We start from the raw sequence: 288358 nt of genomic DNA, 5'->3' as shown, positions 1-288358 counted from the left end.
GCAACACAGTCGGAGGCACAGACAGATACAGAGATCTCCATAAGGGGCATAAAGGGACACAGACAAACAGATATAGAGATCTCCATGTATTCTGATGTTCCTATATGGGCATAAAAGGACACAGGCAATCATATGGTCAAAAAGGCTCTTATGACAACAGGTATAATGGGGTTTGCATTAAAGGGTGGGGAATTCATTCCCTATTTCAAATTCGGCACGTGCGTTCCCCGCCGCAGCAGGTAGTGCAGTGCCCGGCCTCGACCCGATCCGATACACGATTTTCTGGAACCAGCACGAAAGGTTCGGATTCTGATGTCTGACATCAGGGTTTTCCGGAACCGGCACTGTGTCTGCATAGATCTCCATTTATGGGCATAAAATGGATGCAGACAGACAGATACGGATATCTCCATATATGAGCATAAATGGACACAGGCAAACAGATGGTCAAAGATCTCCATATATGGGCATAAAATGGACGCAAAAAGACAGATACAGATATCTCCATATATGGGCATAAATGGACACAGGCAAACAGATGGTCAAAACGGGTCCTATGACAACAGGTATAATGGGGTTTGCATTAAAGGGGGAACCAGCACTGTGTCTGCAACACAGTCGGAGGCACAGACAGATACAGAGATCTCCATAATGGGCATAAAGGGACACAAACAAACAGATACAGAGATCTCCATATATGGGCATGAAATGGATGCAGACAGACAGATACAGATATCTCCATATATGAGCATAAATGGACACAGGCAAACAGATGGTCAATACAGGTCCTACAGAGATCTCCATATATGGGCATAAAATGGACGCAAACAGACAGATAACTCCATATATGGGCATACATGGACACAGGCAAACAGATGGTCAAAACGGGTCCTACAGAGATCTCCATATATGGACATAAAATGGACGTAGACAGATAGATATCCCCATATATGGGCATAAATGGACACATGCAAACAGATGGTCAAAACAGATCCTATGACAACAGGTATAATGGGGTTTGCATTAAAGGGCGGGGCATTCATCCCCTATTTACATTGTTCCCGAGTTGGCCAGGGCGCCGACTAGACGCCCGGAAGGCCGGCCGAGCTTCTAGTTATAATAATAACCATCATCATCATCCAAACATAACATGATGTGTTTTACCTGAGCAGACGAGTAAGCAGTAATAATATTACTTTCATTAGAATAAATATAATTGTAGGCCTATAACAGGTTTTCTTTTACCTGTTGTGTGGTGTGTTGGGTTCGTCTGGAGAGCTGAGGAGGAAAATAATAAATAAAATGAATCATCTTCACTGTAAGAGAGTTCATAATACTTGGTATTTGATTGGTCAGGATATCCAAAACCTAGACTTAAATTGGTGGACAATCAACACGTTCACAGTCACACATTAGATATACCTGTCCACGTATGAACAGTGAGCAAGGAAAGACTGCCTTCATGTATTGTATTATGCTCCACACAAATGGGACAAACTTCAGGACTCTCTGAAACTGAAGAAGAGAGCCATAGTTGTGCCAATCGGGGGCGGGCCTCCATTCCGAAACATCGCAGTCAACGTTCGGAATAGCAATGGTTCTAAGTGGAGGGGTGTAACCGTTCTCCTTCCACATCTGGATTTCATTAAATGTGGCCATCTGACAACATATTACATCATTCAGTAGCTATCTTCACACAGTTCTTTCTGAAAGGCCTGAAAAGAGAACTGCAGTGGCTCTGTTACTGTTTCTCTCTGCACACTTTGGCACAGTTTATGCTTCATACTGATTGGCACGGTTCTGGCCTTTCAGAAAGAACTGTGTGAAGATAGCTACTGAATGATGTAATATGTTGTCAGATGGCCACATTTAATGAAATCCAGATGTGGAAGGAGAACTGCTCACATGTTGGTAAAACATGATATACTGTACGTGATCGATCAAGGAGGAGTAAGGAGAGAGAGGCTGACCCCTGAGTAGTTCACCCCCAAAATTACTTTTTTTCTATTGATTACTCATGCCATGGAGACTTGAGTTCAATATATATTTCTTTGTGTTTTGTCGCATTCCTAATGCCTCATTCACACTGCAGATATATAGTTGAACGTTTTGCTTGCTTGGTCAATGTTATCTCAATGGAAACCAGCTTTAAAGATACAGGACATACACAGAACAAAGCTTTGAAAGCTTTAAAGCTGGTTTCCATTGAGATAACATTGACCAAGCAAGCAAAACGTTCAACTATATATCTGCAGTGTGAATGAGGCATTAGACTAGGCCAATTGTTGTAAAAAGTATGTGTGTGTGTGTGTGTGTGTGTGTGTGTGTGTGTGTGTGTGTGTGTGTGTGTGTGTGTGTGTGCGTGTGCGTGTGCGTGCGTGCTTGTGTGTTTGGTGTCTTGTTTCCTGTCGTAGGTAAACCACCAGCAAAGAAGAAACAAAAGAAAGAGAACAGTCATGAACATGACACGCACACAAGCACCCAAACACACAGAAATACATCTAGGCCTACATCTACATTTACGCTATGATTTTTGCCTTCTAATGGGAGATGTGACAGTGTGGGACATACGTTCTAATATAGGATAGTGAAATGTAAATTAATATTAATGTTAAACAAGTATGGATCTATAAATCCATAATTAAAATACCGTAAATCACCAATTAGTAGCCCGGGCGTTTATTTCGCAAAATGGGGTCGGACCCCGGGGCGCTTAAAAGGGACCAGGCGGCTATTGGTAACAGGCTGTTATTTATATTGGCACTGGCCAGCACTGGGCCATTATTTGGTTATTTTTTCTTTCTCAAACTATATAATAGGGGTAATAATCAAAATGTTATAATAAATGTTATATAATTATTATTATTATTATTATTATTGTAATACGGTAATTGTTATGAACACCCAGAAAATAGCACATTGCGATCTATTAGACCAAACCTCATTTAAAAAATATCAAGAGTGTATGAAAGCCTTTTAAAAATATATAGGTCTATATACTATATTTATACTAAGGGAATCTTTCTCCAAAATAATCAATTACCGCATGCCAGCAAAGACGCATCTAGTTAAGGACCCAATTAGCGCAGAAGTCCTGCAGCTGCGGTGCTCAGACTGGACTCGCTGACGTTACCACTGAACAGCTCTGACATTAAAATATTATGGTATTGCATTATTATTAAGCCTTCTGCATTCCCCTTGAACCTCAAAATAATGGATTACTTCTTCAAAATGCGGACTGAAGAGGCTGCAGCAACAGTAGGTAATGATTTATTCTGATCCAGCTGGTCTTTATTGCCACTGGCCAGTCTTTCTCCATCACAATGTTTTGCCATTAAAGTAGGCCTACTCACGCAAACTTTGCATTGTAGCAACGTTTTAGACAGTAATGAATGATGGTCAGTGCGCACTGCTCAGAGAGCAGCTCCTTTTCTTTTTTTCCTCTCTCTTTTTTTGGTGTCCTTTGGCAATCTGTTCCCCGACGCACAGACAGTGCGTCCTCCTGTGCGTCATGGTAGCGCACCGCACTGTGTTGGGGACCATATACATTTGGCTTAGAAGTGTCTGTCCACAGGGCTGTGAACTTGTAGATTTGCTGTTTTCGGTGCACTACCGTCATGCAACATATGACCCGTAGCAACGCACAGCGAGTGCGGTGCGTTGCAACGTGCTGTCAGTCACAGCACTGCTGTGAGCTTGTAGATTTGCTGTTTTCAGCGCACCACTGCCATGCAACATAAATGACCAGTTAAGTTAAATAAATAGCAAATAATACCAAACAACCAAACAAATAATAGCCCGGGCTCTTACATAAAACCTAATAAGGATAATATTAATTGCAAATAACGGCCCAGGCGCTTATACAAACCATGCGCTTATTTGAAACAGGCGTTTATTGCGCAAAATGGGGTCAGACCCCGGGCGGATATATGGGACCCGGCGGCAGTTTGCCACCGGGCGATTAATTGGGGATTTACGGTAAGACAAAGAGACCAAAGGACTATATCTTAGATTGCTGTATTTTAAGAGAGGCAGACAAGGAAGACAGACAGTGAGCTGCCATCCGGGTGGCAGCTTGATAATTCTCTCTCTCCTCCAAGATGGAGGAGAACAGTATATAAAGAGTACAGTTTATGACAGTAAGAATCGTGGGACTTATTGATTCGTTCCCATATCATAACAAGGAAGTAGTGCCACGTAGTGCTTGTAATTTTCCACTAGTGACTTATACAGTATATCATGATTACAGTCGGGGCAACAAAACATGATTACAGTCGGGGCAACCAAAGTTATTATGACCTGTAATCAGTTTGCCTGAACCTACAGTATGCGACCAAAATGTGGTCTTCTAATACTGTAAGTTCAGTTCATAATATATAACCTTATATGGTCATATGAGCTTCATACACAAACATAGAATTATGGTATAACCAGTAAGACTCCCTAATCGGGAGATAAGCGACCGTTGGTCGCTTATCTCCTGTCACACTGCTGACATCAGTATGACATCACACCGTACACAAATGACCCTTATATAAGACCGGCATTATCTACCGACAGATTAGTAACAAGATGTCAAAATCATTGAAGGTTTACCCTACTAACCAACTGTTTACCATAGCAACCATGTTTTTTACCTTAGCAACCAACTGTTTACCCTAGCAACCAACTTTTTACCACAGCAACCATGTTTTTTTTACCCTAGCAACCAACTGTTTACCCTAGCAACCAATTGTTTACCATAGCAACCATGTTTTCTTACCCTAGCAACCAACTGTTTACCCTAGCAACCAACTGTTTACCATAGCAACCATGTTTTTTACAGGGCCTGGGATTGATGACATCAGAAATCTCCATATATGGGCATGAAAGGGATTTTGTTTCTGGAAATATGTCTGTGGGGTGCCACATTTGGAATAAAACACTTACATCACACATCTGGATATCCATACAGCCCATCTAGTTTGCCTGTGTCCATTTATGCCCATATATCTGATGACATTGGGACAATGATCTCCATATATGGGCATAAAACTTATGATTAGTAAAGCCTGGGGATCTCCATATATGGGCATGAGGGGTACCCTAAAAGGGCATCATCTGGGAATAGCAAATATAGTTATCCTAGAAAGTGAAAATCTTACATCAAAGGCCATAACTACCTACCTACCACCATACTGCATTCCTCATTAAACTACCTACCAGTAAGATGCCTAAGGGAGAAAAGCAAAGGGCGAGGTTGCACCATTTCTTGGTCTTCTGGCCAGTGATGTATATCGGACCATTTAACCATATATGGAGACATCTGGTACCCAAAGATATTCACAGATATGGGCTTAATATTGATGACATAAGGGATCTTCATATATGGGCGTAAAAGGGATTTGGTTCCCCTGGCATCACAGGGATCTCCATATATGGGCATAAAATGGATTTGGTTACCCTGGCAACACGGGGATCTCCATATCTCCATATATGGGCATAAAAGGGATTTGGTTCCCCTGGCATCACAGGGATCTCCATATATGGGCATAAAAGGGATTTGGTTCCCCTGACATTACAGTGATGTCAGTGGCTGGTTCTACAGAGGGGATCTCCATTTATGGGCATAAAAGGGAATGTATGTATGATGATGTCAGATATCATAGACGTCATAGGACTTTCACATAACGAATAACTGAGTAAGCATGTAAACCCGTAAAATCTATATTTGGGCATGGCTGATTTATGACCTCATCATGATGACACGAGCAAACACAGCTGAATTGTATAAATGATCAGTGCAGACACCAACAGAAGTATTTGACCAAGACTCTTCGATTTAAACATCAACAAAGGTGTGACGTTTGTTGATGGTCACGTGTGACGTGTGACGGACGGACGGACGGACGGACGGACGGACGGACGGACGGACGGACGGCCGGTGGAGGTTTTCATAGTAAACTGCTCCCTGACGGTCGCAATAATTCATATCTAACAGATAGAGAATGAAGTATTGTTTGAATTCATATAGGATCAAGTAGCAGAGATCGCTGGTAAGAACTCCTGGCTTTTACGTGGCCATATAAGGCTTTGTCCCTCTGCCCGCAAGGAGGAAAAATAAACGTAATTATTGGTCCTGGGAGAAAACTAACTTGTGCTCCACCATTCTGTACTAGTTAATCCTATGTTCATTATAGTCTGAGTTGTGTGTGAAATACTGGTTGTAATATGATTTATCGCATTGTAACATTGAAATACTAGAAATACATCTAGGCCTATATATTTTACTCTATGATTTGGTAATAGTTTTTTTGTAAAGCCTAGTTTTTATTTGTATTTCAGTTAACTGATTTTTTCCCCCCATTTTAGTTTGTTATTGCATTAGTATTAGTTAAAGGGGAAGACCACCCATTTTCAATATTGAAATATGTCATTAATATCCCTTAGAGCAGTGTTTCTCAAATGGGGGTACATGTACCCCTAGGGGTATGTGGTGGTACTGCAGGGGGTACTCGAAAATGCCCCCCAAAAATAAAAATAGAAGGATAAATCATGCTAATATTGTGCATAGTTAAGGAATTAACTCAAATTGAATTAGGAGGGGGAAAACTGTACTGTTATGTTTAATGGAGACACATGGGGAAACTTGAGTTGCTCAAATTACATGGTACCAGGAAACTGGGATGTGTTTTAATGTATTGAAGTTATTGACATGAAAACCTCTTATTTGTGATTTTATATTCTTGAAATGGGGGTTTATCACAGCATCATATACCTCCATTTATGTATATTTCAATAGCAGTGTTATAAGCCAAATGTTGTCGGGTAAAGGGGTACTTGGATTCAGAAATCAGGGAAAGGTGGTACTCAAGACAAAAAAGATTGAGAAACACTGCCTTAGAGGAGTTATGTGTAAATAGAAAAAAAGTTCCCCCCTGCTGTGTTGCCTAGAACTGGAGGATTGATTTTGGGGTTTGTATTGTAAAGTACAATGTGTGATGTCATCAAGTTGTACTTTACAATACAAACCCCAAAATCAATCCTCCAGTTCTAGGCAACACAGAAGGGGGGGAACTTTTTTTTTTCCACACAACTCCTCTAAGGTATATTAAAGACACAGTTCAATATTGAAAATGGGTGGTCTTCCCCTTTAACTATAATAACTCTTATACAGTGTGTGTGTGTGTGTGTGTGTGTGTGTGTGTGTGTGTGTGTGTGTGTGTGTGTGTGTGTGTGCGCGCGCGTGTGCGTGTGCGTGCGTGTGCGTGTGCGTGCGTGTCTGTGTAATCAAATGAATGTATTTAATGTATTCATTATTAATAATAATTCTTTGTAATGAAAATAATCGATTTTAAGGTAAAAGAAATTGAGCTTTTTTCAATGCAATTCGTTAAAATGCTGTAGCAGTGTGCTGATTGACACAAAGAGTGTTCATTCTGCACTGTCTTGCAGGCAGTGTTTCCCAAAAACTGGTGCAGTCGAAACAGTCACTTGTTTATTGTACAGAATTTCTACCATAATTAAATAAATAAATGAAATTATTTCATTGGACCTGAAACGCTAAACTGGTCGTAAATAACGTGACTAAAGGAGGATGTATTTTCTCTAAGCAAAAACCTACGTACAATTCACAAAGGGGTGTGTAAATCCCTCAAATATGCGGATCACGGTTGGGATCACAGTTGTTCCTCATTTTTGCCTGAAGGTCAGAGGCGCGTTCATGAGGGAGATCATTTTGCATTTGTAAATGGAGTGATAGACAGCGGCTTTCATCATACTGTATCCACATCAAGGCAGGCCTATAAGCTGTATGTGATGTGATTTGCAAAAACATGAAATAATTATAATTAATACATTATTTGTCAACTGAAAATAAATGAACATCGGTTGAATTTGCCATCATGTCTATAACATGCATCCAAGCAATAGATAGTGTTTTTATTTTTATTTTTTACATGTACCAGTATTAGATATGTTAGGCACATAAATCTTGTATTTGAGATTTGGCACTGTTGTAATTTATTTTTCATAAAGAATAAGGCATTCTAATGACACGCACAAACTTTGGTTGGTTCCATGTACTGTAAATCAGCCTAAGAGCAGACTTGAGAAAGAACAAATAAAGATTAGTGAATCATACTAAAGTGGGAAGTTGCATGAATTCGTTCAAAATATGGGCATAAGCAGCTTATTGATTTGGGCTCAATGTGTGTTTTATTGTTTAGGGGTTGCATACAGATACAGGCAGTGACTGATTGACACATAGCCTCAGTGTTGAATTCAGACATGCAATGCATGTTTTCCGATTGTTTACATGAAAAGAACATGATAAATGTCTACTGAAAACATTTACTATTATTGTAATTCTGGCAAAAACCCGGGACAATTTTGTAGTGAATGTTGAAAACCGGGATATATTAGTGTTTTAGAGATATTTGTCTGGACACGCAACTTGAAACCAGGACAATCCTGGCCAAGTCGGACAACAGTCGTTCACCACTTAATAACCTGCACAGTGCAGTTCAACAGCCCACAAGTGTTATAGGTCTGGGATATATGCTGTAAATAAAGGTTTCCTTATGAATCCAATTATTAAACTAATAGATGAATGTTGATGAAGTGTTGTATGCCTACATGTAGCCTAATGATGACGAACAGTCGTTGGAAATACATGATTAATCATTACTGGTAACCTCACATTTCGTGAAAGTTACAGGAGTTCTGATGCTGCCCTGACTGAGCCAACGGTTGGGCTATTAGACCTATAACCTATTAAGCCCCAGGGGGGTCCAGGGGAAGAATCTGTCAAAAATGTGTGCCCAAATTGTAACAGTTGTGGACACAAAACTAAACTACAATGATTATGGCTACACTTGGCTTACCAAATGTCAGCTAACCACTGAAAATTCATGAATGCAGTGTAAAACATCACATTTCTCTCACCAAATTGTCCTGTTGTGATCACTTACTCAGGAAAAGATGACTGAAAAAGACCTCTGCCTAAAATGTGCATTCTGAGTAGTGAATGAGCCTCAAGACCTCATTGAAAACATATATAGTGAATTGAGAAAATGTCCACCAAGGTGTCATCAATTGATAGGCTGAGAATTATGAATATATTTCAAACTATGTAAACTCTACAGATGTTTTAGTGAGATTAGTGCTGTAATATTATTAATGTTAAAGTACAGGGTGAGAAATGATAAAAACGAGTAACAATAAGGTGTAATAATACTGTAATATGAGTAATGTATGGATGAAAAATACAATGGCAGCTGATTATATGCTGTAGGCCAGTGGTTCTCAAACTGTGGTACGTGTACCACTGGTGGTACATGGGCACCCCTCTGGTGGTACTCAGAGGAGTCTACCAAAAATAAGAAAACATACATAAGTGGAGTGAAATATTTATATTATTTTTAAACTACAGGTAGTTCTTCTAACAAAGCAATTGATTGAAATAGGCTCTCCAGCCGTGCTGTAATGAGCATGAGGGCATATCTAGCCGTTAATAGAGGATTTGGAAACAGATTATTCACATTAGAAATATCATCAGTTTGCACGGGAAGTTCACAAATGTAGTAGCTAAATCTGTCCAATGACCCGATCATCTTAATGATTGGCTTAGAAATGCAACAAAACCTAAAACATCTCCATGAATTCAAGGATTAAATTGGCCTCCTGTGTTAACAGTTCATAGCTGAATAGGATGGGGTGGGTCTACACACATGTATTGTAACATCAGTTATTATGGTGGTACTTGGAGAGACACATATTTTCTGAGGTGGTACTTGGCGTAAAAGGTTTGAGAACCACTGCTGTAGGCCCACTGTAGCAATAATCAACAATTACATTGTATTAGTTGATTTGGTCTCTATTGATTTATTGACATTTATTGACAGCTATTCAGAGGTTAACACCTATTGGGGCTCAAGAGGATAACAACACATATTTGTGTGTAGGACAGCTAATACGAGAGACAGCCGCTGGAGAATACTGCTACATGGTTGTGGTGCTGTTATCCAGTAGCCTAAGCTTCTTCACTTGACAAGCAAGTTTTCACACATGAATGTTCTCTATAGACCTTTTTCCAGAGCGCTGCGGTGTAGCTGCGGTGTCTGCGCGGTGTCTGTCTCACACATATGGTTGCCGCTCTGAGAAATTGGTCTACTGTATCTTCGCAGCGTTGACAGGAAGGTGCAGGCGCTGGTGTTTGTTTCACACCTTGCTCCTCAGTGCCAGTAAGACCACTGTGAAGCTACTGAGAAAAAACACATGTGAAAACACGCGAAGAGTACAAACATACCAGGGTCATTCTACAAAAACGTTCAATTTTCCATTTTTGGTGTTTGATTTTTAAAATACCAATTTAAAGGTTTTTAAGCCCCTTTTAGATCCGTACATGAGCCTTGCCATCCCAGGCTATTTTCTTCTATTTTTTCCACACTTTTATTCACACGGGGAGAACATGCAAACTCCACACAGAAAGTCCCTTTCGCCAACCCCACCTAAGGTATGGGCGCTGATGACGCAGAGGAGAGAACACGGCAACAGTGGTTCTCAAAACTTTTCAGGACCCCCAAATTGACACTATATATATATATATATATATATATATATATATATATATATATATATATATATATATATATATATATACAATTTTATTTATTGAAATTATTCAACCCCCTCTGACAAATTTGTTCATTAATGTGGAAACTGTTCCTTTGACTTTGGAACTTGTGAACTATGCTCAAAACTGTACTTTTTGGAACATTCAGTGTCTTTGCAATTAGGGCTGTCACGATTATGTAATTTTACATGAAGATTAATTGTCAGTCAAATAATTGCGATTAGCGATTTAATTGTGTAGGCTATTTGTCATTGACAATTACATTTCTGTTTGGCTTTTAGGCTTTGACGTTGCACAACATGGTAATCATGACACATAACTTAAATATACAAATGAATTACTGATATATTTGACATATTTTGACCCCCCCCCCCCCCCCCCCCCGCCCACCCGCCTGCGCACACACCCGCACACACCCGCCTGCCTGCACACACACACACACACACACACACACACACACACACACACACACACACACACACACACACACACACACACACACACACACACACACAGAGAGAGAGAGCTGGTTAAACATGTTGCCTCATGCTAGATGCAGAATAGATGTGCCTCATGCTAGATGCAGAATAGATAGTAGATACACCATAAAAATGCTAATATACAGTATATGATTTGTGAAAGTGACAAACAGGCTTCACAGTTATGTTAGGTGTGTTCATATGCTAATGGTGATGCGATTTCAGATCAATTGCTCCAGCCATTGAGGAGAAACGCTGTGACAGACAGACACTCACTCACTCACTCAGACATTCGCAAAATTATAGTATAGATATTAACATTTCTCAACATGGAAACGATTATGACGATTATGCAAAATAATTGCGATTACCTCCAATAATTGCGATTAGATGATTATGTAATAATTGTGACAGCCCTATTTGCAATTGTTTTATATCCTTTTCCTTTTTTGTACAAAGCAATAATCTCTTCTCTGAACTTTTCTGACCATTCCTTAGATTTAGCCATGTTTCTAACTGTTATAATCACAGTCAACAAGTCAACACACTTCTACAGGCAAGATTGCACATCTGATGCAACTATTAAGCCCTTGATTAGTCGATTGCAGTTGATTACAGATGTTTTCAGGAGTAATTAAGAGTTGAATAATTGACAGTGAAAGTGTCTGTTGAAAGTGGCATTTAGCATTGAATTTGAGAAAATAATACTTTTGTTGAGCTTTTTACATTGTTCTTGTATGATTTATTTAATTCATTCACTTGTCAATTTGTGAATTTAGCCAATAAAACAGATTTGCCAGAGGTGGGTTGAATATATTGTTTCATCATAGTCTTATAGACATCTCTGACTTCTTTAGGGTTAAATCTAAATGCACCTACAACAATGTTTCCTGTCCCCTCACTCTTGTGGTCAGCTATTCAGAACAATGAGCCTCTTGTTTGTTTCACACCTTGCTCCTCAGTGCCAGACTAGTAAAGAACGCTATGAAGCTACTGAGAAAAACCATGTGTGAAAACAAGTGAAGACCAGGGTCATTCTACGAAAACGTTCAATTTTCAGTGTTTGATTTTTAAAATACCAATTTAAAAGTCTATAAGCCCTTTTTTGGATGAAGTAGATCCGTACCTATCAGAAACATGCAGAGGCGGCTCCAGCCACCCTTGGTGAAGGCTTAGCCCCCCAGTCCCCCAGCCCACAAATGGATAAATACATAAATAATAATAATATGTAAGGAAGGCAATTGACTGACTTCTATGTGAACCATACTATAAAATCATACTTTTTATGCTGGAAAGCATCTTCAGCCTCACAAAAACCCTGTCCAATCACCTACAGTCCTTAGATTTGGAGCTGGAAACTGCCATTGATCAGTTATTCATACCCTAAGCAAGAGAATCTTGTTTATTAGTAGCCTACTATTCGTTGTTGCCATCTGTTACAACAACTGTCTGGAGATCCTCCGGGTCTGAGTTTGGGTTTTCATACTCAAAAAAAGGATTGTAAAGACAGAGGGACAGGACATTGTACAACTGACAACGTGTTTTCTTTTTCTTTTCCAAGTTGATTTGGAAACAGCCATGCAATGTGACTTTATGTCGGTGGAAACTCTGTTTACATTGAAGGACACAAAAGTGTTGAATCAGTGTGATGTATCAGCAGTGTCGGTATAATTCATGCTGGTATCTGCAATGTATGTAAGTGTTCTCAAATGGTCCATTTGGTTCCAAGTTTACACTTTGAGTTATGTAGGGTCCATGGCTTAATGCATAACAAACTGGGGGTCCTTGAAATAAAGACATGCTTTGACATAGTGTACGGTAGAACTAAATAAACAAATGATGATAAAAGCAGGATGCAGTAGGTATCAGTAATTCTACTGTACACGCACGCACGCACGCACGCACGCACGCACGCACGCACGCACACACACACACACACACACACACACACACACACACACACACACACTCACTCACTCACTCACTCACACACACAGACAAAATAGTTCACAAAGCGCTCACAAAAGCAGAGATAATCTATTTATTCATAAACTGATAATCTTTTTTTTCTTCTTTTTTTTCAAACTGAGCCAGGGGTAGGGCTGTCTCGATAAGCATTTATCCAAGCCCTGTCCCTGCATATTGGACACTCAAATGGACTTGACAAATGGACAACATGTGCCTTGCACTTTCCTTTTCTTTTTTTGTGACTGTGCCTTGCTCTCTCTCTCGGTCGGCTCTGTATAATTGCTCATTGACTCAATAAGCGGAAATTACATGTTTGTATGCAAAACTGCATGAGATACACATTTAAGGATTAAGGAAAACACTTCTCAAGAAAGAATCTACTCCAAAAATGTAGTAAAAAGAGAAGTATATATTTGACCTAGCTATTGTTTTGCCGTTTTTGTCCTGTAATAGAGTCAAGATATGTCATTTTAATTAATTCCCTGTGTCCAAATTGTATAGAAAAATTGGTTAATTTGTCTCAGTAGGTTGTTTTTGAGACAGGATGTGTGCAAGAAAGGGTTCAAAATGAACCCCATGGGTGATATTTCAGCTTGGCACCTAGCACCTTCAAGGATTAAGAAAAAAACTGGTGGAGAGAAAAGATTCACACCAATAATTTAGTGAAAAGAGAAGTATAGATGTGATCTGAACGTTTTCAGCATTTTTTTGTTGCAGTTTTTGTCCTGTAATACAGTCAAGATATGATTGAATGTTAATAATAACTACTTTGATGAATTCCTTGGGTCCAAATATGGAAAAATAGGCTCATTTGTCTCAGTAGGTTGTTTCCTTCAAATGTTATGCTTGTTTCTATTAGGTCAGTCATTCTAAGAGAAAATATGGCCCAACCCCCAAAAAATTGATATAAAAGGTTTTTCAATGGATTCTGGTAGTATTGGGTGTGCTAAATAACATACTCAAAATCTACCTCCCTGAAAGCCGCCATTTTCAAGATGGCGTCCCAGATGGTTGCGGGGGGCTTAAAATGGCTATATCTCGAATGGAAAAGATTTTGCAAATATTTTGTCAACTGATTCTGGTAGCTCTGGACATGCTTTAGACTTTAGAGCAGGGGTCGGCAACCTTTTTCACTCACCATACCTCCACCATAACTTTGACTCTTGGGTTTCTAAATCTAATCTTTTCCCACATAGATCAATCATTTTGGTAATTATTCTTTTCAAATATAGTTCACATTGTCCCTTATGTCCATCAGCTGCAAATGAGCTTCAGTGAAATAGGTTTCACATTATGTTATATTTCCAAATAGATTGGAAGGTTCTCCTTTTGAATTGTTTTCTTTTACATCGGGACAATCATCATTAGAGGAATAACCCAACTATCTCCCAGACTCCCTATACCAGTCAGAGTTCGTGAGCTGAATGAATGTAGAATTATGTGCAGGATGTAATTTTACATGTACGTTTTATGACAAAAATCCTCTCTCTCACACTAATGCCAGTGTGCCAGTGATCACCCTCCCCTGTGCCAATGTTGGCACCCGTGCCTAAGGTTGCCTACCCCTGCTTTAGAGCATACTAAAATAGAGGAAAATATTCCTTTTGGAAAGTATGCTAAATAACATCCTAAAAGCTTAGGAGAAACAAACCACTGAAAAGGCATAATTTTCACGATGGCGTCCATGGGAGCTTAAAATGCACATTGGGAGGGAATATGTGCCATCTTGAAGGGTATGCATTTCCAGTAGTTTTTTTCCCCTAATATTTTAGTATGTTATTTAGCATACACAATAGTAAGAGAATCCATTGAAAATTCTCCTCCATCAATTATTTGGGGTTTCAACCATATACAGACATATTTAATATTGGAATAATTTCAAACAGACCACTAGGGGGTGAGCCCAACTTGTTTGCTATGTTTCTGAAGACCTTATGCCCATACCTAACACCATGCCAAAAATCTAAAACTAGTCACCAAGTGCATAATTGTTATGATTTTTTTATAGATTAAATCCCAGTTTATAGGCATTTGAAGCTCCCGGCAGCCAACGTGGACGCCAGTCACGCCATCTTGAAAATGAAGCCTTTCCGAAAGGAATATTTTCCTCTATTTTTAGTATGATCTAAAGCATGTCCAGAGGTACCAGAATCAGTTGACAAAATATTTGTAAAATGGCGGCTTTCGGGGAGGTAGATTTTGAGTATGTTATTTAGCACACCCAATTCTACCAGAATCCATTGAAAACCCTTTTGTATACGTTTTTTGGGGGTTAGGTAATATTTTCTCTTAGAATGACTGACCTATATTGTTTCTAGCTTGGGGGTTAGCAGGGGTGAGATTCCATGGGCTCGCGTGGGCTCAGCGAGCCCACACTTATTTTGCTGCACGCACGCGCGCCTCATATGCACACACTAAACACACACTTAACAATAAAAACAGCGTGCGCGCATGACGTCATGAATTTAGAGGACCCACACTTCTAAAATCCATATCACACCACTGGGGGTTAGAGTCCAGATTTGTTTAAGAAAGGGTTAAAAATGAACCCCATGGGACGATATTTCAGCTTGGCACCTGGCAGGATCTTTAAACATATCCTTCAAAGATTAAGAAAAAAGTGGTGGCGAAAAAATCCACCCTATGCGCCTGGACCCCCTTTTCCTACTAGACGTTACTGTAAAAAATGTTTTGCAAATATCTGCCTCATGATGGCGCTAGAAAGGCCTATGTGAAAAATGTGGGCCAACGGTGCCAGAGATTAGCTGGTATAACAGACGGACGGATGGACTGACAGACACACGGACGGACACACAGAGACAATAAGCCAGCAGTAAGCCCAGTAGCCCACTAATGCCTTAAAAGTGCTCTTACTTACTCATTACTGTAATGACAACAGGCATGACTATTAATCCATCAGTGCATAGTATTATCTTACCGCAGGCACAAGTAACAACTGTCTGCCAAAGTTGAAACTAAATTATAAGCAGTGCTCTTCCGAGCACAGGTCCAAAAATGTGTTTTGCAAAAATGTACCTACTGGTGGTGCTATGTGAAAAGGGTTGCATTTGTTCCTTGACCTAGTAGGAATGTGCGTGCAAGATTTCACGCAAAACGCAGGCTGCGTTCATGATTTGAAGCATTTTGTTCAAAACGGACCAATCCTGCAAACTTTGGAATCCAATGTTAGCCAATCAGGATAGAATATGAAATATCTGACAAATCTGTCTTGATCACATTATTGCGACCGTCAGGGAGCAGTTTACTATGAAAACCCTCCACCGGCCGTCCGTCCGTCGGTTGGTCACACGTCACACGTCACACCTTTGCCCTGCTCATATCTCCGCATCAGTATATAGGGCTTGTTTGTTTATTGTATGACATCACGCCACATCATCAGCTGTGGACTCTGTGATGTCATCGTATCGCATCAGTATATAGGGCTTGTTTGTTTATTGTATGACATCACGCCACATCATCAGCTGTGGACTCTGTGATGTCATCGTATCTCCATATATGGCCATCTCCGTATATGGAGATATAAGTCGTCCATGCCCAAGTATGGGCTGGTGAGGTCAGACTTTGTGTGATGCCTAGGTTATCTCCATATATGGAGATTCAACATTCCAGGCAATGCTCTCTTCCCTGGTGAGAATTGCCCCTTTATATAGGGCTTGTTTGTGTATTGTATGACATCACGCCACATCATCAGCTGTGGACTCTGTGATGTCATCGTATCTCCATATATGGCCATCTCCGTATATGGAGATATAAGTCGTCCATGCCCAAGTATGGGCTGGTGAGGTCAGACTTTGTGTGATGCGTAGGTTATCTCCATATATGGAGATTCAACATTCCAGGTGTAACTATGGCTACCCGTATGACGTGAGAGGTGGAGGTTGTGATATTTGTGGAGATAAGCGACCAACGGTCGCTTATCTCCCGATTAGGGAGTCTTACTGGTTATAGATACTGTATACTGATTGGTGAGGATTTTGGATCTAATCTAAAGGATATAAAATAATGTGTTTTACATAAATTGGCCTTCTGCACTATAAAAGGCAGATGTGAGAAATTCAGGGCAAAGGTTTTTCCTTGGCCTCTAGGGAGTGCACATATATAGTTTTACACTGATAGGTGGAGTTATAGGTAAAACACAAATTGGCCTGTTATAGCGCCACCATGAGGCTGATTTGAAAATGTTTAAGTGACATTTCTTCCTCAGCCTAGTGGGAATGTACATGCACAAAAAAAAAAGTGCACACTGTGTTCATGATTTGAGGCATTTTGTTCAAAACTGAGCAATCCTGCAAACTTTGGAAGCCAATCTTAGCCAATCAGGATGGAATATGGTAAATATGGTAAAGCTGAGTCTGTTTGCAGCGAGGGCCACTATACCATGCCAATTTTAGCTGCACTTGATCAACCATTCCAGCCCAAGAAACACGCTACACATGCACATGCACAATCGCAATACCTTAGCTTTTGCTGAACTGACCCACTGTGTCTTTTTTTTATATTTAATAGATATGTTAGGCACATGAATATTTTATTTGAGATTTGGCACTGTTGTAATTTATTTTTCATAAAGAATAAGGCATTTATATATTTTAGTTTCATAGGCCTATGTAACAGATCAATGTATAGTAACCTGCCTCTACCTACTGTACCAATCAATTATCGTTAGATTAGGCTACTGTGGATCACAGCAAAACCCTTTGGCTTTCTCTGAATTCTATGAGAGCTTTAAATGTGTTGGCTGTCAGCCGATGAAAACCTAGCCTGGCATTTCAGGGTTTCTAATCTGGTCAGGAGCGGAAACAACCTACGTCAGGTTGTAGTCAAGGGCATACAAAATCACACTGCTTTTTATTAGCAATGGCAGATAGTGTCTAGCTGAGCTAGGCTATAATTTTAGGGCCTATCCAATAAAACCCTAACCCCCCTAGCAAGAATACACTTCTCGAGCATTTACATTGATTGGGGAAACGAACAGGGGGGACCAAAACAAATCAACACTGCTTCTTCTGCCTGTTTCCAGTTTATATAGGCCATGCCTAGGATCACACGGCCAGTTTAAAACGAATACCAGGCTTTCCTACGAGGTGGAAAGTCTGGTGATTCAAGGTTAATCAAAACCATTTCATTGTGCTTTTGTATACCCATATATCATCCAACAAGCTATTACAATCAGACTGATTGAAGGCAACTAAGGGGACTAATAAGTAACTAGGGGTGTCACAAAATATCTTCAATTCCAGCGATTTATTGCAATATTAAAACAAGGCGATAGTGACGTCATCCTACAGTATATCGCAATGTTTTTAATCTATCTATAAATGCGAGAAGTCTCTGCGTGTGTGTTTGTAATCCGCGTAACTCGAGAACCGTTCGTCCCACCGGCTTCAGATTCGGCACGCGCGCTCCCCACCGCGGCACGGAGTGCAGTGCCGGGCCTCGACCCGACCCGACGCGTGGTTTTCCCTAACCGGCGCGAAACGTTCGGAATCTCCTTATGCGGGGCTGATTGTTGACATCAGGCTGTTCCGGAGGAAATCGGCGCAAAATCGGTCATTGTGACATCACTGCAGTGCCGGGCGCAAGCGCTGACTCATTGTGACATCACTGCAGTGCCGGGCCTTGCCTCGACCCGTCAGATATCTCTGTATATGGGCATAAGACTGAGAACTTGGCATATGGGCAGATACAGAGATCTCCATACAGTATATGGGCATATATAGACAGATATCTCCGTATAAGACTGAGAACTCCATATATGGGCATATGGGCAGATACAGAGATCTCCATACAGTATATGGGCATATATAGACAGATATCTCCGTATATAGGCATAAAAGGGACACAGACTGATACAGAGATCTCCATATATGGGCATATGGGCAGATACAGGGGCCTAGACCCGACAGATATCTCCGTATACTGAGAACTCCATATATAGGCATCTTGCCTCGACCCGACAGATATCTCCGTATATGGGCATAAGACTGAGAACTCCATATATGGGCATATGGGCAGAAAAAGGGACACAGACTGATACAGAGATCTCCATATATGGGCATATGGGCAGATACAGGGGCCTAGACCCGACAGATATCTCCGTATACTGAGAACTCCATATATGGGCATCTTGCCTCGACCCGACAGATATCTCCGTATATGTCGACACAGTAATGGAAAGTGTCGAAAAGGGACTTGGCAAGATGATCGCAGTTGATGCAAGTGGTGGAACTGGGAAAACATTCACATTGTCTTTCATCCTACATAAACTTAGAGCACAAGGCAAAGTAGCTCTGGCAACAGCAGCAAGTGGCATTGCAGCTACCTTGCTGCCTAAAGGAACCACTTTTCATAGCAAGACCAAGTGCCCTCTCATTCTCACCGATGACTCCATGTGCAACATCAGCGAAAACGATGACACTGCAAAACTGATCAGAATGACACATGTCATGGTGGTTGATGAAGTCTCAATGATGGATCGCCGTGCATTGGAAGCAGCAGATCGGACATTCCAGCATCTGCGCAACTCGAAGGATCCATTCGGGGGCATCACAATGGTATTCAGTGGTGACTGGAGACAGATACTTACCGTTGTGCCACATGGTTCACGTCTTGACATAGTGGGGAGGTGTTTGAAGTGGTCCTACCTGTGGGAGAAAGTCAAGATTCTTCGGCTGACTCAAAACATGAGGATCACACACGCTGCTGGAGATGACCATGACGAGAAAGAACGTTTTGCCAAATTCCTGCTGGACCTTGGGGAGGGAAAGCTTCCTGTTAAACCCGAGGAGGGTGAATTTGCTATTGAGCTTGATCAATCGCTCACACTTTCAGGGGAAACACTTGACGACATGGTCAGTTGGGTGTATAAGGACATTCAAAACAACATTGCCAACCCTGAGTGGCTATGTCAGCGTGTCATACTGTGCCCAACCAACGCTGAAGTTGACATGGTCAACGAATACATGACAAAGATGTTTCCAGGAGAGGAGCATGTTTGTTGCAGTGTGGATACAGCAGAGTCTGAGGGTAACTATGTGTTCCCACCTGAGTTGCTAAATACCCTTTGCCCATCTGGTATGCCACCTCATCGCATCACTCTAAAGGTGGGCATGTTGATCATGTTACTTAGAAACTTTGACCAGCACAATGGACACTGCAATGGATCAAGGTACATCATTGATCAGATCCTGCCTCATCTCCTGATTGTAAGATCTGTGGTTGGCGTCAATGCGGGACGCACACTTCTCATTCCACGTATCACCATGTGCCCATCCGAGAACACCTTCCCATTCACCATGCGCCGCCGCCAGTTTCCAATCAGACCCTGCTTCGCCATGACTGTGAATAAGTCTCAGGGCCAGACACTGCACAGAGTTGGGATCTACTGCACTGGAGACTTCTTCAGCCATGGCCAGTTCTATGTGGCAGCCAGCAGGGTTGGCAAAGCAAGCAGGCTGCGTATTCTTGCTCAAGATGAAGAAACAAAAAAAAAGCGCCACTTTCTCAACAATGTTGTCTTTCCTGAGGTCCTGACAATATAAATGTATATCACATTTCAGGTCTTTGGTCTGAAATAGAGATCTCCATAATGGGCATAAAGGGACACAGACAGACAGATACAGTGATCTCCATATATACGGGCATAAAAGGGACACAGACCGACAGAGAGATCTCCATATACGGGCATAAAAGGGACTTGGACAGACAACAGGTATAATGGGGTTTGCATTAAAGGGTGGGGCATTCATTCCCTATTTACATCGTTCCCGAGTTGGCCAGGTCGCAAACTCCATATATGGGCATAAATGGGCACAGGCAAACAGATGGTCAAACCAGGTCCTACAGAGATCTCCATATATGGGCAGAAAATGGACGTAGACAGACATATCTCTCCATATATGGGCATAAATGGACACACGCAAACAGATGGTCAAAACGGATCCTATGACAACAGGTATAATGGGGTTTGCATTAAAGGGCGGGGCATTCATTCCCTATTTACATTGTTCCCGAGTTGGCCAGGTCGCCGACTAGACGCTCGGCCGCCCGAAGGGCGGCCGAGCTTCTAGTACATACAAACACACACACACACACACACACACACACACACACACGCACACACACACGCAGTCGCACATGCACATGCACGCACGCACGCACGCGCACACACACACATCTTTTTTTTGCTGGTGAAAGTAACAGGAGTTCTGATATTAAATGTGAGGTTACCAGTAATGATTAATCATGTACGTATTCCTTAATTTACAACGACTGTTCGTCATCATTAGGCTACATGTAGGCATAAAACACTTCTTCAAACCTTTATTTTAGTCACAGCAGCCTACAGCCTACACTGCCCTTGTGTTAGACTTACTAGACCTTACCCGTTCGAAGATATGTGCTCCAAAATATGTGCAGAGTGTGGGTTATGGGGAAGGTAACTATAACTGGAGCGTGCGTGAGAATATGTGGGAGCATCATAATGTAAGGAGCAGCCCATGGAGGAGTGTATATTTATGATGAATACAAATAATTTAACAGCAAAATTAGGTGAATAGAAGTATGGGGATGTATGCACTTGCTCCACATAGTTTTTCCATACCCGTTGGAAGATGAGACACACATCACCCCCGGTGCATGCATGACCCATGCATGCAGAGAGAGAGAGAGAGAGAGAGAGAGAGAGAGAGAGAGAGAGAGAGAGAGAGAGAGAGAGAGAGAGAACGTGTGTCTCGTCACTGCAACATTCCTAACTGTGAGAGAGGTGTGTGTGGGGCTACAGATCCCATGGCCTGGAGGAACGGACCGTAACCCTGACAACAGGCTGTAGAGTTGAACAGAAGTGATGAAGAAACGCTAATAAATAGCTTGAATTTGGGAAAGATGAAATTCGGGCTCCGTCACCGTGTGTATAATGCTAATGGCCAATGCCATGTTAAATTTGGGATCAGTTGCTGAAGCGAGTGAATAGATAAAGTGGAATTGTGTGAGTGTGACTGAGTGACTGACTGACCTATCTAACTATTAGATAGATTACACAAGTGGGCTCGTGTACTGACCAGCCCACTTGTGTTATAGGTCTAATATAGCCCAACCTGACCGTCAGCAGCTGTCTCACTGATTGTACTGTACGCCAGTGGTTCTCAAACTTTTCAGGCCTTGAGCTCCCAACATTATCATATTTGAACTGGGGATCCCCCCACCCTGACAAGCACTTGGAATTGTTGGAGTTGAGGAATTTTGTTTGACTCGGTTCGCAACCTGCAATAGCCGATATACGTGTGAGCTTGTAGATTGGCTTCAAAATTGTTTCCTCGTTCTTATATTATTTGACAATTTGGCCAATGTTTGACCAGATTTCATAGTAGCCTACAGTTTGTTGATTACTTTTGATGCAATATTTGTATTTTTCTAATATTTCTTAGATATTAAAAAGGTTTTACAAGTCCATAAATTGTCACTTCACTATCATCTGGCGACCCAAAAAATCATGTGGGGAACCTCCTGGGGGCCCCAGGTTGAGAACCAGTGCTGTACACAACCCCATGTTTGATCAAAAACAAAACAGAATAATAAATGTGATTAGAGCAAAAAACCCAAATAACTAGAGTCCAAGCAAGCAAAATAAATGATTAAATGCGAACAAATTCAAAGTTTGGGTTATCACCTATGAATGATGGGGCAGGGATATTTAGGGCTTTGTGTAAGCCTGTTATTTACCCATTCAAAAAATAGGCTAATGAAATTGCAAGCAGCTGCAATTAGCTCCCCTATTACCTATTCAGATTATTTGGATCTGCAAGCTCCAAACATGTCATGTTGCAATGTGTTGTGACTTGTGAGCTTAGATTGTCTATTTTTGGCGAATGTTGCCCCCCGGATAGGGATGCTGGGGTTCAAGTGTTTAAAACAAAGTCCTACCTGAGCTCAACAGCAAGTAGAATAGTATCCATATTTTCTCCATATTTGTGTTTAGGACAGCTACCAATACTGCTGCATGGTTGTGGTGCTGTTATCCAGTAGTCTTCTTCATTTGACAAGCATCTTTTCACACATGAATTTTCTCTATAGACCTTTTTCCAGAGCGCTGCTATGTAGCTGCGGTGTCTGTGCACAGTCGCACACATATAGGTGAGACACCGCAATTATGGTTGCAGGTTTGAGAAATTGGTCTATAGCTTCGCAGCGTTAACAGGAAGGTGCAATCGCTGGTGCAAAGCTGAAACATTGTTGCACCTGCATTTCAATTTAACCCTAAAGAGGTCAGAGATGAAACAAAACAATATATGATAAATGCAGTGAATTTCACTCCTCCAAACATGTAATCAGATGTGTATCACATCTAAATACATGTTTGGAGGTGTAATTTGAGAATTACTCTAGAGTCTAGACAACACTATAGAGCAATTCTCAAAATGTTCTTTTTTTCAAGGACACAGTTTATTTTTTATGTACTAGAAGCTCGCCGCTCAAATACGGAGATTCTGAACCTTTCGGCACGCCGCGTCGGGGAACGCGCGTGCCGAATTTGAAGCCGGTGGGACAAACAGTTCTCGAGCTACGCGGGTTACATACATACTCACAGAGATTTCTCGCATTTATTGTAAGCTAAGGCTACAGTGCTTTACCAAGCTTTCTTATTCGATCCAAATGCTGTTTTAACTGCTGCATTCACCTCAAAGTTTGCAGAATGCATTATCTGGTTCCTCACATTTGTAACCTTTGGAAACACAGCACAAGACAGAGGTCACTGGCCTTATTGCATGACATTCATTTTAAGTCTATGGCCCCGTACATACGGCAACGCTCTGTAGAAAAACGGCGAGGTCCCGGGATATTGCTGTTGCGTTTTGCCTTTTTATCAAGCGTTCATATGAAGCTGAAATGATGTAGTGTCCATGTCACCGAGTGAACGGCAGAAACGCAAGAAGCAACAACGCATGTTAAGCCTTTTCTCTCCTACAAATAGATATTGAATACCTTCCTCAATGTTGTGGTTTGGTGGCTGAGCGGTTACGTAATTGTCCATGAGCCCCGTGTTCGCGTCCCCGCTTGCCCACCATAAACGGCTTATTCACATAACTCGGTAACGGTGCTGAGTCGGCTCATCGCCTCCGTCATGGATAATAATAACTTTATGGCCGCAAAAAAAAAAGAAAAGTTGTTCGTGGTGGTGAAAAGAAGAGACAAGCGGGACGCGAACCTGGGACCCGTGGATCAAAAACAGCCACACAGCCACCGAAACAACGCTGAGCAGGGTATTCTGTATCTATTTGTAGGAGAGAAAAAGCCTAACATGCATTGTTGCTTCTTGCGTTTATGCCGTTCACTCGGTGACGCGAGGGGAGAGAGGAGTCAGCTTTTCCACCCAAATCTGCGGATCCAGATCGTTCCGTTTTTAACCCCCGAAAATGCCGTTGTCGTCTGAACGGAAGGCCTATCTGACTTTTCCTTTTGTGTTATTCACGTTACCAAAACGCAGTTTGAACGGCGCCTATGAATCTTCAATAATATGAAAACACTTATGTTGGCCTTCAAAGCAGCCAAAGGTATGGCACTTGGCACGCCCATCCACATACCTTCAAAGCCTGATCGAACCCTACCACCTCACCCCCCCTAAAAACCCAGGAAACGATCCACTCGCACTCCTGGCCTACCATAAATAACGAATATAGTATCTATAAATTAATGAATATGTCTGTCAACGCATGTATGCATGAATGTGATCTGCATGTGCTCATGAACGTGTGCATACCTGTGTAAGTAAGGCATTTTGCACAAAACGCTTAAAGTGCTGACAGTTACTCATGAGGTTAAGAAAGGCAGATATGTCAAAGGTAACCCTAACCCTAACCTTAACCCTGACTCTTAAAAGTGAGTGCAGCTATACCTTTCCTTCATGTTGTACCTGATCCTGCACCCTAAGAACTCTAAAGCTATTTAAAAGAAGAAACTGCCTTGAGTAGAGCGAACCTTCCTTTGTATCGAGATATGTCAAAGGTATCAGCCGAATTGTGATTTGAATTACCACGGGGCATGTACATCTGAAAACAAACCACCCACACACACACACACACACACACACACACACACACACACACACACACACACACACACACACACACACACACACACACACACACACACACACACACACACACACACACAGAGTAGACTGTAGCCTACCTTAACCACCTCCCATTTGTTCTTGGGCCAGAGGTAGGGGGAGAAGTTATTCCAATATATCTGACCCCCCTTATTGTGATTTTCCAAATCTCATCTCTCCAGGGAACACACACATCACATATGGAAGAACCTGTAATTCACCCTTTGTCAAGTCCCGCCCATTGTCCTGCCCCTCTCCACACCCATTGGTTGCTGTGTCTTGGTGGGACATTCAGTGGGACATTCCATCCACTGCCATGTTAATTCAGTTGCTTCATATTGTTATTCTGTGTGCTCAATTCTAATTTCAAACTTTGTTTCAGTCAATTGGAGCTGCTCAGTGGCAGCATAGTGAATCAGCATGTTTTTAAATGTTTTTATTTCTCCACAAATTATGTTTTAGCTAATTCAACGTAAAAAGGCGGAACCAGGGCGGGATAAGGCAGATAGAGCCTGCTGGTTGGTCAGCCAGGGACCAACCAGGAGGCTAACAAAGGGTGAATTATATTAGACTAGAAGCTCGGCCGCAGTCGGCGACCTTGCCAACTCGGGAACGATGTAAATAGAGAATGAATGCCCGCCCTTTAATGCAATCCCCATTATACCTGTTGTTATAGGACCCGTGTTGACCATCTGTTTGACTGTGTCCATGTATGCCCATATATGGAGATATCTGTCTGACTGCGTCCAAGTTATGCCCATATATGGAGATCTCTGTATCTACCTGACAGTCGGCCGAGCGTCTAGTCGAGGACCGGCCTACTCGGGAACGATGTAAATAGGGAATGAATGCCCCACCATTTAATGCAAACTCCATTGCTTTTTTAATGCAAACTCCACCTGTTTTGACCATCTGTTTGCCTGTGTCCATGTATGCCCATATATGTAGATATCTGTATCTGTCTGCCTGCGTCCATTTATGCCCATATGGGGATCTCTGCAGACACAGTGCCGGTTCTGGAAAACACTAATGTCAGACATTAGCTCCGCATACGGAGATTCCGGACCTTTCGCGCTGGTTCCGGATAACCGCATATCAGGTCAGGTCGAGGCCGGGCACTGCACTCCCTGCTGCGGCGGGGAACGCGTGTGCCGAATTCTGTGTAATGCAAACCCCATTATACCTGTTGTCATAGGATCCATTTTGACCATCTGTTTGCCTGAGTCCATTTATGCCCATATATGGAGATATCTGTATCTGTCTGTCTGTGTCCATTTTATGCCTATATATGGAGATCTCTGCAGACACAGTGCCGATTCCGGAAGACCCTGATGTCAGACAACAGTTCTGCATATGGAGAATCCAAACTTTTTGCGCTGGGTTCCAAAAGATTGCGTATCGGGTCGGGTCGAGGCCGGGCACTGCACTACCTGCTGCGGCAGGGAACACGCGCGCTGAATTTGAAGCTGGTGGGACGAACGGTTCTCAAGATACGCGGATACATACATACATACATATATATACATACATACATACACACTCACAGAGATTTTTTGTTGACTCATGTGGCGTATGTGATGTCAGAGCCTTTTATGAAGTGATGTCACAATGAGTCAGCGCTTGCTCCAGAACGGCCCGATGTCAGTCATCTCCGCATACGGAGATTCCAAACCTTTCGTGCCGGATCCGAAAAACTGTGTATCGGGTCGGGTCGAGGCCTAGCTAAGAACGTAGGCAAAGGTCTGAGCTATCTGCGTGCGAAATTTGGAGTCTGTAGCACCACTGTGCTACAGGGTGAGAGCACTGTGCTCTCACCCTTCCTGTTCACTCTCTATACATCGGACTTCCACTTCAACTCCAAGACCTGTCATCTGCAGAAGTTCTCAGATGATACCGTGGTGATCAGCAAGATCTCGGGTGACAACACGGCTGAGCACGATGGTGTGGTTAGGGACTTTGTGCAGTGGAGCGAGGACAACCATCTCAAGCTCAACGCAAGCAAGACTAAGGAGATGGTGGTGGACTTCCGCACCTCCAAGAGAGTCCCCCCGGTGCCAAGCACCATTAACGGTGAGGTGGTTGAGCTCGTGGATAACAACAAATTCCTCAGAGTACACCTGAATAGTTCACTGGACTGGTCGGACAACGCGCAGGCGATTCACAGCAAGGGGAAAAGCAGGCTGTTCCTCCTGAGAAGACTGAGATCGTTTGGGGTGTGCAATAGGATGCTACAGATGTTCTATCAGTCTGTCATGGCAAGTGTCCTCTTTTTTGGTATAACATGCTGGCCTTGCTGGGGTGGCAACAACAGAGCAGGTGACACGTTTAACCTAAACAGACTGGTGAAGAAAGCAGGCTCTGTCGTTGGGTCCTCTCTGCAGGGGGTGGAGGAAGTAACCAGGGTGCGCACTGCGAAGAAGCTAGATTCCATCTTAAAGAACTCCTCCCACCCCCTCCATCTAGAGATCACCAGTTACTGGAGTAAGAGAGGAAACAACCGCTTTACTTACCCAGTACGGAGATGTGAGAGATTAGGAAAATCTTTTGTACCGGCTGCCCTTAAGCTGTACAACGAGACACATAACGGACGCTTGAAAAGGTCTCCCTTCCTAACTTAGACTTACGGAACCATTGCTGTATTGACTTTGACCTCTAAGGAACTATTGCTGTATTGACTTTGACCTCTAAGGACCTTCCAGGAAGAGTGCTCATGTGCGCCTTGCGGTGACACGCTTCCTAGTTTCTTCTTTTTTCGCACTGATTTTTGACACTGCACTATTAGGTTGTTAGTGTTGGTAGTTTCTGAGTATTTTTGCTTTGTTTAACAATGACAGTGAGATACTTGTTTGCACTAACTAGCATTGACTGCTATGGTCTCTTTTGCAAGACACTTTATGTATATATACTTATATATTATTCGCCCCCTCTATTGATGCACCTTCTCTTTATTGGTACTGTACTGCTCTTGTCTTTGTTTTTGTTTTTTTCCCTCTTATCTATCTTTTCTTACGTCTCTGTAACTTTGTAAATAACTGTATACTGCGGTGCTACTTCTGGACAACTGAATTTCCCCCTTGGGATAATAAAGGTATCTATCTATCTATCTATCTATCACCAACCATGTGCTGTCAGGGCTCTTTCATGCGATTCGGGCCAATTCGGATTCGCGTCCATTGACTTCAATTAGTAGTCAGGACTCCGCATATGGAAATTCTGAACCTTTCGCGTTGGTTCCGGAAATCGCATATCGGGTCGGGTCGAGGCCTAGCTAAGAACGTAGGCAAAGGTCTGAGCTATCTGCGTGCGAAATTTGGAGTCTGTAGAACCAACCATGTGCTGTCAGGGCTCTTTTGTGCAATTCGGCCTCGGCTTCAATTAGTAGTCACGATTTACAGACATGCTGTAGATTTAAAAGCAGTGGTGTAAAGTAATGAAGTACATTTACTCAAGTACTGTACTTAAGTACAGTTTTAGGCACTTTTACTTTACTGGACTATTTCCAGTTTTTTGTACTTTTACTTCTACTCCACTACATCTCAAATATTGTACTTTTACTCAACTAGGCTTGCCTGGTTCCAGACCATAGACCCCGCCCACTCTCAGAGTGGACTGTTTGAGCTGAGTCTGAAATCAGGCTACAACTAGGCTACATACTAGTTACTTTGCATATATAAATTATAATATTATAAAACATATACTACATTAATTACTTTAGTCCTATTTCATACCTTTGAAAATAGCAGATCTAAAGTTGTGAGCTTGTAGATCTGCTATTTTCAAACATTTGGTGCTTTTACTTTTACTTTAAGTACATTTTAAATTCCAGACTTTTCAGTATTGATACTTCTACTTAAACTATATGAGTACTTTTTCCACCACTGCAGGGCGGTGGTGCAATATCAGCAGGGCTAAGTAAAACCATGCATATTATTATTAGTGGCCAAGCCACGCAGTGGCAAAGGCCACTCATTGATATTGTACTTCTTCACTATTATCATCATTCTTCCGACAATTTTTCTCTAGTGGCTTGACCGTGCAGTCGCTTTTTACGAAACTCGGCAGTATGGCAGAGGACTATGCCAAACGGCTAAAACAAGAAGCTTGCAACAATCGGCCAAAGCGTGGTGCTGTAGGAAGCCTTTGAAAATGCAAAATTTGAACAGGTATAGCTCATGCTCTGTTTTTTTTTCCTATAATTTTTATCCCACAATTTTGTAACCCATTTTTTCACCCAGTGCTAATTGCCTATGTAATCCTGGGCTCTGCTCTCCCTCTGCCGCGCCTGGGGAGACAACGGACTGACCTCATGCTTCCTTCTATGCATGAGGAGTCCAAGTTGCTTCTTTTCACCGGACAGTGGAGATTTCCCTGGTTTGGACGTAGCGCGTGGAAGGAACACGTTATTCCAACCAGTTCCTTTCCCCTCCATCAGGCGCCCCGGCTGGCCAGGGGGAGGCATTATTGAGACCAGGATTACGTGCATATTTTTGTGAGGGTATCAACCCTAGGAGACACGGGGAGAACATGCAAACTCCACACAGAAAGGCCCTATCGCCAACCCCACCTAGGGTGTGAGCGCTGATGACGCGGAGGAGGAACACGCCGCCAGCGCCCACAGCGTCCCCCGGCGGGAATCGAACCGAGGACCTTCTAGCTGTGAGGCGAAGCGCTAACCACTGCGCCACCGTGCCCCCTAGCTCATGCTCTGTTTGAGGTACAGCCATGAATAGGGTTGGGATCAGGAACCGGTTATTTCAGGTACCCGGTTCCGAAATTGAAGAACCGGAGCCGGTTCCATCATATTTTTGTGACCGGTTCCTATAACGGTTCCTGGAATTTCTCATGAGCGTTCATTTGGCCCAGCTGTGTGCATTGCAAGCGACTGTGGTGACAACTCGCTACATGTGTGAGTGAGGTGGATACGCCCACTCTCTATGCCCACACTCTACGCCTGCTGAACGACGATCAGAATGCTAGGCGAGCGTCCTTCGAGAGAGACGGAGCTAATGCTAATGTTAGCGCAGCAGCGAAACTACTCACGAGTGTGGTTGCACTTTACAAGAGAGGGAAAAAAGCATGCAAAGTGCACGAAATTCAGTGCAATCCTTTCGTGCACTAAAATCTACCAGTGACTGCAGCTGCTGCTTCACTTTCTTCAGTAGCCTAGCTAGCTGCTAACGGAGTAACCACGGCGCAATGTCCATTTCACTCTGCTTGTACTGCAGTTCATTCATGGTGTTCCATATGACGGACGCGACGATTGTCTGAGGTTTTATGAATAACTAGAACTAGCAACAGTCAGCAACTCACACCTTTCAGCTTTCACGCTGGTAGCAGCTGGGATGACGACAACGAAAGACTAGCTGATCCATAAGCTCACAGCACGTCGCGTGCGACGCGTTGTGAGCTTGTAGATCGGCTATTCATCGTGCCGTTAATTAACCATGTATTCTTCACTGCTTGAACGTCCACCCTTAACCCTGCATTCCATTGTTATTGTGGTTAAGTTGAAATAGTAGTTATACAAGTTGCTGTAGTAATCAGGGAATCACTTTATTATAAAGAAAAATATCGATCTATCTATCTATCTATCTATCTATCTATCTATCTATATATATATATATATATATATATATATATATATATATATATATATATATAGGCCTATATATACCAGTAAGACTCCCTAATCGGGAGATAAGCGACCGTTGGTCGCTTATCTCCACAAATAGGCCAAAAGTTTGTTTTACCAATTATCAAGACATACGGGCAGTTGACAGTTTGCCATGGTTACTCATTGAAGTTGAATCTCCATATATGGAGATAACCTACGCATCACACTAAGTCTGACCTCACCAGCCCATATTTGGGCATGAGCAACTTATGTCTCCATATATGGAGATATGATGACATCACACAGTCCTCAGCCGATGATGTGGCGTGATGTCATACAATACACAAACGAGCCCTACAGTATAAAGGGTCAATTCTTGCCAGGAAAGAAGCATTTCTTCGACTCAGACCTTATCGCCAGGGTTGGCTTATAGCAGCTGTCGGTAGGACCATATATGGATTCTGTTAGTGTGGATCTCCTAACAGGGCATCATCTGGGATACAATCCCTTTTATGCCCATATATGGAGATCCCTAACATAATCCCTTTCATGCCCATATATGGAGATCCCTAACAGAATCCCTTTTATGCCCATATATGGAGATCCCTAACAACATCCCTTTTATGCCCATATATGGAGATCACTAACAGCTAACAGAATCCCTTTTATGCCCATATATGGAGATCCCTAACAGAATCCCTTTTATGCCCATATATGGAGATCCCTAACAGAATCCCTTTTATGCCCATATATGGAGATCCCTAACAGAATCCCTTTTATGCCCATATATGGAGATCCCTAACAGAATCCCTTTTATGCCCATATATGGAGATCCCTAACATAATCCCTTGTATGCCCATATATGGAGATCCCTAACAGAATCCCCTTTATGCCCATATATGGAGATCCCTAACAGAATCCCTTTTATGCCCATATATTATGGAGAAATCCCTGCTCTGAGTATCTGACATCAGTGTGATGTCACCTGTTTATGCCCATATATGGAGATCCCTGCTCTGCGTATCTGGTTGCTATGGTAAACAGTTGGTTGCTAGGGTAAAAAAACATGGTTGCTATGGTAAACAGTTGGTTGCTAGGGTAAACAGTTGGTTGCTAGGGTAAAACCATGGTTGCTAAGGTGGTTGCTAATGTACACTAACAGACCAGCAACAACAGACTGTTGCCACAGCAACGTACACAAAGGTTTGTGTACACATGTGGTGTGATGTCATACTGATGCGGAGATATGAGCAGGGCAAAGGTGTGACCGACCGACCGACCGACCGACCGACCGACCGACCGACCGACGGACGGCCGGTGGAGGTTTTGATACTAAACTGCGACCTTATGGTCGCAACAACTTCCGGAACCGTTATAGGAACCAGTTCTACCCGGAACCGATATGGGGGAAACGAAAAATAATCGGACTCGGTTAAAACCAAACGGATCCAAACCCTAGCCATGAAACCTGTATACACTTATGCGTCTCCTCATGCCGAACAACTTTTACACTCTGACTTTTGACCTCTGACCTCTTTAGTTCTCCCACCATTTTGAATTATATGAAAAACAGTAAAAATATATATCCTCCTGCGATTTTCACGTCATGTGCGCAAAACCTTTTTTTACATAAACTTTGTACCAAGACGGTCAAACTGTCTGGTCGGATTTATTTTTTAAGTGAAACATTATTTTTGAATAATTCACTGAATATTGCAGTTTTATGCAAATTATTCTTCTGCCTCTAAATCATACATGCAAAGTGACACGTTCATGGCATTTGGCAAAGATGTAGAGGGTTAGTCCAAATATCACTGAAACCAATCTTATTCCAGTTGGCCAAAGGGGGGCGCTATACGAAGCGTTTGAAAATTCAAACTTTAAGGGGGCATAAGTCATGCCTCGTTTCGTTTAAAGACATGCAACTTGCTACATGCGTGCCTTGACTCAAGCGGAAGCTATCTGTGTCTTGGTTAAGTAAGCTCTGCCCTTAGATTTTCTGCCATTTTGAGCAGTTTGTAAAACGCTTAAAAACACTTTTATTCCGGAATGTTCGCGCCACGTGCAGGGAACCTTTTTTACATGAACTTTGGAACAATATCTAAAGATCAGATTTTTTTTAATTGAAACATTCTTTTTTTATAATTCAATGAATATTGCAGTTTTATGCAAATTATTCTTCTGCCTCTAAAACATACATGCAAAGTCAGATTTTCATGATAAACTACTGTAGAGGGTTAGTCCAAATATCACTGAAACCAATCTTACCCCAATTGGCCAAAGGGGGCGCCATATCATTTTGAAAGAAGACACACAGTGTGTCAAGTACATTACATGAAACTTTTTTTTTAAAATGTCAATTATGTGTGCCTGCCGTAGTGTAGTGGTTAGTGCCTGATATACGGGAGGTTGTGAGTTGATGTTAACATCCTGGATGCCCATGGCATGTACGTATGTCTTTAATGTTGACACGTCTGATCTAACTCCAGATCACGTTCATGTTTAAAATGAGCCCTTCTCTACCAGCCGATATTTTTCTGTTCTGAGTGAAAGAAAATATGATCACTCGAGAATTTCAGAAATACTCAGATTACATTTACTCAGATTGATTTAACCCCAAGCCTCCAAAATATGAAAAAATAAATTCAATAAAATCAAGGCACTCAGCCTACATAGAACTTTTTTTTCTTTTTTTTTAACAAACATGACAGAAACTGTGGCTGTCTAGTGTAGTGGTCAGGGCATATGCCTTTCATGCAGAAGGTCGTTGGATTGAATCCCGCCTGGGCTTGATATAAGCATTAAACCATGACATTTGGTAGACTTGTACAGTTTGGGTCCTTGAACAATGTCTGAAATGGAGCCTTCCCAAAAATGCCCCTCCTTGATGGTATTTTAATATCCGCCATTACTAAATAATGTATTTTGCATCATAACTCCTGAACCAAGCATTATAATACAAACTGTGATGTCTACACCTATGTTGTGATGGCCAAGGATTGCAATGAGATCATGTACCAGCTCAGTGGCCTAGTGGATTGAGTGTCTGCCCTGAGACTGGGAGATCGTTGTTCAAATCCCAGTCGGGTCGGGTCATACCAAAGACTCTAAAAAATGGGACCCAGTGCCTCCCTGCTTGGCATTCAGCATCAAGGGTTGGATTGGGGGTAAGTCCCTGTGACATACTAGTGTCATGTCCAAGGGGTGTACTTGTACATCAAGCTGCCTCACGCTACAGAAACAGGAGATAGGCTCCTGCCCTATGATACTCATGGCTCGGCCGAGTCATATGGGCCTCATGGCTCGGCCAGGCTTACTTACTTACTATGTACAGCATCATAAACTGTCCAGGTGAATACTATCACAGTAGTCTGTTGCAGATACAGTCTTTTGCATACATGTTGTGTAGAGGCCAATTTGTGCTTTTACCTATAACTCCACCGAGTGTAAAACTTTGTATGCACACTTCCCAAGGCCAAGGAAAAACCTGTGCCCTGCCTTTTTCACATCTGTCACTTTTAGCGCCACCAGAAGGCCGACTTACAGTATGTAAAACACATTCTTCGATATTACTACTTCAGATTGTATCCGAAAATCACACAAATCAGTACACAGTATCTCTACAGTGATGTAATCCTGACAGATTTGTCCGATATCATATTATATCTAATTAGCTAACATTGAATTCCAAGGTTTGCAAGATTGCTCCTTTTTGAACAAAATGTCTCAAATCATGAACGCAGCCTGTGTGAGATTTTGCACACACATTCCCACTAGGCCAAGGAACAGATGCCACCCCTCTCACATTGGCCTGTTATAGCACCACCAGCGGGTCAACTTTAGCAAACACATTTTTGGAACAAAATGCCTCAAATCCCGCATGCAGCGTCCGATTGCCGTGAAAGGCCCAAGAACACATGGCACCCTTTTCACTTTGGCCTATTATAGGGTCACCAGTAGGCCAAAAAAAAACAGCAAGAGCCGCTGATACAAACGACCTACGGCCTGGTCGCGACTTAGGCCACGACTTGGAGGTCGTAGGTCCCGGTTCTGGAGGTTTTGCGCGATCTCGGTCGTAATTCAGCGACCTGGGAAGTCCGCGATCGAAACTCTACGCTTGCTAAGGGAAGGGACGCGAGTTTAGAAACTCTACGCTTGCTAAGGGAAGGAGCGCCGCGATCGAAACTCTACGCTTGCTAAGGGAAGGGACGCGAGTTTAGAAACTCTACGCTTGCTAAGGGAAGGAGCGCTCGTTTTCAACAGCGTCGGCAGGTTAGCTACTCAGTGTCGGCAGGTTAGGGTTAGGGTTAGGGTTAGGGTTAGAGTTGGGGTTAGGGTTAAGGTTAGGGTTAGAGTTAGAGTTGGGGTTAGGGTTAAGGATAGGTTTTGGTGCACCTCGCGCGGTCCAAGTGACTACAATGGAGCGCTTCCTACCTCCGGTTCAGCCAATCACAAGCTTCAAAAGGTTGAATAGCGCTGCTGCTCTAGAATATTCTGCAAAAAGACCTTTTAAATACGACCGCGGACTTCCCAGGTCGCTGAACAACGGCCCGATCGCGCAACAACGGCCCGGGGACGACCGAGGTGGCGCAACCACGGCCGGGGGTCGCGAAACTAGACCGGCCGCGACCTAACAAGTATGTACCGCGAACTACGACCTCCAGAACCGGGACCTACGACCTCCAGGTCGTGGCCTAGGTCGCGACCAGGCCGTAGGTCGTTCGTATCAGCGGCTGTCTCTCAAAAAAACACCTGACCTGCCGGAGACCTGTTCGGAAGAACACTGCTTCTAGTTTTTCTTTGATTTCTTCTTTGCTTTCCCTTGATGCTTTTTTGCTTTCCTGCTTTTTATGGCTTGGCCACTTTATCGCTGCTTGCAGCTATATTTATTATTATTATCATTTGCAACCACCTTGCTCGACTTGGCTGTAGAATCTTTTAAAATGCATTTCTGCCGACACTCCAACTCTACCTTCCATTGCCAGTTGATTCTGTTTTGTATCTCTAGGTGATACGTTTCGGTTTCGTTTTCCAGAAAAGATCCCATGTGAGTTTTCACATAGATATATATAAGAAGGCTAGATAGCTCACGCACGCTGTTGGCCAATGGGGACTGACGTCGGTACAGGTCGGCCATCTTGGGACAGGACCGATCGCCCAGTATAACATTAATTTCTATAGTGCATGTACTATTTAAATGACCAGAACTTGCTCAATTTTCAACCTATTTTGAAACGGATTGGTTTGTTATAAACCTAAGAAACGTAGTTATGTTACTGTATACTTAGAATAATTATAACCATGGACTTCCATATGAAATAACATAAGTATATAGGTAAAGTAAAGCAATTATCACTGTAACACTGTATTTATATTGTAAATATGTAACATGTAATAGTTCCATTATTAGTAATATTTATATTATTTAATACATTATGTATTAAATGTAACAACAATGTATTTGGCTTATATTTATTTTATATAAAATAGTCTCATGTTGCCATTCTGTAAAATATGAGATTAGAGATGGGGCTTCAAGGTTATTTTATTAAGGACATAACAAAACTAAATAGACCTCTTTTTAACTAAAAGAATACATTTTATTTCAGCACTGCAACTGCAAGTCAGTTCCCAGTAACATGACCAATCCTCCCCTCCCTCTGAGATCAGACAAGTTACTACATACATAATATATACCAACTATAGTCATAACAGCAATAATCATGATATATAATAATACATATTTTTTTAAACCCCATGCTGCACAGGTAGCTTTTGGTGGCCCTTGATATTGAAGTAGGCTACATGCAGTACACCTGCTTGAAGGTTCAATATACCTGTAGTATTAGAACTGAATAGCAAAATCACAGTGGGTTCCTTTTCTCAGATGGCATTCAGTGCACTACTCATGGGCTCATACGTTCTTGCTTGGAGTAAACTTTAAATGTAAAGCCTGAAAGGAGGTAAACCAGACTCAAATACATCCATTGGGGAAAGGTTTACCCATTATTTAACATCTGCATTACTTACTTTACAAGAAGACTACACAATTATAGAATGTAGAAGCATGTTTTATTTGATCATTGTTTGCCTGTTATCTCTCCTATGGTACCAGATCAATACAGCACAGCATGGAATTGTGGATGAAATGTTTCCATATATAGAATGTAGAAGAATGTTTTATTTGATCATTGTTTGCCTGTTATCTCTCCTATGGTACCAGATCAATACAGCATGGAATGAATGAATATATATATATATATATATATATATATATATATATATATGTATAATATACACACACACACGCACACGCACGCACACACACACACACACACACACACACACACACACACACACACACACTGAGGAACATTGGCTCAAAGCCAAAATTAGGCTTCTGTATGCACACAGAGTTTGAGCAAATGGCCTTTAAAAAGTACCATTTTGGGTAGCTTCTGTCTCACGTTGTCTTTCTGTAAGCTAAGCATAGTCATTTTAGCAACATGGTGCAGCCTCAGCTTAAAAAACAGGGACACAACTAACTTCATCAGTGTATGGTGGTGACTGACTGTCAATGCCCGAGCAAAAACACATCCTCTGAACCTATCCTCCTATCCTATGGGCTGTTTTCATCTGGAATCTGCAGATGCCTGGCGAACGACCCACTCTGCTGCCTTCACCGTGCCTTCAGATGATATCACCAGACCTCCATTGCTTTTCAAGTTCAGCAGGTGGTAGCTCTTGTCCTTACAGGCAGATTCAGCATCGGTCACAAGGCTGGCCCGGCAGACATCACAAAACAGCTTCTTCAAAGTGCGTCGCACAACAAATCCTGAAATTAGCAGTAGACAGATTATTATAATACTTTATAGCATGGAGACTTACTTTTTTTACTATCATATATCATGTATCATGCGTCAATCTAATACACCTTGAATTGTTGTTGGCCAATGATGCACATAGGCCTACCCTTTGAAGATGAGCAGGGAAGTTGAAGGTGGTGGGCACAACACCAGCTTTAAACCGGACAGTCTGCCCAGTCCTGTCAAAGTCTTCACTTCTGAAGTGCTCTCTGCAGAGCAGTGTCCTGTCATTTGCAACAAAACCATCCCTTCTTAGGGCAAGTTCCCACTGTCTCCTGCTCTCTAGGCTTTTGGGAAACCTTTAAAAAAAGAAATGGGAGAAAAGGTACCCAGATATATCAATAAAAAATGTCCACCATTCTTTCCTTTAACATTAAGGGGTGAGGATGTATGTATGTGGGTCAGTGACGTGACGCCCCCAAAAATGTGTTTTTAAAAAAACTTTAAATAGCAGGCATAAAAATTATTTACTTTTGTTCTACTCACTCTCAACTTTATGGAAACACATTTTGTTTTTAGATATTTTATTGGAATCAGACTTTATTCAGCAGTTTGTTGTACTTGTGCCTAAAATCATCATATGGTGTGACATGACAATAATTGTTCATAAAATTAAAAAGGAGTACACCTTTCTTAAGTTACTCACTTTATCAAAGTCCTTTATCATAACTAACCTGTGATCCACTATAGTTTTGTGAAAATTAATTAAATCTGTTTTTTTCATAATCAACACCCATGTTGTCGATCTTTCAACATATTTTACATTTATTCTGACAAAACCTTCTCTAAAATTACACAAATATTTGTGACTCTTCCTGATACAATTTTCTATGTAATCCATAAACATTCTTTTGGTTTCATCATTAATAAAGGTATGATTTTTCACTATTTGGAATGTCACACCAAATGATTTAGTGTCACACCGTATGATCATATCTTCATGTGTCAAAGCAAACTGTGTTTTAACCTACCTATTAGTGAGTACTGAACTTTACTGATTGATTAAACAATTACCCAGGAAAAACAGCAACAGTAAAATTGCTTTAACATTAAATAACATGGCCTTAATATTTCTGAACAGGATATTAATCTAGGGCTTTAACATGGGATAACAAAGAATTGTAGTAGAGGGATGATGAGGATGTGCACAGGAATGCTACGCACACCTAAGTCTTCTGCCGGCCCACGGCAGAAGGATCTTAAAGAGACAATAAGGTGCATAGCCACACTGGGAGCCAAGGCAACATTTTATTAACACCAATTAGTGGAAACAGAACTCAGCATTCAAGTGAATTGCTTTTTTCCGAAGTCTCCTGAACTTGAACACAGCATTTTGTATTGAACAAATGTATTTAGGAATCATGACATTACACCACATCTCAACTAGCTAAAGAGTGCTGGGTTGCGCAACTCCAAAAATAGCTGATCTACAAGCTCTCGCAGCACGACACGTTGAGAGCTTGTAGATCAGCTATTTTCGCTATTTTTGTCTCGGGTCCTACCTTAACACTGTCCAGTCCAGTGAGTGAAAGTACAAAAGCATTAGATTAGATTAGACAAGACATTTAGACTGTATTGTACATCAGCCAGTCGTATTTGGTGAGGGTATCAAACCGGCTGCCTTGTTGCGGTTCTGCTATGCCACAGACAACTTCCTGCTCTTTGTAGAAAATGCAGTCTCGCCCCTTTGGCCAGACAAAAACATTTTTAATTTTTCATGCAGTTTATCTCTAGCCCCTTACTAATGGTAACAATCTGCCCCACACATGGCTTTCCCTCATATTTGATTATGACCAACTGTCCTTGTGTGTATTCATCTGAAGAGGTGTCTGAATCCTCAGCTTGGGCCTCTCCAATAGATGCACTTGTGTCCAGCACCTGAGTAGAAGACCTTCAGGAGGAGACATTTAAATGTCATTTATTTGTCAGGTAGATTGTTCTTAGTAGTAAAATGTAATTACTAGCAGGTGCTCAAGTTTGCCAAGCATATACTCACTGAGCTCCGGAAGCTGTTTTGGGCCTGCAGCTGAGCTGGGAAGGGGGCAGTTCCGCAGATGGGCCACCACTTAGTTAAGGAAGAAAAGGAATGAATCGATGACAATGGAATGAAAAGGAATGAATCGATGACAATGGAATGTATAGTTTAAGACAAAGAGAAAATATTGTTTAGATTGAAACAATATGTTAAGGTTTCTGTGAAGGGGTTTCTGCTCTGTCTGATGAATTTGAAGTATCACTGAATGAAGCTAAATTATGTTTTATGTAAAAATGTTTAAAACAAATGTTTAAATGGACAAAAGAAACATGGGACTTTGTTATTTATTGTTATATCTGTAGGAAAATACTGTATATATCATATGGTGTGACAATCAAGTCATATGGCGTGACAAGCAGACATGTCACACCATTATGATGAAGTGTCACACCATATTACGTTTTCTGCATTTAGGTTTACCTTGACACCAGCTTCGACTGCTCTCTTCGCATTCAATCAGACTTTTTCACCATTTATCAGACTTTGAATCCACGGGGTATCCACAGGGTATCCACGGGGTATCCACGGGGTATCCTGTTTCCGTGCACTTTGATGTACGCATGTACGCATGCGCCGATATCTGTCGCCTCGAATATTATACCCCGGTATTGGGGTCATCGGCGCCCAATACCGCGCCGCTCCGTCGGGGTCTGTGGCGTGGAGCGTTACACCGGGGAACAGAGAATCCATGGCATCTAGTTCGATGCTGGAATTCAGCTCAGTTTTTGTTATTGTGTACCTCTGAGGTTGACCACTAGATGTCGACATTTCACTACTAATCAAGCCACTGTTTCATTGTTTTGATCAACCGTCCACTGTGAGATACCGGGATACCCAGAATTGAGTATCCGAGATACCAGACCATTCAAACACTTGAAAACACTTGATAATTTCTCATTCAATGCACCGAAATCATTCGAAACAGGTGACCTTGAGGCTACTAGGTACACACTAGCATGCTAACAACATGCTAGTTATAACAAAGCAACCTAGATTTACATGTAATTATGACCAAAACTTCAAATAACTTTAGCTTTTTTAATGAAAAGGTGTCACACCAACAGACATCCAGAAGTGCCACACTTGTCAAAGTTTCAACAAGATGGCATTTCATGAAAATGTTAAAATCTTAACTCACCTCAGACACCTGTCTTGCAGTTGTGCTGGGAGTGCTGAATAGCCTTATAGAAGAAGGACCTCTCTAGCCCAATAGGTGTCCAAATAATTGCCTGTTTAATTTTTCCAAACTAGTGTCACACCAAATGATATTGGTTTCGGGGACAAAATCTTTTTGATCAGAAATGATTGAAAACATTATGCTTGGACTTTGAAAATATATAGGCTCACAAATAGACATCTATATTATAGTTATGGCATTTTAAAATGAATTTTAGCAATTATTTTTCTTAGTTTTATTCAAGTTCCCACTTTGAGAAACAAGGTCGGGACAGTCACACCATATGAGTTTTGCCATGTTTGGTTGAAAATTCTGAAGAAATGAGGAATGAAATGTTTTAATCTTGAGTAAGTTCACATAAAGCTTAATGTCCTGCACAATATTCAGAAGGTTTTTGACAAATATATTTTTTATTTATACATGTTTGACACTGAGGACAGCGAAAACGCTATGTCACGTCACCCACCCATGTATGTACAGTATGTATGTATGCATGTATGCATTAGCCTATGCAAACTTTGAGAATAAGACAACCACACTAAGAGTTAAAACGTGTCCAAAAGAAAGATTCAAGGATTGTGTAAACAGGTGGTAGAAATATTTCTAAAAGCCAGGGCTGTGTATCTCACAGCCCTGTTGTTCCTGTGCAGCAGAACTTGTATTGTACATAATGATTATCCTAAATATAATATAATATTGTCATATTTATGGCAGGTGATCCCACAGGTTCCATTTGGATACTCCTTTCATTGGAGCAAAAAAAGTCATCTTCACAGACAGTAGGCCTATTTCTGTAAACAAAAAGCTGTATCAATGTATCTAAATGTAAGATATTTTTAACAAACCAAACCACTTGGAAATCATGTAATTCTGCCTCTCCCACCATTGTAACATTGCTGTCAACTTTGTAATAATAGGCTAAATAGGTCTAGCTCACACTCTCAGCCTCTTTCTTGTCTCTTAGCCTGCAGCTAAAAATTACAACAATATCTTTCCTATGCAAACTTCTAATAAAGTCTTCTAATAAAGTCTTCAATCAATCAATCAATCCATTATCCACACAAAGAAATGTAATTTAGACAAAAGATTAGTTGTCATGAAATCGTTATTGGTCTCAGGAAAACCTGATAATATTTGAAAATCTCGATTGTTGTCTTGATAAACTTGTGCACGCAAGTAGCCATGCCACTTATATGCTGCAGCTACATGCTCTTTTTCCGAAATGAAAAGCTTCAATTTCAACATGTCAACCAGCCTGAATCATAGCCACGTTAATAATGTTTGTAATAAACCAATCCGTTAGTAAATCCGTCAAGATTTCAGAGAGTAAAGAGTATTTAAGTGTGCAGATCACTCACCTTACAGGTACTATACCATACAGCGTGCCGGTGTCGGTAGAAGATCTGCCCCAGGCTGAGAATCTGCCTGGGGTACGTCACTTCCGTTGCTTGCGCTGTTAACATTAAGAATTATATTGCTTTGAAATCTATTGCTAGGCCTTTTTTTAATCTATTGCTATTATATTTGAAATCTATTGCTTTGAATTTAGCATTTATCACTTTAGCCAGTCTGCTTAATTAAAATTGTTTTATCACTGGCAGTAATTAACAGGGTTCATGAACGAGTATGTTAAATTAAGTCTTTTTATGATCTTTTATTATTATTAGTCACATTTCCATGCACCACAATGCTATTTCTGCCAGACATCCATGCACCACAATGCTATTTCTGCCAGACATCCATGCACCACAATGCTATTTCTGCCAGACATCCATTCACCACAATGCTAAGACATCCATTCGCCACAATGCTATTTCTGCCAGACATCCATGCACCACAATGCTATTTCTGCCAGACATCCATGCACCACAATGCTATTTCTGCCAGACATCCATTCGCCACAATGCTATTTCTGCCAGACATCCATTCGCCACAATGCTAAGACATCCATTCGCCACAATGCTATTTCTGCCAGACATCCATGCACCACAATGCTATTTCTGCCAGAAATCCATGCACCACAATGCATGATGTCAGAACTAGCATTGTGGTGCATGGATTTCTGGCAGAAATAGCATTGTGGTGCATGGATGTCTGGCAGAAATAGCATTGTGGTGAACGAATGTCTGTCAGAAATAGCATTGTGGTGCATGGATGTCTGGCAGAAATAGCATTGTGGTGCATGGATGTCTGGCAGAAATAGCATTGTGGTGCATGGAAATGTGACTAATAATAATAAAAGATCATAAAAAGACTTAATTTAACATACTCGTTCATGAACCCTGTTAATTACTGCCAGTGATAAAACAATTTTAATTAAGCAGACTGGCTAAAGTGATAAATGCTAAATTCAAAGCAATAGATTTCAAATATAATAGCAATAGATAAAAAAAAAAGGCCTAGCAATAGAATTCAAAGCAATATAATTCTTAATGTTAACATCACTATCATGTTCTCATTCGACAGCAAGAAATAATAATGTAATGTAGAATAAAGAATTCAATAAAAGACGCAGACACTGCTCTAGTACAGAGCTTCACTGGAGGTGGGGGAGAATTTTGGCCCTACAGAGTTGCCGTAGCAACGGAAGTGACGTACCCCAGTCAGATTCTCAGCTGGGGCAGATCCTCTACCTACACCGGCAGGACAGGGGGATGGTCCTGTCCAAAGATGGCCGCCAGTGAACGACGCCGCCGACTCCGCCTTGCGCCATCTAGCCTTCATCTATGAGTTTTCAGATATGCCAAGCCCAGGGATGTTTTCATCCAGTTCTTATACCCTTCATCTTGAAATCTCTGAAAGGTTCCCATCATGGCAAGGAGTAGGGTGATGGTATATCCGTCAAACAGAGGGTGAATACTGTTCCATCAGCGGACGAAGTAAAAGTGTTTCAGCTTGCTCTACTCAATGTTCATTATCTGACTCAGAGCGTCTGTCTGTCATACTCAATGTCCAGAGCGTCTATTGCGTAGTACTCATAACTCGACGTGCACGCAGTACGCTGTATTTATATAGTAGTGGAGGCTCTAGCCCCGAAAAATAAGCTGTTAACTTCAAGTCATGATGCAAAGGTCCCCTTTGGTATGGAAGTACCTTAGGGCCATAGGAAAGAATTTATCCAAAGAGACAAGTTAGATCACCCTTCATTTTCTATTTATAGCCATTTTAAAAATGGCCGCCAACAATAATCCCCAGCACACCCAAGCCCCCAGAACCCAGGGCTAGACTTGAAGCAACCCCGATGGTGGCCAAAGTTGGAACTGCAGCCTAAAAAAAACATGAACGCTAGCATGTAGCTAGGTAGAGACCACTTTCCCCCAGAATGCACCTGGATTAGAGACCACTTTCCCCCAGAATGCACCTGGATTAGCTACATGCTAGCACAGATATAAAGAGCTAGATGCCTCGTTCGCCTCTGTAGTTAATTGGAGCGATGTGCAAAAGTTCTAGCCCGGACTTCCTGGAAAAACCAAGGGAACGCTGTCAGTCAAAGTGACTACTGGCCAATCACAGTGTGTCTTTTCCGTGACTTATCCAAGGACCACAATTCATTTCAACAGAGCCAGTTCCGATGTTGCGCTTCTCAGCTGTTCTTACAGGCTGCATACGTAAAGACCAGCCCCCACCTGCCTCTGATTGGCTTACTGACTTCCGTATGTGTGACGCACGCAGAAGCAATGAACACGGAAGTGACGAAGATTCCCTTGGTTGCTAGATGCATACGCCCCCTAGCCGAAGGAGGCGTCTAGCTTTATATGTCTGTGCATGCTAGCACGTAGCCGTTGCTTCAAAACGCCACTGAGCACTTGCATTGAAATGATAGTGGGGGCGGGGCTCGTCCGCTCTCTATTTTATATACTAGAACAGCTCGGCCGCCCTTCGGGCGGCCGAGCGTCTAGTCGGCGACCTGGCCAACTCGGGAACAATGTAAATAGGGAATGAATGCCCCGCCCTTTAATGCAAACCCCATTATACCTGTTGTCATAGGATCCGTTTTGACCATCTGTTTGCGTGTGTCCATTTATGCCCATATATGGAGAGATATGTCTGTCTACGTCCATTTTCTGCCCATATATGGAGATCTCTGTAGGACCTGGTTTGACCATCTGTTTGCCTGTGCCCATTTATGCCCATATATGGAGTTTGCGACCTGGCCAACTCGGGAACGATGTAAATAGGGAATGAATGCCCCACCCTTTAATGCAAACCCCATTATACCTGTTGTCTGTCCAAGTCCCTTTTATGCCCGTATATGGAGATCTCTCTGTCGGTCTGTGTCCCTTTTATGCCCGTATATATGGAGATCACTGTATCTGTCTGTCTGTGTCCCTTTATGCCCATTATGGAGATCTCTATTTCAGACCAAAGACCTGAAATGTGATATACATTTATATTGTCAGGACCTCAGGAAAGACAACATTGTTGAGAAAGTGGCGCTTTTTTTTTGTTTCTTCATCTTGAGCAAGAATACGCAGCCTGCTTGCTTTGCCAACCCTGCTGGCTGCCACATAGAACTGGCCATGGCTGAAGAAGTCTCCAGTGCAGTAGATCCCAACTCTGTGCAGTGTCTGGCCCTGAGACTTATTCACAGTCATGGCGAAGCAGGGTCTGATTGGAAACTGGCGGCGGCGCATGGTGAATGGGAAGGTGTTCTCAGATGGGCACATGGTGATACGTGGAATGAGAAGTGTGCGTCCCGCATTGACGCCAACCACAGATCTTACAATCAGGAGATGAGGCAGGATCTGATCAATGATGTACCTTGATCCATTGCAGTGTCCATTGTGCTGGTCAAAGTTTCTAAGTAACATGATCAACATGCCCACCTTTAGAGTGATGCGATGAGGTGGCATACCAGATGGGCAAAGGGTATTTAGCAACTCAGGTGGGAACACATAGTTACCCTCAGACTCTGCTGTATCCACACTGCAACAAACATGCTCCTCTCCTGGAAACATCTTTGTCATGTATTCGTTGACCATGTCAACTTCAGCGTTGGTTGGGCACAGTATGACACGCTGACATAGCCACTCAGGGTTGGCAATGTTGTTTTGAATGTCCTTATACACCCAACTGACCATGTCGTCAAGTGTTTCCCCTGAAAGTGTGAGCGATTGATCAAGCTCAATAGCAAATTCACCCTCCTCGGGTTTAACAGGAAGCTTTCCCTCCCCAAGGTCCAGCAGGAATTTGGCAAAACGTTCTTTCTCGTCATGGTCATCTCCAGCAGCGTGTGTGATCCTCATGTTTTGAGTCAGCCGAAGAATCTTGACTTTCTCCCACAGGTAGGACCACTTCAAACACCTCCCCACTATGTCAAGACGTGAACCATGTGGCACAACGGTAAGTATCTGTCTCCAGTCACCACTGAATACCATTGTGATGCCCCCGAATGGATCCTTCGAGTTGCGCAGATGCTGGAATGTCCGATCTGCTGCTTCCAATGCACGGCGATCCATCATTGAGACTTCATCAACCACCATGACATGTGTCATTCTGATCAGTTTTGCAGTGTCATCGTTTTCGCTGATGTTGCACATGGAGTCATCGGTGAGAATGAGAGGGCACTTGGTCCTGCTATGAAAAGTGGTTCCTTTAGGCAGCAAGGTAGCTGCAATGCCACTTGCTGCTGTTGCCAGAGCTACTTTGCCTTGTGCTCTAAGTTTATGTAGGATGAAAGACAATGTGAATGTTTTCCCAGTTCCACCACTTGCATCAACTGCGATCATCTTGCCAAGTCCCTTTTCGACACTTTCCATTACTGTGTCGACATATACGGAGATATCTGTCGGGTCGAGGCAAGATGCCCATATATGGAGTTCTCAGTATACGGAGATATCTGTCGGGTCTAGGCCCCTGTATCTGCCCATATGCCCATATATGGAGATCTCTGTATCAGTCTGTGTCCCTTTTTCTGCCCATATGCCCATATATGGAGTTCTCAGTCTTATGCCCATATACGGAGATATCTGTCGGGTCGAGGCAAGATGCCTATATATGGAGTTCTCAGTATACGGAGATATCTGTCGGGTCTAGGCCCCTGTATCTGCCCATATGCCCATATATGGAGATCTCTGTATCAGTCTGTGTCCCTTTTATGCCTATATACGGAGATATCTGTCTATATATGCCCATATACTGTATGGAGATCTCTGTATCTGCCCATATGCCCATATATGGAGTTCTCAGTCTTATACGGAGATATCTGTCTATATATGCCCATATACTGTATGGAGATCTCTGTATCTGCCCATATGCCAAGTTCTCAGTCTTATGCCCATATACAGAGATATCTGACGGGTCGAGGCAAGGCCCGGCACTGCAGTGATGTCACAATGAGTCAGCGCTTGCGCCCGGCACTGCAGTGATGTCACAATGACCGATTTTGCGCCGATTTCCTCCGGAACAGCCTGATGTCAACAATCAGCCCCGCATAAGGAGATTCCGAACGTTTCGCACCGGTTAGGGAAAACCGCGCGTCGGGTCGGGTCGAGGCTCGGCACTGCACTCCGTGCCGCGGCGGGGAGCGCGCGTGCCGAATCTGAAGCCGGTGGGACGAACGGTTCTCGAGTTACGCGGATTACAAACACACACGCAGAGACTTCTCGCATTTAATGATGTTGGAACAACAAAGGTTCAGGAGAATAGACCACACCGGATAACCACCTTCTCTCTTCCCTAATCATCTCCAATCTAACCTGCTTTTCTCCTCCCCACCTCGCTTGCTACAGGTCTAACTGATAACACCTCCTCCCTTATCTCCTCCTACCAGGTTAATCAAGCGCTGTATTTAAACCTGGCCGTGCTCACAGCACTTCCCTGCTCAGTTTCTCGCATGCGTGAAGCCAAGCACCTGTACTTCGTACAACCATATCCTACCGTCTTTTGACGCAAAATCGCCTGTCCTAATCGACAAATCTGTACTTCGTACAACCACATCCTACCGTCTTTTGACACAAATCGCCTGTCCTAATCGACAAATCTGCCCGCTTTAAACTTCTTGTCTAAGCGACAATCCGCCCGCGCTACTTACCATGTACGCTGACGAAGATGCCATGGAGCTCCAGGCTTCAGAGGACGACATTCCGCCCACCAGCGACCTCCGCTTCGTCCTCGACCAGCAGAGAGCCTTGGCCTCAGCCACCACTGCAGTTCCAACAACGGCAACTTCCACCACAGCCACGCTGCCACCATCCCTCCCCCCCACCCCACTGGAACTGCAAAGCGGACCGAGAGTCTCCCCTTCAAGCCACCGTTCTTCACCATCATCCCACGCCGCAACTCCACATCGCCTCTCCGCCGTCACCGCCCTCGGTCCATATACTCGGACTCGCTCTGCTACGTCCGTTCCACGCTCCAGGTCAGTCTCTCCTTCCCTTGCTATCAATGACTGGACCGTAGCTGGTTTACAGAAATGTCTGACTAGTTGCAAAGTTGTATTTCCCCGCACTGCAACCAAGTCCGTTTTGTTTGGCTTGTATCGTAACCTCATACAAGCCTCCTCCTCGCCCGGTCCGTCGCACGCTGATGACGCGAGACCCGTAGGCGAGTCACGGGGAATTCCCAGGGATTCCCCGTCCCGCCCTCCCCCCAGAAAAGCTGCACGTAAGACTCACCATGTATCTCTCCCCACTGTAACTAACGCCACTCCAACAACAGTTGGCGTATCCCCATCTTCGCTCTCTTTTCCACTGCTCAATTTGCTTAATGTACATGCACAGGGGACTGCGCAAACGCAAACCCTCATTCATTCTGCCATCATTCCCGGCCAAACACCCCCTCCCCCCCCCTCCTCCCAACCAGGCCGCGGTTCTAACAACCCAGAGCCAAGCTGCCCCCCCCACCCCCGCCCTCCTCCTCCCCACTGCTAACCAGCCTATCATGCAATTACAGGTTCCTACTGTCATTCCAATTGTTCTCCCTCCCCTTCCCCCCCCCGCCCTCCTCCTCCCCACTGCTAACCAGCCTATCATGCAATTACAGGCTCCTACTGTCATTCCAATTGTTCTCCCTCCCCCTCCCCCCCCCCACCCTCCCTCTCCCCACTGCTAACCAGCCTATCATGCAATTACAGGCTCCTACTGTCATTCCAATTGTTCTCCCTCCCCCTCCCCCCCCCGCCCTCCTCCTCCCCACTGCTAACCAGCCTATCATGCAATTACAGGCTCCTACTGCCATTCCAATTGTTCTCCCTTCCCCTCCACCCCCCACCCTCCCTCTCCCCACGGCTATCCAGCCTGTACTTCCCCCCTCCATAACTAATCAGCCCTTTTTCCCCAACCTTGGGCCCAACATGCTCCCCCCCCCCCCATCCATGATGAACCAGCCATATTTTCCCCAACCCTGGGCCCAATATGCTCCCCCCCCCCATCCATGAGCAATCAATCCACTTTCTTCTCAGCCCAAGCCCCACTACCATTCTTCCACCCTTTCGCCACAGCCAATCAGGCCGCCCAATTCAACCCGCAGCTCCAAACGGTCCCCCCATCCTACCAACCCATAGCCCAGGCTCAAGTCCACACCCCCATACCTCAATTCACATATTCTCTCTCCACAGCCCTGCCTGTACCCGTACCCCCGTCGGCCATCTCCGCCAACCCGATGCCGGTGTCAAACACCCTTCGCCACCAGATCCTCCAGGGTATGGACGTGGATTTAGCCGCACTAATCAAACCCTCTGCTTTTTCCCACCAGGCCAGGACCGTAGACTGCGGAGGGGTGTCCATCACCCTCCGCGATCTCAATTCCTCCTCTAACCCCACCATTCTCTCCCCCACAGAGTTTGCCCTGGCTTTCTCCCTCTACCGGAACGTCATTTGTTCCGTTTTCCCCCACCGCAGGCAGGAGCTGAATGATTATTTGCAGATAATCATCGACCTAGCCTTACGCTTCCCGGGGGCCCTCTTTTATCACTACCACAGGCAGTTCGCAGCGACGGCGGCAGATCGACTCCAGCAGTCAAACCAGCTGACCTACTGGGGCGCACTGGACTCCGAGATGTACTGCCGGCTCTTTGCCGGCAGAACTGCCGTCGCCTGCGAACTGTGCAGCTGCCCGGCCCACCCCACCTCAGCTTGCGTCCTCGCCACCTCCCGCCCCACAGCCCCCACTTCATCCACCCGGCCATCGTCCCACCAGGTACCACAGACCCACACACAATTCCCACAGCCCATGACCCCCCCAGCTAGGTCCCCAACCCAAAGTCCCACCACCTCCCCAGCCTCCTCCCAGGACAGGGACCGTCGAGGCCGCCCCGTGCTCTTCGTCGGGTCAAAAATGCTGTGCAACAATTTTAATGACCAGGGCTGTAAATCATCCGCATGTAAATTGTTGCACGTGTGCTCCTCTTGCGGCGGAGCCCATTCCCTTGTCGCATGCCCCCACACAACCCCACCAAAACCCTTAAGCAGCCGACGAACGGAGCACTATTCATTGTAGCGGCTTCCCTTGGGGTTCAGAATGGACCAGCCGCTCTGTCCTCATCCACTCAGTCAACCAAACCACCGTAGAGATAATTAACAAGGCAGTTCCTCCTCACTCCCCATTCACACGTACATTCGCTCTAATGCCCACGACCTCCGCCAAGCTCACTCAGTGCTCGTCCATAAATCACGGCTCCTTTTTGGGGACTCTGTTCGGGCCCAGCCATAAGCTGTCCAGAGACAAGCCGTCCAGACACAGGCTGTCCAGAGCCCCAGAGCCAAACTACCCAGGGCTCGTGCCCCGAGCACTCAGCCCCCCCCGCCTTCTCCGCTCCACTCAGCAATGCCCGTCCTCGCTAAAACATCACAATCCCTCCCGTTGACTCACTGGGTTCATTCCACCATCCATCAAACCATTCACTCCTCTCCAACCCGGCCAATCCCCCCATCCACAACAGCAACCATTCACTCACTACAGTCACGGCGTTCCGCCGCCGTCCTGTCACCTAAGCAAAGGCGTTTCCGCCTTCTCCCTGTCACCCAAGCAAAGGCGTTCCGCCTTCCCCTCGTCTAAGCAAAGGCGTTCCGCCTTCCCCTCGACTAAGCCAAGGCGCCCGCCGACCTTCCTGTCACCTAACCAAAGCGTTGTCGCCGCTTTACTTAGCAGGTGTTGTTGCCACCTTCCTGTCCCGAGGCACCTCCCTGGCCTCTTCTTTTCCCCATTCTACCTCCAAACGTATTTCCATGCCTCCATGTTCTCCAAATACATTTTAATAAATACAACCCAAGTGTGTCTCTGTTTGATGGTGTGGTCTTTACTAGTGAAATGATGTTGGAACAACAAAGGTTCAGGAGAATAGACCACACCGGATAACCACCTTCTCTCTTCCCTAATCATCTCCAATCTAACCTGCTTTTCTCCTCCCCACCTCGCTTGCTACAGGTCTAACTGATAACACCTCCTCCCTTATCTCCTCCTACCAGGTTAATCAAGCGCTGTATTTAAACCTGGCCGTGCTCACAGCACTTCCCTGCTCAGTTTCTCGCATCCCGCCTCCACCCCATTCTCCTCCCTATCTACAGTAACTAACCTTCTCACGCATCCTTCTCAGATAACTAACATTCATTTGCATCCTTCCACAGATACCAGTTCCAAAAGGGGGGACTCTGTTCGGGCCCAGCCATAAGCTGTCCAGAGACAAGCCGTCCAGACACAGGCTGTCCAGAGCCCCAGAGCCAAACTACCCAGGGCTCGTGCCCCGAGCACTCAGCCCCCCCCGCCTTCTCCGCTCCACTCAGCAATGCCCGTCCTCGCTAAAACATCACAATCCCTCCCGTTGACTCACTGGGTTCATTCCACCATCCATCAAACCATTCACTCCTCTCCAACCCGGCCAATCCCCCCATCCACAACAGCAACCATTCACTCACTACAGTCACGGCGTTCCGCCGCCGTCCTGTCACCTAAGCAAAGGCGTTTCCGCCTTCTCCCTGTCACCCAAGCAAAGGCGTTCCGCCTTCCCCTCGTCTAAGCAAAGGCGTTCCGCCTTCCCCTCGACTAAGCCAAGGCGCCCGCCGACCTTCCTGTCACCTAACCAAAGCGTTGTCGCCGCTTTACTTAGCAGGTGTTGTTGCCACCTTCCTGTCCCGAGGCACCTCCCTGGCCTCTTCTTTTCCCCATTCTACCTCCAAACGTATTTCCATGCCTCCATGTTCTCCAAATACATTTTAATAAATACAACCCAAGTGTGTCTCTGTTTGATGGTGTGGTCTTTACTAGTGAATAGATAGATACTCTATGAGTACACCAGACCCCACATCTTTGCTTCTGTTAGAGCTATAATAGGAATATTGGTGTCAAAGTGTACATTTTTGGGGTCTAGGAGTTCAACTAAACAGGTTTCAATGCAAAAAACCCAATACTTCACTAATTAACATGACAGCGGGGGGTAAAATATGCAAAAGTCATGAAAAATAACACGTATTAACAGGGTAACTTACCCCCCCACCCCTCCCACTAAACTTTGATTCACTTTTCCTTTGGTATGGAAGTACCTTAGGGCCATAGGAAACAATTTATCCAAAGAGACAATTTAGATCACCCTTCATTTTCTATCTATAGCCATTTTAAAAATGGCCGCCAACAATAAACCGCTATTAACCTAGACCCCAACTTTGCTTCTGTTAGAGCTATAATAATAATATTGGTGTCAAAGTGTACATTTTTGGGGTCTAGGAATTCAACTAAACAGGTTTCAATGCAAAAAAAAACAATACCTCACTAATTAACATGACAGCGGGGGGTAAAATATGCACATTTCATGAAAAATAATACGTTTTAACAGGGTAACTTACCCCACCCCTCCCCCTAAACTTTGATTCACCTTTCCTTTGGTATGGAAGTACCTTAGGGCCATAGTAACAAATACATCCAAAGAGACAAGTTGGATCACCCTTCTTTTTTTTATATAGCCATTTTTAAAATGGCCGCCACAATTCAAAACAATGTATTATAGCAGAACCAATATATTTCCTTCTGTTAAAGCTATGATACTAATATTAGTGTCAGATATTGGGGTCTAGTAATCCAATTCAATAGGTTTCAATGAAAAAAAAAAAAATATGTTTCAACAGGAGTAAAATATGCAAAGAAAAATAAGTTTTAACAGGGTGATGAATGAAGTAGGCTACCTTAGGGTAATAGGAAAGAAATTATCCAAAGAGACAAATTAGATCACCCTTCATTTCTGAAATATACACGTTTAAAAAAATGGCAGCCATCATTTACACTTACAGCAATACATCACAGCCTATATCTTTGCTTCTGATAGAGATATCATTTCTGGGGTAAAAGAATCCAATTAAATTGGTTTCAAGACAACAACAAAAAAACAATAGTTTTCTCATTACCCTCAAAATGGAGGTGAAATAATTAATCACATTTCATTAACAGTTAACAAATCATTTACTGATGCAAACTTGGACACATCATCCGTGTTGTTTCCTGGAGTCACTGGGTGTTTTGGGTCCTGCAATAGTCAGCCTCCTCAGGCGACCCGACTGAAGCTGATCAGACCTCATTATGTATCCAAGTGGCATGCTTCTAACACCACTGCTCTCCCCTCTTAATCTGGAGGCTTTTTCTGCTGCATCCCCATTGTTGCCATGGCTCTTCTTTGTTGGCAACTGTTATGCACATAGAAACCGGTCCTCACCCAGCGCCTTGGAGCAGCTGCTCAGGATATGTACCTGAGTGCTCAGGATGTGTACTGCAGATATTCCTGTGCCCGTGCCACAAACTCCTCCCTGACTGAGCTGAAACAGAGCCTGAGTTTATTGGTCTTCCTGTACAGCCTGATTTTGCTTAGGCTGCGTGGCAATCCCAGCCATCTTCATTCAGCCATCAGATCATAGATGAGTAGAGGCCAGAGGATTTTTGGGTGCATTTCATGCTGGTAGACACAGGCCTTGAATCTTCCAGGGAGCCCCCTCCAGGTCAGCAATGGTTGCCTTGATGGAATCTCTGTCATTCAGAGTGTGGTTGAAGACATTTCCAAGGTTCATCACCGGCTTCTCAATGACTGATGGGATCTGGTGTTCTCCCAGACCGAAGCGAATTTATCTATGACATTCCCCTTCTTTTGGATAATCTTTCCCTTACCAGGTATATTCCAGTACATGCCATTGCTCACAGTCTTGGACCATCCAAGGCAATGGTAGCCTGATTTCAGACTCAGCTGAAGCTTGAGTCTGACATTGTGCCCTGTTTGAGTGATTTCTGGAGGGAAGGGACTGGATTGGTTATTTGTTAAACCCACCCCACCCTCTGTGCTAATTGGAGGAGCCGTCATTTCGGCTCCAGAAATCACTTTTTATGAAAACAATTCCAGACCAGAGAAACAGTCCACTCTGAGAGTGGGCGGATCTATTGGCTGGAACCAGGCTAAGGCAAAGGCACTGCCAGCATTCCATGCTTTAATGGGGAGCAACACAGTCTTTGGCAAGGGCAAGAAGACAGTCCGTGCGGCAGTCCTTGCCTGATCTCACCTTACCGCTTCAGCTGCTCTCTGGCCCTAGCCCCACCACTGAGATGATCTCCGCCCACACATCCATTCTCCAGAAATGTCTCCAGAAGCTGTATGGTGTTTCTGGGGACGACATTAGGACTGTCCTAATGCTCGACTCTCCCTCTTCCTTCACAAAGGAAGCTACTTTGATCAAATGCCACCAAGCAGTGATGCACTCCATTGGAAGTGCAAGACAGACTGTATTATTGTAGCTATGGGTTCTGGTGTAATAGTGGTTTATTGTCGTCGGCCATTTTTAAAATGGCTATGAATAGAAAATTAAGGGTGATCTAACATGTCTCTTTGGATAGTTTTTTTCCTATGGCCCTAAGGTACTTCCATACCAAAGGAAAGGTGAATCGAAGTTCAGGGGGAGAGGTGGGGGGATAAGTTACCCTGTTAAAACGTGTTATTTTTCATAAAATTTGCATATTTTACCCCCCGATGTCATGTTAATTAGTGAAGTATTGGGGTTTTTGCTTTGAAACCTATTTAATTGAACTCCTAGACCCCAAAAATGTACACTTTGACACCAATATTATTATTATAGCTCTAACAGAAGCAAAGATATGGGGTTTGGTGTAATAGTGGTTTATTGTTGGCGGCCATTTTTAAAATGGCTATAAAAAGAAAATGAAGGGTGTACTAAATTGTCTCTTTGGATAAATTGTTTCCTATGGCCCTAAGGTACTTCCATACCAAAGGAAAGGTGAATCAAAGTTCAGGGGGAGAGGTGGGGGGGTAAGTTACCCTGTTAAAACGTGTTATTTTTCATAAAATTTGCATATTTTACCCCCCGATGTCATGTTAATTAGTGAAGTATTGGGGTTTTTGCTTTGAAACCTATTTAATTGAATTCCTAGACCCCAAAAATGTACACTTTGACACCAATATTATTATTATATCTCTAACAGAAGCAAAGATATGGGGCTGGTGTATTGGGGATTATTGTTGGCGGCCATTTTTAAAATGGCTATAAAAAGAAAATGAAGGGTGATCTAACTTGTCTCTTTGGATAATTTTTTTCCAATGGCCCTAAGGTACTTCCATACTAAAGGGGACCTTTGCATCACATAGCCTCCACTATAGGTAGGCTATGTGAAACATGGAAATAGCGGCATCTAGCGGTATCGCTTCTTGCCAAAAAAGAACAGAATGATAGCCAGCCCTTGCCCTATGCCATTGGTTCTCAGTGGGGTCCTTGAGGGAGATCCAGGGGGTCCCCAGCTAAATGATAGTTAGGAACCAAATGGACCCTCATGGGTCTATAACTCCAGGCCTATGCAACCCACATTTCAGCCTTCTCAGCTTTAACTAATAATGTATTGTGTATACATGCATATTTTATGTTGACTTTATCATAGATTGCCATTTGATTTAAAGTAAAACATTTATAAACCTGTTTTAATAAATACAAAGACATTACATTCCCATGTTTATTATGCTTTTATTTGAACATTTTCAGAAGTATTCCTTTTCCTTTTGAACCTGGGGCATATTTAATATTAATGGATGTAGGCTATGGATAGATATATATGTCACTTACTGGAATGTACTCTCTCTATAGGTCAATTTGTTTGTCTGAGCTGATAAATGCCAAAAAGGTACGTTAAGGAATTGACCATATTCACATAACTATGACTAGGCTACTTGACATTTTCTTTTTTAAATACACTTCTTCAATGTGTTCTGACTGAAATTATCACAGCTTAGTACAATAAATTAAAATATACTAAACAAAACACAAAGTCCTTTTACTCATACAACAGGAGGAGCTTTCTGTTGCTCCATAAGTGACAGGCAGCACGGCGCAGGGCCACAGGCATGAAGCACATGCAAAGTTCTGCTATTACAGTAGTACCCACAGAGTGAGCTCAGATAAGTAAACTCATGTCGATATCTCGCTCTGATGTCTTGTGTGAAGGGACACGCCAGTATGTCCTGTTAGTTTTGTATACCAGTCTCACATTGATAAATACGCTGCTCAGGTGGTATGCAACTCCACCTCCCCATTTCCACACGTAGCATTATGAGAGGATAACCAAAACCGTGTAAAGGTTATCCTCAAATAGTCCTCAATCATTCAATGTAAGATGTACTGCTGGTGCTGGTATAGAGTGGATGAAAAGATACATCTGACTGAGTTATGATTGGTACGTCTTATTTTTTTGCCCTTCGATCAATAGCAATGTGATCTAGTTTCTCCATTATCTCATATAAATGAGAATACATGACTTGGTTCTCCTTCTTTAGCAATTGAAGAACATACCACAAGGGGTCATCAAGTATGCCATTTTGCTGCTGTATTTTGGTGAAGAACCAGGCTACTTTTCCCCCCTCACTAAAGCTTGCAATGAAAGCTGTCCGGTTCCAACAGGCAGGTTAAGTTAGGTGTAGTATAACTCTCACCCTAAGTAGGGATTTCACTCCAGTCATGTAGTTTCAACCAAATTTAAGGGATATTGTAACCAAGCCTCACACCCATACAAGATAGCTGATGAGAAAGCCTTACATTTTACACAAAATGGAGCATCGTAGTTGGTGGACAGGAGATAATCAGGAGATAATGTTTAAGTGCTTTGTCTTCTCTTTTACATGTAGGGAAGGTGCGTTTCGGGCATTTTCATCAGCAGTGAAGATGCTTACAAGCTCCTAGCCTGTCTGTCATACGTACATTAGTTCATTATTTGTGAAGATGCCATAATGTCGGCTGCTCTGTGGTTTGTGCTGTGGCCTTACACAGTCTATCCCAAGTTTCAGTAGCCTCGGAAACCCAGGCTTTAAAGTTTCAGTAACAAGGTGTGCACCTGTTCTTATAAACGCTGATGTAGTCTTCGTTCTTGTTTGCTGGTGAATAGAGATGAATGCAGGTTGCTTGAGTAACTGAAGTAAGGCCATACAAGATGCTTCACATTTGACTGAATAAGTGTACTAGAGAGAAGCAAAATTACATAGTCAAACGTTCATTTGGGTCAAAATTGTGTAGCATATTTTATAAGAAAACATACATACAGCAAAAAAAATAATAATAAAGGGTGATGGGTTAGATTTAAGTTCAGACCAAGCCTACGGTAAGGTCTGGTGGATGGATCTACGGAAGATATATCTAAGAATACTATTGTTGAAAAATGGACGGTGCTGTCTTCATCAGTGTGGAACAGTGTTATTTCCATACACAATGGAAGGAGAAAAACGCCCGCACACTGTTCATATGCTCCAAAAACTTACTTTTATTATAGGCAACTGGCTGCAACGTTTCGACTTTACGTCTTCATCAGGCAAAAGTTGTAGTAACAAACAAAGAACCCCTTATATACAGGACCATTACTTGATTGTAAGGCATAACACCTGGGAGTAGGGTGGTGCTCAAACCACCTACTCCAATCACAGGGACTGGATACATAGCTCCACCCCTCAAAAAGAGTACCTTTACTCAAATACTTAAACAAACTTACATACAGTGTATCAATGAAGTAGTAGTACATGTTATGAACAATAAGATAAATATATACAAAACGTTAAAACCTTTAGTCATGAAAAAAGTTAAAGTTTACAAATAAGTACAAAAACAACCAAATAATCAACATGACATGATTAGGTGTTTAGGCCTATCCATGATAGGGTTTTAAGGTGAGTGTCCCTGGTCAAATTTGAACTGGGGACTTCTGCACAGGGGAATCTGTAGGCTAGATCTCTAGACCACTAACTGGCTTTTGAGAATCAGCCTAGAAGTACCAATGAGGGAATAAGGGGAAACTACACAAATAAACTAGAGGAAAGGCTTAACATCGAATTCCTCATTTAAACCATCTGGAGACATTGTATTGAGGAAATAAATCCAATATGTCTCACGTTGGAGGAGTAACCTTTCAAGATCTCCACCTCTTGGTGGCTTTTCAACCTTCTCCACACCAACATATATATAGGCTTGAGATGAATATAGGCTTGAGATGTGCACACAATCTTGTCTATGAACATTTCCATACACAACAAAGAAATATGCCTGCATCCAGCATCCAGGATTCTAGTGCACATTTACCCTGCAGTGTTAGGAAGTAAGGTCATGGGTTTAAATGGCATCTTGTGCATCGGGTGTGGCCTTGAAAATAGAAATATAATCACAAATGAGGAAGAAATATCATTAATATAATTAATGTAATAATGTAATACATCCATGCCATCCATGTACATGTACAGTAAGCTTGGAAAACAAACCTTTTGTGGAACTTGTAATCTTCCTAGTGGAACTTAGAAAAACAAGGACTACTGTCAGTTTTTCCCAAATACCACCATGCAGATAGTGATGTTAGAATCACCATCCCAACAGCTATTGAATTTTCTGTCAGTTTATGACTTCACAATTCAGCAAGCATGACACAAAGTCAGTATTTTTAAATATAAGCTTACCTCTTTTCCTCAGACGGTGCCGAAATAGGAGGAATAATTTCATCAGTATAATCAGCAGAATCACCACCCCAATTACACCACCCACAACACCACCAACATTGGTTTTAGAATTTGAACTTTCTCCACATGTAGAATCACTGGAACGAGTTCCTATTTTTTTAGAGGACGTCCAAAAGATTCACAGCTGGAATAATAAGAGAAGAAACATTTGAATTAGTTCATGTCCATGAATTTGTATGATGAAGGTTGGATTTTTAAGTAAGACTCACTCTGTGTGTGGTTGACAAGTTGTGAATGTACCATTCGAATATGTATCACCAGTACAGTCAGCGCACACTGCATCTGTAGATGATGTTCCTAAAATTATAAACATGACATGATACATTAATTGAAACCAGGCCAGTAGTGGTGCGCGGGCCGACCCAGTGCCCCCACCCGCCCGCCAACCCGCCCGCATGCGGGTGGGTGGGTCAAGGTTTTCAGACTCAATTGGCAGGCGGCGGGCGGGCGGGTTACTTATCACCACTCTCATGTGCAAAAAATAAATAAGAATAATCACCTGTTCTTATTTGCCTTTTATTCTTAATAAGAGTAGGCCTATAAGAATAAGAATACAACGTTTGAATACGAGCACGAGCGAGCGAGTTTTAAAATGCGCCAGAGAGGAGCGAGGTTTCTCCTCCGCTCCTTGGTGCAAGGACCGTCCCGCTCCTGTTGGGGCCGCGAACCACATTTTGCCAACATTTGACACAACGTGAGGTCGTGAGCACAGCAGAGAGAAGATGCACAAACAATTCAACGCGTGTCGTTGATCAGGATTTCACTTATATGTCTCTGTCATCCACACAAGTCCGTTTATAAATACTTTGTGTCTGTTAAGTTATATAACCAGCCAGTCAACGGATACGATTTGAAACACAACTTTCGCAAGTGAGAAGGATTTTTTGACTGACTGAATGAACCAACCATGCTCACCTCGAGTCGAGTCGCTCCCTTCTCTCCAATCTGGTGATTAATCAATAACCAACAGGATTTAATATTGTCCTCTTTTGCTGTCTGTTTAAAGTGCGAGCAGTGTTGCAGTGCTGATTCAATGTTTGGGGGGTCGCTCTTCTAGAGACGTCCCGCGAAGGTCGTTCAACACCTAGGACCTACTATACAGGTCTATTGATATGGATATAGGCTCGTTTCTTTGTTAAAACACCCTGTTGCGAGACCTCAGCTCAGAAAAGGTATGGGTCGTCGCACGGCAACTCTGATGTGCGAGGCGCTGTATAAATATGATTGACATAAAACCTGAAACGCCATTCTCACCCCGACGATGCCCCAGAGAGAATGAACGTCTTTGAATGAATGTATTTTAGGCTAAACCCCAATTTGAACAACACGTTTGTTTATCTAGCCCATGGAAATATTGTGCTACTGTAAACCTTTCTGTAAAGCGACTTTGGGTACTTAGAAGAGCCGTATATAAAGATGAGCTATTGTGGAGATGATATACCATCTTTTTTTTAAATGCGGGTTGCGGGGCGGGCGGATTCATTGATTTGTATATTGTTCTGCGGCGCGGGCGGGTTACGTTCCGTGCGGGCTGTGGGTCGTGCGGGTTATGAAAAAAACATGACCCGCGCAACACTACAGGCCAGTCAATAGATGTTGTCTTCACCATGTTAAAAAAGGGTAAAACAACAAACACAGAGCATCCAGTAGACTACATCAACTATGTTCGAAATTCTCTAATCAGGGTGGATTATGATCTGTGCTGATCACGTGCCTAGAGATAATGTGATAATGTGTTCCGATATAGCACCACCATAAGGACTATTTGAAAAATGTAGGGTGGCATTTCTTCCTTGGCTGAGTGGCAATGTGTGTGCACATTTTCACGGAAATCGCTCAGAATATGAAAAATCTGAAAGCGGTTTGGTTTAATGATTCATTATAGAGATACTATGTACTGATTTACATGATGTTTGGACAAAATCTGTAGGAGTAATATTTAAAAAAAAGTTTTTTGGCCGATCTGAAAACAGAAAACAGAGGTTCTGCTCTGGAATCCAGGGAGTGTGTGTGAACAGTTTCGCTGCGATCGGGCCAACGGTGCCGGATATTAGCCAGACACACACACGGATGGACAGACGGACAGACAAACAGGGTGCAGAACAGTCTCTGTCATGCCTTCGGCCCGACTTAGCCAATTAAAAGAGAATTCACAGAAGTCATTTCAGGCCAAATAAAAACTAAAACAGGCCATATTTGTGATTTTATTCTACACTGTCCACCAGGGGAAAAACAATCAACTATGCTAAATATGAGAGAAAGAAGATAGCAGGGGTGCTACTGGTATCCCTCAAACCACCAGTGCTCATGAAAGGGAATACAATGAGCAAAAGAGGACAAAATGTGCCACAGGGGCACAAAATCCAGGTCCACGCACTCAGGTGGATTTAGAAAAAAAGGGCCTTTATTCAACGGGTTTAGAACATTAAAATACACCAACGCGTTTTGGCAAACGCCTTCTTCAGGGTGTAGGCTAAATATGAATTGTGTAATTAAAAAGATGTGCATGCATATTGCATACACTTACTGAACCACAGTTGTAGCTAGTTGTGTATCTATCTTTAATTAGACGCACCTCTTTGACTGATGTATTGACCAGGTTTGCATGTATTGTGTCTCTGTGCTTCAATACAAGAATCCTCTCTTCTGTCTTTACAGTAGAATCCCTCTAGTGGTTCACACACTGCATCTGATGTTGTTGTACAAGGCCTCTTTACTTTCAAACCAGTGTCTATGGAATGCATTGATTAGAATTAGTTAATACAAAGACAGGAAAAACATAAAGAAAGGCAACAGACTGTGAGTGATGATAAAGAGTTATTTTTTTTTTATATATAAAAAATAATCGTTGCTATTTTAGTGTTCAGTAATATGGGTCTCCCCGTCTCTTTAGTAAACCAGAAATAAATGTGCAGGTCAGCATACATTATCCAATCAGGAGAGAACTCGTACAGGATACAGGAAATTGTGAGAACATGTGTTTTCTATTTATTAAAGAGTGGAAGATATGGGGAGACTCATGTTACTGAACAAATACTCGTATAGAATATAAAGCATTACTTTTTACAAAAACCTTTAGTTTCAACCCATAACTATCACTTACACTACCTTTAATACAACCCCTACCACAACCACATAATAGTGAGCTAGCAGTCTACCACTAATGCCCTGATTAGTTTAGCACAAGATTTATACTCTCCATATATATATGTGTGTGTGTGTGTGTGTGTGTGTGTGTGTGTGTGTGTGTGTGTGTGTGTGTGTGTGTGTGTGCGCGCGCGCACATGTGCGTGTGTGTGTGTGTGTGTGTGTCTGTGTCTGTGTGTGTGTGTGTGTGTGTGTGTGTGTGTGTGTGTGTGCGTGTGTGTGTGTGTGTGTGTGTGTGTGTGTGTGTGTGTGTGTGTGTATATATATATATGCGCTTCATAGCACACATAATACACTTCTTATAATGTTCTCACAAAATGTACCTGTATTACAGTTGTTACATGAAAAGCAGTGTGTACGTCCACTAGGCTGATCCAGGAAGGAGGTTCCTTCAATACAGGGTTTGCATGATGAACTGGATAACTTAGTGCAATGTTTATAAACCCTGTTACCTGTTGGACGCAAGTTACACACTTTAATAACTGCCTTTTTACATTCAAACTTTAAAGGCATAGATATAACATTGCCTGTGTTTACATTAACAAAACAATACATAAACATTTGACCGATGATTTCCCTATATACGAGCATTCATCAGCCACTGTAGCAGTGTGGGTGGTGTTTACTTACAAAAACACATTGCCCTCTCGCTGTTATCACGATTTGTTTTGGTAGCCCAAAAATTACCCTGTCAACCAAAACAAACCAAACATACCAAAATACAGCCAGCCCAAATTTAGTAATCATGCCAATGAATTCCTCCCCACACACATTTCTGTGTGTTGTCAGTGCTGTTGTTCCCTACTGGCTCACCTGCCAGTGAGGAGCCCCCAGTGGGAGGACCTCTGACCCACTCCTCCCGCCCAACACTCCCTGCTGACAAGTGCTGCCCAGCCCATATGTGCAGTGACAAATTAATATTACCCTCTCTACCCGCTTCCCTCCCCCAGAAATGGGCCAGTTGTGTTTGACAAAGCCAGACGCAACGCAGTGTATTCAAATGCCTTGACTCTATGGTGGTGGGCAGGTACTTTAACATTGCGCCACCCAAGCACTCCAAAAAAGCACCCCAAGAAACCCAAAACCCCCAAAAAACATAACTTTGAATGATATTACATTTTAGTAAAAGTTGTAGAACACATTACCAAAAGGCAAACCTCAGGACCGGAGTAGTACAAAATTACAGTACAGTATATGGAATAGCAATGACAGCAGAGCCATATAATGTTCAAAATGCAGTACCTGGCGAACACATTGGGCAGCATTCTTCCCCTACTGCATACTCTGCTAGGCGACACTTGACAGCACATCCAACGTGTATATGCATAATAAAAACCTATGAACAATGAAAATATGATTGAGTTTTGTCTTAAATAAAACCTCAGCAAAGATAAGGTGTTAAAATATGTAATTTTCAAGGTCTTAAATAAAACTTCAGCTAAAATAAGGTGTTAAAATATGTCGTTTCAATGTGAATCAACAAGGCAACATCATACTAGAAACAGAAAATAATTATGCGAAGATGTTTGTTGTAACATATAGGACACATAAAGTTAGAAAGGGGCAGATAGACGTGTATGGGCGTACTTGGAAGACATTGAAAGTCAGAAGACATAGACAAGCATTAATAGACCAGGGACAGACAACAACATACAGAAAGACCTTAACAGACATTATGATGTGAGCACACACTAAAACCCCTTGCACACACCAAGCTTTCTGTTGGGAGCAAGTATGCTAGAGAAAATACGCTATAGACATACCCAAAATAAAATTGCTTAGTTTTGCTTGTTGGTTCTCAACATCCCAGGGAATGTAAAGCAGTTGTTTGCAAGTGTCTTGGTATAATCTATACATAGTCTCTCATATGCAGGAAAATACATCAGCTCCACCAAATGAATAGCCAGACAATGGTGCACTTCAGCCTGTGCACAGTGGTGTATTATACTGCAATAGTAAAAGTAAAAGTCCGGAATTCAAAATGTACATGTAAAGTATGAAAGTGTTGGCATCAAAATGTACTTAAATTACCAAAAGTAAAAGTAATATAGCTGATCTACAAGCTCACAACGTGGTGTGAGCTTGTAGATAGGCTATTTTCAAATATCCTGCATATAAAATAGGTCTAATGTGGTTAATATATGTTTTATAATATTATAATTTATACCTGAAAAGTAACTAGTACTTTTTCAGAAGATTGTAGTGGAATAAAAGTACAATATTTGGATCCTGGATGTAGTGGAGTAGACATAAAAGTATTGGAATTGCTAGAGTGTGTGTGTGTGTGTGTGTGTGTGTGTGTGTGTATGTGTGTGTGTGTGTGTGTGTGCGTGCGCGCGCGTGCGTGCGTGCGTGTGTGTGTGTGTGTGTGTGTGTGTGTATGTGTGTGTGTGTGTGTGTGTGTGTGTGTGTGCGTGTGTGTGTGTGTGTGTGTGTGTGTGTGTGTGCGTGAGTCCGTTTCCACAGCAAATTATTACCAATAATGATCCAATCAGCCACGTTTTTCCCTGCATTTCATAGGAGTAGTTAAATGATGACAAGCAAGTAATGGCAACATCAAGCAGGAATGCAAAACACAGGAGGGATATCTGGAGAAAAGGAAAAACACAAATCATGATCTATATTATAATATATTGAGAAACTTGCAATTGTATTAATTAAGAGTTTTTGCATTTCAGAGTTACCAATACAGGCAGCTGCCACTCGAAAATGGTAACAAGTTAACCTAGCCTAACCTTACCCTCCCCCTGACCCTTCTATAGTAAATACCATTCATTTATTTTTTACAACTTTTTCTCTGATGATATCTTCTGTAGGCGGCCTATAGTAGGTTACTGTGTTCTATCGTTTGTTGCTACGCTGCGTAGCAGTGGCGGCCACTGGAGGGGTTCCGAAAGGAGCTACACACACAGCGGACATTAGACAATAATGTCTCTCTTTCTCTCTCTCAGCAAAAACATGGCTTTTTGAGCAATGCACTGCATTGAATGCAGTATAATATTATATTAATAAATATTCATTTAAAATACTATAAAACTATATTGTTTGAACTACTAAAAGATAAGAAAGGCGTGCGCACAAAGCAAGCAATGCCAGTGCCAGGCGGCAGGCGCTCGTGCCAGGCAGCGCCAATAATACGCGCTCCGTTCCCAGAAACAATTTGCATTAAACAATGACGCCCACGAGGCCACCACGACCCGACAACATATGGGAACAAACATCCGATTTGAAATTACTAATCCGATGTGACCCACCTAAAGTTCTAGTTTCGATCTGCAGACAGGAACCCCGCGTGACCGCGTCTTCTGCGTCTCCCTTAAAGCTGAAACCAAGTAGTTTCAACTTTCTCTACATAATGCTGGGGGTTTGTATTTCATCAGCCTCAGCGAGAAAATAAAGGTTTACCCACCATGGAAAACGTGTCACAACGGTGTAATATCTTGAAATGGATACCAGGCACTGGAGTGAAGCCATCCGACTTTGCAAAACGGGAGGTGAAGTGAGCCGACGATCAAAGTTCGCTGCGCATCATGTAGTGTACCACTCCAGTTACCAGGCTGTTGTCAAAACAGGACTTTGAGTTTGCCTCAGCGGCGTCAGTTCAGAAAAAGCTAAGGTATGGCAACATGACTAAGCGTGGCGATTTTGAGTGGCGTATAGCTATAGTGTAACTGACGTGTATTGGAAACACACATCTGAGAGTTTCGACACAAATATTAGACTGAATTATTAAGTACGAAGTTGCTGTGCATAGTTCTTAGCCTTGTGCTGGAGAGGAGAGACGAGAGACGCAGGCAGGTGATCAAGTTCTTCCATCAGTTTATTGGACAGACAGAGACAGCGGAGCAGCGGAGACTGAACGAGCCCATCGGCTCGCCCAGTGCGAGACACACACCTCCTAAACTTCTCACTTACTCTAAACTTACATGTTCAGAGTTACTTATATTGGTAATTTCTGTCAATCATTACAGGGCTTATCTTGACCCAAACCTTGAAAAGAGCCACAAATAGGATGAGAGCGATCCCAGCTGTTGGTCAGTCACTTACATAAACATATGTTGGCTCATTCTTACCTAACCTGCATGTACCCATCATATGAGTGTGTACGTTAGCGTAAGGCGTTACAATAACTTGTATGTACCATCTTGTACATGTATGGACATAACCAGACCATAAATGTAGGCCTACTTAGGCCTAGTACTTTGCTTGCATTGTAATCCCAAACGCATCAAAATGGAGCATGTAACAACAAATTAATTATGTGGATGCATATTAACCATAAATAAGAATATGTAGTTTTTGATCCACTTTGATATACCTCAAATCCTCCCTTTGAGACATAATCACTATGTCTCAACACCAGACAAAGTGGAACAAAAACAGTATGAAAGATAGATCAACATACATACAGACATCAAGATTACACTGTATTGTCACAAAGACAGGTGATTTACATCACATCATTAGCGTGAAAACATGTAGGTCCAAACGTATTATTTGGACATAAATATCAGGAGACTGGACGTGCCGTCTTACATCTGATGCGTAACTTCGACTGACTGCAGAAGGCAAAGCACTGAACCAGTCGTACGCCTGATATTTTTGTCCACTCATCTACTTGTGTGTTACTTTCAGTGTGCAGGATCCCTCTGTTCTTCCTTAAACTCTTGAGCTAAAATGCCAAAAAATAATAAACATCATAAACATCATAGACACAATACCACAATGAAACATGTACTCTTGAGGGACCTTCCGCCCTTTCTAGTCACCATGTTCATCAAAACCTCCACGCCATAAAAAGCGGAGAACTCAAAATCCACATTAAAACCAAGAGACCAGAGAGTCAAAAGAACCTCCTTCACAACACTATATTGCCAATTGCTGCCAATAGCCCTGTAGTGGAAATCACAATCATCACAAATATACAGTATAACCTATAATGTACAGCAAACATGTTAACCCATCCATCTGGTCTTGAATTGTTCATCTCTTCTTCGATAATGCTGTTGCAAAGCCTTTTCGCAAAAGTCCGCAAATGTCAGTGTTCTCACTTACGAGCAGAGTTGAGTTCTGTGTCCTGTACAGGGACATGCTGGGCCCCTGATTCAGCCCGAGCGAAAGGAGTTGGAGAGGCCCACATTGCATAGTGGCCTCCCTTGGTGCTGATATGGAGGAATGGCCCATATTGCACCTTGGCCTCCCTTCATGGTGTTAGCCGCTGCTGTCCATTGTCCTCAGAAGTCTTCACTGAAGTCTGTCCTATCCTCCCTTTTTTCTTTCTTTTTTTTTATTTTTTTATTTTTTGTCCTTTAACACTATCATATCATCACTGCATCGGTGAGGTTGAAGCGTGGCATCATCACAGGAACTGGTGTAGAGCCTGCGAGGTACATGCTTGTAGATCAGCTGATTTCCACAGCGGTGGAGTTCTCCATTGGTGTGGTGGTCCGCTGTGTCCCCATCTCCGTAGGAAGACTGGTCCGGCTCCCAGATCTGCTCCAATGGCCACCCAGGTGACGTGGTGGCCTCCTCTGTGTAGGAACACGACCTGGCATCTGGATCTGGTCAGCGCTCAAAAGTCACCGTCCCAATGCAACAAGGGAAAAAAGAAAGAAAAAGATACACAGACTTCGCACTCTCTGGTTCTGTCGCCTGCAGCGGAACAAGTCCATCCGTGTGGAGTGGAACACGTCTGCTCCAATGACGACGGGTTTCAAGGCACCATTCTGACGTGTATTGGGAACACTACATCTGAGAGTTTTGACACAAATATTAGACTGAATTCATAAGTACGAAGTCGCTGTGCATAGTTCTTAGCCTTGTGCTGGAGAGAGGAGAGAGGAGAGGCGCAGGCAGGTTATCAGGTTCTTCCATCAGTTTATTGGACAGACAGAGACAGCGGAGCAGCGGAGACTGAACGAGCCCAGCATTGGCTCGTCCAGTGCGAGACACACATCTCACACCTCTCCCTCTAAACGTACATGTTCAGAGTTACTTATATTGGTAATTTCTGTCAATCATTACAGGGCTTATCTTGACCCAAACCTTGAAAAGAGCCACAAATAGGATGAGAGCGATCCCAGCTGTTGGTCAGTCACTTACATAAACATATGTTGGCTCATTCTTACCTAACCTGCATGTACCCATCATATGAGTGTGTACGTTAGCGTAAGGCGTTACAATAACTTGTATGTACCATCTTGTACATGTATGGACATAACCAGACCATAAATGTAGGCCTACTTAGGCCTAGTACTTTGCTTGCATTGTAATCCCAAACGCATCAAAATGGAGCATGTAACAACAAATTAATTATGTGGATGCATATTAACCATAAATAAGAATATGTAGTTTTTGATCCACTTTGATATACCTCAAATCCTCCCTTTGAGACATAATCACTATGTCTCAACACCAGACAAAGTGGAACAAAAACAGTATGAAAGATAGATCAACATACATACAGACATCAAGATTACACTGTATTGTCACAAAGACAGGTGATTTACATCACATCATTAGCGTGAAAACATGTAGGTCCAAACGTATTATTTGGACATAAATATCAGGAGACTGGACGTGCCGTCTTACATCTGATGCGTAACTTCGACTGACTGCAGAAGGCAAAGCACTGAACCAGTCGTACGCCTGATATTTTTGTCCACTCATCTACTTGTGTGTTACTTTCAGTGTGCAGGATCCCTCTGTTCTTCCTTAAACTCTTGAGCTAAAATGCCAAAAAATAATAAACATCATAAACATCATAGACACAATACCACAATGAAACATGTACTCTTGAGGGACCTTCCGCCCTTTCTAGTCACCATGTTCATCAAAACCTCCACGCCATAAAAAGCGGAGAACTCAAAATCCACATTAAAACCAAGAGAACAGAGAGTCAAAAGAACCTCCTTCACAACACTATATTGCCAATTGCTGCCAATAGCCCTGTAGTGGAAATCACAATCATCACAAATATACAGTATAACCTATAATGTACAGCAAACATGTTAACCCATCCATCTGGTCTTGAATTGTTCATCTCTTCTTCGATAATGCTGTTGCAAAGCCTTTTCGCAAAAGTCCGCAAATGTCAGTGTTCTCACTTACGAGCAGAGTTGAGTTCTGTGTCCTGTACAGGGACATGCTGGGCCCCTGATTCAGCCCGAGCGAAAGGAGTTGGAGAGGCCCACATTGCATAGTGGCCTCCCTTGGTGCTGATATGGAGGAATGGCCCATATTGCACCTTGGCCTCCCTTCATGGTGTTAGCCGCTGCTGTCCATTGTCCTCATAACTACCTCCTCACGTCCTCACGCTACGCCACCCTTAAAGCCATTTATATGCATGAGGAAATTCTCTCATCTGGTCTCTCTCTCTCTCTCTCTCTCTCTCTCTCCCTCATTGTACAGCAATTTTGTAATGTATTTATTTATTGCTATTATTATGCCAATATTATTATATTGGCGTTATTTAGTGTTTAAAACAAAACAAGATGACTTCAGTAATAATACTCATTCAATTCCAATGATTAATTTCTACTGAATAAAGTTATTTTATTTTTTATGTATTTATGTTTTTCCTTATTTTAGTTTTTTTTTTTTTATTCTTGTGCTGTTGCTATTTTATTCATTCATTAGGCCTGCATTGTCAAATTGTATTTAACATTTTTGAATGTATATAATATATACACAGTAGGTGGCGGTAATGGGTAATAAACTCGATGGATTCCACAGGCAGGATAAAGGAGAGGAAGCAGGCCTGTTGTTGTCGTGTCGTCTCTCTTCCGGTCTGCATCTCTACTCCGTCGGCGACAACACGAACGGATCAGCTAAAATGCTGATAAACATACTAAATCCTTCTCCTGGAAATTAATTTTGAAAGGTGAGTGTGTTTTTGGCTTTTTGCATCTGCGGAGATGTCTGCCGTGTGTACTGTTTAGTTTAATTGTCCCCGTATTATCAAAAGACCGCGTTCTTTGTCTTCTGCATTTCTTGTTAGCTAGCTTGGTAGCTACCAAGCTAATGCTAATATAGCGTCGTGGTTTTGCATACGTAGTTAAAGTAATGGTTAACAATGTTATGTACCAGCTTGGTAGGCAGATCTGTGATGTATATATTGTTTGTGTGTGTGTGTGTGTGTATGTGTGTGTGTGTGTGTGTGTGTGTGTGTGTGTGTACATCAGCAACACCAGTTTCAACTTTCTTGACTTTGTCAGCAGAAAGAAAAGGCTATTTTCTTAATTTAGTCTTTAAAATGTTTTTTTTCTTAGCTTTTTTTTAATCTCTGTTCCTGACCACCTACTGTAATGATTTTATTGTAGTGATAACGATGTGTGATATACTACTGTGATGTTTTTGTCACCCACAAAAACAACCAAACTCTACCCATCATCATTATTTTTTTCTTTGTTTTCTCCCTGTATTTCACTGCAGCTTACAGTCCACCATTTGGAGAAGTCATGGTAGGTTTTAGTAACTATTTTATTTACTGTAATTTACTTATGTAACTCTTGGAACCAAATGGACCTTAGTGGTCTGTAACTCAGACTGACTGTGTACAACTGGAACCAAATGGACCCCTTACATGTCTGTAACTCTGACAGTGTACAAATTAATCCAAATTGACCTTATGTCTGTATCTCTGAGCGTACAAATGGACCCTTACACTTACTGCTCTGTAACTCTGTTTTCTGCTGGTGTTTCAGTCCGAGTGTATCAAAGGGTGCGTTCGGAAATGCGCACCGGGTGTGTGCTCAGTGTAGTGGATGCCTAAATCTAACCCTAACCTCAGTAAAACTATGCCTAACCCTAACCCTAACCTCAGTAAAACTATGCCTAACCCTAACCAGAACCGGTGCGCATTTCCGAACGCACCCTTTGATACACTGACTGAAACACCAGAAGAAAACACTCTTCCTAACTCTGACAGTGTGCAAATGGAATCAAATGGACCCTAACAGGTCTGTAACTCTGAGAGTGTACTAGGGCTGACCCAAAAAATTCGAATATTCGAAGCTTCGTTCGAAGGCACGGTATTCGAATTTGAAAAATAAATTCGAATAATCGGCCGCGGCCGTTTGTCCTTTGGGGGGGCCGCGTGCCTTAGCTTGCATGCGCCTCGCTCCACTCTAGCCTGATAGCGTCACCCCCTTCTCACACACGTGTTAACATGAAGAAAAAAAAAGAAAAGACAGCGCGCTGTCACATATACACCGACATGCGTTTGGCACCGAAATGTGTGACACCAATGTCTGAGTAACATCACCCAATGCAACTATGCGATGCAGTCACACATTTCGTTATCAAACCATTGTCGGTGTAACATGATCCATGCATGCGTTTGCTGTCTTCCACTCGCTGACAGACACACAACTCAACGCAAGGAAACAAACAGCGAAAATTGGATTTTACAAAACGGACCCCGTCAGCGTCGATCCCGTTTTAAAGAGGAAAAAAGAGCTTAAAACCCAACTTGCTAGGGTTACGTTGTCGTGGTGTTGATGAAGTTTATATCGGATCTGCTGCAAGCTCAATAGTCGTCGCGCCCGCATAGAGTAGGCTACGTTGTCTGAGCCTGACCATCAGCTTTCGGTTGATGAGTGTGGAACTTTAATTCAGACACAGTGCAGTGCAATTATTTACTATAAAATCTACTATTACATTAGCGTGTACAACACCTTGGGACTTGGGAGTTAATCTGTTTGTTATATAGGGCTCGAGTCGCGCTGCAGTGTTTGCTGTTGCAGCCGCGCTTTGTTACATTACTGACGTGATGTGATTATGTCAATCCTACTTGTCCTGCAAAAACACCTTTCTTTAATGTAGAAAACATTCGTATCTTCTTCTTCCTCGTTGTATTGTTGTACTATTTAATGAAAACAAGGAGCATTATTATGAGGAAAAAACTGGTGTGTTTTCCCTTTTAAAATTGTGTAAATCGCGCATTTTTAAACACATTTCCTTAACGGTTATCACTTATGTAACCGATAAACTTTTGCTCCCTACCCCCCCCCCCCCCCCCCCCCCCCCCCGGTCGCCGTCATCGAAGCTTCGAAGTTCGAAAGAAAGCTTCGATTAAGCTTCGATTATGAAAAAAGTAATTGAAGGTCAGCCCTAGAGTGTACACATGGAACCAAATGGACCCTGACAGACAGTGTGCACTGTCAGTTTTCCCTTGTGGGATAATAAAGCTATCTATCTATCTATCTTAGGTCTCCATGCCTTCACCTCCTGGCCCCAAGTCTAAATCGACCACCACTATGCCATCTTCACTGCAGCCCAAGGTGAGATGCTTATGTAGTACGTGACTGTTATGGACACATTTTTTTAAACCTCCCTTTATCATTGCTCTATTTCTTTTTGGCACCTTATTTTTTTTTTTGCATTTATTCAATTATTGACACACTCTCTCTGTTGTACATCCTCCTGCAGGAAGATCCGGTCCCCACACCTAGCTGCATGAAGTCCTACAGTACATCCAGCTCCCTGGTAAGCTCACAGTAAGACAAAAATATACTATCTACAAGCTCACAACACGTCACAGCGTGATGCGTTGTGAGCTTGTAGATAAGCCTTTTTTGGCTCGGAGAGATTTTGTAATCATAATGTGATAACTAAAATACACACTAAATGATCTGTTCTTTATCATTCCAGAGCCGATGACACAGTTAACTGGCGACAAGACGCACCACAGCCCCGGCCGGCGTCAGATGGAAGGCTGCCACCCTCGTCCTGGCCAGGAAAGCACTGATTGGCATATCCTACACCACACCAGCAGCGCCTCTAAGCAGACTCAAGTCTTGCCACCTACCACGCCGGCAACTGAACTGCTGACCATATAAAGCCTCTCGACCTAGGACCCAAGATGTTGGCATGGCTACGCGACACCAAGTTGGACCTCCGACGTTAGACGAAAGCAGCACAGCCCAGAATACCATAGTCGCTCCGTCCCCATGCCAAGCATTCTATGGGACGCTCACCACCCGTAAACAAAGTTCATTGACCTTCCCAGTGTTCTCTACCTAAAGGATGTTTTGTGTTTAAACCTTTTGAATATTGTTTCTAGAGTAAAAAAAAAATATTGTTCATCCCCACCATTTTATATCTGGGTGCTGCAGATATGAGTTCATGTTAGTTTCATAAGTGGATCAGTTTAACTTTTCTATTTGAATTAATTTTACATACCCTTCATGAAACAAACTGATGATGGGAATTTGGTTCCAATTCTGTCCAATGCCAGCTCTGATGGTACTGTAATTCATTTTTAGGGTTGACAGCATGCACACAATCTGTCTATAGAAAGACTAAATACTTTTAATGTTTACAATGTCCTCCGATATACATGTGGTTATACTGTTATTATATGTTGTACCTCTTCAGTGCCACAGTACAGTTTAAACTATTATAGAAAAGTTACATGTGTATTGAGCTTGGATATTGGCTATGTTTACACCTTTCTGTTTTTAGCATACAGGATAAATGATTAACCTTTCCCAAAATAATAGATAGCAGAGCCTTTAGGATATCAAAATTCACTGTTAACCCACCCATACTTTGTTTAAATTATTTTCAGGCAGGTTTACCAGTTGTCGATGATATAAAGATGGCAACCTTTGTGTAATACATTGATTGCTTGAAGTTTTTATTGGAGGTTTTGCAAGGGCTTATTTTCATTGATATCATTCTCTAACTCAGTGGTTACCTTAATGTGCAACATTGTTTTCTCACTCAACACTGCAGAGGGTATCTGCACATTTCTAAAGGGACAATTGAAGGACTTTTTAATTTAAAATGACAAATTAAACATGGGCCAATTTGTCAAATATTAGAGGCAGAAATTGTGAAAATAGCCGATCTACATGCTTGTGAGCATGTAGATCTGCTATTTTCACAATAGAACTGTGTTCTACAAAATGTAATGTCTCAACTCTTAGTGCTTGTCAGGGTAGGGGCGGGTCCCCAGTTAAAATGATTATTTTTGGGGTCACGGCCAGAAAAGGTTGAGGACCACTGCTCTTAACTCATAAAATTGAATGACAGACAGTACTATGCACAGTAATTGTAAAGCACTTGTAAACAAAAAGAACAAAATAAGAGATTCACATCTGTACAACTGATATATCATCCTGCCTGGTACATAATTGTGATTGCTTGTTGCTTGTGTACATTTTAATAAAAAAAGAAGAAAACGAAGTTAATGTCTGTGCCTCAACTGATTGTATAAATATGGGTGGAAGGGAGGGGAGGAGGGTACACAATATATGGGGGGGGGGGGCATAATGATGTTGCTATACGACGGTGTCACGCTATAGGCTCGCTATCGCCGCACGCCGGGCTCCGCCGGAGTGACGTCGTTTGGAGGCTTGGCGTAAAGCTTGGCGTGCGCTGATCAAGGACGTGACGTTATCGCAGCGTAACACGCCTGGCGAACGACACGCTAATGGCGATCGCGAGGCGGCGTGAGGACGTTCTCACGTCAGAAATATCGGGAAAATTGTTAGCTGGGTGGTGTTTTGCAAGACACCAGTCACGTTGCCATTCCTTAGCAACAGGCACGATTACAGTAGATTTGATTATTTCCCCCTGTAGCCAAGGTATGGCAGCTGCCATAGCTTGCCATACCCAATTGACGCCTCTGCTTTGCCTTCCTGCTTGGCTCCCCCTAGACTGCGTTTATACGGAGCGGATCATACGAGGGCGGATACGGAAACGTTTGTTATAAGTGCGTTAGTCTCGCGTAGCCAGACAACTATTATAAGTGCGTGCAAATAACCGGATACACAGTAGGCGGGCTCTAATCCGGATCACACTGGTTTATTCGCAATAGAAACCAGGCTTCCCACAGGTGCTGCAGAAAGCCTGGTATTCATTGTGGTGAGGTTAGCTAGCCTGGGGCCAGCCTATCAAACATATAATTTTCCGAATGTCTGTCCGTCTGTCTGAGTGTCCGTCTGTAACAGTGTTTCTCCTCAGTGGCTGGAGCAATTGATCTGAAATCGCATCACCATTAGCATATGAACACACCTGACATAACTGTGAAGCCCGTTTGTCACTTTCACAAATCGTATGCTGTATATTAGCATTTTTCTGGTGTATCTACTATCTATTCTGCATCTAGCATGAGGCATATCTATTCTGCATCTAGCATGAGGCAACATGTTTAACCAGCTATGTGTGTGTGTGTGTGTGTGTGTGTGTGGGGGGGGGGCAGGCGGGTGTGTGTGCAGGCGGGTGGGCGGGAACACAGTATCTCTGTAGCCATTAAACAAAACGGGTATTTCTTACATTGATGCTCCTACATATTATCATGCAAGCACCAGTTAAAGTTACTTTCCATCCCTCATATACTGTGTGCACAGTGCACATCCCATAACCCACACACTGCACATCATTTCGGAGCTCATATCTTTGAACGGGTAAGGGCTAGTACTAACTAACTAACTGCAGTATAATCCCCTCCTTGTTTTAACATGTGTGGGGATGTCTAGCTGCAGCTAGGCTAGAGCAGGGGTTCCCAAACTTTTTTGTCTCAGGGCACCCCATCAATATTTTTTTAATCTGAGGCACCCCTACATTATAATTTTTCACTCCCAGCACCTTAGATTTATAGCATATCGTTGTTGTCGGGTGGAAACCAAACCGTTCGTCTTGTATTTATCATCTATAAAATGTACTAAACTAGTGAAAACAGCAGATCTACAAGCACACAACGCCTCGTTGTGTGCTTGTAGATCTGCTGTTTTCACTAGTTTTGTGCGACAGAGGTTTCTGCCTGACAGTGACGATATTTTAGTGATTATTTTGCGAGGAAAACGTTGAGATAATAGCCATTTTGGTTAGAACTGACTGAAAATAACTTTGTACTTCAAGTTTAAAATGATACTAAATAATTCTTCAAGTGTCCAAATAAATTCCAAATATTATCAAATTATCCCGCGGCACCCCTGGACTGCCGTCACGGCACCCCAGGGTGCCCCGTCACCCACTTTGAAAACCCCTGGGCTAGAGGTTAGCTTGGGTTAGCTGCCTCCTACACACAAGGTTGTCATTTTGGATTCCGGGCAGGCTGTACACTGTACTCTGTGTACAGTGTACACCAGTAAGACTCCTCAATCGGGAGATATCTCCACAAATAGGGCAAAGATTTGTTTTTCCAAAATCTTCCTGATCCATGTTGATGACATGAGTGTAGACATACTGTGTAGAGATTTTCGTGATTTTAGGGCAAAATCTGTAGGAAGTGTGACGTGTGATGTGTGACTCAGGGACGGACAGCCGGTGGAGGTTTTGGTAGTAAATGCGACCTACGGTCGCAACTAATGGATGGTGACCTCAGCGGTCAGCAGCAGTCTTGACTGCTATTCTTGTTGCGACCAAAGGTCGCAGTATAGCCTACCATGAGAAATGTCGCAGCTTTTTACAGTCTATGGTTCTATGGGTTTGTGTATGGTTCTATAGGTTTGTCGCTCTGACATCATGCTCTGATGTCACTGTGATGTCACGTCAGCGGAACCACTCTTAACAGAATGGGTTTGCCTCTCTGACATCACGCTCTGGCTTGTTGTCCCTTTTATGCCCATATATTTTATGCCCATAAATAGTCGACAATGTGATGTCAGAACATGCCCATATATGGGCTTTCCCAGATCACACTTGCAAATTACGTCCTTGTCCATTTTATGCCCATATATGGAGATCCCTGTCCCGATGTCATCAATTCATGGGTTGCATTTGTAGTCCTAAACGGCCATGTTGAGGACCAACACAGGTGTTTCAATGTGCCAGATTGGCATAGAACTAATGTTCTACACCAATCAGAACACCTGTGTTGGTCCTCAAGATGGTGGGTGTAGGACTACCAAGCCCCCAGAACCCAGGGCTAGATTTGAAGCAACCCCGATGGTGGCCAAAGTTGGAACTGCAGCCTAAACACGCATTTTGGCCCCGCCCCCTCCACTCCAGACAATCCTTCCTCTGAGCGGAGAGCAGCGTGACGTCATTTTGGAACCAGATCTGGTTCCAATTTCCCCCAGAATGCACCTGGATTAGCTACATGCTAGCATGTAGCCGTTGCTTCAAAACGCCACTGAGCACTTGCATTGAAATGATAGTGGGGGCGGGGCTCGTCCGCTCTCTATTTTATATACTCTATGAGGACTACATGCAATCCATGAATAACAAGGGGGGCCATAGACATGGCCCATATATGTGTGGCTGCTGGCTGGTTCAGATAGGGATCTCCATGTATGGGCATAACATATATTGTATGTATATGGATACATATCATTATTAATAAAGGATAAAATTAAATAAAAAGTCCATATATGGGCATTCCCAGAAACAAAATCCCTTTTATGCCCATTAATAAATAAATTATGGATCTCTAAATCCATAGTTAAAATAAGACAAAGAGCCAAAGGACTATATTTCTTTAGATTGCTGTATTCTTGAGAGAGCAGACAAAGAAGACAAAACAGTTCTAAATCTCTCCCCACCCTAACGGTAGGTCGAGCATTCTCTCTCTCCTCCAAGATGGAGGAAAACATGTATATAAAGACATACAGTTTATGACAGTAAGAAGCGTGGAACTTATTCATTCGTTCCCATATCATAACAAGGAAGTAACAGGAAGAAAGTGACACGTAGTGTTGGTAATTTTCCACAGTGACTTATATCAGACAGAGGAAGACAGTGAGTCTGGTGACATACAGTCTAAACCAAAACATGATTCTATTCAGGGCATTCAAAGTTATTATGACCTTTAATCAGTTTGCCTGAACCTACAGTATGCGACCAAAATGTGGTCTCTTATATACTGTACGTTCAGTTCATATTATGCCTTTATATGGTCATATGAGACTCATACACCAATAACATAATTATGTATCATAATTTATCCTAACAATCTATCCTTTTCATATTTGTATGAGGTTCATATGACCTCCATATTAAACATTTTATCAGGGTAATAATAATAATAATATTATGAAGACTTTAATAATATTTATAAATTCAAATTTCGAAAAGGACTGTAATATTTTTTTTAAAGGGAACTGGAATAAATCCTTAAAGTTTAAAGAAATGTGACACATCATTCATCGTTTGTACAGATGAATGAAGACAAATAAAGAAAGAAAACTGTATAAAAGATGAATTGAAAAGTCGGTGATGACGGTGATGATGATGATGATGATGATGACGATGATGATGATGATGATGATGATGATGATGATGATGATGATGACGATGATGATGATGATGATGATGATGATGATGACGATGATGTGGTGGGGCATTGTAGAGACGTGAGGGAGGAGGACGCAGGATGCAGTTGATGTGGGGCCGGTTCTTCTGGGTCTCGGTCGTCTTCTCAGGTAGTTCCTATACGGGGCAGAGGACTTGGCCAGTTTACTGTTTCCAAACAATTTAGTTCATCATGATAGTGTTTGTACTACACATGGCATCAACAACAGTGCAACTTAGCTCACCGACAAGGCACGATTTTTACATCGTGCCGCTGCGGTTGATTGGCTCGTGCACTGGTCTGGCCGGGCCTCAGGTCGTGGTTCGTCTGCACCCCATCAGTCAGGTGGTTTTCGATGATGACCCGATTCTCCTCCTTCCCCACACTGCAGTCCTCTCTCCGTCACCGTCAGCCCATGTAACAGAAACATTTCAAATTAAGTTTCAAATAAATCTTAAATCGATGAAAAAACAAATTAAATAAATTAAAATCAAATTAAAATTAAAATCAAATCAAAATTTAAATATATTAAACAATTAAAATATATTAAACACTCCCCTTCTTGTTACAACTTATAGTTGTGACATAAAAGTTAAATAAAATAATTTAAATTGTTTAAATCTTTAATTCATGCACTACAGTACAGTACAGTAGCAGCTTGGGCACAGGGGAGTCAGTGATAAGTAATACGCCCTAAGTGCGAGAAGCGACCTTGTGTCCTTCTCAACAATGGGTTTAATTTGGTTGTTATGGTAACCAGGGACATGACGTTCCCAACAGAGATTTATGGGTAATGGAGTTTTTCTAAAATGTATTCATAACAAGACAGGATAGAACTTAAACAAAATACCATAGACAGTAAACAGTCAGAATGTTGTTGAAAATGGAAGAGACAGAGACACTTGTTCCCAAAACAATTCTCTCACACACAGACCATCTGACCTTGAAGGCTCCAGGTGGTTTCTCAGACAGGCACACATACGCACACACCTCAAAAGGCATGAATCACAGTCACACGCACGCTCACGCACGCACTCAGGGAGTGAAAGAGATAAGGGTCAGAGCGACATTTACGCACACACAGGCGCATGCCCGCACTCACACATACATTATTGGGACGGCACACACGCGTTGACGAAGAGAGAGGGGGGGGTGGAGCTCACACATTCCACCTCTAACTCACACGCACATGCATGCACGCACGCACACATACAGTACAGTAAATTCATTCTCACAGAATCACACCCAGAATCCTCCAGGAGGTTTTAAAACTTAACGTTACAACATATTATATTAATTTAGACATCATTAATTTGAGTTAGTTATTCTTAATCTTAAATCTTAACTTTAATTTCTCAGAGAACTTTTAAAACGTCTTAAAAGTACTTAATATTACAGAAAACAGAACTGCTCCATAAAAACGGTCTTAAAGATAAACATATTGCTTCTGAATCCCCCACTCTGCTTCGCGAGGGCAAGCGAGGGAGTGAGAGGCGTAGAGTAAACACAGTATTATCGGTACAGTGAACATAACAGTAATAAACTGACAAATACTGACCATTCATAGGGTCCAGACATAACAAGCTATAACCACAAACTGACTATGAGCACGGTTTTAATCAGGCTGACTAGAAAGCACACGCCCTAGGTTATAAGCCAAACAAATAATGACCATTCAAAGGGTCCAAACAAACTGACAAAACAAAAACGACTGTACCGAAAAAAAGTTAAAGTCTGAAAATCAGTATTGTGTCTGCCTCCTCATCACAATGAGAGAGCGAGACCAAACCAGAGAAATAGTTAAAAATAGATTAGGGAGTTACGTACCACCCTTAAACTTTGTAAGATGAAACAAAGAGTTTTACGACCATTCTGTCTAGATAAGGATTAATTTACAACGCGTGTCAAACCAAAACATTCCTCCGACGGAGGGAGAACATATTTCACAAATCATATAAATTATCATTACATTAACATCGTTAATTCAAAATTCAAAGACACGACACGTTACGGGGACTAAGTAAATATGTACTTATCTTAATCATCTTAGGAATTTGCCAGGCGTGGAGATCCCATAGCACCGCACACGGAGAGCATCGGTGGAGATATCCAACCCTTCGTCACACGGTCCGGTGCTGATGGATGTCCACGCGGGTCCACATTAATCCAAAACTCATAACACTGTTGTCCAATAAAAACCCTTTGTCTGAAAATACAGCAATGTAGAGAATTCCTGGCAGCTGTTCTTTTAAAGCGTGTCGGAGCGTTTTGGCCAGCCCTGGTGAGAGAAGGACCGTACTATCAGTACCGGTTCCTCAAGTCCCCCCCTGGCTGGTCAAACGCACCGCAGCTTTTCCAGTCGAGAAGGACCATTATTATTAGATAAATTATTAAAGATAAATATGGATCTCTAAATCCATAGTTAAAATAAGAAGAGACGAGCCAAAGGACTATATTTCTTATATTGCTGTATTGAGGAGAGACAGACAAGGTAGACAGACAGTTCTAAATCTCTCCCCACCCTAACGGTAGGTCGAGCATTCTCTCTCTCCTCCAAGATGGAGGAAAACATGTATATAAAGACATACAGTTTATGACAGTAAGAAGCGTGGAACTTATTCATTCGTTCCCATATCATAACAAGGAAGTAACAGGAAGAAAGTGACACGTAGTGTTGGTAATTTTCCACAGTGACTTATATCAGACAGAGGAAGACAGTGAGTCTGGTGACATACAGTCTAAACCAAAACATGATTCTATTCAGGGCATTCAAAGTTATTATGACCTTTAATCAGTTTGCCTGAACCTACAGTATGCGACCAAAATGTGGTCTCTTATATACTGTACGTTCAGTTCATATTATGCCTTTATATGGTCATATGAGACTCATACACCAATAACATAATTATGTATCATAATATATCCTAACACCCATATATGGAGATTTCTGATGTCATCAATATTAAGGACATATCTGGGAATGCCCATATATGGGCATGTTTTGACATAACATTGTTGACTATCATGCAGGGGTCTCCATATATGGGTAACTGGTCCGATATACATCACTGGCCAAATGGCCAAGAATTGTCGCCCTGAGGCGTCTTACTAGTAACTTGTCCGCGATCAATGTCTATAGCAGATATTAGCTGCTGACCTGTTTGTTGACATTGTGACATCACATTGTTGTTACATCACCTCATCAAAGATTAAACCCTGGATATCCATACATGGAGACAACTGGATCATCATCTAGATCTCCATATTACTGTATATGGAGCTGACCTCTACATCTGATTTCCAGATATGCCCTGTTAGGGCAACCACACAATAGAATCCCTTTTATGCCCATCAATATTAAGCCCATATCTGGGAATGCTCAATAGAATATTGTATAGATGAAAAGAATCCCTTTTATTCCATCAATATTAAGCCCATATCTGGGAATGTCCATTTATGGACATATTGTGACAGTTTAAAGAGGGGGTGCCATAGTTTTGTACCTTTTCATGTGTCTATGAAGTTAACATAATAGATCACCAGGTGGAGTTATAATGTGCAAATTTGCCTTCCCTGTGTATTTTTGGTTGCTTCCTGAAAGCTGAAAGCCTCTGAGTCAAAAGGCCCAACTGAAAAACACTGAGTTAATGACATCATAAACTCATCCCCTCCCCTTTTACCATACACCCAACACTGTGGGTGTGGCTAACTTCAGCTGGGTCGCCACTCACCACCCACCTGACAACCAGGCATAGGCTACTTAACCAGTAAGACTCCCTAAATCGGGAGATAAGCGACCGTCAGGTCAGATCCATGTTGATGACATGACTTTGTGCAAAACAAATGCTTGCAATGGATTCAGAATCATGAAAAACCCCTAGTTTGACCCCTCACAAGCTACTTAAAGCATATTTATTTTGATGTGTTCCTGTAGGCCTATAGTTAAAGGTGATACACCATGAAATTTCACTTTTTCTATTTTAAAACCTTTTTTTGGGGTCCCACTAGCACCTTCTATCCTCACAAAGTCCCATTTCTGACCGTTGTGTCTTTCTCTGGTTTTGAGAAGGCAAAGGTTAAAAGTATCCCACGGGTTCTTAAAACAGGCTGTCCAGATTTGTTGCCGATTGTGACGTCATCATCGGCCGTTTTTTTTTCTTTTTTTTTTTTTTTTCAAAAAGAAATTTTTTTTTCAACAGATTTTTTTTTTTCAAAGATTTTTTTTGGGGGGGGGGGGGGGGGGGCGCAGTTCAGGCCAAAGGTGGTACTGCAGCTGAAATGCTCTGAGAGCCACTCAAAAATGAGAGAGGCTCTCTATTCAGGAGTGGTAATTTAGCCTCAAACCTTTTGAAAAACGTTTTTGGGACATAAACAATATGACATAAATACTTTTTAAATGCATGGTGTATCACCTTTAAGTTAATGGGACCCCTGGATAACTAAATAATATTAACCTACCAGTAATGTTCCATTCCGATTCGGACAATGTTTTCTCAACATTTCAGATAAGTTGTTAAAGGACAACTAACGAACGGCATCATCAAGCAGGTATCCAAAACAAAAGTGAGATTATCTGTAGAAAAAGACAAACATAGGGCATATATAACTACTTAAAAGTACGTAGTGTAGCCTACATGGTTAACTGCACTCGATTGTGTAACACCTTTCACAGCTTGCTCTCTCCTCTTATTGTCAGTCAAGTAGCCTAACATTGATCATGTGAACAAAAGCCAACACATAACCTACAAAGACTATAACTAATACAAATATGACCAGTAAAATCAAGTGTAGCCTACTCACCGGAGTGCTTCTCTGTTATATAATACTTTCATTTAATTCAGAATACTTTCACTATCACATTTGCCTATCACATGCCTAGGAAAGCTCATGACTCCAACATAATTAAAGGCTTATTGCAAAATGTAATTTATATGTCTGTGTGCACACAATAATTAGAATAATGTGTTGAATACATTGAATGATAATCAATGATCTGATTGTTTTATGTGTCTTATGAATGTATCTTTCTGCTGATACTGAGAGAAGTATAATGAATCCATCAATCCTTTATTTACAGCCCACATAGCAATTCAAAGGAAAAGATAAGATTATATTGAGGTTAATGTCTAGACTCTGGACTGTGGCTTTGACCGTGGTTTGTCATCTAGAATAAGTCAAACTGTCTAAAAAGTCACATGATATTGGACATGCACAAGGACCATTTATGTATTTACTGGAACCATTCCATTTATGTTCTATTTATTTGTTTGTTTGTTGTTTGTTTTATTGTTGTATTAAAAATAAGAACAGTTGGGTAAATTAAAGTCATTTTCAGTAGACAACGTTTTAACTCTCAAGTGTTTTTTTTATTTCATGTTTCTCAGAGGCTGAGATTTATATTTTTGTGAACATTGACAATTCTATCAAGTTCTTCCAAAAAACTATACAGTCCTTAGTCAAAGTGAAACTAGGTCAGCATTTTAGTTCCTCTTTACAGTCTTTGTTTTGGTTCTATATGTCACTCATGTGACAAAATACACAGAACTGAAAATGACACATCCCACAACCTAATCAGAATCGCACCAAAAAATAGTGTGTTTGTCCCTTTGTGTTTCCATCTGTAACTCCACATTCAGCAGTTGTTCAATTGTCTAAAAAACATAATACAAAAATCAATAACGCATGTACCTTGCCCAACATCAACTTTATCACCTTCAAATGTGTCTCTACTTCTCATAATCCCCAAATGTTTAAAATATTTTCCCAAATTTTGGCCTGTAGGCGGCTTTGTCCTGTGATGCGATTTACATCACAAATGGGCGTCAACAAGCAGCGCACTCCCAGCTTCACACCACGGGGGGAAGGCTAGTTTATATTAAAATTGCCGAACTACAGGTATACACTAAACATTCCCATGATTCAGCCTCTCTCTCTGTATAGCATGAAATCAAGTCCTGATAGCCAGGGACCCAGTTACCCAGAATGTGAGATGACCTGTGATGTTATGCCGTACTTTTTATTTCTGTTTTTAGTTTGGTCATTAAGGTCCACAGAATGAGAGGCCTGCTCTGCCGGAAACATCGCTAAAAAAGTTATGGCCATTTGTATATTCACTGTCCCATCGACTTCACTATACAGGAAAAGAAAAATATTTAAAAAAGAAAAAAATCTGCTTTAAGTAGGATGTGAGGGGTCAAACTAGGGGTTCTTCATGATTCTGAATCTATTGCAAGCTTTTGTTTTGCATGAAAAACATTCCTTGGGCAAAATCTCAGGCCCACAAAACTGTGAAAAGTGATGAGTGATCAAAAATAAGTGATGTCTCATCACTTTTCATAGTTTTGTGAGGCCGAAATTTCGCCCAAGGAATGTAACACGTTTGTTACAATTCACCCTTTGTAAGCCTTCTGATTGGTCCCTGACTGGCCAACCAGAAAAATCCTTCTCTTTTGCTACAGGGGGAGGAGATATGCAGTGGGACAAAGTCCTCTTTCTTTCATTCACATAAATGGAAAGAGTGTAATTTTAAATTGATATTTATTTGTATTTTATATTTTTCTTTGTCATGATAAATAGGAACATTTTGGAACACAATGGAGTGAATACACAGTGAATATTTGTTGAAATGATAAAAAAAAATCACACCCGTGTGAACTGAGCGGTGGTTCCCCCCCCCCCCCCCCCCCCCCCCTTCCCCCCTGTGTGTGTGTGTGTGTGTGTGTGTGTGTGTGTGTGTGTGTGTGTGTGTGTGTGTGTGTGTGTGTGTGTGTGCCTGGTCTGGCCTGGCCTGAACAACAGCGCCCCTCCCTTAACATGTGTGGTCAGAAAAGGTTACTGCAGGCTACAGACAGACAGACAGACAGACAGACAGACAGACAGACACGCAGACAGACAGACAGACCCACACACACGGCCACGTATAGGAGCGTTGTGACCACCGCTCAAAAATCACTATGTGGATTACTAGCATTGCATAGACATCTCCTGCTAGACTTCTGCATTGTGACTGATGCGGAGGTCTCACCCCCGCTGCTGGCGGTTGAAGGCTGAATTCCAGCCAGAATTATAATGAATAAGTTTCAACAAACTAGTTCACATGAACGATATCGATGTAACTAAGATATTCTATTGGGTACATATATTTTAAATGGGCAGAATTACAATTAAAATACAATCAAAAAAGTCTTCCCTGGCTTTTCTGTCCCACCTAGTAACAGAGCGACATGGGGCGGGACGTGACAAAGAGTGAATTGTCCTCTTTATAAGTTTCTGATCTTTATTGATCTGAGTTTATCATCCATTGACTCCAAAGGTTATGTAGGAGTCTTTCTGCCTCACAGCCAGATGTCCCAGTCATTCATCCTTATTCCGATTTAAAGGAATTAGGAGAATTTACTCTGAATTGCATAAGATCTGCCTATTAAGTAGAGTATAGGCTTGGTTCATTGATTGAAGAATTTATTAGAAGTTTGCATTGGAAAAAGTACAGTTTCATGACAGTACAAATCACTGGTACAAGGTCAACTAAAAGGAGATCCTAGTAAGCTTTTCGGCTTATTTACACAGGAACCACTTCATGTATCTCACATAACATTGAAAGACAGAAGGATAGAACACAGTACTATGCATAGGATAACATCAATTACCAAGGCAGGAACAATATATAGGTAAATTAAATAAACAGAAGAAGCAGATATTTACAGTGGAAAAGGGGAGGTGAGTATGGGTACGTTTCGAGAAGCAGCCGTCTTTTCAGACCAATTTTGAAGGAGGTTAGGGATTTACACTCCTTGGTGTAGTGATTCTTGTACAAGATGCTGTACTGAGGTGGGCCCATGAAAAAAGGCCAAACAGGACCCTAAATCAGTTTGTTTTGGGCTGTTTGGAGCTTTAACTTTAAGGGATTTGGGGCATTGTGATACCATAGTCAATGGGGGGCAGAATAAGTGCATCTACTAGAGTCCTCTGTGTTTTGCTATTCACCAGCGGGGCGATCCTCTGCAGGAAACAAATTCTTTGGTTGACTTTTTTGATTACCTTGGTTGTCATTTTTGCACTAGAAAGGTTAGCCTCTAACATACATCAGTGCTCCAATTAGCTCCTGCTCCTCCATCAAGTGATCAAGCAGACAGTTAAACCATTACTGATTAATCAATAATGAATAAGGACCAACTAGGCTACATAAGACAAACATAACTTCATCTTCATGAGGCAGAAACAATCAGAGTCAGAAGCCTGGAAGGTTGGTCAGTCTTCAAGTCAAATGAAAGGAGGATTTGATCTGAATTTATGTAACATTGCTGCCGGCTGTCTGTGTGTAATGTGTTCAGATCATAGCTAGAGGGAGCACAAATCAAGAGACTCAAGAATGAAGAGGGGTCAACTCTATTTATTTGTCAGTTAAGCAGAGACATTTTAGTATGGCATGTTCCGCAAGACAGCAATGAAATATAGGGCTAAGATTATAATTATAATATAATAATAGAGATACCATAAATATCACATCACATAAATATCACAAACTCTGTCCTGGTGATTCTGTGTGGTGTTAGGAAGACATCTCTGTTTGTAGGTGTAGTGATGGAGAATCAGATGCTTGAAACCTGGGGCGGCGGGGTGGGGGTGATTATTGTTGAGACATCTGAAATACCTTTTGACAGTCTTTGGTCAGTAGTATGCATTTATTAAGTAAGGAGATGTGTTCAGTGGCATCCTACCTGTGTATCTGGTTGTGAGGGTTCTGTTGTGGCCTTGAAAATAAAACATATTATTCAAAATGAGCAAGATGCAACAACATACACATCAATGTAATGTTTTCATTTAGATGTATCCTCTTACAAAAGTTAAAAGTTAAATAGAAGAGTTTGGGGAAACAAACCTGCACTATTCTCCATTCTGTGGAATAACAATGAGATCTGTCAGTTTATGACATCACAATAACACAGCAAGCATGACTATTACTGTACAAGCTGAAGTTTTTAGAAATGTAAGCTTACCTCCTCTTCTTAGACGGCACCATGCATATAGGGATAATGATATAATCACTAGCAGAATCACAACCCCAACAACAACACCAACAATAACACCAACATCCGTTTTTGAATTAGAACTTTCTCCACATGTAGAATCGCTTGAGTGATATCCTGGTTTTATTAGATGAAGTCCAATAGATTCACAGCTGGGAGAACAGAAGAAACATTGTAATTGGTATATGACCACTTTATGGTTTTATATGATGATGGTTGGAATTCACTCTTCTCTAAGTTACACTTACTCTGTGTGTGAGTGACAAGTTGTAAATGTACCATTTGAATATGTATCACCAGTACAGTCAGTGCACACAGTATCTGTAGAAGATGTTCCTAAACAAACACACATGGCATACATTGAAACCAGCCATTTTGACCAAACCATTTTGACTTCTCTATTCTGGTAGTAAAAATAACAAAAGATTGCAATCCCAACAACACAAGGTAAATTGATTCAGGTTAAACATAATGGCTACCGTATTTTAATAAAAAGAAACCTGTCTGATTGCATCAAGACGTTACTTGTTCTGACATCAGAAGTAGACAATTGTTGTTTTAAATCTCACACTCTATGACTTTTAAAGACTTTTGAAAATAGTTAACTACATGTTTTAATGGTACTATAGCATAGGAGGTGTTCGTTTTCATTTACATTTCTCAGAAACCAAAACAGTCAGCAAAGTAGGCCCTACTCTGTGTTTTGCAGAAATGACCAGTTCGGACTCCTGATGAATCACATTGGCTTCTTAAATCCTGAATTATTCCTTTCACTCATTTCTCTTGAATTAGACCCACCTCTTTGACTGATGTATTGACCAGGTTTGCATGTGTTGTGTCTCTGTGCTTCAATACAACCATCCTCTCTTCTGTCTTTACAATAGAATCCCTCTAGTGGTTCACACACTGCATCTGATGTTGTTGTGCAAGGCCTCTTCACCTTCATACCAGAAGCTGTTCATTACATTGAAAGGAAGTTAAAGATTTGATATCAGTTCATGTTCATTTGGTTTTACAGGAGTAGCCTACACCAGTAAGACTCCCTAATCGGGAGATAAGCGACCGTCAGGTCACATGTATACACCGCTTTGTGTGATTTTAGGGCAAAATCTGTAGGAGCAGTGTCCGAAAATGTTTTTGAAAAAATCGGCCTGATGGTGGCGCTAAATGGGACAGATCCATGTTGATGCCAGGACTCTATACCGCTTTGTGTGATTTTAGGGCAAAATCTGTAGGAGCAGTGTCCAAAAATGTGTTTTGCAAGAATCGGCCTCATGGTGGCGCTAGAAGAGGGCCATGTGAGAAGTGTGTGTGCAAAGTTTGGCATGGATCGGGGCAACGGTGGCGGCGATATGAGAAGGGGAAAAGTGTGACGTGTGACTTGACTGACAGACAGACAGACTGACTGACAGCCGGTGGAGGTTTTGATAGTAACTGTGACCTGACGGTCGCAATCAGACATTAAATGACGAAACATGTGATTTAGACTTGAAAAGCAACAGTATACAAATCATAAGGTGTATAATCCCTGACTGTGAAACCATTTATACTAAACCTATAATGTTTACAGAAAATGTACCTGTATCACAGCTGGTACATGAAAAACATTGTGTACGTCCACTAGGCTGGTCTAGGAAGGTTCCTTCATTGCAGGGTATGCAGGATGTACTGGAGAACTCTGTGCAATGTTTATGAACCCGGGCTCCTGTTGGACAGACCATTTCATTTCAGTTTATACTGCAGTTTCTGCAGTTTATACTGTAGGCAATCAGTGAAGCCGATGCATACAATCTCCCAAAGACACTTTTATGCGTCTTTCTCAGGCCCTTCTTGTCTTGAGAAAGCTCAGATCTTTTGAGATCAGTAGGCCACTTCTTCATGTATTCTACCAAGGTATCCTTGCTAGTGTCCTCTTTTATGCTGTGCTCTGCTGGGGGGGCAGCATCACGGCCGATGATAAAAACCGAATCAATAAATTGATTAAAAAGGCTGGCTCAGTGATTGGCCTCCCTCAGGATACTTTGGATATCACTATAGCCAAGCGAATGAGGACCAAATTGAACACTATTCTTTCCTTTGAAGGCCATCCTCTCTATAAGGTATTTAAGGACCTGCGTAGCAAGTTCAGCAACAGGTTTTTGATGCCTATAATATCTACTGAGCGAATGAAGAAATCCTTTGTTCCTGCTGCTGTTAGATTCCTTAGCGTTAACGTACATCGCTAGCTTGGTTTTTGGGAGGGTGACATGTAACTTGTAAAGTCTGTTATTGTTATTTGTTGTGTATTTCTATGTTTGTTTTATGTTGTCATTGATTTTGTGTATTTGTATTCGCTCTGGTGGCAAAACATGTTTCCCTTTGGGGACTAAGCAATAAACCCATACCATACCATACCATACCATACCTTGGGCTGATATATATATATATATTTTTTACTTTTTCGGTTCTCTGTAGGGGGGAAAAGTTGCTAGGGCCCAAGGTGAATGGGGGCCCTGAAAAGCCCCCTCCCCCTATGATGAACGAACATTCATTGGGGGCCCACACTGAATCCTTTTCCCCAAGGCCAAGAATTTGGTCAGACACCCCTGTCTGTAACCGTAAACTGTTAATTGGTCTGTCCAAAATGCCATTTGGTACTGCACACCTCACACACTTTGCACACAGAGTTGTGCACCGGATACTTTTTTGTGAGACAGACCGAGATTTCTTGATAGTACAGATAGATGTAACTTTCCTGTACAGGATGTAATCTCATAATACTGTTCACGTCAGCATGGTTGCCCGTTGTAAGGTATATTATGGTCCTTATTAACGTGTTAATCCAATCAGAGGGAAGCAACTGTTTGAAGTATTTGATGTAATGTACAGTACCTGGAATGTACCACATGGCTATAACTAAAGGTAACACAAATAATACATAATTTATCAAATAGATAGTTTTGTTAGTTCTTACCTGAGGAACACATTGAGCAGCATTTCTCCCCTATAATATACTCTGCATGGGGACAGGTGGTGGCAGGTCCAACATGGATATGTATCATAAAAATCTATGGACAATGAAAATATCATCAGTTATTCAGTGACGTTATGAATTAAAGCAAATCTGACTCAATTCGGTGTCTTTCTTTCTTTACCCTTAGCCTATTTATTCAGGGAGAGTCAAGGGACCCATTGTTATGACTCAGGACAATGAGTCATGTCTATTGTTTTGACTGGCAGCATTAAGTTAACCACTTAAACACTCTATCGGACAGTTTTCCCCCTGTCAACATCAAATCTCTATCCAAAAATATCCTCCCAAAAAGTAGAGGCGAATGTTCCCCCAGAATAGGTATGCTGTGTGAAACAGTGAAACCCAAATAAGACACCCACAACTAATGTTATTACCTAATAAACACAACATCTGTTTACTTGGTTGCTGTGAAAAGCAAGCAAGCATTATTTTTCCATGATGCCCCGAACTATGCACAATTTTAAATAGCTGAAACACATAGCTATAGTCGTTTCAAATGGCAGACAAGATACAACACACAAAACACGTGTAGCCTACTGTAAAAAAAGATTGCATAGAGAGAGAGAGAGAGAGAGAGAAAGAGAGACATACAAGCAAGAACAATATTTACCAGTAATGATCCAATCGCCCATCGTGTTCTTGGCATTTCATATGACATGTTGAATGCTTTTGTTTTCTTCATGGCAGCCATGAAGAAAACATACTGCCAGCGTCAAGGAAATGACAGTAGCCACAGTAACTAGAAAGGAGGTTCATCTGCATACAGTAGCTATATACTTTCATTTTCAAAAGTATGCCTGATTACGCAACATTGCCACTTCAAACCATAGGCTGCAAAGAGCCAAAATAAATATTGTCTAATGTCCCTTTGCGACAGTAGAAATGCTTCTCACCTGTGTACAGTATGGAGGGACCTTGATGTGCATTTTGATACTGTGTTCCATTATTATGCTTTGTACTGATTGATTTGCATTGGTACCATCTCCCGTAATTGTCTCAGGGTGTTTGCCAAGCTGATTCACTTGCAGTGCTGTGGCCTGTGGGTCTAGGGTTGTACTGTGGCATGGCAGCTGTGATATTAGTCTGACCATGCCAGGCTGGGCCTACAGTACATGCTCCCTTCACATTTTTGTAGGATAATGTGTGTTCCAAATTCTTGGAATTCTTGGTCATGAGTCTATATTGCAAGAGGGGTTAGTAGCACATCCAGCAAAAAAGCTAAAAAATTAAAAGAAAGAGAGAGAAATTCATGCCAGATGGAGGGCAGGATATCTGATGATGAGAATGGTGGGAAAAATATCATAATTTTAACAGAGAATGCAGACAAACAGATGAGTGGGACACAGTGACTGTAGTACACTAACACAGTAGCTATAGCTACAGATGTCTTCATGCTCCAATATTGAACTTACTGTAAGTCTACCTTCAGATTCACATGACTATTATTGGACAAGTAGGTTCGTAAAGAAGTAATTTGACCAGGTGGCTATAGTTAGTTACTTATTGGCAAGTCAAAATTATTATCTTGCCCTTTAAACATAAAAGAAGGCTGATTACAGGGGGGACTTTTTCCTCCTCCCATAGAGTGAATATCATGGCGTCAGTCAAGACCAACACCCTCTCCTCAGATAACTTTAGGGATTTAAAGACATTCAGAGAGACAGACTTTGCAGCAAAGTGAAGTGGTGAAAGTGACAAATGAACTCTTTTAAGTCTGACAAAGAGGGGGACTTTTGATCTCCACAGATAGTAAAACAAGAATCAAATAACACCTTTCAATTTCTAACAAAGCGAAAGCAGGCAAATGGGTTGAGTTTTTGAAGTTCAGCAGTAATCAACCATCTGATTATGTTGCATAATTTAACATTCAACATTCTCTCTTCAGATAGCTATAGGGATTTAAAGCAATGCCAAGATGAACATGAACACTCATTCACAGAAGCTACACAAGCTAGCTAGATCATTTTAATATAGTTTTTTACAGACTGTTTTAATAAAAGTGAATTTTGAAATCATTGTTCCGAGTCATCCTTCATTAGAACTCAGGGTTCAATAGAATTATGGCCTCTACAAATATTGTTATAACGAGTTGAAATATCAGAACATCTGCTGTCACAAATGGTTAATTCCTTGGTATGCGGTGCACACAAGCAAGTGAAATCAATCACTTTCATTGATTATCCCTTAAAAAATGAGCATTTATTTACATTCTGTTATTCAAGTAACATACTGTACAGTGTTGGTATCTGTGAGACATCTGCCACGTCAGTACTGCTGATCACAATGCATTTGGGTAGGGAAACACAATAAGATCCAATTACACACACACACACACACACACACACACACACACACACACACACACACACACACACACACACACACACACACACACACACACACACACACACACACACACACACACACACACTGTAAGTAGACAGGTATCCAACATGTAATTGCTTTGACATATCATTTCAGGTAGATAGTTTTAACAAAAACACAAAGACACAGTATAAACAACTTTTACAACACATTAAAGTAACGCAAGAGCATACTTAAAGTTAATAACAAATACCGTACATTCCACAAAGATCTGTTCTCTTGTTATACTTTGAACAGACTTCCTAGACTGAACCAGTCTAGGAAACATTCCAGCTTCATTGCTCTTTCTCATTGATTTGTCTGGCGAGAGGTTCACCAGATGCTGCAAAGGTTCTCTCTTTGATGAGATATGCACTCTATGTTTTCTGGGCTCTCTCCTCCACATAGAGCTGCATCTGATGAAGAGATAATCCAGGAAAAAAAGAACATTATTAAAACATCAACCTGGTACAATAGCGCCAGGGGATGATCGATGATCGGCTTGTGATGTTACTACTACCCAGGCGGTGATATTATACTTACTTTTACGATGTCAGACGTAAGAGTCTTCAGTGGAATGAGCCTAGGCTCCTGCATGTGGACTTCTTGCTCATCAGCCACTATCCATGGGAAGTCCTGTAGGCATAAAACCTTAATGTTAAATGTATTGATCACACTGAAGAAATCTGCTCTTATGTAAGAGCGGAGCACAATATGAACCTTACAAAGTGAATCAAGACATCTCACCTTGATGACTTGAATCTTCTCCATGTTGCGTGTTGCAGCCTCTCTGGTATGCACTAACACAGTAAACGAACACCCTACCACAAGAACAATGAAATAGCAAATGGAGTCAAGCCCGATTCATTCTTTGTCGTACATCGGTGTCGAAAATAGCAGATCTACAAGCTTGCAACATGTGCGACAAAGTATTAAACTATGGCTACCATAACTATACGCTGGTCTACTACTACTGATCTCTGAAAGTCCGAACTGTTCACATATTGCCTTTTAGTAGACGGCAATAAAAATACAATAGATTTATCTAATTTATCAGATTTTAGGTTTTCATCAAGCCTTGTGGTTTTCGCTTTGTCAAAACCCCCTGAACCATTTCTCTGTAAAGGCCATGGGTTTTTTTATTACGATTTTGCAGATACAGGCTTTATGAAAAAAACATTCAAAGAACCTATCACTGATCTGCAGCTACTCAGTCAGGGCCAGGGGTATATAATATATAAACTGAATGTTTGATGATTAAATGTCCTTGAGCTTGAGATACAAGTACATACTGGCTGACTAATAAACAAGACAACGGCCGGTATACCGGTGCATCATTAATGACATTAGTCATCTAGTCATCTACTGTAGATGTCAGCCGTCCATATAGCCCGATTCGACCGCCACTGACTTCCAGTATAAAACTTCCAAATAGTTTTTGAAAGTTAAATATTTGAAACTTCCTTGGCATATGAGCAACATGCACAAGACATTTGGTGCTGATCAGTCCAGCGGTTTGTGAGATTAGCCCCAGTCAGACAGACAGAACCACAGACCCTCTTCGAAACAGCTTGGCCTCTGCTGTAAAACCAAGAATGATTATCAGTGATGAAAAAGTGGTATCAAATCGATAACTAATTAGTAACCACTAAAGCTGCAGACTGCAGTGGATGGACATCAGTAGAAGACTGTGAGTTTATTGGTATGAGTATGAAGCAACCCTAACCCTAACCCTAACCCTAACCCTAACCCTTCATTTGCAAACAAGTGGCTTAACTACTTACATACACCCTAGTACTTTATTGTACAACAAATCACAAAAGTAACGCATTGGGAGCTTGTGGATCTGCTATTTTTCATTCCTTTTTTTACGTGTGTAAAAAAGGTATATAAATACAAATTTAAATCTACACATTTTCTCAAAATAGTCACCAGGGTTAATGTGGTTAAATTCATGTAAAAAGAACAGTTTGCTTACCTGGTGGATTGTTATTTAGAACAGCATCACACACGCTGATCTTAAGGATGAAAGCCCTCAGCAGCTGCTCTACGTGTGACAGTAACGTCTCAGAACTGTAAATCACAAAACCACACAGAGTTCAAATCAATGGCATTCAGTAAGTTCATAAAGCCAATGGCCTTTGACGGCATATGACAGACTAGTTAGCCTGCTGCACGTCATGTTGAGGATCAACAGCACTGAATAAGTAATACCTGTGTATAACCAACTAGACTCCAGGTAAACAAGACACAATTGTAACACTTGACTGTTATCACTTAGGCCAGCAGAAGTTCTGTGTTCGGCTGCGTAGGTACCGTAAGTAGGTAGCTGTGTGTGTCATCATTAACAGCCAATGAGGGACCAGCATTCCTGGTGATGCCAGTGGTGATGTCACTGGCATCGGCAGTGGTGAGCGCCATACTTGTGCACAAGGCGCAAGTTAGCACCTCGACAGAGTGCAGTTCTTGTTTACTTCTACAATCAGTAAACATCTCCTCAACTTTGATATATTGGTGTCTCAATAAATGTATTCAACAGTTTAGAATCTGTCTTAATAAGAGCTATATGGTTTGTTATGTTTGTGTTTAAACTCCAGCGTGACATGCAATGATGGAAAACGTAAACTAATTTGCCATAAACATTCTAGCCATGAAGAATCTGTGTATAGATGGATTTCTCAGAGCTGCTTCCATGACTACGATGACAAGCGGCACCACTTCGCACAGCGACAACGCAGCTACACGGCAGCGCTCCAGAAAAAGGTCTATACTCAAGGCACATTATGTGACATTACACAGTACCATACACTCATAAATAAGAATAAAATTAAATGAATTACCTAATGGACAGCAGCGGAGGCTGGGAGATCTCAAAGACAAATCGCTCCACTGGATGATGCTCTTTATCCATGATAACGACCACCACCTTCTCAGCATCATTCTGGTGGTGGAAATGGAACACAGGTGAAGTCCACTCCACACAGTGGTGGAGAGCAACTAAGTACATGTACTTCCTTCAGTATTTACAATTTTCAATACTTTTACTCCACTAGATCTCAGATTTAAAATACAATGGCAAAAATACAATGGCAATACTTAAAGTACCAAAAGTAATAGTACTTATTATTATTTAATTACCTATTTATTGAGTTGTGATGCCAAGCACTTATACAGGACTTTTACTTGTAACGTAAGAGTATATCTGCAATATTGCAGTACTGATGTACTTTTACTTAGTAAAGAAATTGTACTTTTCCCACCACATATCCATGGTACATGCCTACACTTTTCTAAACAATATACCTGTGCAAGCTCTGTTCCCTTACCTTCTCGATGAGTGGCTTCACACAGTGAAGAGTATCTTGAATATATTGATTAAGCTCGGGATGACATGACATCTAGAATATAAGTTCAACAGACACATACACCGTTAATAGACCTAGAATCAGCATTCAGGTGTACATAATAATAACTATTATGTTGTAATGTAGCCTACAGACTGCAGAGGTTTCTTGCTCCAGCATTATTACCTGAACAGGAACATTATATTTCTTCCTCTTCTGAAATATCCCAGAGGGGTACACTTCACGCACGTATAATATCAGATGAATAGCAACCTCCAGGAACTCACACAGAATGTCAGCCACCACTGGGGAAAACAAATAATAATCAAAAAGTCAATAATGTCAGCAATCATAATTTGATCAGCAAAAAGGTAAGGTAAATGAATGTCAAAGCGTAATCATCAACCCGTGTGTTTACCTTGTCCAAAATTAAGGTCCTGTCTCGTCAGAGTCGTCATTATGGCTGTTCAACGACCAACTAATTAACTGTTACACCAAATCTCTTTGAAGCACTTTCTCCCACTCGGTTTAACGTTTCTTATTTTTCGCGTGATTCCTAAACCCACCAGGATTGAGTTAAGACCCGCCTCGCGGAAACGCGAGGACTTCCAGGAGTGGCTGAAATCCCTGCCTGACACATGGAGGGTGGATAAAGTCAGAGGCATGAACTTGTACTTGAGAAAAGCCTGCATTTGCACAATGCACAGCTATTAATTTCTCACTACAGTGCTCAAAATAAACTGTGCAAAAAAAACTTGAAACTGACTTAATTGTTCTGTGCTTATTTAATAAAGGGAAAACTTTGTAACTTTGCTAAAGAGAAAAACGTAGCCTACTGAGAAAGCTATTAATTTGTCACTACTGTGCTCAAAATAAAAACTCTTACTGATTATCAGATACATTGTTATGGTTTGGATATGGCTTTGGGCGTATTATGCTGCGTGTATTATTGTAATAGATCAGTAGGTAGTACTTTGCAGTGCACTTGAGCGAGCAGCACTAACGTTCATGGGCACTTTTTATCGAGAGGAGGCGGGTCTTAACTCAATCCTGGTGGGTTTAGGAATCACGCTTATTTTTCATCGCCTCCATTGTTTACTTGTCTTGCACGTTATTGCTGTCCACTAGTGATGACGTAGAATTGAACTGCAGGCTAGACCGTTTTGTATTGCTGCCTCCTGCAGGTCATTTGAGGAATTACACAACTTTAGTGAAACAGGCAAGTTCTTGGTAATAAATATCTATGATAAATATAGGTTAGGTAGGCCTACTGTCTGAAGCAAAACCCCTTTCCTCTTTCCTTAAATCTACAACTGAGTTGTAGGTTGTACACATATTGAATTTCTTGTTGTATCTCTCTCTCTCTCTCTCTCTCTCTCTCTCTCTCTCTCTCTCTCTCTCTCTCTCTCTCTCTCTCTCTCTCTCTCTCTCTCTCTCTCTCTCTCTCAGTGACAAACAGTGTTATACTTTTAGTACCATTATATAATCGTACCATCTTTTCAAACTGTAAAGTATGCCTGAAAAACATTTATATATCTCATGTTATCAAAATATTTGATTACATTATCTAAAGAACTACAAGGTTATTACATAGTAATACATAGGTAATTAGCCAATGCAGATGATGATAGTGTTTGTCAACACATGTTATAACAGCCATTTAGAGGATCTAAACATTCATACTGATCAAATAAAATAAGCTGCTGAAGTAGGAACACGTGTTTATAGTTTATCTAATTATTTCTTGTTGTTTCTGAAGCATTAGGCTATTTGTGATGGATGGCACAATTGGGCATGACATCATCTAGGCCTATTTGCCATGATGTTGCTTATGTGATTGATTAAATAATGACTCATGATCATCATCATCATCAACAACAACAACAACAACAACAACAACAACAACAACAACAACAACAACAACAACAACAGCAACAACAACAACAACAACAACAACAACAACAACAACAGCAGGCTTTGCATGTATTTTAAACAAGATACAATTTAGTAATTTGTATCAAATGGTGAAGGAAAACATATCTCAAACATCTGGTATTGTTGTTTTGAACTATTAACAATGATTTAGACAAAGTTTTCTGTTTTCTCAGATGGCTCAGACCACCAGACAAGCTGCACCAGACCACTCACGTTGCCTTCAAAATAAAAGCCTTAGACGTTTCTCCTTTGACAAAATGTTCAAAACAGTACAAAGAAAGAAAGAAAAGATTACCAAAATTATCCACAATATTAATAATCGCAATTATAATTTGATTTACAAAATATGTATTATAATAAACCTTCTAAGACATATTCCGAGATAGTTATTGATTGTTTTTCCCCTCCTTCATATGTCCCCATATTCCTTTAACATAGGCTATTAATCTTACTATTTAAATACATTATTTCTGTTCTCATAGACATTTAACATTACAATGTTAAGTGATATAAATCATTTATTCCTCCAAGGGGATTTTATTTTGAAAATAAAACTAAAAGTTGACCACAAAGCCTTTTATTGCTGTTTTACTCCTTGGTTTGTTGGCACTGGTGCAGCAATGCTGATACAGCAGTAGCCTGCAGATACAGTAAAGATAGGAAGTTAAAACGGGTTTAGAACATGTTACACGATACATAGTATAAATAACACAAGCCTTGAGTTTTAACTCATAGTAATAGTGCATCCAGATGTTTTAGCGATGAGGTGACACTTGAGAAAGGTATGGCTCTGCTTTTTAATAGAACAAACACCACGATGTCCCCTTCATTAGAGATTAAATTGACTTGCGTTAGAGCACGCTATAGATGTATTGATTTAACTATTATATAAAGCTTTAGAATCTAAAGCTTTAGATTAATGATTGATGGCTTTAGTTGGCGAATCACTTCACATAGTGGCAGCGGTAGCCAGCCCACTTAGCCCAGTGGTGGGAAAAGTTTTTTTTTCTTTTTCTTTTTCTTCTTTTTTTTTTTTTTCAATGCTGCATTGTAGAAATACTCTGTTACAAGTAAAAGTCAAAATGTACTTGAGTAAATGTACAAAAGTATTGGTATAAAAATGTAGGTTACTTAAAGTAGGCTATCAAAAGTAGAAAGTAGGCCTACTCATTATGCAGAATGTCCCATTCAAGTTTTCAAATGTATGAAAATCCCAGCAAGTTGAAAATAGCAGATCTACAAGCTGGACCATTGCATAGACACACCTGTTTTTGTATCCTGCACATTACCAGTTTAATTGTCCTAACTACCAGTTTAATTGTCCTAACTGGTCAGTGATCAGTAACACATTAACTGGCCTTGGCTGAATGATCAGTGTAGGTTAAGGTTTACAGCAGTTGTAAAGCACAATGTACAATAATGTCCACTATGAAATACTCTGTGTTAATTTAACTCTGTCTGAGCATGTATTTTGTACATTTGCACACTCACAGAGTTGCAAATGCATAAATGTTGATCGGATGTCCTGACAGGCAGAAATGATCCTGATCTGTATTTGCAGGTTGGGAAACTCTGCCGATCATGCCGCTGGTGGAATTCATAGCAGGGACAATTTCAGGTAATATGAACATCTTTGGGAGGAAGATTAAACTTTAAAATTGAGCATAGTGCATACCGTTGAAACTGTGTATCTATGTTTGTTGACTTAGACATTGAACACACTGATCATATTGTACATATTTGTACTGTAGACATTGAGCACACCTTTGATACAGTATGTATTACGTGTACTTGTTACTGCAGGCGCAGTGGGACTGGCTTTCGGACATCCAGTGGACACCGTGAAGGTTAAATTATAAAACACAATACATTAATTAAACTGAAGCAAGAGAAGACAATACATTAATTGTGAGTAAATGCATGAAACAGGTTTTGTTTAATTTTCTCATGTTTGTTTCAGGTGCGCCTGCAAGCCCAGTCTATATACAAGGGGATCTTTCACTGTGTGACACAAACATACTCTCATGAAGGGGTAGGTTTCATTCAATACATTTATAGAGCAGCCAACCTTTTCTGGATCAGGGCCCACTTGAAAATCTTAAAAGCATTTGAAGCCCACACATCTGTCCACTTAACACGTGGTTGACAGTGGCTCAGGGGTAGAGTGGCCGCTTGGGAAACGGAAAGGTTCCGAGTTCGATCCTGGGTTCCCTAGAGTTAGTGTGTCGAAGTGTCCTTGAGCAAGAAGCTGAACACCTAATTGCTCCCGATGACCGGGTTGGTTGGTGCCTTGCGTGATTTCCTCAGCCGTCTGTGTATGGATGTGTATGTGTGAATAGGTGAATGTAATGCACAATCTATGTAAAGCTCCTTGGATGACGGTGCTATATAAATGCACCATTTACCACCATTTACCACTTCTAGGGCAAGTGTCAGTAGATTCATCAGGTAAAGTCAGCTGGCAGTATTGGCCTCTCATTGTGCTCCCTACCTTTCGAACCAATTGCCCACTTTCATAAGATGGGCAACTGGATATATATTAATAAAGGATAAAATAAATAAAATGTCCATATACAGTATGGGCATTCCCAGATGATGCCCTGTTAAGGTACATGCTTATGCCCAAATATGGAGATCCCAAGGCATCAAATCCAGGCCCTAACTTGTCAAGGCCCTGCTTGGCTTTACTAATTAACATACCGGTACGTTTTATGCCCATATATGGAGATCCCTGTCATCATATCTGGGAATGCCCATATTTGGTAATGCCCATATATGGGCATGTTTTGACATAACATTGTTGACTATCATGCAGGGGTCTCCATATATGGGTAACTGGTCCCATATACATCACTGGCCAGATGGCCAAGAATTGGCGCGACCTTGCCCTGAGGCGTCTTACTAGTTTTAAACTGTGACTAAAAAAACATATCTCTGTTATATGACCAATCATTATTTCGGGTTGTGATTTTCTACTCGACTGTTGTCCCAGGTCCATGGATTCTTCAAGGGAATGGCATTTCCTGTCCTCACCACGGGCATCACCAACTCTGTTGTATTTGGTTCCTATAGCAACGCTTTGGACTACCTCACTCAGTCTAGACGAAACGACCGTAGTCAAGGCAACCCCGCCTCCGCCACACAAGTCTTTACAGCAGGCTGTTTTTCAGGCCTTGTACAGGTAATATGGAGACTTGTAAACTCAAATGTTTGTACACAGAGATGGTTTCTGCATGTCTACCATCGCACACATACACATTTCTGTCTCTTTGGTGTGCAGTGCATTGAGAATCTACATTATAAATGAGATGATGATGATTATACCTGCTGTTGTCGCCCCAATACTTATACTGACTAATATTATTTTTGTGTGTATTCCTATGTTATAATGCTTCTGCTACTGTAACAACTCACATGCTCTCCTTCTGGAATCAAAACAGATTTTATGCTGTAACATTTTGAGTGGGTACACCATCGTTCACCTATTTAGGGACAAAGGACCCCAACCCGTAGCAGTGTTTTGTATTTGTGCTGTTGACCCACAGGACTACAAGCAGTGTGACTGATCAGATATGGCGAAATATTTTATGATAACTTTTTTTTTTACTTTCAGGTTGTCGTTACGGCCCCCAGTGACCTGGTGAAGGTTCGTCTGCAGGGTCAGACCAACACTGCCAGATACCGCGGGCCCGCCCACTGTGTCACCGTTATCCTCAGGGAGAAGGGTCTAAGGGGTCTGTATCGTGGAGGGCTGGCCCTCGCCCTGCGTGATGTGCCCTGCTACGGACTCTACTTCCTGCCTTATGAGGTTGTATGCAAAGCTCTGACCGAGAGCGGCAAACAGCCAGGTCAGTGCACAAGAGACATGTCATCATCTCTGTTGTGTTTGGAGGTTTTGAAGTTCTGCGTCTCCTCTCAGAGACAGTACTATGTTCAGTGAAACAGACATGAACACTGCCTGTGAGCCCAACAGCTTCTTGCTGAAAGATGTCACTCATTAATTTTACTAGTCTATCCTACAATGCTGTCCTCATCCGTCATCATCCAGTGAGCGGTTTGTTAACCTTCTCACTATCATTATTTCTAACCATGATGATTACCCAACCAGTTTTTTTACAATCTTAACCCAGTGTACTTCAGACCTGACTCATGAAATCTTTCAGCCTCATATATAGACTGCTTACTATTGCTTACTATTTATCAGAGCTGTAGACTTAAAACTAGACTTGGACAAATCATGAAAATCATGATTTGACTTTCTTGTAATTTGACAGCTTCAAGACTTGACTTGAAAATCTGACATGTCCTGGTAAATCCCAGAGCAATAGGCTCATTCAAATAACAATGCTTTAAATGTGACACTATCACAGGCTTACTGCAATTCTACCGGCTGCTTGGCAAAAAGTTCTGCCTTCTCTTACAATAATGCATTATTGGTCACTTACAGGACACCTGCTCCTAGGCTGAAATTCAACAAGTCAACTTGTTTGAATGCTGACAGCTACAATATGATTGTTGAATGTAGTGGAGAGTGACATGTCTAATGTGCTTAGTCCTGTATAGTACAATAAGGTCTGGTTAATATTTAAGTGTCTCTCTCCTGCATGTTCATTCTGACAAATCAGACTCTTTAATGCATGTGTGTAAGGCTTTTGGACAATATATTCATTGTGACGTTTGTCTTCTTTCCTTGATCAATATCATTCTCTTCCTTCAGGCACGTTTGCAGTGTTGATGGGAGGCGGGGTGGCGGGAGTGGTGACGTGGGCCTTCGCCACACCCATGGATGTGATCAAAGCCCGGCTTCAGATGTCAGGTGCCGGGGGCCGCGAGTACAGAGGCGTCCTGCACTGCATGAGGGTCAGCGTCAGGGAGGAAGGTGTCAGGGTCTTCTTCAAAGGCCTGCTTCTGAACAGCGTCAGGGCTTTCCCTGTCAACGCAATCACCTTCCTCAGCTACGAGAGTCTGATGAGGCTCTGGTGCCCACCGCCCGTGGGCTGACTTAAAAGCTGCAGCTCCCTTTGCCGTGGGGGAACAATGGAAGAACTGCTCAGTATTTTGGACCAGGGGAGACTGTGTAGAGGAAATCTCTGACAAACATGTTTGTTTGTTTGTAGGATCTGGGTGTTTAAATGTTTTGGGAGAATGTATGATGCTCTACATGTACTGTATGTAAGACATTAAGTATACAGTAGTTATTGGTCATGCAGCAGTGGTGTCTTAGCAAATGAAACCAACAATTCCAAACGCCTACCACAATGGATGAACACACAGTTCATCGCAGTGAAGGCATCGGTTATGGGACAGACCCAGCGGAGCGTTCAGTGTAGACAATAGAAAAATAATGTCTCTTAGCATCTCTCATAGTAATAACATGAATCTTTGCCAATTTATTACCCTCCGTTGAAACAGAAAAAAGAAAATAAAAACATAGTGCAGCGTGTGATAAAATTAAACTAAGCAATAATTGATTTGAATGACATTTTCTTCTACATTTGAAAATACATTGCTGCTACTTTGTCTAATTGTCTTTGTCAAGAAAATAGTAATATATTTCCTTTTTAAGCAATTCCCTGTCAACCACACGATGGCGACAGAAACCAGTTATGCTATCATAGTTATGCTAGTGAACTTCATCAATAATATCGCCTATGAACTATGAACTTTTACTTTTTTCAAATACAAACATGATAGAAAAAGGAGCATAAGACTTGTGACAAAGCATCATCCATTTAAGTTGTCAGTCTTTCATGTGTCACATCATGAGAACATTAACTAAATAATGGCAAATGGTCTTGTTTTGCTTTTTTGAGCGGTGGTCACACCGTCTCCTATACATGTCCGTGTGTGTGGGTATCCGTCCGGCCGTCCGTCCGTCCGTCCGTGTATGTAGCCTCAAGCATGCAGTACCTTTTCTGACCACACATGTTAAGGGAGGGGCGCTGTTGTTCTCACACACACACACACACACACACACCCACACACACACACACAGGGGGGAAGGGTGGGTCAGCATGTGTGGTCAAGTATTATTATTATTAACAAACTGAATGTTTTAGGGTCAAATAAATTAGAGTGTGTGAAGAAACTACAGCATTGTAAAGCACACTAACCCCGCTGCACCCACCCAGTAGTGCTGTTACACAGCCTCCACGACCACCGCTCAGTTCACACGTGTGATTTTTGAGCGGTGGTCACACCATCTCCATACACACACACACACACACGGGGGGGGAGAGATAAACCACCGCTCAGTTCACACGGGTGTGATTTTTTATTACAGTATGGTTTGCAATGCAAAAACAGAAGCTCCAAATGGTAGACCAAAGTGCAGTTATTTCTACATTATAACATTACATCTCTATGTACATCATATCGAGAGCAGAATTATATCCATTGATTATTACACCTTTCATCATATAAATCATCTTCCACCAAATATACAGTTCTAAGATGAAGAACAAAATGTACTCTTTTCCACATGTGATTTTTAGGATGCATGAGAATTGCAGATCATCACCTTCACCAAGTGGCGTTTTTTCCCCCCCAAACCCAGATACACAGGTAAACAAAACATAGGACAAACGTAAGAAATATATGCCACCATTCCTGTTCAGACCCTGATGTGCTGGTACAAAAAGAAAGGTGTTCAAGGTTAACGTGAAGGCAAAACTATGTTTACCACTTTAAACCGAGCGTCCCTGTTTTTGGCAAGTCATAGGCACAACTTTTTCAAAATGTTCAATTATAGCCTATCTACGTAGGCTATTCACAAATAACAGGGCTTAATCGGTTGAGGAACATAGAAAACAATTCATGTCCGGTCTGTGAGGATAGGCATCACAGACCAGGATCCCATTTAGAAAAATGTCATCTGTACAACACTGTACATTCTTTATTTAGCGTAAAAGTTAAACGTTGTAATTGTTCCAGGGCCTAGAACCATTACATTTACTCTGCTGTTAGAATGTTAGAATATTTGGTACCACTTTACATGAATAAACACATTAACAATGGATAGCTAACCTGCAACACGTTCGTTTGTTATGCAGTTCAGGTAAAGTGGTCCCAATTCCTAATGCATTCTGTACTGTTAAAACATCTTTAAAGCAACCAAGGGAAAGAAAACTAACTTAAAGGTGGTGGATATACTGTACCACAATAGAACAAAGAACAATGAGTCATGGACGACTGTATGCATTCCCAGAATGCAGTGTCTGTAGTTTAAATGGCATGTTGCTTTGAAAATGTGTCAAAAGGCGATGACTAAAGAAAAAGTGTCAGACAGGCTTCACTTCTCAAATACTGAAGCCCCACGCGGTTACAGTACAAAAGCTCTATACAGTCATGATTGTAGCCTGGACAAAGGCAGCAGTATGTTGCCACTTGCCAGTGACACAGAATTACCAAGGAACGTTATGATCTACTAGACTAAAGGTCCAACGATGTGAAAGATTTAAACAACCATCTTATACATACACCCGTTTTTGTAATACCACCGATAATTGATAATTGGGGGTGGGGGGTAAACTGGTAAACAATTGGCAAACTGGAAAGAAACGTTTAAAAAATGATTAAGACCAAGCAGCTAAGCCCGTCACAATTATTACGTAATTGTATGATCATAATTCATTTTGGCATAAATTTAGAATGGTTTCTAACTTTCTATTCCTCTTATGGAATGAGAGCTTATGGATCTGTTAATTGTTTTACATATTTGAAAGTATCATATTATTAAGTATAGGGCATGTTTCAGCCATAATACATTATTTTATTTGATCATTGGTCATTGTCAGTATTTTCTTATGTACATTTTGGTACTAAGCATATTTAAGTACCAATGAGTGAATTTAATACATAGGACCATGATGGAAACAAGTGTAATACTTTTCTTCTGTGTTTACAGTTTTGACTAATAAAGTATTCAATCAAAGTTATTTGTAATATCTTCCCTGTGCAATATTGTTTACAAAGACTAAAAGGCAAATAGGAATGCAATTTGTATTCAGATTTTCTAATGTTCAATTTCAAAAACACAAAAATCGTGAAAAGATTGTATGACAAATAATCGTCAGCTACAATTTGATGATTGTGACAGCCCAAACAGTAGCAACAGTGAAACGAAGGGAACACTTAACATACTTGTCCATGGGAGTGCTAAGTGCTTGTCCAAACACAACATACTGGTCTACAGGTATGGCACGTCCTTGTTTATCCTGACAGTGCTTATGTCAGTGAATAAAGGCAAGTTCACAATGGACCCTGAAAGGCCTCTCCAACTCTCAAGATGGAGAAGTTAAGAGGTGAACAAAACAAAAGTAAAGCTTTCATGAAGAAAAAAATTAAAAAAGGAATCCATGTGCACAGATAGTAGTGTAGTGGTGTTTCCTTCTAAAATACAAAGGTTATTTGTAAGGATCCTCTTTTCCAAGAATGTGTTTTCTTTGGAATGTATACAAGGGAAAACAAAGCCCCAGACATTGTTGTCCAAATAAACACAGGTTGGCTGCGAGATGTCCTCCCTCTTTTAATAGGCCTAGAATTATTGAATGCTTTAACACGTGAAAAATAGCAGATATACAAGCTCACAGCGCTTGTAGATCTGCTATTTTTGAAAAATCATGAAAATTAGAATTTTGACCTGATTCTATAAGTCTTTTGAATCCTTCTTAAGGTTTTTGGAAAAACCCTACGTTTCTATGTCTGCAATCTGGCCAGCCATCGTCAAAGAAAAGGTCCTTTTCACTTAACTGGAGCCCAGTTAGTCTGTTCTTGAGAGACTACTATGTCAGTAGTGCTCAAACCTTTTCATGTGAAGGACCCCCAAAATGATATTTATTTGGCCACGGCGGACCCGCATCTCAAAATATTTAGTTCCAGGGACCACCCAGAAGCAAAATTTGAGTTACAAACGTTTGCTTTGAAAATACATATATTCAAAGATTTGCACAGATTTTCATGATTTTTCAAAAATAGCATATCTACAAGCTCGCAGCTTGTGAGCTTGTATATCTGCTATTTTTCCACTGGTTAAAGCATTCAATAATTCTAGGCCTAAATGGGTTAAGCAGCATTTTAACCCCCTCAGCGTACTGTGGAGTCCACGCTACGACTTGGTGGCTTGAAAGTCCTGGTCCTGCATCAGCGGTTTGCTGTGCTGCTCAGCGGCCATGGCCCGCAGGGTCTCTCTCTGCATCTGCCGGGCCTTGTTGTACAGGAGGACGCCGATGAACACCAGGCCGGTGCCGACGGCGCCCAGCACCGTCACGTGGTTACTGAACACTATGACACTCAGCCAGATGGACAGGGCGTGCTTCACAGTACTGGCAACACTGGGGACAAGTTGGGAGTCGTTGGTGTCAATAACAAAATGTCAAATATAAACCTTAAACATAACAATGGTGAAGAACTTCAAAAGCAAACTTTTGGGATTCTAACCAGCCATTTAAGATTGGCCATTTTGGTGTGCTCAAATTTGAAGTCGCCTTTACCAACGTGACCTAAAGACCCACTTCCCCAAAAATTTGTTTTTTGGTTTGTTTGTTTGTTTGTCTCTTTCTTTCATTCTGTTTCTGTTTGTAATGTATTCGTCTCTCAATGGAAATATTGCAGGACTAGACGGTATATGTACATCTTGCTGATGGTGGGAGCGGGAGGTCAGAATTTAACTGTGGACGGTCAGAAATTAAACCGGAGTGGGAACGGGCTGGAAAGGCACTATACTGTAAATGCTTCATTTACCATTATAAATGCACCATTTACAAGGTTAAAAGAGAAAGGGTGTGGATACTATAGCACACTGAATCTGTAACCAAGTGTCTGTAATTGAAACATATATACTTCCATGGATATAAATAGCTAAAGTGACCGAGCAAATTAATCTTCTTCTGAATGTAGTGCTGTTGTTTTGAATTTGTATTATCTACTTCAGTACAGGACAAGTATGACCACCTTGTACTTGACACCTCCTGTGTCTTTTTAGTTCTTGACTTGTAGCCAGATACGAACTCATATTTCACCTTACCTGAACGTAACCGGGGAGATGCGCCCCATGAGAGCGTAGGCAGTGATACTCTGTAAGTGGAACAGGCCACCATCAAAGAGCAATAGCAGGACAATGTCATGACTGAGGATCAAGCTCTGGCCACTCTTCCCAACCAGTGGAACGTCCTGGGGACATAGTGGAGAATTGGGAACATGATAAAACAGCTGCTACTATACAGTAAGTCAAACTTTGATCCCATATACTGTTTCTAAAACACAATTCATTGCTGTATTGCGTGTAGGTTATTCAGCACAACCATGACGAAATATGCAAGACTACACCATGTGCCTGGAGGGGAACTTGGAAGATATTTATCTTTAGTTAAAAAAATATACTTCTTGGCATAATTATTGGTTGTGTAAGGATGCATAATATGTGTAATGTGCAATATGCGTTAACTATGTGTGTGCTGCTGTTGTTTTCAGTCTGTGCAGCATCTGAGTCCAAGACAAGTTTCCACACAGGAACTATTAAGTACTGTATCAATCAAGTACAGGACACTGACGATATTAAACAAAAATAGTATTAACAAGTCTGTGAGTCCCTTTTGTGGCACTGAATAAAACTCAATCAAGAAATTGATTTTTTCTCTTCCAATTTCAGCTTTACATCCAGAGTACGCTGAAGATATTAAACAAAAATAGTAACAAGTCTGTGAGTCCCTTTGCGGCACTGAAGAAAAATTCAATCAAGAAATTAAATTTTTTCCTCTTCCAATTTCAGCTTTAGATTCAGAGTCCGCTACCCCATAAATGTGAAGATATATCTCTCCGCTATGTAAGATTTTTCTGCAAGACTGCAACTCCAACTTCAAAGCTATCTCAGAACTGAGTATTTTCCAATTGATAGGCAATTGGTAGAACAAAACTCACAACTCAGGCCTTTTTCATTTTAGTCAGTGGTACAAGACTTCCCATAGCATACTTGTGAAACATAAAGTTATTATTATAATGAGTTTAAATAACTTTGACCTACTAAAAGAAATACCCAGGCCGGTATGAGCATGATGACTGCTGCTGCACTGGTGTAGAACTGCAGTTCTGGAGGGCTGAAAAAGACACCATGTTGCATAATAAACATTCATTAGATGCAATAAACACATTTGCATCCCATTTCAATAAGAAAATAAGTGTTGAACCATATTACATTGTAACGTATTAACGAATGAATAGTAGGCCATTTGCACAGCATAAAACAGGAATCAAATAACTGTTCAACCGGTCATCCTTATTTTAGACATGTCATTATAGGTGAACAATAAATATTATATATTTTTTATATAATAATATAAAATATTAAAATATCATGATTATGAGCTTGTAGAACAACAATTTTTTTTACCATTCATCATATGACCAAGTATAAAGAGCTTAGGTGGTTAAATTTCCATTTTACCTGAATTTATATGTGTCTCCACTTAGTAACTTCTTGGAGAACACATTCTGTAAACTGAGACACAGAGAGAGCGGTTGGTCAAGTCATCGTAGAAGTGTTACAGTGTTGTGACATTGTTTAAATTCCTGCCCTGCGTGTCGTACCAGTCCATGATGTTGGTGGAGAGAGCTGCAGAAAAGCCCAGCATGTTAAAGCTGACCTCTGTGGCTGTGCAGAGACCCAGGCCTGCCATGACAGGGAACAGGGACAGGTTCACCCAGAGTCCTGCATCAACGGAAAAGAACATGTGAACACACATACATTTACATTAGATCAGTGCTTCTCAAACCTTTTAGTTCGAGTTTGCCCGGGACCGAAACTAGTGAAAATAGCCGATTTACAAGCTCACAATGCTGGCGTGCAAGGCGTGGTGAGCTTGTAGAGCTGTTATTTCCACTACTTCTTAAACGTTTATTTATTTATGGTTAAATTAATGAATAATAACTTGTTAATTGATTTTAAAAAAAGTGTTTTCTCTGAGCACAAATGCTTTTTGTCAGCAACACCCTGCTTTAAAACCACACAGACACAACCTGGGAACTGCCCAGTACAACCACAGCCTTAAGGTCCTTTCCCACTGGGCACAATAAAGATAACGATTTGTCGGCGTTCACATCAATTATGATGGCGTTATCGTTGTGGTGTGGACGCTGCCGTCCACTTCCCCGTTATGGCGGCCCAGTGGGAAAGGGCCTTTAAACTGTTGGGGGTTCAGTGTCTTGCTCAAGGGCATTTCAATGTTGTTGAGAGCTGGTGAGTGAGTGTTGGTCATCCATTTCCCCTCACAGATTCTTTTCTCCTGGCTTGGTTACGCTTGGACACGTATTAGGAAAATGTCACCAATCATAAATAAAAGAAAACCCACTCTCTCTCGCTTTCTCTGCACACTTTTACAATGAAAAACATCCCATTTATTGTTCAGATGTGTGAAAGGATTTGTAGCCATTGAGATTGTTTGACATAGGTGGAGTCAGCTGTCAATCAAACTGCTTATTGGGTCACTCAACTGGGTCACCATTATGCATTTTTACTATTTCAAGCCACATTTGCAGAGGCTTTAGTGTTCCACAATAGGCTTAATACATGGTGTTAAACCTTTCTCTTTTACACTAAAACATCTCTGGTTATGAAAACAGAAACCTCTCTATAGGCTGAGGTCAATAGAGGGAATACTTTGTCATATAGAACCGGTTTGCAAACCTGTTTGTAATGGAACACATGCCACTCTTTGCCAACAAACAGCATTTTTATGGACAGTACTAAAGCACAGAAATGATAACAGAAGTTATCAGAAGATCAATAAAAGCAGTGGATCACACATCTATAGTGTTCTCATGTCTAGGGCTGTCACGATATGACATTTTACATGACGATTAATTGTCACTCAAATAATTGGCGATTAACGATTTAATTGTGTTTTTGTCGTTGATAATTACATTTCTGTTTGGCTTTTAGGCTTTGAAGTTGTACATGGTAGATATGACACATAACCTAAATATACAAAGAAATTACTGACATATTTGACAACTTACTACTTAAAAAATAACTTTGATAGTGGAAATAGCCGATCTGCAAGCTCACAACGCGTCGCGATGCGACGCGTTGTGAGCTTGTAGATCTGCTATTTCCACTATTTAGGAAATTTTTCAACAATGATGATTATGACAAAATAATTGCGATAATGTCAAATAATCACGATTAGACGATTATGTAATAATTGTGACAGCCCTAATCACACATCTATAGTGTTCTCATGTCATCTACCTGTGTATTCTCCCAGGATCAGCCTGGACATGATGACGGTGAAAATGGGCGCAGAACTCTTCACAGTCTCAGCGAAGGACACGGCCACGTTCTTCAGGCTCACTAAGCCCAGAACCACAGTGCTGAACCTGATGAATGGACCGAACAAGACAAGCAGGGAGTCAACACTAACGCTCTTAATTGTGAATTACAATACCCGGTTTTGCTTTGGTACCCGAGGTAGGGCTGTCACGATTATGACATTTTACGTGACGATTAATTGTCACTCAAATAATTGCGATTAACGATTTAATTGTGTTTTTGTTGTTGACAATTAGCCAGTAGCTATGCCCCTCCCAAAAAGCTTTTGTCCAATGCTAGCTTAGAATAACTTCCTGCTTGCCAAGGTTTGCCTTGGCAACAGCCTTGGCAAGCTGCCGGTTGCTAAGCTAGCATTGGACAAAAGCTTTTAGGGGAGGGGCATAGCTACTGGCTAATTACATTCCTGTTTGGCTTGTAGGCTTTGAAGTTGCACATGGTAGATATGACACATAACCTAAATATACAAAGAAATGAAGGACATATTTGACAACTTTACACTTGCGACGCGTTGTGAGCTTGTAGATCTGCTATTTCCACATTTTTTTAAATGTTTGAACATATATAAACATTTTTCAACAAGTAAACGATTATGACATAATCACAAATAATTGTGTTTTTATTTGTAATACCTGGGCCATAATGCAAATAAGGCTGTAAGTTGGGCTTCTCTGTATTCCGTCAGTGTAAGTTGGGCTTCTTTGTATTCCGTCAGGAGTGTGCCTGCCTACTGCCTATATTTAGAACCATCGTTTCAAACTTCACCACTAGTGAAAGTACATCCTGTCTGTTGTTGTTACAAATAAGTATTTTTGGACACTGTATTCCAATGGCTGTCAATGCTTCCACCTCTCCTGTTCAAAACCAAACCCTACATCCAAGAGCTTACCCTAACATCCCTTGCATATCCTGGGAACAAACTCACCTCATGAGCCCAACGAACAGCATGATCATGACAAAGTTGGAGGGATACTCGCTCCTGGACTTGTGCTGATACAGACAGCAGGGGACGAACATTTTCAAGCACCCTATGATGGTGGTGGAGAGCATTTGGACAGCACCTGGGAGTAAATACAAGATAACACACAGAATAGGATTGGTTTTGGAAACAGCTCCAATCAGACACTACATTTTACAATCTAGGCATTCAGCAGACAATCTAGTCATTACAGACATATCCCTGCCTGGTTGTCCCACACAAGCCGCCGTAGTCTGCTAAAAAGATGTTGGACTGTGTTTTGCCAAGTCCCGGAAAAGACATGTTGTGATTGGCCAGTACGGTCACTTTGAATGGCAGTTGTGGCTAATGCTCATCCCAAAACATGATTTACAAGACTGTGGCGGCTCGTGTTGGACAACCAAGGCATGGATGTGTTACAAGTGCGAATGTCGAGGTAGCAATTATCTCCAAAAATCGACACAGGCATAAAAGTCGTCTGCAAGGAAAATGGGCCCGTGAACCTTCGTCCGTCTCCTTACCCAGCATGCCTGGCTCTCCCTCCAGCAGTGACAGGATGTACTTGTTCAGGAACAGCGTGCAGAAGCTGAAGAAGTACCACAGGCCCAGGTACGTCAGGGAGCGCGAGTTCCACACGCCGGACTCGGCCTCGATCACTGTGGTCTCCGTCACCGTGATCTTCAGCACGTGTTCCCCCGGGAGGCTCTCGCTGCGGGCCAGCACCACGCGCTCCTGCCGGTTCCGAAACGGCGAGAGGAGGCTCGACAGCGTGTGCCTCGCGGGTTTCCCGTTCTTGGTCGGCATGATGATGCCTGGTGGTGCCCGAGGAAGATCCGAAGGTGTCCCAGACCCGACGGGAGCGGGCAAGGGAGGAAGGTGAGGAGGGGTGCGATGATGCAGGCTTCGTCAGTCCATCTTCTGCGAGGCCGTCCCGTCATTCCACTGGGCTACAGCAAGGCATGACTGAGGTTGGCAGGGCTCCCTGTGTCTGTGGCAGCAGAGGGAAAGCAAACACACTGTGTTATCAGCCTTCATTTATTTATATAGGATTACGTTTCTGAAACACTCCCTTCTATCCACTGTGTCCTCAAATGTCTTCTAATTACAAAGATCATCATTAGTTCTGAAGAAAATGCACCCTCTCCAAATGATCAGTTTAAGTTGAGAATGAGATGGTGTATTTTTGACTGATAGTTTAAACCAGTGGTTCTCAAAGTGGATTCAAGGGACTCTGTGGGTTCCTTTACGAACCCACAGAAAAAAGAAAATGGAACCAAATGGACCCGACTGTCAGAGTTAAGGGGAGACCTTGATATGTCAAAGTTTGAGAACCAATGGTTAAACCATCGGTCAAACTTACCAGCCTCTTTACAGAGGAACAACCTGTGTTCATGTATCCACACACTGATGGTACCTGGGAACCAAATGGACCCATGTGTGCAGTTAAATGAACATTGGGTGTTTTTAGTGTGTAGAAACAGAGAGATCACACTGATACGTGGCTCTGACTCTCTAATCTAAAACACATGCACAGGAAAGGAAACGTGTTGCTTCCATTCCGTTTCACATTCAAACAGCCTGCACACGTCAACATGGAATCCACACAAAACAGACAAACAAATAAATAACAAGTAGTTAAAAATATGTCTCACCGACACCCAGTGGATATTAATAGTGGTCTAAACTTGCAGTTTGCTCAGAAGAAGAAACAAAGTGGAATCCACTCACTGCGGCTTGCTGGCTGGCTGAGCGACAGGCGCCACCACCCCGGAATCAAAGTACAACACAACAATAACATGAAGCTAGCGTTGTTAGCCTGTTAGCTGCAGGGTGAAGTGTCCGTGCATGCAGCCCGCATCATGGAACAATGAGAAAGAAAGGCAGTGTGTGGAAGCGTACCGAAGCGTGTTGTGTTGTAGGCTGTACTGTCGCCCCTCGCACAGAAACACTGCATTCAGTTCAGAAGAAGCCAGCAACACCTCAGTCTCTGGAACGCTGTTATACCAACAATCAACAACAATAACAAACACGAGTCCTCTCAGTAGTAGTTGCTACTGTATGTGTGTGTGTGTGTGTGTGTGTGTGTGTGTGTGTGTGCGCACGCGCGCGCGTGTGTGAGAGAGAGAGATCGCGTGTAAGTACATTTACTGTACTTGAGGCGTTTGTACTTTGCTGGAGTATTTCTTCCAAATTCCAATATTTTTACTTCTAGGCTACTCCACTACACGAGAGACAAAAAATAATGTACTTTTACTTCTACCTTTAAATGAAAACTTTAGTTACTTTATAATGATTATTACCAAATAAAATAATAGCCTATCTACAAGCTCACAACAATGCGTCATGATGCGATCTGCTATCTTCGAAAGATTTGTTATTTGAACACTTTAAATAAATGTGAAATTCTGCACAATGAGTGCTTTTACTTTGGTACTTTAATTACATTTTAAAACCAATACTTTTCTACTTTTACTCATGTAAATTCTGAATTCTTGTATTTCTACAGAGTATGTCTACATTGCTAGTATTGATACTTTTTAATTAATTAAAACATGTGAGTACTTAAAAAAAAAGATATATTTCTAACGATTTTCCATCTTTTGAAGTCCCGACCAACAGTAACAGTAACCTAGCGCATGCGCACATCAACAAATCCGTTTGTTTTCAAGGCGGAAGTACAGTAAACACCCATCACATCCATATCCATACATACATCCATTCACTGATAACATGATGGCTCTGATGTGATGTGGACCATAGTAACATTTATCACTGCTGTGCTGGGGTGTTACACATTTACAGTAATGTAGAGTTAACGGCCGCATTACAGCTGGGAGAGAAATGGACGAAGTAAGGTGAGAGTTTGTGTGCTGTGAAAAAAACTTAACTTGATTTTTGTTTTCCAGCTATAAACGTAAATAACTGAGGTGCTGATTGGCATGTGAAATCATGTGACACATCTGGAATGGAATGTCTGTTTTATACATGTATGATGTTATAATGTTATACTGGTGTTATAACTTGTAATGCTGCTGTTATCAAAAACGAAACTATTAATAGTGCACATTTCAACAAGTTAATAATAACACTATAAAAAGGCATTCTACATCTACAGGTTGGATCTGGTTTCTATAATGTCAGGATTATGATGTATTTATTTGTGCAAAGGATTGGATGATGTTAATGCGTCTATAACTTGTCCCATCCCATCATCTGTTTCAGTCCTCTGTTGGGCAGCCCGCAAGGACAGGACCCGGACCAGCTCACATCTCCAAACCTGAGACCAAGGCACCAGGAGTTGATCCCCACGCCATGTGGGCCCGTATGTAATTTTTCCTTTTTTATCCAAATTCAATTTTCCAATTATATGAGCGATGAGTAAAACAAGGGGGAAAATACATTTTATATGAGAAGAAAATAATATGCTCACACGGTCAACACAGATGTTGGGATGCCTTCTGTTCTTGCCTTAATGCAGGGGTCTTCAACAGGGGGTCCGGGGCCCCTAGGGGGTCCTCAGTTACCACAGAACTGTAGCCAAAAATAGCATATCTACAAGCTCATGACGCCTCGTCCTGCGATGCATTGTGAGCTTGTAGACCGGCTATTTTCGGCAAAGAGGTTTGTTGTAGAGGGGAAAAAGAGCAGACTAAGTACAGAGTAAAAGGTCAAGTTTATTAGGTAATGACGGCTCAAGTGGTTAAATATCTGAAAACAAAATGGACATGAATCCAAAATACACAGATGATTGTGCTGTGACTGAGAAACGATGAAACTATATTGAATCTATGAAAAGGTTGTGGGGGTCCCTGCTTCATCTCTCTCTAAACTAAGGGGTCCTTGGCCTGAAAACATTGAAGCTCTCTCTCTCTCTCTCCTTGCCCTGGAAAACGCATTTCGCAACGAAAAACGCAGCAGTGTGCAAAGACCTTTAATGTTTTATTTCTAATCAGAGTTGTAACCTCCCATCATGTCAGAGACGACCCAAACACCCCTCTCTTTGCAGATCAAGCCTTGGTCGGAGCTGTCATTCCTGGTGAAGTTCTACTTCTGCTTCTCACTGGTGTCTCTGCTGGCGCTGCTCGCTCTCACACTGCACAACATCTACAAGCAGAGCAGTGAAGATGACGAAGACGACTTGACCGTGTCGCTCATCCAGCTGGTTGGAATCTGTAAGTGGCATGACTTTCATTAGCTTCCCCCAAGCAGAACATTTAGTACACTGGCAGCTACCTGGCTAGCTACCATCTGCAGGAAATTAACTTTGCTTCCCCAAATCCCCAGCCATGCAGACGTTCCCTAATGTGATCACATCACATGCCATCTGTAAAGATGATTAATCATGGGCCATTCAGTTGTGATGAAATGTTCCCGTCACTGTGGCCACATCCCACCAAGGACTTACTTCCCAATTTACTGATTCTGAACTGGATGAATGGTTCTGTTTAATCCACAGCTAAATTAGCACAGCAGGTTCTTATTTCTACAGCTTCCCAAACATTCTCGGGATAGGAAAAAAAAAAAAAACTACTGTAGATGGCAGCCTTCTCCTTATCCCAAAAGTTCACCTAGTTTAGTGAAATGTTCTATTGTATCAATCAAGTGTTGTGGTGTATTAAGAGATTCACTTCCCCCTAATCATGTAATTACTACTGTATCAGTTCTGTTATTAAACATCCCCCTTTACAACAATGATTTACTCTGATGCATGTTTTACTGTCTTACTTAGACTTAGTTCCTCCCGTTCCTATTGGAACATTGGGCGACGAGTCCCCTCCATTTACTCCGGTCCCTGACGACCCTTCGTGCTCCATGCCAGCTGACTCCCATCTCACTCAGATCTTCCTTGGCTGTCTGTCTCCACGTTTTTTTTGGCCTCCCTCTCTTCCTCTTTCCACCTTCTGGCATCCAGTCCATAGCAACACTTGCTGGTCTCTGTCTTAGCAGCCGGAATACGTGTCCACTGTCCAGCCAATCTCCTTCTCCTGTCAGAAACCATTTCAGACAGTGGCGCCACACCTGTCCTTCTCATCACCTCCTCATTGGTGAAGTGGTCTCTCCATGAGATCCTGAGATCCTTTTACTGTAAAACAAGCTAAACTCTTGCACACCTACTGTAGGTGTGTCGGAGAAGACCGAGATAACCCAATGAAAGTCTGCATGGTTTGCATGTTGTGATGTAACACTGCATTGATTTTATTTGGATACTTTATAATGAGTAAAACAGACATTTCAGTCTTGTATTGTGTCTCAGCCCAAGAAACAGATGCACATACATTACACACACACACACACACACACACACACACACACACACACACACACACACACACACACACACACACACACACACACACACACACACACACACACACAGACAACATTACAATTGTTTCAAACTCAACTCTCAATAGAGAGAGAATACATTGATGTCCAAGGCAGCTCACTCACTTAATGTGCACAGAAATAGCAAAGTTGCCCTTAAACCACTTACTATACATACATGTTTTTGAACATTTCCAAAATAGGAGCACCAGAGTTAACGTGGCCAAACGCAGACAGACCTAGACATGAGATCATGGCTTTGAATCCCCACATGACCTGCACAAAATGTGTTTTTCTTGGCTTTCTAAACTATACTCAAATTAATTGCAGAGTTGTTTTGATAATCTATTACAAATATAGAGAGAACACTGTTCTACATGATTGCTTTGTTAATGTTGTTTTTGTGTCTCGGCAGTGTTCTGCATTTACTACATCTCGCGGGGCATCCTGCAGGAGAACAGGCAGGAGCTGGTGGCCTTTGTACTGAGTGTGCTGGTGGTCATGGTGAGATCGGTGGTCAACTTCTCAGTGCTCCCAGCAAAGAAGAACAAGCCGGAGATAATGGTAGGCCTGGAACCCCCTCCTCTACCGTTGAACCTCTACCTTGTCTAATAACGAACCTTTCGCATATTTCGCGTATTTTGAAACCTTTCACATTTTCCAAATTTTTCCGCATGTTTCGCAACCTTTTTGTATATTTTGCACTTCCCTCATATTTCACCGCATAAAAGCACATACCGGTACAACCCCGCACATTTCACAACTCTTGCATATCTCACAACTTTCCGCATATTTCGCAACTTCCCTCAATTTCACTGCATAAAATCACATAAACCCTTTTCCAGAGTAAGCTCCTTTGGAAACATGTGGATACCTTTTTTTGCTAAATAAAATGTGCTAAATAAAATGTACAGCAGCTACATGGTACTCTTAAAGCAGTAGTTCACCCCCAAAATGACTAGTGAGTAATCACTAGAAAAAAAGTCATTTTGGGGATGAACTAATCCTTTAAAATGTATTACAAGGACATATTTAATAGTACATTTAGTAAAGAGGTATTTTAGGAACATTTATTGTGCCAAACAAGACCATGTCCATTACAGTATAAGTTTTACTCTACCACAGCTGCATAACTGGGATAGAATCACTGCCTAGTAGTATAACTCTAATGTATGTCCATGCATTAGGTGCGGTTTGGATGCATCGTGGGAGTGGGTGTCCTACACGTATTCTGTGCCACTCTGCTCATCAAGAGACCCAACATGATGGCGTTCCGCGTGGGAGGGGCCCTGGAGAGCCTCCAGGAGCAGTACTTCCTGCTCAACCTGTGCTTCTCCATGGTGACCTTTGACCTCCAGGCTCAGGTAGGACAGCATTCCCGATATGCATGCCCTTGTGGGTATTGTTACTGTATATACACACAGATACTGTATATACACACAGGTACTGTATACAGTATACACACAGATACTGTATAGCAGGGGTTCCCAAACTTTTTTGTCTCAGGGCACCCCATAAATATTTGTGTTAATCCGAGGCACCCCTACATTATAATTTTCACTCCCAGCACCTTATATTTGTAGCATAATTATCGTCGTTGTCGGGTGGAAACCTTGTATGTCCAAAACGGTTCGTTTTGTATTTATCATCTATAAAATCTACTAAACTAGTGAAAACAGCAGATCTACAAGCACACAACGAGGCGTTGTGTGCTTGTAGATCGGCTGTTTTCACTAGTTTTGTGCGACAGTCTTGTATGATGAAGAAGGGCAAAAGACGTACACATTTGAAACTTGGAGATACGAGGTTTCTGCACGACAGTGACGATATTTTAGTGATTATGTTGCGAGGAAAACATTGAGATAATAGCCATTTTGGTTAGAACTGACTGAAAATAACTTTGTGCTTCAAGTTTAAAATGATACTAAATATTTCTTCAAGTGTCCAAATAAATTCCAAATATTATCAAATTATCTCGCGGCACCCCTGGACTGGCGTCGCGGCACCCCAGGGTGCCCCGTCACCCACTTTGAAAACCCCTGCTGTATATACACACAGATACTGTATATACACACAGATACTGCATTGGCTGCTGTTGCTGCTTGAAACTATGCCGTCAACAGGGCCGTATTTGTTAGGGCAAGCCATGTTTCCTAATGCAGGGTGGCTGTGGCTCAGGAGGTAGAACAGAGCAGGTCGGCCAATGATCCCTGGGTCGGCTCCTCCTGTCCACATGTTGAAGTGTCCTTGGGCAAGACACTAAACCCCACATGGCCTCCAATGAGTCGGTCGGTGCAAGCTTGCCACCATTGGTGTGTGAATGTGGGAAGTGAGGATGCTGGCGTCGACTGTTCGCACTATCACTTCCCAATGTATGAATGAATGGACCTAGGGCTGTCACAATTATTACATAATCGTCTAATCGCGATTATTTTACATAATCGCGATTATTTTTCATAATCGTCATAATCGTTTCCATGTTAAAAAATAGGAAAAAAAGTCAAAAATAGTGGAAATAGCAGATCTACAAGCTCACAACGCGTTGCATCGCGACGCGTTGTGAGCTTGTAGATCGGCTATTTCCACTATCAATGTTATTTTTTTAAGTAGTAAGTTGTCAAATATGTCAGTAATTTCTTTGTGTATTTAGGTTATGTGTCATATCTGCCATGTGCAACTTCAAAGCCCAAAAGCCAAACAGAAATGTAATCATCAACGACAAAAACACAATTTAATCGTTAATCGCCAATTATTTGAGTGACAATTAATCGTCATGTAAAATGTCATATCGTGACCCTAAATGGACCATTGTAAAGCGCTTTGAGTTTGCATCTTGCTTAGAAAAGCGCAATAAAAATGTAATCCGTTATAAGTATTGCACGTATGCCCCATGTAGTAAGTCTCTGGAAGCAGGAGGTCTCTCCACAATTTAAATCAACATAAGTACATAACTCGTGGAATTCTCAACTGATTTGCATGTGGTTTGATTTGTTACAAATGTTAGACTTGTGTAACTAGCCCTTACCCGTTCAAAGATATGAGCTCCGAAATGATGTGCAGTGTGTGGGTTATGGGATGTGCACTGCGCACACAGTATATGAGGGATGGAAAGTAACTTTAACTGGTGCTTGCATGATAATATGTAGGAGCATCAATGTAAGAAATACCCGTTTCGTTTAATGGCTACAGAGATACTGTGTACCGATCTGCAAAACGACCCCCCTCCCCGCCCACACACACACACACACACACACACACACACACACACACACACACACACACACACACACACACACACACACACACACACACACACAGAGCTGGTTAAACATGTTGCCTCATGCTAGATGCAGAATAGATATATATACACCATAAAAATGCTAATATACAGCATATGATTTGTGAAAGTGACAAACGGGCTTCACAGTTATGTCAGGTGTGTTCATATGCTAATGGTGATGCGATTTCAGATCAATTGCTCCAGCCACTGAGGAGAAACGCTGTGACAGACACTCACTCAGACAGACAGACAGACAGACAGACAGACAGACAGACAGACAGACAGACACTCACTCAGACAGACATTTGGAAAATTATATGTTTGGAAAATTATATGTTTGATGTTAGTCTCTTGTATAGCAGCCGTGAAGTCCACATGCCTGCTCTGACAGTCTGATAAACCTGTCCCGGAAACAGTTCCAAATGTGATTAACGTTAGATCTGGTCTTTCTGGTTCTGGATCCAAACCCTACTCAGACATATTTCCTACAGTGGAGTTATGACAAGCTACCCTAAGTAATTGGGGACGTGTGGTGCGGTGACAAATTAGGCGTCTACTGTATGTCAATGCATGAGAGGTTAATAATGATGATTGAATGCTGTGGTTTCTTTCCTGTGGTTTTTAGGGCCCAAGGTTAATGGCCAGTTATGTCTTTTAAATCTGTATAGACATTTATGTCATGTTTTAAGCTTGATGTTTTCATTGTTACTTTGTATCCCTCTTATTTCCCCTTTTATTGTGGGATATTCCATCAAAGCAAAGAAATCCTGTCTTATTTACAGTACATTAGTCTGGCTAATTTAAGTGAGAGTTCATTACTGTGGATAGTCGCTGCTCAGTAACCAAGGTAACATGCAGCTGAAATAGCCTGCTCTGCAGCAGGCAAAGTGTCAAATCTGGTCATTATAGGCAAACATTGTCAAATTGTTAAAAACAAATTGAAAACATGCAAAACTAGCTCAAAATGTGTCGCAGTGTGACAGGTTTAGTCCAAGTTTAATGAAGTGGGACACTTTCACCCTTATCTTTTGTCACAGTGGAGGGGGGGGGGGGGGCAAACTGCATAACATAATATGCATTGGTGTTCTTAACAATATTATTGTTAAGAATTCCATTTAATTATGTAATTCATTGGGTAAAAAGAAAATATATTTTTACAAGCGTGAGTGTGCCTCCCGCACACTCAAAACTTTGCAAAATCAAGTTCTTTATTTTCAGTTTGACAGAGTGCAAGCTTTCGGCCATAGACCTTCTTCAGGCAGGATGCCTGTATGTTGCCATATGTTGCAACTTGCCTTTAATGTTTTCCAGAAATCATTGCTGGAACTAAACTGGTTTTAAATGCTGCTATTCACAGTTTTTAATGAATACAGTATGATCCTTACCTTTGTGCCTCAAATGGCACCTCCATTGAACGAGTGCCCCATTATAAATACAGAGGGATTTGGTTGGATGAAAAACGTACTTTTAATACACATATTGAGATTTTTAACAAAGAATCTGCGAATGAAGCCTGGCATTTTTTTTTATTGAAATAGATCCTGCTTTCCATGGCCTACTAGAAAGAGGCAAATTGAGTCACTGTTCCTCTCTGCCCTGGACTATATGGGGACATAACATATTAAAACCACACTTAAAACTTTGGACTCAGTTTATCATTCTGCCCTCAGATTTATAACAGGTGACAGTTATAACATCCATCATTGATTGCATGCTGTATAATAAGGTTGGATGCAGTCGCAGTCCCTTGCGACTAGGAGAGATCCGCATTGGTTCTTATTTATTTAAAAAGCTTTAATTGGGAGATTACCCTCTTATTTAAATTCTTTTTTGGAGTGGAAAACTATTGGCTATGTGTTCTCAGGACTATATGATGCTTGAGATTCCATATGCCTCCACTGAGTTCGGAAGGTCAGCTTTCAAATGTGGTGACTCACATACCTGCTTCACTTAAAGGGGAAATCCAGACCAAAATATATCCCCCCCTGAATTAGCATATTTTCATAATTGTTCCTACCTGGTTTGGTGGATTTCTGTTATTGTTGCTCCTCATCTGATTTTTGACGACCACCTCCACACAGCTAAAATGGGGCTGGTGCGACTCATTTTGGGGGTGAACCTTTTAAGTGGTTAATTTGTTGGAAAGCGCATAACCCTAACCCTAACCCAAACCCTAACCATAACCTCAGTGAGGGAACATAGGGCTGAGGGAACTTGAGCATGACCCCGTCTGCTTGAGATGTTTTCCTTTTTTTAATTCTCCAGCTGTGCCTGTGTATCCTGATCATGAATCCTGAATCCATGTTGTCGCTGTTGGACAGCATCATCCTGGGACTAGGTGTCTTCTGGGCCTGCCTCACAGCTGCTGTTGGGGCCATCGCTGTAAGTATCCAGGGTTCCCACGGTCATGACATTCCTGGAAATATTTTGAAATTAGAAAAATATTTTTTCCAGTACTGGAAAAGTTTTGGATGAATTGTCAAATATGAGAGGCAGAAATTGTGAAAATAGCAGATCTATGCTCACAAGCAGATCTATGCTCACAAGCAGATCTATCACAAGCAGATCTATGCTCACAAGCAGATCTATCACAAGCAGATCTATGCTCACAACGCCTCGCGTTGCGAGGCGTTGTGAGCATGTAGATCGGCTATTTTCACAATAAAACCGTGTTATACAAAATTCCTCTACTCTTAGTGCTCGTCAGGGTGCCGGGGTCCCCAGTTCAAATATGATTATTTCGGGGGTCACGGCCTGAGAAGGTTGAGAACCACTGGCATACACTACCTGTCTTTGGGCATTGTGCATAGGACTAAGCGACTCGTTATTGAGCTGAATTATTGTTATATGGTCCTGGAAATCGGGTTAAATATTCTGGAAAAGTTTTGGAAATTAATTGGTAAAGATGTGTGGGAACCCTGAGTGTCACTCTGGTGCCTCAGAACTGAGATCAGGGCTGGGAAATTAACCGAAAATATTCCAAAACAGATATGTAGAACCATTATGTTAACAGTGTTTTTACATTTCTTATTTATTCAACAAATTGACACAACAAAATTTGAATTGAATCATTAATAATGGACTAAATCGATTATCCACTTGAGTTTAACTCTAATTGAAGCAACGGTTTGAATTAATCATGATATTGATTTTAAGTCATTATCACAGAGCCCTAGTTATAATATGTGTTATTGGCACCATCGTAGAGAGCTCATAAACCATGACAAACCATGACAAAACGGGACCCTAAAAGTTAAAAGCGAAGAACCCATAAAAGGGGTATTATGTACAGAAGTGTATTGGTGCAGGGTTTCCTGCAGTGCTTTATTGGAAAATGCCAAAACAAACAGGGTAAAAAAACTCTACCCTGTACGCTGCAGTTAGGCTGTACAATGACATTTTATAGAAGCACAAATATGGTCACCATGAACTGATACATGTTTTTTACTTCACTGCTGCCATGGAATAATTGTTAAACTTTATTAATTGCTTTTTTCTAGTATATTTTGTATTGTTGTATTATCTCAAGTTCTGCTGTTTTTCAGTGGGGCCCTGGCTCCACTGCAAGCATGAATTAAATAAACTCAAATCAAATCAAAAGCAAATCAAAATTTCTCCTAAACATGCAAAACAAACTATACTTTTGCGTTTGTGTTTGTTTTCTCCTCCTATGTTGAGGGCAAAAATAAACATTAATTTAATCAAATTAATTAATGAATTGCGCACGCCAGAATCCCCCAAACTCAAACATTCAAAAAATCTTGAGTTGTAATTTGCAGCTAGTGTTGGGTAGGACAATTACCAAACACTAGGATCTGAATTTAGGGATTGCACTAAATACCAGGGATAGGCAGCAACTTCAACCAGTACAGATTTGAGTTATAATGTAATAACATACACTAGTCTAGCCTACTATACAGATTGGTTAAAATAAAATGTTATTTGTCAAATAGGTTCATGATTGTAGCTTTAATGTTTCACACTCCAAAGTCCTCCTAGTCTACTGTGTCACTTTTTTTTTTCCAAAGCAAACTCTTTATCAACTTCAACCCGATATATTTTGCAAGAACAGCATCGCCCTCTGCTGTTCAAATGTCAAACCAGTGCCTGACATAACAGCAAAGACATAAAAGTAGCATATCCAGCAGTACCTCCCACCTCCTACCAACATCAACACTTTGAGCCCTAGAATGGTTGTGATATTACATACATTTCATTTATTCCAGATATACAGCACATTCTCTTTTGGTGGAGTCCCAGGCAGCGTAACCTACAGCTGGTAAATATATCTCTGTGTTGTCTCATTTCAGGTTCTAAAAGAAGCCACGGTCTTGGTTTGGGCATTCATTATGCTTAACATTCCTGAAGTGGCCTATTTTGTTTATTTGATGTACAGGGTGAGTTGTGAATGTGAACACCAGCATATCATGGATTTATTGATTATGTATCATAATTAGCCCTATTCACGGCCCGCCCACTCAGCAACTTCCTGGTGCTGAAGTCACGTTTTTAAAGGAGTAGTTCACCCCCAAAATGACTTTTTTTCTATTGATTACTCATGCCATGAAGAGTAGAGTTCAATAATATTTTTTGGTTTTTGTCACATTCCTAAGACACAAATTTGATTCGCGTAAATGTACCCCCATTGATTCCGGATGGGGACCCGTTTCGAAACGGGTCCCCATCCGGAACGAATGGGGGTGAATTTATTGTTATCACATTTTTGTCTTAGGAGTGCGACAAAAAACTAAAAATATTATTGAACTCTAGTCTCCATGGTGTGACTAATCAATAGGAAAAAAAAAAAACATTTTGGGGGTGAACTACTCCTTTAAGGGTAAAACCCTGCTAAAAGCCCATAGAGTTAACACAGAAATCGCAAATTTAATGCAATTTCCGAATAGTACAGTATAAAATACGGCTAGCATGATCAAAAACACAAGATAGTAAAAGGCACAAAGTGTTATAATTTACTTTACCGTTCGAAACAATGATTTGTTGGCTTTAAGTCCAGCAATTTCTGTATTAATTTACGCTTCAAAGCTGGCGTCAGCACCAAGGAAGGTTAGGCAGGAAGGGACGCATGGGCGTGGTCAGTTACCATGGGGCCATACGCCATCGTCACCATGACACTTTGGGTGGCGGAAGTTGCAACGGAAGCTCGATGAATAACATTGCGTCTATGAGCTTCAGCTGGGACAGCTCATGAACAAAAAATAATTCTAAACGATTGAGACCTTTGTTGTATAATCGCTCCAGGAATATAAAAGAAGACATATCACAGATATTTTTACAATCACTTGCTTTTCGATGTGCACGGTACATAATGTTATTGAGGCAGCTAAACAGCGGCGGCGGCCGTTTCTGTCTCGGAGCTATCGCGAGATTTGGATTCCAGACAGGGAATGGTGGAGAGTCTCGCGATACTATCTAGCTCAGAAACGTAAATTGTGCTCTTTAGATGCCTCTATAATGTTATACAGTGTACTCACCGAAAAGCAACACAGCACAAAACAATGTGTGACATGTTGTCTTTTATATTCCTGAGCTGAGTGTTTTATAAAGGTCTCTATCGTTCAGAATTATTTTTTGTTCATGAGCTGTCCCAGCCGAAGCTCATAGACGCAATGTTATCTATGATGTTATTCACCAAACTTCCGGTGGTAGTTTTGCCACCGAGAGTGGCGCAGTGGACGCCAAAAACACGTCGGTGTCCCTTCTTGCTGATACTTTCTTTGGTCAGCACCAGGAAGTTGCTGAGAAATTTGCTGTGTGGGCGGGCCGTGAATAGGGCTTATCATGATCCGTTTCTGGAGGGAAAAAAGTAAAAAAAAAAAAAAAAAAGACGGGTTGGATACTTGGATCAACATGCCGGTTTGGATCAACATGGCTTTCTGTGATTTCAGATCATCGTCACCTGGGGCCAGGATAAATCGTACACCCTGGAGGGTGCTGCCGTCACTGGAGCCTTGATTTCAGTCCTGATCAAAGCGGTGCTGTTCTGGGCCCTCTACAGGATGGCCCGGAGCTTTGGCCAAGGCCTGAGGGAGAGGAGTACGTACACTCAACCCCCATTCTAGCTATTCTAGCAAAGAGATTTGGTTTAAAAGGAAACAAGAGCAGATCAAGTACAGAGCCAACTCAGGTTTCAAGTATAGAGGGTTTAAGTTTACAACCTCATCAATGTCTTTGTCTTTATGGATTTGTTGTCTCAAGCTGTTCATTTTAAAGCTGCAATTCATAACTTTAATAATCGTCTAATAATGACAGAAAGTTGTTTTTAGCTGAGGACAAGCTGCTATTTGCCCTTTATGCAATACCTCTTGTCAACCAGCAGGTGTCCTACCTGACCACAGGATCGAAATGTCTCAATAGAAGAAGAGTCATAGTTGTGTATATTAATTAACATACTCTACCATACAGATTGGTTAAAATGTCATTGCATTCAACAACAAAAGGTTATAGATTGTTATAGATTCCTTCAAACTAAACCAGGCCCATGACAAAGCTAATTATGTCAGCTAATTTATTCAAGCTGTTTTAAACTTGTTGTAGACTTCATTTTATAGGCTTATATATCTGAAATTATATTATTATTAATTAAATATTTTATTTTAAAAAAGTTTTACCTTTAAAGACATGCCCATAATAAGTAATGTTTTAGGTCAGGGGTGCCCAAAAGGTAGATCTGGATCTACTAGTAGATCACAAAGGCTGTGCAAGTAGACCACATGACATGCCCCTAAAAAAATATACGTATATAATTAAAATCACAAACCCCTCTTTTTGACATCTGTCAATTAAGGTGACTTGACATCAAGAAAGGCCTGTCATCTCCCTTCACGGCTTCTAAAGTAGGCAAACCCAAATGCAATGCTATGTTTTTCAAGAGTCAGACTCCGTAGCTTTACAAAGAACCCAAAAACCTACCACTTCCATACAGAATGGGATGAAGACTTTTCCCCCACACTATTTCCCAGGTTTTTTGTTGGGGTGGGTAGATCATGTTGAGCTGGTCATTTTAATAACCCATTTAGGCCTAGAATTATTGAATGCTTTAACCAGTGAAAAATAGCAGATCTACAAGCTCACTGCGAGCTTGTAGATCTGCTATTTTTGAAAAAGTCGTGAAAATGTGTGCAAATCTTTGAATATTTGTATTTTCAAAGCGAACGTTTTAACTCAAATTTTGCTTCTGGGTGGTCCCTGGAACTAAATATTTTGAGATGCGGGTCCGTGGCCAAATACATATCATTTTGGGGGTCCTTCACATGAAAAGGTTTGAGAACCACTGACATAGTAGTCTCTCAAGAACAGACTAACTGAGCTCCAGTTGAGTGAAAAGGACCTTTTCTTTGATGATGGCTATAGCCAGATTGCTGACATATAGAAACATAGGTTTTTCAAAAAATCTTTGAATGATTCAAAAGACACTTATAGAATCGGGTAAAAATTCTAATTTTCACGATTTTTTTAAAATAGCAGATCTACAAGCTTGCAGCGTGGCACTCGGTGCCGCGCTGTGAGCTTGTATATCTGCTATTTTTCAATAGTTAAAGCATAAAATAATGATACACAATAATGTGTACCCATTCTAAATGGGTTTTAAAAGTAGCTCTAGGTAATATACAGTACCAACACGTATGTTTTATTTCACTGTTGCTCTCAGAAACCCCTGAATTGCTCTATTTTCACTGTGTATCAAACACATTCCAACTTCCCACACAGTAACCAGAGCATTCTCTCCACAGTACTTGCATCCACTATGCAGTAAACGTCCCGCACCGCTGGAGGGAGGAGGTGGTTCACGGTTCTGTTCGGAACGCTGTATCATAGTTTTCCTCTGGGTCGGTGGTTGAAGAGGAACTCGGCCAACGTTTTATTGGACACGATTCTGATGAGATGACTAAAACATTAACATTTTTCTTGCTGAAAGTTGAAAGGCCAGTTTGAGTGGGCTCACATTTTGTGCGTTTGATTTCTGTCAATTTAGCAGATGCTTCTCCGTCAGTCAGTGCTGCATGTTATGGTGCCAAAAGCTCACAGATACCTACTTCAAAAGTAACGAAAACAGCAGATGTGTGAGCTTCTGGACTGCCATTTTCAAAACATTTGAAAAACATTCCCAAAATAGGGATGCCAGATTGAAATGGGTCAAGCTGCATGCACATAATTTCAATTAGACATTTATTCATAGAATGGCTTTGTAGTGTCTAATTTGAATGATTTGTTTTAACTGATGATTTGCTTAAAGTGATATTCATCATAGTGTCTTTTAATGTTCAATCATACAAAATTATCTACATCTAGAAACCAAAGAATGTTTCTGATATGCAGCTTTTTATCTAAGTGTTACTATTACATTCTGCCTTGATTTAACACTGCTACTTTTAATATACTGTACGTACATGTTAATATAACACCTGTGACTTTTTTTTAAACACTGTAATACTTAAATATTTTAACTTCTAAAAGTACTTGGAAATTCATACTTCTGCTGCACTTTAATACTTGATTGACAACTCAATGTCAATGTGTTTTTTAACTGAAAGTTCTTAATAAAATGTTTTTAAAGAACCATTTTCAAAATAGCATTTCTACCTCGTCAAATAAAAAAGAACCTGACATCCATATGGTCAAACACAGAGATGCATACACAGGACTGTAATGTAAAACAGAATTTAGTTTTCACATGTAAAAGTGTGTTTTTGATCACACGTTTATTGGTTAAAAGATTCTTTGTTTATTAAAGTGCTCTGGGAGAAGAAGAAAAAAAAATTGCAGAATTAATATCATCTGAGGAACAGTGCTTTCAAGGATCCATTACAAAAGTCCCAAGTTATAGAGGTTGTTAAATGGGCCATCCACAACGAGCACTACAACTAATATAACGTTAACTCCATATTGTCCACCATTGTCTTTGTCTTTTAACCCATTTAGGCCTAGGGTTATTGACTGCTTTAACTATTGAAAAATAGCAGATATACAAGCTCACAGCGCGGCACCGAGTGCCGCGCTGCGAGCTTGTAGATCTGCTATTTTTGAAAAATCATGATTTTTCTTTGCAAGTCTTTGAATATATCTATTTAAAAGCGAACATTTGTAAATCAAATATTTGCTTCTGGGGGGTCCCTGGAGCAACATATTTTGAGATGGGGATCCGTGGCTAAATACCTGTAATTTTGGGGGTCCTTGACATGAAAAAGTTTGAGAACCACTGATTTAGAGGAAGGATTTAGAAGTCGGGTCAAAGATCGGGTCAAAGATATTCATAGACTTGCACACATTTTCACGTTTTTTCAAAAATAGCAGATCTACAAGCTCGCAGCGCGGCACTCGGTGCCGCGCTGTGAGCTTGTATATCTGCTATTTTTCAATAGTTAAAGCATAAAATAATGGTTAAAGTGGTTCAAATCTAACGCGACTCGGGCGCGTTCCAGGTATTTGAGAGTTAAATCATTTATTTAAATGATATCTTTATAGTTAACGTGCTTAGTGTGAATGGCCCTTGACAGGGCTTCATGACAAGTGAATGCACTTCGAGAGAAGACTTGACGATGATGCAACACAGGAAGAAAAAAAAAGATTTTCTCTGAGTGGACCAATCACAGAATTCCAGTCATTGTGGAAGATAATTCACACAAATTCCAGTCATTGTGGAAGCCTATCCACGTAATGCTCATCCCAACGACCATGCCTTTAACTATGTTCACACAGGATTTCAAAGCCCAAACTGCCTGAAACACTAAATGTATAGCCTTTCTTCTTCATTGACTGTTCCAATAGAGTGCACAATAAATTTGGTTCCTTACTTTTCAACTGAGCAATTCAATAAACAGGCAATATTGGTCAACATGTTAATATATATTGTGTTTTTTCCCATTTTCCGTGTTGTGTTCATACATGCAATTGAAAGCATTGCCACTGCAAATTAGACTGTTTTTGGAATGCATGTACAGTAAATATTTTGCCATTCGTTTATTTTTGTATTGACCTTTGGCCCTAAATTTCAAGCTAGGCAATTCAACAAATCAAATGGCAAATTGGCATCCATTCCAGTATAATTACATTTATACTGCAGGCCAGTGCCTACAGGAAAATAACTTAAATATTAAACATATCCAAACATTACAGCCACTAAGAAAGAGAATCATTTTATTGACTTTAACAAAATAATTATTAAAACCTTTGAGAACTTGGAAAATCTGATTAATATAAAAAGTACCAAATAGACTTCTTTTCAGAAATGATACATTGTAAACTGGTCAATAAACATAGACTATACAAAATACATCTTCATTCAAGCATTGCGTACATTTGTCAAAGTTTAAGGAATGACTGACTTAAGAATTTGAGCCAGAGTTGGTCCTCTTGCGGGATTCTTTTGAACCTGACTTTACTGTTAGAATATTCAGTTAGAGAGTTAACGGTTTTGTTAGGTGAATTCATAAGGTACGGCATATAAGCACAGCGAAATCACCGATCTTTTTAAACAGAATGTAAGTTAGGCCACGTTAAATATATAATCAAAGCAGACCTTAAGCACTACGAAATAACAGTCTTGATATGCTCAATCCTGCCGTCAAAGAAGCCTTACCTTTTAATGCGGTCACGTGTTACAACTCGCAAACAGACCATCGGTCTGTAAACTAAACACAGTTCAACTATGGCTTCATCACAGAGATTCAAAATAAAGATGCTTGAGGCATCCGTGTTATGGTATAAGTGCTTAAGTTGGAATGAAATTCATTTGTACAACAGTTCCTCATACTCTTTGCCATGTGGTATTTTCACTCGCTACACAGAGGTTGCAGATAACAGATAGGTAACATTACTATATTATTTTAGTTCCACCAATGCCTGCAACAGTAAAGAGAATAGCACGGGTGTGTGGTATGGTACATCTGCAACACTGCAGTGCAGATATAATATACAGTATAATAGGTAGGATTACGATTACATAAACCTTTAAAAAAAAATACATTTATACACAACAGACCAGTGTTTAAGGCACAGCCAGTAAATTTGGGCATGGCAGAGGAGATGTGATTTCCCTGCTCTTTCTGAGAAATTAGGTGATATTGACAATACATTAAATTATTCTTCAACATTGTATTTAGTTGCTCGCCGAAAACTACCGATCTACAAACTTGCAATGCCGTTGCGTCGGATTGTGACCTTATAGATCTGCCATTTTCGACGATCAACACCATTGTATGACTACGTATAAATTAAGAATTAGATCGTGAGAACTCAGGAAATGCAGTGTTCACTTAACACAGTAATTGGAAAACGTCCAAGAAATATGCAATTTCTTGGCATACTCATTTGGAAACTGTCAAAAAAAGATTTGACAGTGCCAGAGACCTACAAGATAACATCCGCCTATACTGCTAGGTTCATTCATTGCAACAACCGCTATCCAGAGTTGAATCCGTATTTTTAGACCAATACCATCCCTCACTTGTGTCTCCTTGTCCCTAATTGTCAGAATTTAGGTACTTGACAAAGGTCCTATCAGTGTATTAACATGCACATTAAAGGGAAATTTCACCAACCGAAATCCAATAGTTCTGACATGAAGAGAACATACATAAACTGTCTGGAAAAAATACCCTATGTCTTCTACATTCCGTGCACCCAGTGATGTGAAATGACACGTTTTTATCCACACTATATACTGTATGATCTCCTCACATCAGATCAATGGGATCAAGGTAAAACATCTGTAAAGTTTCCCTTTAAGACATGTTTGTACGTAATGAAAATCTGCATAATTTTCATTACGTACTCATTTAATTCAATCTTTACACTCTCAGGTTTCAATTAAAACAAATCAGTCCTTTGTAATTAGGTCCGTCATACAGTAAAGCATTGCCAAAGACCTTGCTGTAAAAACAGCACTAAACTTTTAAAACGTTTTCTATTAATGATGTAAATATGGAAATAAAACATCTCAGTAAAATCAGTGTTAATTCAGCCATCTGTTACTCTGAGAGTGTTCGAATTTCTCTTGTAGTTAAATGAACACGCGGGACTCCACAAACACACACTCACACACACAGATGGGCCTTCTGCGGCAACATCACTGAACAAATTAGAATCCACTCGTGATAGAGATGTGTTAAGTGCTGTGACCGAGCACTTGACGTCACCGTGAGCTTGGAGAAGATCCCCTTGCGCAGGAGTCGGGGTCGCAGTCGGAGGGAGGAAGAGGAAGTCGTGCATCAGAACTCTTCCTCCTCTGAGCTGAGGTAGTTCTGCTTCTTCCTCACGTTCCAGTGTAAACATTGGGCCAGGCTCTCGAACCAGTCGTTGACCGGGTCACGGAAACAGATGGAGGGAACGGGATAGCAGGAAGTAGTGATGGTAATACTGCAAACAGGGATGGGAGGGGGGGGAATTGGCACACACATAAAACATTATTGAGTCAGTCGGGTAAAAAAGAAGAAAAAGAAAACAAAAGAAAGAAAAGTCCAAGGTATTTGCAATCACGTAACAAGCGGGAGGTGTTGACACAAGACGTGGTGACATGACTGTGCATTTGTTTTCCGTTATGGCTCAATGACACAGTGGGCGGCCCTTCAGGTGAGGAACCAGGAAGGACAGATTTCTTTTTGTAAGGCTTTAATGAAGGAAGTAGAAAATTAAACCATTCAGAATGGGTACACTGTATTGTGTATCATTATTTTATGCTTTAACTATTGAAAAATAGCAGATATACAAGCTCACAGCACGGCACCGAGTGCCGCGCTGCGAGCTTGTAGATCTGCTATTTTTGAAAAAACGTGAAAATTTGAATTTTGACCCGATTCTATAAGTGTCTTGAATCCTTCTAAGACTTTTTGAAAAACCTATGTTTCTATGTCAGCAATCTGGCTATAGCCATCGTCAAAGAAAAGGTCCTTTTCACTTAACTGGAGCTCAGTTAGTCTGTTCTCCAGAGACTACTATGTCAGTGGTTCTCAAACTTTTTCATGTGAAGGACCCCCAAAATGATATGTATTTGGCCACGGACCCCCCATCTCAAAACATTTAGTTCCAGGGACCACCCAGAAGCAAAATTTTAGTTACAAACGTTCGCTTTGAAAATACATATATTCAAAGATTAGCACACATTTTCACGTTTTTTTTTTTCAAAAATAGCAGATCTACAAGCTCGCAGCGCAGCACTCGGTGCCGCGCTGTGAGCTTGTATATCTGCTATTTTTCACCGGTTAAAGCATTCAATAATTCTAGGCCTAAATGGGTTAAATAACTTGCACAGGGCGTGCGGGACGCACCTTGGCTCAAGCCCAGTTAAGCTGGGTCAAAGAGGTTATGCAACAAACACCTGTGAGTGTCGAGGCAGAGGCCCTGTGGGGGTGGTTACAGCCATAAGCCATTAGCATGTCTGTGGCTGTTGTTGTGCTACTCTGACACTGTCGGCTTTACCTGTCTCCGTGGCAGACTTCTTGTCGCTTCCTCCCGTCGAACGACACCCAAGCCGTGTTCCGGGCGTCACGAGACAGCATTATCTGCAAAAGGTGAAACGCAGGGAATGCAGTCAGTTGCTTTCCAGGAAGACACCTTTTGGTGATGCAAACCTGCACTAGAATGTAAACCGGTCACATTGAGATATTTTTAAAAGAAGACTAAGTGATGCATAGATTCTCAGCAAGCGACATTGGGTACTTAGAAAGGCGCTATATAAATTCCAGTATAAATTATTACTTCAAGGACCCACAGTTTGATATGCATTAGGCAACGCACCCCCATTAGATACAATCTTTATCTCTGCTACTAAAATCTGCAGTATTAATTCAATTCCGAGTATACACATCTAACCATAATGGTCAATTTTTGTTCCATTTTATACACTCACAGAGTAAAGGGCCATCAACACCAAGCAATACAACTATATTGTTCACCACTGTCTTCATTATAGTTGTGATGTGGACTCTGCAATACACTTGACTTTTTTTAAAACAATATCTTTATAGTGCTTGGTGTGGACTGCTCTTACCTGTAAGGGTCAACTATCAATCAGTTTAGCTGGGTATCCTTGAGACCCCATCAAAGACCCCACATGGAGAACCAGTGATATAGCCATGAGCAGTACCAAACACATGGAGAACCAGTGATATAGCCATGAGCAGTACCAAACACATGGAGAACCAGTGATACAGCCATGAGCAGTACCAAACACATGAGCAGTACCAAACACATGAGCAGTACCAAACACATGAGCAGTACCAAACACATGAGCAGAACCAAACACAAAAGTTAACTGCACATACCTTGAGTTCCACGCCAGCAGGAACCACGATGGGTCTGAAGGACAGCGAGTGAGGACAGATGGGTGTGATCATGATGGCTGGCACGTTCGGGTGGATCATGGAAGCTCCTGCAGCCACCGCGTACGCCGTGCTTCCCGTGGGAGTGGACACTATCACACCTAGGAAGGCATTTACAGAGTGACCCCACTGCAGTGCACAATGCAGTAAAAGCAACAAAAAATAAAACAAGTATAATGCTTGAACCCCCAAAAATCTCTCTCTTACTCTCATTTCAATTAGGCAATTATGAATGATTGCTTTCAGTCTTTGCTTACTTTTTTTAGGGTGTTCAAAAAGGATAAACTGTACAATAGCAGGTTTTTCAACAATGACCCTCTTTTGGAGTAGCCAATTGTTTTACCCCTTTTTTTCACTATGCCAATGAACCCTCCACATATATTTTTGTGTTGCCACTGTTATTGCACATTCCAGCTCTAACCTTTGTGGTTAGAGTGTCCGCCCTGAGCTTGAGAGGTTAGGGGTCCAAACCCTGGAAGACACACACCAAGGGTTGGGTTTGGAGTAAGTCCCTGCGACATACTGTACTAGCGTCACATCCATCCACGTTAAGCTACCTCACTTAGCCGAGGGCTAAGTGGTTATGGCGCATACCACATAATAGGCTCTAAAGCAGAGAGAGAGTGGCTGGTTCGATTCCTGAGACAGACGGAATGTGATGCTTGTCACTCCCCGTCTCTTCACTCTCTGGTTTCCTGTCTATCTACACTGCACTATCCAAATCAAGGCAGAAAATACCAAAAAATAGCTAAAAAAAAAAAAAAAAAAAAAAAAGACTACAAAACTGCTTCCTAAAGCTATAATTTTGTCTGGAACAAAACTACATCATACGTTATCATATTTAATATACAGCAGGGGTCCATTAACCACTGGAGAGAATCTGCTTAACAAGATAGATTATGTTTGTGACAGAAAATATTTCCAGACTCCGGCCCTCTCTAAAGAACTGCCTGCTGCCAGGGTCCTTACCTATGCAGGCCCTAGCAGCACATTACCCCCACCCTCACCCACCTACACTGGCTCCTGGTTAAATTCCACATCACATACAAACTCCTCCTCCTCACCTACAAACCCAGATCTACTCCATTAATAATACCCCTGCGGTATCTGTGGTCCTCAGTCACTGTCTCCTCTCCACTCCCTGAACCAGCTTCCAAATAGGGCTGTCACACAATTATTGCATAATCGTCTAATCGCAATTATTTGAGGCAATCGCAATTATTTTGCATAATCGGCATTATCGTTTCCATGTTGAGAAATGTTAATATAGTTACAAACACTTTAAAAAAGTAGTGGAAATAGCAGATCTACAAGCTCACAACGATGCGATGCGTTGTGAGCTTGTAGATCGGCTATTTTCACTATCAATGTTATTTTTTAAGTATAAAATTGTCAAATATACCAGTCATTTCTTTGTATATTTAAGTTATGTGTCATGATTGCCATGTGCAACTTCAAAACCTACAAGCCAAACAGAAATGTAATTGTCAACGACAAATACACAATTAAATCGTTAATCGCAATTATTTGAGTGACAATTAATCGTCATGTAAAATGTCATAATCGTGACAGCCCTACTTCCAAACTGTTGGCGACAGAGGTTTCAGTGTGGCGGCCCCCACCCCTGGAACTCTCTCCCAGCAGAGGTTTGCATTGCAACACTGGACATATTTAAGTCGGCACTGAAAAGACATCTGTTCGCCACGGTCTTTGACTGCTTTTTTCTTTTTTGCTAGTTAGTTTTTTCTTTGTTTCAATGTAAAGCATATCCATATTGATGTAAAGAGTGGAACACTCACCATCTCCCTGTACAGTCGTGATGAGGTGTCCATCCAAGAAGAGGTCGACGTTGGAGAGGTAGGATGATGGACCCCTGTCAACCACCACCTCATTCAACACCTGACAGAAAACAAACACAAACAAAGAACCACTTAGAGCCTATATACTTCATCACCGACCCACTCTTATGAAAATTCACTACTTTATCGCAGGGGACAACAACCAACACAAGTCATCGTGAACCAGATTGGAAATCATGAGCATGCTAACTGGCTGGGCCATCAATATCAAGCCTAACTGCATCCTTATTTTAATGATTTAAAAATGTATTTTGACCAACCTGTATGGTAGAGCAGTGGTTCTCAAACTTTTTAATTTCATAACCCATAAGTACAATTTTGAGCCAGTTGTAATTCTGGTAAAAGTAAGTTAATACAATATAAGTAGAACATCTAGTGTTTTGTTTAGAGGGGGTTGACAAGTAGCCCTGCCAGAAGCTAATATCTCCCCCAATTAAGCGGGGACTCCCTCTTGGATGAGCTGTAGGTGTTCACCGCAGGGTTCGGAAGAGGACATAAAGGTTACGAATCGCAGCCTTGCGCAATTCCCAAAATCACAAGAGTCTCCTAATTCGTTTCATAGACAGCCTCCACAAACAAAGCTTATTCTTGTGCCTGAGCGAGTGACGAGCACAGCCGTGGTTCAGGTTGAACAGGTTCAGTGTTCTTTTCTCCCAGTGCACTCCAGTCTCTCCATGCCGCATTCCTTTGCTTGACAACAATGCTTGCTCATGCATGCGTTGCAGTAATGGCAGCCTGGATGATAACCACAGACCAGGATGGTGAGGACATCGCTATCTTTTGACACGTGTGCCGAGTTGTTAGGATTGAGTGATTTAGTGACCTGTTCTGTTGTCATCCACTATGTTTTCAATCTCACCGTTGTCGCTCGGTTTACCCGCCTCCATAATAGCCCTGTTGTGTGTAATTTGAGGTTAGCTCTGCGACTTCACTCTGCTCGTGCCAGTCTAATATAGCCTAATAAACTAGACGGTAACCGGAAAACTCGCCCTAAAACAAACTCGCCCCAAACTCGTTTCCCAACGGGTCTGTGGCCTTAAGCTAGATGCAGAATAGACTAAAATCAAATATTTGCTTCTGGGGGTCCCTGTAACAAAATATTTTGTGATGGGGTTCTGTGGCCAAATACATATCATTCTGGGGATCCTTCACATGACAAAGTTTGAGAAACACTGATGGCAACATAAGTTTTTTTCAGATTTTTTTTACTGATTTAGAAGACATTTTTAGAATGTGCCTATCAGTGGTTAAGGACCCCCAATATGTGTTTTTGGCCGTGGACCCCCATCTCAAAATATTTTGTTCCATGGATGGACCCCTATTGCAAACCTTTTTGTTCCAGGGACCCCCAGAGGCACAGATTTGATTTTAGTCTTGGGAAACGAGTTTGGGGCGAGTTTGTTTTAGGGCGAGTTTTCTGGTATTCAACTAGACTCCTCCTGCCTTCTGTCCAACAGACAGGAAGGCACACTGTGCAATGTTCCTGTTGCACAGTGTAGATGTTTGTGGAGCGGGGTGGACGACCGAAGTGGCGTGACGGTCACTGGCACTTCTTGCAATCATTAGTGGAGTTTGAGGTGATTTAGGGGTGAATGTTGTTTACAATGGGGTGTGTTGCATAAAGAGCTGTTGCATAAAGGTTTTTCGATCAATGACATTGTTGCAGTTTGTACATTGTTGCAATTAAATCCATTCAACACGTCCAAACAGGTAAAGTTTAATATGCAAACAATCTTAAATATGCATACTTTGAACACCTCCATTTTTATTTGTTATTTTTTAACTAAGGTCCTGCTTCATGCACTATGCTAACAGTCTCGTGTACAGTATGAATCCATTTTATGCTGTCTTACAAACTAATAGTAGGTATCATTAGCTACTTTAAATAGGCTCTATTACCTGGCAAATTACAATAGGGCTATATATACTGTAGGCTTGATTAGGAAATGCCAATTCAAGATGGGCTGCATCTCACTAGTTGAAAATAATTCATAAACAGTGTAATGTAAAATTACATTATCAGTTCTGTGCTAAATGTGTTCATGTTGGTTAGCTTATTCTCTCATGTGTTTAGCCTGGGAATAAACAAAGGTTTGCTGGTCAATGAGAGTGAAAACAAAGCAGCAGTGGACGATGTGTATACCTGGTAATTCATGGCTTTGCGGCTTCCCTCACTGTCTCCGTTGGTCATGATGAGACCTTTCTCGTCCACCCTGGCTTTCCTCTCCTTGTTGTCCTTGTGCACACGCACTCTCAGACGACTGCGCAGGATTATGGCGGCGTTTCCTACACAAGCAAAAACACATCTCAGTGAGAATACACACACACACAACAGAATTCAAAAACAACCTTGCATGTACGCTGCAATTAGCCTAGTAAACGACCAACTTCCGTTATCCAGGAGGATTCCAGAAGATTGCGAGAAACAAATGAAATGGTTTCCGGAAGAGGGCGGGTACGAGGCTACGCTGCAATGGTCCATTTGATATGATTCGTATACTACACTTACGTTACAAATGGGAAAGAAATACCAGTGAATTTTAATGCGTGGCTAAGATAGCACTGGTCAGATGTCACTTACCCTCAATGATTTGGGTGACCTGAGACTGGTAAGTGTCGAAGTTGAAAGGCGTGAGGAACCCAAGGGAACCCAGGTGAAAGGCCATTACTGGTGGAACGCTCTCCTGCAAAACACACGCTTATTTAGAATTTGTTGTGAAAAGAATGTATTATTATGAACAGGCTTCCACACATTTTTAACAATTAATTTCCAAAACTTTTCCAGAATATTTAACCCAATTTCCAGTACTATACAACAATAATTCGGCTCAATAACAGGTTGCTTACTCCTATGCGCAATGCCCAAAGACAGGTAGTGTATGGCAGTGGTTCTCAACCTTTTCAGGCCGTGGCCCCCAAAATAATCATATTTTAACTGGGGACCCCAGCCCTGACGAGCACTAAGAGTTGAGGAATTTTGTATAACACGGTTCTATTGTGAAAATAGCTGATCGTCTATTTTCACAATTTCTGCCTCTAATATTTGACAATTTGGCCCATGTTTAATTTGTCATTACAGAGGTATTAACAAAATCAATAACCAAAGACAATGCATAGCTATTTTTGATAAATTCCAAAACCTTTCCAGTACTGGAAAAAATATTTTTCTAATTTCAAAATATTTCCAGGAATTTCATGACCGTGGGAACCCTGTATGAAGGAACAATGCCTGTATAGCGAGATATCAGCGTTGGTACCTGGAACAGTGAAGATGCGTACAACAGGGTTCCATCTCCACCCAGACAGATGATGAAGTCTACCAGATTGGAAATGTCATCGAGATCTGGTGGGGAAACAAGGGAAAGAACGTTTAGAATATATTTTCGTCACAGCTGTGTGAAGAAGTATAAATGTAGGCGTAACCACTTAAACCCTAAATCAAGGGTCTTCAACAGGGGGTCTGGGACCCCTAGGGGGTCCTCAGAGTTACTACATGGGGTCTTCCAAATCTTCCAATCCTTTTTATATTAACAACTTGAACCCTAGTGTTCATATTCTGAGAACTGTAGCCAAAAACTGTAGCCAAAAATTGCGTTGTGAGCTTGTATATTGACCAAAGAGGTTTGGTGTGGAGGGGAAAAAGAGCAGACTAATTACAGAGTGAAAGTTTATGACGGCTCAAGTGGTTAAATATCTGAAAAAACAAATTGACATGATTAAATACACTGATGATTGTGCTGTCAAACGATGAAACTATATGGAATCTATGAAAAGGTTGTGGGGGTCTCTGCTTCATCTCTCTCTCAGTTAAAGGGCCTACACCATGCTTTTAAAACTATATTTTTTGTATAAATATATGCTCAAAATTGAGTCTTAGACAGGTTTTAACCCTCAACAAACACTCTGACCATTCCTTGGTTTGTTCTAGCTCTACTATAATGAGGCTCTCCAGCTGCAATACCAAAAACGGCCTCTGTTTGCTCAGTGGCGCATCTAGTGGGGTTTTTCCAAAGAAAAAAACATTTTTTTGAAAAAAAAATTTTTTTGAAAAAAAAAAATATATATATATATTTTTTTTTTCTTTTTTTTTTAAACAGAAACGTGTGTGACGTCACACGCGTCAATTCTCAGAACAGCACTGTTCTGAGAGCTTCTCATCTCTGTCTTCCCAAAACCAGAGAAAGACACACTTGTCAGAAATAGGACTTTGTGAGGATAGAAGGTGCCAGTGGGACACCAAAAAAAGGTTTTAAAATAGAAAAAGTGAAAATTCATGGTGTAGGTCCTTTAAGGGGTCCTTGGCCTGAAAATGTTGAAGATATACTGTATATCCTATATACTTAGTTGCCTGGGGTCTCCCAGGGCTCTATATTAGGCCTGCCATTATTTCCCTCTACATCAAATCTCTTTACTGAAAATAGACGATCTACTAAGATAAATCAGCTATTTTCGTTGAATGTTTGCCCCAGAATAGGGTTCATGTGGTTAAGGAAAAACATTTTATTTGACACAGAATGCCCATATGGCCAGCATACCTTCTCTGAAAGTGCAACATTTCTTAATGACGGTCCCGAAGTTCTCATCGCCCGCGATGGCCGGGTCCTCCAGAACTGTCTTCTCCACGTAAACAATCAGGTTTTTCACCTACAGAATAAACGTTTGGAAAACAGGTCAACACACAAGAACAGATTGTGCAAAGTCTTTCTTAAAGTTAACTAAATGTGGAAATGCAGGACATGAGTGGTTAGACTATTATGTTTCAAAAAGTAGGTTACATGGGGTTATTAAAAATAATGGGTCTTGAATACATGGTCAACTCAAAATAAATGTCCAAATGTGAACCCAGTTGAGGACCACTCCAATAAATTAATTGAGAAAGTTAGGAACACTGTGGTTTTTTTGCATTGTGTTTTAGTCAGGCTAAGCAAAACGCGCAAAAAGACCAATGTGATTTTGACAGTAAATCGTGCAACGGTCTCAATGCTTTGACGTGATTGGAGCGGAATTCAAACAATGAACATAATAATCCACTCTGTGGAAGTGTGAGTGATGTCACAGCGCACATGGATGGTGGCTGGTGTGAGTGACATGACGGGGCGTGTGAATGTGTGAGTGACACCACTCAGCGTGTGCTCGTACCTCGGTGAGGAACGTGCACAGCGATTTGAAAGGCTGCAGCAGGCTGGTGTCGCGGATCTTCTTGATGACAAGGACACTTTTGGGAGGCTTGTTCCACGTCAGTCTCTGACTGGCAGGGTCCTGGATGTGCCTGAGCAAGAAGGAGGGAAGCGTAAATTAAACGGGCCATTCCTTCTCTGCTTTCTGAACATGGTGTTCAAGTGCGGAAATCCCAGGCAAATCTATTAATTTGCATGCTGGACAGAATCTACTACCCATCTATTTCATTAGCATCCCATTTTCCTTAATATGAACCAGAGGCCGGTAATTGCAGGTTTTGGACGTTTTTTATGACAAAAGCCGGAAAATATAAATCCCTCTGGACATCCTGGACGATAAAAAAAAACTAAAAACCCAACTGCAATTTATTATTATCACTGCAAATCAGACACATTTCAAATCCTCTGCTCCTCAAGTGCACTCACTCTCTCTGTCTCTCGCACGTGCACGCACGCACGCACACACAAGTAGGTCAAATGCAAACTGTGCAACGCCAAGTAGTCAAGTTAACACCAACGATTCACAAGCATTTGGAGATGAAACATCCAACAGGGATGCCAAAAGAGGCCTAAAGAGACAGCTGTTCATTACTAGCATCACTGTGAAGTTATGTCATGTGCAGGTGAAAACACGTTCACAAAGATGGATACGTGTACATTGAATACGCCCATGTACCACCTGAACTCAGGGGTTAAAGCCAAAAAAACAAATCCCAAGACTGAAATGTATTTGTCCCAACCATGTCCCAACATGGAGCATGCAGCGCACACCAATATTTGATTCCCTGAAGTTCTGAACTGCCTTCACTGAATGTGTGTATGCCAATCCATGCTTCATACATCTACATGTAGATCGGCTATTTTCACAAATGTTATACAAAATTTTATTCCTCAACTCTTAGCGCTCGTAAGGGTGGGGGTCCCCAGTTAAAATATGATTATTTTGGGGGTCGCGGCCTGAAAAATTGAGAACCACTGGTGTATACAATTCTTATATTACTCTTTTATACTCCTTTATCCAAACAGTGTTCAATCCAAAATATAACCCTTAGGACTTGCTTGTGATTCATGCATTACAAATGGATATGGACGTAATTTGTATCAAATGTCCAGTAGACTGTAATCATTCTGGACAGGGAATGAGCGTGACATCTGATGTGAACGACTGATGAATTTTAAAATTAAGCAGTTTTTTAGCAAAACAATGTCAAATATTTCAGCTTACATGGAATCCCATGTAGGCTGAAATGTTCAAGAAATGTTTTTAAATTGGATCATTTCAGTTAGCTAACTGAAATAAATATGAGCAGTTGGGTAACAGACAGGTCTGTTAAAGCCACACATCTTAGCACCTATCCAATTAGAGACATGGGACTTAAGAGTCTAACTCTGTTACCACACTCCACAGCACCCCAGCATGTACCATAACACACTGGTTCCTAAACACTGGGTCGGGACACATTTGTGGGTCGTGGACACGTTTTTATGGGTCTCTTCATTTTTGGTTTCATATATTTTGTTTTTATTCATTATTATTTAAAAAAAAAAAGAAAAAAAATCAAGAAATTCCTTAAAAAGACAACAAATGTTTAAGAAGTAGTGAAAACAGCCGATCTACAAGCTCACAACGTGGCGTACGTCCCGGGCAAACGTCTAATTTTGCTTTTGGGTGAGGTCACAAGCTAAAAGGTAGGGGAAGCACTGCAAAGAGTCCTTTTATGGCCTCACTTGATCATATACTGTTTACTGTGTTATGTACAATAAAAACCCAGGATGTAATGGAGCAACAACAACAAAAAGCGTAAATTGTAAATATATGGTAGTCCAGCGTCTTGTGTCTAACCTCATTATTCATCACGACCGTAAACTTTTTAAGATTTATATTTCATCATATGACGGTGTCGCTCACCATTAAAACAATCGATCTACAAGCATCCCTTGAAGCTCTGCCAATTTCGGTGGATGACGTCGTCGCATGAAGGAGTATAAATTACACCTTAGCCTGCAAAGACGGCAAGCATGGATGGTGAGATCACCATCCATTTTGCTCCTCAAGTATTGACAGAAAAATACAGTGCTGAGGTTGGTGAGATATTGTACACATCTATATATATACGTCCTTCATCAGCAGTTTTTAAGATGTCCTACCTTGTTCTAGTAAGAAAGGCTTTGCTATTCCTATGTGCCTTATGTGATTATAAGGTAGTATTAAGGTCGACACATTGACTGGTTGCATAGGATATGGATTATGTGCGGATAGAGTTTTTAACAGCAGCCTAGAAGGTGGCGGTGGTATACTTTCCTCCACACCAATAGTTACTTAAAGGTATATTCAGTGATTGTATTTCATTCAAATAAAAATATAATTAGTACATTTTCCATTCATTCTCCTCACTAGAATGTGTGCTGACCATATAAGGACTTCCACCATGGCCCGTGTTACGAGCATAGCTAGATTCGGTTTTCAGAGGTGGCCAGCCAGTCCTCAACCAATCAGGGTAGAGTATGGCCGTAGTTATGTTATGATGTTTAGTTATGATGGTCAAAATAGAACGTTTGCTAAATGTCTAGATTGTAAACTACTGAACTCCACAGTCTCATAGTAAATCAGTATCATACATATCCTGAAGCTGGAGACGTAGGCCTACCGATATTCAGTGACTGGGTCTAATGATCAAAACAAGATCATTATAATGGTGTAAAAAATCTACAAAAAACTAAACATTTCCACGCTGTACACCTTTAATACGCATTCAAGTCACACCCTAAGGAAGTTATACAGCCAAAACACGTTGCTGTAGTGTACTATACATTTGTATTTAAACTTAGGCGGTGATTTAATATGGTCATGGTGTGGCATCATGTGTTCTAACACTGACAGGTCATCACTCACACATATCTTTAAATAACAAGTTGCAATTGATATTAGATGCTATCTTTCCAGAAAGTTACCACCAGGAAAGACGACATCAAGATCTCAATTCCAGGCCATTGCCTGGAATTGAAGTTCAGAATATGTATGAGGCCTGGTTCCTCTACTCGATGGAGATATCAGGATATCCTATATTACTTGATCCTTTGCTCAGTAGCAGTGATCAGCAAATGTTCTTCTATGTGCTACTGTTTTTGTTATAACTTTTACTTTAGAACTTTGAATACACAACTTTAACTCGTAAGAGTATTTATACATTGTGGTATGGCTACTTTTACTTAGCGGTAAAAAATCGAAGTACTTCTTCCACAACTGTTTGTTGCTCAGTGTTCATGGTGTGAGTTTAAACACGTCAACTCGCATAACGCCATGAATTCCCTTGCCCTTTTGAGCCAATTGGGTAAATCCCTCCTCAGGCCCTTTCGCTTTCTCCCGTTATAGTCACACAATCTCAACCCTCTATTTAATCTATTAAAATACAACTGCGTCTGCTACCTATAAAACTGGGGATTTCTTTCTATATGGAGACCCCCGAACTCCCCCTGGCATCATAGATGTCTGATGTCTGTTGGTCATAGATGACTGACATCATAGACTGGCCTCCATGTACTGATAACATGTATTATTGCACTACTTAAAAACCCTTCAAAATATTAAATACAATTTGATCAGTGGATCGAAAGTGAACCGACGTCTGATGAGATACAAGAGTGGAACGAGGGACTTGGCCTGGTTGTTACCGGCCGCTTCTTTCATGACCCAAAAGCAGTGTTATCGTGCACGCCTAAACCCTTCCCAAACACATTAGTACCTCGCCCAGCCAGACAGGTGGGTCCAGTCTAGAGCCACACAGGACAGTCCCGCTGCCCCAGGAAGCAAGAAATAACAGCATGCGTTGCTTTCATCGGATCACAACTGCCACTTCAAAACGCAGACAGAGACCTTGCCTGTGGTCAAATAGGGTGCTTTTCAACCGGATGGCTGCCTGCACCATATGCCTGGGATGCTTGTGACCCAGTAAACTCCAGTGTTCATTAACGCTCTGAGTGTACAAATGGATGAATTAACACTGAGAATTTTACAGTGTCAAAATAAGTGAATAAATGAATAAATATAGACAATGAATGCACCTCTGTTTCCTCTTCTTCACCGGTAAACCACACAAAATAGAGAAACAGAAACCTCAAGCCCTACTTCCCTACTTTAATGCAATTTACTGACATGACATTGTGGCAACTACACAGACAAACCGGAGTACTGAGTTGTGTAACAAATTGACCCTTATGGGCCTAATCAACACGCAGATTTTAACTGTGTAAAATCAGCAGCGAAATCTAAACACTTGAACCCCCTATATTTCTTAGTAATACAGACCCGAGTTGCAACTGTACTTGGTGCGCTCTCGTTTATCTCTACACCAAATGTCTTGGGGAGAATACTGTGGCTGCTGGGGCTCAAGTGGTTAACGGTGAAGGGCCACAGGACTTGCAGGTGGCAGAAGCATCCCTTTGAAACAGGCCGCTACACCAAAGGAGCGAGGCACCCGTTTCAAGCATCACAAACACGCTGACGAAGACCAACAAGGTCGAAACGCATACGTTGCTCTTGTCCAGTGAGGTAAATACAATCATGTGAAAAGGAGATTCCTTGAGTGCTGGCAACTTCTTCCCTGAATCATCACAAACAAACAACACTGTTCCCCTGGCCTCTGTAGAGATGCAGACAGAAAGGAAGGAAGGAACCAAAAGAAAAAAGCTCTCACCATTTCCACACTTTGTTGTCACCGTTGTTGGTTCCTGGGGCATCTTGGAGCACAACCTGGCTGTACTTCATGGCTGTATTCATGTGATGATGACGCCGCTATACAGTAGGTCCAGCTATACTGTATGTACTACAAAAGGCCTATCGATAGCATCGTCTTCCAACGCCTATTATTCTAAAAACAAGTAAAACAAAATACTAGTCGGAGGCAGCGATGTCATCTGGTCGGTTGTGACTTTTTTGTCACCTGCTGTTGTTGCTGAGCTCAATCGTGGCGGAAGCTCCCCTGAAGCGCTGTGGTGTGGTGTTGATCCTTGTTGTCCACGGCTCACACAGCGTGGCCACACTGCAACAGCAACTCTTCTCCTCCAAGGATCTTAACGCCGAGTCCCCACGCTGCATTCTGCTGCTCCATTTAAAGCTCACTCATTATTGAGACAGACCTGAAGAGGTGATGTCAGCTCAGCCCTGCCCACCTGAGGGAGACGCCCACTTCAGGGGAAAAGCTTTTCTTATTGGGTGGGTGTGTCCTGACACAGACACACTCACCAGGAACTGCTGCTCATCTACCTTGCTGTGTCGCTACAAGGAAACTCTGGCGAGTTTTGAATGGCTTTAAGATATCTCACACCTCCTCCTCTTGCAGACGTCAAGGGAAGAATTAGTGGTAATTTTAGCTTTCATGTTTTGTTTGTTGACAGACAGAGTTGTTTAGCCAGAGTGACTGAACTTGGGTGATATTTTCACGGCTCAAAGCCAAAAACAGAGACAATGCCTGAGGGCAAAGGAAAGTGCAGGGTGACTGACCTCATGTCAGAGGGGGAGGGGTAGGTGACATAACGCTCATCACGATCACAATATTTAACTTTGCTCCGTCAAGATGAAAATATACAATAACAATACACTCCATCTCAAAATATAACCTGAAAAGAAACCACAGGGACCATCCTAAATTGAGATTGGGAGATCACAAAAACTAATCCAGGGAGTGAATCGGTCATAGTTTAGGCATATCTGTATATCACAAAAGTGTTTGTTAATATACCCCTGAAATGGAACACTAACATCTACAGTAAGCGTTTACCTGCAACACTGGTCACTTACTACCAATATACTACCAATCGCATGGAGCAAATCATTTTCTCCGTTTAACATTTCAGAAGTTGCTAGCTATATTGACACATACATTTCATCAAATTATGGCCATGTTATAGCACAGTGGTTCTCAACCTTTTCAGGCCGTGACCCCCAAAATAATCATATTTTAACTGGGGACCCCCCCACCCTGACGAGCACTAAGAGTTGAGGCATTACATTTTGTATAACACAGTTCTATTGTGAAAATAGCAGATCTACATGCTGAGCATGTAGATCGGCTATTTTCACAATTTCATGCCTCTAATATTTTACATGTTTAATTTGTCATTTTAGAGGTATTAAAAGGTCCTTAAATTGTCACTTCAGAAATGTGCAGATACCCTCTATACACTTAAACTTTGTGTTGGTTTGTTTACTGTTCAGTGAGAAAACAATGTTGCACATTAAGTTAATCCATAGGTTGAGAACCACTGTTATAGCAGACCATGGCTAGTTGGCTACTATGATCAAAAATGCATCTGTTTACACTTGTGGTAGTAACTACACAGTATCACACAACATTATACACAACCACACCCGTTCACAGAGAGGAAAGCAACTATCCAGTGGGGCTGGTTTCAGTCGTTTGTGGTTTCTATTGTGATGGCTCTGAACAATGACAGCCATTACCATTTTACTCCAAACATTTGCCAATGACAATCAAAGAACAGATAAGTGTAGTGATGACAGATGAACACATAACTGACCTACTAGTAGGGCTGTCACAATTATTACATAATCGTCTAATCGCAATTATTTTGTAATAATTGTCATAATCATTTAAATGTTGAAAAATGTTTATATATGTTCAAACATTTAAAAAATAGTGAAAATAGCAGATCTACAAGCTCACAACGCATCGCGATGCGACGCATTGTGAGCTTGTAGATCGGTTATTTCCACTATCAATGTTCTTTTTAAAGTGTAAAGTTGTCAAATATGTCCTTCATTTCTTTGTATATTTAGGTTATGTGTCATATCTGCCATGTGCAACTTCAAAGCCACAAGTCAAACAGGAATGTAATTGTCAACGACAAAAACAATTAAATCGTTAATCCCAATTATTTGAGTGACAATTAATCGTCATGTAAAATGTCATAATGGTGACAGCCCTTCCTACCAGATACGTCTGGCCGTGCTGTGTCAACAGGGCCACCGAGGGAGTCTTTAGGCGTAATATTTTGCTTTTACTTTTTAGCTGGTTAAAGTTACAAGAGTTGAGAGAAATGACTGCAATAAAGCAGAAAGCCTGCAACACTCCAGATTAAATATAAGTCTTTGAAGGAGTAGTTCATCCCTAAAATGATTTTTTTTCTATTGATTACTCATGCCATGGAGACTTGAGTTCAATAATATATTTTTGTATTAGTCGCGTTCCTAAGAGAAAAATGTGATTATAGTACATTTACCTACACTGATTCCGGATGGAGACCCAAATGCATTTGGGTCCTCATCCGGAATCAATGCGGGTAAATGTATTGTAATCAGTTTTTTGTCTTGGGAATTCGACAAAAAACTAAAAATACTCCTGAAGGTGCAAAGCTCGATAATGACATGAAAACGAGGAAATAGCAGCACAAAATAAATATCCTTTTCGCATGGTTTATTTACTTCTCACGGACAGAACCAACGTGGTTCTGTCTGTGAGAGGTAAATAAACCATGTGAAAAGGAAATTTATTGTGTGCTGGCTTAGCTATTTCCTCATTTTTATAAAGTTTCAAGAGTGAATATAGTAATAAAAATAATCAGTACCGAGCTCTGACCAGCTGAGCTAACAGGTGTAGCGTGTGATATGAAATGTCAGTTTCACCTGTAATCACATTCATTGTTCATGTTTAGTTCAGTCAGTTGTTCTCAAACTCTTTCATGTCAAGGACCCCAAATTAATATGTATTCGTCCAAGGACCCTCATCTGAAAAGATGTTGTGCCAGGCAGGGACCCCCAGAAAAGGAGATTTGTGTATAGAAAATAAAAATATATTAATTATTTTCATTATTTAAAAATAGCAGATGTAGAAGCTCACAACGCGTGCATGTCACCACTTTGTGACACGCAGTGAGCTTGTATATCTGCTATTTTCCAATAGCCAAAGTATAAAATATGAATGAAGTGGTAAAGTAATTAAATCGTTTAGCTGGGGACCCCCAAGGACCTCTGGGGGTCCCTGGACACCACTTTGAGAACCAATGGGTCACGTAACATCAAGAGACTCTCTTTCATCCATGTTCAAAGGGTTTCTGGAGAAACTAAGCTTTTCATCACATTAGCTTGGTGGGATGGGAGGGTGCAGTCCATTAATTAACATAATATGTTAAATAATGGACTGCATGTTTAATAATGGACTTGTTTTGTGTGTTAACATATACAGTACACACACGCGCGCACGCACGCACGCACGCACGCACGCACACACACACACACACACACACACACACACACACACACACACACACACACACACACACACACACACACACACACACACACACACACACACACACACACACACACACACACACACACACACACACACACACACACACACACACACACACAAAAAGCCTTACCGAAAGCCTTACCGAAGGTCATAAAGGAGTGTGGATCACTAGCATCCTTTAAAATTGCCCTGAAAAACCACTTACAGGCAGCAGCCGTTCGCAACTGGTTCGCCCCTTCTTTGTATATACTGTTTGTTTAGACTTACCGTTTTCTTTTTTCTTTTTCTTTACATATCTACTGCATAGTACTGTGTTCTATTTGTCTGTCATTCAATGTTATATGAGATACTTCAATGGTTTCCAGTGGAAATAAGCTTAGTCTTTTCATGGATCTCCTTTTAGTAGACCTTGTACCAGTGAACTGTACCGTCATGAAACTGTACCTTTTCCTATGCAAACTTCTAATAAAGTCTTCAATCAATCAATCAATCAATCTCACACACACACACACACACACACACACACACACACACACACACACACACACACACACTACACAGAGTCAGAAATAAAAGAAATACCCTATCGGTTGCAATCCTATCAGAGCCTACAGTATGTGGTATGCGCCTGGACCGGTAGGTCAGCGGGCGCTCCTGTACATGTCTTCTAATACACTTGTTTTTTTTTTCATAATTGATTCTGCTGGCCTGGCTGAGACAGAAACTGATGGCTAAATGCTGGCAGGTTCTGCATGCCCTGCAACGGTCCCTTGAGCAACAGCCACATACGGTAAATAATGTAAAGGTGGTTAGTTAATGCTGTTGAAAGCATAACTTCTGGTTAGTTAATGCTGTTGAAAGCATAACTTCTGGTTAGTTAATGCTGTTGAAAGAATAACTTGCAAGTTGGTTTGCCAAGTCCTGTGGGAGGGGGAGGGGGAGTTGAGCCCTATATACTTTGTCATATAACCGTGTATCTCCCCATTTCAACTTTTGTTTTTTCCAGTTTGTAAAATTTGAAAGTGGTTAAGCCTGTCAGTAGGTTTTTATACATATTTAACCAATTAAAAGTATTAACAAGAGCTTGTGATCAACATAACTACATTGGATCCATTGGATTTTTTCCATTATCTGAAAAGTAAAGGTTGTGGAAATGACAATAAGCCAAATAGATAAAATAGCAGATCAACCAGCCCACAAGTTCACAACATGTCGTATCACGACGCAAGCTTCCATTTGTGGACATTAATTATAGTGTTATACAGCATATATAATTATACAGTAAGTGAAACATCAGGCTGAAATAGTAAATGTAATACGTAATTTAAACCTGATGTAATATGATGGGAAATATTGGCCTCCATTCCTCTAATATGAGGGATATTTTTATTTAATGGGGCATTTTCTGCCCTTTTTTATACCTGTTACACTGACTGACAGGTCTCAAGCTAGCAATACCTTTCCCACCTACTGTAATATACTGTAGTGTTTTGATCCAAAGATAGCCAAGCTCTGCTACTTTTAACTTTCCTAGGAGGCTTTAGATAGCACTATGCTAATCCTATGCTTCAATTACGTGCTGCAGTAAGTGGATGGTTCAAGTATCCAGTAATGTGACAGTAGGAGTCAAGAGGGCAACAGTCTGTCCAAGCCTAGCAAAGAGAAGTGGACAGTCTCAGTGAAATAACAGACTATCATAGTTTATATAAATGTGTAAACTCTAAGTAAATTCCTGCCTACTAGTCAAATGGCTTAACAGCAGGAAGTGTTGTTTTGTAAGCAGGATATGGGACATCTAATGGTCATTTTAACAGGCCAAACGGCTGCAGTGGTGATTGAATTTGGGACTTTTCGGTTAGGAGACCGTCTCAGGAACCAGGACTCCACCCTGCTAACATGTGTATAGAGATCTTTGTCTGTTTTGAGATGTAAGCCATGCGCCTCCTGTAGCCCTGTAGTTCGATTCATATTCAATATTGATAATACTACTAATATCCATATCAGCGCCCCCTCTGGGTTGGCAGTGAACATCACCGTCAATGTAGTCCCCTTGGTGGAGATGGCAAGAAAAACGGAAATAACCAATTGAAATACACAGTAAGTAAATAACAAGCAACAAACAAATGTCAACCAGATAAATAACAGTGCTGCTCTTGTCTCCTGGGAAATCTCAGCGACTGCCCCAACCAGCAGGTGTGTGTTACTGTACTTCAACCCTTCAGACTGATCACCTTGACTGATGCAATTATGCATTTTGTACGCCAAAGCAGAGTGGAAAAGGTCACAAACATGAATAGCAACATTTTTTTCCAACTAGGTTTTAAATAGTCCGTCCAACTTACATGACAGCGTGTGGATTCTGAAGCATGCATGCCTTTGGTCCAAACGTGGTCACAGGGCTTGGTCCATGAAGTGATTGGTTTCTCCTGAAAGAAAAGGTCAACAACGAGAGGGAGTTAGGTTGACGGTTCACAACTCATGATACCATAGACATAATACATTTTGATTTTACAGCAATTTCTACAGGGAAAATAATAGCCTTAGATAATTCAACATTTTCCTCACAAAAATGGAAAGCTTGTGTAAAAATGGTAGGATATGGCGAGCGGTGATTCTAGCTGTTATGGATAATTCAGCTTAATTTTTGTCCAATTCAAATTAGCCAGTGGCCACTGAAATAATTTATAGGTAAAGAAGGTTTTTCTACAAGAGGCTACTACTAACCTATATTCTGTCCAGTTGATGCAAACTACCACAGCCTAAATCAAGCAGTTAAATGAAACAACTTTCACAAGGTATGGTGAATTTCACAAAACATTGTGAAAGAAAGGCCTGTGGCCTATCTCTGATAAACCCTTACATTACCTATGAATGATACCAACTGCTGTGCAAACATCATATCAGCCAATGTAAAAAAAATACACAATTGAATTCCCATTAACAACAATGCCACGGATTTCTCCATCTACTGTAGTTCTAAGTCAAGCAGGAAGAAGCATTCGCAGCAAACATGATTAAAAGATTGCAAATGTAGTATGGGTGAGAGTTCACTGCCAACAGCATTAGAATAGGGCTGTCACAATTATTACATAATCGTCTAATCGTGAAAATTTGACATAATCGTGATTCTTTTTCATAATCGTCATAATCGTTTCCAGTCAAAAAAAAATAAAACAAAATTCCAGTCCTAACCCTAACCCAAGCTCACAATGCATCGCATCGCGACGCGTTGTGAGCTTGTAGATCGGCTATTTCCACTATCAATGTTCTTTTTTAAGCATAAAGTTGTCAAATTATGTCAGTAATTTCTTTGTATATTTAGGTTGTGTGTCATATCTACCATGTGTAACTTCAAAGCCTAAAAGCCAAACAGAAATGTAATTGTCAACGACAAATACACAATTGAATCGTTAATCGCAATTATTTGAGTGACAATTAATCGTCATGTAAAATGTACTAATCGCGACAGCCCTACATTAGAATGAGTCAAAATGAGGTCTGAAGAAGTCACACAAGAAGGCCGTCTTCTCTTTGCTGTCCAGTGGGCCTGGGGCAGCGTCACGTGATGTGGGTTTACAAATCCTATTAGCCGTCGGTCTGGGTGGGAGAGTCAACCATCTGTTTCTTTCTGCTTGTTGTTACAATAACAGATCCAGTAGTTTGTTAAAAGGCCCACCAACAAGCCTCAACCCCCCTACCACCTCATTACTATTGTGACAAATAGTAATGGTATTTGGACTTGTCATTTTTAGTCATGGTTAATGTTTGTATTCAATGTACTGCTGATGACACTCAGCTGTAAAATATTAACATTATGTACAACCTAAAATCTTTCACTTTGTGATATAAAATGACCTGCTGTTACCTCTGTTGTAATATTATGCATCCAGAACAGAATCCAAATGTTCTTAAGATAAATACAATCCTTTATGTTTTATACTGTATATAGCCACATTAACCCTGGCTTTCCCATTTTGGGCTTTTCATTATAGGGGAATATGTAAAAGATTACTTGTACAAAAATGTACCCCACAAAATTCCCAAACTGAAAACAGCAGATCTACAAGCTAACAATGCACTGCATCTTTACTAAGGATGTGATGTATAGGGATGAAGTGGTTAACGTGTTGTAGTAAACACTTTCACCACACCATTGTAAGCCAGGCGCCTCTTTAATCAGGCCCATTGGTCAGCATGTACAGTATTGTACATAGATGTACAGTATGTCAGTGAGGTCAATGTTATGTTAGGTCACATGAACGCATCAGCGAGCGTCAGCATTTACTAACACCTGCCTTGACGACGAGGTGTCTGTTCTTAGATTGTTATGAGATTAAATGAAGTGACTATCGATCATCTTCTTTGCGATCGATTACTTTTTCAATTCATCAAATAATCAAAACCCTTTTATTTTTGGAGATATAGATTTTCACCCACACGTTCATCATTGTGTCGTGAGGTTATCCAACCACAGGCAGGCACTTCTATCAGCCTGAGGTTGGATACCAGGCAAGAACTATGACAAATACCATGGTTATCATTTATTTATCACATAAGCTCTTTTATTCACACAGAATACGAAAAGAATGTATTTGATTAACGCAGTAAACATGTGTTAATTCCACACGGTGAAAGTTCAGCATGTGGTGGCACCGACTGCAGCTACAGCTGTATCGGCCGAGGCTGATAACACTTAACTCATTTTGTGCCCGCGATTTTCGGTCGCAATGATGTCCAGAGTGCCTCACGCAGGCTCCATCCGCTTGCACTCTCTTATTTTGAAAGCCAGAAGTGCCACAGCGTGATCACTTCCGGTCTGACGTCATCGGGTCGTGCGCCGGAACCGATCATTGTTTACGTGGTGCCATGCTGGATTGCAATGGAGCGTTTATACATGTGTTATATAAGCGAGCATCTGCCTCCATCTTCGCTTCTAAAGTGTTGTTTTGAGATAATGGACATTAAAGATGAGATCGGCCGTCCACCTCAATGTTATGGGATGACTATTGTGTGCTCGTGGAGCCGTGATGATGACAAATCAGCGCGGATTTTCGTCTCCGGACATCCGGCCATTCTACTCGGTAATGTACTCAACGTTACAGTAATTTATTACTTTTTGCGCGACATCACGCATTCGGCACTGTAAGTACTCTAGTACTTATTGCGTGACATCACGCAAACGGCACTAGATGAGTTAATACCCTCTGATGCCCATTCATCACTGCCCTCACCCAGGGCAAATACAGGCCTGGTGTCAAGAATGTGATGAGAATTAAAGATGGCGCCCTCTGTCAATTGAGCTCAACGGACTGCTGTTGTTTACATTTTTAATAATTCCCTCCTGGGTAACACTATCCTCAAATTAATCTAGAGATTGTCTTGTTTGGCTGTACTCAAAGCCTAAACTTTTCTTTTTTGTCTATTTGATACTATTGAGTATTGAGTTAGGACAAAATTCAACAGTGAAACTTTTGAACAGAATTAAAGGGATATTGCATTTTCAAAGTTGTTTGGGGTCGTTTTAATGTCTACGTCTCTTGTGTTTAAGTTGCTTGGTTCAATATTTAAATATCTGATTTTCTTTTATCAGAAACGCCCATCTTAACTTCAAACTCAATTTTAACCATGATGGATTCACCAAAAACATCCAACCTGGTTCTGGTGACTGAAATTGTCCTATTTTTTTTAACTACCGGTACTTGTTTCAGTTATCTTTTACCTTTCTTTGGGATAAATAAATAAATGAATAACAAATATAAATATCTAAATATTTACTAGCAGAATCTGCATTGAGAGCCTAGTTTGAAGTAAAATATCCCTTGGCTTTAAAGAGGCATGAAACTAGTTGAAGATTTGCGGCTTAGCTTGAATTTACATCACAATGATCTTGTGAAACCCACACGCAGATGTGCAACCTTGGTTTGTTAAGCAAGTCTGTAGTTTCAAAGTCCAAACTAAAAACAAAAGGTGATTGCTGATGACTAATCCAAACTGAAGTTTGCAGATTATGTTTCTTCAAACAATTCTCTCTTTAAAACATGCTATATGTACAGCACACAAAGCTGTAACATCGGATTGTTATGCAAATAATTGTTTTTAAATTCAGTGTTAGCAAAACCTGTTTGCTGAGAAGCTTACAGCCATGCAGATACACCACAACATGGTGGCTTGGATCACAAACTATCTCACCCTTAGGCCACAATATGTCCGGCTGCTGCCAGTCCGATGTGCTAACATGAAGTACTGAAGTACCCCAGGGAATCGTGTTGTCACCTTTCTTGTTCACCATCTACACTTCTGACAGTGGCTTCAGTTTTGAATCTGAAACATGCCCATCTCCAGAAGTTCTCAGGTGACTCCTCTATTGTGGGGTCACTGGGGTGCATCGCTGAGGTCAATGATGGGGAGGTGTAGTGGAGAATAGGGATGGGACGATATGAAAATGTCATATCACGATAATTGTGAGAAAAGAAATCGCGATTTACGATATTATCACTCAAAATCCATTTTCCTGGGACGGAACATTTGCCAAAAAATAGCTGATCTACAAATGAGCTTGTAGATCGGCTATTTTTTGGCAAAGACATTTGATAGAGAGTGAAAAAAAAAACTATCAAGTACGTATATTATAAGTACCTTTTACCAATTATAGAGGGTTTAAGTGGTATCGGATATGCAGCTCGGCAAATAAAAGGTGAATTGATCCTGCATGACGGAGGACGACATTTCGATAAATTAAATCTCCACGATACAAGTGTTTTTTATCATCACGATAAACGATAATATCACTTATCGTCCCATCCCTAGTGGAGAACTTTATTAGATGGGTGGAACAAAACCACCTCTTGCTGACCAAAGAGCTAGTGACCCATTAACATCCACGGAGAGGAGGTAGAGATTGTGGAATCCTCCCTTTTTCATCTGTTTATCATCTGATGTTAACCTACTTGGTCAACTCTCAACTTTCTATTATTTCAATCATTTGTAAATTGGATTTGGATTCTGCAAAGTGCTTTATGAAATAAATGTTATGATGGTTATTTTGTTTCTGATTACCATTTTTCCATCAAGTCCAACAATTTGTGGTATTGCATGATGCAGCACTTAAAACTGTTCTCACTGGCCCGGGCCGCCAGTGTGGTGGACCGGGCACCCTAGGCTGCAATGCATTCCCGGCGACCTTTGTTGTTTGTCACTCCCCGTCTCTCCCCATTTGCTGTCAGTCTACTGTCCTATCAATATAGGCATAAAAGCCCCAAAATAATCGTAAAAAAATCTCACTTAGATAATTTTCAATAAAAGCACTTATGGTAATTCTCGAATTAAATCTCAATACTAGCTCAAATGCCCAATGTCTCACGAAGCAAGGGAAGCATAGCCAAATTCTAATGGATTTATTTTTACTTCTCCAACTGAATTTTTTCTCCAACAAATGTATGTATTTTACTTTTTTACTCCTCTTTTTTTAGTGACTAGTGGCTCTAACCACAATTTGTCACTAATTTCAACATCTGAAACATACGCTATTGTGGTAAACATTTCCTCATCAGCAAAAGGGGAAACAATGTTTGTTTCTCTCCTCTCCTCTAAACAAACAAACTTTAATGTTGTTCAAATGCACAGAACTATTCCCTGGACTTTTCACTTCTCCATGGAAGAACCCCCCCTCCCCAATTCCCCACAACACCGACACAAACTTACTGATGTGCACTGAACACCTTTTGCGTTGGAAAGTTTCCAACATCCCCACTCCCCATCCCCAGTGGTCAGTCACTTGATTCCACATCAACTGAAACACCTTGCTGATTGCTGGCGACACTGTATACACAAACACCTCACATCATGTGAGATGCTGCAAGATGGACCATGTTGCAACAACTCTGTTTCAAACAGATGTCTCACACAACATGAAACTTCCTCAGCTATAGTATAATAACACCAGTGAGATAGGTACATTGACTTGCTTACTTTCAATGTCCGATCTCAGAGATGTATTAAGAACAAACAAAATAATGAATTCGAAATTAATTAGAAAGAACCAGAATATCTGGTAAGGAGTGAGTTTCCCCACAGGATTAATAAATGTCTGTCTGTCAAAAACGGAACAATGAAGCAGACTTAAATGGCATAACAAGAGACAACTCAGTGCTGTATAGCCTGTACATAATAACCCAAACAAAAGTTGGAAATGTCACCATTGCACCCTACCAAGTTATAACAAGTAAATTACATCGAGATGAATATAATGGTTCAAACACCAGAGTAAAACCCGTGGGAAATCCAATAAAACCTCAAGTCAGCAAAATCCACATAAATCTACTTTCCCCAGGGAATTACAAGTCGCAGGCAGCCGCCTAGGAGAGTAAAGACAACGCACAGATGTTTTGGCCTAAGCCTTCACCAGTGTGTAATATCGCACACAGCTTTGGCTGAAACATCTGTGCTTTGTTGTTTTGTTTTCACTCTTCTACACTGCTGCACCTCTTAATTCTCGAGTAAAAGTTGATTGAAGTGCCTGGATTTCGCTGAACCCTCTCCCACGTGCACTGAAAGCCGTAAATCCACTAGCAATGGTCCATATCGGTGTAAGTGCTACTGCATTTCCCTTGTTTAATTACTGCAGTGACAGTCCAAACTGTATTTACATCCATACTGTTCCTATGGGCTAAGTCTCTGTCTATTTGTTAAAGAGGGGAAACTCCCACTGTGTTGTCCAGACCAAGTACGATGACTATGAATAACTCAAGTGCATAGTGCACCACAACTATAACGCCCAAACCAGTCAGTGTGTGGAACTGTGGATGCTCAAATAATTATCGTCATAGTTATGACTCCTGGCGTGAGGCTCACAGAAACTGTAGAACACAGGCTTGTTCATAATGAAATTTCAACAAACGGGTGACATTATTGTAGTTTGAACCAGGCACGTGCACACAGACATCAAAGGGGGCTTGAGCCCCAGCCCTTTTACCCGTCTGTAAAAAAGTGCCCTCTAGTTCCAGACCGTTTACTGCCCTTTCCCATGCCATACCTGAAGGCAGCAATCAACTGAATTGCCTCTCCTGAACTTGAGTGCAGCATCTTATGTTGAAAGAATTGCCCTATATGTTAATTTAGTGTGGTATCAAGTACTGAAAATAGCCGACCTCCAAGCTTGGAGGTCGGCTATTTTCAATATTTCCGCCAAAGGCCCTTTTAGAAATGTCAGCCCCTGCCTCTCAAACATTCTCTGCACGTCCCTGGTTTGAACACATTATTCCAGCGTCCTTTTGCTCCCGACAGTTCCGTGTTCTTCCCCTTGTTCCCCGGAAATTAGGTACAAATGTCAACGACACCACATTCCTCCGAGAACAACACTCACCTGTACTCGAGGGCAGAGGAGGTGCTCAGACTCCTGGTCTTCCTGGTACAGAGGGAAAGGCCATGGTGGGGAACTCTGCCACCGTCACAGGTGGCGCAGCAGTAAGGGACGGCCCCTACACCCCGCTCCTCTCCACTGTCCATATTCACCAGGCAGCTTTGTGCAAGACACACACACACACACACATAATGAGGATTGGCTATTTATGAAACGGGAGGCCAATGTTTAAACCAAATATACACTGTACAGGACCAAAGGGCAAATGTGATTTACTCCCGGTAATCTCAAATGTATCTTGAAAGCAGTGGGAACTGGGAAGCCATGTGCCACCAATATTTCCTGCTCGAACTGCTTTATATTTTCTAATTCATGTTCATGAGCCCCTGAGTTGATAAACTCGGGGGCCTGGCCCAATAGATATTTTTCCAGAGCGCTGCCATGTAGCTGCGGTGGTGTTCGGCGAACAGCCGCACACACACATTGGTGCCACTTGACCCTAGCCTCGTAAACTGCCCTCTTCCGGAAAGCATTTAATTTACAGAAGTTGGTCGTTTACTACTAGGCTAGCTTGACACCGCAGTTGTCGGTCCATACTGTCAGACAGTAAAAACAGTATCAATACAGTCAGAGTGCAATAATACTGTATAAAAAACTAAGAAAACATAGTGTCAATTAGCCTACAGCAGTGGTGTAAAGTAACGTTAGTTACTAGTTACTTTGAAGGTTTTGATTATTATTATTATTATTATTATTCAAAAACATAGCCTACATTAACCAATTCAGCCCTATAAACATTTTGGCTCTTTGAAAATAAATAGCCAATCTACAAGCTACGTTGCGACACATTTTTTGAGCTTGTAGATCTGCTATTTAGGATAAGGATAAGGATTTTTACACATGTTAAACATTTGAAAACTTAACTTAAAATAATGAGTACTTTCTACTTTGGTACTTGAAGTACATTTTGATACCAATACTTTTGTACTTTTTATTTTTATTATCACGAAAAACAATGGCTTCCATTATAACACTGTAACTTTTCAGGAATAGAATGCCTGCCGTTTCTATTAGCTTAGATTCCCCATCGATGATGTCACTGCAGACAGGTTTCTGAAATGTCAACAGCCCTCCTATGAGACACAAAATAATGTTGCTATTTTATCATGAACATGATAGTGAGGACCTATTAGCCAATATGAAGATAGGTTGAAAATTGGTCAAGTCGTCCTTTAAGTATATTTAGAATTCAGGACTTGTAAGAGAGTATTTCTATATTGCAGTAGGCTATTGATACTTTTACTTGAGTAAAACATCTACCATTTCCATCACTGAATTACAGTATTATCATGAAAATGGACAGGACAGCAACGAGAAGCAGAACCTTGGTTCCATGTGTAAACTCAGTTGAACTTGAATCAACAACCCCCGGGGTTTACACAGTGCTGCAGGGTCCTGATGACAGCCTGCTATCTACAGCTAATGTAGCTTATGCTGCTAATGTGTTAACTAGCATGTAATCCAACAGGCTGCTGCACTTACATTATGACGACACTGTCTAAAATGTGTATGTAACACTAACCTTTTATCCACAACGTTACAAGGAGCACGACAATGTCACCAGAGCCTTCTCCATGAATTAGCTATATTCATTTAGCTGTTCAAACCATTTCAATTGCTTTTCCTTGCTGTAAACAGTCAGCCCATAGTTTCCTGATTCCCTGATGGTACACCGGGATTGGTGACCCATGGAAATCTACCACGCCATGAATAGTTGTTTTTTTCCTTTTGTATGTTGGGCAACTTCGTACACTGTCGTATGAATGTGGGAGGACGGTGCATCTTTTCAGCCGTCTCTCTCGACGGCGAATCTGGTGCAATGGTGTAACTGCAAATTCCAGAGTCACCGAATTCGATAGGTTGCCAATCTCGCTGTTACTTACACAGACAGCCCAGCACCTGACGTCATGTTGGACGAGCTGCTCTGACTTGAGTGCGAGTCATTCATTGGACAGCAGCCAGGCGCTGTTGTTAAGGCTGGGGTCTCGTTTGCGTTGACTTTTTAGCAGAGAAAGCCTGGTGACGCGAGGTTACACCGACTGTAAAAGAGCATGAATGATAACCTCATGTTTTTATACTGTGTATGATATTATTGTAGTGTTGTTGTTGTTGTTGTTGTTGTTGTTGTTGTTGTTGTTGTTGTTGTTGTTGTTGTTGTTGTTGTTGTTGTTATTTTAGCTTGGGCCTTCCTTGCTGTGTGTAACTTACTTTCCATTGCATTAATTAATTTATCTGTTTTGAACTCCATGTAAAGTTATGATTGCTTATGATTTAAGAAAATAAAAAGTCCAGACCAGGGGCATCAATCTGCCAAGGAGCCATGCCCCTCCTAGCTCTGCCCAGTTCTCACTCACTGCTCTAGATCAGTAATACCACCAGTGCAGGTGGTCCATCCTATTCTATTCCTATGAAGAAAACTCTTGTCTGTCCTTTCTTTTGTCTGTCCTCCATTCTCATCATTTTGTCTCCTCAGTGGGTTGACTGATCAGTGGACAGGGAAGGCAGCAAAAACTGTATTATAATGGGGAACCAGTCATTTTAGCTTTGGGTCTACTCTATGCAGAGGTTCTCAACCTTTTCTGGATCAGCTAGGGCCCACTTGAAAATCTTGAAAGTGTTTGGGCGGCCCTTCGATCTGACCAATGAAGTTAAGTAGATGGTGTTGGGTGATCAGAAGGGTGGAGCATGCATGCAGAAACATACCACAGGGCCCGGCCCATAACCATGGTCTATGGACAAGACGCGACCGAGTATTTCCCGGTGAATCTGTGTGCAACGGTGGGGGCTTGGGAGTGTGGGGGACACGCACCACTGACTATTGCTGATGATGGAGAGGTGATAGCTTAGCTTTTATGTATCATGTTATGTAATGTAATCTTGCCGATTTAGTAAGAGACTCGTCGCCAATTGCAAGATATTTAAACGTTATTTGGGGCCATGATGATATCCTTTTCTTCCCACAACTAGACTAAGGATTTATATTGTCTGTGTTTATTGTTTACAACCACAATTATTCACGTGATCGCGGTTCACTAGTTTTTAGTAGGCTATTAGTGTAGGCTTAGAAGCCTTTTCAGAAGTTAATTTAATGTTTTCCATTTAATGATTTCCTTTATCCTCATCTAATCTTGCGCTAATGCACACAACTGTTTTTGCCATGTTTTAAGGCCGTGTAGGCTTTTCAGAAGTTAATTTAATGTTTTCCATTAAATGATTTCCTTTATCGTCATCTTCCGCTAATGCACGCAACTGTTTTCGCCAGGTTTTAAGGTCTTATTTTAGTTGTTTCTCATAAGCTCGCAACCCTCCTTGCCCATCGGCCCCCACCTTTGCGCACAGATTCACCGGGAAATACTCGGTCGCGGACAAGACATGACTTGCTGCAACTGAGCACCGGTGCCACAGGGAGCATGTGTTTGGGGGCAATGCCCCTCAGATTGGACTTTGTGTCCCCCCATCCAGATTGGCTACTAGTACCAACAACATTTGAATGTTGAATATATTATTAACTAATATTATAAAAAATATGTTTCCAAATGAATTCATAGAATGTTGAAAAAAGAAAGAAAAAATACAGGCCTACAATTAGCACAGTAATAAGTGTTTACGCCATTCTGGCCCAGAACATCTGGGAGAGGCAGAGGTTATTGCTTCAGTCAGTGAGTGTAATGTGCCAAAATGAATGGCAGGCTCTGAACCAGAGCTAGGTTGACAACGGTTCACGATTAATATAATAGGCATAAGTCAGTGGCGGTACAATTCTAAACCGGGCCGTTAGGCAGAGCTCCCCCCCCCCCCCCCCCCCCCCCCCCAACTGACCATTGTATGCATTCACACAGTTGTTGCAGGAATCGACTTTTTGTTGGCAGCTGTCGATTTTACACAATCAACCAAAATACATTTGAAGGGAGGTCTCATGATAATGCTTTAAATGGGCCCGCTATACCTGCTGCGGACTGCAAAGTGTGTCCAAGTGAGTGCAGCGGCGGCTCCAGAGAATTGTGACTGGGGGGGCTATGGGGGAGCAGGCTTTTTTAGAGAAGGGGCTAATTAATTTTGGCAACAAACAATAATGAATATAGTACTAATATGACAAACAAGATTCACTCACTTGGGGTGTGGATAACTGGACAGATCGGATCATTGGCAGTTTCCAGCTCGAAATCTGAGGACTGTAGGTGACCGGATTGGGATTTTGTGAGGCTGAAGATGCTTTCCAGCATAAAAAGTATGATTGTATAGTATATGGTTTACATATAAGTCAGTCAATTGTCTTTCACATATTCATATATATTTTATTTATTTATTTCTTAAATAAATGAATAAAATCACAATTGAGTTTGTGGGGTGGGGGGGCTTAGGGGTTGCTAAGCCTTCACCAGGGGGGGCATAGAGGGGGCTAAAGCCCCCTCTATGCCCCCCCTGGAGCCGCTCACTGTGAGTGCTAAAAAAAGTGACGTGTCCAGGACCTTGGAGCTCAGAGCCCCCCACCTTCCCAGTCCCCAGCTTCCCCTGACGCTCTGCCACTGGCATGAGTGCTTTTTGCCTCCTGTGTTTACTCTGATAGCCTAATTTGATTGTTGTAATAATTACACAGTGCATCATTGTGCTTATGGGCTATGTGACATATTTGAGTAGTTGTTAGGCAATAGCCTATCTAGGGGTTTTTCTTTTTAATAAAGTAAACTTTACGTTACTGCCCTCCTGTGTTTACTTCAGGTAATCACAAACTTGAAAAAGTGTTCATACAGTATACTGTCATTTCAATGGCCATGAAATTCCCTCCAGGCATTTCACATTACAAGGTTGGGACAGACATGATGTCACAGTGACCTTGACCTTTGACCTTAAACCACCCACTTCCAGTTAGTTAAACTAGAAGCTTCGGGCGGCCCAGCGTCTAGTCGGCGACCTGGCCAACTCGGAACAATGTAAATAGGGAATGAATGCCCCGCCCTTTAATGCAAACCCCATTATACCTGTTTTCATAGGACCTGTTTTGACCATCTGTCTGCCTGTGTCCATTTATGCCCATATATGGAGATATCTGTATCTGTCTGTCTGTCGGCGTCCATTTTATGTCCATATAGAGATCACTGCAGTTATAGTTCTGGGTCCATTATATGCCCATATATGGAGATATCTGTCTATCTGCGTCCATTTTATGCCCATATATGGAGATCTCTGTATCTGTCTGTCTGTGTCCCTTTTATGCCCGTATATGGAGAACTTTGTGATTCTGCGTCCATTGTATGCCCATATATGCCATATATGGAGATATCTGTTTATCTGCGTCCATTTTATGCCCATATATGAGATCTCTGTCGCTTTTTCAAACAGATGGTCAAAACGGGTCCTATGACAATAGGTATAATGGGGTTTGCATTAAAGGGGGAACCGGCACTGTGTCTGCAACACAGTCGGAGGCACAGACAGATACAGAGATCTCCATAATGGGAATAAAGGGACACAGACAAACAGATGGAGGAGGAGACAAACTTAATGCAAACCCCATTATACCTGTTGTCATAGGACCCGTTTTGACCATCTGTTTGCCTGTGTCCATTTATGCCATATATGGAGATATCTGTATCTGTCTGTCTGCGTCCACTTTATGCCCATATATGGAGATCTTTGACCATCTGTTTGCCTGTGTCCATTTATGCCCATTTATGGAGATATCTGTATCTGTCTGTCTGCATCCATTTTATGCCCATATATGGAGATCTATGCAGACACAGTGTCAGTTCCGGAAAATCCTGATGTCAGACATCAGAATCCGAACCTTTCGTGCTGGTTACAGAAAATCGTGTATCGGGTCGGGTCGAGGCCGAGCACTGCACTACCTGCTGCGGTGGGGAACGCGCGTGCCGAATTTGAAATAGGGAATGAATGCCCCACCCTTTAATGCAAACCCCATGAATGCCCCACCCTTTAATGCAAACCCCAATATACCTGTTGTCATAGGACCCGTTTTGACCATCTGTTTGTCTTTGTCCACTTATGCCCATATATGAAGATCTCTGGACACACAGTACCGGTTGTGGAAAACTCTGATGTCAGACATCAGCTCCGCATACAGGCATTCATTTTATCCCATATATGGAGAACGCGCGTGCCGGTGGGACGAACGGTTCTCGAGATACGCGGATTACATACATACATACACACTCACAGAGATTTTTTGTTGACTCATGTGGCGTACGTGATGTCAGAGCCTTTTATGAGGTGATGTCACAAATCTCACAATGAGTCAGCGCTTGCACCGATTTCAGTTCTCAGTCTTATGCCCATATACGGAGATATCTGTCGGGTCGAGGCAAGATGCACATATATGGAGTTCTCAGTATACGGAGATATCTGTCGGGTCTAGGGTCTGTGTCCCTTTTATGCCTATATACGGAGATATCTGTCTATGTATGCCCATATACTGTATGGAGATCTCTGTATCTGCCCATATGCCCATATATGGAGTTCTCAGTCTTATGCCCATATACGGAGATATCTGTCGGGTCGAGGCAAGGCCCGGCACTGCAGTGATGTCACAATGAGTCAGCGCTTGCGCCCGGCACTGCAGTGATGTCACAATGACCGATTTTGCGCCGATTTCCTCCGGAACAGCCTGATGTCAACAATCAGCCCCGCATAAGGAGATTCCGAACGTTTCGCGCCGGTTAGGGAAAACCGCGCGTCGGGACGGGTCGAGGCCCGGCACTGCACTCCGTGCCGCGGCGGGGAGCGCGCGTGCCGAATCTGAAGCCGGTGGGACGAACGGTTCTCGAGATACACGGATTACAAACACACACGCAGAGACTTCTCGCACCCATATACGGAGATATCTATCGGGTCGAGGCAAGGCCCGGCACTGCAGTGATGTCACAATGAGTCAGCGCTTGCGCCCGGCACTGCAGTGATGTCACAATGACCGATTTTGCACCGATTTCCTCCGGAACAGCCTGATGTCAACAATCAGCCCCGCATAAGGAGATTCCGAACGTTTCGCGCCGGTTAGGGAAAACCGCGCGTCGGGTCGGGTCGAGGCCCGGCACTGCACTCCGTGCCGCGGCGGGGAGCGCGCGTGCCGAATCTGAAGCCGGTGGGACGAACGGTTCTCGAGATACGCGGATTACAAACACACAAGCAGAGACTTCTCGCATTTATAGATAGATGTCCATAGGCAACACAATATTGTATTCGGTCTGAGATTTCTTTTCCCAGCAAAGTGAACCTGTGTTTTGTCAACTGTCTGAGTAATGTTATCTGTGTTGAGTGGCTGCACAACAGAAAAGTGCACAATATACAGTATAATATAAACGTTAAGACAGAATTCATTTCCCAGCGGATTCGCCTCTTGGCAACCACACTTGCATCTTTCTAGTTGTGGGCTTGCTGAAATGTGAGACTAGTATGTTCTACCAAAACTTTATATACCAAGTTTATTCTCCACAAAAATATGACCGACAGTACAAAGGCAAGGCCTTTAGCCAATGAGGGAGCAGCGTTCTTGGTGACATCACCACCAACAAGTGCGACCCGATATAACAACAACACCCACATGAAATCTTTTGTAGTATGTTTTCCCAAATCTTTATATAGGGGATCTGAGGGATTAATGTAGGAGAAGTTATATTGGGGTGCCCGTTGGGTAGATCTTTGTGCCCATACATGTTGTTCCATGCAAGCCCACACTGTTTCGTAGGAACAGTATTTCTAGTTATAATAATAAAATACACTAATCGTATATTAAAATTGGCATATGGGAGGACAGGCGGGCGGTTGGACCACGCCATCACACTCATGTCACCATGACTCAGCCATAACCATATAAGGAGTTCCCAAAACAGATATGCCCAAATATGGAGTGTGTTGTCTAACGTCAATGTGTCATCATGGCATCAGGCACAAACAAAGCACTGAGCTCCATATATGCCCATTATGGCCATATACTAATGACATCAGGGATCTCTATTTATGCCCATAAAGGACTGACTGATACAGAGATCGCTGTATATGGCCATATCAGTCTGATCAGCGGTGCAAGGTAAAGCGCAACGTATTCGCTACATGGCCCAAAAGCCTAGTTAGTATTCAGGTGCTTCCTTGTAAGAAATTGGTGCTGATAGGTCCACTTGTTTGCAAGATTAGCCTCGACACACAGATCAACAGACAAAAACATAATCTCAGTCTATGACATCACTGACGTTTGCGGATCTCCATCTATGGACAAGGATTTCAACCAATCAGCTTGGGGAGTTGGTTGTATTTCTATGTGGCTGGTGGCTCTGACATGATTATGTGTTTAATTAAAGGGCTTGTCCTGTTCAATGATTTTGCATTCTTCTCATCTATTTGTTCGTACCGCATGTAAAGCGGGGATCACACTGATGTCATGTGGAGATAGATGTATTAGGTGTACTGGTAACAGTTAAATGATTGTTATACCTCTCACAACTAACTGAGGATCAGCTTTTAATAACAAGCAGGGACCAGTGGGATCATGCCGGGGTTCAAGGCTGAACTCATAGACTACTTGGAGGGAAGAGTCACATTTGAGGAGTTTGACAAAAGGAGAGAAGGAGAGACAACGGAATCAGCAAGACTGTCTTCAGGTGACGATGCGGAGGAGGCTAATGCTCAGCCCACAACCTCTGGACGAAGCCTTAGGAAGATGGGGAATGTAGAGGAGGAAGTCAACCCTATGATCCAGCAGATATTTGCCTCCATGTTCGAAGACAGAGCACAGCAGCCGCCTTCAGAAGAGGAAGAGGATGACGACGAGTCTGACATTCTGAGCTACATTGATGATGAAAAAGACAAGGATTATCATGTGAAGGAGGTGGCATGTGGTGGGAAGAGGAGAGATGGACGATACAGGAGAAAGAAGGTGAAGGATGAGGAGGAAGAGGAGATGGAAATGGAGATGGAGGAGCCAAGTGCGGCGGATGTGTTGGCCCTGGAAATGGACTTGAACCGCAAGAGCAGAAAGATGGAGCGTCGGCATCACAGCAAGCTGTCCCAGGCTCTGCGGGGCCTGATGGGGGAAGCCAACATCTGTTATGCCAGAGGAGAGAAGGACAATGCCATCCTGATGTGCATGGAGATCATCAGGCAGGCTCCTCTGGCCTACGAGCCCTACTCAACCCTGGCCACAATCTATGAAGACAATGAGGACTTGGACAAGGCGCTGCAGTTTGGGCTGATTGCAGCTCACCTCAACCCCTCAGACTGCGAGGAGTGGGCGAAACTGGCAGAGATGTCTCTGGAGCAAGGGAACACACAGCAGGCTGTGGTCTGCTACACCAAGGCCATCAAGTACGACCCCACCAATGTGCGCTTCCTGTGGGAGCGCTCCAGCCTCTACATGCAGCTTGGAGAGCACAAGCAGTGCATGGATGGCTACCGTCGCATCCTGTCACTGTTACCAATAGAGGACGGACAGCAATTCATCCAGCTATCCAAAGACTTGGCCAAGAGGTACTATGAGAGTAACGACCTGCCCTCTGCCCTGGACGTGATGGAGGATGCTTTATACAAACACCCTGACCTCGTCACTGATGAGCTAATCAACATGGCTGCCGAGCTGTTTATCGCCAACCACCAACACAGCAAAGCCATGCAGATTCTGGTCCAGTTCTGTGGTATAGTGTTGGTGAGGGATGAAAGTAGCTGGATGGAGCTGGTGACTATGAAGGAAGAGAGAGATAAGAAGGAGGCTATGGAGTCGACGACAGAAGTCGTAACAGAAGAGCTTGGAGAAATAAGGGGGTTGGAGATACCAGACTCTGTGCCGGTGGACCTCAGGGCCAAACTAATGGTCTGTCTCATACACAAGCACATCTTCAAACCCCTGGAAGCACTGCTGACAGGGTTAATGGAGCAGACTCCAGAGCATGTAGGAGATTTGTATCTGGACGTAGCAGAAGCTTTTCTGGAGGAGGGCCAGTATAGCTCAGCCCTGCCGCTCCTCTCTGCCCTGGTCACGTTTCCCAAATACAACCTGGCTGTGGTCTGGCTTAGACACGCAGAGTGTTTTAAGGCGTTAGGTCATATTGAGACAGCAGCAGAGAGCTACAGCAAGGTAGTGCAGATGGCCCCGCAGCACCTTGAAGCCCGTCTCTGCCTGTCTACACTGCAGCAGCACCTGGGCCAACCAGATAATGCTCTGAAGGCTCTGGAACCCATGTATGACCCTGGCACACTGGCCCAGGACTCCTCAGCCACTCAACAGGAGCTGAAGTTGCTACTTCAACGCTCCACTCTGCTGCAGACTCTGGGCAAAGTACAGGAACACATAGATACCATGCTCATCATGTTGGCCATGCTACTGAAGGTAGCCATGCAGCGTGCCCAAGTGTGTGTGCAGTTAATGTCCGATTCAGGTGAACATCACCTGGAGCTGGTTAGGATCAAGACTGTGTCGCCAGACGTCAATGACCAGGAAGCCGCTTATCAGAACATCATGGGTAAGACCAGTATACTGTCCAGGGAGGATTGGTGGCAGCTGGTGGTGTGCTGTTTGTCTACGCTATGTGAGGCGAAGCGCTACAGAGAGGCTGAGCTGCTGGTCGACTCATCCATGGAGTTTGTATGTTTTTACGAGAACAAAGCCAAGAGGAAAGAGCTGGAGTTATTTGGCCTGTCAGCCACCTTCCTTGACCAAAATTACCGCCAGGCGTATGACTACATCAGGTTGATGCTGATCGACAATGTGGAATGCCCTCAGCTCTGGAACATTTTCAATCAGGTGACGTTGCATTCTCAAGACCAGCGTCATCACCGCTTCTGTCTGCGGCTGATGTTGAAGAACCCAGACAACCTGGCCTTGTGTGTCCTCTGTGGACACAATGCCCTGGTGTCTGGCAGCTTCAAGCTGGCTCTGGGTCAGTACGTGCAGGCCTTCCGCACGCACCCCAAAAACCCTCTCCACAGCCTGTTTGTGGGCCTCACCTTCTTCCACATGGCTTCACAGGCGTTTGTTGCCAAACGACATGCACTGCTAGCGCAGGGCTTCTCCTTCCTGTGGCGCTACGTGGAGTTACGCGGAGAATGCCAGGAGAGCATGTACAACCTGGCCAGAGCCCTGCATCAAATGGGCATAGTGCACCTGGCTATACACTACTACCAGAAGGCCCTGAGTCTACCTGCACCCACACTGGAGGGTATCTCTCATGACCAGGTGGATTTGAAGAGGGAGATTGCTTTCAACTTGTCCCTCATCTACCAGGCCAGCGGCAACACAGAAATGGCCTGCCAACTTATCAGAACCCACTGCATCATATAATAGGCCTAAGTAAACAAATATTGTGTAATTACGCATTATTAATAGTCGCACAGTTATATGTCATATCGATGGCCAAAGCGCAAAACCTCCTATCTGCAAATTTCATGATTTTTGGATTTCACTTGAAACTAGAAATACTGTTCCTTCGAAACAGTGTGGGCTCGATTCCAACCCAAAACAATAATAGTAAAAGTGTCAAGTTCCCAGGCAATGCTCTCTTTCATTTTACTGACGTAAAATGGTAATGCAAATACAATGTAGACAAGCAGTGTTATTACATGAACTTAAAGGACCAGGTCACCTTTGGGACAACCAGATCTTATTTTATTGTTGTGTGGGGACACGATCAACACAATGTTGAGTTATTTTTTGTGTTCAATCTGTGTTTTTAGATATTTTAGTATTTCAGTATGCTACAACTGGTCATATGATGCATTTTGCATCATATGATGCATGAGATGATGCAATATCATGCTACAAAGCATCATATGACCAGTTGTAGCATGCTGAAATAATAAAATATCTAAAAACACAGATTGAACACAAGAAATTACAGGATTGTGTTGATCGTGTCCCACACAACAATAAAATAAGATCTGGTTGTCCCAGAGGTGACCTGGTCCTTTAAAGGTATGGACAATTAAATCAAAATAAAATTAAAATATAATGTGGACGGGTAACCAACAACAAAAGTTCGAGACCAGTAGCATGTTGGGAACTGAAGTTATGGCTGTTTAAAGCCTGGGAAGAAAGATGGGGAACCTGTGTGTGTGTGTGTGTGTGTGTGTGTGTGTGTGTGTGTGTGTGTGTGTGTGTGTGTGTGTGTGTGTGTGTGTGTGTGTGTGTGTGTGTGTGTGTGTGTCCTAGGGGTCCCTGAACTACACTTTGCAAACCAGCAAACCACATCAAAGTAATAGTACGCAGATGGTCCTAATATTGACAAGCTTTTTAAAAACAGCAGATCTACAAGATCACAACATGTCGCAATGTCACATTGTAGATCAGCTTCTACGTGATTCATCTACCGTATGTTTTGTATTAATAATAAAATCTGCAAAGTAACAAGTAACTAAAGCTGCCAAATGCAATTGCAGTGGAGTATAAGTAACAAAAGTGTAAAGTAAAAGTTGGTATACAGTACGGGACATGCTGATCCAAATGCATATGGGATATACTAGGATTCAAATGCAGACAGGCTGAAATTCATGGCTTTTAAAGTGTTTGGGGTGTGGTTTTGCCAGGTGGGTCCACTTCGGTTGATCGTCTGATTTGGAAATGCATTGGTTGTGATATCTCCCTGACAACCAACAACAACCACACAGAGTGCCCCTGCGGGTTCTAGGATATATACTGTAAAGCCCATCGCCCGGGAACCTTATTCTTTTTAAGTTAAATTTCTAAAACACTACAAAACATGTGTCAAAGACAAATACAAGCAAACGTCTCCACAGTAACACAGTAACAGTTGTTTGTGTGTCAGTGTGTGTGTATGCGTGTGTGTGTGTGTGCGTGTGTGCGTGCGTGCGTGCGTGCGTGTTAATAATAATTATTATTATTAATAATAAAATCTGCTAAATAAAAAGTAACTGAAGCTGTCAAATGCTGTATTTATAGTAGAGTATAAGTAACAAAAATGGAAATTAGAGTAAAAGTACCTAAAAATTGTACTGTAGGTACAAGTACTTGTTTGTATATACTTGAGTAAATGTACTTGGTTACTTTGCAGCACCACTAGCCTTACATTAAGACGTCTCTGCCGAGACTTTCGCATTGTCACTGCAGGGCCGACTTATGTAAGGCTACATCACCACAGAACAGCCAATGACAGCCAAGCCTTTAATCACAGCTGTGTCAATCAGTAGAGTGGAGAGGGACATTTATTTATAGTTTTAACTATAACTATAGTTTTATACATCACACAGCTTAGACATTTGGATCAAATCAGACAGCAGACCTGTGTGAACGCATTGATATAAATAGCATATCTGAAGTGTGAATATTGCAGCCACAGCGACTTAATATAAACATGGGTCCCTTTCCTCTGTCTCACTCTCTCCCCACTCACTAAACCCATTGGAAATGCATTGGGTGCTTAAAGTTAAACATTTTTATTTTTTTATAATTAAACTACAAAACATTTCAAAACCAAAAGTACAAGCACACGTGTCCTCAGTAAGCTGAACACATAAAAATTTGAATGGTGTCGAAAGGTGTAAGCGTTTAGGAGATGAATCGCGCCAAAGTTTTGAGGATACTGACTAGTATAGTATAGAAATAAATAATGAAGATAACATACGTGTGCTCGCCTTCCAGGCGAGCCCACAATGAGGACAACAGGCTATGCTGCACATGGTTAGTCTGTCTGCAACATCGTTCTGCCCCCCCTCAAAGGTTTTAATGTTGAACACACATTTTCTTTTTCATTTTCCCAACAAAGTGAATTTTTCAGATAGGAGGTTTTGCGTTTTGGCCATCGATATGTCATTGTGGGCTCGCCTGGAAGGCGAGCACACGTATGTTATCTTCATTATTTATTTATTTCTATATTTATATACTAGTCAGTATCTCCTCAAAACTTTGGCGCGCTTCATCTCTTAAACGCTTACACCTTTCAACACCATTCAAATTTTTATGTGTTCAGCTTACTGAGGACACGTGTGCTTGTACTTTTGGTTTTGAAATGTTTTGTAGTATAAATATAAAAAAATAAAAATGTTTAACTTTAAGCACCCAATGCATTTCCAATGGGTTTAGTGAGTGGGGACAGAGTGGAGAGAAGGATAATAGACCCATGTTTATGTTAAGGCGCTGTGGCTGCAGTGTTCACACTTCAGATATGCTATCTATATCATTGCGTTCACACAGGTCTGCTCTCTGATTTGATCCAAATGTCTAAGCTGTGTGATGTATAAAACTATAGTTATAGTTAAAACTATAAATAAATGTCCCTCTCCACTCTACTGATTACACAGCTGTGATCAAGAATCAAGTCCGGGCGATGGGATGTAAATCCCATAGCCATATATCCTAGAGCCCGCAGGGACAGTCAGCCATATTAGTGGTTGTTGTTGGTTGTCAGGGAGATATCAAAACCAATGCATTTCCAAGTCAGATCCACAAACACAATAAAAGCCATGCTCCACTCCTCAGTCTGGAGTGGCCACATAGAAGAACGCCTTGGTTATAGACATAGTGGAGGACAGATGTGATCTGGGATTGTTAGCCTACAGTATATGCACTCAATATACTCCACTACAGTTGGAGTCCATTTGACAGTTGCTGGTTCCCAAACACAGAATCAAAAATGTAGATCTAGAACACATAGAATATGTACAGTACAGTAAGGTTCAGTAGAGTACAGTAAAAGTACAGTAAGGTTCAGTAGAGTACAGTAAAGTACAGTAAGGTACAGAAAGGTACAGTACAGAAAGGTACAGTAGAGTACAGTACAGTAAGGTACAGTAAAGTACAATACAGTACAGTAAGGTACAGTAGAGTACAGTAAAGTACAATAAAGTACAGTAAAGTAGAATAAAGTACAGTAAGGTACAGTGGAGTACAGTAAAGTACAGTAGAGTACAGTAAAGTACAGTATAGTAAGGTACAGTAGAGTACAGTACAGTAAGGTACAGTACGGTACAGTAGAGTACAGTATAGTATAGTACAGTAAGGTACAGTACAGTACAGTAAGGTACAGTAGAGTACAGTACAGTAAGGTACAGTAGAGTACAGTAAAGTACAGTAAGTTACAGTAGAATACAGTAAAGTACAGTACAGTAGAGTACAGTAAAGTACAGTAAGTTACAGTACAGTACAGTACAGTACAGTACAGTAAGGTGCAGTACAGTATAGTAAGGTACAGTACAATACTGTAAGGTACTGTACCTTACAGTACCTTAAAGTATCCTATTTGTTGGGTTGGAATCGAGCCCACACTGTTTCGAAGGAACAGTATTTCTAGTTGAAGAATGTAATTTCTTGAAATAAATAAAATATAGGCCTACATCTTGTTCAGTGTTAACTAAAATGCACTTTCATTGTGTGGGATGTGGTGAGAATCGAGAGAACTTTAATGCCATGTTTTAAAAGTGTTGATTAATTAAATTGTATTAGGTTGAAAATGTATGATGGCTCATTCACACAGTTGTATTCAAAGTGTTATGATTGTGGTGTGTGTGTGTGTGTGTGTGTGTGTGTGTGTGTGTGTGTGTGTGTGTGTGTGTGTGTGTGTGTGTGTGTGTCCGCAGTTAATCTTGAAAACTACTAGGCTGATCAGTGTCTTGTGCATGCTGCCAGCAGCTCAAGGACCTCAATTTCAGAATATTTATATTCAAATTAATCAATGACAATGCTATTTATTTGCATGAATAACCTCAGAGCAGGCTATGGAGTGGAAGTAGCCAATTGGCCGCAAACTGTTCGTCTGGCATATGAGATCTCAGTCAATTCATTCCTGTCCCTCCAGCTGCAACTATATTGAAACATTAATCTAGTCCAATATCTTGGTGAGTCCAACATTGTTCAAGTAGATAGTTGTTCTTATTGAGGTTTCTAAAGACTGCAACAAGCAAGGGGGAGAGAGAGACCAAGACACACAAAAACCCACACACACAGTGTTCTGTCTCTTCATCAGATATAGTAGTATAATATACCAATATACTTTTGTATGTTTGGCAACATACACCTAAATTATGAGTTAATCTGTGCACATTCACCTGAGTCCAGGGCCAAGATATCATAAGTCAGAGATAAAGATTGAGAGAGGTTGCCAATGGAAATGTATAAACACAGTTCAAATAGGTTTGTCAATTGTAGGACAATTGTAATGTACATTGTTTGGAGAGTTAGCAACAACATAAGAATATTATGCTGCCCGCTTAAAGCTATACTGTGTAAGTTGCTCAACTAGTGGTCAGTAGCGGTATTGCTTTTTTCGGCCGTTTTTCGGCCGGAGTCGTCGCGGACCACCGCCGCGGACCACCGGAGCGGCGCCGCAAACCACCGCGACCGATAGTAATCCGTGGAGGCGGGGTAGAACGCATGGTAGAACGTAATTTTCTGGCCAGGATTTGTGGATTAAGAGGTTAAAATCCTTCACCATGGTAAACACTGTAGCCAAGCGGAGGCGCTTCCTGGAGACCAGAGAAGATAAGCTGTGATTGGCCGGTAGTGTACCATGTGTGCATGATCGGCGATGTGATTGGGCAACGTATACACAACGTATACAGATGATGCAGATTACGTCATTTTGGCGTGAAATCCCACCCCTGTCACTGCTAAGAAGAAAACATATAAAGAGAAGGCTTCAGAAGCTGAAAATAACGGAGTGGGTGTTCTAAAACTTTAGCGATTTAACAGTTAGGACAATTTTAAGATTTGTTTTATAAAAAAAGTTACATGGTACAACTTTAAATTTGCTTCTCTTTTGATAATTTACAAGATCATCAAATAGTTGGATTTGTCTCAACTTTACGCTGCGTAAAGGTGAGTCAAACCCAACTATTTGATGATCTCCCCGCCTGAAACTGTGTATAGGAATGTGGCCTGCATCCACAAAACTGAATGATGAGAGCAAACAAACCCAACTCGCTCTACGTACAATATAGCTTATCAATGGTGCCTACTAATATACTGGGTGACTTCTGGGTGGATTCTAGAGCACAAAAGTGCAATCTATATCAATACTAAGCAGTGTTGCCAGATGGGAAATGTTGAATTTTTGTGCCGGAAGCTTCAAATTATCGTATTTGAAAGAAAACTATCGTACACAGCCAAAAAATAGAAATCATACATGTAAATAAGTAATTTCACAAAAAGATGCGTATTTAGTGTAAGAAACAACCTTGTTTCAGACTGCTATGTGACAAAAACACATCACATATGCTGCGTGGGGGCAGGCAACGTGCTGGAGCTTATGGTCAGTTCCCAAATGTCTGTTAACACACAGACCTACATAAAAATCCAAGCGGTGCCTAAAACTTGTGTTTTAGACCATGTTGGCAGAGGAATTAATAAAGAAACTGGATCCTTTTCTCATGCACCGGCATAACGTGGATTTAGTCACATTTAGCTTTCAAAAAATGCTGAATGCAGACTTTTCCTGTGTCAAAAATGCCTACACAATTCACCTTTTTGGATTTGGGAACCTGAATATTACAAATAAAAGCCTGAACTGGACAGGAAAGACGCGCCCGGTGTTTTTAATGCCTTCAAGTACAGATCGACCGATTTCCTGACTTATTTTGAGAAGCCAAGCCAGATCCAGAATCAGCAGCCACGGAATTTAGTAAATTCAAGCTAATTATCTTACATTTGGCCATTTTTGGAATTATTGATCGTACAGAGGGTCAAATCTACCCATTGACGTAACAGAAACAAACTGATTTTAACAGTGAATACGAAAGTTTATTTGACTTGAACGTAATTACAAGGATACATGTCGCAACATTCTAACTTCAGTGGTAAACCCAGTGGAATGACACTCAACACATCAAGTCATCTCAAACTGCTTTTTATTACATCTTAAATAACAGTACATTTTAATATAGTTTCTATCTTGCATCCAGCTTTCGGTTGTACACTGACTGACTTTAAAATTAAATACAAAAGGTGAAAAGGGAAGAGTAGGGGTGCAGAGCTCTACAGTTATTTTATGGAGAAAGAGAAAAAGGAAAAGGGAATTTAATTATGTTTTTTTTTTTTATGTTTTTTTAAATGTTTTAATTTGTTTTGCCAACTCCAGGCCTAACGCACAATTACAGCACATCGTTTTGTACAGAATGTCGCAGAGAAAAAACAGAATGGAAAAAAAAAATGCCACTACTGCTAAAGAAAGAGCGTCTCTTGTTTACGAGAATGGAACAACAGAAAATCCTGCCATTCAGATGCTGCAAGTTTTTTTTTTCCATTTTTTTTATTTATTAAAGGACAGAAAAAAAACCTGTTCGTTATAAAATGCTTTTTTTCTTCGTAAGTGGAATTTGTTTGCTACAGAAGGAATGAAAATTTGTTCCATTTGAGTTTGTTGTGTATGCTAGTGTAAATGTACGCGTGTATGCTTGTATGTACGTGTATACATCTCAAATGTTTATATTACAGCTCAATTTGTGGAGTCCCTCCCAAGTATGGACCAAGGAACCGTTTACGTAGCGGTGTTTGCTTCTCAAGTGCATAGCTTTGACATTTCAATTGAATCATGTATGCACAGAGTAGCCCCAAGAAAGGAAAAAGAGGGGGGGAAAAAGAAGGAAAACCCGATATAAATACCATTGTAATGATATATTCAACAGGTTATTTTCTTAAAGAAAAACATCAAAGGACTTAATTCCATATGCACCTTTTAAGCAATTCTACAGCATGCGATTCTAAGAGTTAACCCACCCATGGCAGACAACCAAAAATCTTTTTTTCCGTTTTTAACTTAAAAGTTTTTTTCAATATCATTATTTTCAAACATTGATTTATACAACATGTCATTCACAGAGTAGTTAACTGCATTTCCAAGCACAGAATGGGCACCTCTGTTGAAAACAGAAACCTCCGGAATGAAACCCGGGGGAATAAAGTGGAGGTACTCCCTACCCAACCAAAAAAAAAAAAAAAAAAAATTAATTCATCACATCAACGGTCCCAACCATGGTCAACAGAGAAGAAATTAAACAAAACATTTAAAGGACAGAAATCAAAGAAAATTAAAGAAATTATGACCTGATGGGTTAATCTTCATTTAATTATTCTAAATTGTCAGCAGACAAAAAAAAAAAAAAAAAGTGAAAGAATGGTTAAAATGTCTTGTTTTTCGTTTTAAAAACGAGCATTCGTTATCATAAACAGCATGTGCTTGGTTAGTTAACTTTTTTCTTTAAACATTACTCTATATATGCAAAGTTAAAATTTTTGTGCAAACAAAGATTTGTGGACTAGACGGGGGGGAAAAAACAAAAACAACCCAGAAAGAGTAAAAGGATTTGGGGGATTAAATGTACATAAGGGCCTGACCCCCAAATGTGGCTCAAGGACTCCCTGGCGAAGCTCAAAATTCTCTCCTCTTTTTTAAGTCTCCAGTGGATAAAGCTGAATTTTGGGAAAAAAAAAAAAAAAAAAAAACATGACTTGCCTTTTTCAAATGTCTAATTTGTTAATCTACCAAAAGGAATCAAAAAAAAAAAGTGTGGTAAAGATTACGAGATATACAACAAAAGCTTTTCCATATCCATTTTAAATGCGACTTCACTGATCTAGTTCCGAGAAAGAATAAAGAAAAATAAAATACAAAAATAAAACATGTGGCCAAAAATCTATCGAGTTAGATCACAAGACGGTGTAAAATAACCTTCGCTCAAAACAGAGTACTTAAGGATGTGTGACACATACATGTGCATGGCGGTGGTGACAGAGGTGGGGCTGAGGGGAGAGGAGTGAGTGTTCATATCTTTTTTTATTTTATTTACTACAATACCAGACGATTGTCCCAGGAGGAATGCTCTGTTCCATGTTCAAACCCACTGGATTCCTCTTTTTCTTTTAAGCTGAGTGATAGACAATTGTGCTCTTTTAAATGACAAGGAGAGAAAAGAGAATTTTTGCCATTGGCAGGTTGTTGTTTTTTTTTTTTTTGGGGGGGGGGGGGGGGGTTGAAGGGTTGGAGTCAGTATCGTGGGTGTTTTGAGGAGATTGGATATGCAATAAAAATCGAACGTTGTGATGTTGGAATGGTCTTCCACTGAAAGAAGTCTGAACGCCATCTGGAAAAAGAACAAGGGACAGACATTGGTAGAAGATCGCAAACAAAAAATGACCAGGAAAACTCGTTTTCAAGCAGGTGTTGCAAAAACCGAAGTAATCAAAAATGAAAGTTCTATTCCATGCAGTGGCGAGAGGGGTAAAGAGAAGACCAGTTCAAAACATCAGTGTCATCATCATGCCATAGGACAAAAGCTGTATTGTCAAGAGGAAATTGTGTTGATGGGTTTGGTTTGAAATTAGTTGAAAATATGTTTTAGATGTTCAACTTGACTGTTCATCAAGTATATATTAGCTTAAAGAAAACCTTGAACTATTCCACTGGTTCAATGACTAAAAGTCTCCATGCTGTTACAACCTTTTCATCCCCCAGATGGCAGCACAACCAAAAACACAGTTAGTAGACAGGCCTCACCATAGAGCAGCCCACTGCTTATTCAACTCCTCTAAGAAAGGCTGGCCAATATATTACTATGTTACATATTGTCACTGTCGGGCAGAACCCTTGTATATCCATATTGCTTTCTTTTCGTAAATGAATACCCTACAAGAGTGTCAAAAACTGTGGAAAGTTAAAGTTGTCCATTTCTTGAAGTAAGGTTTGTACATACATTTCCACACGACAATGACAATATTCTTACATGAAGATTTCTAAATCCAATATATTCAACTGTGTAGAATAATGCACCAAAATCTTTCCCCCTTAAAGGACCATTTCACATCTGGGAACCAACAACCAGATCTTATTTTATTGTTGTTTGGGACACAATCAACACAATCCTGAGTTATTTATAGTGTTCAATCTGTGTTTTTAGATATTTTAGTATTTCAGCACGCTACAAAGCATCATATGATGCAAAAATGCATCATCTGATTTAAGCATATAAAAATACATAAATCATGGAAGTATGTTGTTAATTAAGGAGTTCGAAAAATGTCAGTGATACCGAGAGATTGAACTTCAATAATTACTGTAATTCTCAAGTCCTAGTGATTGATGGGTGGGTGAAAGTTTGTGTGAGGAATAGGGCTGTCACAATTATTACATAATCGTCTAATCGCAATTACTTGAGGTAATCGCAATTATATTGCATAATTGTCAAAATCGTTTCCATGTTGAGAAATGTTAATATAGTTACAAACACTTTAAAAAAAATCGAACCTCTGTTCGAAGTGGAGCTGTGTGTGTGTGTGTGTGTGTGTGTGTGTGTGTGTGTGTGGGTGTCTGGCCTGGCCTGGCCTGAACAACAGCGCCCTCGTGTGGTCACAAAAGGTCCTGTAGGCTACAGACAGACAGACAGACAGACAGACACACAGACACGGCCACACACACGGCCACGTATAGGGAGCTTGTGTTCCACACAGCTCCAAAAAGTAGTGGAAATAGCAGATCTACAAGCTCACAACGCGTTGCGATGCGACGCGTTGTGAGCTTGTAGATCGGCTATTTCCACTATCATTGTTATTTTTTAAGTATAAAATTGTCAAATATGCCAGTAATTTCTTTGTAATATTTAAGTTATGTATCATGATTGCCATGTGCAACTTCAAAACCTACAAGCCAAACAGAAATGTAATTGTCAACGACAAAAACACAATTAAATCGCTGATCGCAATTATTTGAGTGACAAATAATCATCATTTAAAATGTCATAATCGTGACAGCCCTGTGTGAGGAATGCAGAGAGTGGTATCTTACCTTCAGACTCTTAGTTCCAGATCTTGAGGAAGCTGTCCCAGGACCCTGTTGCCACAGCCATGCCGTCATCAGTCACACCGCAGCAGCTCACACGGTTGTCATGCCCAGCCAGGACACCTGCACACAGAGAGAGAGAGAGAGAGAACAGAAGCTGTCAGATGCACCGTAAGGAAGATTCTGGGCAACCATCAGTGCTCGTAACACATTTAAAAACAGTTGCCGTCATCAGCCGTGATGGTGAGATAATCTTGTTCTCGACAATCGAGTTTGGATGATGAGGACAAAAAGGTGAGACGATACACCCAAGTTTGGCTGAAATACAAATAATGGGTTCAAATAAAAAAGGTATCTGCTCGGGTTTATGTTACGTACAGTACATGCTACGTTTCAAGCGATAGGTCCAGACCATACATAGTGCATGGTGTACATACCACTCCACCTCAGCAATCCCTCTACCAGGGGTCTAACGCATTGTGAAATGGGGATAGACTACCAAGCTCTGGCTGATACGGACAATAAGCCTCTGCATGCCTAAACTACCATTGATGACAAAATCTGCAATTATGCCTAAATTATTGCCAAATAAATATATACTAGGCCGGTGCCTAGTCACGATTGATGTCCAGTTGTGCAATACCCGTTACTGTATATCCGTCTGTCTGTGTCTCTTTCATGCCCATACATTATATGGAGATCTCTAATGACAAAATCTGCAATTATGTCTAAATTATTGCCAAATATAAATATACTAGACCGGTGGCCGCCTGTCTGTCTGTCTGTCTGTGTGTGTGTGTGTCCCTTTCATGACCATACATGCCCAATTGCCCATTATATGGAGATCTCTTATCTCCGTCTGTCTGGCTCTCTTTTATGCCCATACAGTATATGGTGTTCCGTGTCCAGGCCAGTCTAACGTCAGAGTACATACTAGTATGGTAGTTAGATAGTTAGATATAGATCTATGGATTTTGTGTGACATTACTTTTTGAGCACAGCGAAACGTCTGCTACTTCTACAGGCATGCTCAAGAACCACAGCATCCGGCAGGGGGACTGAGCATTGGTTAGACCTCCCGTCGGTCCGACCAGGTTAACCAGCGTCGGCAGGTTAGCATTCACCAGCGCCGGCAGGTTATCATTCACCAGCGTTAGTTTTACTGAGGTTAGGGTTAAGGTTAGGTTTAGATCAGGGGTGGGCAACTTAGATGATGGAGGGCCACTATATTTCCACATTCATTTCAGTGGGCCACATTGCATATTGCTACTGTCGAGCAAAAACCTCATCTCCAGTAAGAGTAGCAAAAAAAGTAGCCAATCTACAAGCTCAAAACACGTCACCTTAGGGGAATTTGTCCATTATTTGACCCATCCTAACTACTTAGAAGCAGTGAGCAGAAACTGCAGCGCTCTGGGACTAATCCAAATGTAGTGCCAGCCAGTGACTTGGTCAAGGTCACTCGCAGGAGTCCTAATAAGCTAATGCATGTCATTTGGTGTGGGAGCAGACCGGAGTACCCAAAATAAACAATGTATCCATGGGGAGAACATACAAATTCCACAGAGTAATGTCCCTCCTGCCAGGGATAGAACCTGGGACCTTCTTGCTGTGTAAAGCAGAGTAATGTCCCTCCTGCCAGGGATAGAACCTGGGACCTTCTTGCTGTGTAAAGCAAGTCTAACCACTTTGCTACCGTGCTGCCCTAACATGTTGCATTGCAACATGATGCGAGCGTGTAGACCTTCATTCAACAAGCCTATCAAACAGCCTAAATGTGTCTGTTCAGAATAAAGTTCACTCTGGGGGGTGGGACTTTTGCACATACATAAAAGTATCACTATGCAGAACTCAACACTCCATCACCTAAAATCACGTTTGCATTTTTCCCCCCCACATGAACTTCTCCATGTTTTGCGGAATGGGATGTTCAAAAAAAGGAAATACTGTAGTCTGTAGCTATACAGTAAGATGAACCCTACAGCCTTTTCTATGTAGCAATTATTCACCACCGGGGTAAGAAAAGATATCATGCTAGCAATGGTTAATATCCGTTTTGCGTGTTCTTGTCAGTTTGTTTTGAAATATTCATATTGTTTTACCTTTTATTTAGGTTAGGTTTTCAGTTCAGCTAAATAGATAGGATGAAAGAATGAATGCATGACAGCAGATACAACGGTAAATTCAATTACAATTCTATATTGTCAGTTTCACATAATTTTTTATTTCTTTTTTCTTTAGCTTTTATTTTAGTATTGGTTAATGATTTTTTTTTCTTGTTTAGTTTTAGTCAACTCTCATAACCCTGGTCTGCAGGTGGATCAGATACATCTGTAGATAATCGGATAATCTGGAAGCAGCCTGCCCCAGATGCGTCTCTCATCAGATCCACAACATACTATGCGGTCAATAGCTGTAAAGTATTCATGTCTTGGCAGGGGGCCCTTCCGCTCTTAGTGCAGGTGAGGCTGCGGGTGGGGGAGGCTGCAGTAGTCGTTCTACTGCACCTATTCTGCCTATCGGCCTTCTAAGAGAATCAATACATCAGATGCAACTCCAAGCTTGATTTGTGTTAAATGAATGGGTCATGTTTTTATTTTATGTTTTTAAGCCAAAGATATGAAAACAGAGACCAAGATTTTCAGCAGGAGGAAACCCTGGCCTGGGCTAGGGAAGAAAAAAAACCTTCCTGCCTGCTGCAATACAGCATATCACACGTCAAAACATTGCATTCTAAAAGCCCGCCCACTTTACTGTACATCTAGAGCAGGGGTCTTCAACGTTTTCAGGCCAAGAACCCCTTAGTTGAGAGAGATAGATGAAGCAGGGACCCCCACAACCATTTCAGAGATTCCATGTAGTTTCATTGTTTGACAGCACAATCATCAGTGTATTTTGGATTCATGTCAATTTGTGTTTTAAGATATTTAACCACTTGAACCGTCAATACTTAATAAACTTGACCTTTCACTATGTACTTGGTCTGCTCTTTTCCCCACTACACCAAATCTCTTTAGCAAAAATAGCGCGGCGAGGCGCTGTGAGCTTGTAGATCTGCTATTTTTGTCTAAAGTTATCAGAATAAGGACACTAGGGTTCAAGTGGTTAATATAAAAAAGGAGAAAAAAGTTTGGTAAAGTTTCTATCACACAAGGATTTGGGGGACCCCCTGTAGTAACTCTGAGGACCCCCTAGGGGTCCCGGACCCCCTGTTGAAGACCCTAGATGTACAGTAAAGTGAGCAGGCTTTTAGATTCCAGAGCAGGGACTCTAGGGTGAGCAAATAGCGATAGCCTCTGGCTGTAGCTCCCATATTGTAAAATGTCTCATAAAACAATACAAATAAAAACATAAAATAGCTGATCTACACACTCAAAATACTTTGCAGCTTGCATATCAACTTGCTTGCATGACCAATGACATGCCCAAAATATGGGCAACGGGTTGAAAGTGTTTAAAGTGGCACAATAATCTCTTTATTATTAAAAAAAGAAAAGATTGGCGTAGACAAGTATAGACAATCCAATGTCAAAATTTCAAGGCACATTTTATATGTTACGTAATTGGCATATTGGATAATGGGTGTGCACAAAGTACCGATATATACAAAATATAAAATCATTACTCCCCAATTGTTTGGACCAGTATGCCCAGTACTATAATAATTAGTGATTGTCGCAGAACCTCAAGACCACTGGTCAGTTAAGATATCACCTCCACTTCTAGATCAATTTGTATATCTCCATGAATAATTTACATGACCAAGCTTAACCAAGTGCCTCTCAGTGCTATACACCACACTCTCTCTGGGTGACTCCTCGGTGTGCACTAAACCTTCCCTAAACCTAAACCAGGTTTAGCGTAGTCACAGCAAAGTACATACCACTGATCAACGGCTAGTTCTAAAACAACACAAATAGCCAGGGGATAGAATGCTCCCGTTATGACCAGGAAAGACAGCGTACCATAAAAACACTATTCCACTCAAAGGACACCGCAGTTCATGGGGCGGTAACAGGAAAACTCGACCTAAAACACACTCGACCTCATTCGCACGACCGCGCGTTTCCCGACGGGTCTGTGGCCTTAAGCTAGATGCAGAATAGACCAAAATCAAATCTTTGCTTCTGGGGGTCCCTGGAACAAAATGTTTTGCAATGAGTGCCTTCCACCCTCTTGTTTTTACAGGTCGCTCCAATGAACTGCAGTGGCGAATGAGTTATCTTGCTTTTATTTATTTTTCTTCCTTGTTTAAAATTTTGATCCCATGATTTTGTAGCCCATTTTCACCCGGTGTCATTTATCTAATGTAATCCTGGGCGCTACACTCGCTCTGCCAACCTGGGGAGAGAATGCTTCCTTCTGTGCACGAGGAGTCCAAGTGACTTCTTTTCACCTGACAGGGGGGTGTTTCCCCGGTTGGACGTAGCACGTGGGAGGAACAGTTATTCCGACCAGTTCCTTTCCCCGGCTGGCCAGGGGGAGGCAGTATAGAGACCAGCATTACTGCAAGTTTTTTGTGAGGGTACCTACCCTAGGAGACACGGGGAGAACATGCAAACTCCACAAAGGGATAACATGCAAACTCACACAGAAAGGCCCTTTTGCCAACCCCAGCAATGAGCACTGATGATGCGGAGGAGAGAATACGCCCACAGCGTCCCCGGCGGGAATCGAACACAGGACCTTCTAGCTGTGAGGCGACAGCACTACTGACTACGCCAGCCTTTTCTATCTATATGGTTTGGCTCACCTGCACGGTCAGCCTTGAGGACGTCCCAGACGTTGCAGTTGAAGTCGTCGTATCCGGCCAGCAGCAGGCGGCCGCTCTTGGAGAATGAGACGGAGGTGATGCCGCAGATGATGTTGTCGTGTGAGTAGCACATCATCTCCTGGTCGGCGCGCAGGTCATACAGCCGGCAGGTGGCGTCGTCCGAGCCCGTGCAAAAAGCGTTGCCGTTGGGGAAGAACTGGAAAAGAGAGGTTGGTTGAAGAGAGATTAATTCTGACACTTCAAAATATCCATAATAGACAGAAAACACCATTTGAATTGGAAGTTTTAGAAAAGCATCTACAAAAAGAAACGTGTCACGTTCCAACGCTACATCACTAAACCTAATATCAATGTTGTGAATGATAATGCAATGCAATGTATGCGTCTACACATGGCGAGTAGGAGCTAGTGTCAAAAAGTGTAAAGACTTACGCCGATGGCATTGATGTCCGACTCGTGGCCAACGAAGGTCTGTCGGCACATTCCTTCTCTGACGTCCCACAACTTGGCGGACGCGTCGCATGCTCCCGACACGAAGAGCCTGTGGTCAGGCGCCAGAGCAAGGCTCATGACATCTCCGCTGTGGCCGGCGAATGTGGTTGTCTGAATGCCGGTCTCAATGTCCCACAGAGCACTGGGGGAGGGAGATTGGGACACCATCAGTGATATGGATGAATGGCATCAAGAGCACACACTATGAGCTTCTCCCATGCTGTTGAGGTCTTTTTTGAACAGTGCCAACCGCTCCTACGTCTGGCTCTGTGTGTAGGTCCCAATGTATGTATGAATGTCCGTATGAGCACGAGACTAACGCCATAGAAAGTACGCAGAAACCGACATCGCCACAGCTGATGTCACAAACAGAGCAGCCCATACAAGGAAATATGCATGTGTGTCATGTTTGATACCATTGTATCCTAGAAACGGTGGTCTTTCCATACCCTGATTTGTGTTTAATTCACAATGTGAAATCAGAAAAGCATCAGATAAGTTAAAAATAAAAGTATACAATATTTCTTAAAAGTAAGTAGAGAATTAGTAGAGATTAGAGAATTAACTAACTGTAGCACCACAAGCGAGTCCTGGCAGAGTAGACTACTTGGAAACATTATAATGACTTTAACTTTACTAATGGCTATACTCATTAACGTTTAATATGGATTCCATCTTTATAATGGGTGGTTTCTGACTAATATGATAACCAAATGGTACAAGTTGCATTCAAACATGTACTAAAGCGGAGTATCCATTTTCAAAAGCATAGAAAAATGAAAAAAGGACAAGCTGATGCTAATACGTATCATGTTTGTTTGTTTTTTTGCACCAAAAGCACTTATCTTGCCAATGGAGACAAACTGTAGGAATCCACACAAACAAAGGTAGAAATGTGAAGTGCCAGCAGTGTGGGTGCAGTGCTCTCTACTCACCAGCTGGTGTCTCCAGAGCTGGTGACAATGTTGGTGTCATCAATAAAGCGACAGCAGGACAGGTAACCTGATGGCAATGAGTTGAAGACAGGTCACTAAAAGCAATACAGTGGGTTATATACACCAGCACACCCCAACCTTTTCTGGACCAGGGCCTACTTGAAAATCTTTAAAGCGTTCACTTGATTGGCTGCAAGCATTTTCAGAGCATTTTTATTTTAATGATGAATTAATCCATTGAGTTCTGCCTTAGATCAATGGAACCAAGATAGTATACTGTTCTTATTTATTGGAATGACAATGAAAATACATGCTGATAGACAATGTAAAGGGAAAACAGGGCTGTGGTTTATTTTTAAGGACAAGGCTTAGGCTTCAGTTTAGTGTTGATTTTGTCGACTAAACCTATGACGAAAAATGTTTGTCAACTGAACGTAATAAAAACTAAGCTGTGATGACTAAAACTCAGACTAAATATATTGACAATTTCGTCAAACAAAATAAAAACTAGACTAAAACGTTAAAAAGACTAAAAGGGAGGGACTGGTGGAGAAGAGAGTCATTTTATGTTTGGTTGCTCTCAGGTGTTGTGAGCTTGTAGATCTGCTATTTTCAGCACTCAAACAAGTTTAAAGTCAGTCAATTACGATGCCATCAAGGCCTGCCAAAATACATTTCAGTTGACTAAATCAACTGTAGATTTAGTCACCTAAAATCTTATGATATTTAGTCAACTAAAACGAGACTAAAACTAAAACTTTTCAGGTGACTAAATTATGACTAAAACTAAATGACGTTTTATTCAAAAGACTATGACTAAAACTAAATCAAAATTTGCTGTCAAAAACAACACTGCTTCGGTTGAGAACAGCAAGGTGAACCTAGGACTCTGATTGGAGCTTGCTCACAGTACATCTTAGCTGGGCCGGCTCACCTGAATGTCCGGCCAACTCGCGACTGACGCGCACGTTGCCCTCGCGGGTCTTCAGGTTGTAGATGGAGCAGATGTTGTCCAGCCCTCCACAGGCCACGTAGTTGCCAGAGGGTGCGTAGGCGCACGTCATTACCCAGGATGAGCGGAGGGGGATGGCATGAACCTGGAGGAATGAAGGAGTCAAATATTAAAAAAAGAATTGTACAAATCCTGAGTGTTAATTTTGTGAGTTTAGCTGGTCCAAAGACTTGGTCAGCGACAAAGACGGGATATACAATGAGGGCCTAGAACTCTAGATAGAACATAAATACAATAATAAATATTCAAATGCCTCATTACATTGTGCTTACACCGTAAAGGGCTGTAGCCCACCGAGCACATGATGCCATAACTGGTAATCTTAACGCTCAGAAAATACAGTTGGGGCATTTGCAACCCCCCCTCACTCTTTCAGAATAATGGCCGTTCATACCTTGTTTGTGGTGTAGCTGTCCCAAATAATGAGTTTGCCATCCTGGGAGGCACTAACCAAAAGCCTGGATGAGACAAAAACAACAATGATTAAAGTAGTCTGTTTCCTTCAAACAGCCCCCGATCCTCATCCTCAAGAGCTGGCACGTCAATTTTCCCAATCTTACTCTACCTGCCCACACATTGTGTTTACAGAGATGCAAAGGGACTCAGAAAATAATTGATTTACTTAACTCGCTCCATCTAACTGTAATAGACAGAATATTCTTGTAAAAAGTAGTGTTGCATTTTAAATAGCTTATGTTGGATGCAGGTTGAGATTGATTGGTGTTTTAACAGACTGATTAACCGCCTGAGTCCTTTTCCAAAACAACCGATCTACAAGTTCACAAGGCGTTGTTTTGTTGATTGAAAATGTTAAAAATAGGTTCAAAGTGCAGCATCACTAAAACACTGAGTAGACTACCTCAGTGGTGTTGGGACAGTACCGACTAGTATGGAGTCCAAAATAAATTGTAGCTTGTCTTTTCGTTTGACTGCAAGAAATGTTGTGAGCGAGGCCTGTTTTTAGTACAGATGCAGGCTTCAGTTGCACCATGTTGTTGCATTTTATAGACACCTCCCAGGTGCCTGTGTGGCTGCTCTCTTTGCTATCTGGGCGAATCAAACGGGAGTAACCACAGCTACAGGTCCCCCAACGCACAGAGGAGCAGGAGGAACAGCGCACACACAGGGGTGGGGTGGCTCCCATCGGAGCATGCAAATCTTAACTACCAAGATAGAGACCACAGCACACACGCTGCACCGCTAGGGCTGTCACCATTATGACATTTTACACAACGATTAATTGTCACTCAAATAATTGCGATTAACGTGTTTCTGTCGTCGACAATTACATTTCTGTTTGGCATGTAGACTTTGAAGTTGCACATGGCAGTAAAGCTCTATATTGGGAACTGCAAATTTGGTGTGCAGACTTTTTTCTCTTTTATTGCACATGGCAGATATGAGACATAACCTAAATAAACAAAGAAATTAAGGACACATTTGACAACTTTACACTTTAAAAAGAACATTGATAGTGGATCATCGCGACATGTTGTGAGCTTGTAGATCTGCTATTTCCACTATTATTTAAATGTTTGAACATTTTTCAACATGTAAACAATTATGACGATTATCACAAAATAATTGCAATTATGTCAAATAATTGCGATTATGTCAAATAATTGCGATTAGACGATTATGTAATAATTGTGACAGCCCTATGCACCGCACCACACCAGAGAATTAAAGCCTCTGAAGGAGCAATGCTGTGGTAAAAATGGTGAGAAAAATCTGCAAACTCCTCTTTCCAGTTTGTGCTCTGCGCCGTTTTCAAGACCCACGGGATGCAGTTAGGAACAGGAAATATATGCCTATAGATTCTGTCACAAGAGCAAACGCATCACAGTATTACGTCATCAGCCCCAGACCTGATGCGCAAACAAAACCCATAGAGCAGGAGCTCAGTCTGAAGTGAAAGGCTCCATCCTCAGGCCAGTGATGGTGAGAGAAGCAGTCTTGTGAGCACCAGTAGTCCTACTCCTAAGATGACTGTGGGTTAAAGGACAACTTTGGTTTTTGACAACAAGGTTTCATATTTTAGATTGTAATTAGAGTTAAAATGTTTTCATTTATTGGTTTCTATTGTTTTAGCGATTTTAGTAGTTTGATTTCAGTGGGTCGGGGCATGTGTAAAGTGACTAAATATGTATTTTTAGACACAATAAGCCGGCAATTTCTTTATTACTATTTACTCCAGCCCCCATAAGTCACATCTGCCCATGAAAGATTGCGGTACATCTTGGGAATGGGCTTATTGTGTCTAAAAAGACATATTTAGCCACTTGCATGCAATTAGTTATCACTAAAACGATAGAAAGAAGTAGATGAAAACATTCTAATGACTATCTACCAGTAAGACTCCCTAATCGGGAGATAAGCGACCGTAGGTGGCTTATCTCCACAAATAGGGCAAAAATGTGTTTTTCCAAAATCTTCCTGATCCATGTTGATGACATGAGTGTAGACATGCTGTGTAGTGATATTCGTGATTTTAGGGCAAAAACTGTAGGAGCAGTGTCCAAAAATGTGTTTTAAAAATCGGCCTGAAGGTGGCGCTAGAATAGGGCCATGTGAGAAATGAGGGGTGGGGTCTCCGCGTTGCCTTGGCGGACGAATAGGTACCGGCCCCGGCTCTCCCGGACGCTCCTAGCCCGAGTTACGGCATTTTATGTGCGCTGCAGTGGCAGGGGGTCCTCCACTGGGGGCGCCACCACTTTTGCATCCGTTCTGGAGCACCAGGAGTCGGTGGTCCCCGGGAATTCCCCATGAGCAGCCCCGTTGGGGTGGTCATTTTTGCACATTTCTATCTAAAATATGAACCCTGGTTGTAAAAAAACAAAGTTGTCACTCAAAGACAATTTGTTACAATGTGGCATATGGGTCAAATATTTTGCTGCAATAGTCCTGACCATTGTTCTAAATTCAAACTGTTGACCCTGATAAAAAAAAAAGGGATTCGTTGGCCAGTTTTCCTCACTGTCACGCTCCACTCTTTTTCTTACTCGGGTAAGATGCTTAGCAGAGATTGCAACGCATTATCTGACTTTCCAAACACACTCCAATAACGTTGAAGAAGAATTAATTAGCTCTCACCTTGCTAGATTAGCACAGCGATGGGGCTACATTTACTGATTGGAAATGTTTCATTTCAAACCCCGCTTTTGTTTACCTTAAGACCCCTGTAAATAGTCTTGCCACTTTCAAAATTACTAAAGGACTTGTGAACAAAGACTTAAGGGACAAAAAATAAACATTATCAGCCAATATGAATGTTAGCAGCTTTAAACCCGTATAAGGTCAGTTGCAGTCATGTAATTTAGCTTTGAGCCATACTTCTACACTTCTTTTCAGGAAAACCATCGTTGTTAGTTTAACAATGAGGATGAAGGATTTTAGTTTAAAAAAAAAGGTTAACTGTTGATGCATCTCCTTCTGTTGCCATGTCAAGTCCATAGTGTACAGTAGGTGCTACTTAATGGTACTGATGTCAGCACTGGTCAGAGACTGCTATGCCAGGGCCATCTCTTGCCAGTAGGACAGGTTTAATCTCAGCCTGGTTCTCTGCAAATTCAAGGAGAGTCCCTAGGATACTAAAAATAGTAAGGACATGGGGGCTGACACATCACCGTTCTCTCTGCCCTGCATTCTGGGTGGCTACACCACAGCAGGTGGATCAATGAAGACCTGAAAATGAACCCTAGCATCCCTCTTCTGGGGGGCACATTCGGCCAAAAATAGCAGACTCAGTGTGAGCTTTAAGATTGGCTATCTTCGGCAAAGACGTTTGGTGTGGACAGAAAAAAGTGTATTGTGTAAATGTGTATCATTATTTTATGTTTTAACTATTGAAAAATAGCAGATATACAAGCTCACAGCGCGCTGCGAGCTTGTAGATCTGCTATTTTTGAAAAATCGTGAAAATTTGAATTTTGACCCGATTCTATAAGTGTCTTTTGAATCCTTCTAAGACTTTTTGAAAAACCTATGTTTCTATGTCAGCAATCTGGCCAGCCATCGTCAAAGAAAAGGTCCTTTTCACTTAACTGGAGCTCAGTTAGTCTGTTCTTGAGAGACTACTATGTCAGTGGTTCTCAAACCTTTTCATGTCAAGGACCCCCAAAATGATATGTATTTGGCCACGGACCCGCATCTCAAAATATTTAATTCCAGCAGATCTACAGATCTACAAGCTCGCAGCGCGGCACTCGGTGCCGCGCTGCGAGCTTGTATATCTGCCATTTTTCACTGGTTAAAGCATTCAATAATTCTAGGCCTAAATGGGTTAAATGGTTATGGTCCCTTCAGAGAGACAGAAATCACAAATACTACAGGGGAGGAAATTAAGTTATCTGGGTCTATGCGTTGCATCATGGTGAGCTCAGTGGTAAAGGTGAGGTTTGGAAAATGAGCGATGCTGCACACTGAGGTGACAAAGCAGTTTGCCAGGGGATTGGTGTGTGCCAACATGCTCTCTGTGGACAGCAGCACACCTGCGCTAGAGTAATTAGTTTGCTGGTTGCCACGGTGAGGGCTGTGCAAGACATTTGGGACAGTCCCAACTAAGGACGAAAAAAACAAAACACTCCCCTTTGAGTCATTTTATTTTCCATGCATATGCCAGCCAACCTGTGGGTCTGGACCTCCAGGGGGTCCCCAAATTATTTTGGGGGGTCCCCAGATGATTAACTTAAAGGACCAGGTCACCTCTGGGACAACCAGATCTTATTTTATTGTTGTGTGGGACACGATCAACACAATCCTGAGTTATTTTTTGTGTTCAATCTGTGTTTTTAGATATAGTTTAGTATTTAGTATTTCAGCCGATTTCAGCATGCTACAACTGGTCATATGATGCAAAATGCATCATATGACCAGTTGTAGCATGCTGAAATACTAACATATCTAAAAACACAGATTGAACACAAAAAATAATTCAGGATTGTGTTGATTGTGTCCCACACAACAATAAAATAAGATCTGGTTGTCCCAGAGGTGACCTGGTCCTTTAATGTGCAATGTTTTCTCACACAACAGTAAACAAATCAACATAAAGTGTATAGAGGGTATCTGCACATTTCTAAAGTGACAATTTAAGGACATTTTAATGACTCTGAAATGACTAATTAAACATGGCCAAATTGTCAAACATTAGAGGTAGAAATTGTGAAAATAGCCGATCTACATGCTCAAAACACCCCGCAACAATAGAATTGTGTATACAAAATGTAATGCGTCAACTCTTAGTGCTCGTCAGGGTGGGAGGGTCCCCAGTTAAAATATGATTATTTTGGGGGTCCTGGCCTGAAAAGGTTGAGGACCACTACCTTAAAACATTTAAAACAGTGCATAAACACACACAGAAGGCATGTGCACTGCACACATTTGCATGTACGATCGCATCCACAATTCAAATACGTTTTACTCCGCTTTTTCCTGGAGTTGGGCAGGGGGGCTGTAGTTATTGTTCAGTAAATGGACCGATTGTGCATGAATGAAATTACCTTGAGTCGGTGCCCCAGTGCATGGCATAGATTTTAGCCAGATGCCCCCTCAGTGTCCGTCTAGTGCGCATCTGAATTCGGCCAACAGGGTCGACGTTAGCTGCGATCTGGAGACGTAGAGACACAGACAAAATTACTTTTCTGCAACAATTTATTGAAGTCATAGATCTAGTGTAGTCAGACCTCCTGTTCCAGTGACCTTGACCTAGTGTAACGTAGCCCAGTCAAGTAGTTTTGCATGTTCAGTCACCCACATTTGAATTTTGTTTTATCCCTGTGGGGAACTAAAAAGCATGTTTTATTAAAAATGTAATTTGTAGCATTTTTTGCTATTTTTAATCCAAATCCCCAACCCTGAAACCTAACTCCGAAATACACAATCCTAACCCCAGTCTTTCACTAATTGTAACACTGGCTCTAAAATCTTTCATAGCCATGAGAATGACTGTAGTGCCCCAGGAGACCAGAACAATATCCCCTCACAAGGTACATTTTGACAGGTCTTAATGTCTGTGTGGGGATTTTTGGTCCCCACATGGAGAGACAGTCAGACACGACAGTAATTGTATCATAAACCTACGCTTGGAGGCTACAGCATCTTTTGATACAATACAACTGAATCTGATTCACGCATCTCTAATTTATACAGTAAAAAATTACTTGAATTTGGTAAAAAGGTATTGTTCAGTTCTGTCAAAATGTGTTTAATAAGTACGGTCCAGGCATCTTACCTGAGTGAGGGTGGCATCAGCACACGCTTTCCTGGCATCCTGAAACACACGAGACACAATCACATCATAATCTGTATGAAAATGACCTCAGCACAGGGTTCACCACATCTAGGCCTTACATAATCGCCTAGTCACAATTATTTGGGATAAATTGCAGTCATTTAGCATACCAGTAATGATCATAGTGGTTTCCATGTAAAAAAAAAAAATCACACCTGTGTGAACTGAGCGGTGGTCGTGGAGGCTGCGCAACAGCAAAACAAATATATAATAGTAATAATAATTATAATAAAAAAGATTATGGGGGGGGGGGGGGGGGGGGGGGCGTGTGAGAGAGAGAGAGCCATCCATCCATCCATGTCACTCAGGCCACCACTGGTATTGCAGTTGATGCTCAGGGCAGACTAGACTCAACAGCACCTCTCTGGTCACCAGGGGTACTTAGGCTACATACGGACCCACCCACCCACATACATAGACAGATACACACACGGCCACGCTATGGAGACGGTGTGACCACCGCTCAAAAAGGTACACCCTCACAAGCCACAACGCATTGTGATGCGACGCATCATATCTGCCCAGAGCAAATTATTTTTCCAAACTTAAGTCAAACATAAATGTGTTTTTTCTCCATTGTTCCAATTTCCAATGCCAAAAACCACAATTAAATTAATGACCAGTTATTTGTATGGCAATTAATTGTCAAGTAAAATGTCATGGCGGTGACGGCCCTAATCACAGCTCTCAGTTTGAACTTCATCATGGAACACCTAGCATGTGCTTGGTTCTTCGTCCCATCAGAGTCAGCCCAGTTCCACATCCAGCAGGGAATGCATTTTAATTACTCATGACAATGTTCAGCCCTGTACCTCTCGAGGACGTCACTTGTTTCTGACCTCAAAATGAACTCTTAATTGCGATAAAACAATTAAACGTGACAGGTGTAATTATGAGTTCACTAGGTATGAACTGAAGTCGCTTTTACATGTACAGTACACAGTAAAACCCCCAGTGTTATCTGTCCATTTATAATGAAGAGTGTAATCAAATGGACCCGGTTGGATTTGTACACGTGTTTACGGTGCACCTTTAGATGTGGATGCAAGAAACCGATTGTCATCAGATGAAGAGGACCAAGTGGCTTGTGATGGTGAGTCCAAAGATGTGATAATTACAATGCCAAGTCAATTTAGAGGTGCTGCCTAAAATGTGTAAAACAAATAAATACATTGTAAACTGCTGAACAAAACAAAATGAATGTGGATCTCGGGATTCACTTGGGAAAAGTGTGACTCAGATGTGGATCTCAGACTCCATGTGGTCAGCCTGGGACATCAGTCATGTATCAGTCGTCTATGACATACTGTACAACACCAATTAACATGAACACTCTGCTAGCTTATCACCCACCAAGACACAGGAGCCCTGCTGCTCCGCTGCTCCCTTTGCTCATAGTGATATATTATCCGTTTTACGCAGAAATGCTTTGTCTGCGCTCTTGGCAGAATGTAATATCTAAAACGTATATTGAGACTAATGTTTACTTTGTAATCGTTTGCCAGCGTATAAATAAATACAGAACTTTAATCTAAACAAATTCAACACAGCTAAGGCAATAAATGAAGATGCTCTGTGAGGTGCCCCGCCATCATGCAACAGAGGCCTCGCCTTACTGCAGTGCGTTCACTGCTCTGGGTATACATTACACACACTAAAGAAACCCAGCAATACAGCTTGAAGATGGTCAGTGTCTCGCAGCGTATGGCGAAGGTGTTGATCAGCAGGTAATAACGACCTCCCAGTAGGGCATTCACGAATAGTGATTTTTAGTATTCGAATAGTCGAATATTCGACAGGACTGGCCAAACTGTCAAATATTAAGTAAGCAAGAGGTGAACATTGTGAAAATAGCCGATCTACATGCTCACAACGCTGCATTGTTAGCATGTAGATCTGCTATTTTCACAATATTTATCTGCAGAAGCGAGTCACGTTAAATGTAATACCTACAATTCCAAGTGCTTGTCAGGATGGGGGTCCCCAGTTCAAATATGTTTATTTTGGGGGTCACAGCCAAAAAGGTTTGAGAACCCCTGGTATAGAGCATTAACATGACTTCCTATCTAGCCAAGCTGTATAAACTATATATTTTTTAAAGAGAAAACAATACAAAAAATAATAAAAATAAGCGAATATTCGACTTCGGTGAACAACGTCGAAAAAGTGACTTTGATATTCGAATATTCAAATATTTGGTGAATGCCCTACCTCACAGTGTATAGTCAATACAGTGTTTCCCCTATATGCATTAAGGAGTGGCGGGCCGCCGCCCCTTAAAACCTGGCCGCCGCTCTATGATTTTTTTTTCATGACTCATGTTTAGAATACGGTTGTTCTCTCGGTTAGGTACGGCTGGAAGGAGATTATAGCGCTCCTCTGCTACACTCATTGATTGGATGGAGAAACAACAGCTGTGCACCGAGTACAAACCCACTCGTGGCGTAGCATAGGCACTGTTACAGGAGAAGTTTACTTGTTGTCCCATTCATCATTACAGCTTAGCTGTACATTTCTCAAGATTCATTTAAAAACGTATTGATAATGATTTTAGAGTGGTGTAGTTTGTGGTTGTCTATGGCTAAATGTGCAGTTTGTGTCTGACTGTTAGCAAGCAACCTAGCCTACAGTGTGTGGAGAAAATAACATGCAGTTGCCAGGTCTGATAATATAAGCCATGTTGGGCTAGGTTGGATGAAATACCATGCAGTGTTGCCAAATCTGACTATTATAAGTATTTTGGGCTCTTATTTCTGTAAAGTTGCTTGTAAATAATGGTGGTTGCCAGGGCACCAAATTCTGGGCCCTGGGTACAAGGATTCACTGTGGGCCCCCCATTAATAATGTTCTTCATAGGGGGAGTGTCAGTGGTGCTCAAACCTTTTCATGTGAAGGAGGACCCCCAAAATTATATGAATTTGGCCACGGACCCCCATCTCAAAATAGTTCCAGGGACCCCCCAGAAACAAAATATGAGTTACAAATGTTAAGAAATACATGTTTTCACGACTTTTTAAAAATAGCAGATCTACAAGCTCGCAGCACGGCACTCTGTGCCGTGCTGTGAGCTTGTATAGGCCTATCTGCTATTGTTCTAAAGTATAAAATAATGAAGGCCCCTCCACCTTGGGCCCTAGTAACTCAGTCCCACTTTCCCCCCCTTGTGGACGTCCCTGGTGGTTGCTTGTGAGCTTGTAGATCGGCTATTTTCAAATAGGGAAGTTTAAAGTGCTCATGTGGCCTATAGGCTATTCACTTATTTTGGGCTTGTTTTCATAGACCTGGTTGTTTATTCCTCCTGACAAATCTGACAACAGAACTTACTTAGGTTATTTACTTAAGTTTGAAAAGCCAAATAGTATTTATTTTTGTGTGTAAATAAAGCACTTTGAAACTGAAGATGATGGCAAATGTTGATGATAATAAAATAATGATCAGAAAATGATCGCCAATGTTACAAATCTATATATTTATTTTTTTACTGAGTTAGAAGTTACTGAGTTACTATGTAGTTACTGTGTCGCGCAAACACACCCAACCCGAAAAACACAGAACATTTTCGGCCTGCACGCTGCGCTGTGCGTGAACACTATGCCGCTCCCCGCAACTCTCCCCCCCACTCCTTCAGCTTCTGCCTAGGGGAAACACTGCAATATGTTGATCAGCAGGTTAATAATAACGTAGTAGACAATTATGTACAAATGAAGGGGGAAAATAGGAAGTTTCGTTATTCCGTTAAAGATCTGAAGGATTTATTCATTTATTTATATGTATAAATAAAATGTGTGAAAAATGTTTAAAGTAAAATACCTGTATCACCTAGCAACATGGTTTTATTGCCAGTCTTTTCCTGGTAATAAGTATTTATTGCCAGGAATACACTGGCAGAGCCTGGTTAAGATAAGTCATGCGGACATAGACGGCAAACATGAAGATATGTACAGCAGACCAGCCAATCAGGGTTTCTCTTTCTACACCTACTTCCTTCAATAGTTTTCACTATCAGATAATCAACTGGAAGGTGCATATTTCTGAATAAGTCACTGGTCAATGAACAATAGTTTGTGTCATCATAGGGTGGTAGGCCACACGTTAAAGGACAATAGTTCCCTTTTTTTTACAACAAGGGTTCATATTTTAGATTGTAAATAGAGAAAAGAAAAAACGAGTGTTAAAATGTTTTCATTTACTGCTTACTATCGTTTTAGCTATTTTGATTTCAGTGGGTGGGGGCATGCATAAGTGTCTTTTTAGACACAGTAAGCCAGCGATTTCTTTTTACTTTCAATGCAAAAACTATTTGCTTAATTTGTGGGCATCATGCTTAGAATAAGTTGTTGCATTACTATAGAACCCTTTAATACGAGCTAAATCGGGGACTGCCCCATAGGTCGAACTCCCGTTGGGTCGAACAGCGTCGGCAGGTTAGATAATCACCCGCGAGCGTCGGCAGGTTAGATAATCACCTGCGTCACGGTTACTGAGGTAAGGGTTAGGGTTAGGTTTAGGCATAGTTTTACTGAGGTTAGGGTTAAGGTTAGGTTTTGGTGGTCGATCCAAAGGGTGTTCGACCTAATGACATGTTACCGCTAAATCAATGTATGCAGGTTTAGAACTCAATAGCTTGTTCTTTGCACAAACTAACTTAGTTTATATATTATATATAAATATTACTATAACTTAGTCGTGCCATGTACATCTATGTGGGTAAAAGCAAGCATGAAAACAAAAGATGACTTACTCTGATCTGGTTTTTGAGTTGCTCGGCCTCCGTGCGGAGCTGGTCCAGTTCGCTCATTTTCCTCTACTAATTGTGTGCTTCGCTCCTCCGCCTTGACTCTTTACTGATCTGGGGGAGAGAAGGAGAGATGGATGAGTTCAACATATACTGACCTCATACACTACCTATCTCAAATCTATTTGAGATAGGCAATGTGTAGCATACAGGCAAGTGGCCCATGATCCCAGGTAGAGAACACGATTCAAACACGGCTGTAAGTAGATTAACATGAGAGAAAGTGAGGGTTGCGAGTAAACATTTCTTCCAATTTCCAAAACCTTTTTTTCTTATTTCTTTCCCCTTTTTTATGTTTTGGAGATGGCATGGCATGCAACATATGATGTTATTGCATATTACTGTATATTATTGTTTGTCTATAAATGCTTAGATGAATTGAATACACAGGACCTTAATGGAAATAAGCCCTGGGCTTATTTGGGTTATCCTTTTAGAATTTGTTTGTATAAATCTGTTCCACCATGCCTTTTTGGGCTTATTTGGGTTATCCTTTTAGAATTTGTTTGTATAAATCTGTTCCACCATGCCTTTTTGTTGCAAACTGTTACTTAAGTATTCAATCAATCAACTGCAATATGAGCATTGACAGCAATATAATGTACATAGTTAGAATAGAATTCTCATGATTTTCAACACATCAATCATTGCATACAGCTATATGGTCAGCTGACAGCATGAGCCTTAATTTAGCATAACCAGATTTGAGAAAAGTGAGTGGTGAGTAGAAGCTAGCCTACTGTGCAGACACCAAGTCAGAGCTGATGATCATATCGGTTTAAAAACATTAATAGCACTTTCACTTGGGTGTTCTTACAGAACTTATTCTTCCATTTTATTTTTGTACTTTCATTTAGTATTTGAGTACTATTAGGTGTGCAACTAATTTATGGAATATTGGTTATAAAAAACAAAAAAAGCTGATACATTTATTGTAATCTTTTTTGATGGGGAAAAGAATATTGCATATGGATTTGGAGATAGCATACAATTAGCCAAGGTACAAACGTAATGTTTTGATAGTTTATACATCGGCTAACAAAAATAATAATGACTTAAAAATGCCCATGCAACATCATCCATAGCAATAAGCATTCTGCAGTTTTGTCTCAGGGCCATCATTTTTAAGAAGATGTACAAACAGCAGCGACGGTTTGACAAATATCTTGCCAACACTGAAGGCCATTCCTTGACAGTCACTGCAAGTTGCAAAAACCCCAGGACAAGCATCGCAGCCATGAAACGAACATACTGTCGAAGAGGTCAACTAGGGCTTCTTCGTGCGAGTGGAACCCACCACACGTAGTTCCACCAGCCGCTTGTTGTCCAAGGTGCTCAAGTTAAGTTCTCAGCTCCCTGGCCTAGGGCTGTCACAATTATTACATAATCGCCTAATAATAATCTCAATTATTTTTCATAATCGTCATAATCGTTTCCATCTTGAGAAATATTAATAGTTAGAACCACTTTCAAAAAGTAGTGGAAATAGCCGATCTACAAGCTCACAACGCGTCGCGATGCGACGCGTTGTGAGCTTGTCGATCGGCTATTTCCACTATCAATGTTTTTTTATAAAGTACTAGAAGCTGGGCCGCCCTTCGGACCCAGCGTCTAGTCGGCGACCTGGCCAACTCGGAACAATGTAAATAGGGAATGAATGCCCCGCCCTTTAATGCAAACCCCATTATACCTGTTGTCATAGGACCCGTTTTGACCATCTGTTTGCCTGTGTCCATTTATGCCCATATATGGAGATATCTGTTATCTGTCTGTCTGTCAGCGTCCATTTTATGTCCATATATGGAGATCACTGCAGATATAGTTCTGGGTCCATTTTATGCCCATATATGCCCATATATGGAGATATCTGTCTATTTGCGTCCATTTCACGCCCATATATGGAGATCTCTGAATCTGTCTGTCTGTGTCCCTTTATGCCCGTATATGGAGATCTTTGTGATTCTGCGTAAATTTTATGCCCATATGCCATTTGCGTCCATTTTATGCCCATTTATGGAGATCTCTGTATCCGTCTGTCTGTGTGTCTGTCTGTGTCCCTTTATGCCCGTATATGGAGATCTTTGTGATTCTGCGTAAATTTTATGCCCATATATGCCATTTGCGTCCATATAGTTCTGGGTCCATTTTATGCCCATATATGGAGATATCTGTCTATTTGCGTCCATTTCACGCCCATATATGGAGATCTCTGAATCTGTCTGTCTGTGTCCTTTTATCCATTTTATGCCCATATATGGGGGCATTCATTTTATGCCCATATATGGAGAACGCGCGTGCCCGTGGGACGAACGGTTCTCATATGGGGGCATTCATTTTATGCCCATATATGGAGAACGCGCGTGCCCGTGGGACGAACGGTTCTCGAGATACGCGGATTACCTACATACATACACACTCACAGAGATTTTTTGTTGACTCATGATGTTTTATGAAGTGATGTCACAATGAGTCAGAGCTTTCGCCGATTTCCTCAGAAACAGCCTGATGTCAACAATCAACCCCGCATAAGGAGATTCCGAACGTTTCGCGCCGGTTCGGGAAAACCGCGCGTCGGGTCGGGTCGAGACCCGGCACTGCACTCCGTGCCGCGGCGGGGAACGCGCGTGCCGAATCTGAAGCCGGTGGGACGAACGGTTCTCGAGATACGCGGATTACAGACACACACACACGCAGAGACTTCTCGCATTTATAGATAGATAAAGTTGTCAAATATGTCATTAATTTCTTTGTATATTTCAGTTATGTGTCATGATTGCCATATGCAACTTCAATGCTTAAAAGCCAAACAGAAATGTAGTTGTCAACGACAAATACACAATTAAATCGTTAATCGCAATTATTTAAGTGACAATCGTCATGTGAAATGTCATATTCGTGACAGCCCTACCCTGGCCCTTTGGTCACACAGGCCTCTAAATTCTCCTCCACCAATGTCATCCCTGTAATCCTGGGACACAGTTGATTCAGCTCCTCCAAGACAAATCCGGTTAAGACAAAACCTGCTGATGATCCTGAAAGCAGTGGCCATCCAGCTGACCCCAATCCTCTGGTCAACGTGCTTAGCCCCGATACTTTCACTCTCCACAGAAAGGCGACGAAATGGAAAACAAAACTAACCATGGCGGAAATGTGTGGCAACACCATGAGAGCAGTCGCTTCCTGGCCATTGTTGAGGATGGGCCAGATAGTAACAAAACTGCCGAAAAAACATGGCATTAATCTACCGGATGCCCAACGTGACATCAATCTATGGGATGCTGAACAGGGTATCAATCCACTATACCAACTACCTCAAGTACTGGTACAAATAAGGACTGCATCAAAAGCCAGTAATTAGTTAATAACAAAATGTACATTACTACTGCCCACTATCAGGCCTTTCTAGTTTTATCAACGCAATGGTAATTATTTTAAATGACGTCAAAGTTGAAATCCATTAGTGTTTCTACTACAAAAGGATTAGATCGTTGTCCTTTCAATCGTCTCATTCAACTCCAAAGAACCCCACAATAGACTATTTTAACTTGAAAATGCCCGTACATCCATCCATCTTAAAAACAGACTCCCTGTCAAACGCACAGTTACCATCATGTGTACAAACATCTAGCCCTTACCTCGCTCTTCCTCTTGGATTTTCGATATGGGTCCTTTGCCCTGGGGAGTGTCAACACCTACTGAACCAAGACCTTGTCCTTGAAGCATCTGACAGTCTCAGCAGCTATCTGCCACCTGATTGGCCAGCGGGGTTAAATGGGTCTGCATCTAAGCTATGAGACTTAAACCTCTAATCTTGTTGATAAAAATGTCCCATGGTAATATTGCAGGCTAATTCTCCATCTTCTCAGTAATGAGCCCTGACCGTCAGTAGGGATGGGTCGATACGTGATATTACCGTTTATCGTGATAAAAACACTCACGATAATCGTATCGTGGAGATTTAATTTATCGTGATATCGTCCTCCGTCATGCACTGGGATCAATTCACCTTTTATTTGCCGAGCTGCATATCCGGTACCACTTAAACCCTCTATAATTGGTAAAAGGAACTTATAATATACATACTTGATACAGTCTTTTTTTCCACTCTCCATCAAATGTCTTTACCAAAAAATAGCCGATCTACAAGCTCACAGTGTGAGCTTGTAGATCTGCTATTCTTTGGCAAATATTCCGCCCCAGGATAATGGATTTTGATTATCGTGATAATATCGTATGAAATGTTCATATCGTCCCATCCCTAACCGTTAGAGCCAGTAGTGTTTAACTGACCACGGTGGCCATTTGAAACAAAAAGCTATGCTAGCAGGTAAGCAACTTCCTGAACGGCGATGGAAACACAACGGGAGAAAAAGCATACCAATTCATCATCATAACCCCTTGTGCATTTGCATCAGCAAAAAATGAAGGCGCCCGTCTAAACAATGGATTTAAGGCTTGGGTTATTCCAGTGCAAAAATGTCAATGCATCTTCAAAATCCTCCCTTGACCAATCGATTCTCCAAACCTGATGGCCGCAATGGCCTCCCCTAAGCTCTCCTGAAATAAATAAAACTAATAAAAACCAAAATGTGCCCATGTCTGCCTTTTTTAGAGCACAATGACACAGCGGTGTCATTGTGCAGTTCCAGGTGTGCATGCAATTATAGTGTGGGCAGAATGCCGAAAGCAACACATTGAAAAAGCAAGTCTTCATGTCTGGTTTTTAAAACTTGTTCAATATAGCAGTGCCAAACCTTTTTCACCAGCATCCCAAAACGGTCCCAAAATACAATATTAACCGTCACAAAGCTAATATAATCATTTGAATTAATGTATTATTATTGCTGAAATATGCTAGGCAATGATTTTTTTATTGTGATTTGTGGATACTGCCAGCCAGGGTTGAGGGAGTAAGGAGTGTGGTCGTCATACTGCATACGCCAAAGAAGATTTACCATGCACGAGTCTTGTAGGAATTACGGTAATGCCTGGTTTATGCTTTGTCGTAGGACAGTGTCGTACGGTGAACATAGCAGACGTACAAGCTCACAACGCAGCGTGCTGTTGGCTTGTGGAGTAACACTGTTGTACGACAAAGGCTTAAAACGTAAATACATAATCTGAAATACATAATCTGAAGGGAAACCCGCTCTGTACAAAACACCATAACAATAAATACTGGTGTATAAAGTGCATAAATCCCCCCTTATGTGAATCTCGATCAAGCCCTGTGTATAGGGGGCACTCCATATAAATCTTGCCACAAAATATAAAGCAGCCCTGCAACTAAAATGGCAAGACATGGCTCATAAGTACCAAGAAATATCCGATGGATATGAATGAGCAAATTGCAAACGGATAATTCTGTGACCATCGGTGATGTTTGTGATATTGCAAGGGGGACTGGGGGGAGGTGGGTTTGGATGTCAGCAGAGAGGTGTGACAGAGTGGTCTCTCTTGTGTGTCAGTGGTGTAGTGTGTTAAAACCACTGGCAGCCCCACAGACACACAGCGCCTGTACGATGCTGCCTCCTCTCTCACTGGGCTATTTTTAGAGCATTGGTGGAGGAGGAGGCGGAGGAGGAGGGAAGCAGACTTCACATTTTCCAGCCAGGCCTATCGGCTCTGACATCTCCAGCACAACGCCGACAAGGAGAGAGGGAAGTGAAATCTGACTCCACACACATAAACAGTGTTTCATAGGCATTTCTTCTTTCTATATGGTGCTGCTGTGCAGGCTGCTGAGCAGGCCTGGCTAATGAGCCCAAGTATACATTTAAAAAAAATGACAGGACGGTAACAGTTCAAACTTTCAGCTAGCCTTCGTTTGCACCACTTAAGCCTTATTTTACACATTGATGTACAATGATGTTGCCGATATACAGGCTTGTGGCGTGGTGTGAGCTAGTTAGATATAAAAGGCAATGTCTGCACACAATATAATGCTCTCTCGTCTTTTCTTTTATTATTTCTTAACCAAACAACAACGTTTCGCCTAGCAGAGCTTTTTCAAGTTACACGGGTATGGGGCTTGTTAGATCTCTGACCATCACCTAATGACTTAAAATACGGATGTCAGATTGAAATTGGTTTAAACAGACTACGGAGATCAGATTTAGTAGTAAAGTTGGAAATGTGATAATTAATAAGTACAGAGGCACATTTCGTGAATATGTAGTGTTGACTGTTGACTCAACATGAATTCACAGGAGGTCTGACAGGGCCATGCTTGCACGACGGAGCAAAAGGCAGAGGGGTTTGGGGTTCAACTAAGGGGCTCCGCCCTGTGATGTAAGGCAGGGAGGCTGGAGGCGGGCAGATAGGAGAAGGTTCTGGTGCTCAGGAGGCAAGCTTGAGGACAGAGGCAGATTAGCCTAATGAGAGTGAACAAGCAGAGGACGATTGGGAGGGGAGCTACTAATTAACCCCTTGGTGAAGGGGAGCAAGGCATGGTAAGCTCCACAGCTTTGCAGGGCCCAGTGGAGCAAGTGCACCACCCACTCACCTTGCTGGGGGCTTCCTAAGGTAACGGGAAACAGAGGCACACGCCAGCCTCAATAGGAGTAGTAGAGCGAAGAAAATCACAGTTAGTAAGAGCACAAGATGATCGGAAGGTGTTATCAAAGCAGAAATGGGCAACCGGTGACATCAAATCCGAAACGTTTAGCTTTGCCAAACTTCGAGGCCAACAGCCAACCAGCAGCAGTGAACTTTACAGGAAGCTCAGATGCTGCACAAATAATAATGCACAGCCTTTAGCCAAATAATCTTGGTACATATTGTAAGCGTAAACAACGTACACCACTAGCATTAAAAGAAAAATATTACCACATTCATTAGCCACACATTTTTTCATCCAACAATGTGATGGATAATATAATAATGGATAATAAGGATAATATAATAATGGATAATAACAACTTTTTAATTGTTGGGACAGGTATTTATATTTGTCACTGTACATTTGTACATGCATGACATGTGTCCTATGCATTTACCCTTCACAATTATTAGGTGCATTTTGGGCGCTAAAAAACATCAAAAAGGGGTGAAGTGTCTTGATCAGCGACACTTTGACATACAGGGTGGGTCAGGGAAGCGAACAGGTAATCTTCATTCGATTATCAAATTACCCCTCTATTCACTCACCCACTGCCCTATCAGTAGTCAATGTGATGAAAAATAAATGAACACGGTAAAATTCAAACAATCACTTTCAGGATGGGATGGATTTTTTTTTTTAGATCAGCCAAACACGGATGATAGGAGGATGCTGCTCACACACAAACACTCTTGAGAGGGATGGGGAGGGGTTGGGGTCTTAATAATTAAAGCCCTCCTGCTTCCATACCAGCTGCCCCACCCCTCGCCGTCCCTTCCTGCCGTTATTGCCGGTTCATGCTGTCTCTTCTGTTGCAAGCAAGCTCCTACTCCTTGGGAGTGGCATTTAGCCTAGCCCGTGGTTGGTTCTCTCTGCTCCTCGCAGCCCACGAGGGATGGTGAGAGAGTCAGTCGATACAGCTAGCTGCCTGTGTGTGCTAGTGCCTCGGCTTGCTACACTGTGTCAGCAGACTGCCTCCTCCACCTTAGGAAATGCAGCGTTGCGTCTCTGAACGGGCGTTTCCTCTAGAAGGGCGTTTCCGCTGCTGCTCTCTTTCCCTCTTTCTTTTGTCAAAAACACCTACCGGAAGTAGCAACACTGCATCCTCCCAAATGTTTTCTTTTGGTTTCTAAAAACACCAGAGCTGCCGCATCTGCCAGTGGCAACGGTCCAGCTGGGCTCCTCTGATCCAGACCACACAATCCGCTGCAACACCGTAATAGATTACATTGGAGAGACTGACAGGTAGGGCTATTAGACAAATGGTGGATGGAGAGAAATGCCGGACTTTAAAGGAGCTATAGTAAACTTTTTCTTGAAAAACGGACGCTAAAATAAAGATAATGTCGAAAATATTTTATAAAAATGATTAAGCTTCATATACAGTATGTGTTTCTATTCAAAAATGACCACCAAAAGCATAAAAGGATAAAATAATCATTTTGGCCATTGTAAGGCTGACTTTGTTAGGGATGTAAACAAAGTCAGCCTTACAATGGCCAAAATGATTATTTTATCATTTTACGCTTTTTGTGGTCATTTTTGAATAGAAACGCATATATGAATCTTTTTTTATAAAATATTTTCGAAACATTATTTTTATTTTAGCGTCCGTTTTCCAAGAAAAAGTTGACTATAGCTCCTTTAAGGTTTGTTTTTTTCTTCTTTTCCCGCCCGGTCAGATGGCCGGCGAGGTAGCAACATGGCTGATCGGCAAGAGGTGCTGCGCCCAGCTCTGTGTTGCAGCCAGAGGCACACTCACTCTGTGCACCAAATTAGGTCATTCTGGCTCCCAGATTAGGCCTACTGCTTCACACTGCTGGACAGACACTATGGAACTGACTTGATGCAATATTACCATCCAGGATAACATCCAGGACCTCTGTGTAGTACTCTCTCCGGTATCGCAGGAGAGGAAAAGCCATTATTTGTGTTAAGATATTGCGCATACTTGACTGGTGATGGGGCTAATGACAGGTGCAAACTTGATCTTGCTAACTGAGGAAAATATGGTAAAAGTACCTGGCAAATGTGGTCCTGATTTGATGATGCTGAACCCCTAATTAGGGGTGGGCAATATGGTGATAATTATCGTGGAGACGATACAATGTCTCCACGATATGCCTTTTCAGAGAGATCGTATGTATCGTGATACAATGAGGGAGCCTTGTAAAAAATCCTGTTGAATTATTAATTCAGAGATTCATTGCAGAATTCAATTTAAACCTGCATTTTGGTCTAAATCATTAGTTCTCAAACTTTAAAATGTCAAGATCTCCCTCTTAACTCTGACAGTATACAAATGAAACGGGTCCATTTGGTTTCATTTGTATACTGTCAGAGTTACATACTTGCAAAGTTCAATTTAGACCTCCCAAAAGGAACCCAGAGAGTCTAGTTTTTGTCAAGTAACTTGTAAAATAACCATCAAAACCAACGTGAAAAAGAATCGTGATAAAATCGTGTATCGTGATGCATTGAGGAAATGGGAAAAAAGTTTGGGAATACATAAATAAACTGACAGGGAAATACTATAAGCAGGATAATAACAACTTAGAACTTAAAATAGATAATGTCCTGGTGAAAGATCCCCACACGCTTGCTAGCAACCTAATGCTGTTTTTTCTAAACTCTGTGTATGAAATCACACAATTGTTCAGACCCTCTAAGTTTGTTCCACGCCCTGTTCAAAATGATCTCCCCATTTTTAATTTGGAGGAAGTCACAGAAAACGAGGTGACAAACATTGTCAGATCACTAAAAGCATCCAAAGCTAAAGATGCACATGGGCTTGACACAAACTTTCTTAAAACAAATATTGACTCTCTGGTGGCACCAATCACACATCTGGTAAATCTGTCCATAAGAAAATGCACTGTCCCAACTCAGTGGAAAGCTGCTGTTATAACACCTATATTCAAATCTGGCTCAAAAACGGACATATCAAACTATAGACCCATAAGCATCTTACCTGTTATATCAAAAGTGGCTGAAAAGTGGATTGTAAAGTCTATTGTTAAACATCTAGACAAAGGCTACACCCCTCTGCATCCTATGCAGTTTGGGTTTCGAGCCTTCCACTCCACTGAGTCAGCAAATTGCTTATTCATTGAAAAGTTAAAGTGTGCTTTGAACAAAGCCCCATGCGCAATGGCAGTATTTTTGGATTTCAAGAAAGCATTTGACTCTGTCAGCCATCAGGTCCTCTTGTCCAAACTAACACATTTCAACTTGTCCCCAGAGGCCATCAAATGGTTTACATCATACCTATCAAATAGAGAACAGTGTGTTAGTATAAATGGCATCAAGTCTCCTTATCACACTTGCTCGGTTGGTGTCCCCCAGGGATCAATAGTAGGACCAATTCTGTTTTCTCTGTTTATAAACGATCTACCTGATGTATGTAAAGATGTACATATTCAGATGTACGCAGATGATGCTGTTATACTGACTCATGGAAAGAGCTATGCAGAGGTGTCAACGGTTTTAACTTCTGTTCTGACCAGCGTTCAGGACTGGCTTACAGACTCATGCCTGCTCCTGAATGCAAAAAAGACGGTCTGCATGGCTTTTTCCAAAAGACCAGTTGTGATGGAATCATCAAATGTGTTTCTGGGTGGAGAGGAACTTGAACTTGTGTCAGAGTTCAAGTACCTCGGGGTCATGTTAGACTCAACCCTAACCTTTAAAAAACATGTAAAAAAGGTTACAAACACAATCAAGTTCAACCTTCAGAACTTTAAACAAATTACACCTTTTTTGGCAGTTAGTGCTGCTAAATCGTATCTCCAATGCATGATCCTATCACACATTGAGTACCGTTTCACAAACTGGTCTTGCGCAGGTATAACGACTCTCAAACCCATTGAACAGCTATATAAGAGTGCGCTTAAGGTATTCGATAGGAAACCCCACTCATATCACCATTGTAATATTCTTCAGAGGTATCGTTTTTTGAGTTTCGCTAATTTTAAGGTTTTTAAACAGGTCAGTATCATATATAAGACCCTAAATGGTCTATGCCCACCTCCCCTAAAGGAATTCATAAAAAGGAAGCCTGATAGAGGACTCAATACTAGAGCAATCACTAGAGGGGATTGCGAAGTACCGTACCGGGTAACCGCTTTTGGAAAAAACACCCTTTCAGTGCAGGGATGTTCAATCTGGAATGACCTACCTCTAACAATAAGAGACTGTTTGTCATTTCCATCCTTCAAGTTCAATCTAAAAAAATGGTTAGTTGACAATCAAACCTGTGACCATGTATAGTTCTAAGAGTACAGCTCATGCCATGTACGTATATTTTTAACTATCCTTTTTTAATGTAGGGTACTGTTAGTAATATGTGTTGTTTTGTTGTTTTTTCTTGGTTCAGGAAAAATAGTATTTGTATGTATGTTCTTAGGCGCCCTCTCCTAATGTAGGGTTACTGTTTGTTGGTATGTATTGTTTTGTCTTCATGTGGGGACTACGGATGAAATTTAGCATTCTTGCTAATTCCGGCTTATTTACATTGCATTCATGTAGTGTTCATTAATATGCATTGTCCCGTCTAAATAAACAAATAAAGTAAAGTATAAAGTAAAGCTTGGGAAAATATTGTGATATTGTATTTTTCCATATCGCCCAGACGCCCACCCCTACCCCTAATTGCTCCCGATGAGCAGGTTGGCACCTTTCATGGTTTCCTCCTCCATCTGTGTACGTTTACCTTAGTATTTTCTTTCCTTAGTTAGCAAGATCAAGTTAGCACCTGTCATTAGCCCATCACCAGTCAGGTACGCCCAATAGCTTAACGGGAGCGTTTCGCTGTTACTGCGGCGTGATTATGGATCCCACTGGGAAAGATGGATAACCACGCCCCGGACTCATTTTTGAAGCTTGTGATTGGCTGAACCGGACGTAGGGAGCACTCCGTTGTAGTCACTTGGACCGTGCAAGGTGCACCAAAACCCAATTATCATGGCGTTTATCGTGCGCTTGCCCAGGCCATAAATATAACGATTGCATTCACCACGGCTTCGTAACTCGCGCGGCCTGGCCCGCTCTTCGCGGGCGCTCGGGCGAGAAGAGCAGGACCAAGGTCCGCTGGCCTTCGCGCCGCTTGCAATGTCGTGGACAATAACTGAAAACGAGCGCTCTATGCCGTTTCCATCCATCTTTCCCAGTGGGATCCATAATCACGCGTTACTGCGTGTCATCTTTTCGACACCCAACTCTAACCCTTACCCTAAAACTAACCTCCGTGGGGTGAGTCGCTAACCCTCCCGACGCTCCCTTGTCGAAATGACGGTCGTTCGAAAGAGCGAGAGTTCCCCTAGCTTAACACAAATAATGACTTTTCCTCTACAGCGATACCGGAGAGGGTACACAGAGGTGAATGTAATGCACAATCATTGTAAAGTGCCAAGGATAAAAGCTCCATATATAACGCACCATTTACCATTTTACACCTTTGAATAACAAAAAGGTGTTTTGATGATGATGGAAGAATTTTAAGCTAAGCAACAAATGTGGTCTTTGATGGTTAGTATGACAGATGTGTGGAAAGCTCCCTTTAAAAATCAAATGTGGAGGTGGTGGACTACTCCCACTGTAAGCAGTTTGTCCATTAACATGAGTTACTTGCCATAAATCATAGCCCTCTCTACAACGCAATGGATCCTCCATACACAGGCTGAGGTTGGCAATTGTAAATTATTGGTTAAAATCAGTGCAAAAGAATACTTTTAAAGAATGCTTTTACAGCATGAATGATCAGCTAATTAAACATCACTAGACCAGTGTAAAGTATTACTAACGCCCTGCACTTATACAAATCTGTGCACACTTCCTTTAATGGCTTTACAAGCACTCTATGCTGTAATGCAAGAGAAAAATCTGACTAGTCCCTAAGAAGGCATCCTGGCTGCAACCTAACCAATAAACACCCAACTGTAAGGAAAGGAAGACAGCATAACGGCATCCTGCAACCAGTAAATACCAAGCGTTAAGGAAGGAAGGCCGCCTCACATCACCGTCTATGGCAGTGGTCCTCAATCTTTTCAGGCCGCGACCCCCAAAATAATCATATTTTAACTGGGGATCCCCCCACCCTGACGAGCACGAAGAGTTGAGGCATTACATTTTGCGTTGCGAGGCATTGTGAGCATGCAGATCGGCTATTTTCACAATTTCTGCCTCTAATATTTGACAATTTGGCCAATGTTTAATTTGTCATTTTAGAGGTACTAAAAAGACCTTAAATTGTCAGGGGTTGTGCTCAAAAGTATTCAACCCCACCCCCCCACCCCTCTCTGCAAATCTGGTTTACTGGCTAAATTCACAAACTGACACTGAATGAAATAAATAAATCATACAAGAACAATGTAAATAGCTCAAAAGTAACATTTGTTGTGTTTTTTTTCCAAAGTCAATGCTAAATTAATTTACGGACCCCCCTGGGGGTCCCGACCCACAAGTTGAGAACCACTGGTCTATGGCTTGAAGATCAGCCACATCCTACCAGGCTTCTAAACCAAATGTTGAGAAACCAATAGCTAAACAACTTCCCCTCATACCATTACTGGTTGGCCTACTAAGAGGTCAGTTGACAGCTAATGAAATACCAAATGCTCCCCATTCCATTCATAATTATCCTAATTACCCATATATAAATTATTTTTTAATGAATGAGATATGTAGCATTGCTAGGAAGGGAAAGCAGAGCAGCACATTTAGACACACTGCTGTATGACAGCGGAGCCAACCATACTGCAGAGCTCAAGACCCTGATGCTAGACAGGAGGGTGTGGAGGGTAGCGATTCAGGAGTCCTGAGCTGGTGTTGGCTAGTCTGCACTCTCGCATCGCTTCGCATGTAGCATTGCAGAACAAGCCTGCCGTTTGAAAATACATGCTTTGAGTGACTGATATTTCCTTCCCACACCAAAATGCATTGCAGCATACAATGGCGATCGTCGGCACACAGTAGCATTCTAGGGTTTTTGGTCGGAACATTTTCAAATGTTCAAAGAAAATTGCCTACGTGGTCTGCCTGATAACGGGTGGTCATGTTGTAAAATCTGTTCAGTGAAAACATGGCAGATTGTGGCAGCTCGTTTTGCCTCCAAAGCCTCAAGCCATGGCCCAGGGTGGGGCTTCACTTCCAGGCTTCTGTTGCAGTAGGAAGGGCTTTTACTACAGCACTCAACCATCCCTTCTCTTCTGCTGCCACATCCATAGTGGTACGAGATATACAATATTTACAAGGCATGAGTCGCCCCTCCCCCCTTTCTCACTCAGCTGGAAGATTGGGGTCACTCACTCCCACATGGACCCCACCTCCAGTCCAGACATGAACTCAGGACTTCAATCATTTGTGTTAAAGAATCCAGCCTAATTTTGTTTTATTCTTCATTTGGCAAATGGCAATTATATGGTATATATAATAATATATAATCCTATTATGGACCAGTAAGTGGGCTCCTCTAGGCCACTTCTCAACTGGACAGTCCGGTGCTATAATTGAAGTTGATATATTTTGTTATTAAAAAGGGATGTGCCAAATTGAGAGATAAGTTATAACATTGTGAAGGGTAGAATTAGCAGACCAAATGCATTAGGACTACAACTACTATGTATGACTTGACAGACATCTGACTTGACTGACGTGAAATGATGGCAAAAAGGGGTGAGGAATGAGGATGTGACTGTGGTTGCAGCATAATCTATGACATCAGGGAACAAACTCAACTTTCACAGTGGCTGGTAGATAAATACAAATGTTAGCATCAATTTGAGTGTACTGAAGGAAAACTAAGGCTAAAGAAAAATACATATTTATGCCCTATATTATGGATTAATTAAATTAAATTGTCAATTCTTATTTTGCCCCTTTAGGGTGTGTGTGTGTCAAGCCAACAATGTTTCGCTTTATAACCATCATTAGGTTGTAGATCTGTTCTTTTTTTTGACACTTGACTCCCTACAATCTCCCCCATGTCCACTGAAATGTATTTTGTACACTTGCCAACTGTTTCTGGATGCACTTGTTTAATGCTACAGCTTATTTCTTATTTGTTCATTCTTCAGGACATAGCAGCAGCCATGAACCTTAGCTTATTGTTTTTATTGGCCAATTAATTATTACCTTGATATTACAGTTGGCTGAACGTCCTTCACTGCCGTGTATTTTGATGAGATTGAGCAACACCAGCCAACCTACTTATTATTTATGTGGTTATGCGACAGTAAAATCTGAAGGCTCAAAATTAATCATGCACGCCAGTTCCGGAAACCGATATGAAACGATCCGACTCTCATGTTTGTCCTGAACCTTAAGGTAGAGCGTACTAAAAGCATGACCTCGTTGACATACCATACCACTCTTAATGCACGCACACACGTTACACAAACAAATAAGAGCACACGCATGCAGGCTGGGCTGTATATAAAAGCTAATAACCTACATAACAGTGTGCATGTGCATGGCGCGCCTGACCGCACGCCACACACACTAGTGGGGGTGTGTGGGGGAGTGCTCCACTGTGGTCTACCCTACTAATGCAAGAATAGAAGAGCAACTGGATAGACTGTGTGTGTGTGTGTGTGTGTGTGTGTGTGTGTGTGTGTGTGTGTGTGTGTGTGTGTGTGTGTGTGTGTGTGGAGGGGGGGGGGGCTGGTATCTAAGGGGAGCTAAGTGCTGCAGGGAAGTGATGCATGGTGAATGCAGCTGAAACACAACCAGGTCACAAAGAGGGCCGAGACAAGGGGGCTGACCGTCCAGTAAGAGGAGAACCTTGAAGAAGTCGCTTATGGCCATTTCTTAAAAGCCCCTACCCTATCCGACTCGCTTTGTGAGTGAGTGAGTGTATGTGAGAGAAAGAGATACACACACACACACATATGCAGAGACTGTGCCACAATGCAAAATAGAGTCCCAATAACAAGGCAGAGGTCAAGGGAGATAACAAATCACAGTGAGAATAGAGAATGAGGTGGAGAGACAGAGGACAGATTGGTCGGTTTGGCGGTTTCCCTGTGTAGCTATGGCAGAACAAACCGATTCAGACACCCAGACATGGGAGGAACCGCTTGCTGTGTTTCATGCTCATCCTGGGCATAGCCATGTACAAAATATTAGACTCGCCTCTCACACGCTGACACACAGGCGTGTGTGTGTGTGTTACATGACTGATTGATGTAGGTCGGCCACAAACTATTCAGCTACATACTTGATATGCATTATGTGGATTCCATGCCCTTCCCAGTCATTCATTATTCTGAATACACAAGCATATGATATAACATAATCATATAATGTGTTCTCGTCCAATCAGAACAGAATACGCCATTCTGACTTAACACATGGGGTGCCTAACACGTCCACACACGTGAGAACGATTCCTCCCGTGGAGTGCGGCTCCGTTATCGCAACTGTTTACCATGGTAACCGATAGCCCCCGCGTTGCCGCGGCCGGGAGTGAGCGAAAAATGATTCCCAACTCCAAGTTTCCCATGATTCCTCACAGAATACTACATCCGCAGGAGCTTCCTGCCAGCAAACTGGTGCTGTGGGAACCAACACATGGGCACCGGTCACGAGGACGTCCCACAATAACATACGTGGATGTACTCAAGAAAGACGTAGGAGCGCAAAGTACCAACGAGCTGGCCAGATGTATGGAGAACCGGGATGACTGGAAGCGACGATGGAAGGCTCGTCTGAGGACGACCTAGAGAGAGACTTTAGTCTGGCTGCCAACAGGCCTTTTTTGGCTTAAGTATGACATTTTGTATATACCGTAGTTATTTTTTTTTATATCCCCCCTTTAATTGTGCCAAAAGGTATTGTATTTGATATCATTGTTATCGTTGATTTGTCACCTTTACAATGAGGTACAGCAGGCCTGCAATACTGTTCTTTTGGTGTTCACCTTTGTTACTTGGGGCATTGAATGATTGCACTCTCTCACAGTAATAAGGAAAATAAAGAACAACACATATTGGCAATTTTTACACTTTGGTAATGTTAAGCTCAGTGTCAGGGAAGCCCAAAACTGAACTAAATGCCAGCAGAACAGTATATTGCAAGACATTTTGGCAAAATCCTGGTCGGCGCTACCCACACGTTTGGCTGTGTAGCTCATGCCTCGAATGCCCGATGCTTACAAGCTGTACTTCGTTGTAAAGGTGACAAATCAACGATAAAAATGATATAAAAATACAATAACATTTTTGTGGCAAGTTTTATGATGTATGATGCCCGTGTCGAACAATTCAATTGGCATGAAAATGTTTTAACTGTAGCAATTTCCATATTTCAAATGGCTGCCCTTGTCCTAAATAGGTTCCCAGAGAACATCATCAAAAGGCATGCTACTGCTATGAATAATCTCCGGCCCAGTGCACTCATTGGGCAAAAACCTTGTACAAAAGGTCATATGCATTAGTTTTTTGGAATAGCCTTCCTATGCATTTGTTTTCTTAGAATAGCCTCTCTCTAAATATTGTACGCATGTTTTAGAGCTGAAATATTATTTGTATTAGGGAAGTCTGCTCCCAAATGAATTACAGTACACAGGGTAAAAATAAGTCCAGTATGTACATTTTTGCTCATATCATCATGCAGTATTTACAGACCTCCAGTGGGGCAATATTTCTCCATATCCAATCCCTTGATTTGCACCTCCAACTTATCACATCTATTCATTGAAATGTATATTCAAAATTTCAAATCAAGTTCACCAAAAGCAAAGTAGGAAAGGGCCACAACACTGAAACAAATACCTAAACATCGATTCACTTTTTTATAACCTTTATATAAGATTAGATTTCAGTTATACATATAAACAAATAATAATAATAATGGAAAAACTACATCTAAATATATGTGCTTCTACAGCAAGACATCTACAATTGGGAAAGATTGAGCACCCTTAAACCAAATCTATCAAGGCAACTTTTGGCCATTCATTCGTTCATTCATTCATTTAAAACACCATTCACGGAGACCTCTTTTCATCAGACTACATAGTCACAATACAAACACCGGCACTAAAGATAGAGCTGCAGGCATGCCAACAAAGGCCCCAAATAAAACATGCTACACTAGACATATACTTTGAATCCGTGTGACGTCACAGCACAGCCATTGAAATGGATGAGGAAGGAATCTCTGTGCTGCGAGGGGAGGAGGGACTGGCCATTTAAAGGCCTCTTGCAGGAGAACATCAGTGCTCTATCTATGTACTAACATAACAATAACATAAAGACCTTTCCATGCCAGTGGACCTGGGTCCAGGGGCTATGTGTTAGAGGCCTTGCATTTTCCTGGACAATGGAGCAAACAACCTAAAAGCTAAAAGGAAAAGTAATGCACTGTCGACTGGGAAGAAAAGCAGGAGTTACTGTACTCCTGTAATTCAATTATAGGATTAATTAAATGGAGCAGCCTAGTGTTAAACCCTTGGCTGTCTCTCCAAACAGTATATAGTGGGAATATGGAACTTTCTGCATTTTTGTTGTAGTTGTTGCCTTTCACTCAAAAATAAGCTGCATAATTGAGTCTGTTAAATATTAACAGGCCATATGCATGCTAAGCATGCTCATCTTAAAAAGATGCCTTTCTAATAAGCCTTATATATGCCTTAATTATAATTGCCCTAAAATGTCAAATTAAAAATCACCTTAAATATCTGTTATTTTAGAAATAGCCCATCTTTCACTCAAGCGGGACAATTCCTGTTGCAAGTAGGGCTGGGCTGGGGTGGTATGGGGTGGTAAATGGAAGTCACCATTTACTGACGGTATAGTGGTATCGCGCCCAAAGGGTTGTTTTGAATGAAAAATGTAAAAAAATCGCACCTGTGCTAAGTGAGCGGTGCAAACACGACACATGCATATATCCTTATGGGCCGTTCTGTCCGTGGCGTCAGTTACTTTATGTGTATGAGCACGGATCTCCATCCGTACTATTACAGATCCGTAATAATGCATACAAAGTGAGATGTAGTAGTGGTTTGCATCGCTCAAAAATGTAGTTTAAATACATTTAAATTAAAAGAAAAATCACGTTATAATCACGGTTATTAACTCAACCCCGCGGTATGCATTACACAACCCGCTTTGGCGGTATTGCGGTTATTGCACGCAGCCCTAGTTGCAAGTTGATGATGTCATTTGGAAAACGTGCTAATAAAACATATTTAAAATATTGTTTCCATGCTCATATTAACCTTAGGCTAGGGCTCCACCAAAAACACGGCACACTTTGTGCCGTTGACACTTTTTTTTAACAGGGGCGAATTGGGTGTCCGCCGTTGACGTCGGCAGTGGAGCAGGAGCACCCTTCATTAATAAAAATGGAAACTAAAATTGACGCGCCCAGTGGAGCCGGGGGGTCAGGAAGTATCAAGTTGTTTTTTAGTTCCCCTAAATTTTTTATCCCAGTTTTCACCCAGTGCCAATTGCCTGAGCTGTAATCCTGGGCGCTACTCTCCCTCTGCCAACCTGGGAAGAGCCCCGAACTGAGCTCATTCAATGCATGAGGAGTGAGCAAGCCACTTCTTATCACCTGACAGGGGGACATAGCACATAGAAGGAAGTAAGGAACACGTTATTACAAACAGTTCCTTTCCCCTCCATCAGGTGCCTCGGCTGACCTGGGGCTGACCAGGCAGTATAGAAACCAGGTTTACTGCATATTTTTGTGAGTGTGCCTACCCTAGGGTCCTAGGGTAGGCCCTAGGGTAGGCACCCTGCCTAACCACTGTGGCCCGGGAATTTAGAGTGCCAAATGAAATTACTTAACCTGACTTTCGCCAGATGGTGGCAGCATTGCTTATGCATTGCTTTACCATCTGGGCTCGCTCCAGCACAGTTGATAACACTCGTAAAGTCCCGGGCCGGACCAATCAGCGGCAGCTATGGGCGGGCTCTGAGCGGCTCTGAGCCAATAGAGTCTGATTTCAGACCACGTGGAAACCCAGGAGGCGGATTCTGGGTGCAACGTCATGCAGACAGGCCAATATGAGTGGTTGGAGTTGGCACGGCCATATCCAATCACCTGCTTTAGAATTTGAAAAAATGGCCCGCCCCTTACATCGGTTGTGCTGGACCGAGCCCAGATGGTAAAGCAGAGCGTTATGCAGGCATACGCAATGCTGCAAACCATCTGGCGAAAGTCAGGTTAGAAATTACTATGTGCTGCGAACATTCCCACAGCCTGATGTTTTTTATGTAGTTTCCATGTAGAGGACATCTGTGTTTACATTCCCTGTCAGTCGCTTAGATTGGTTGAGATGGCCGTCCATCCTGCCCCCCAATCGATGACAACCAACACAGTGATTCCTGTTGCTTGATAAAATGCCTAAAAGATGAATTTGACTGGCATAACTATTAATGCTTGTTTTTTTCCCTTCTTTTCACCCCCACAATTTGCTCAGCTTGTGGCGTGACAAAACTGGCACGACATGGTATTCTGACCGAATGAGGAATAACATGTCACATAATCATTAAACAAAAAGCTGGTCTGTCTCAAATTCTCAATATCACAACCCTGCATATTCCCCCTTGCCTGCACAGTGTTGGGGTCACGCCATCACCGATTAGGCCAAATCTTAAAAGCTTTGACAGTTAAGAACAGTCAAATGACTTGAATGACTTCACTAGTTCATGCCAAGTTAAGACCCCTGCAGTCTCAGCAGTGTTCATGAGCAGGAGACTTCAACCGAACAGGTTCAACTAGCTAGCACCTGTGGTGGCCAAATTACTCCCAGTGTGGAGACGAACCTGAATAGGATAAGATGGATGCAAATATGCATTTGGTGCCATGGCATTGGTCCGAAGGTTCATTAGTCCGAATTTGTTAAGAATACTATGCCTAACTCTAACCCTAACCTCAGTAACCCTTACTAAATTCGGACTAATGAACCTTCGGACTTATGGGCAGTCCCCTATGCATTTATGTATTTGCACACGTACAGTCATATATATATATATATATCTCAACAAAGGGATTGTTTTGTTGTCTTGGGATATCTGCACAACTGGCTTGTTTTCATACAGGAGTATGAATGCATTGGATAAAAACAACAACAGAAGTAGTCAGAATAGCCTGCAGCCAAAAGCATGATTTTATTTAAAAACAAAATACACTACTTATAATGAATTACTATAATGACCCCTCCCCCTGCTTTAGCTCTCCTAGCTTACAAAAAGAGAGGAACAAGTGTGTGTGAAGAGTCACATGACGGCCAGCCAGCGTGCTCTTGTTTTACTCAAGTGACTGTGGCTCTTCTGGCTTCACAGAGGAAGAGGGGTGGAGGAAAGGGGGAAAAGGAGGGGGAGCTGAGACTCCGGCAGCCTCTTCCGTCAGCTCGGGATTCAGGTTTGGTCACATTTTCCCCATGGCAGTCGGATTTAAGGGCCAGAATGTAAATAAAGAGTGCGAGCTAGCTTGTATTCAAAGCAGAGCAGACTCTCATGCAAAGTATTATGCATGTGCCTGTACGGAGACAGAGAGTTACACCGTTAACATGGGCACTGACACCAGAGTTGTGTGAGGGTCACCAAGCGGCCCCGTCGCCACTCACTTTGACTATTCAAAACAATGTCGCTCGACCTTACGGTCAGTGGTGACAAGCTGTTGACACAGCAGAAGCTACAGTCAAACTAGCTGGTGGAACGTGACCTAAAGCAACAAAACCTCTCTTGGCAACTCCGCACACTTCACACAGTGGGAAACCTTTGCGTTGTCTGTGTGGAGACTGGAGAGTTCCGTTATGTAATGATCCAAGGAATCCAGGAGAAGACCATTTTCATTGCACATTATGGTTCAAGAGTTATAGGCCAAAATGCAGAGCGTCCTGGTTTAGGCCGCCAACTGGTCCAACAGAACACACACACAGGCCTGGAGAAGACAACAACGGACATACAAGAGCATAAACATCTGTTGTGCCGTTATACAAGTGATGGCAGGGGCTCAAGAGGTAGTGCAGCCATTTGGGGTTCGATCCCCAGTTCTGGTGTCAAAATGTCCTTCAAGACACTGAACCCCAACCGCTCCCCAGGCACTGTTCAACTAGTTGGGATCTGTTAAATGCAGAGGATGAAAAGTACATAGCATTACTTCTAGTCCACTGTAATGTACACACAAACCAAGAATGACTAACACGGCCCTCACTTCTGCAGGAGAAAACTTGACATAAGACAAGAGGAGATGGATGCAGGGGAGAATGTCTGGTCACATGGACCCACCACACTAATAATAAACTAATACAGTGAAGATGTGCTTGTTTGTGTTCAAATATACTTGGGCCTTGGGGAGGGGGGGGTGTCAGGCGCAGGCTGTGACACCCCTCCCCTGCAGTGCATTTCATGGATGGCAGCAACGGGTAGGGGTTGCTCAATAACACAGGAGCATCCACGGTAAGCCTTCAACTGGCACTTGGGGTTTAAAAATAAAAAGTAGGCCTGCCCTGTGCTGGCGATAACAATGTCCCATATGGAAGGGGGAGTGCTGGAAGAGTGCATCTCTGTGTGTGTGTGTGTGTGTGTCGGGTGGAAGAGAAAGCCATCAGGGGTTGTGCGGGACGCAGTGAGCAGGGTTTGAGATATTCCACTGGGTTTACTAACAAAGAAAAGGCCAGGGAAAGGTCTGATCGAAGCTACTCTTTACTGAAGCCACTTAATGCTAGAAGAGCAGTTCAGATTCAATCGTTAGCCTAGCTGTTGATTGTCAACATACAACACACCTGAGGGGGGGCATAATTCAAAACCAAGCCTGGTAATAAAGTAGGCAATACTGCTGCTCGACCACAGCTCCACTGACAATCCCAAGAGAGCAAAGTAGCGGAAGCCACAATGGAGCAGCTGCCACTAATGGTCCATTTAGGTTAAGAGAAATAATAAGCTAGCTGATGAACACAGCCATTGCGGGTGAAGTGAGCTATCTCTTTTAGAGCGTGTTCCAACTAGCAATGCGGGCAAGTGCCCCTGTACTGGCAACTGAGTGTGTGCCCTGGGTGATTTGTTTCCGACTCTTGTACGGAGATGATGGAATGAGGAACAAGGACAGACGCAGCAGGAGAGGCGTATGACAGGAAACTCCTGCTCAGTACAGATACGCTCCACCTACATAAGGTTGACAGCACCCATCATTACTGTATGTGCCAGCACTCCCCCATACATGTACGGCCAATGTAAGCCTTTATTGGAAATCTCACACAAATACAACAGAAAGTGAAAAGGGGGTAGTAGTCCATTTATCACCTGAAAACCCATCAGTGATCTCAGGTCCAGGGTCAGGCATGACTGTCATATTGGCCTATGCCTATCATGACACTGGCGGCCTGTAATTACGATAATAGCAAATTCTAGATAGTAGCAGGATCATAAAACAGGAACATCAGGGCTATCGCTGACCAAGCCTCTATAATCCCACAAGCCCAAATCCAGACAGTAAGAATTTAATCCCATTCATATCCAGGGCTTGCAGAGTGTGTTCGAGTGGAAATACAGAAAGTCATTAGGATGGAAATCTACATTAAAAAACGAACAAAAATCCTTTCTGGAGCACTAACGGGCTGATGATTCAGTCTTTTAAGTTTTAACATATGCTTTTCTTGTGGTGACACTCATCCAAGTCAGTGATGTCATTACGTGCGCATCCCGCATCAAAAACTCATTCAAGTCGCCAAGGGACTCATTCATGTCATGGTCCTGGGGTCCCGGGGATGCGCCTCCATTGGAGTCCATGTTAAAATAATTTACCGGGTTGCGGTAAAAGAAAAACATTTTAAAATTCCACAGACACCACCATTGTTCATGGGTGAAAGCATCCTACTTTACCCTACGTTAACACAAATAAAATCCACATAGAAAGTCTTAAACAGGCGATAGAAACGTCAATGTTTTGATTCCACCGACGTCCGACGCCATTTTGCGCGCCCAAATTCATTAGGGGCACATGTTTTAGTAGTTTTAGTAGTTCTAAGTTCAAACATTAGCCAAATTGTAAAATAAATATAAGAAATAGGCAAACATTTTGAAAATAGCCGATCTACAAGCTCACAGCGCTCAAAAACATTGTATTGAGGACTCAAAACTTTTCTGGGATCCATTTGAATGACCACCTGTGGGTCCCGGGACCCATTACATTGAAAACCTAGTAACATCACTGCAAGTGAATGGTCCGATGTGAACAAATCCAGGGACATTGCACTGTTGAAATTGTGGCCACATATGTGGCCAGACCTGAATGGGGGGAGAACACCTAGGAAACAGGTCGTCCCTGGTTAGCGTGCCGGCCTCAGTTATGTTTCTGAGCATTCTTGGCCTAAAATCACGCAAAGCAGTAAACAGTATCTCTAAAGTCATGTCACCAGTAAGACTCCCTAATCGGGAGATAAGCGACCGCGACGTCGTATACACAAACTTTAGAAGGCAGCAGTAGTCAATCAGGAGGGAATATGGGAAATGGGACAGATCCATGTTGATGACATGACTTTAGAGATACTGTGTACTGCTTTGCATTATTTTAGAGCAAAATCTGTAGGAGCAGTGTCCAAAAATGTGTTTTGCAAGAATAGGCCTCATGGTGGCGCTAGAAGAGGGCCATGTGAGAAAAAAAATAGAAAGCCTGCAGTTTCTATTAGCTTGCATTTCCCATTGATGATGTCACCGGTAGGAAGGATTTGACCCACCCACAGCTCTCCTATGAGACCCAAACTGAGAAGAAAAAAATTGTGATATTTTTTCATGAACATTAGTGAGGACCTATTATATGAAGATAAGTTGAAAAGTGGTGGAGAGCCCCTTTAAGCGAGTGTATCTTGATCTAGAATGTAGAAATAGTCGAGAAGTGTATAAAATCATGGAAAGGCAGCAGTGTTTTCAGTGGAAACAGGGACGCTAAGTGTGATACCGTTGTAAGCCGAAGGAGTCACATGACTAAGAGAACTGATAACACCTTGCGATGCAAAATGTTAGCTTGTAGATTAGTTGTTTTTGGAAGGCAACACTACAGAGAGAAGCTCTCATTGACAACTGTTTACAGAGGGATGCAGATTTCACACAGTGTTTGTGTCTAATCATCAATCTAATCACCTCCATATTATGTATATGCTTCAGAGAGACTAATGAGGATGGTACTGAAAAAAGGTTAGTTGAGGTGTGTGTACGATGAATTGCAGTTTACTCCGTCACTGACCGTTACCGTCACTAAATGCTAACTGTTACTGTAACTTTGATAATCGTTACTCTGCTGCTTTACATTCGGGCTGGACCGCAATAACGCGGTACTTAGTAATACGTTACTGTATTAATACCAGTAAGACTCCCTAATCGGGAGATAAGCGACCGTTACCGAGTAGTGTAACTACTTATTACAGCTGCCAAAACAGTATTATTACATGTTACTGATCCAAGTAAAGCTGCGTCACTTGTTATTCGTTACAATGAATGTGATTTGTTTTTGTTTCTGACCAAGATAAAGGTGCTTTCTCTTTGCTCAGGGCTTGACATTAACTTTTTGAGGCACTTGTCCTTCGGACAATTACATTTCCCATTCACTTGTCCAGGCACAAAAGTCACCCGTCCGGTCACTGCACTTGGTCAAATTATCATATGCGGTCACTGCACTTGGTCAAATTATCATATGGATCGTCAAGTGAGTGACCCTATAAAATGCCAGGAGTCAGACAGAGAGAGAATGACAAAAAAAAGGACTGTTAACGACCACCCTTGCCACTCCATAGTTTGGGCAGTCCATAGTCTGCATACAGCACAAAGCCGCTAGGAGCGTCACCGAAAAAGTGAAACCAAGAGCCACTTAAGTAACTTTTTAATGAACTTGTCCGTAAGGATTTCTTACTTAAGCCTTAACATGAAGCCCTGTTTGCTTTATCATTGTATATGTCAGACACTAGGGCTGTAATCTATCCCCGTTTTAAGGATTCGAACTACAGGGGGGGGGGGGTTCCGAACGGACCATCGATTTAATTAGAACCAATGGGCCTCATTCACCAATAAGTTCTTAACTTTCTTCTTAACTTGTTCTTAAATTTCTTCCTAAGTGAATTCCTAAGTGAAGTCCAGTCACATTCATGAAACGTTCTTAGGAAGGCAAAATTGTTCTTAACTATGTTCTTATCATGATGAATGCCAATCCTCGTAACTTGAAGGGGTGTGCCAGGTAATCCTAATTATCATAGGTATACGCCCCACATATCCTAATTTGCATCCCTATTACCATAGGGAGCCACCCACAAATCCCCATGTAAGGCACGACTTCATGACACTCTCTGCAGTCACACCTGTGTTTGATTGCTGTACACAGAACTATCAAGAAATCACTCACAGAAATAAAGTTGAGAGAATGAAGGCAAGAATAGCCTAACTAAAGTGTAAAGATGGTGGAACACTAGGCTCCAAACATTAAAAAAAAAATACTTCTGTGGAGGTACTTCTGAAGTGAACAGCTAATTATTTGTATTTAATGAATGAATGTATTTTATTATTTCACTATAGACATCAATGTAAATGTGCTGAAATTAGAATGTTATCCATATTTCATGTTTGGAAATAGCATTAGTTGTGGATATAAAACATTTTATTACTGAAAGCTGGTAGGTGGGTATAGAGGGGCTTTAAGTTAGCAGCTGCTTGGTATGTAATGGGGTGGAAGTAGGGGTGTGGTGGTTGGGATATGGTGCAAGGGGGGCTTTCAGGTAGGAAGGGGACAGGAAAATGGGCGTGTGGCGGCTGTTGGGGGGGGCATGTGTTGGGCGATGAAGGGTTGTGCCGAGGGGAGGGTGGGGGCAAATTTTTCAGACCTGTTGAAAACTAGTCAGTAAACCAGTGGTTCTAAACATTTTCATGTCAAGGACCCCCAAATTAACATGCATTCTGTAGACCCCCACCTGAAAATATTTTCTGCCTGAGAAGATTTTTCAAGATTTATCAAAGTGTTTAAAAAATATCCGATCTACAAGCTCAAATTGGGCTGTAATGGTTATGCATTCGGTTGTGAGCTTGTAGATCGGCTATTTTCAAACAAATTTTAAAACTGGGTTAAAATGGTAAAACTCTTCCTTGTTTTACTGTGGACCCCCTGGAACTTCCTAAAGGACCTCTGGGGGTCCTCAAACCACACTTTGAGAACCATTGCTCTAAAGATATGATACAAATATTTTGATGATTTAAATCATATTGTTATACAACTGTAGAATTGATGAAACTTAAATAATACAGTATTTTAGCACTGCATGTCACACTTAAGAAGTAAAAGGCCACCCTAAGAGTGCTCTACAGTATGCGTAGATTTTTTTCTTAACATAAGAACAAATCACAGCTAAGAAAACATTGGTGTATGCCAAATCTTCTTAAAAAACTTCTTAAAAGGGTCTAAGAACAAATTTCTTCGTAAGAACGTTCTTAAGTAGGTTGGTGAATCGGGCCCATTGAGTTTATTTATTAATTTAATAAAAAACGAACAATTCGGCGCGTTAACACCATAGCCATAAATAACTTTTGTAGAGCACTTTTATTGAAGACGTTTTATAAAAGTCTCTACAAGAGTTATAATTTATGGCTAGTAGCGTTTTCGAGCTTGCAGATCTGCTACTTCTGAAGCTTTTCTTTTTTTTGGCGTTTTGAGTTTCAATGCTACAATCGAATGGTTTGCGTCTTTAATCACAAGACTCGTATCTTTAAAATGGTATATAGCATGCTAAGGTAAGCGACACACACGCTTGTGTACACTGATTGTTTGTCAACATACGGTGCGCGGCCCCACAGGCAGGCCGTCTACAGTTAACAGGTTTTAATATGTGCGCAGTAGCCTGCACCCAGCCGGCGATACTTCTAATTAGCATTCATACTTACATTTGTTAAATGAGCACTCAGATTAGTTGTGCCACCGTGGAATGCCATGTGCTGGTTGCATAATTGATATTTTTTCCTAATATGACCGCTCCAGTCCTCCTCACCTGACTCGACTGTGTGGAGTGTGTCTCAGTATCAGACAGTGTATACAGTACGTGCGTGCCTTTCCAATTATTGTAAAGACTACATAGTAGGCACAGGCTTCTGTGATATTCTGAATAGGCCTATCACATTCTAATAATATTTTTAGTGTAAAAAAAAAAAAAAAACCTGAACCCGTAAATTTAGAACTTTTGCCAACGTACCGAACGAACGTTCGAACCTACAAACGTTCGATTACAGCCTTAACAGACACCTGCAGATCCGTGGAGCAGCACATTGAAATTGCAGAGTAGAAGGTTGTCACATGCGCAAAAAGAACAGATATTAAAGCCATCAACACTGCGATGGTAATGGTATAGGTCAGGAATGGATGTTAGCTTGTAGATCTCTTCATACAAAACACACTCACCCTGGCTGGGTCAAATCGGGCGACCTCGTAAGTTCGGAACGTCGCCACCAGGCCCATTTTAACTGAGGTTAGGCCTCAGTTAAAATGGGGCAGAGTGTGTTTTGGGGCGAGCGTTCTGGTTACCGTCTGGTGCAGATCTATGTTCCTCTGTGCAAGGCTCTAAAACGAAGCCATGTACACATGCATACTTTCAACACTTGGAAATACTGTAATTATTTTAATGTTTTATTAGTCAAAGTTTCTGTGTGTGGACATATCGGGGCTGATGGAAAATTCATATTTCTGAATGGAAATATTTGACTGTACAAAAACATTGCCATTATCATAATCATTTGGCAAATGTTCACTGCTTGATCTCTATCCATTGACACTCCAAGATATATGAAGATGGAAGCCACCCTTGCAAACTTGAACAATTAAAGCCTTTTTTAGACGTCTGGGAACATCTTATCTGGTTGCAATGGTTACCAGGTAAACAGGTGTCAAATAGGGGCTGTTTTGGTGCCAGGTGAGCAAAAACACTACATTTCCCATCAAGCTTAGCAGCCGAGCCGCCGGTGAGCATTTCCTCATTCAGATCGGTGTCTCAGTGCTCCATTCTCTGCACTAGATGCTCCATTGTAAACAGGAACCATGTTATTCAGTGCTGCTGGCAGCGTCAGCTTCGGTTGTGGTTTGGATTTTACTTCACAACGCTACAGATCACCGTCATTCACGCCGATGTTCACGAGCACAATGCACATGCGCTGGTGAGTTTAATGGATTTAATAATGGCGTCCATAACTGTGCAGGCAAAACGTGACAACATTTTATTCTCAATACATCTTCATCAGGTCATACCATGAAGAGGCTACAAATGGCTTGAATACAGGAGGTACAGAGGCAGGACCTTCAATTAGCCAATGGGGCCTTCCATATAGTTTTCTAATTACTGTTCAGTACTTGCTCTAGATCCCACCTACTGTGTCTTGTATGCACACAGACCATTTCCATATGCTCTCTACAAAAAAAGAACAAAAAAATTAAAACAAGATTGTTCAAAGAACCTCAGAAGTTCATAACAGATCTGAATGCCAATAGACAAACAGTAAGGGCCAGCTCTAATAATCAAGGTAGGTATGGGTGCAACCCATAATATCTGTGATTACGTTATACACAATGTCAGTATACCTGACGAGAAGAAGTATCAACCTGAATTGAACAGGACAGGGGTGTTATTGAAAACAGATCTGGGAGGTTTGGTGAAACTGAGAATCTAACTAACCAATATCAAAATCACCCATGAGTCACGTGTTGCCTAGTATTGTTTGTAGCCTTCTTTCGAAAAGGTTTGTCACTGTCCTTTACATACGTTCATTTCATCAATGAAAACATTTCATTGTTTTTTCTTCTACTCAACTCCTTTTCATAGCGGTTTGAGTGGAGAGCCTACAATCCTTCCACACTATGGGGTCCTATATCGGAGGTGCACCGGAGCGATTTCGTTTTCCATAATATTTTCATCCGATTAAACACCTCGAGGGTCTATTGACAAAAATCAACTAATTTCAATGCCAACGCCCAAATCCCTCCGATGCCGGGCAGGCAGCCGTCTTCCTCGGAGTGGGAGAAAGCGGTGATGAAAAAAGGCTTTGAACGCCATCTTGTTGGTTGCAGCTGCTTGGGCCTGAATACAGGAACCCATTCATTCAAGGAGGCAGAGGGAGGGACACTGTGGCGACATGAATTCATCTTTGTGTACCAAGCAACATAACAAATAACTCTTTTAGTTAGTAGGAACACAGGGAAAACTTCTGACGTGTCGTGAGTCGTGACTAAAAGATATCAGCGACTATCCGCACTACACGTGTTGGAATACGTCACGTAACTGCTGTCTGTACTTCGTCGTAGACTGTGTCGCTCTACAAGCTCACATGATGCGCAACACAGCTTGTAGACAAGTGGTGGAAAAGGTAATCAAATGTTTTACTTAAGTAAAAGTATCAATACTGCAATGCAGAAATACTCTATTACAAGTAAAATCACAGAATTACAAATTGACTTAAGTGTTGGTATCAAAATGTACCAAAAGTAGAAAGTAGCAAAATGTCCAATTTCAAGTTTTCAAGTGTATAAAATCTACAATCAGATCTACGAGCTTGTAGATCGTCTATTTTCAAATAGACAAAATGAATATAGGGCTGAAGTGGTTTTAAAGTATGTTTTGTAATAATAATCTAAATATACAAAGTAATTAGTAACTAAAGGTTTCAAATAAATGTAGTGGAGTAATAGTACAATATTTGGATCCGAGATGTAGTGGAGTAGAAGTAAAAGTATTGGAAATTGAAATTATTCAAGTACAAATACCTCAAAATTGTACTAAAGTAAATGTACTTAGTTACTTTCCACCACTTTCCACCCCTAACCCCAAAAGAAATTCGGGGTTAGGGGTCATTCTTTCTGCAACACAATGTCTGGCTCGGCATGCTAAACCCACCATCGGCGAGTTGTGGAAATATTTTCACCACTAAATAACACTGTAATGACCGCCCCCTTCCTGTCCTTGGCTTTTACAGTTCCCCTGCTGGGGTATTTAACTGGATGTGTTGCCTCATCAAAAAAAGGTGAACTGTGCCTAATACTGCCTATTATTTATTGTCTTTTGCAGGTTACAGTTAGCAGTGGTGTAAAGCAGTGGCTCTCAACCTGTGGGTCGGGACCCCCAGAGGGGTAAACAAACCAACAACAAGTTTAAGTGTGTAGACTGTAGAGGGTATATGCACGTTTCTAAAGTGACAATTTAAGAACTTTTTAATAATACATCTAAAATGGCAAATATTGGCCAAATTGTCAAATATTAGAGGCAGAATTTGTCAAAATAGCAGATCTACATGCTCACAACGCACCCTGGGCAATATATAACTTCCGCTTGGTTCCAAGATTTCTAGCGGAAGTGCTGCGTTTAACGGACATTACGTCATGCGGTGCGGGTCTGTTTACATTCCCCAGGGAAAAAACAAAAATAGACTCGTCTGAATCAATGTTTTTGTTTGCATATTGTTTATTGTGAGCGCAACTGACGGAGCAGGAGACGTAGACCAGAGTTTTTCCAGCGGGGAATACGTTTGCACTGCAGGAACACCGCACTGTACAACTTCCGGGAAAATTCAGCCCCACCTCCTAGAACGGTCGCTGCCTCATATCTTGACCAGGCTTTTCTCTTCGCAGATGAGTAAGCCTGACTACGCGAGGCTACTCACAACGCCTGTTGTGAGCATGTATTCTATTTTTACAATAGAACCGTGTTATACAAAATGTAACGTCAGTGCTCGTCAGGGTGGGGGAATCCCCAGTTAAAATATGATTATTTTGGGGGTCGTGGCCTGAAAAGGTTGAGAACCACTGGTACTGGTGTAAAGTAACCAATTACATTTAATTAAGTAATGTACTTAAATACAATTTGGAGGTACCGTATTATTTGTGCTATCTATACTATAATTAGAGAGGTCAGTCAGTCAGTCAGTCAGTCACACACACAATGCATTATCTATTCACTCGCTTCAGTGACTGATCTAAAATTTAACATGGCATTGGCCATTAGCATTATACACACGGTGACGGAGCCCGAATTTCATTTTTCCCAAATTCAAGCTATTTATTAGCGTTTCTTCACTCTACAGCTCTACAGCCTGTTTGTTACCTGGGTTACGGTCCGTTCCTCCAGGCCATGGGATCTGTAGCCCCGGGCCCACACACACCTCTCTCACAGTTAGGAATGTTTCAGTCTATCTCTCTCTCTCTCTCTCTCTCCATGCATGGGTCACGCATGCAACGGGTGATGTGTGTCTCATCTTCCAACGGGTATGGAAAAATTATGTGGAGCAAGCACATACATCCCCATAGTTCTATTCACCTAATTTTGCTCTTAAATTATTTGTATCCATCATAAATATACACTCCTCCATGGGCTGCTCCTTACATTATGATGCTCCCACATATTCTCACGCACGCAGCATGCAGTTACAGTTACTTTCCCCATAACCCACACTCTGCACATATTTTGCAGCACATATCTTCGAACGGGTAAGGTCTAGTACTATAGTATTTCCAATAATTTTACTTCTACTCCACTACATCTCAGATCCAAATAATGTTCTTTTACTCCACTACAATTATTTGAAAACTTTAGTTACTAGTTACTTTGCAGATATAAATTATAATTATAAAACATACTATTAACCACCTTTTTTTAATACCCATTTGAAAACAAGCAATTGCATTTTGTACTTGTTTTAAGAATATTTTGATGCCAATACATTCACACTTTTACTTAAATACATTTTGAATTCCGGACCCGTACTTGTAACAGTATTTTTCTATATCGCAGTAATGATACTTTTACTAATGTAAAACCTGAGAGTACGTTTCCCACCAGTGCAGTTCAGTCAGTGTGCTGCCAGGCTGGCTCGCTGTTAACACCTTGCTCCGCAGGCAGGCAGACAGACAGAGACAAGAGACTCCCTTCTCAAGATAAAAAGATCGTAGAGATCCAATTAAGACATGCTTAAAATAAGTGTTTCGAATTAAAGGCTCATCAAACGAATCTGCACACTGTCTGTGACTTCTCACACTATCTGAGCACTGGTTAGCCTCTTTGCAGCCATGGCGAGCAAGCAAGACTGTGCTGAATAAATTCAGAGGTTTTCTGTTATGATTTGAAGGTTTTGTCGTTTTGCGTTCGTTTTAATCAATCAAGTGGAGAAAAGAAGTAGACGCAGGCTAAACCAGTCTCCTTTTTAGAGCAAATGGAAACCTACACACTTTAAAGCCACCATCATCATCATCATCGGCCTGTTATGGTCAAAATCCCAGGTCTGTTTTCTGGGTCATAATGTCATGATTAAAGCTCACATTAGAGCATGGCTAAACAATACATACATAATTATTACATACCATGTATGTATACATGACCTATCTTGGCTGCCATGTTCGAAATCCACACACCCAGTCCATAGGCCTTCTCATGGACGCAGGGCAAGGGTGTCGTTTGCCAGAAAGAACAGATCCACACATCTTGTAGATCTGTTCTTTAAAGCAAACGACACAGACAGCCGTACTGCGGCGTTTAGATGATGCAAAAATAGTTAAATCAGCTCCAGCATACTTGTATGCGTGGTTGCTACTAGCCTGTATGGACTGGCTGGCTATGGAGCAGTGGGGGTGGTGGTTTGTTTCTGCACTGTCTGCAAGTAGCCATTTTTTACACTCCGTTATGATCAACTGCAGGATGATCCAAAGCTTCCATTTGTTTCACCCATTATGTGCAATAGTGGAATTAATCCAGAGACTTGTCTTTATGGCTACATGGCTGGATTATGCAAAGTCTAGTATTAATCTGCTGATGCCGTACGTTGGTTTAAAATCACCGGCTAAGCTAAAGGCACACAGCTAATGTTCGGCCAATTAGCTCGCCAGCTAACGTCCAGTTAGTTACTACTAGCAAAAACCCACAGACAATGTTGTGGGCCTACAGTCTGACTCTGACCCATGTTACAGTAATATTACACCATTAAACAACCCACAGCAGACAAGGAGCCGCAGTATCCTCCACTTTCTGTTCGACCCCTTTAAAGAGCAGTGTGCGGTGGTCCCTACTCCCTACACAAGACTCAAACGGGTAAAGAAAGTTAGGTTGTTTTTTTAGTGCGCAAAACCAACGTGAATAAAAGCCCGGAGGTTGAAGAAGATTACTGAAGAAGAGGGGTGAAAACAGACAAAACAAAAAACATCAAAAGGTCCAACTATAACAAGGCCTGGTTTATGTTTCTTCGTACTTCTGGAGCCTACATTAAGCATACATCAAGCGACTACTTTAGGGTTACAGATAAGAAGAGCGTCTCTCCTGGCAATAGATTATTAAGCAAGTGATAATTAGATCGCAGTGTGACGTTTCGAAACTTTTGTGGGATCGTTATGAATATTCACGTAATGATCCATTCTGCATGATCTGCAACAACTAGCAAAGCTGCTCCAGTAGGCTACGGTCTCCTCCACCCCACCATCTATCAGTCTCACCCAAACCTGCTTGAAAATAGCCGATCTACAAGCTCAAAATGCGTCGCATCGCGGCGCATTGTGAGCTTGTAGATCGGCTATTTTCAAGCAGGCTAGCAGCAAGCTAACACACAGCGACTCCACTGTAACACTCAACCCCACTTCTTTAACTCCCCTGTCTGCCTGTATGTGCTTTGCATCTGCACACAGAGGTGAACACCACCATGGTTTAGTTTATTTACGTGAAAACATTTAAATTAAAAGCCCCATTTGCCAGCCGTCTTGGTCTCTTACCAGCTTTTCAGTCGAGGGGTGTCCGTCGTTTGATATCACATTGACTGGAAACGGGCGGAATATCGACTCTTGTCTCTTGCTTTGGCCCAATAGTAGTAGAACGCCACCGACCGACCGAGGAGAGCAGCGGAACACTCCCCGAAACCCGCAGCTCTTCGACCCGCCGTAGTCAGCTGAACGCACCGGTGGAGACGAAGCGGTGCGGTGCTCACTGCTCAGCCCTATAGCTACCGCGCAACGGAAGAAATAATAAAAAAAATAATAAAACGGGTTCCTTCCTTCAGTTTATACAATAATGACCCCTGTGTCTGTTGTGTTGTTGTCCCCCCGGGTTCAAAACGTCACCCTTTCTTCTTTCTCAGTCTTTAAAATAAAAAAACAAATCCTTCTCGTCTTTCTTTCCCGTCCGTCGTCCCCCCTTTCTTCTTTCTTCACAACAGTTTGTGTGACACTCTTCCTCCGGCCATCAAACAGCACAGATGGGCGCGGTAGTAACCCTGCTCTCAGCTCCGGGAAACCCCACGTTTTACGCCACAGCGTCATAATAATAACGCACGGCGAACTGTGCGAAGGGGTCGCAGAGCTTTGGACCAGTGGACCACTCCAAAACATTAGTTAAAAATGTATTTATTTTTATTTTATTTATATTTCATATGATGGTGTTGTTAATCCGAATGTGATGTTTCATATAGTTAAATATTCAGAACGGTTTATTAGCCTACTAAACAGGCTATATTGCATGCCTAAATAATAGGTATGTAGCCTAGAGTAGACAAGTAGCCTACAGACTACAGAACATGAAGGGAGAACAATTAGGCTATAGCAATCGGAGACAGGGATGATGGGTCAACTAGTTTGCTTTCAGATGCAGTCAGTCTCACTGAATACAAGATTACAGAACAATAGGTTATTTTAATTAGTAACTTAATCCCATGGATTACAAAAACATGTAGGCTAATAATCTGACTACTTTTGGATTAGTGCAAAATCAAACATTGAACACGTTGACCATAGACGCAGTCAGTCATCAACATTTGACTTGCACAATCCCCTTCTTTCCCAATCCCCAAACAGCTTGAAACATTTGCTATGCAAATAAAACACATTTATCCAATAGCTTTGCCCGGATTAACAACAGGACCCATTGAATTTGACTATGCAAATGTCATCTACTGCAACAGTGCTGGAGTGCTGAGAGAAACCCTTTATGTCAAATGTGCTTTTCATTACCATCAACACCACCCCAACCTATATGCAGCCTACATAATACAGAGGTGGGTGGGGGCTGGGGGACATGGGGAGCAGTATAGGTTGTCAGAAACAGGTGCGCAGGATAGGTTCTGCAAGGGGTTGGGTCCAGACTATCCTGAGCTCTCTGGTGTGGGTTGAACATTTGTATATTTCTCTCTGAATCTGTAATAAACAGAAAATACATTTTCAGGTGGGTTGCCATTTTCATCCAACCAGGAGAGAGTAGGCTACCCTATCATCTTAAATGTATATTGTTCCAGTTCCAATTGTGTCTGATCACGTCTGATCACTTCCAAGTTCACTTGTTTATCCTTTACCATATGCAATTTACAATTTAGGCATTTAGCTGACACGCAAGCAAGGACAGCTCATGGTAATTCAGCAATACATCAACATAAAATGCATAGAAATAGTAATCCAAAAAACGTAGACCAAGAACCTATTCAATAAATTAAAATACAATCTAAAAACATCAATAATCTGTACATCGAAGCTATACACACTATAGCTTCGATGTACAATAGGATGATGTCGAAAATGGCCTGACATCGGTCTATAATACATTATGTTTTATAGACTCTATAAGGTGGAGTCTGAAGAGGAGAGTCTTCAGTTCAGACTATGCGGAGCTATAGAGTGAGGAGAGTTCATGCCATAGTTTGGGGGCCAAGAGGGCGAAGAGTCTGGGACTGGTGCCATTAAATGCTTTTTTGTTTACTAAAGATCTGGAGAGACGCCCTATGGCAATGATTGCTCTATTAGAATAGAGCTATTTTAAACAAATAAAATCACTTACTTCACTTCACTTAACCTTAGTCTAGCTTCATTAACAGTTTAATTACACATTTTGTGTGGGCTCTATTGTGAGCAAAATGAGGTGTTATGTATCACAGTTAAATTAACATTCAAAAGATTTCACTGTGCATTTTCATCATGGTGATAGTGCTAATGCTCATTGAGTTAAATTGTTACTTGGAGACCTGGAACACTTTACCCTCACCGAGACCCCATGGGAAAGGTCCCAGCTCAGTCCTGTCAGAGGAGACAACAACAACAATTGGGCTTGAATGAGCAAGGTTCAGTGTGAACAATGTTCTGCTCACTGCAGGCCAGTGTGCGTAAATACTTTGTGACAGATTAGTGTGAATTTTATTTCAGTTCATGAAGACATAATGAAGACACAATACAGACAAAAACTTTTTTGGGATACATTATTATGACACACACACACACACACACACACACACACACACACACACGCACACGCACACGCACACACACACACACACACACACACACACACACACACACACACTGGTATAGATTTGACATCACATCATAGTGCTTACTACCCCTGCCAGCACTGTAAACCTCTCTACACCAGGATGAACGCTGGGCTGATATCTTGTATAAACAATCCTTTATTGTGGGATGGTCATCCTATAACCTACGCATTATTGTTCACCACAGTAAATGCATGCACTGTATGGCTGCGCGTGCATTTCTTCTTCCTTGTGCCGTACGCAGATAGATAGATAGACAGACACAAGGAGAAGCGTCCTCGTTGTATGTGTTTGACTTGTGTGGTACAGTATACTGTTATCTGGGCGTGGGTTTCCGAAGTGAATCATCTGCACAGGTTATAAGGAGTGCTGGTGAGATTTAGTTGCCCCTGGATACACCCCTGGCCGTCTGCAAGTGTGTGTTGTGCAGCTATACTTGAGCACTCCTGCACATCAACACCACTGGGGAATCCTTGTTGTCTCTGCCGTTTGCCTAGGAGTATAGGGCCTACACAACAGCAAATGTCCATATCACAACATGCACGTGTTATTTTATATGTATTCATTCAAAACCTATTCCACAGACCACTGATAATAATAATAATAATAATAAGTATAATAATAATAATAATGATACTACTATAGACTAACAAGATAGTATGCATCCTTCACCACTTTCTCGCAGACGGACAGGCAGATAGAAACACACATGACCACACACCACACAGAGCAGCAAAGCGCCTAATTTATACTTTGTCATAGGCTAATACTGTGTCGCTAGCTGAAAATAGCTGTACTACAAGCTCACAACGCATCAGATTCAGAATATAACCTGTTGTAAGCTTGTAGATCTGCTATTTTCTACAGCCGCACGGATGAGCTTGTTAACAAGTACTGATTTTCAAGCTGACAATGGCTCGCAGTTCTTGTCAGCCAGCGTCACACGTTAAGATGGAATATAAATTAATCTGAAGTAGCACTATGACACAGCATTAGCAAGAGGTCAGAGGAGAAATCAGATTAGAATAAATAGGCCTAATGGCAACAGAAATATTGCCTAATATGATCTTGTATATTTCATAAAACAAGTGACATCACACTAGGCTAAGCTCATAATGACCTTGCTTTTTATAGCCAGGTTGGGGGTACAGTAATCTGATTTAGTGTAATCTGCTTCAATCTCTGATAAATGCTTACCACATGTCTGTGTGAGAGGACGATCCTATTGGTCTGTCCACAGCATTAGTGACATCTGCTGTTCATATAAAGAGGCCCTTGTTGAGATTGGATAGGAGTTCATAGTATACAATTAATACTCTTTTTGAAAATATAAATAACAAAAACAAAGTCTACAAATAAAACACATGAGTTGTCCCCTTAGGGAATTCCCCTTCCGAACCTTGTTGAACCCACATTTTGATCTTCATTAACCACTGGGTTGGCTGGAAAGCAAGATGTTTTATTGTTTAGAGTCATGTGGTCTTCTAGTGTCATTACTACTACTACTACTACTAGTAAGACGCCTCAGGGCGACATGGGCGCCAATTCCTGGTCATCTGGCTAGTGATGTATATCGGACCAGTTACCCATATATGGAGACCCCCGGTACCCATATATGGAGATCAATGTACTGTATATGGAGATATGCTGTTGAGAGCCCAAACATGCGTACTCAGTTATTCGTTATGTGAAAGTCCTATGATGTCTATGACATCTGAAATCATACCCTTTATGCCCAAACATGGAGATCCCTGTCTGTAGAACCAGCCACACATATGGGGTGTTTTGGCCATCTGTCTTGGCCATATATGGATTCTGACTGTTAGTGTGGTATGTGGCCGATGTGACCTCCATATATGGGCATTTCCATATGAAGTCCTGTTAGATATGGGCTTAATATTGATGACATCAGGGAATCCATATGGGCATAAAAGGGATTCTGTTAGTGTGACATCACAGTGAAGCTAAAGTGTGATGTCAGAGCGGCAACCCCATTCTGTTAAGAGTGGTTCCCCTGACATCACAGTGATGTCAGAGCATGATTTCAGAGCGACAAACCCGTAGACCGTAGGACAAGCTGTGAAGGTTCTGATAGTAAACTGATGTCACATGTGATGTCACAGTGATGTGTCAGGGGAAACACAGTGTCAGGCGTTATAGACAGAGATACATACATACCGTACAGTACATACGGACAAGCTGTGACCGTTCACATACTAAACTGCGACCTACATCACAACTACAACTGCTATTATACTACTGCAGGATCAAGGTTCAATGTTGTACTTTAATGTTACATCTTGTGCACAGGTACAAAAGAATAAAACATATTTTTGTTCGCCTTCGGACAATATAGCAATGTGCGGTGGCCGCCACCGAGCTGTTCGGTTAATGCAGTTGTATAGAACCACCGATCCAACCAATATGCCCATATATGGGCAAAGATATAGGATATAATGACATCAGGGACCTCCATACAGTATATGGGCATAAAAGGGACAGGTAGACTAGACAGACAGATACAGAGATCTCCATATATGGGCACAAAGGGGACACAGACAGACAGACGTGTATACTCTTATAAAGGGGAAATCCTGCTAAGGCAAACGCTGATAAGGCAAACGCTGATAAGGCAACAGAGTAGCCTCCTTTTGTTAGAATAAAGAAAGAATTTTGAGCAATACAATGGTTATTGCGACCGTCAGGTCGCAGTTTAGTATCAAAACCTCCACCGGCCGTCCGTCCGTCGGTCGGTCACACGTCACACGTCACACCTTTGCCCTGCTCATATCTCCGCATCAGTATGACATCACACTGCTGACATCAGTATGACATCACACCGTACACAAATTACCCTTATATAAGACCGGCATTATCTACCGACAGATTAGTAACAAGATGTCAAAATCGTCTAGGAAGGATGGTGTGAGTCATGCTGGCACCCTTCGCGGCAGGAGGAAGCTGGTGCAATCGACCCCTTGGCTTGTCGGGACCCCTGCCTACTAACGGGGTGGCAGGCTATCACCTCAGACTAGAACCCGTACGGGGTGGCCGACACCAGCCCATTGACAAGAGAGAGGCCTTGATGTCCCTTTACTCTTTGATGGGGTGGCCAGTTGACTAAGAGTTTCCGTTCGGGCCTTCTCGATATTGTACAGATTTCCACGGGAAATCTGGGGGTGGCTGTTACAAAGACCCTCACTCACCTTCACGTCATGTGGCTAGTCGTTAGGTAGCCATAGTTACACGTTGAAGGTTGAATCTCCAGATATGGAGATAACCAACACATCCCTCCATATATGGAGATAACCGACGAATCTCACTAAGTCTGACCTCACAAGCCCCATATTTGGACACGAACAACATATAACTCCATATATAGAGACATAGCTGCTGACATCAGTATGACATCACACTGCTGACATCAGTATGACATGATCACACCGTACACAAATGACCCTTATATAAGACCGGCATTATCTACCGTTCCCGATTAGGGAGTCTTACTGGTATGTCACAGTTATTGTCCACGACATTGCAAGCGGCGCGAAGGCCAGCGGACCTTGGTCCTGCTCTTCGCGCCCGAGCGCCGCAGGCGCGAGTGCCCGCGAAGCCGAATGCAATCGTTATATTTATGCCCAGGCCGTAAGGCCTGGGCAAGCGCACGTTAAACGCATGAATGGGATCATGAAACGCGATGCAGGTGAGCTCACATTTCACCATAACAAAAGGAGGTTTAGTACATTAGTTTGCCTTATCGCCGTTTGCCTTATCGGCGTTTGCCTTATCAGGACGTGCCCCTTATAAAGACCCCCACACTGATCAGACATATCGGTCGGATCGGTGGTAGGTGTGAGGGCCTTGTAGCGGCACAAACTCTACATGTGAGGGCCACATAGCAGCCTGAACCTCTAGTATCTATCTATCTGTAAATTAAGGAAATCTACATCTGTGTGTCTGCGCTGATGTCATCCAATGGGAAAACACACAGTGACGCCATCCAATGGGAAAGCCGTCGCATAGCATACGCCAGATGGGAATATGTAACACCCGTCCCAGGTAGCTATGAGGGTTTCTTGTATTTTATTAAAAGTGGCTTACGGGAGGATGGCCGTCTGGCTGGCAGACCACGTCGTCACGCACATGTCACCACCTACGGCGGTGCAACGTGTGAGGGCCCTCACACCAGCCTCACACCTACAGTATGTAGCCAGTCAGAGTTGAACCTAGGGCCCACTGTAGGATGACTGCACTTCCACTTCCTCATTAGTGTGGTATTTGTCCAACTTGTCTTTTATTTGCCACGCTACTCCTCCCACAGTTTTGGTGGCACGCTCTTGGGCCAGAGACCTCGATACAGTATATGTCCATAAATGTATTAGTGAATTTGTTTTCCCAGTTGACTTGAATGGAGAAAATTCAAATCACGGAATTAATTTGCAAGTGTGACTCGCGTCACGACAACCACATTTGCAATTTCTAATTGTGACCGTAGGTCACTTACTGTCAGAACCGGCACAGCTTGTCCGTATGTATATACAGTATGTATATGTGTAACGCCTGATACTGTGGTGATGTGTCACTGTGACATCACAGGTGACATCGCAGTGATGTCAGATACTCAGAGCAGGGATCTCCATAAACAGGTGACATCACAGTGATGTCAGATACTCAGAGCAGGGATCTCCATACATGGGCATAAAAGAGATTCTGTTAGGGATCTCCATATATGGGCATAAAAGGGATTAGTGATGTCAGATACTCAGATCAGGGATCTCCATATATGGGCATAAAAGGGATTAGCGATGTCAGATACTCAGAGCAGGGATCTCCATATGGACATATAGGGATTCTGTTAGGGATCTCCATATATGGGCATAAAAGGGATTGTATCCTAGATGATGCCCTGTTAGGAGAACCTCACTGACAAGACAGATGGCCAAGACAGATGTGTAAAGCTGAACAAGTTGAAGTTTGAACGGAATTCGTAGCTCAAATAATGTGGACTAGTTTTAAGTGCCAAACAATGTGGATGGGTTTGTTTGAACACATTTTTTGACTAGTTTTAAGTGCCAAACAATGTGGATGGGTTTGTTTGAACACATTTTTTGACTAGTTTTAAGTGCCAAACAATGTGGATGGGTTTGTTTGAACACATTTTTTCTGGAAACAAACAGAACGATAGAGCTTGAACAAAAATGTATCATCCACTGTTTTACACCAGTAAAGGCCCATTCCCACTGGGCCAGATAACAGATATCTGGAGATATTTCTCCAGATATTTTTCAATGCAAAGTGGATGGTAGATACAGATAAAAAAAATATTTGACACAGATAAAAGTATCTGTGGCAAATATCTGTGGTAGATTTTTTTTTATCTGTATCTACCATCCACTTTGCATGGAAACATATCTGGAGAAATATCTCCAGATATCTGTTATCTGGCCCAGTGGGAATGGGCCTTAAACCTGTGATGTGAGAAACTAGAAAGATGCAATTTGAAATTGCAAGTGTGGTTGCCTATGTATTGTCCGGATAGCCAGATTGTCATGGGAAGCTTAACCAATCCTCAAGCTAGCAACACTCCCCCAAAGGATCTCAATTGACTTATTGATTCAAGGTAAAAAAAATCAAGAATAAAGTTTATCTAGAATAAAGTTTGTCTAGAATAACGTTTCCCCAGGACTACAGTGTGTTGCCCTGTTGGGCAACCACACTAATGACAATAAAGATGATTCTGAAACCAAGGCTCTTCTTTAAAAATTAAAAAGCCTTTATTACGCTTGTGTGACTGAGTTACCAGGGCCCAAGGTGGAGGAGCCTTAATTATTTTATAGTTTAGCTATTGAAAAATAGCAGCTATACAAGCTCACAGCGTGACCCTCCAGAGCTTAAGTTGTAGATCTGCTATTTTTGAAAAGTCGTGAAAATGTGTGCAAATCTTTGAATATAATATTTTTTAAGCGAACATTTGTAACTCAAATCTTGCTTCTGGGTGGTCCCTGGAACGAAATATTTTGAGATGGGGGTCCGTGGCCAAATACATATCATTTTGGGGGTCCTTCACATGAAAAAGTTTGAGCACCACTGACATAGAAACATAGGTTTTTCAAAAACCTAAATATACATTTTGATTCATTCTCCTGTATTAAAAAAATGAAATATTCATGACTTATATATATATATATATGTCAAAAATAACAGCAAAGCGGCACTCAGTGCCGTGCTGTGAGCTTGTATATCTGGTATCTTTCAATAGTTAAAGCACAAAATGTGAGTGAATCCTTGTACCCAGGGCCCAGAATTTGGTGCGACACCCCTGGTCACCGGTCCACCTCCCAGCATGGAGCACGCCCAAGAAACTGAGAATGGGGGTGCCCGGTGGCCTATTGGTCCAGGCGCATACCACATATGCATTGCCACATAGGCATGGATGTCTGGCAGCGTCGCCGGTTCGATTCCCGATCCGGACGACCTTTGCCGCTTGTCACTCCCCATCTCTACCCCATTTCTTGATAGTCTACTATCCTATCAATAAAGGCATAAAAGCCCAAAAACATCGTATATATATAAATAAATAAAAAGAGAATGCATCATGTCAGCGTCTCTGAGAGACAGAGACCGAGTTTACATAAGGATTTAATAACAAGAATAATAACCATGATAAAGATGAATTTCACAATATTTGTAACGTATCATGGATGTGATCTCGAAAAAAAAGGAAAAAATGTGCACAATGGAGGTACTGTATGTACAAAAGTAGCCTATAACACTTCCAACTGGCACTTTTGACATTGCATGAATTCCACAGATTCCACATCAGATTCCGTGCTCACACGTTATGATCAGATTTGGTGCCACCTAGTGGGTGGTAAATAAAACTGTATACACTGCACTGCAGGGCATGCTAGGTAATACAGTTCCTAATTCCACTGATAATAATTGCAATATATAGGTCCTTCTGTAAAGGTCCTAATCTTATGATAACTGCCTGATAAAATACATTATGTAAAGAACAACACATCGTTTCTTATTCCCATATGAGACAAAAATACATCACCAAGACATAATACAGGAGAATAAATCAAAATGCATATTTAGATTTTACTGTGCTGAGAGAGTTATCAGACAGGTAGGGGAGAGCGATTGTAACGTTTTTCACATTTCAATATTTTAACTCAGAGATTATTTTACCTAGCCTACATATGTAATATTTTCAGGCAAAGGACTTACACATGTCTGCTATCATAAACCACTTCAAGTCTTTCAATTGATAAAACAGGTCATGAGTTATTAAACCGAGAGTGGACGCTGTTCCGATGTTACATTTGAAGCCCACACGGGATTAATTGTAACAGCATGATTTACAAATGTAACACAGCTAAAGAACCTTAATAAACAAATATTTTTTTGTTTAAATCAATTATATTTCATTCAAGCAACTCTTTTACATTGTGTTCATACCAAGGGTGTGATAAGATACTATATCATACTTTAGGAAAATATTAAATATTAGAAGATGTACCAGTTTAAGCGTTTGAGTGAATTCCATGGGAAAATACATTGATTACCTAAATAAATAGCAAGTTTGATTAATGCAACATGTTATACATCCCTAATCTGACTTAAAATACACTGTAATTGAATATCAGCTGACTGAACACAATATTGGCCAATATGTCAAATATTTCAATATGATATTATCATGTTAAATTGTGTTACAATTGAACCGTTTTGGCACCCCTGCTTTGACCTTGCCTACAGAACAGAACTAACATGCATAGCAAGTTAAAACGATGTAAACTAATGAAGAACAGATACATGCAGACAGCCATCTAGATTTTATCTCAGCAACATTAAAGAAAAGATTTGCAGACCAAAGATACTCAAGGTGAAATTCTTTACGCATTTTGAGAAATACCAGTTTTTCTGCAATAACTCGGTCTAGGCTGGATACAAATAGTTCTTACTTCCTGAGACGTTCATTACGGCCCTGGTCACATACTGATGCGATGACGTCATGATGGCATTGACCAATCAGGAGATAATGTGCTTGTTACAATTATGAAGCGTTACAATTGAGGCGGCTCTCCCCTACAGTACAAAAATAATAGTTCAATGGTTTGTGCTCTATCTGGCAAGATGGTGGTCAGACATTCGTATATGAAGAATACAGTATATGACAGTTAGGCGTGGGACAAGTTCATAGGTTCCTGCTAATATGACAAGCCACATCCATCAAGAACACGTGGGGGTCATCCTAGTATATTTCCACAAAGGTGGTTAGTTTTGGGGCCACAGTTGATAAGGCAGAGAGTCCTAGTTTCCACCAGACAGTGGCCTTTATTGTGGGTGCTTTGCACAGAATTCCACAGAGCCAAGGTTGAAATCTGGACATGGCATTAGCATGGCAACAGTGAAACACAGTCACAAGTTCCATATCTATTGATAAAACGAATACTCAATATTAACTACAACGAATTTCCTAACACTGCCATTAATATATAGCCTATAATTAACCAATTTAAACCTGCCGTCCCTATTTTGGGCATATCATAGGCAACATTTACATTATAAAATAGTTCTTCAAAATGATCAAAAATGGCCATTCGTGTGCATACGAAGTCTCACGTCAATTGATCCAAACATATAACATTTTACTGTGCCAAATTGGTTGGCCGCTTCATATGGTGTTCCCCTGCTAACTCCAGTCCACTGCACCCCCTTTCTCATCATTCCACTGTTTTTATTTCCTTAGAGTTAGCCTTGTCTTAGTGTTTTTTTTTTCACCTAATAAAGTTGTTTTGTTGGTTTCCTCCCCCCCATGTAAAGCATCTTTGGGTACTTAGAAAAGCTGAGATATTAATATTAGCCTATCACATATACATTTCTCTGAATTTGACCTTTCACCAAACAAATTCCTCAGTGGGTCAGTTCACGTTTTCTTTTCAAACCATGTGAGATGGTCATATTCTATCTCTGGCGAACAAACATTATGGTAACATTTATTTTGCAGAGCCAAATTGGAGAAATCTTCACAAAGCTGCAATCTATGACCCACCAATGTTGCCGCTCCAGACCAGCAGCAACATTTCTGACACAGAGCCAATGGCTTGCACAGGGGAGAAATTTAATTTTGAAAAAAGAAATCTGCACAGGAAACCAGGTTCAAATCCAGGGTAGAAGAAGGTTACATAGTGCTGCTTTAATATTGCATACACACAGCGTCAGCCTCTTTGTTTTCGCTGTGCCCACTGGCACTCCCCCGGGTCTCTGCCTCGGCCTCGAACGGCTCGCACCACCAGAATGCCAAAAGACAAAAGCAATGTAAACTGTTTATTTGTCACATACGCTGAATGTGACTGTGAATGTACTTTGCTGACTGTCTCCTTTACTCACCACACACCAGCCTTGAAGATTCTGTGTGAGTGTGTGTGTGCGCGCGCGCGTGCATGTGTGTGTTTGCAGTGTTCGCAGTGTACGCTCTGCTAGGCTCTCCTATACTCTGTCGGTGTAGTTAAGAGATTAGATAGGGGGTATGTTTTATATACACAGATTTACACAACCTGGTATGTAATTTGCTCTTGTTTGGTAATGTTTTAAGATGTAAGAGTTATGACAGTATACTTTTCAAGGGTTTTAGCTTGCCACAAGCTGGTATAATATGACTGTGTCATTTCTTGTTTTACTAATGTGAGAACAATGGCTTCCATTATAGCATGCTAAACTTCCCAGGAATAGAAAGCAAGCAGTTTCTATTAGCTTGGATTCCCCATCGATGATGTCACAGGTAGGGAGGTTTCTGAACTGTCCACTGCCCTCCTCTGAGACACAGACAATGCAAATGTATAATAGGCATCTCATGCCTCAGTCTGTGTCAACTCATGGCCAGCTCTGTAAAACCTTCTCCAGGTAAAGAGAAGACAGGAAACACATTTTGATTGTGGGTACAGGTGCAGGGAGACAGTCATGTAGGATGGGAGCCAGGGCTCTTCTCTTTATTATTAAATGGCCTTGATTCCTAAAACCCACTTTTTATTTTCTTTATAACTTTGTGTATTATTATTATTATAATTATGTATTATTAAAACCGTGGCACACCATAGAGCCTGTTTGAAAAAAGATACAAAAAATAATAATAATAGGCCTACGCTTCTTGAGGAATAGCTCATTTTGAAACTTTGAGAATACTTTTAAAAACATACTTTTTATACATTTTGAAATATTAAACTTTTAGAAACTTTTATTTTAGGCTATGACATCCATCGTGTATGATGCAATGTCCGATGATGCACCAACTTGGGATAGTTCGGGAAAGGATGAAGTCATGTTCACTGACAATCCTATGGAACATCTTGTGCCAGATGTCAAGTCCACAACGTTTCTTTAGTAACTGTACCATCTAGTATTGAATTACATTGCTCAAAAGAATTGCGTCGTGACTTGTGTCCGATGTGTGAACACAACTTTACAGTTGTCATGCTGTATGCTCAGCCCAGACTGATCCTAAGTCCGACATCTCATTACTCTGACTACGTGGCTACGCGTGGTTGTGCTTAGGGATAGGTTTAGTATTATGGGTCAGAGAAATGCACAGTCAGAAAACAATGACACGCTACCGCCCAGATACTGACCATCGACCGGTCATGATACTACCGGGCTAAATGCGGCCTTGGCCTATAGGTGAACACAGATGGAGCCCATTTCTGCAATGCATTAGGAGACTTCATATGGGTCCACCCACAGCGTCAGTCGCTTGGCTGATGAAAGGGTAGAATACAATGTATTCCGAGCCCTTCTGCGGTCTGTCAGGGAACAGACCGCGTTCTGATAATGAGTGCTGGAGACAAATCCTATCCCAATTGCTACATTTAGGGAACATCCGTATGTCCCTATGTGAGAATATAGAGCTGAGGGAACAAGTGGCTATAGTGTTAACATCCACTACTCTGAAATCAAGTTCAGACAACGAGATTCAGGTAAGCTTCAACTCTATTCCTGTTTAACTCAAGCCCTCTCCTAAAATCTGAACAGATCTTAATACCAAAGCATAGGAAACCCTGGAGTCCAACATGGTCTTCACATATTGTTGGCAGTCAATGTAGATAGACAGAAGCAAACAAACACATCCTGCTTAAACTCTTGGGCCGGTTAAAAAGCAGGAAGCAGTGTTTGTTGGCCACTTCCTGTTGTTTCGTTGTTTTTTGACTTCCTGTCCAGAATTTCAACAATAATTGGCAGCATTCAAGAGAATTGCCTTGTCGAAACTCTCCGTAAGTTGAATGCAGCATCTTATGTTGAAAGAATAGTCCTCTCTGTGTAGAAATCCATGCTGTAAGCCACCTCTCCAGTATTGACTTGATTATGCTTAGTTCGGTGCGGTATCAAGCACTGAAAATAGCTGACCTCGGAGCTCGGAGGTCTGCTATTTTCGATAATTCCACCAAAAGGCCCTTTTAGAAATGTCAGCCTCTCTAACATTCTCTGCACGTCCCTGCCCCGACCTCCTCAGTACATCTTCTGTCGGCTGGGCAGCACTGCCTCCTTAAGGAAAGAGACGATGAGGAGGATCCCAGACCGTTTCCCTCGCTTGCCCTTCATGAAGTAGTTTGTCACCACATCATCTTCTCGCTGCTGGCTGGAGGATGGAAGCACATATTCCCCAGCGGCGAGTGAAAGGAGGAACAAGAAGGGTACGACCCACAGGCAGATGGTGCAGTATGCCAGGACCTCTGAGAATCGGTAATACCGGGACACCCCTGAAAAGTACCTGAAAGCCATGACATGGTTCACCACCGCCAACACACCGGAGAAGATAAAGTTGGGCGAGCTCAGCATTATGTAGGGGAAGGTCTGCAGCATGCCAAAATACACCAGGTTAGTGAAAAGGCCCATTCCCACCATGGACACAGGAAAGCCTTCAAACAGGTACAGGCCAGCAAGCACACCTGTTGAGGCCAGTATCATGTACTTCATTATTCGACTGGCGACAACTGTGTGTTCTTCTATTAGAAGTGCCACGTAGTACAGTGCAGTAGAGATGGCTAGGAAGACAAATGAAATCTGGAGCACCAGCGACAACCAACTCAGTAAATAAATAAACCACATCTCTAACACATAAGAGAGCACAAAAGGAAATAGCCGTGCTGTTCCTCACCGAGTGTTAATGTTTCAAGTTCCTCCCACAGTCTCTCGGTGAACCCTTATATTGGCATCAACATCACAGTTACATCAGAGTATTATTCCTATTATGGACATGCCTGGCGTCATACTGATGTCGTCATTCTACCAATGTCTTAGAGCTGGGGTCTTACCTTTTCAGGCCAAGGACCCCTTAGCTGAGAGCAATGAAGCAGGGACCCCCTCTACATGTATAAGTGTGTGATGATGGAGATTCTCATTGATTTCATATAGATTCATAGACTTGAATTGTTTGACACTTAACCACTTAAAATCTTAAATCGTCGATACTTAGTAAACTTGACCTTTCACTCTGTACTCCGCTCTTTTTACCTCTACACCAAACCAAACCAATTTGCCAAAAATAGCTTGTAGATATGCTATTTTTGGCTAAAGTTCTCTCAGAATAAGGATGTAGTAACTCTGAGGACCCCCTAGGGGTCCCAGCTGGGCCCCCTGTTGAAGACCCCACAGGACTGAGATCTGTGGTGAAAAGTAACTAAGTACATTTACTCAAGTACTCTACTTAAGTACAGTTTTGAGGTATTTGTACTTTACTTGGGTATTTCCAATTTTCAGTATTTTTGAAGCTTGAAGCGGTGAAAGCCGCTTCCAAGGAGTGGCTTTGTGTGTCCCGTACATGTCCCGTGCATGCAGAATTGAGGATTGGTCAAGCTTCACATGACAATTTGGCCCTCCAGACAAAATCATTCATGCATTCAGAATTCATAAAAATATAGAACTAAAGCACATATCTAGAACACAGAATGTATAGATCTAGAACACAGATTTCATAGCTCTAGAACACATAGAATAAAAATTCCCTGCCTCACTTCGAACCGAGGTTTGATTTTTACTTCTACTCCACCACATCTCTGCAGAGGAAAATATTGTACTTTCACTCCACTACAATTATTTGAAAGGTTTAGTTACTAGTAACTTTGTAGATTTTGATTGTTATTTCACGACTTCAGTCCTATACATTTCGGCCAATGTATAAGCTCACGCATTGTGATCTGCTATTTCTTTTATCATTTGAAAAAATGATATGGAACATTCTTCATAACGAGTACTTTTTGTATTTTTTGAAGCCAATACCTGTACATTTTGAATTCTGGACTTTTACTTGTTACAGAGTATTTCTACATTGCAGTGTCAATACTTTTACTTACGTATAAAATGTAAGCACTTTTTCCACCACTGACTGAGATCTATGACATATAATCTGGTAGTGATTTCCAAGAACAGCGGCTTCAAATGCCTTCAAAGTGACGAGGATGGAAGGAAAGGCGGAAGTCCTGTCAAAGAGGGTTCTGGTAATCACAGTAATGGTAAAATGAAATAAAATAAAGATAATACTCATTTTATTTTATTGCCCTAAATTGTAATTTGTAGCTTGAGTATACTCTAAAAACAAATGTGGTGCTACAGTATAGCACCAAAAGCAGTTCTTAATCATGGAACCATTTTGGTTTTAGCAGCGCACTGTGAAAAAAGTTATTTGAATATTTAATTATATGATATCATGACATACTGCATTTCATAAATACCAAATTTGTTTAGCGGTTTTCTTTCCTTTCTTTTTTCACAGAATTAAAGGTTTTATGGTCATGATTCACCAGGATCATGGTCATGGATGACTTGATTCTAGGCTTAAAATAATTGATTATAAATATACTTGTAAAAGCCAATGGGAAAAACGAATGGCCCATTTTTTGTGGCACCAGTAAACCACACCACTGCTATGCCCTATATAGCAGTGTTTCTCAACCTTTTTTCAGCATGGGCACACTTTTCATGTCCCAAGAATCCATGGGCACACCAACATAATACGGAGGTGTAAATATCGTCACTGTCGGGAAGAAGCCTTATATCTCCAAGTTTCAAATGTGTACGTTTCTTCGCAAAGTAAAGCCCTGATTCATCATACAAGGCAGTGGCACAACAGTATAGTGAAAACAGCCGATCTACAAGCACACAACGCCTCGCACCGCGAGGCGTTGTTTTCACTAAATGATAAATACAATACTGGCTTTCAAGCAGTTTCAAGGGGCACACTTGACCCTTCTCAGGGGCACACCAAAGGTCCCCAGGCTTAGTGGTTGAGAAACACTGCCCTATAGCCCCAACCATCCAAAGAATCACTGAAGAACCCGGAGGTGCCTATCACCTCAACCACCCAAAGAACCACTGTGGAAGCTGCTGTAGATACTACACTGCACTCTGTCGAGGTGCACCTACCTCCAGCCTACTCGCACGCTCTGCTGACGCAAGTAATAATAAAAGTAGGGATGTCCCGATACCACTTTTTTATTGACCGAGTACAAGTACGAGTACTTCATTTTGAGTACTCGCCGATACCGAGTACCGATACGAGTACAATTAATAATACAAAATGTCTTTAAATTACGTTTTTTTTTTTTTTTTATCAGATGTTCCTCACTTTCTGGCTGTATATAACACATTAAATTGCATTGCTTTCCCAGAACATGGCACAACTGCCACACATTTCACTTTTTTTTCAGATTTAGCCCATGGAAATTCCTGTACTGTGCATGATCTTCTAGATCTGCTATGCTCAAACATTTTGTAGTTTTACTTTTGATACTTTAAAGGAGTAGTTCACCCCCAAAATGACTTTTTTTCTATTCTCATGCCATGGAGAGTAGAGTTCAATAATATTTTTTGGTTTTTGTCACATTCCTAAGACAAAAGTTTTATTCGAGTAAATTTTCCCCCATTGATTCCGGATGGTGAAACCGTTTCGAAACGGGTCACCATCCGGAATCAATGGGGGAAAATGTATTGTTATCACATTTTTGTCTTAGGAATGTGACAAAAAACAAAAAATATTATTGAACTCTACTCTCCATGGCGTGACTAATCAATAGAAAAAAAGTAATTTTGGGGGTGAACTACTCCTTTAAGAGAGAGAGAGAAAGGCGAAGTGGCGGAACACACAGGGTACTCGTGCGCTTTGTGAGAAGTATCGGACGAGTACCGATACCGCAAAATAGGCCGGTATCGGGGCGAGTACCGATACCACGAGTACCGATACCGCATCCCTAAATAAAAGAATAGAACATGACAATGATTTCAAAACACAGAACGAGTCAATAACTTTACTAGAAAGATGCAATTGGAAATTGCAAGTGTGGGTGGTTGCCTATTTATTGTCTGGGTAGCCAAATTGTCATGTGAAGCTTGACCACATTGAACTCAATGTACGTCACCGAGAATGCTGCTTCCTGATTGGCTAAAAGTTGATCCATAAAAAAATAATCACACATAATGTAAAGTGAGCGGTGGTCGTGCTTGCATAACCTCTTCAATTGGTAATTGGTGATGTAATACAGGCTACACACACACACACATTGCTATGGCAAAACGCTGAGGAAAAATCAAACCTCGGTTCGAAGTGAAGCGGTGAATCTTAGTATAGAATTGTCTGGAGAGCCGGTATGACAGCCGGTATAATAGGTTTTAAAAAATATATATAAAAAATCCTGCTTGCTGGTCTCTTTAAGTTGTTTGTCAACTGCATCCCTCTATAATTATTTCAGTTTCTGTTATCTTTGTGGCCTACTACATTTTTCAACTTCTGCTAGATTTTCAATGTATTTACTCTTGTCTGCCTTAATGCTCCTTTTTACCATTCTGTTAGCATCTGTATATTCTTATTGTGCCTTTGCTTTTGCTCTTATGCGGCTATTTGTCATTGCTGCAATAGGTGAGACCTATTGCATGTACAAGACAGATAAAACCTGAAGGCCAAATTTTCATGTGAAGCTTGACCAATCCTCAAAGTATCCATTCATCTGACCGGGAGGGACACCGCACACATATTCTGGACGTACAGGACAGATAAAGCCTATTCATTCTGAACTGAAATGACCATATATGGACATGGGACACACATTTTGCTTTTTGAAAAAGCCTATTCATTCTGGACTGATATTTTGCACGTACGGGACAGGAAAAACCTGTTCATTCTGGCCTGGAGTGTCCATATATGGACATGAGGTGACATACATTGTGTTTTTGAAAAACCCTGTTCATTCTGGACTGAGATCACCATATATGGTAATTAAACGGACATTCTGTTTTTGAAAAAGCCTGTTCATTCTGGACTAAAATCACCATATATGGGCGTGATACACACAAAGCCACTCATTGGAAGCGGTTTTCACCGCTTCAAAAAGACTAGGATATAGGTCTAGGATGTATTTGGAGATGTAATATGGCTACACACACACACACACACACATATTGCTATGGCAAAACGCTGAGGAAAACACATTGCTATGGCAAAACGCAGAGGAAAAGTGGCTACAGATATGTCTAGGATGTAATTGGTGATGTAATATGGCTACACACACACACACGTATTGCTATGGCAAAACGCTGAGGAAAACACATTGCTATGGCAAAACGCTGAGGAAAAGTGGCTACAGACACACGCACAGCCACTCTATGGAGCGGTTTACCACCGCTCAAAAACAGGCCGGACTAGAACAATAGTGTGTTGCCCTCCAGGCAACCACACTAATAATAATAATAACTAGAACTGCACTCTGTCGAGGTGCCAACTTGCGTCTTGTGCACAAGTAGGCCATGCCTACTTGCAGAGCGTTACTTGGTTGGGGCTTGCAATCTCAACTTGCATCGCTAACAAGTGGGCCGGTGGCCAAACAGACAAACAGTCTAGTTATAACCTAAATGAACCAAACAGTTAAAACCCAAATTAACCAAACAGTTAAACCTAAATGAACCAAACATACTGAAAGGGTCATTCATGTTATGAAATACACCTGTTTAGAGAGACTGCTTGCTGTGCAGATCTTGCCTGGCGTTGCCAGCCTCACTACCGCCAGGGGGTGTTGTTGTGTTCGGTCTGGTTTATTAACCAGGCAAGTGCAGATCAACTTCATCAAAGGTATTTCACAAGCCAGTGTGCACATAACAGGTGTGAGTGTCCAACACTAGTGCACAAGACTAGTGCAAAACATAATGTTTATGACAAGGAACCCAACACAACATGCTCTTATAACCTAGATTGTGTAGGAGGAACCCAACAAACCATGTGCTCTCATTTTGTTGCACTGCACAAATGTTAACATGACCTAATCAGCACTGACATGTAAATAGCCTATGTCATGATGACATTAAAATATAACATTACATGCTCAGCTTGTAGATCAGCATTTCTGCTGGAAATCACAGATATCTATGGGCCCGTCACATCTGGCAAAAGAATGTGAATTTCTTTCTTTCTTGACCCCAGTTAAATTCTCCTTAAAAGTTGATGAGAGTAGTTGAGTTACTCTGCTGTAGGCCCTACCGTAGCCTACTCTCCTAAATATTATACAATTATTGATTAGATAATTAATCCTAAATGATTGGTTATGACAACAAATAGGCCCTTTATTTTCCTCTACAGTACGTCATCAAATCAATAAAGTTCAATGAAGATGGTTTATAAAGGCAAGTGTAATCTGAATCTATTTGAATCATGTTGGTTCATGATTTAAATCATCTGGCTATAAACTCCAGTCCTGCTGCTACACTGCTTTAATCATCAAGAATTGTGAGGTTTAATTGGATATCCTAGATTTGATGGATGAAGTAAATACCATTGGGAGCCCTATAGCCGTCTGCCTGGCACTTCTCAACTAGCACCTAAATAAAAGGCTTACTGTAAATTGTCCAAGCTGCTACAGTGTCTCTCACCTCTGCATTCGTCCGTCCCCGCTCCTGTGGCCGGGGCGTGGAACCCCTTTACTCTGTATTGAGCTAGTATTGTACAGTTTAGAGTTTAGACTGTATTAATATTGATGTATATTTTTGATGTAACTTGATAATTCCAATCATTTGATTCATATGTACACTGTATTCTCTTTGTAAATCATTTGATTCATATGTACACTGTATTCTCTTTGTCTTGTTTTGTGTTGATGCATAGGAACCACAAACCCTGGACTTAACAACTGGACTTATTCTTGACTTATATCACCCATGGAGGGTAACAATACAATTACTAGCTTATAGTTTCAGTGTGACAACAGCTCTACACTTCTTTACATGGTCAAGTAAGGCAGTGGTTCTCAACCTGTGGGTCGGGATCCCCAAACCAACATAAAGTTTAAGTGTATAGAGGGTACACACATTTCCAAATTGACAATTTAAGGAAGGTTTTTAATTCCTCTAAAATGACACATTAAACCACATGCTCACACTGCTCACACTGCTCACAGCGTTGCGAGGCGTTGTGAGCATGTCGATCTGCTACAATAGAACCGTGCTATACAAAATGTAATGCCTCAACTCTTAGTGCTGTCAGGGGGGAGCAGTTAAAATATTATTATTTTGGGGGTCGCGGCCTGAAAAGGTTGAGAATCACTGAAGTAGGGCATAGTTCATTTACAAAAAAAGAAAAAAAAAAACACAAAAATGTAGAATACAGAGATAAGAGCTTTCTGCCCCGACAGCGGCGCTATATAAATTAAGCCCAGGGGGGAGTAGTGGAGGGGGAACACCATTCTATTTGACCCAGGAGATGTTGAGGCAGCGGGCGATGAAGGCATAGGTGTCAGCCACCTCCTGGATGACCTTGCTGGTGGGCTTGCCGGCACCGTGGCCCGACTTGGTGTCCACGTGGATGAACAGCGGGTTGGTCTGCTTGGGGGTGCGGCCCACGATGTGCTGCAGCGCGGCGATGTACTTGAGCGAGTGCAGGGGCACCACGCGGTCGTCGTGGTCCCCCGTCAGCAGCAGCACGGCGGGGTACTGGACCCCGTCGCCCTCTGGTACGCAGATGTTGTGGAGCGGAGAGTATTTGATAAGCCAGCTGAATTGGTCTTTGATTTCTGAGCAACCAAAATCTGTGGTCCAAGCGTGTCCTATTGTGAACTTGTGGAATTTCAGCATGTCCATGACCCCCACCTGAGCTACGGCGCAGCCAAACAGCTCTGGACGCTGGTTCACACATGCCGCTACGAGCAGGCCGCCGTTGGAGCCGCCGTTGATGGCGAGTTTAGAGGGAGCGGTGTAGCCCTGCGCGATGAGATACTCAGCCGCACACTGGAAGTCAGTGAAACAGTTCTGCTTGTTGGCCAACATGCCAGCTTTGTGCCAGGTCTCCCCATACTCCCCTCCTCCTCGGATGTTGGCGACAGCTAGCACTCCCCCCAGATGTCGCACGAAGATGAGCCGGGACACACTGTAGCTGGGAGTGATGGAGATGTTGAAGCCTCCGTAGCCGTACAGGAACGCCGGGTGGGAGCCGTCCAGCGCGATGCCCTTCTTGTGGACGATGAACATTGGGATCTCTGTGCCGTCTTTACTGGGGTAGAAGACCTGGGTGGTCTGGTAGTCAGAGGGGTCGAAGCCTTTGACGGTGACTTCCCTGAAGATACTGGGCTGCATGGGATCCTTGGTCAGGTCGCAATGGTAGATGATTGCTGGGGAGAGGAAGGAGGTGAAATAGTAGAAGATCTCAGAGTCCCTCTTGCGGCCGGTGAAGCCCACCACAGAGCCCACGTCCAGGGGGAAGGTCCTCAGCTCCTCACCGGTGCTCAGCCGGTACATCTTCAGGATGTTCTTCACGTCGTGGAGGAAGCACACAAACAGGTAGCTGGAATAAGTACAGGTGGCGAACACGATGACGTCCTTATCATGTTGGGGGATGAGCTCCTTCCAGTTGCACTGAGCCGGGGAGGCAAAGTCGATGTTGATGAGCCTGTAGCGTGGTGCGTCTAGGTTGGTCTTGAAGGTGAACAGCGTGCCCTCGTTGGTCACATACTCGTACTCTGCGTCAAAGTTATCGATCAGTTTCACCCAAGGCAAAGGCCCTGTGATCCCCTGTGGGGTGTTGTGGAGGTCACAGTACCACAGTCTGTTGACAGCGTCACATCCCTCCCTGATGGACAGTAGCACATAGCGGCCATCATCAGAGACCTCAACTCCACTCATCCACTGGGAGTGTTCTGGGAACTCTGCACACAGGCAGTCTTGGGGCTGGGGAGTGCCCAGGACGTGGAAGTAGAGCTTCTGGTGCAGGTTTGTGGAAGTCTCTGTGCCGTCACTCTTCTTGCCGTCCTGGACGGGGTAGGAGTTGTAGAAGAGGCCCTTGCCGTCGTGGGTCCAGGACATGCAGCTGAACTTGACCCGCTCCAGGTGGTCCTCCAGGGGCACCGCCCCCTCCACCCGCAGGAAGCGGATCTCCACCCAGTCTGAGCCGCTGGCACTCGTACCGTACGCCAGGTACTCCCCGTCCTCAGAGAATGCGTAACCTCTCAGGGCGACGGTCCCATCCTCAGAAAAGGTATTTGGGTCCAGGAAGACTGTGGGCTGTGCGTCCAGACTCTCCTGCACATACATCACACTCTGGTTCTGGAGTCCTGTGTTGTAGAAGTGGAAGTACCTGCTCCCCCTCTTGAAAGGGCAGCTGTACTTGGGGTAATCATAAAGCTCCGTCATGCACTCCTTGAACAGGTCCCGCACCTCACAGTGCTGCAGATAAGGCAGAGTCAGCTGGTTCTGAGCGTTCACAAAAGCCTGTGTCTTCTCACTGTCAGGATCCTCCAGCCAGCTGTAGGGATCAGGGATCTTACTGCCATGATAATCGTCCACAACTGCCTCGTCGCGGTAAGCCTGGGGATACTGAAAAGACATGTCGGAGGCAAGGTGTTGTGCTTTTCGCAGTAGAAAAGGGCGTTTCAGGGATGTAAATGGTGTTTTTGAAATGACTCTGTGGATCCTACAAAACATCAACCTCAGCTTCGCAGAACAGCGTGGCCTACTTCTGACCTAGATAAGGACTACATCTTGGCACAAACGGCTCTAATTTCGTTGTACGCCCAGGGTCCCATAGGCCAAGCTTTGCAGGACAGGCTGTGATTGGCCAGTGGGATGCTTGATGAAATTAACTCATAAATAGCACCACTCACGTGTGATTGCTTTTGATTGCCAAGAAAAAAACCTGTCAAGCTATTTTATGATTGTATTACCTTTTTATGTGCTAAATCCGCATGCACGATGCCATACAAGGACGGTTACAAAAGGATTCATGCTAGCACGACCCATCTTTAGCATGCTATAAACTCACAAGCTAGCAAAGAAATGCTGCAGGCCATGTGACAGGATCTGGAAACAGAGAAAAGGGCGTCTGCAAGCAATGCAGATCCGGATCTTGTTTCTGGCCCAGACAGGAAGCACTTTATGTTCGGCACTATGGCACTTTCTTCCGGTGATTATCTTTTTGAATTAACTGCTGCTAAGATTTGACTATTTAAATTAAAATGTTGCTAAAATAAAATAATTATGCAAAAAGTTAAATTATACATCATGCAAGTCTATTGAAAGTGGGAAAGATAGCCTATAGGCCACCGTGGCCAGACCACTAGGGAATATCGTGGGTAAAACCCTGTTGAATTTGATTGTTCCTTGCTGCACTGGCCATCCCCTGACAATGAAAGGACAAGGTCTTTCGAATTATAGTAGTAAGATAGTTTGACTGGCAATGAAGTACAGGTATGGGTATTATATATGGATTGATTGACATAATCGGCTGTCTATTAATTGACCAGCTTTGCAAGCTGGTAAAAAGAGGGTTTATGTCATTTGAAAAATGTATAAAATGTAGGGTATATGAGAGAGACTTATAGGAATATACACAAGAATGCTTGCCCCAAAACCCACTTCCTGACCACCAAAGTCCACTTGCCCAGTCAAATCCAGTGATGTCGGAACGGTCGAACACAAATCCGGCGACCTCTGAATGTTGACGTTCTGCACGCCGACTCACTGGGGGCGCGAGTTCTGTGCAAAAAATGGGGGCAAGTGTGTTTTTGGGCGATCATTCCGGTGATGATCATCATCATCAGTTTCTTACACATCATCATCAGCATAGGGGTGAAACCTCCAAAATCATGCTATAGTGGCTCGGTGTTGGTCTGGATTTCTGTTACGTATTCTGTGGCCTGGCTCTGGTTCTCTGGGTGGTAGACTGCGGTGAACTGTTTCTTGCACTTCATGACCATCCTCTTAGTGTCTTCTCCATACATGCCCCTCAGACAGTGAACTCTGACCAGCCCCGCCTGACCACCAGACACAAGCCAGGTGTGGCTGCTCATGTTAGGGCTAAAGCGAACCTTATGTAGTGCAGCCATTGGCATGATGTCAAAATCTATCTTGGCGTTCGTCTCTGTGTTTCGCATCCGTTTCCACAGTGCTCGCTTCTTGAATTTCTTAAAGGTCTGCATATCACTGTCTCTGTAGTGGAGGTAGTATTGCCTGACTGCATCTCTGTATGTCTGGGGCTTCAAATGCAGGCTCTCTGCTCCCCCTTGTCCATCCACCCTCTCGCTTTCCACGGCCAAGGATCCTTCCATTTCACCTGAAGTGTTTGCGTTATAAGGCACCATGTCTGTGAAGTACACCGGAAAGCGCCCCTTAGCGGTCACTTTGGTGGGTTGGATTTTGTCATTGATCCGAGGAAGCAGGTCAAATATGACCTCGCCCATGGTGTCTGATGTTACCAGGCTGTTGAGCCAGTCATTGAATGACATGGACCACATAGTGGCTGTTCTGGGGACCATAAAGGCCGGCTTGATCTTGTGATAGCCAAGGTCTAAGTAATGGATGCCGTGTTGGCCATTTGGTGCGTAGCTATTCTCTTGGGACAGAAAGAGGCCAGGGGCATTTAAGGGCCAAAATACCTCAGTGGTAAGGTGACGCCTGTGTGCGGTGATGCAGTCGTACAGCCTCGTCAGGTCCCACGCCTTCACCATGCGGTCGTCTCCAGCAGTCACCAACAGATTACTGGCGGCGGGGCAGAAGGCCAGGGCTCGGATACAGCTGTCATGGGCCTGGAAACAGCGGTAGGGCAGGAGAGTGAGGGAGTGGTCAGGCTCAGTTATACGCATAAATGACGATGTAGACGACAGATTCCACAGACCTACTAATCCATCATAGAAGCCCAGAGCCATTATGTCATGGTCTTTCATTGCTGACCAGTCCATAGACATAACTTGTCTGTTCATTTCGTTGTGCGGAGCACTGAAAGAACCCAATTTCAGAGTTATCACACCATTGACCTTGAATATGGGGTGCACTTGGCTGTCTTCCGAGTCAACTGGCTTTTTGAGAGCTTGTGGGTGGGGTATGCTGTAGATAGTGACAATGCCGGTGGAGGTAGCTGCTGCCAGTAGACCAAGTCTGGGCAGGTATGGAGCCTTCCTGGAGCAGGTGGGCAGCTCCCACGCCCCTGCAGGGCACCACTTGAGTTGCCAGATGAAACCTTTGTCCTGGGCCAAACCATAGACTAGAGATGGGCGTGACGTTGAACTGCTATCATACTCCAGCTTGCCTAGATCCCACAGTTGAATGAGGCCAGTCCCAGAGTACTTCTCATTGGCATAATGCTGGTCGTCCATGCCTTGGTGGCAGGCTAGGGCGATGTACTGATTATCACCGGAACCATCCGGGCTCGGACACCATTCCATAGCCCAGACCGGCCCACCGGTAAACATGAGCGTGTCCCGGCGCTCTGGATGCTTGTCCATGGCCTCAAACCTGTTGAGTTTTTGTAGAGGGTTCTCCTTGCTCAGACCCTCTCTGGAGATTTTGAAAGCGGCAGATTGCATCTCCTGGGGCAGATACTTCTCCAAGTCACTTTGTGGAACAGTCTTCCAGTCGTTCATGGAGGGAATCCACTCTGGGAAGACCCAGCTGCTATGATGTTTCTCTCTGAACGCCTTGTTGCACTTGGTGCTTTCAGAGCAAGGTTGCAGCATGTTGTTAGGCAGTCCATTAGGTGCAGTGCCATACAATCTGCCCTGAATACTCTTGTTGCGGCGCAGTTCTGCTCTGGAATCAACAGGTGACTCCGAGTCGGACTCCAGTTCCCCTTCCGTCTCTTCCTCCTCCTCTTCCTTGTCTTCTCCAATTCCTTCCGGAACAAAGTCCTCATCTTCATATGATTTCCTACCCTCAACGTCATGACGCTTCCTCTTTTTACCCTTATCATGTGCTCTGCCACCCTTGGGAGCTTTCTGTTCTGCCACGATTGGGCTGGAGTGACCACTCCGGTACCCCTGAGGGGAGCTCATGTCATTACTGGGATTGACTAGCATGTCTTTTGCCCAGTCATGGAGGAACTTCATTGCCGCTTTAGCAGCACCTCTCCTTGGACGGTTACCATGCATGATCCCCTCCTGCTCCTCCACAGTCGCGCTGGAGGTTTGACCCTGCTTCTCCTGATATGCCCACGTTTCTGCTGGTTTCTTTGTCACCTGCTTCCTCTTTGGTTTTGGCTGCTCAGTTTCAGTTTGGCCAACCTCTGTGGGTGGGACATCTTCCATGGAACATTGTATGGCAAGAGGTATTTTAACTTGAGAGCTTGACATTGCAGGGTCCTTTTTAGGAGATTTATATGATGGTTTTCTATAAGACTCTACTGCCAGTTTTTCACTTGTTTCCTGGTCACTGTCCTCTGCTAGTTTGATAGCATGCTTACGCCCTCCACGCCTTGATGGAATTTTCTCTGTGACTTGCCCCTTATTTGAGTTTCTCCCGATGGGAGTTTTTCTCAGTTGTTTTTGACTTTTCGTGTCAAGAGCCAGGTCAGTTTCATAGTCCATAAATTTGGGATTCTTTCTCAGTTGTCTCCCCCTTGAGCTTAGAGCCAAATGCAAGGGCTGTTCCTTTCGTCTCTCCTGCCCCTGTACTGGTGCACTTGACAGAGGAGGTTCACTGCTCGTTGCTCGTATTGCATTTGCATCCCTGGATGCCAGTTCATGTGTGAGAACATTTTCTGCCCGGTATGGCTGCTCCATGTTCTTACTCTTCTGTAACTGGATGAATTCATTTCAACCTTTGTGTCTTCTGCCAAGGAATATTGCTACATTGTGACATCCAACCTCGCACTGTGATTGGCTGAGACACATTGTCAATGTTTCCAAATATAGAACTCACTATAAAAGACCGAAAGCTGGTTGGCTAGAGTCAAGACCCGCTGCGATCGATGGTGTCCAAGTAGGAATTAAACCGAGATGACCCTTGGCAGTAGAGGGAGAAAGAGAATCAGTTGGATTGTGTGTTAAAGGTAGTTGGTTGATGTCTCTGGGTATCACAGATGGATCTCAACTAACCCGAAGATTCCTTTTCCTTTATGTCATTGGCTGCGGTGCGGGCGTTATCATGGTGATATCGCTGTGCATGGAGCCCCGATGTTGGTCATGCCCAAATATAGGGTCTATGATGTCAGGCTTGGATGTTTCAGTTATCTCCATATATGGAGTTCCAGTGTTGAGCATTGCGAAGTCCGCTTGAGCCGACTCAGCGCTGTTTGAGTTGTAAACCAGGGGGCCAGAATAGTAATATATTTTAGCATGCCAGCAAAACATTTTGAAATTGAAAATTGAGAGATAGAGACAGGCACCAAAACACACCGGGCACACAACATCATCCATTTTCTATCTAGAAATCAACAAGTGTGTCATTATGCACAGAAGAGATGACTGATGTCACAGTGCTGTTCTCCAAGTACTCTGACAATGGGTAATGGTATGGTTATGACATCACAGTACATTACCTTTGTTACGACCCTCTGTGTCTAGGGCAAGAATCACAACATATTTACGACAGACAACGACTTTGCAAGAATAGAATATTTATTAACAATTTCATGTCATCTTGTAAAGTCAATATTCACATGGATACTTGGAGAAGGAAAATTTATAAATAAATGAATAAATACCTAAATGAAATAACAAAAAGATGAGGCTAACAACAACACAAGATTCTAAGTACAACTAACATAACGCAATCCTTTCCGAAGGGATTCAAGATAAATATCAATTGGCAACGGAGGCACGGCAACCGGTTGTTCTGTGAGTGAGGTCAGACCAGAGCTCTGCTCAGCATTTATTGAGAATATCTTTTGAATTCCACTTCATTCCACAGAGACCATAGGATTGTCCTTACTCTATTGTGAGAGAAGGAGATGGAAAAAATAGGGAGTCAGAAAGAGGATAAATATATTGTCCATTAACCAACAGAACCTAAAACACTGTCCCTATCACAGTCGTGTAGAGATTTGATGATGAACCGCAACTCCAGGAAGAATGGTCTCAATCTTCCCAGACTAAGGTCAGCCGTTCTGATTGTACGTACTTCAGATCTCAATCGAGCCAAGACCTCTACTGCCAAATGCCCATAAATGGACAGATCTCCTCAGAATCCTTCCAGCCAATCACCAGAATTCTAACCAGCCAAGAACAAGGAGACACAGACGAACCAATATATTACAGTCATCAAAGGTTTACCAAGACTTTAACTCAACCGGGAGAAGACGAGACACATCAGCTGACTTATAAGAAAACTCTCATCTGTAAAGAGTGTGACAAGAGTTTCAGTCACTTAGTTCACCTGAAGAGACACTAGCGTATACACACTGGAGAAAAACCTTTTCATTGTAAACAGTGTGACAAGAGTTTCAATCAGTTAAATCACCTGAAGACACACCAGCATGTATCCACACAGGAGAAAAACCTTTTCCCTGCAAAGAGTGTGGCATGAGTTTCAGAGGCTTATGTGACCTGAAGATACACCAGCGTATACACAGACACACTGGAGAAAATCCTTTCTATTGTAAACTGTGTGACAAGAGTTTCAGTCAGTTAGGTAACCTGAAGATACGGTAACATTAGGTCAAACACCCTTTGGATCGACCACCAAACTCTAACCCAAATCCTAATCCTAACCTCTGTAAAACTATGCCTAACTCTAACCCTAAACCTAACCTCAGTAACCGTGACGCGGGTGATTATCTAACCTGCTGACGTTTGTGGGTGTTATCTAACCTGCCAACGCTGTTCGACCCAACGGGAGTTCGACCTATGGGACAGTCCCCGAAGATACACCAGCGTATCCACACTGGAGAAAAAACCTTTCTGTTCTAAACAGTGTGAAGAAAACACTCCCGCGCAGGGCTCTCTAGTCTGGGCTTTGTCACTAATACTATCACTGACACACACACACACGGCTCGTCTTTCCCACACCTGCTGATATGAACCACACACTTTCACAGCCCTTTCAACAACAAATGACACTGATCATCCCCAATGTATCGCTACTTCCACCTCATGCCATCTGGGGAAAAAGTCAGTTTTGTCCCCTCGGCCACAGTGGGGACCTTGTGTTTTGTCTTTGTGACATGTTGTTTTTGTGTTGCATGGTTGTTTTTTGTTGTTGTTTTCGAGCAGGCTTGTGAAGACAAATATCCCTTCCAAAACAAGAAACAACTTGAAATACTGTTTCAACGAAACAGTGTGGGCTCGCTGCTCCCTCATTGGCTAAAGGCCCTGCCTTTGTACTGTTGGCCAGTTCTTTTGAGGAGAATAACCTTTGTATATAAAGATTTGGGAGAAAATACTGGCCTGGGAGAACATATACGCTTTCAGCGAGCCCACAAATCTTTATTATATAAAGATTTGGGAGAACATACTACAAAAGATTTCATGTGGGTGTTATTTATATATCAGGTCACACTTGTTTGTTGGTGATGTCACCAAGAACGCTGCTCGCTCATTGTACTGTCGGTAATTCTTTTTGAGGAGAATAACCTTGACCTATAAAGTTTTGGTATAACATACTGGTCTCGCCTTTCAGCGAGCCCACGTGTTGTTGCCAGACCCATGAAATGGGTAGGCCTACATAAGCAAATGTCGGTCTGTCTGTCTGTCCTGGTTTTCTATATAAAGGGTATATATGATGATGACATGATGATGACATGCCTACAAAAGGCATGATGTCATAAATGATGATGACAGACAGGGGGTCTGGCACAACCAGGTTGACCTGGTCTAGTTCTTTATATCAGGTTGCATTTGTTGGTGATGTTGGTGAACGCTGCTCCTCATTGGCTAAGGGCCTTGCCTTTGTACTGTCGGCCATTGTTTTGAAGAGAATAAACTTGATCTATAAATTTAGATCAGTTGGTAGAACTGAACATACTGGTCACGCCTTTCAGCGAGCCCACATCCATTCACAAAGTGAATCCAACTAAAGAAAATACAGAAATACAATACAAAGAATATAGCCTACCAAAAAATAGCCAACTTAACATTATAATATCAAATACCAAATAATAATAATAAAAAAGGCCACTGGCCGTAACACCGTAACCTTGTACTCACTGATACGGTGCACTTATTTTTGAAGGGCTTTCTTGATGTGTTTTAGGCAGGGTGTTTGACTGTACTTGTGCTGCCTGTGCTAAATATTTTTTGAATTGACTGTGCTTGTTCTGTTAATTTTTGTCTAATAAAATATTCAATTAATCAATTACAGGGGCTAACGAGTGGGACTATGACCGTCAATATTCCTCTGTAACGTCCATTGACCATGCAGTGGGATGTTCAAAATCAACACCTCTGGATTCAGCCTTGGCTGTGTCCATGTTGGTGGGGAAGACGTTGAATATGATATAGCCCACGATGATGACCACAAACGATACAATGTACAGGCCTGAGAACGTATAGTGGAAGAGGAAGAGTCCACAGAAGAGGCTGAATAGGTCTGATGTAAGCAGAGAAAGGTTGACTGCAGTAGCGCTAGTCATCTTCAGTGCTACAGGCATGAAGCTGTACAGTGCAAACATACACAATGTATAAGCTGCAAACAGCATAGTGATTCTGACATCCCACTGTATAGCCCCTACTGCACTAATTTCCAGGGTTGCTAGCTGTATGCCACTGATGAGTGTCCCAAAAAGCCCCATCATGCCCAGGAACTCCACTCGACTGAAGTTCTTCACTGTGTACTCCTGACACACGTTGGACACAGCATAGAGAGCAGCACCCAGCAGAACCAACCCATCTCCTAGGAGGAGATCACTGCTGGATCCTTGATCTCTCCCGGCCAGCATGTCAGCTCCTACCATTGCACCCACCCCTAACAAACAGACAGTTACAGCCACCAAGTGGACCGGCCTGTATCCCGTCTTTAGGACACACCAGGACAGCACCATCACAACCGGGATGACAAAGCAGTCTAGAAGCTGTATACTGGTAAGAGTGGTAAACTGGTACGCTTTCACCACTGCATAGTTCGCCCCCACATCTGTGAGACCCATCAACAAATAAATCCGCCACTTGGTTTTTAAAATCTGTAACATGTTGCCTTCCCCTTTCCTGATGCAGAGTGGGAATGTGTACACGAGCAGGAGTAGAGCGTAGTTCATGAAACTCTGCAGCATGGGTGCCTCAACCCTGGCATCCGCCAAGTACTGGCTGCTCACTGCCGTCCCACAGATCAGCAACGACAAGCCCTGACCCATTGATATGGTCTTCAGCAGACGCCCTGTGAAGACATCCTTCAGCTTGCTGCTGCTGAGCCTCTGGCCAGCCCCATAGTTCCCAGATGACCTCTCCTCTTTGGGCTCAAATCCCTCCATCTCATTCAGAGGTATAGAGAGCCTCATTTCCACCTACAATTATTTGGAGGGGAGGCAACAGCAAAAGAAGCAAAAGACCATGCAACAGTTCCTAATATTCCATATATTCGAGCATGGACTGACATCATTTTCAATATGATGTCAGAGATAAAGATTTAATCGTTGAACAATGGAACATTATGAATAGAAATTACATTTCTGTTTGGCTTTTTAGGCTTTGATACTGTTATTGGTTCCATATGGGCTCATCGTCAATGTGATGTCAGATGCCGTTATTGGACCCTGTCTTCAAAGTTAATTATCTCCGTCAGGCCCGAAGGGTAAGGTAGGTATTACTGTATGTCTTTTTTCCGGTGTGTGTGTGTGTGTGTGTGTGTGTGTGTGTGTGTGTGTGTGTGTGTGTGTGTGTGTGTGTGTGTGTGTGTGCGTGCGTGTGTGTGTGTGTGTGTGTGTGTGTGTGTGTGTGTGTGTGTGTGTGTGTTTGTGTGTCTAATCTTACAAAGTACTACACCAATCAGTGTCAAATTTCTTAACGACGAGTTGACAAAGCATAAATCGTGGGCTTTAGAGCCCTTTATCAAAACTAGACCTGTGCCCGCTGGGCCCGGGCCTACTTTGGAACGATGCAAGTTGGGAACAATGAAATTAGGGAATGCATTGCATGAACTGTTACCTGTTGTACCCGCTGTCATAGCACCCGTTTTAACCGTCTGTCTGTCTGTGTCCCTTCTGTGGCCATATATGGAGATCTCTGTATGTGTCTGAGTGCCTTTATCCCCTTTCTGTCCATAGAGATCTCTATATCGGGTCTGTCCTTGTCCTTTTTTGCCCATATATGGGAATGCCTGTATGAGGGGATCAGCAGCTCTGGGAAGTCATTGTCGCTTATCTCCCGATTAGGGAGTCTTACTGGTTGTAAACATCTGTGGAGAATGTGGAGAATGTCTGAAGACCATGGAAAGTGAGTGGACTGACTGGGAATTTGCCTATATATGGTATAAGCTGGGGTTGCCATGGCAATCAATTGACTCCTAGCACGTGCAGAGCCTGGAAATTGGACAGGTTTCGGATCTAGATTTCCAGTGGCCTGTGTCACATGGTACATCTTGTTTGGCTACTGTACTTGTATGAGACAGAAGACAATTAAGGCATGATGCCACATACCGTTTTCAGCCAGTAGGGGGAGAGAATGATTCTTATTTACGGTTTCAATAGCAGTTGACATCATGTTTGCTCACATTTCTAGGCCTAAGCCAGAATTGAGGGATACTCACTATGACAATTTTAAACATGATCTAGGACAGTGGTTATCAATCAATGTATGAGGTTAAACTGATTGCTATATCTGCTTGATCTAGGACTAATGTTACATAATCAGCCATAAAACTTGTCGGTCTTCTGTGTCGTGACATTGTCCTTGTCCACTGCATTTAAGACGAAAACGTTAACTTGACTTTGGAAAATACCGTGAGGTTGATAACAGGCCAGTGCTTGTCTGCAAAATGCATCATGGGATTTGTATTAACAGAGAAATGCCAAAGCATGCAGAAATTAAAATGCACTGGTAATATTGATTTTATAAATACTGTAATGATTAGCTATGACAAATGTTTTCCATTATTCTTTATTGTGACCAGATCACAAACACAAAACCAATTCTAATGCATATGGAAAGGCATATATAACCAGGCCTGTAATTTTGTCATTTTAGGGGCAAGGCCACTTGGCCTTTGGTGTTGTCCATTGTTTGAGGACACAAAGGCCAAATGCCAGGGCAGGAAGGCCATCAAATAAAACAAGATTTTAGTCCATTGAAAGACTTTGTTGAATGTATGGGTTATAGGGATGATACTCTAATCTGCAGTGAAATAGATAAATGATGGTATTTACAATCTGATCCATGCTCAGCCCTGCACCAATCAAAGTCACTGGATTGGTTTGAAGATGCATGAGGACTCGGGGGAGTTAAGATTTCAGAATCTCAACAAAAGACACTGGTGTCTGTCTACTGTCTACTGTCTACATATTGACCAGAAAGAGACACAGATGTCTACTGTCTACATATTGACCAGAAAGAGACAGAGTAGAAAGTGGTACAGTCATCTGGGCCATTAAGGCCACTGTGGCCTCAGGTCATGCCATTGGTTTGAGGGGCACAAGGCCAAACTGAGGGGCAAAGGCGGCCATGGCCTTCATAGCCTCCATGAAATTCCTGCCCTGTACACAACTAAACATCCATCATGGTGTCATATCAAAACACATGCATCCGCATAAATTATTTAAGGAACACCATGACATAACATTACACATACATCCTGATAACTTAATTCCATAAAAAACCTTTCCCATAGTCAAACAACACAGATAAAAAGGACAATAAACAATCAATGCGCCCTGGGGCATACTGATGAATCTGATTCCCTTTAACCACCCAGTATGCTCCAATATTATATTGTTATACTACATTATGTGGCAGAGTGCATTTTCATTTAATGTAGTTTGTTTGATTTAAAGTTTAAACGGACAAACAAAGACAACATATGCATGACAGCAGATGCACACACTTGTTGCTGTCCGTGGTGCTGAACTCTTAGGTTTAGTGACTAACCCTAATAGTTCATGGGCAATAATAATTTATTTTAACTGACTTCAACTAATGAGCGATACTGTTACTTATCTATACAAAAATTACCATAGTGGCCCATCAGTTCAAGTACAAGTCTTTACCACTGTTTGTGTTAATTGTGAAGGGGCAGTCCTAAAATCAAATAAAGATCGGGGGCAGCCACCCCCTCCCTGAAGCCAGTGTTGATTTTGACAGCAAACATAGTCTTTTGAATACATTTCCAGAAGATTTTAATAGACTAATTATCCTAAGATTTTAGTCTACAGTTGATTTAGTCGACTAACATGTATTTTGGCAGGCCTTGATGGTGTCGTAATGCCTAATTATACACTTATTTGCATGCTGCAAATAGCCGATCTGCAAGGAGCTTGTAGATCTGCTATTTTCAGAGTGCAACACCCGAGCCTAACCAAACATACAACTTACTTGTCTTTTAGTTCTTCTGGATCTTTTCTCCACTAATCCCTAGTGGAATCTATTTTTTATTTGTTGAAGAAAATTTCTGTATATTTAGTCATATATTTTTTGGGTCATCATAGCTTAGTTTTTATTTAGCTTTTATTTCGTTTACGTCAGTGAAAATACGTATTCGACGAACATACTTCGGCATAGTTTTAGTCGACAAAATCAACACTGCCTGATGCTCCACCCTTGACTACAATGTGTAGGCTACCTACCTGTGTAAGTACAGATCAACTTTCTCCGCAACTCATGTGTCAGTGTGACATGCATAGGCCTATACTGTGTAGACCTATACCAGAAACAGGCAGCGTCAAGTAGTTTTGCTTTCACACAAAAGGGTTCTTATGACAAAACCGTTTTGTGTAAATTGTGTAAACAAAGCTTGTATCAAGATTAAGAAATGTTCAGTGTTATCACATGTTTTTGGAAGTTCACATATACGGTATACAGTAAACAACACTCCCATTGAAGTGAAGACTGCCAAGAGATGCATAAGCAGAGGGCTTGGGGAAAACTGATCACTTGATAGATCTGGGCCTATTTTAGGGTAGATGTTTATTGTTAATACCAATTTCTAATCAGTAGTTAACAATGAGGTGCATTGCATTCAGTTTACAACATTTCGATTTATATCAGATGCATTTTGCCCAACATATTGATGCTTGAAGGTTTCACAAGATTATATGTCAAGAATAAGGGAGAAATCTCGCTCTTTTGACGAGTCATTCTTTCGTCGGCAGGTTAGCTACTCACCCGCGTCACGGTTACTGAGGTTAGGGTCAGGGTTTGGGTTAGGTTTAGGCATAGAGGTTAACATTCTTCACCCACGTCGGCAGGTTAGCTACTCACCCACGTCGGCAGGTTAGCTTTTCACCAGGTTAACATTCACCTGTGTCGAAAGAATGTCGCAATATCGACACGCTCCCAAGAATAAGTAATAGACAGACAGACAGACAGACAGACAGACAGACAGACAGACAAACCAACAAAAAGATTGGATTTGCTGAATTGCTCAGCTCAAAATACATCTTTCCATTCTTGACGTGATCTATTTTGCGAATACCAAATATAAGAATAATGTTGCCCAGTTCTCTTACATTTGAGGATTTCATATTCATACCATGATGATACCGATGTCAACTAATATTGTTTTCACACAGTAATGCTGTATATTTAGTTTTGTTTTGTTTATATATTGTATTTGTGTATACAATACATACATTCCCAGCATTTCTCTGGACACACCCAGCCATTCATATGGCACTGGCTTTGGAAGAGAAAATTCTCATGGATGTCTGAGCAGAGGAATGGATGACCTGCGCCACACTCATGGCTGCACTCATAGCAACAATTTGGGTGGCCTGCATTTCAGGATGAAACAACAGAGAACAACTGCTTTCCAGGACAAGGAGAGAGAAAGATAGCCTAAGGACTTGCCACTGAACTACAATTACTGACCCAGTGGAATTACCCTGCATTCTTGCCCAGAAGAAGAGGAACTGGCCTTGCAGGCCTTTATGCAAGGACTCTTTCTCGAAAGTCTCCGTGAGCATGTTTGCCTGTCTTGCCAACAGACACCCTGTGATGCCATAACAGAAGCCTTTATAGGTGCGTATTAGTCCGACGTTGCGTTCCTCCGACTCTCCCCATTACTAACCATTATCTCTAACCCTAACCGCACTCATAGCCACGTAGTCAGAGTATTCCTCACAGTCTTTCTCTGCCGTGTGGAAAAGACTGGTGAAGCGAGAAAGCCAGCTGGGATTTGACTGCTCTAGCTTCAGCTTGTGTAAGACAAGCAGAGTGGGTTGAGGATGAAACAGTAAAGGAAGAGACAGTGCAGACGGTGTCTCCAGTTTCCTCCTGCCACAGAATCCACAGAGGACGCAGCAGCCACATGGCCAATGCCCCCATTCTGGTTATTACAGCTGCAGGAACTGGAGCACATAACACATAACTGTCCCACTCCAGAGTGCCTGAGCCAACCTCATTTGTCCCTGTTAAACTACAGGAGGGGTGGCACAATACTGCCATCCCATCTCTCCTGTAAACAGAGCAAGTGTAGATGCATGGACTTCTCCAAATAATGGTGGCCAATAAAAGACTGGGCCACCATTTCTAGATGGCTAACATCCATGACTAGTGCATCATCAGTTTGGATTAGCCTGAATGATGGGGAGACATTATGGATATCCTGAGTTAGCATAGCAGTGACACTGTTACACAAGACGCCATGCACAGACGATCAGTTAATTGCCAGCACTGAAACATCAGTACAGGGCCCATCAAACGAGATCAGTAGCCTACAGCTGTTCGCAGCGGGGAAATCTCGCTCTGACCTCTCTCTCAACACAAAGCCATGAGTCCTTTGAGATCTTTTCTGCCTGTGATGTGGACTGCACGGTGCACCTGTCCCGAACCACACTGGTCCAGCACAAAAATATCAGCTTCTGCTGCGCTGCAGCAGAATACGGGAGATGGTGCATGCTGGCATCATTAAACCTTCAACAACCCTTGGACCTCCCCAGGGTAACCAGATCGCTCACCCTCGCTCGGTGCGTGGCAGTTCTTGTAGTGGCAGTTCTTGCAGTTCTTGTAATTGTTTACTGAGGATAAGGGTAGAAATAACTTTGGGGTTAGGCATAGTTTCACTGAGGATAAGTTAGGAATAAGGTTAGGTTTAACGTTTAGGCATTGTTTACTGAGGTTACGTTTAGGAGTACCAGGGAGAGCCTGTTCTACCGTCCCGCCGGATAGACGCCCGAGGCGACTGTGTTTTGGGGCGTGCGGTCTGGTATTCCTCCACAGTCCTTGTCCAGAAGGAAGACAAATAACCGGAGATTCTGTATGGATCCACAAAGACTTGAACAACTCCCTGCATCGACAATTCCTGTGACCACATTTTGGGCTTGTGATTCAATGGAAGGTGTTGCTAGTTGTTCATAGATCAGGCCCCCAAAGGGGGAGCACCCAAAGGACAACTGGCTTGAGACGCTCCAGGGGTACCGTATATCTATTCTAGATGAACCACCAAGCGATTTTCGTAAGTCGACTCAACTCAGTAAAAAGTTGAGTTGAAGTCGACTATCGTTTGATGACGTCATCACATCAACTCGACCCCCAATTATTTTGGGGGGTCCCCAGATGATTAACTTAATGTGAAACATTGTTTTCTCACTCAACTGTAAACAAACCAACATAAAGTTTAAGTGTATAGACTAGAGGGTATCTGCACATTTCTAAAGTGACAATTTAAGGACTTTTTAATACTGTACCTCTAAAATGGCAAATTAAACATTGTCCAAATTGTCAAATATATAGAGGCAGAAATTGTGAAAATAGACGATCTACATGCTCACAACGCCTCGCATCGTGAGGCGTTGTGAGCGATCTGCTATTTTCACAATAGAAAGTATATATATATTTTTTTTCAACTTCGACTTTCGACTTTCTCTGGTAGGAGTTGACTTGTGTAATGTAGTCGACTGAGTCGACTTGTGGACTTTTTCGTTAATGCCCTAGTGCTCGGAGGAAGTTATATCATTGATGGTATTAATGTTTGGAGCTATGAGCTATGAGCTACAGAGATAGGCTAACCCCTCCATTCTGTGCTTTATGGGTGAACAAATAAAATCACTGTCGTGACTTCTCATTTTGAACTGAAACCCACAGGTCATTGCAATAGCCTATATATTTTGTGTAATTCAATTTCACTTGGTACAACACAACTGCAGTCATAAAAGCTGTATTAGGGCTTCCCCTTGCATTTATGATACAGGAAGAGAATCCATTTCAGTTACGATTTATGAGCAAATAGATCACAATATTATCATGACTTTAATGCTCAATCACATCCTCCTCCCATGCTTTATGCTTAATTTATAGCTATACCGCCGTACGGCGAAGTAGACTTTACATGACCAGGCTTCCTTTCAGGGGTGTCGCACCAAATTCTGGGCCATGGGTAGATAAAGTACCCAGGGCCCAGAATTCCACATGAGCTTGTATATAATAGCAGATATACAAGCTCGCAGCGCGGCACTCGGTGCTATTTTTTTTTGGATCTTGAAAACTTGTGCAAGTCTTTGAATATTTCAAATCCTTCTAAGGTTTTTTGAAAGACTTATGTTTCTATGTGAGGATGTTTTCATGTGAAGGACCCCCAAAATTATATGTATTTGGCCACGGGCCCCCATCTCAATATATTTAGTTCCATGGACCCCCCAGAAGCAAAATCTGAGTTACAAATGTTCGCTTAAAAAATACATAATATTCAAACTAAGATTTGCACACATTTTCACGGCTTTTCAAAAATATCAGATCTACAAGCTCGCAGCGTGGCACTTGGTGCCGCACTGTGAACTTGTATATCTGCTATTTTTCAATAGCTAAAGTATAAAATAATTAAGGCCCCTCCACCTTGGGCCCTAGTAACCCACTCCCCCCCCCCCCCCCCCCTTGTGACGCCTCTGACACCAGGCTTCCTTTAACCATCCCGCCCCAAGCCTAGTCCTGTGTGGTGTGGCCAGTGTTTTATATTGACACCAGTATCGGATTCCTTTTCTCATTTCGCTGCATGTGTTGATGTTGTCATGAGTCACGACTCATGACTCACAAGTCTTGACATAATTGTCCTAATTGACATGACATGTATCCTAACATGGGGCTTTTTGCAACGCATTTGTTTACTAGAAGTGCTGGCAGTCAGTCAGTCTATCATGAATCCTGTTCGTGCAGCGTGCACCATGTGGTGGAAAAGGTACTCACATTTTACTTAAGTAAAAGTAGTCTATCAATTGGCCTACTGCAATGTAGAAATAGCCTACTCTGTTACACGTACAAGTCCGGAATTCTAAATTTACTTGAAAAGTAGGCTACAAATACCTCAAAACTGAATAGTTCACCCCCAAAATGGCTTTTTTTCCTATTGATTAGTCACACCATGGAGACTTGAGTTCAATAATATTTTTTTGTATTCGTCGCATTCTTAAGACAATATATATATATATATATATATATATATATATATTAGTGGTGTCCAACGATTAAATATTTTAATCGCGATTAATCGCATGATTTATGTAGTTAATTGCGCGATTAATCGCAACTAAGTCATCAGCTTTTATCAGGTCACAATGTAACTTAGAGGGATAACTTTCAAGTCTTTTGTGGCCTTATTAACTTGGGAGTGTAAATATTTGCTGGATTTATGCAAAAGTATGTTAATCTTTTATTCGAAATCAATTAAAAACCTGAATAAATCATAATGGTATTGCATTAAACAGACTGCAGCTGATGGGTATAAGGATCTGCTAAATGATTACTGTTGTGTCCACCTTTATGCTTTAATTATACTTTGTATTTTTTCTTACATCAACAGGGATGGACCTTGTAGCCAATATAGCTGATATTGTAGCAATGTTTGTAAATATGCGATTAATTGCGATTAAAATAATTAATCGCGATTAACATAACGGTGAGTTCTCGTACTCGTACTCGTCTTCTTCCGCTTTTCCGGTCAGGGTCCGGGTCGCGGGGGCAGTATCCTCAGCAGGGAAGCCCAGACAGTCCTCTCCCCAGCCACTTCCACCAGCTCCTCCGGGGGGATCCCGAGGCGTTCCCAGGCCAGCTGAGAGATATAATCTCTCCAGCGTGTTCTGGGTCGACCCCGAGGTCTCCTCCCGGTTGGACGTGCCCGAAACACTTCCCCAGGGAAGCGTCCGGGAGGCATCCTAACCAGATGCCCGACCCACCTCAACTGGCTCCTCTCGACGTGTAGGAGCAGCGGCTCTACTCCGAGTCCCTCCCGGATGTCTGAGTTCCTCACCCTATCTCTAAGGCTTAGCCCAGACACCCTGCGGAGGAAACTCATTTCGGCCGCTTGTACTCGCGACCTCATTCTTTCGGTCATTACCCAAAGCTCATGACCATAGGTGAGGATTGGGACGTAGACTGACCGGTAAATCGAGAGCTTTGCCTTGCGGCTCAGCTCTCTTTTCACCACAACGGACCGGTGCAGCGTCCGCATTACTGCGGACGCTGCCCCGATCCGCCTGTCAATCTCCCGCTCCCTCCTTCCATCACTCGTGAACAAGATCCCGAGGTACTTGAACTCCTCCACTTGAAGCAGGGCCACCTCCCCGACCTGGAGTGGGCACTCCACCCTTTTCCGGCTGAGAACCATAGCCTCGGACTTGGAGGTGCTGATCCTCATCCCGGCCGCTTCACACTCGGCGGCGAACCGCCCCAGGGAGAGCTGGAGGTCGTTGCTCGAAGCAGCAAAGAGGATCACATCATCCGCAAAAAGCAGGGATGAGATCCTCCCGCCACCGAACTCGACACCCTCCGCCCCCCGGCTGCGCCTAGAAATTCTGTCCATAAAAATTATGAACAGAACCGGTGACAAAGGGCAGCCTTGGCGGCGTCCAACTCCCACCGGAAACAGGTCCGACTTACTGCCGGCTACACGGACCAGACTCACACTCCTTCGGTACAGGGATTGAATGGCCCTTAGCAACGCGCCATCAACCCCATACTCCTGGAGCACCCCCCACAGGATACCTCGGGGGACACGGTCGTAAGCCTTTTCCAAATCCACAAAACACATGTGGACTGGTTGGGCAAACTCCCATGCCCCCTCTAGCACCCCAGAGAGGGTAAAGAGATGGTCCATGGTTCCACGGCCAGGACGAAAACCACATTGCTCCTCCTCGATCCGAGGTTCAACTATCGACCGGACCCTCCTCTCCAGTACCTTCGCGAAGACCTTACCGGGGAGGCTGAGGAGTGTGATCCCCCTGTAGTTGGAACACACCCTCTGGTCCCCCTTCTTAAAGATGGGTACCACCACCCCGGTTTGCCACTCCAAAGGCACTGCCCCCGATGTCCACGCAATGTTGCAGAGACGTGTCAACCAAGACAGCCCTACAACATCCAGAGCCTTGAGATACCCAGGGCGGATCTCATCCACCCCCGGGGCTCCGCCTCCGCGGAGCTGCTTCAGCACCTCTGAAACTTCCACCCCGGAGATTGGACAACCCAGCCCCAAGCCCCTCGGCTCTGTTTCCTCCACAGAATGCGTGCTGGTGGGATTGAGGAGCTCCTCAAAGTATTCCTTCCACCGCCCGACTATCTCCTCAGTTGAGGTCAGCAGCTCCCCGCCCCCACTGTACACAGTGTGGGCAAGTTGCCGCCTCCCCCCCCTGAGGCGCCGGATGGTACTCCAGAACCTTTTCGGAGCCGTTCGATAGTCTTCCTCCATGGCCTCACCGAACTCCTCCCACGCCCGAGTTTTTGCTTTTGCGACTGCCGCGGCTGCACACCGCTTGGCCCGTCGGTACCAATCAGCTGAATCTAGAGACCCACACGACAGCCACGCCCTGTAGGCCTCCTTTTTCAGCCTGACAGCATCCCTTACCGCTGGTGTCCACCAGCGGGTTCGGGGATTGCCGCCACGACTGGCACCGGCAACCTTGCGGCCACAGCTCGCGACAGCCGCCTCAGCAATAGCGGAGCGGAACACGGCCCACTCGGCCTCAATGTCCCCCTCCACCCCCTGGACGCGGTCGAAGCTCTGCCGGAGGTGTGAGTTGAAGACCGTCCGGACAGGTTCTTCCACCAGGCGTTCCCAGCAGACCCTCACTACTCGTTTGGGTCTGCCAGGTCTGCGCGGCGTCCTCCCCTGCCATCTGATCCAGCTCACCACCAGGTGGTGATCAGTTGACAGCTCTGCTCCTCTCTTCACCCGAGTGTCCAGAACATACGGCCGTAGGTCAGATGATACGACTACAAAGTCGATCATTGACTTCCGGCCTCGGCTGTCCTGGTGCCACGTGCACAAGTGGACAGCCTTATGTTTGAACAAGGTGTTAGTTATGGACAAACTGCGACTAGCACAGAAGTCCAATAACTGAACACCACTCGGGTTCAGATCGGGCAGGCCGTTCCTCCCAATCACGCCCCTCCAGGTCACGCTGTCGTTGCCCACGTGAGCGTTGAAATCCCCCAGTAGGACAACGGTGAGTTAATTACGATTAATTTAGTTAACTCGGACAGCACTAATATATATATATATAATATATATATATATAATCCACCCCCATTGATTCTGGATGTGGACCCAAATGCATGCATGGGCCTGGATGGGGACCCAAATAAGGCCCTGGATGGGGACCCAAATGCATTTGGGTCAGAATCACTTAAATTTACGGTCAAGGGTCAAGTAAATGTAGGCCTGCTACAATTGATTCTCACACAAATGCATTTGGGTCCCCTCCCCATCCAGGGCCTTGTATTTGGGTCCCCATACAGGCCCATGCATTTGGGTCCCCATCCAGAATCAATGGGGGTAAATGTAGGCTACTATAATATATATTTTTTTGCCTTAGGAATGCGACTATATTACCAAAAAAATATTATTAAACTCAAGTCTCCATGGTGTGACTAATCAATAGGGGGGGGGGAAATTACATTTTGGGGGTGAACTACACCTTTAAGCACAGCAGTACTTGAGTAAATGTACTCGGTTACACTGTGCGTGCACGTCATTGTACAGGAGCGGCTGTCTGGCTAGGGGAGGGGCTGCAGTGGAAGGGATAACCGTAGGACGTCAAGAGCAGCGGTGGCAGCCAGGCAGGCAGCATCCATCACCCCCTCCCCCTCATAGATATCCGTCGCATAGAGCAGCCTGTGTTCATGTTGCCGTCACCGGACGGGTGGTGCGGTAAGAGGAGCATCTTTACAGCATGTAGACTGTAGATTTTAGCCCACCTTCCGGGGCATTCATCCATTGCATGAAAAATAGTGGCGACAATGGTCAGTGTGGAGCGTTAGTTAGGCAGGGGATAGGCTCTAAATATAATAACATGCAGACGCCCGAGGTGCACGAATTACAATAACCATATTCGTTTTATTCAAATGCTGTCGTATATAAACTGGCTCGCATCCGCATTAGAGAATTCCACACAGACACACACAGAGCGTGCGCTCGAAATTCTGTGCGCTTTTTTAGCTCTCCTGTTCTCAAACAACAGATGGGACATCACCATCATGTCGGTTGTCGGTGCATCGCGCACGCACACTCACGCACGCGAGTTTTTTATAACTGTTGGACTTAAATTGTGGGGAAGGAACATTGGAATTTTGTTTTCCTGAACCCATCCACCGTATTTGGACATGATGACCATGGTGAGTATAGTGTTGAGAGACAGGTGTTGCTTTCATCATCGCTTGAAAAAATATATATATTAAAGAAGAAGAAAAAAAGAGAACACTAGCCTTGCCCTGTAGGCTACTTTCTCTATATAGGATAGGTTTCAGGTTTGACAATGACATACAGTAGGCTATATATGTGATATTATCGGTGCATGATGATGATGATGATGATGATGATGATGATGGTGGTGGTGGTGGTGATTATTTATTATTATTATTATTAGGCCTATTATCATTATTATTATTTTGTAGGCCTATCTATCCAAGTTAGGTGTAGCTCATCATTGAGACATAATGCCTGTCACATATATTTTCCACATCCATTATCTTTAAAATATAGACTAGTAGGCCTACTAAATATGATTGTTAAAAAAAAAACATAGCAAATTAGGCCTGTCTTGCTGTCACTTGTTGTTTGACTGTATGCGGGATGGCATTTTTCATTCGAGACATTGGCTAATAATCTCTCTTTTCTTTGTTGATTTGCTGTTCATGTTAATGACCCTATAGAAATAACAGGTCTGGCGCAGGCCTGCTTGCACGAATGATTCAAAAATCGGTGCACGCAGCAGCACAGATGCTGTGCATGTTCACCAGCCAGCCGGTGTCTCCGGTAATAACCTTGCAGCAGCCTGTAGGCCTGCTCCGAGATTAAATGTAAACGTTCAGCATAGCCATCACCATGCAAATTGTATAATAAAGGTGTTTTTGCTGTATAGCTCAATGTGTTTTGACGTGCATCCAAATTGTGCTCACACAAGTGTCACCCTGTCCTCTATAGATGGACAGACTGACCCGCATCAATCTGAATAACAAAACAAAACAAAATAAAAATCAATATGGACTTGTACGAGCCTCTCTTGGAATGCGGCATACTATGACACGGAGAGATTCCGTTATCCAGTAAAGAATCACATTCCGACCAAGGTTAACAAGTGATACGTGAAGGTTAAAAGTAAAGGACATGATGATGTTCGCACAGGCTGCTGCACTGTTGCTGTCTTCATCCACGAGCCTTGCATGCGCGCACTGTCGGAAAATATATAGCCTATATGTGTGCTTTCTGTTCGACGAAATCATGCCATTAGAACCTCGGAGGGAAGGTTCTTTCCATTCCGTGACATGGAAATTCGTTCCTGCTTCGCATCGCATGAGAGAGAGAGAGAGAGAGAGAGAGAGAGAGAGAGAGAGAGAGAGAGAGAGAGAGAGAGAGAGGGTTGCCTATCATCTCCAGACTCCAGCATCATCAGTGGCGTCAGTTCTGAAAAAGCTTAAGGTATGGCAACATGACTGGTGTGGAGGGCGCGCGTGCAAGACACCGGTCATGTTGCCATACCTTAGCAACAGGCACGATGAAAAGCAACATTTATTATTTTCCGCTGTAGCCAAGGTATGGCAGCTGCCATAGCTTGCCATACCCAATTGACGCCTCTTTGAGCATCATGGCTGTGCGCGCGTCGCCCTGGCAAACACTCTGCCACCGGATTGGCTGTTTCCATCTCCGCATCACTCACGGCGCTGTAAAATGCTGAGTATTAATTCAACTAAGGCCTGGCTGGCTATATATGCGAGTGTGCAAATGTAACCCAATTTTGGTCCAAATGCAAATGGGCAGTGGTGGAAAAAAGTAATCAATTGTTTTACTTAAAGGGGCACTCCACCACTTTTCAACCTATCTTCATATAATAGGTCCTCACAATGTTCATGATAAAATATCACATTTTTTTTCTACTCAGTTTGGGTCTCATAGGAGAGCTGTGGGTGGGTCAAATCCTTCCTACCGGTGACATCATCAATGGGAAATGCAAGCTAATAGAAACTGCAGGCTTTCTATTCCTGAGCAAGTTGCAATGTTAAAGTGGAAGCCATTGTTTTTTTTGTTTTTTTTTTCAAAAATATTATTTAAAATGTTTTTGTCAAACGATGATGTCACCGGTAGGAAGGATTTGACAGCTCTCCTATGAGACCCAGACTGAATAGAAAATAATTGGGCTATTTTATTATATGAAGACAGGTTGAAAAGTGGTGAACTACTCCTTTAAGTAAAAGTATCAATATACTGCAATGTAGAATAGCCCAGCTTACTCTGTTACAAGTAAAAGTCTGGAATTCAAAATGTATAAAGTAGACAAAAGTATAAAGTAGATGCACAATCTGATTTCACACGTTTTCAAATAAAATTTATATCTTTTGAAAATTGCATATCTACAAGCTCAAAATGCTTGTGAGCTTGTAGATCGACTTTTTCATATAGCCTAAATTATAGGGCTGAATGGATAATTTATGTTTGTAATAATAATCAAAATCTACAAAGTACCAGTAAGACTCCCTAATCGGGAGATAAGCAACCGTCAGGTCCATGTTTGCACAAATTGGCCTTAACAACCTCATGAGTCATAGTGACGCTAGAAGAGGGGTATGCGAGAAATCCGGGGCGGAGGTTATGGTTTGCCAGCCAAGGAGTGTGTGTGCAAAGTTTGGCATGGATATAGGGGCAACGGTGCCGGAGATAAGAGTAGGGCCAAAAGTGTGACGTGATGTGACTGACAGACAGCCGGTGGAGGTTTTCATAGTAACTTTTGACCTGATGGTCGCAATTACAAAAGTTTTCAAATATTTGTAGTGGAGTAAAAGTACAATATTTGCCTCTGAGATAGTAGAGTAAAAGTAAAAGTATTGGAAAATGGAAATACTCAAGTAAAGTACAAATATTCAAAATTGTACTTAAGTACAGTGTAAGTAAATGTAGCCTACTTAATTACATTACACCACTGGCATTTGGTTACATCTCTGAGCTCTCTCTCCAGTTACAAATTGTTAAATTAACACAGGGTTTTACTGTGTAGCTTACTCTTTTATAAGGACCATTAAGCACAAACAGCTTATGATTTGTGCATATCCTCTGCTATTTTTCATTTTAGGTCAAATATTAGTGTATATAACTTTATAAATGAGCATTTGCAGAAAGATATTGACCGTGACCCACACTAAAAGTGGAAAATATGCCAGCAATCTAAATTTATGTTTAGCCTAGTTTATGGCCCAAGTAGTGCTACTCAAGGTTCTAGATGTTTAGTTAACTTGTAGCCTACTTTTATTTTCTAGAACATACCGTAGGCCTATGGTACTATTTTGAAGCACATTCAATACCCTTTTAGGGCCACAGGGTAGTGGTACCTAGGCTAGTAATCCAGCCCTTGTAGCGTTGCAGGTTCGAGTCCCGATCCTGACCTTTGCTGCGTGTCACCCCCATCTCGCTCCCTGTTTCCTGGCAGCCTACTGTACACCTATCAATAAAGGCAGAAAATATATATAGGATAACAAAAAAAAAAAAAAAAAAATACGAACTTAATTCCAGGTCAACCCATTTGACAATACTTAACACACATTAACTAGCCTTTCGGCTGCCGTGTTAAGAGGTCAGATGGAGTGCATTTTCAGCTTCAGAGCATGTTTACTGCATGTCCGTCCGTCTGTCCCTCTGTTGCTACATAGTCTCAGGCAGATAGTCTCAGGCACCGTTGGCCCAGCTGCTGTCAAACTCCCTGAATGCCAATTTAGAAACTCTGCCCTAAATTTTTCAGATCGGCCTGGCCACCATCAGGAGGCAAAAAAAAGAAAGAAGAAAAAATCAGTAAAAAAAATCTCATTCCCAGTCCCACTAGGCAGAGGAAAAATGGCTCTTGAAATTGTCCAAGTCAGCCTCATAGTGGCGCTAGAACAGGCTGATTCACGTTTTTACCTATAACTCACGTTTTTACCTATAACTGCACTGATCTGCGTGAAACTCACACTACCTAGAGGCTAAGGAAAAACCTCTGCATTTTTTACATACCCTTTATAGCGCTACCAGGAGGCCAACTTTTGCAAAACACATTTTTGGTTATTAGGCTACTCCCACAGATTTTGTCCAAATATCCTGCAAATTGGTACACAGTATCTCATCTCTATAGTCATGTGATCGATTTTCCATATTCCATTCTGATTGGTTAAGATAGGCTTCCAAAGTTTGCAGGATTGGTGAAAACGCAGCTTGCGATATTTTTGGCAGAGGAACCAATGCCACCCTTTTCACATTGGCCTGTTATAGTGCCACCAGCAGGTCGACCTTTTGCAAAACACATTTTTGGAACAAAATGCCTCAAATCATGAATGAAGCTTCTGATTGCCATGAAATACCTAAGAAGACATGGCACCCTTTTCACATTATGACCCTATTATAGCGCCACCAGGAGGCCACAATAACCTATCATGACCTGGCGGAGACCTGTGCTCCGAGGAGTGCTTTTTCTAGTTTTAATGAACAATTGATTGTGGTGCGGCTTGGATCAGTGGAACTAACTATAGGGTACTTTAAGTTCCAATTTTTTCAAGGTATACCAAACAGTATATATATATATATATATATATATATATATATATATATATATATATATATATATATATATATATATATATATATATATATATAGCCTATGTAGATATCATGTTTGGTAAAAAAAATAGGGCACAAAGGCCAAATGCCAGGGCAGGAAGGCCATCAAATAAAACAAGATTTTAGTCCATTTAAAGAATTTGTTTGACTTAAGGGTTGGGATGATAACATAATCTGCAGTGAAATAGATAAATGATGGTATTTACAATCTGATCCATGCTCAGCCCTGCACCAATCAAAGTCACTGGATTGGTTCAAAGATGGATACACTGGTGTCTTCTGTCTACAGACTGACAAGAAAGAGAGAGAAAAGAGAAAGTGGTACAGTCAGCTGGGACATTAAGGCCACTGTGTCCTCAGGTCATGCCATTGGTTTGAGGGGCACAAGGCCAAACTGAGGGGCAACAGCGGCCATGACCTTCATGGCCTCCATGACATATTCCTGCCCTGTGTCTGTCCAACCAGAGGGTTGAGAATGGCTGAGTTAGGATACATACATTTGAGCCTGTACATGAACAGGTTGCAACACAACAATACAGTATGAAGTAAACGATTGATGCCATACCATGGTGTCACATACATATTTCTGTGTTATCTGTCGCTCTGATTTCACTTACAGTTCCAACGTGAGGTCTAATGGCTGTTATAATTACACAGATCTCTGCAATTAATTACATTAGATGATGTCGAAACCTTGTATGTCCAGATCCGTTACTTTTCAGGAAACAGAAAAAAGAACCATGAGTACTAATGTAGTTATTATTTACAAGTGTAACGCCCAGGATTCGAACTCTGGTCTCCCACGTGAAAGTCCAACATCTTAGCCATTAAACCGAAGGGATATGCCTACAGATCAGGGGAGATACTAGACTTTCGAGGCCATCGGGCTGAGGCGGCGAGTCACTCTGCTACAGTACACTGACCCACCTTTTGACCTCCCACATGGGGAAACCAGATCCGGGTCACGGCACCATTGTAACAAACAAATAAACAAATAGTAACACCCGGGATTCGAACTTGGGTCTCCCATGTGAAAGTCCAAAATCCACTCGCCCAAAGGGATATATATCCCTATGGCCCGGGGGAGATACTAGACTTTTGAGGCACATGTATTAACAAGCTCTTGTTAATACATGTCATTGGTTTTGGTTCAGTCTTTATGAAACCCACAGACACACTTAACCCCTTTCTAGTTTACTTTCAAATCTTTCAGAAATGGCAAAAATATCCAATCTGCTGATAGCTCATACTGTAGGTATTTTTGCTACATTTGCATGCCACTTTTGTATGACAAAAGTATGAGATATGAGATACAAGGTTTTCTTCCAGACAGCAACAATATGCATTTAAGAGTAGTATTTTATGAAATTATAACGTCTGGATACCATTAATTAATTGATTAATAATTCATTCATTAATTCATTAACTAACCTACATCTGTACGATATGTGTAGATGCAGTGATTTGGTCATTAATATAACTACAGGCCATTACATTAAAATACCATATGTCTAAGTGACACATAATTGTCATTATTCTTATTATTACAGTAGTAGTAGTAGTACTGTATGTAGTAATACAAATACTGTATTAAGTGTAAAGCCGGCCATACATTACACGATTATCGGGCCCGTTTCAGTCGGAAGCAGCCCGGGGGAATTAAATAGCCCGATTATCGGGTAGTGTAGGGCCAGCTTTATTGTTAAAGGACTTTGTTTTTTTACAACAAGGGTTCATATTTTAGATTGTAATTAGAGAAAATAAAAGACGATTGTTAAAATGTTTTCATTTAGTGCTTTCTATTGTTTTAGCGATTTTGATTCCAGTGGGTGGGGTCATGTGTTTAGGTGGCTGGCTATATACTGTATGTCTTTCTAGACACAATAAGCCGGCGATTTCTTTATTACTATTTACAGTAACACCACTAGCCCCCATAAGTCACATCTCCCATGAAAGATTGCGGTGCATCTTGGGAATGGGCTTATTGTGCCTAAAAAGACATAATTACTTGTACGCATGCTCCCATCCACTGAAATCAAAATCACTAAAACGATAGAAAATGGAAAAAAAAATACATTTTAACACTCATCTTTTCTTTTCTCTAATTACAATATCAAATTTGAACCCTTGTTGTAAAAAACAAGTGTGTCCTTTAAAGGACACCTTTAGTTTTTTACAACAGGGGTTAATATTTTAGATTGTAATTAAAGAATATAAAAGATGAGTGTTAAATTGATTTCATTTACTTCTTTTCTTTGTTTTAGAAATTCTTATTTCAGTGGTTGGGGCATGCGTACAGTGGCTAAATATGTAATTTTACACAGAATAAGCCCATTCCCAAGATACAACGCAACCTTTCATGGTTGGATGTGACTTATGGGGGCTAGAAGTGTTACTGTAAATAGCAATAAAGAAACTGCTGGCTTATTGTGTCTAAAAATACATATTTAGCCACTTGTACGCATGCCCCCATGCGTACGCATGCCCCACATTTTAACACGGTAAACGCGATAAAACAATAGAACGAAGCAAATGAAAACATTTTAACACTCACTTTTTCTTTTCTCTCATTACAATCTAGAATTTGAACCCTTGTTGTAAAAAAACAAGTGTGTCCTTTAAGTTTTACTCTGCAGAAAAAGAGTCGTGATGACTCAGCTCCCAGGAGCAAACACACTTGTGCAGAGGCTTGCGTTCAAAGTGAGATAAGACAGCAGTAGCCGCTCTAACAGCCCTGTTGCTCACCAGCCAGTTAAGATTCTGTCTCAGACTGCCGTCTTTTTCTAACGTCATGTTGCTGGAAATGCATTTAAATATTCATATTACGCTGGAGCTGTCACTTTGCTCTCGCCATGTAGTCAAACTCTGAATGCTATTACTGCATACTTTATATACTAGAGGTTTGGGTCGGCACGCAGACCTCACAGAGGCTATTTTCACAATCTCTGCCTCTAATATTTGTTTAAATTGTCATTTTAGAGAGGTATTAAAAAGTCCTTAAATTGTCACTTTAGAAATGTGCATATTACCCTCTATACACTTAAACTTTATGTTGGTTTGTTTACTGTTGAGTGAGAAAACAATGTTGCACATTAAGTTAATCATCTGGGGACCCCCCAGAATAATTTGGGGACCCCCCCCTGGGAGTCCATTACCACAGGTTAAGAACCACTGTTCTAGAGAATCAACTCTGGCATTGAACATCACTTGGATCTTCTGCACAATGTCAACCCTCAGCCTCTCTTCTGTACCGGGGGTAGAATATGTTTTGGTGGAAATTCCTCTCTTTCCTCCAGGACGGTCAACTCAGATTGGCTTGTTGAACTGTAGTCGTGTGAACTGTCCAAAGGCATTTTGAGCCTAGTCCATGCTGCTTTTTAGGCTATAGCAGATGAACGTTAGCCTTTTGACAAGATAAGGGGTAAAGCTATACACCTAGAAAACGATGTGAGGCCACTAACACTTCCACACAGAGTACATAAGACGGTTCTGAAATGCGCAATGAATATAGAGCGTATTAGCTATGTTTCAATTGTTTTAAAAACCTTATGGTGATCAGCTCTGGAAAATGCGTGCATACATAGCAGATTTACCAGCTCACATTGTGTCGTGAGGTTGTAGATTTTCACTCGGCTATTTTCACTATTTTATTCAATAGTTTTTAATAAAAAGGGTACGGTTTTAGACATACAATTGGGTTTCTAGCTGACAGGGACGAGATACGTTGAAAGTGTCATAGTTGGGCTTCTTTTTTTGTATTATCATTTTTTTATCACCTTTCTGCTATTTTTAGGGGGAGGGGTTTTCAATTCAGAGAGGTTTTGATCTGCGACTCAAACGACTCACACCAGTGTTTCTTTATCCAGAGAGAGTCTCTCTTCCAGAATCGATAATCTCCAAATCGATAGTGCCTCACATAAATAAATAATGCTGCTGTTCTTTTGTTCTGTCTTGATGGCGGTGAGAGGGTGTAATTTCAGTAAACCCCTTTCGCCCCTTGTTTCAACATTTGATGCAGATGATATCGTTTTGTTCATGACCTTGCAAAAACAGTCTTTCAATCTGTTTCAACCTTCGTATATGCTTACGAAAAAAATGAATATTTGTTTCTTCTATACACACGGCTACATCCAGAGTGTCAATTTAACTTTGAAAGTGTACAAATCTATTTTACACTCTTGAGTTATTTCGGGTCGATATATTCAAAGACTTGCTCAAATTGTCATGATTTTTCAAAAAAATAGCAGATCTACTAGCTTACAGCGTGGCACTGGGTGCTGCTCTGTGAGCTTGTATATCTGCTATCTTTTTAATAGTTAAAGCATAAAATAATGGTAAAAGTAATAATGCTTAATAATTAGGGATGGGTATCGTTCACCTTTTAATCGATACGATACCTTTTTCGATACCTGGGAATCGATACGATACCTTTTTCGATACCATTTTCGATACTTTTTATTTATTATTATTATAATTATTATTTGCCTTTTTCTATGGGTTATTTTAAAGACGTTGGATCATTATCATAATAATAAACATTATAGGCTATTCTCTGCTATTTTTACAGTAACGAGTGTAGCCTACTAAAGCAGTCATTAAACTCTCAGTAGCCCAACTGTTACAGATGCGACCGGCAAGGGGTGCATTCAAAAGTATCGAAACAAGGTATCGTTCGTTTTTATGTGAACCGATACCGATAGTATCGACGTCATTGAATCGATACCATTCAAAGTATCGCCGACGATACCCAACCCTATTAATAATGCGTTCCAGTGACAAAATGTATTTTCTCTGGTCCTATTTCTACAGGTGACCTCTTCATCCGCTACGGCTACCTCCTCTTTGTCACGTTGCTTGGTCATCTAGTAAGAATTCCCCACAGAACATTGCAGGTCCAGTACCCATGGTCTGTAGATTCAATAGCCAAGAACAAGTTAGAGCTATAAAATCCACATGTTTTTAGTTTAACATATCATATCCATTTTAAAATGGCAATAAAGGTTAATAGAAATAGTTAACAGTTTATTTTCATGGTCATCCTTGGTCTTAAATATAGACAAAAGGTATATGCATAATACATATTTTATTTCATTTGACACCAAATACTTTAAAATAAATTGTCTATATATGTTATATATTTACTCTTGACTATAAATCAGAGAGAAAGTCAGTAATTGGTGAATATAGTGGGTTAACTATTTTTAAATATCAAAAGCCATTAAATTAAACTTTATTTTATGTTATCTTTTATATCTTTTTTTATACATGTCTT

The 288358-nt window shown here is 42.0% G+C and overlaps 11 protein-coding genes and 3 long non-coding RNA genes across 16 annotated transcripts; 4 read left to right on the top strand and 10 right to left on the bottom strand.

The window, feature by feature from the left end:
* Positions 1-57615: 57615 nt before the first annotated feature.
* On the bottom strand, positions 57616-59043 carry LOC308292053. The gene is made up of 3 exons (XR_013962379.1): positions 58778-59043; positions 58586-58617; positions 57616-58469 (listed from the first exon to the last, which is right to left on the bottom strand). It is a non-coding gene; the product is annotated as an uncharacterized lncRNA (long non-coding RNA).
* Positions 59044-62307: 3264 nt separating this feature from the next.
* Positions 62308-65511, bottom strand: LOC308292054. Its single transcript, XR_013962380.1, has 4 exons — positions 65394-65511; positions 64462-64572; positions 63227-63320; positions 62308-62436 (listed from the first exon to the last, which is right to left on the bottom strand). It is a non-coding gene; the product is annotated as an uncharacterized lncRNA (long non-coding RNA).
* A 4220-nt stretch (positions 65512-69731) lies between these two features.
* On the top strand, positions 69732-74148 carry LOC308292052. The gene is made up of 5 exons (XR_013962378.1): positions 69732-69866; positions 70418-70446; positions 72196-72267; positions 72416-72472; positions 72638-74148. It is a non-coding gene; the product is annotated as an uncharacterized lncRNA (long non-coding RNA).
* Positions 74149-86743: 12595 nt separating this feature from the next.
* LOC308292051 (tumor necrosis factor receptor superfamily member 5) lies at positions 86744-90940 on the bottom strand. The gene is made up of 9 exons (XM_080734279.1): positions 90877-90940; positions 90207-90300; positions 88833-88958; positions 88052-88207; positions 87502-87589; positions 87224-87405; positions 87106-87122; positions 86945-86967; positions 86744-86830 (listed from the first exon to the last, which is right to left on the bottom strand). Exons 1-9 carry the CDS (start codon positions 90922-90924, stop codon positions 86776-86778), a joined length of 789 nt encoding a protein of 262 aa, XP_080590405.1. The 5' UTR covers positions 90925-90940; the 3' UTR covers positions 86744-86775.
* Positions 90941-92550: 1610 nt separating this feature from the next.
* mad2l2 (mitotic arrest deficient 2 like 2) lies at positions 92551-96523 on the bottom strand. Its single transcript, XM_080734278.1, has 8 exons — positions 96393-96523; positions 96161-96279; positions 95957-96028; positions 95471-95571; positions 94609-94703; positions 93378-93451; positions 93174-93266; positions 92551-93046 (listed from the first exon to the last, which is right to left on the bottom strand). Exons 1-8 carry the CDS (start codon positions 96430-96432, stop codon positions 93008-93010), a joined length of 633 nt encoding a protein of 210 aa, XP_080590404.1. The 5' UTR covers positions 96433-96523; the 3' UTR covers positions 92551-93007.
* Positions 96524-98536: 2013 nt separating this feature from the next.
* On the top strand, positions 98537-103213 carry slc25a45 (solute carrier family 25 member 45). Its single transcript, XM_080733361.1, has 7 exons — positions 98537-98691; positions 99471-99527; positions 99713-99756; positions 99870-99941; positions 100902-101090; positions 101523-101757; positions 102627-103213. The coding sequence occupies exons 2-7, from the start codon at positions 99491-99493 to the stop codon at positions 102908-102910; spliced, it is 861 nt and encodes a 286-aa protein (XP_080589487.1). The 5' UTR covers positions 98537-98691; positions 99471-99490; the 3' UTR covers positions 102911-103213.
* Positions 103214-104201: 988 nt separating this feature from the next.
* LOC308291128 (solute carrier family 35 member E2A) lies at positions 104202-114228 on the bottom strand. 3 transcript variants are annotated; one of them, XM_080733065.1, is made up of 9 exons: positions 114088-114228; positions 112710-113176; positions 112156-112291; positions 111153-111280; positions 109493-109613; positions 109350-109403; positions 108930-109002; positions 107934-108079; positions 104202-107241 (listed from the first exon to the last, which is right to left on the bottom strand). In XM_080733065.1, exons 2-9 carry the CDS (start codon positions 112990-112992, stop codon positions 107016-107018), a joined length of 1167 nt encoding a protein of 388 aa, XP_080589191.1. In that variant the 5' UTR covers positions 112993-113176; positions 114088-114228; the 3' UTR covers positions 104202-107015. The 3 variants fall into 3 exon arrangements, with proteins under 3 accessions (XP_080589191.1, XP_080589190.1, XP_080589189.1); XM_080733064.1 differs by lacking the exon at positions 114088-114228 and adding an exon at positions 113917-114036; XM_080733063.1 differs by lacking the exon at positions 114088-114228 and adding an exon at positions 113841-113946.
* Positions 114229-114919: 691 nt separating this feature from the next.
* On the top strand, positions 114920-129343 carry LOC308291130 (uncharacterized protein). The gene is made up of 9 exons (XM_080733071.1): positions 114920-115043; positions 115411-115510; positions 116195-116360; positions 117929-118077; positions 118701-118877; positions 123059-123175; positions 125104-125190; positions 126700-126847; positions 128545-129343. Exons 1-9 carry the CDS (start codon positions 115030-115032, stop codon positions 128565-128567), a joined length of 981 nt encoding a protein of 326 aa, XP_080589197.1. The 5' UTR covers positions 114920-115029; the 3' UTR covers positions 128568-129343.
* Positions 129344-130931: 1588 nt separating this feature from the next.
* On the bottom strand, positions 130932-161564 carry nadka (NAD kinase a). Its single transcript, XM_080733772.1, has 12 exons — positions 161376-161564; positions 159797-159952; positions 152778-152861; positions 142128-142257; positions 141524-141632; positions 140246-140331; positions 139570-139672; positions 139132-139274; positions 136929-137028; positions 135073-135230; positions 134228-134310; positions 130932-133168 (listed from the first exon to the last, which is right to left on the bottom strand). Exons 2-12 carry the CDS (start codon positions 159937-159939, stop codon positions 133021-133023), a joined length of 1287 nt encoding a protein of 428 aa, XP_080589898.1. The 5' UTR covers positions 159940-159952; positions 161376-161564; the 3' UTR covers positions 130932-133020.
* Positions 161565-168350: 6786 nt separating this feature from the next.
* LOC308290913 (general transcription factor 3C polypeptide 3-like) lies at positions 168351-171134 on the top strand (the record flags this gene model as incomplete). The annotated part of the gene is made up of 1 exon (XM_080732826.1): positions 168351-171134. The coding sequence occupies one exon, from the start codon at positions 168351-168353 to the stop codon at positions 171132-171134; it is 2784 nt and encodes a 927-aa protein (XP_080588952.1).
* Positions 171135-179730: 8596 nt separating this feature from the next.
* On the bottom strand, positions 179731-234635 carry LOC308292058 (guanine nucleotide-binding protein G(I)/G(S)/G(T) subunit beta-1-like). The gene is made up of 11 exons (XM_080734285.1): positions 234179-234635; positions 199816-199923; positions 195015-195053; positions 194284-194390; positions 189177-189240; positions 188705-188867; positions 187771-187837; positions 186776-186977; positions 186323-186539; positions 181576-181692; positions 179731-179878 (listed from the first exon to the last, which is right to left on the bottom strand). The coding sequence occupies exons 2-10, from the start codon at positions 199870-199872 to the stop codon at positions 181586-181588; spliced, it is 1023 nt and encodes a 340-aa protein (XP_080590411.1). The 5' UTR covers positions 199873-199923; positions 234179-234635; the 3' UTR covers positions 179731-179878; positions 181576-181585.
* A 13585-nt stretch (positions 234636-248220) lies between these two features.
* Positions 248221-248820, bottom strand: LOC308291282 (protein TEX261-like; the record flags this gene model as incomplete). The annotated part of the gene is made up of 1 exon (XM_080733264.1): positions 248221-248820. The coding sequence occupies one exon, from the start codon at positions 248818-248820 to the stop codon at positions 248221-248223; it is 600 nt and encodes a 199-aa protein (XP_080589390.1).
* A 6612-nt stretch (positions 248821-255432) lies between these two features.
* LOC308291642 (prolyl endopeptidase-like) lies at positions 255433-257661 on the bottom strand (the record flags this gene model as incomplete). The annotated part of the gene is made up of 1 exon (XM_080733702.1): positions 255433-257661. The coding sequence occupies one exon, from the start codon at positions 257659-257661 to the stop codon at positions 255433-255435; it is 2229 nt and encodes a 742-aa protein (XP_080589828.1).
* A 1163-nt stretch (positions 257662-258824) lies between these two features.
* LOC308290912 (general transcription factor 3C polypeptide 2-like) lies at positions 258825-261254 on the bottom strand (the record flags this gene model as incomplete). Its single annotated transcript, XM_080732825.1, has 1 exon — positions 258825-261254. One exon carries the CDS (start codon positions 261252-261254, stop codon positions 258825-258827), a length of 2430 nt encoding a protein of 809 aa, XP_080588951.1.
* Between the last annotated feature and the right edge of the window lie 27104 nt (positions 261255-288358).

The sequence above is a fragment of the Nannobrachium achirus genome (assembly GCF_963921795.1).
Source record: "Nannobrachium achirus genome assembly, chromosome: 9".
NCBI classification, from domain to species: domain Eukaryota; kingdom Metazoa; phylum Chordata; class Actinopteri; order Myctophiformes; family Myctophidae; genus Nannobrachium; species Nannobrachium achirus.
The sequence above is the reverse complement of the archived record's forward strand: the minus strand, read 5'-3'. Positions and strand labels throughout refer to the sequence as shown.

What these genes read in the sequence shown, in the direction of transcription:
- LOC308292051 (XM_080734279.1), bottom strand. Translation starts at nt 90,924, where the DNA reads ATGTCATATGAAATGCCAAGAACACGATGGGCGATTGGATCATTACTG. An exon ending in CTGCTCAATGTGTTCCTCAG is followed by an intron (nt 88,959 to 90,206) that starts GTAAGAACTAAC and finishes TCTGTCCAACAG; the next exon opens with GAGCCCGGGTTCATAAACAT. An exon ending in ATGTACCAGCTGTGATACAG is followed by an intron (nt 88,208 to 88,832) that starts GTACATTTTCTG and finishes TGTAATGAACAG; the next exon opens with CTTCTGGTATGAAGGTGAAG.
- mad2l2 (XM_080734278.1), bottom strand. Translation starts at nt 96,432, where the DNA reads ATGACGACTCTGACGAGACAGGACCTTAATTTTGGACAAG. An exon ending in GGACCTTAATTTTGGACAAG is followed by an intron (nt 96,280 to 96,392) that starts GTAAACACACGG and finishes TGTTTTCCCCAG; the next exon opens with TGGTGGCTGACATTCTGTGT. An exon ending in AATATAATGTTCCTGTTCAG is followed by an intron (nt 96,029 to 96,160) that starts GTAATAATGCTG and finishes CTTATATTCTAG; the next exon opens with ATGTCATGTCATCCCGAGCT.
- slc25a45 (XM_080733361.1), top strand. Translation starts at nt 99,491, where the DNA reads ATGCCGCTGGTGGAATTCATAGCAGGGACAATTTCAG. An exon ending in ATCCAGTGGACACCGTGAAG is followed by an intron (nt 99,757 to 99,869) that starts GTTAAATTATAA and finishes TGTTTGTTTCAG; the next exon opens with GTGCGCCTGCAAGCCCAGTC. An exon ending in AAACATACTCTCATGAAGGG is followed by an intron (nt 99,942 to 100,901) that starts GTAGGTTTCATT and finishes CTGTTGTCCCAG; the next exon opens with GTCCATGGATTCTTCAAGGG.
- LOC308291128 (XM_080733065.1), bottom strand. Translation starts at nt 112,992, where the DNA reads ATGCCGACCAAGAACGGGAAACCCGCGAGGCACACGCTGTCGAGCCTC. An exon ending in GATCCTGGGAGAATACACAG is followed by an intron (nt 109,614 to 111,152) that starts GTAGATGACATG and finishes CCGTTGATGCAG; the next exon opens with GACTCTGGGTGAACCTGTCC. An exon ending in TCCACCAACATCATGGACTG is followed by an intron (nt 109,404 to 109,492) that starts GTACGACACGCA and finishes TCTGTGTCTCAG; the next exon opens with TTTACAGAATGTGTTCTCCA.
- LOC308291130 (XM_080733071.1), top strand. An exon ending in CCTTTGACCTCCAGGCTCAG is followed by an intron (nt 118,878 to 123,058) that starts GTAGGACAGCAT and finishes TTAATTCTCCAG; the next exon opens with CTGTGCCTGTGTATCCTGAT. An exon ending in TTGTTTATTTGATGTACAGG is followed by an intron (nt 125,191 to 126,699) that starts GTGAGTTGTGAA and finishes CTGTGATTTCAG; the next exon opens with ATCATCGTCACCTGGGGCCA.
- nadka (XM_080733772.1), bottom strand. Translation starts at nt 159,939, where the DNA reads ATGGACAGTGGAGAGGAGCGGGGTGTAGGGGCCGTCCCTTACTGCTGC. An exon ending in GGTCACCCAAATCATTGAGG is followed by an intron (nt 139,275 to 139,569) that starts GTAAGTGACATC and finishes TTGCTTGTGTAG; the next exon opens with GAAACGCCGCCATAATCCTG. An exon ending in GAAGTCTGCCACGGAGACAG is followed by an intron (nt 133,169 to 134,227) that starts GTAAAGCCGACA and finishes CCCTGTTTGCAG; the next exon opens with TATTACCATCACTACTTCCT.
- LOC308292058 (XM_080734285.1), bottom strand. Translation starts at nt 199,872, where the DNA reads ATGAGCGAACTGGACCAGCTCCGCACGGAGGCCGAGCAACTCAAAAAC. An exon ending in CTGATGCCACCCTCACTCAG is followed by an intron (nt 194,391 to 195,014) that starts GTAAGATGCCTG and finishes CTACGTCTCCAG; the next exon opens with ATCGCAGCTAACGTCGACCC. An exon ending in CGGACATCAATGCCATCGGC is followed by an intron (nt 186,540 to 186,775) that starts GTAAGTCTTTAC and finishes TCTCTTTTCCAG; the next exon opens with TTCTTCCCCAACGGCAACGC.